The sequence below is a fragment of the Schistocerca americana genome, chromosome 2 (assembly GCF_021461395.2).
Source record: "Schistocerca americana isolate TAMUIC-IGC-003095 chromosome 2, iqSchAmer2.1, whole genome shotgun sequence".
NCBI lineage: Eukaryota > Metazoa > Arthropoda > Insecta > Orthoptera > Acrididae > Schistocerca > Schistocerca americana.
Window position 1 is genome coordinate 603,335,391 of NC_060120.1, and position 288,358 is coordinate 603,623,748.

Below are 288,358 nucleotides of genomic sequence, written 5' to 3' on the forward strand. Positions count from 1 at the left end.
CCAATCTCCATGTAAACGATGTCTGTATTTCTGTTATGCATTTCTAGTTACCTTATTTAAATTCTCTTAGTTTCATTAATTTTCCTCTTAATTCTTTGCGCATGATTTAAATTTTATTCCTAAGCAACGTATGCTGTGAGTTTTTTTTCGCGAACTGTGGGACTCTTTCCGTACTTCACTGATAAGCGGAAGAATTTCTTCGGCTAACAATGAATTTCTGCTAACAATGACTTTCTGCTTCTGCCCTTTTTATTCCTACTATGGATCCCTTTCCCTTAATAAAATCTATGTTGCTTATTTTTCTGAGCTGTTCTAGGTCCTTACATGTGGTCCTATGGTTTTTTTGTCAGGTACTAGAACTCATTATATCAGTTTACAAATTGCAAGTTGCTCTCTTCTTAGCACATCTTTTCAATATAAACTAACGTATTTTTATTATTATTCAGGTTTTGTCAGATTACAAGCTTGCACTTGGATCCAATTTTGCCAGTTTTTGTATCTCCTTATCTTTGCTGTGCGTTCCACGTACTCCCATGAAATGAAAAAAAAATCACTTAACTTCTTGGAGCCGCATCGTAAAAAGTCTCTTGTCTTACTCTCTTTTGTAGTTGGTATACATTTTCAAATAATTCTGTTATTCCGTCTATTCTCGAGACTATTACATTTTCATCCCCTTCACGTTATTTACTGATATTCCGATTGTCTGATAGATTTTCTGTACTTTGTTTTCATCACATTATAAATGTTAGAATAATCCAACGTTACATATCTGTATTCGTGGTACAGTGGTAAATTGAACATAGGCATTTTGTTCTTGCCCTTTGCTATGTTTCGAGTCAGAATTTCCATATTTCAACACTAACGGGTGAGAAACATTACGGATGTTCGGAGACTTTTGTATACTATCGTTTCCAACACCTGAATAAACAAGTGTACAGGCGGTACTGTTTGCAGTAGAAGTGTTAGAGACACCTGCGATTAACGTCAACAAGTGTGACTGCTGACGGTGGGTGCCTATAAAACACTGCCCAACCGTCAAGGTATTGCACTTGTACCGAGTCGTCCTCAGACAACATGGCTTCCAAGTTGGTGATCGTCGTCGCATTGGCTGTGGTAGCGCAGGTATGTAGCACGAGGTTCACACTCAGCCGTATGTTATCCTGGGTACGAACTTAATCTCTTGGGCTTGGTGGATTATGAGCACCCACTTCCCCGCTTCCATGATAAATTGTATCTTTGCACAACAGCCTCAACAGATTTCCTGGACTTCTAGGGACAGAAAATCACATTAAAACTGGTTCCTTTTTGCCATTGAGAATAATGGATTCTCTGCATTTTATCTTATACAGCTTCTGTACACACATCTTTCTAACCACTGCTTCGTTTGTTGCTGGCCTTAATATCTTCGCCATCCTGAGAATCTTTAGATGTTACAACCAAAGCGAGCCGATTCTGCTAGCTGCGATTTAAACCATTTACCAAATAAACCACGACAGGCTGTTCTACTGGCTACTGTCACATAGGAAATTGCACGTGTTTCAGCACGCTATTAGTGTGTAAACTCACGTTTAACGTTTTCGGGAGTTTGATTAAATACTATGAGAAGCTCACATAGTACAGTGTACAGATACTTATGACACAAAAACGCATCGAGTCCTTCTGACGATCGACAAATATAGGTTCTGAAAGGTTGCCAGTCGGGTTTTATGCTTTTAATTAAACAGAAACTGTTCCGATCCTTTGCAGGACAGTGCTATATTAGTCTGCGAATATGGACAACACCAGATGGTAATATTCAAATTCGGCAATAATTAGTGCCAGAGAAGACGTCTTATTTCATTTTTTTCTCAGCAGACCAATTTTTGACATTTCCAGTGGTGTTTAGATGCAATTCCATCCTGGCAACAAGAGTTACACCGTTGGCACGACAGTGAACATAATCATCTAAATTTTGATTATGTTTAATCTGTAGTTAAGATTGGTAGGTGGCATAAAATCATACAACAGGTGAGGAATGAGTTTATTGAACATAAATTATGCATGACGCGTTTCGGAATTACTTTCATCTTCAGAAATCCAAGTGCAAAGATAGCACAAGGACACGAGCGGTATCAGCTGTGAACGTAACGTGAGATGACTCAACTGGAAACGCTTTTGTCCTTGTGTTACCTTTACACGTGGATTTGTGAAGATGGCAGTAATTCTGAAACTAATACTAGAATGGTAGCTAACCTCCTAAGTTACTTTAAGTCATACGTTTGTCACTTAAAATGTATTCGCAGAAATCCGCCAGTTACCTTTCCTTTCATAATGACCATACCATCCTGACCATTGCATTATGTCCACAACGCCTTACATGTGGAAAAAGGCTGAATCGTAAGCTTTTGGTTGCGAACAGCGCGATGGTCTACTCGCCGAATGAGATTGTTTTTTTCTGCCAATTAGTAGTTTAGTTTCGATTTTGTTTTCGTTCAACCTCTGAATCACCACAATGGCGAAACCACTTATAAGAGTTTTGGCGATTGTAATTCTACCTGGAATGTTTTGATCTCGTCGCACTATTTTTGTGAAGACTATTCTCTTAAAAGTATATGTAGGTGAGTAGCCATTTTAGCAGAAATTCTGGTACGATTATGAGAATCAATTCTCATGAATCCTTTACTATTTCTATCACTAAAGATATATCTTCTTGCACTATAGCTTCTCACGATTCCGAATGCTCTGAAACAACAGATACAGTGGCTCTAAAAGTTAAAGTCAAATTTACTTCACAATTATTGGCTTTGACCAATGACACAATTACTATGGGAACTGTCCGTTGCAGTGATGCAACAACTTGCAAATCATATCTTTCCCCTTATTTAAAAATGTTTCTGTTTTACATCCAAACGTAAGATATAACAAGTGCTCACTTAAGACGAGTACATGAAGTCAGAATTGCGGTGAATTCAAGAATGTAAAACGAATTTAAATACTTTAACCATGCAGAGACACACGCGTTGTATATTTTTTCGTAATAATTACATGTCGAAGTACAGTAAGTGAATGTTATTACGGACCACTTCCATGTCTTTATGCTTCATGACTTTCCTGACGGCCCTAGCACCTTTCAGTAGGGCAACTGGCCGTGTCAAAAGGCCAGACTACCCGATAATAGTTTGAGGGGCATGGCAGTGATCTCACGTTATGTATTGGCCACCAAACCCGCATGATACGAACACAGTGGAACAAACCAGGGACGTGACTGGGTGACATCTCCAAGCCCACAAACCTACGGCCCTCAATTTACGGGAAATATGTAACCCTGCGTAGACATCTGGTGTCACGTACCACTGAAAATCTACCGGGGACATGCCACACAGAATCGCCGCTGCATTACTCTCCATAGCTTTACTAACACGGTTAGTGTTATTGCATATCGGTGTGTCTTCCATTGAAAGCTACCTTATCAAATTACCATAAACTATGATATTTCGCATTTTGCTCCTATTCCATGTGCAATTTGTTCTAGTTGATCAAGTTCTCTTGCTACGTGTGAGGAGTTTAATGGGATTACTTGTTCTCGAATGCTTCCTACGGTCAGAAACTAAATTGATTATTAGACGTATGAAGCTAGCAAATATCATTCTGTAACGAGAGAAAAAAACAACTGCTACAATGACAAAAGCCTGATGCTCCTCTAGAAGAACAACACAGTTACGGTAATTAATCTCCTTACAAAGAGGTACCTCTTCAAAAAAATATATGCTCACACGAAACTTACTTATGTTGCAGATATACATGGTAATTCCGTAATGATGTTGAAACGTTTCAGAGATACGGAGAAGCATACATGCGTCAGTTTGAAATTTCGGTCCATAACCAAAAGTATAAGGAATTTCTATCTGATACATGTAACAACAGACCACTTCTACTAGAAGATCTTAGCTTTTCATATTTTAGGAAAAAACAATATAAAAAACCTAGAAAAAAGGTCTAATAAACATTGGCTCTAAAATGTATACTTTAAAAGCTATAAGTACATGTTCAGAAGAAGAAATTTGTTTCACTATAGGAAATATGAACAAGTGTTCATAGCTTTTAAGGTATACAAACCAGAGGCCATGTTTACTGGACAGACTACACCTCTCATAACATGGAAGACAAAGAGCTCGTAGTAAAAGAGACTTGTTCCACAGTATAGATGATGGAGAAGTGTTCAAGTTATGCTGTTTAGAGCCCATGCTTAACAATTTTTTGTTTGTTTACGTCCATACTATCATCTCTCAAAATACGGAAAGCAAAGAGCTTGCAGTGGAAGTGATCAACTGTCAGAGATATCAGAACGATTTTCTGTTATAACTTTCAACTCTGTCGTTTCTGGACTAGGATCTCATGCCTCATAATGATACCTTTACCCTTCACCATCATCGCTGAAAGTTTGTATCACCATCACGGACTCAATCTGTATGCTGAACAGTTTCCCTGAATCGTAAAATCCTACATTCAAGTTGAATATGCCAATGGTTTTCAAATACCTCAATAAATATTCTAGCTGGAAGGCGTGGCACTGTGAACGCAATGTAAGAGTGAAAACACTAGTTTTCGAGTCCATTACTAAAATGGCTGCTGAAAGTGAAAGGAAAGACAAGCTTGTCAGAAATTTTTTTGCAGAAGTATGTATGTGTATATTTGCTTTTATGTGGACAGATGAAGTTAGATTAAAGGTCTCCGCCATAACACTATATTACGAGGTCGTTGTGCTTGTTAAAGTAAATGCATTAAATTGGAATTTATATGAGAAGACTTTGAGATTTGACAGCTTTACTAATCAGACTTTTTTGGATCAGCGAATGTCAATGTAATTCGAAATTATCAGCCAAAACGGAAAAATTACGGAGCTTGAGGAGGACATAAAAGTAATAAAATAAGTGTGAAAATATCCAGTGATACCTAATAACCAAAATTTACTGTTACCGTATGTAAGAGTGAAAGTGGGTGAAAGAATATAGCCTAATCTCTCACTTGTCCTGAAAGAAACTTAATATTTGTCGTTTCTTTACTTTAGGTGTCTGCGTCTCCCTTGTTTTTTGACATCGGAGAAATCATCAGTGATATCAAAGACGGCGTAGAAACAGTTGCAAACGGAATCCAGCAAGGTATTGAGAACGCCGTGAATGGGAACAGCAACGGCGCTTCGACCAATGCCACTACCTCTGACAACTCTACCGCTTCTTCATCGGGTAATGCGACCACTTCGGGCAACGCAACTAGCTCCGAAGTAAGTAATTATGACATGTCTGTTTATAACTTACACGAACAGAAATTATAGTTACACATTTCTCTTGCTATGTCGCTGCATAAGCAAATTATGAATGAATTCTAATTCGTAACTTCAGCTTCTATCCTTGTCGAAGATAAAGTTGTGATCCTTATGTCTGCAAGAAAATGTTATTTCACCATATAAAGTACGCATGGATGAAATTTTATGTCTATTCTAAGGCATAATGTAATTCTAAGGGTTTTCCGAATGCATGTTCCTACGCAATGCCTATTGCAGCTGCAGTATCACTGTAAACAGAAGCGAGAGTTCCTTTTGCACAGTAGTGGCTCTGCATCTGGTATATGTTCGTTCGTGGTATCGGAATATTCAGTATTCACAACTAGGTATCAGGTTTCGTTAGCGATTCAAGCACACCTAATAAATCCGTCTTTGGTTTAATGTCCATTATAAAGTAATGCTTTAGCTGAAAGTGACTTTCCTGGAGAGTATCGTAAACTATACCCGAGTCAATGATTGATATTTGTTGCTTTTTGACAGAGTTCCTCTTCAGGCATTGAAAGCATGATTGATGCGATCACGAATGCAATGAACAACGCCGCAAGCACTGCGAAGAACGTTGCAGACAACATCTTCAACAGCGCAGAGGCATTTAACGACGCCATGGCTGCCAAAGTAAAAGATGCTTTGAACTCTACGTCTACACAGCTGAACAAAATTGAGGTAAGTAGACGAATCCTTTGACGTGAAATGATTTTGCTTGGCATGCTGAGATGACGGGGAAATTAACTACCAGAAAAGGTAACTGTTTGTGATATTTGGCATCGTGCACACCAGTTTTCAGTAATTTACAGGCAGTGTTGTGTGTGGAAAACGAGAGAGAGAGAGAGAGAGAGAGAGAGAGAGAGAGAGAGAGAGAGAGAGAGAGAGAGAGAGGGGGGGGGGGGGGGGCAAGGTGTTCGAAGAATGTGGCGCGTTTGCAGAATGTTCGAACGAAATGGTCGACATAATAGTTTTGTGTTTACAAAATTACCTTGTATGGACCAATACTGGCCGACAAAACATCCAGGGAACCCTAAACTGTTATCATCGGAGTAAATATTCTATGTCAGTGGTCGAAATGAACAACGCAAACCTTAAAAATTAGAGAGAAAGGTGCAGCTGTCGTTCGCTACACAAATGATCGTAGGACACTGAAAGTGAAATCGCGCTCTAATCCATAGTTATAATTAATGTTTCATTGCTAGTTTTGAGCTAAGGTTTGAAAATTGTAAGATTCTGATTACTGAACATGTACAGGATGTCTACAACTCCTTACATGGGACCTTCAGGAGTGATAGATCACGTCACGGAGAACAACTTTTGTTACAGACAAAATGTTTATTGGTCGTTCCCGGAGACATTAGATGTCGTTTCGCCATATCTAAGTAGCCCAAAACTTTCATACCTCATTGTAATGTCCTCAACTTTTTCATCGTCCACAAGGTTGATGACGAAAGTGTGCGCTCTTATCGATGACTCGCGATTAAGTGTACAGATGCACTACGGTTGTCAGCGAATTGGCAAGTTCTCAGACTACCTATATTTTGAATTGCTTTCTGCGAGGAAAACAGATTTATTTGTGTGGCCATGTGCTCTACTTACTACTGCAGACAACGAGAACTGGTCGGGAATAAAGTTTCAAATACTCTCGAAGAATAATGGGATGAAGCAAAACGTATAATAGCTCGTAAACGTGCCGATTCGTTTTCACTTCTAATGCACTTTCACTTGTACTTGCACTTGCACTTGCTAATGCAACGAAAGGATAACGTTCTACGACACGGGGCGTGGAATGTCAGTAACTTCAACATGGTAGGGAAGCTATTAAATCTGAAAAGGGAAGGCCGGCCGAAGTGGCCGTGCGGTTAAAGGCGCTGCAGTCTGGAACCGCAAGACCGCTACGGTCGCAGGTTCGAATCCTGCCTCGGGCATGGATGTGTGTGATGTCCTTAGGTTAGTTAGGTTTAACTAGTTCTAAGTTCTAGGGGACTAATGACCTCAGCAGTTGAGTCCCATAGTGCTCAGAGCCATTTGAACCATTTGAAAATGGAACTACAAGGGCTCAATCTAGAGTGAAGTGAAATGGAAAGAAAGCAAGGATTTCTAGTCGGATGAATATGGAGTAATATCAACAACAGCAGAAAATGGTATGACGGGAGTAGGATTCGTTACGAATAGAAAGGTAGGGCAAAGAGTATGTTACAGTGATCAGGTTAGTGATAGGTTTGATCTTATAACAATCGATAGCAAACCAAAACCGACAACAATAGTTCAGATATACATGTCAACATCTCTTGCTGGAGATGAAGAGATGGAGAAAGTATATGAGGATATTGAAAAGGAAGTAGAGAATGTAAAGAGAGATGAAAATGTAATAGTGAGGGTGGACTGGAACGCAGTTATAGGGGAAGGAGCAGAAGAAAAGGTTACAGGAGAGTATGGGGAGTGGACAAGGAATGAGAGAGGAGAAAGGCTAATTGAGTTCTATAATAAATTTCAGCTAGTAATTGCGAATACACTGTTCAAGAATCATGAGAGGAGGAGCTATACTTGGGATAGACCAGGTGATAAGGGAAGGTTTCAATTAGATTATATCATGGTCAGACAAACATTCCTAAATTATATAGTGGACTGTAAGACGTACCGAGAAGCAAAAAAATGGTTCAAATGGCTCCTAGCACTATGGGACTTAACATCTATGGTCATCAGTCCCCTAGAACTTAGAACTACATAAACCTAACTAACCTGAGGACATCACACAACACCCAGTCATCACGAGGCAGAGAAAATCTCTGACCCCGCCGGGAATCGAACCCGACCGAGAAGCAGATACAGACTCAGATCGCAATGCAGCGCTGATGCTCAGTAGGCTGAAGTTCAAGAGATTAGTCAGTAAGAATCAATAAGCAAAGAAATGGCCTACAGAAGTACTAAGGGATGACGATACACACTTGAAGTTCTCTAAGGCTATAGATACAGCAGTATGGAATAGCTCAGTAGGCAGTACAGTTGAAGATGAATGGACATCTCTAAAAGGGGCAATAGGAGAAGTTGGAAAGAAAAATATATGTAAAAAGAAGACAACTGCGAAGGAACCATGGGGTTCATATCGGTCGAAACCTGGGAAAAGGTCTGAATAAACTTTTGGCGTGCCACTCGTTGGCTGTGTTATTCCCACTGTATCTGTTTGTCCGTTTAACTAATAAATAATTTAATAATTATGATAATGATATAAAAGGGCATGGCAATGTCTGTTATATTCAAAACTGTATATGATTTTCACATGTGTGAACAGTGTACGCATAAAATACTAGATGATGAGCGTGAGCAGTGTCTACAATCATAGTACATCTGCGCGTACACTCTGGTAACAGAGGGTTCTGGGGTTCAGAACGTGTGTGACGGTAGAGAGCCCGGTATTGGCTGACGTGTCCGCCTTGCTGTTGCAGTCGCTGGTGGAGAGCGCGTTCTCCGACGCGGCGTCCGACCTGGCCGACAAGGCGTCCAGCGCGGTGTCCGCCATGGAGACGGCGGTGGCCGCCGTGGGCAACGCGACGCAGGACAACATCGCGAGTGCCGAGCAGGCGATGCAGCAGGCCGCCGCCGCCGTGCAGGCCCTCAACGAAGCCGCCGCCGACGCCTCCTCCGCCAAGGCGCAGATGGTCGTCTCCTCCATCGAGGAGGTACGCTTCGGTTTCGTTCCGTCGACAGAGTTGCAAGTAATCCTTGCTAGATCTGCATGAACACTCCACAACCCAGTGTACGGAGCATAGCGGAGGATTCCTTGTACATTTTTTTGATTTTATCCGCACTGGATGAGAGGTCGTAGTTGTGAATGTCAATGTTAAAAAAATATCGGCTCAACCACTTGTTTATAGTGTAAAACACTAAGATTGACGCGTTCCGGAAGTCAAGCTTCCATCATCAGATTAATAAAAAGTAAAAGAAATTGTTAAAACTCGCTAAAATGGAACATGCACCAGGCACAATAAAATTGATAATAAAATTAAAACATCGTGGCTACTTCGCTTGTTGCAGCCGTGTCTTCCAAGGTGCATCTCCACATAGTCGTCAAAATATAAAAAACTCTAAAATGGTGTCGCCTATGGTGTTCAACATCTAACCACAAGGCTCTCTCCTCTATCGTCGTAAACCGCCCGTGCGTCTTCTTTGATACCACGCACCACGTAACCAAAGACGACACTGAAACGCGAGTGAGCTCACCCGCAAGTAAAGAAGGAAGTCACAGAGATGTCTATACAAACAGATAACGTATACATGTTCCAAGGACTTCATGAAATGATGGTATCCTGCCAATTGCTAAAAATGTATTTACTAAAAGAAACCAGTGAAATGTTTGAAAAAGTTATCTGCATCACCAGTTAGCTGTTCATTCAGTGTGTTCTGATTATTCACGCTATGTATCGTAATTTCCAGCTGTTCTAGTAGATCCAGCTTTTTGCCTTTGTCCTGTCTATGTAAAATAACGAGATCCTGATCTATTCCCAACATGGGGTGCCCGTTTTCCAAATATGCGTGGCTACAGCTGACTTTTCGAAATTATTAAGCCGGAAAGCATCGCTGTGTTCGGCCGACCGAAGTGGCCGAGCGGTTCTAGGCGCTACAGTCTGGAACTGCGCGAACGCAACGGTCGCAGGTTCGAATCCTGCCTCGGGCATGGATGTGTGTGATGTCCTTAGGTTGGTTAGGTTTAAGTAGTTCTAAGTTCTAGGGGACCGATGACCTCAGAAGTTAAGTCCCATGGTGCTCAGAGTCATTTGAACCATTAGCCATCGCTATGTTCTTTGTAACGTACTTTAAAGGACCTACCAGTTTGGCCTACATAGCTTGCCTTGCACGTGTTACACTGAATTTTATAGACCTCAGCTCTCTCATATTTATCGCTTTCTTGCTTTAAATTATTTCTTAGTTTAAATCGCAGCGTATTATTGGTCTGAAAAGCGGTATCAACTTTAAAAGGTTTGAAAATGTTAGCCACTTTTTGCGAAATATCACCGAAGTATGGTATTGTGACTCTCGTAATATTATTTGCGGTATTCTTCCTTGCATTCGCGCGCTGTTTCTGCCGTATTAATTTATTGACAACGTTTTGGTGATACCCATTAGCTCTGGCTAGTTGTTTCACAATGTTCAGCTCAGTCATTCTGTCTTCTCCACTCATAGGGACTCTAAAGGCTCTACCTATTAAAGATGTAAAAGCAGAAAGTTTCTGGCTATTATTATGGCAGGAATTATTTTGTATCAATACATTTTATTATCAGTTTTATTGTGCCTATTGCATGTTCCATTTTAGCTAGTTTTAACAGGTTCCTTTTTTTTTATTATTCTGATGATGGAAGCTTGACTTACGAAACGCGTCAATCTTAGCGTTTTACACAAGTGCTTGAGCCGATATATTTTTTTAACATTGATTCCTTGTACAGCTGGTAGACGTTTCCTATCCGTCTCATTTGCAAATTTAGCAAAGAAAAAATTGAAATCACTCGGAGAGAGATAATGCTAGAATGAAGGTAATTAATGAATAACAGTGGATGCATCATTATAGGAAGTTAAGGTTCTGCGAGACTGCTGCAATGAATACAGACTACCCAACACCCATTTATAATAAGATTCTAGATTCGCTAATCTTAGATGAGATTCAATAGGATCTGAAAAGTATGACAGATCGCAACAGTTGTGGCGCAGATGGAGTAACTGCTGAACTTATGAATTATGCAGGGACGATGCGCGAACTGAGACTGTTAGATCTATTCAGTGAGTACCGGCGAAGTTATAAAATCCCTGCTGACTGGAAAACCGCTGAGGTAGTTTCTGAGTTTAAAAATGGCCAAAGAAATCAGTGGGATAATTACAGGGGTAAAACTCTCAGGAACTAGGCTTATAAAGATTACTCAAAAACAATAAATAATTCTTTGAAAGTAAAAACAAATGGCTGCTTGGGAGAAGAGCAAAGTGGGTTTAGGAAAGGATCTTGTACAGTGATAACAATTTTCAGCATCAAGAGAATTTTAGAAAGACGATGAGATGTCAGATCGGAAACACGTATTACTTTTTTCCATTTCAAAAAGCCTCTGACACCTTGATCAGAAATAGATTATAGACAATAATGGATAGGCAAAGGTACCCCATGCACCATAAGGAGGTAAACAAAAGTATACATGATGACGCCAAAATAATCATAAAGTAGCCACTTCAAAACCGGGTTAGATGGTAATAAATCAAGACGTCAGACTGGAATGCAACATTTCACCGATTCTTCTTAACATTTACGTTGCAGACCTGGAAATTACTTCCACCGTGTAATTTACACGAGCAGAGACTCTTGGTCTGATGCACATTCTCAGCCATCGACGGTGAGCGACGGTAAATATTGCGCTTGTTTACAGGCCCTGAGCTCCACCCAGGCGCTGTTCGACAGCGTCAAGTCCAAGCTGAGCAGCGACACCTCGTCCAGCACTTCCAGCGACTCCAGCACTTCCAGCGTCTCCAGCAGCAACAGCACCGCCAGCTCGTGAGGAGCAGGAGAGGAGGCCTGCGGCAGGCGACAACCGCCAGGAAACTCTGTACAATCTCTGACGGAATAAACGTGTGAAGCAAAACATCATCTGAACCGTGTATTACTTCCTGGGTATCTATTACCATATCACGACATTACGTAGTACAGCACAATCGGAGGAAGGAGTGGTGATGTGGTATCCCTTAAATGCCAGTGAGCGGTCGCGTAGAATGTGAGAATTCCGCATATGGGGCGAGAGGACAGAAGCGTGCAATGTAATAATCCCAGGTTTCAGTAATGGTTTGCCAGTCAGATAGTAATGAGGCCACACAAACAGCTATACTCGAATAGTGTAGACTACCTTAAAAGAAAAGTGCAGCAGACGTAAGGGCGAAAAAACGAACTGAAACTAAAGTGTTGAGAGGGTATGTGTTGTAGTATCAGTAATTACAAAATCGAGTCAAAATGGCTCTGAGCACTATGGGACTTACCATCTGAGGTCATCAACCCCCTAGAACTCAGAACTACTTAAACCTAACTAACCTAAAGAAATCACACACATCCATACCCGAGGCAGGATTCTAACCTGCGACCACAACAGTCGCGCAGTTCCGGACTGAAGCGCCTAGCACCGCTCGGCCACAGCGGCCGGCTCAAGTCAAATTGAAAAAGAATCAGGAGCACCAGCTCACTTACCAGTATCAAACTCAATCAGCCTCTGGCTGAATGTATACTGTGATTCGGATGGGGAAGATGTCTGACCCGCAGCTGTAGTAGCTTGTCCTTGATATGCTGGATACTGGTGCTCAGGCGGAGTTGAAGTCCCAGCTCGTCCCACCCGTGTTCCATCAGTGTCAGGTCCAGAGGTCTTGCTGACTACAGGAGTATCTCAACATCACGCAGATAATTCTAGGCAAGACGATCATGAACGGGCATTTTCCTGTTGAAATATGTCACCGAGATTCCATCATTTGAGTGGTGACACATAAGGACGCAAGATGTCCACGCTGTACCGCTGTGCCGTCGGAGTTCTTCCATTCACTACCAGCCGTGTCTTGAAGCCATATCCGATGGATCTCCACACCCTGACGCCTTCTGAACTACTGGCCATTAAAATTGCTACACCAAGAAGAAATGCAGATGATAAACGGGTATTCGTTGGACAAATACATTATATTAGATCTGACATGTGATTACATTTTCATGCAATTTGGGTTCATAGATCCTGAGAAATCAGTACCCGGAACAACCACCTCTGACCGTAATAACGGCCGTGATACGGCTGGGCATTGAGTCAAACAGAGCTTGGATGGCGTGTACAGGTACAGCTTCAGCACGATACCACAATTCATGAAGAGTAGTAACTGGCGTATCGTGACGAGCCTGTTCCTCGGCCACCATTGACCAGACGTTTTCAATTGGTGATGGATCTGGAGAATGTGCTGGTCAGGGCAGGTATCCAGAAAGACCCGTACAGGACATGCAACATGCGGTGGTGCATTATCCTGCTGAAATGTAGGGTTTTGCAGGGATCGAATGAAGGGTAGAGCCACCGGCCATAACACATCTGAAATGTAACGTCCACTGTTCAAAGTGCCGTCAATACGAACAAGAGGTGACCGAGACGTGTAGCCAATGGCACCCCATACCATCTCGCCGGGTGATACGGCAGTATGGCGATGACGAATACACGCTTCCAATGAGCGTTCACCGCGATGTCGCCAAACACTGATGCGACCATCGTGATGCTGTAAACTGAACCTGGATTCATCCGAAAAAATGACGTTTTGCAATTCGTGCACCCAGGTTCGTCGTTGAGTACACCAGCGCAGGCGCTCCTGTCTGTGATGCAGCGTCAAGGGTAACCGCAGCCATGATCTCCGAGCTGATAGTCCACGCTGTTACAAACGTCGTCGAACTGTTCGTGCACATGGTTGTTGTCTTGGAAACGTCCCCATCTGTTGAATTGCGATATGCATTTATGCAGATGACGGCAGTATCGCGCACACAAGGTACAAGGGAATAGTGCACTGGGGGAGCTGTCATTTGTACTCAGGTGATTCGTGTGAAAAAGCTTCCTACGCGACTATGGCCTCACGGCGAGAATGAACAGGCTTTCAAAGTGGAATAATGATACGCCGGAGTTAGATGTATTGGACATTCCATTTCGGAAATTGTTTGGAAATTCAGTATTCTGAGATCCACAATGTCAGTAATGTGCCGAAAATATCAAATTTCAGGCGTTACCTCCCACCACGGACAATGCAGTGGCTGACGGCCTTCACTTAACAACCGAGAGCAGTGGTGCTTAAGTAGAGTTGTCAGTGCTAACACACAAGCCACACCGCGTGAAATAACACCAGAAATAAATGTGCGACGTACGACGAACGTATCAGCTAGGATAGTGCAGCGAAATTTGGCGGTAGTTCGCTATGGCAGCAGACAAACGATTCGAGTGCCTTTTCTAACAGGACATCATCCCAGCGCCTCTCCTGGACTCGCTACCATATCGGTTGGACCCAAGACGATTGGAAAACCGCGACCTGGTCAGATGAGTCCCAATTTCACTTGGTAAGAGCTGATAGTAGGGTTCAAACGAAGCGCAGGCCCCACGAAGCCATGACCCGAGTTGTCAACAAGGCACTCTGCAAGTTGTTGGTGGCTCCTTAATCGTGTGGGCTGTGTTTACAAGAAATGAACTGGGACTTCTGGTCTGACTGAACCGATCATTGATCTTTTGCACCCATTCACAGACTGCATGTTCCCAAAGAAAGATGGAATGTTTAGAATGACGATGCACTATGTCACCGGGCCACAAGTGTTCGTGATTGGTTTGAAGAACATTCTGGACAGTTCGACAGAGTGATTTGACGATCTAGATCGTCTGACCTAAATTCCATCGGACATTTACGCGGACGTAATCGAGAGATCAGTTCGTGCGCAAAATCGTGCACTTGCTACACTTTCCCAATTGTGGATGGCTATAGAGGCAGTAGGCTCAATATTCCAGCAGGGAACTTCCAACGACTTGTTCGGTCCATGCCGTGTTGAGTTACTTCATTCCGCCGTGCAAGAGGAGTCCTGGCACGATATTAGGAGGTACCCCACATCTTATGACACCTCCATATATACGTTACTAGGTCTGGTAACAACACTAAACACGAAGAACGGCAGTGCACCATGGTGACCATTCCACCAGTCGCAGAGAACTGTAACTCTAACCACTTACATACTTGACAATGGTGTGTAGAAGTGAGAACTAACACTGGCATCTGATCATGTGTGGATGCTTCAATTTTTTTGTCTGGCGGCCTCTGGGCGCCTCTAAGTAAAGTGGAACTGACGACTGGATATCACGAGACGTGGACTTATACCACCTATACGCACGTTGCCAAATATGACCTTTACATAAAATAAGCGTTACACTCTGTGAGGAATTTTGTATTGTTTGACCGGGTGTTAACCTAATCGGCAGAGGGTGTCGAAGAAAAATTTCGTTATTGCAGCATATAATAGAAAGCTGAAAGACTTTAATTTAGGAAATAATACAAGTAGTGAAAGTTTTCGTGAATGAAATAATATTCGCTCGCCAGCCAAATTGGGCATAATAATGTGGGAACATTAAGTCCAAAGAATTTAATTATAATTTTGCAAAAAGTACTCTATTTCTCTCTTTGTAAAGTGCAATGAACACGCACAACTACCGGACGAACTGAACAGTGACATGCAGTAGTTATCATTTGCATAAATTATCAGGCACAGAAAGATAAATGGTACTTGATTCCTGTTAATAATAATAATCATCTCAATCATTGAAAAATTCAGCACCAAATAGTTATGAAAGACATCACGAGATTAAGTGAAGCATGACAAGAGCCCTGATTTAACTAACACACATACATCACAAATGCAATAAAATAACACTGTACAAACACTTTTTTATATTCTCTCCTTTATGGAAATACTTCACATTCCTTTACCTGAAGCAATATTTAGTTTAACTTTCTCATAATAGAGGAGAATATAGTGGGGCCCATAAACTGTCATTTACTCTACAGGCAAATTCTGTAACTATTTCAGAGACAAATTGTATTATACTAATGTGGATTTCTAACCTCACTTTGTTTATATTTCAATACTATATAGCAATTTACTCAATATTTTCAATTAAAACTCCAGAAATTAGTTTCTAGTAACAGTCAGAACAAAGTTAAGTTTCATGAAAGATCAAATTTTGTGTCTCTTTCATTACACGTGAAGCAGGAGGTTTACCTAGCATCATTTATACACTCTGTCACTGAATCTTTGGCACATTCAAAGTAGAAACAATTCACTGATAATTCAGAAACAGGATACTCGATCTTTAGCACGTTTAGGATAGGACCCTTCATAGGTTTCATGGTCAGGGAAATTTCAAAGTTCAAACACATATTTTTAACACTGAAATTATTATTGAAAACACACACAAAAATACTGGTCCATAATATTATACAAATCTGATTTCCTGAAGTTGACGGAGCAGAGGCGCAATAGTGGTGGCAAGCACGTGGCGGCTATCTGATCTCACCTCTTGCTGTTTAATGCTCTCTACAAATTTCTTCTTGGCGACGTATTAATTATTTTAGAGCCAATCCATAATACAAGGGCACCATATTACAGCCGAAACCACATCCGAAGCAATTTAAACATAAATCGACTTCTGTATGCCTCACTTGACACCCACAGTGGTGACTGTACAACTGATGGCCACTGACTGCCTACTGTGCTCTCTCTCTTGCCAGCCAGATCGACCGCCAATGCCACCTTTGTAAGTAGCCTGTTTAGTTTTTTATGTTGGCAACGTCACTTAGCGGTCTATATGAAAATGACTGACTGTGATGTGTGCAGTCTGTGGCTGGTTTGCATTGTTGGAATTTGCTGTTGTGGTGTTGGGCAGTTGGCTGTTAACAGCGCGTAGCGTTAGATCTGTAAGACTGGATGTCATGAACTGAGATATATATACATATATATATATATATATATATATATATATATATATATATATATATATATATATATAATGACTTTTGAACACTATTAAGGTAAATACATTGTTTGTTCTTTATCAAAATCTTCCATTTGCCAACTATGCCAATCAGTAGTTTGTGCCTTCAGTAGTTTGAATATTTTATTTAGCTGGCAGAATTGGCGCTCGCTGTATTGCAGTAGTTCGAGTAACGAAAATTTTTGTGAGGTAAGTGATTCATGAAAGGTATAGGTTATTGTTAGTCAGGGCCATTCTTTTGTAGAGATTATTGAAAGTCAGATTGCGTTGCGCTAAAAATGTTGTGTCTCGGTTTAGCGTTGACCAGAATAAGTAAAGAGCGAAATGTCTGAGTCCGTTCAGTTCTGTTCAGCTGTTTGAAAATCAAAGAACGTAGAGGTTTTCCAGCAGTGCCATTTATAAATTTTTCTAAGGGGACGTTTCATACCTTTTCCCGCGCGCCAATCCCTTTCCGTAACAGAAGGGGTTCCCTACATCTTTTAAGTTATATCATACAGTTTCCCTAAATATGAAGCAGTATTCAAATTACAAATTCTCTTTTACAAACAGACATAATTTACAAAATTTCATTATTCTTAAACATCTTTTAAGTTTTCATATTACATATATTCCAAATACCAACTTTCCTTTCACAACTCAGTGAAGTTAATCAGTAAAGAACAACCACTTCATAGTCACATACATAGAATTACACAGTATAAACTACTCACAATCGATACCTGTGTCACAGACTCACCAATATAAAAGAAGGCATGGGAGTATTGCGTTGTCCATAGAGATGTTGTAACAGGAGAGTAGGTCGGTCAGAAGAGGTCATTGACATCGAGCATTGTCTATCTGTCGGATGTCACCTTACTAACAAATCCATCCCGGTCACTTCTGCTCCTCTAAAGATGCACGAGTCGAAGACTCGCGATGTGACTGTGAAGTGGAAATGCGAAGGATCAATGGCAAGTAAAGCAACATGAGGCCGACCGCATTGCGGTATGTGGTTAAAGAAAAATCGCATGAAATGAGTGGAAGAAATCGCTCGTGAGTGCCAAAGTGATACGCGTTGTCCAGCTATGGCAGTGAAATGCATAGGAAGTTATAAAGGGTTCGGGTCACAATGGTTGACCTACATTTTGAGGACGGGCTGAAAAGTAATGCCTCCGAATTTCTAATATGAATAAAATAAAAGTCGTGTAAATAAAACGAACTTATTAACATGCTACACCTATATGGTTCATGTTTCATTTGAACCAGTTAATACAAGTTAAGAAACATATTGAGCCTTGTATCGACTCGTGCAACGCCTTGTGTTTAAATGGCATTGGTTTCCCTTTTCTTCCCCTGACATGTTTGTTTGATATGTTGTCTGTCATTAAGTGGCTGCTTGGTTGTCTTTTCCCTCAGCTATCGATATCTGCGTTTTTGCTTCCGGGAAACTGCTATGGAGGAAGTGAGATCTTTGACCGGTGGTAACTTCGTGTGGTGACGCGGAAGTAGGGGCGTGGCGCGCAGAGAGTGTGATGGACACGGGAGGGCAGTGTGGCTCGCCAGCGCGGACCAGAGGTAGGTGGTTGTATCGAGTCGCCACGTGATTTATGTCGGTTGTGTGTTACCAGCGGATCGAGTTGACGGACGAGCTCCCCGCGGGTTGTTTGTATACACAATCATCCCTCGAGTAGTGCTGTTCATTTCACCTTGCTGGGACGTTAACAAGCTTCTTTAAGTCCTCCGTTTCAACACTGGAGTTTAAAAAGCAGACACCTAACATCAAAGAGCGGTCACTACCCGTCAACGTGGCAGAGAAGACGTGAACTCCGCTGTCAGAGCGTGTTGTCGCGCGACCGTGGCGTGTTGGCCATCGGAGGTCGTGTACCGCCTGTTCGAGCATAACTGCAAGTTAAGTTAGTGGAAGTTTTAATCATTAAGTAATAAGTTTGCGTAACCAGCGTCTCTTCTGGCTTGTGGCCTCCGGCGATCGGGTTTCCTGTCCCCGGCACCGGTGTAATTGAAGACCGTGATCTTTCCTCCTCCTCCTCCTCTCGTTACTGCCCGATGGGAGGTGTAGTTTTGGCAGTAATTGTTTCGCTATTCTGTCGTGTGTTATGAGTAAATTCATGCTTCTTGTTGGTTGATCATGTGGTCGCTCATTCAGGACTGTGTGGTGTAATGTTTCCATGCACGAGGTTAGCTCTAATTCTGTCAGCAAGTTAAGCCATCTTCTTACAAGTTTTCGCTGGCTAAAAGTCGGTGCAGTGACCAACCTGAGAGTGGCAATTGTGTTTACGGGCGTATTTAAATTGGTCAGTTTTCTGCCTAGCCTGTGCATCCCTGAGTGGCCCCTTTACACGGGTCCGTCATATCTGTTATGTTCTAATGATGTTCCAGGACACTTTCGTTTAAAAACTTTTAAATTCCTCCATTCCTCCATTCCTTTATTGTCATTAATCGTGTGTTCGCTGAGACCTTTCATTTTTTTAAATCGCGGTGTTGGGAGCTTCATTACCTCACCGTACTTTACTAACAAAGTTATGTATTTACTTTAGTAGCCCGTTTACTAATGTTCTTTAAATTTTTAAACTGTTGTATTGCTATAAATCACTTGATTGCCGTTTTTAACAGTAATTTTTAAACTGTTGCATTGCTGTAAATTACTTGATTGCCGTTAGCGGCTTGCTTTGAAAGGTTGTTGATTGCCGTACTGTTAGTTTCTGTAAGATATGAATAAAATATTTGTGTGTGGAAATCTCAACTCGACAGTGAACTACTAGAAATTTGGCCCCGTTTCCCAACTTGTGGTGTGGCTTGTAGTAACCGTAGCCACTGTGTGTGTGTCACATACGTATTATCGTAATGTGAGAGTCGAATACATTGGCCTCTATTGCCAATTCATCTTCAGAATGAACAGGGTTATGATTGTACGTGGAGCGGTGCTGCTAGTCGATAACTTGTGCGAGAGCAGGGATATTGCAAGTGACGTCCGCTGATGCGTCACCCATAACCTCGCTATTAAGGGAGAACAGTGGCTCCACAGGTGTGTATTCATCAAATCAACTCAGACTTTCTGGATATTCCTGACTATGTTATGATGCTTCAGCTGGAAGACTAAGGCCTCGAAGAAGAAAACGATTGTGTTACTGCCTACTACATATCCGAGTGGCTGAAACCAAGAAATATTTTTAAAGTCATTTTGAACGTTTATAGGAAATGCACCGGAAGTCCTCGCATTTTAGACGCTGTAGAATGTTATTTGTTTCCTTCAGGTCATATAACGTTGCTATGTAATACATCCCACAGACTTAGCTTGCTGTCTCAGGAGTATAACAATGGTGTGCTTCTTTCTACGTATGAGCCTAGCTATAAACCTTATCCTGTGAATGTAAGATGCCACATTGATGGGCCTCCTCCTATTAAACTGCACTGTGCAAGATAGAAAAAGGAAAAATAAGCGAATATATTCTACTCAATGCATGTTTTTAAAAAGCAATATGTGTAATCATGACAGCTTAGCAAGTCCGTCGAAACGGTTAGGAGTCAAAGACGTCGCCGTCTAAGACACAGCGTCTACATCTTTTCATGAACTCTCATTCCATACCTTAATAGGGAGGAAGCGACTGTGTATTGGTCCACCCCATTAGTTGCAAATCTCTGTGGGTTTGTGGCGGCTCTCATCGCACGCTGCTATTGGACACTCATCAACGTGTGTCCAACAATATGAGTCGCATTGGCATCGGTGGTGTTGGAGTCACTGGAGGTGGTGTCGGAGTTACCGGCAACTTCGGTGGCGCTGGTGGTGGCCGGTGATGGTGTCGGTGATGGTGATGGTGGCCAGCATGTTAGCGATGGCTCCCAATAAGAAGCCATGTTTTTATAGGTAGCTGGACAGGACACTCGGGCGTGAAATGAGAACAGAAAGTTATATATATATATATATATCACGTTCTTTTGCTTTATATATAAAAACAGACAAACACAGTCTGAGGAGGTATTCTAAATTCACCACACTTGAATCTTTTTTTTATGAGCTGGTTCCCACGAAGTTAATTCTAGCATTGCCTTGCCATGCATATCAGCTGGGCACTTTACAGCTATATGTGTGAACGTCTATTGGAGTATCGGATGGATGATATTTGTCCATCATCTTATTTTGTTTTATATACTCCCATCATATTGCACAGTTATTCCCCCTCATACATTAAATTCTGGCGCTGATGTGTCGTACATTTTCAACTACAATCACTGTGGCAAATTCACAATTTGGTGCCAGGCTTATATTTACGCGTTTGGATACACTCGAAGTCACGCGATAAGTTCTGGCGAACAGTAGTACTCTTGAGGGGCTTGCCTAGGGCTATGTGAGCTGTGGCAGTTACAACGACTGTGGCTGCTGCTGTGGCTATTGTGGGGAAGAGTATGGTCGAATGACACCAGGTCCAGTGAATCGGGAAGACCATCTGTGGGCTGCTGTTGGAATGTGGTCAATAATATGTGAGCTCCCTCATCCAACAGTCTGTTAGTACAGGATCAGGTGCGCTCTGCGTTGTCGGGAAATTTATAAAACGTATGTATAATCGAATATATTTATTAACAACTATATTAATAATTGTAATATTGATAGATAATTATTTTCAGATCTGATAGCCATATTCTTCTTATGCCTGGGGGCGCTTGTTGTTCCCTGCTGATGCCTCATCCTTTCACTTTGGAGATCAGTCTCTAACGAGGGGGACTCAACCGGTTGGATTCGTAATTTAATAAAAGGAAGTAGAGGGGATAACTCGATTTCTTTTGGTTTAGCCTTCCTATTGGTCGAGAGGAGAAGGATTGGGGGAGTGGAGGGGAGTGGAGGGGTGTGGGTGATCTTTATCAGTTACCTTGGGGCGGGGATGTGATGCTGAGTGTAACAAGCACAAGTGTGTAACCTGGCACAGGAAGTCACTATGCACATACCTTAAGGGATGGGTTGTGTCTGTTAGTGACAATCAGTGAGCCAATGTTGTGTGTGTGTGTGTGTGTGTGTGTGTGTGTGTGTGTGTGTGAATTACTAAGAGACCAAACTGATGAGGTCATCGGTCACTAGACTTACACACTACTTAAACAAACTTAAACTAACTTATGGTAAGAACAACACATACAACCATGCTCGAGGGAAGACTCTAATCTCCGGCGGGAGGGGCCACGCAATCCGTGACATGGCACTTCAAACCGCGCAGACACTCTGCGTGGCTCAAAAGTTGTCCTTGACTATCTACAGTGCATACGATCGTCGCTGTCATACAGATTTATTTTGTGATCAGAGTTTTAGTTGGCGTCTCTCAATCACAAACAATATTCTTTCTCTGTCAAGGACTCCTACTACATGCTGCTAATAGGCATTGTGATGTACGGTTGACGTGGTTCTCTTTGTATAAATTGACGAGAGTTTTATTCGTGTGTATATAAAGTCTTATAAACTGAAAGAACCAGAGGTTGTACAGAGTTTCAGGAAGAGCATAATGGAACAATTGACGAGAATGGGGGAAAGAAATACAGTAGAAGAAGAATGGGTTGCTTTGAGGGATGAAGTAGTGAAGGCAGCAGAGGATCAAGTAGTAAAAAGACGAGGGCTAGTAGAAATCATTGGGTGACAGAAAAAATACTGAATTTAATTGATGAAAGGAGAAAATATAAAAATGCAGTAAATTAAGCAGGCAAAAAGGAATACAAACGTCTCAAAAATGAGATCGACAGGAAGTGCAAAATGGCTAAGCAGGCATGGCTAGAGGACAAATGTAAGGATGTAGAGGCTTACCTCACTAAGAGTAAGATAGATACTGCCTACAGGAAAACTGAAGAGACCTCTGGAGAAAAGAGAACCACTTGTATGAATATCAAGGGATCAGATGGAAACCCAGTTCTAAGCAAAGAACGGAAAGCAGAAAGGTGGAAGGAGTATATAGAGTGACTATACAAGGGCGATGTTCTCGAGGTCAATGTTATGGAAATGGAAGAGGATCTAGATGAACATGAAATGGAAGGTATGATACTGCGTGAAGAATTTCATAGAGCACTGAAAGACCTAAGTCGAAACAAGGCCCCGGGAGTAGACAACATTCCATTAGAACTAATGACGGCCTTGGGAGAGCCAGTCCTGACAAAACTCCACCATCTGGTGAGCAAAATGTATGAGACAAGCGAAATACCCTCAGACTTCAAGAAGAATGTAATAATTCCAATCCCAAAGAAAGCAGGCGTTGATAGATGTGAAAATTACCGAACTATCAGTTTAATAAGTCACGGCTGCAAAATACTAACGCGAATTCTGTACAGACGAATGGAAACATTGGTAGAAGCCGACCTCGGGGAAGATCAGTTTGGATTCCGTAGAAATATGGGAACACGTGAGGCAATACTGTCCCTACGACTTATCTTAGAAGCTAGATTAAGAAAAGGGAAAACCTACGTTTCTAGCAATTCTAGACTTGGAAAAAGCTTTTGACAATGTTGACTGGAATAATCTCTTTCAAATTCTAAATGTGGCAGGGGTAATATACAGGGAGCGAAAGGCTATTTACAATTTGTACAGAAAGCAGATGGCAGTTATAAGAGTCGAGGGGTATGAAAGGGAAGCTGTGGTTGGGAAGGGAGTGAGACAGTGTTGTAGCCTCTCCCCAATGTTATTCAATCTGTATATTGAGCAAGCAGTAAAGGAAACAAAAGAAAAATTCGGTGTAGGTATTAAAATCCATGGAGAAGAAATAAAAACTTTGAGGTTCGCCGATGACATTTAATTCTGTCAGAGACAGCAAAGGACTTGGAAGAGCAGTTGAACGGAATGGACAGAGTCTTGAACGGAGGATACAAGATGAACATCAACAAAAGCAAAAAGAGGATAATGGAATGTAGTCGAATTAAGTCGGGCGATGCTGAGGGAATTAGATTAGGAAATGAGACACTTAAAGTAGTAAAATAGTTTTGCTATTTGGGGAGCAAAGTAACTAATGATGGTCGAAGTAGAGAGGATATAAAATGTAGACCGGCAATGGCAAGGAAAGCGTTTCTGAAGAAGAGAAATTTGTTAACATCGAGTATAGATTTAAATGTCAGGAAATCGTTTCTGAAAGTATTTGTATGGATTGTAGCCACGTATGAAAGTGAAACATGGACGATAAATAGTTTGGACAAGAATGAATAGAAGCCTTTGAAATGTGGTGCTACAGAAGAATGCTGAAGATTAGATGGGTAGATCACATAACTAATGATGTATTGAATAGAATTGGGGAGAAGAGAAGTTTGTGGCACAACGTGACTAGAAGAAGGGATCGGTTGGTAGGACATGTTCTGAGGCATCAAGGGATCACCAATTAAGTGTTGGAGGGCAGCGTGGAGGGTAAAAATCGTAGAGGGAGACCAAGAGATGAATACACTAACCAGATTCAGAAGGATGTAGGCTGCAGTACGTATTGGGAGATGAAGAAACTTGCACAGGATAGAGTAGCATGGAGAGCTGCATCAAACCAGTCTCAGGACTGAAGACCACAACAACAACATAAAGTCTTAAAGACAAGAAATCCACTTCAAAGGCGGTACGAAAGAGGAAAAGACAACCGTTCTCACTTCCACTGAAACAGTTTTATATACAAACTATTTTTAATTTGCCTAAAGGCCTAATTACTGATTATACCATCTAAAACGAAAAGTAATGTCAGACGAAAATGGTCATCGTTGGTTAACAGCGCACTTGTTGACAAATGTTCGTAGACAACATTCATACGAAGGTAATCACTCTGTAAAAAATCAGTCGGACTTCGAATAAAAATGCAGGCTCAACTGTCGAAAGATAAATGACAGAGCGCTTATCGCCCTCGATCGTTGCATAACCATGCGTGTCGCTTCCAGCTTAAATTACTTCCTTCATGTAGTTAACATGGGGTAAATGAAAGGTTGACTATTTCGAAAAATGCTTCATTTATTATTAGCAAGAAGTTACAGTGATGACACTTCATCTTTATCGTACCACACCAAAAAGGTGAGGAAGTAAACATACTCATTTCACTGGTTACTTAGGTAACATATCTGTACATTCTTAATACAAAGATTGCTACAGTATCAGGTGTGTACAGGTAAGAATATTGAAAATGTATTTGTACATTTTATTAATCAAAATGGTTCAAATGGCTCTGAGCACTATGGGACTTAACGTCGGAGGTCATCAGTTCCCTAGAACTTAGAACTACTTAAACCTAACTAACCTAAGGACATCACACACATCCATGCCCGAGGCAGGATTCGAACCTGCGACCGTAGCAGTCGCTCGGTTCCGGAATGAAGCGCCTAGAACCACTCGGCCACCGAGGTCGGCCATTTTATTACTGTTCAATTAATGTAACTAGCATAATTCCAGAAACACTTTCAACATACATAAGAGCCCATTATCTTGGTTTCCTTAAAAGATGCATCATAGCGTCTGCGTAACATGGTTCCCAAATTCCAGACAATGATACACGGCAAGGGAAAATTATCTTACTGTAACAACGAATTTCGTTTCTTCATTGGCAAGCAGAGAATGAAGCAATTAACACTGACTGAGAGCGAAATTGTAATACGATCGAGGGGCTGAATGAGGACGTAGCTGTGTGGAACGAATTTAGTAGATTACTAAATACACTGATGGTGATTATTCAGATTGTTGAGAGGTTACGTACTGAAATTGCAGATCAAATTTTGGGATTACTGTGCTTAACAGTTTGACTGTAGAGGCAGGCCAATGTGTTGCAAATTCTTTATTTATTCATTAGCGGTCGGCCGGCTAAGTGGCACAATGGCCGAAATTCTGCAGAGCGGTGCCTCGATAGGTGAACTTAGGAGAAGAGGTCGTTTAGAAAATCTAGTGATCCGTAGAGGAAAGTAACTCACTGACCGGCATTTTTTGAGGATGCAGTCATTGAATGAATCTTGAGAGTATGATACGACGAAGGCGCTCAATATAGCTCTTTTCGAAGGTGAGGCAGTGCTATATATTTTTGAACGGTTGCGAGTTTTATTTACTAATATACCGAAAACTTTCGCTGATTTACACAAAATTGTTGTCGGCACTGAGAATATCCGATTCAGTGATAAAAAGTGTGATATGTGCGGAGGGGGTGGCGCAGAGCTACGAGGAAACACTAGCAACTACGGCTGTTTATGCGCCTCAGAATGAAGGCTGAACTTGTCTAGGAGTGCAGGTATTTGCTTGACAAATGTGGGTCATTTAGTTAAGGTTGTGCGACGCCGCGGCACCATCGCCACAGAAATTGACGCGACTGAGGAGTAGCGATGTGCATTTGTCGCATTTCGCTGCCGAACGGTTGTCCTAAGGTGTACCCCGTAGATAGAGGGTGACTCCGTTTTGCTCGTTCCGCCCTTATTTCCGAACCGGTTTGTGCCTAACAAGGTATTGATGGGTTGTGATGTTTTGCGCGTTGCTCACTGAGTGTTGGATTACGCGGGGAAGGGTTTTCCTCAAGTTTCTGCCTGAAAAGAGATACAGATTCTGTGGCTTTGAAAGATTGCTAATTTATTTGTGTTCATGTGCTCAGCCGAGGAGGAGGCTGCGCAATTATCACTTATTACAGTTCCTAGATGTATTTCTTGACATTTTAACAGAGAGATTAGGTGTTGCCAACGAAATTCAATATCAGATTCCGGTCCGGCAGACTCCGTACTGGCCTTCGTGAAATCATAAATTAAGTGTTAGCTGGAGTCGTTATTAGACCGTCTGTTTCGCCTTAGGCGGCTCCTGTGTGTTTGACGCTGAAACCGAATAATGCATGGTCTAGAGCTGTTGTCGATTACCGTACTTTAAACACGAAAGTGATCTTGGGATCCGTTCCGCCTGCTAACCTACACAATTGCTTCATGTGTTATGCAGTGGTGCGCGTTTTTACAGTGCTCATCATAACCAAGCGTATTATCAGATACCCAGCTTCGAAGATTCCAAGCCTTTAACAGCGTTCTGCACTGACTTCAAGTTTTTTGAGTTTAACAGAATTCCTTTTGGCCTCTCAACAATGTCGGCCGTTTTGTCTCGCCTATTGCATTCGGTTTTGGACCAACTAAAGTTAAAGTGTGCCTACAATTACGAGTTACGTGGTCATCTATAGTGCAACTATTGACTGATCATTTAGAGCATCTCACTATTGCGATGTCTGAGGGAGGAAGGCTTGATCCTAAATGTGACCCGCATTGAAATCTCCTCGGAATGGACAGTGTCTTGAAAGGATATGAGATGAACATCAACAGAAGCAACACGAGGATAATAAAATGTAGTAGAATTAAATCAGGTGATGATGAGACACTTCAAGTAGTAAATGAGTTTTGCTAGCTGGGAAGCAAAATAACTGGTAATGGTCGAAGTAGAGAGGATATAACATGTACACTGGCTATGACAAGGAAAGCGTTTCTGAAGAAGAGAAATTTGTTAACATCAAGTATAGATTTAAGTGTTAGGAAGTCCATTCTGAAAATGTTTTTGAGGAGTTTAGCTATGCATGCAAGTGAAATATGGACGACAAATAGTTTAGATAAGAAGAGAATAGAAGCTTTTTCAGAGTGGTGTTTCAGAAGAATGTTGAAGATTAGATGAGTAGATCACGTAACTAATGCGGAGGCGTTGAAAAGAAGTGGGGAGAAGAGGAATTTGTGGCACAACTTGACTAGAAGAAGGAATCGATTGGTAAGACACGCTCTGAGCTACCAAGGGATCACCAATTTAGTATTGGAGGGAAGCCTGGAGGGTAAATATCGTGAGGAAGACCAAGAGATGAATACACTAAGCAGATTCAGAACGACGTAGGTTGCAGTAGTTACTCGAAGATGAAGCTTGCACAGGATAGAGTAGCATGGAGAGTTGCATCAAACCAGTGTGTGGACTGAAGACCACAACAACAACAATGTCAGCCACAGGAATCAGTATAGTTCAGGCCCTTACACAAGCTATTTACAAGTTACCATTGTTCATAAATAAAAAGGCGTTGCCACATCTATAGATATGGTGAACGTTTTCCAGGCAATGTATCCCCAATTTGCACAACTTGGGGCCCCATTCAGTCAGCTGAGTCGTATAAAAAAAAATTCAAGGGGCAGATTTCCAAGGGGCAGCCTCTGATGCCTTGAAATAGGTGTCAATCTATGATCCAGATTTTAATTCGCTCTTTGTTGTGTAGATAGACGCGTCTAACTTCGACGTTCCTGCTTTTTTTACAAAAACATGAAGGAGAGCAGAGGCTTTGGGCGTATGCCTCGAGAGTTTTGTCAGGAGCTGAAATAGATTGTTTAAGAGCTGTAACCTTTGACCACCCTTCTCGCCCTATAAAAGATTGATTCTGCCTGGAGCATAAGAAACTCTGATTACGAACACTTAACCAGTAGCTGAGCTTGGTTCTTGCCAGGCCTCGTAAGACCTAAAGAACTGCGCAATGGGCACCCCGAATATTATCCTTCCAGTAAGAAGTGGCGCTCATCACAGGGTTACAGAACCAAGCTGCGGGTGCGCTTAGCCGCACGTTTCAGGGGAACGTCGCAGGATCTGACAATGAAGCAGAGGCATTGGGTTTCGTTGTAAACGAAGCAATTCTCTCCGAGATTCCTTCATTGTTTTTGATATTACGGATAGACTACAACAAGATATCGGAGTTGGGCGAAATTCAGCGAAAGCTGGAGGCAGGTGACTTGATGAACGGGTACTTCTTGGAGACAGGCGTGGTATGTTACAGTACACATTACAGTAGGAACTCCCAAAATCTGTTTAGTTCCCGCTGTTTTTAGTTATTTTTGTCATTTGTTGTATGGGGTGTATCTGTGGCTGTATAAAACAAGAATAAAATAAAGAACATGTGACTTGAAAAAACATGGATTCAGATATTAAGAGATCAGTCAAGATTGCAAGACCACTAAGTCCAATACTTATACTACGAGGGTGGTTTGAAAAGTTTTCGGAATCATCAAGAGAGGTCAGCTTTAGCGCAACGAGATGTTCACGTGATATTCATTGGAATGTTGCCTGTAAACACGTGCCACGTCAGGCCTCTAGGAAGAGAGCTGTGGTGGTGACGTGGCTCTCTTGTTGTTCCCATGTAGTGATTTGCATACATGGAAAAATTAGAGATTCGAGCAGTGATCAGGTACTTAGTAAAGAAAGGTACAAAAGCGAAGGATATTCATGCTGATTTACATTGTATACTAGGGAACTCTGCACCTTCATATTCAACTGCTGCCAAGTGGACAAATGAATCTAAATTTGGTTGGAAGAGCTTAGATGATGATCCGCTCAGTTATCGGCCAAGATATGTCATGTCACTACTCCAAAAATCATTGCAAAAGTGCACAAAATGATCATGGAGGATCGTCGATTGAAAGTGTTTGAAGTTGCTCATGCTTGCCAGATGTCATCTGAAAGGGTACATCACATTTTAACTAATCTTGACGCGCGGCCTTTCACATGTGCCGTCGCCATGACAAAATTACACGGACTAAGGTATGAATTGTTGCCACACACACCTTATTCACCTGATATGGCTCCTTCAGACTTCCCCCTCTTCCCAAAACTGAAAATTTCTCTTGGTGGACGAACATTCACTTCAAAGGAAGAATTGGTAGCCGGAGTTGAAAACTACTTTGCAGGCATGGAGGAAACTCATTTTCAAGATGGGATAAAGGCACTGGAAAATCATTTGACCAAGTGCATTAATCGACAAGAAGACTATATAGAAAAATAAAAAAAGTTTCGGTGATGTAATTACTTATTTCTATTCCTTTCCGACAACTTTTCAAACCACCGTCGTAGAAGATGCACGATGTTACAGTGCCTGTGTTGTTTAGAAATAAAGTGCAAACCATATTCTTCAGAAGTGCATGCATGTCTGAAGGAACAAGCACTATGGTGACTACAGCTGTTATGAAACACCTAAAATGTATACGCAGTTGCGAATATGGAGAACCATCAGCTGTTTAATGGAGTGGCGACAATGAAAATTAGTGCCGTACAAGGATTCGAATCCGAATTTCTCGCTTATTGCGAGAGGTGGCCTTATTAGTATGCTGTCTGAGCATGCTCCAGTGCCAGCCCCAAACTCCCATATGTCGTCAACCACATGTCTACAACCTACACTCACATATTCGTTGTGTATATTCCCAGACAGAGGAGACACTTTAGTTGATAGTCACTTGTAGATGGATAAAACACTGTTGTTCAGATGTACGGTGCAATATTCCTTCAGACATGGATGCATGCATGCATACTGAAACCGGGGAGGCAACTTTCACTTAAAATGTCTCCCCTGAACAGGAATAGACATGATGAATGTTAGAGTGCAGGTTGTAGATACATGGTTGACGACATACGGAAGTTCGCATAATGAATACATTTCATGTAGTAGGTGTTTTTATCAGTCCACTAGAGAACATCAGTCTATTGATAGGGTTTTACTGATGATTTTGGGCCCCTTCAGTGTACTAAACACGCTAATAAGTATATTTCAGCTGTGGTTGAGGCGTCAATGGCGTTTGTCTCGTTGTGCCTAGCACAGGAGTGCTGAGCACTGTTAGTGTCCAGCTCTTAAAAGCTATATTTGCTAATTATGGACCTGATAAAGTCTTAGTAAGAGAAAGCTCACTGTTTTTTGTCAGATAAATGTATAAAAGTTTTAATAATGTCGTTTCTCAAAACCACACTGTAGTAATTTCAGCCATCTTTTGCGGAACGTATTAATAGGAATTTGAAATCTTCCTTAATAGTACATTATTATTGTTCACCGAAACGTTGGGATTGTTCCATGAATTTGATTAATCTCGCCTTTAATGCAGCCTGCCATGAGGCACACAAGACAATGCCTGCCAAATTAACATTAGTGTTCTCCCTTTAATCGCCATTGAGTAATTTGTGATTGTTGAATGACCTATTACCAGAATGTATTGATTCTGAGCATATCTGGGCTAAATAGCAGGTGGCAAAAGCATTTCTCTTGCACAGCAGAGAGAGACCTGTAAGTAAAATTAAAGGAGACGTACTGCTTCCATGACTGTGTGGGATATTGTCAATGTAAAGAATTTCTGGGGCAAAGGCAAGTGAGCGGGGGATAACTGACAAAATATATATGAACATATATCTCGCACCGTGTGAGGTCATTATCAACTTAGCCCCTGTCAGTTTCTCACTCCAAGATCTTAAAACATGTAAGAAAATCAGAGCTCATCTGAGTCGCCTGATGTCAAGTAGAGCCGAAGCAGTCTCTGGTACATAACGAAACTGAGAACATGGGTTACGCACCACAGCTTCTAATTTAGGGTGGGATGGTTACGATTTACGTGTCCATATCGATATATTTTGGGTAAGCCAGCGGCTGTGCTTTCACTAGGAGTTCTTTGGTGCACCAAAAGATAAAATTGTTTCTGCACAGTCAAAGTGGAAACACGACTCGAGAGTCTAAGTGAAGCCTTGGTGCACCAAAGAATTCAGAGCCAAAGCAAAAGAGACAAGGATTGTTTCTTACCTTAAGTTATTTGATTTTATGATACTTTTGTGTCTTGTAACAGTGTTGTTTTTCTGTTTTAGAGCTCTGAACCCCAACTATTTATTCCATATGAGTAAAAATTTGCGAGATGGACTTGTTGGGACCGATGAGGACGGTGAATCCGTCTTCTGTGGTAAGGTTCTCAGAACGAGGACTTGACGTTCGTCAGCTACTCTCCAAGGAATTTGGTACAAAGCAGACATTGTAATTTAACCTGTCAGCGTAAACCTTCTGAAATTAGGTTTGTTCTTGAAGTTTTTAACTGAGTTACGATGCTTTTAATATAATGGTGTAAATGCTCAATGGCGTCTTTGAAATGTGTTGGTTCTTAATTTCATTAACGGTCTCATTAAATTTTTGAACTTCAGTGTTTCCTAATTGAATCTCTAGCACTATTACATTATCTTGCAAGTGCACAATGATTAGATTTTTTTTTTATGCCACTTCTAAATACTTCTGGTGTGATGTTATATAATGGAGCGTTAGCACATTTAAATTATTTCGAAGCGTGCAGTCTTTTATTTATTTCGGTGATGCGTTTAATTAATGTTATTGTGAACTTTCATATTTGTAACATGTGCATTTGCCTTAAAAATTAATGAGTTTGGGTTATCTGCGTGTGCCTTGTGTAAATTGTTTGCGGATCCATCGAATTTGTCTTTGCCGTAGAATAGGGTCTTACATGTTTACCACACTCTGATCCCTGCATTCTACAGCATTTCAATAGTCTTCATTAGCTGACGATCTTCAGCATTCGACATTACAGATAAGTGAGCACCTGAGTCAAACCTGGACAGGATATCCTGTCATCTTACTAAGAATCGTCGACGGCGGATTTTGATCTGTGGTGGCCTCACCTCCATGGATGGTCGTTTCACTTGTACCTTTGTACACCAATGGGGAACGGCTACTGCCTGTCGGCGAGTGACCTCATCCAGTGTACAGCGATTGGCCTCGTCCCACATACCGAATATAATCGTCTGCAATTCAGTGGTGTGAAATGATTTGTTGTGATGTTTAACAACTTGCGGCGTCATAGTGGTCGTACACTCGCCTATTCCTGTGCAATAGCATACAATGTATCCAGCGTTATTAAAGTGAAAATGCCAACAACAAAAACTTAACACGTGTTGTTCTCCATCCTCTAAATATCTGCTTTTCTATGGGGGGCTGCACTTGACGTAAGAGTTGGTTATGCCTTTTTCTGTAGGCTGATGGGTAATCGTTTGAGAGTTGACTGAATCCCTTCGTCGTGATGGGTTCAACTATATTGGTACTGAAGATCGAGAGACCTCTTCATCAATATTTTCCATTGCCGCCTGACGTTCGAGGTCGGCGTTCATGGCTGCTAAAGCTTGCGCAACTAGTCCGACGCATGTTGCTACAGTTCAATGTTGCATTTCTACTCTAATATTTAGCATGGGGGGAAAACAAGCCCATAGTGGTCTTCCACAAATGGCACAGCAACCACGTTATGGACTTTGTCACACTTCCCTCAAAATGGATCAAATGGCTCTGAGCACTACGGGACTTAACTGCTGAGGTCATCAGTCCCCTAGAACGTAGAACTACTTAAATCTAACTAACCTAAGGACAGCACACACATCCATGCCAGAGGCAGGATTCGAACCTGCGACTGAAGCGGTCGCGCGGTTCCTGACTGTAGCGCCTAGAACCGCCGGCCACCACGCAAGATAGCGCATATTGGTGGGTATATATACGTACTGTACCTAAGACATAATAAGCCACGCCCCCTTCTATGACGCCTTCATGTTCCTACCCTCTCTTAAGCTCCATCCATTTGATGGAAATAAGCCAAACAGAGAACTTTTAGGCCAACATTCATACTTAAATTTCCCAGTCACAACCAAGTATTTTAGCAACTTACTTTAGATCATGCTTCCTTGTCTAGTCGGACAAGTTCATGCCAAAACATACGTATTTTGCTCTTCTTTACTTACAGCCTAGTATTTTACCATCCATTAAAACGAAACAGCCAATCAGAGATTTTTCTACGTCAAGGATGATATCATTCTCGTTGACAGTTGTGTACCATGTGCACATGATCGTCGAAAGCTCACTGTGGCAGAAGGACACAGGTAGAGCAGTGGGATGCGTTGTCAGTGGAATACATGCAGATTTGTGAAGTCTGGACTTGTCCGACGTCGTAGGAACCTGATACAAACGCATACACACATACACACACACACACACACACACACACACACACACACATACACACACACACAATATTTATGTCAACATTTTTTTTGATCTCTCAAGGAACGTAAAGGGTATAACTCACAGTATTTCCACACATGAAATGTCTGCAGTTCAACAAAAGAACAAAAGCTTCATCAGCAACACACTACTTTTTATGTGAACGTAATGTCAACATTTTAACAAAAGTAAATAAAGATTTTGACAGTACTGGTGTATAATATGTCTGAAATGCCTATTAAAATACACATGACACTACTGATGTAACTTACAGGCTAAGCTGCACTGAAAAAAGAGAAAACTTTGATCTCTATACGATACTTGGTGAAAGGCACAATGGAGCTCACTTAGCTGAAGTAATGCGTTAACTACAGGAGAAGTGCAATTACTGTATAAGTTACAGGTTGTGCGGGAGCATGCACATATCGGTAGGTCTAATGTGCTGAATGAGATAATGATTTTTCCCCATCACTCGGTGAAGGTCAAGACAGCAGATCCTAATGCATGCCACGATGTGTAAATATTGTTACAATACTGCCAGATTATGCAAAACGAAGACAACGTCAAACATTTCAAGTCTCGACATGACCCGATAATCAGTTTCTTAAAAAAATACAGTTTTATTGGAATTTTAAAAGAGCATATTATTAAATTTAGGAAGCTATAATTTTAGAGTTACGTCCCGTTGGTTATAAAAACATTCTTTTAGAGGTTTCGTGAAGCTACTACTTTTATTTTTGAATTATTCCATTTTTTCAACGTCTGAAAAGTATACAATATTGAAGCTGAAGAGCTCTGCTTTTGGAATTGGGTTCATTTTTTCATAAAAACATATGGTAAAAGTTTTAATGAAGCTACTTTCTCTACTTTTTGAATTATTACCTGAAAACCAATCCTTACATCAGAACTAGAAAAACGTGTTACATTAGCTTACCTCAGCAACCAAGATACAAAGTTAAAACTAAAGCACTGTATTTGATGTGAATAACAATGAAACTGTAGCAACTTTAACTATGATACTGTAATTTACTGAACATCAGAAATTTAGAAAGAGACAGTTCAGAGGTCATTATCTAGCCTCGCATCCAATTGAAAAATTATGAAAGTTCCAGTTTAAAAGTTATCAAGGTGAGAATTTTACCAATACAGACAGAGTACAGTTTTACTCAGAGAAAAATTGAGAATGTTATATGTCTTCAATTCAATTTCGAAGGGAGTGGTTCCTTCGTCGCTCGCAGCGTGAATGTATAGTGGCCGGGATTCCTTCACTAGGGAAGTTATTCGATCGTTGTCAGTCATACGGAAATGTGTTACGTTCCGCTGTATAATGTGTCGTGATTCTATCCGTGTGCGCTTAACCCTCGGTTGGTGTTAATGACGATTGACATAACTGTTTTTTCGATCGAGTGAGATATCGCGTATATCTTGTGAAACTGTGTAAAAGTGAACTTATTGGGATTAATATAGTATCTGAGAGGCCCATGTTTAGCTTTCGATATTTTATTTCGTATGCTGCCCGCTAATACACTTAAAATGTCTGGTAATCAGGCAATGCAGTAATATTTGGCACTTCGTTTTAGGCATAAATGAGGCCATATTACCCAAAAACGAACTGAACAAGCACTATTTCAGGAGAACATAAATGTAGTTAACGTTTTTGATTGGCTAATAAAGATTTTTTTATTACATTTGATCTTGGACCCACATTCCGGAGAACGACAGTTCAAATCCTCATATAGCCATCCACATTTAGGTTTTCCGTGATATCTCTATAGTGCTAAAGGCAAATGGCAGACGTTCCTTTGAAAGGCCACAGCTGGTTTTCTTTCCCAGCCTTCCCCATATCTAGTGTCCTCGCTGTCTACAAGGAAATAAAACACTAACCCACCTTTTCCGGACCCAACTGTTGCTGTGTGTTACCAGTGTGCAAAAATGAGCTTCAAGGGAGACTGTGATATTTACTGCTCGAGACTTTGCTGCTGAGGCTGTTTAATAAAGTTTGAAGACTGTATGTCCATAATCAGCCACAGAAAAATAGCACGTTTATCCACCTATGTAGCAATTTATGACATTTTAGCGCAACGTAGCATGTTAGAAACGGTGCAATTTGAGGAGATACTTAATGGATTGTATCACTTGAAATGCGTTAATTTCGTAATACCCAAGTATAACTTCGAAATGCACCACATACGATATTTTAGCTTTGTAATTATTGCTTATGTCAAGGACAGTGTTGTCCTAGGTTCCACATAGACCTATTATGAATAAAAATTCGATCTTTGCACCAAAATAAAACATAACATAAAAGTGTCTGTGTTATTCATCGTAATACGTAAAGACTTCTATAACTGAGCAAGCCACACATAGGTCTCTAATTGTGATATGCAAGAATAAGATCGATAGGCACCACACATGATAAAACTGTTTGATCAAAGACAGTAAGGAACTAGCTTCCCCACAGATATCTAATCCTGAACGACAATTCATTTTTAAACCAAAATAAAGTTATCTGTATTATTTATCATACAATGAAAAGATTTCTTCTGTAACAGTACACGTGAAACTAATGTCGTAACTTAACTCTTATCCAAAAGTAAAATATATACGCCACTGCGATGTAACTTACGAGCTCTCATGGCGGGTGATATGTTGGTATCCAGCCACCGGCGGAGCGAATCCAGACATGTCTTCGGTAGTCAGAGACTCAGTTCGCGTCCCGACCTATAACCAAAGACACTTCTGCTGTAGTCAATGAGATTCCAGCCCGAAGTCGCGTCGGGAAACACCCCAGACACCGAGGGGACACCAACCTGATTGCCATCTGCCATACAGCCTGACAGCCTGGAGTTACGGTCTGGGGTGCCATTTAATTTCGTAGCAGGACCCCTTTGGTTGACATCCGCGGCACCCTTACAGCACAGCGGAACGGCGACGATATTCTACGCCAATTTTCTTGCCCTTAGTGGCAAGTCACCTTGGGCTTACGTTTCAGCAAAAAAATGCCTGCCCACACACGACGAGAGTTTGTACTGTTTATCTTCGTGCCTCCCAGACACTGTCTTGGCCAGCATGGTCGCCGGATCTCTCCCCAACTGAGAACATTTGGAACATTATGTACTGGGCCTTCCAACCATCTGGGGATTTTGACTATCTAACGCGCCAGTTGGACAAAATTTGGCACAGTATTTCTCAGGAGGACACCTAAGAACTCCATCAATAACGCCAAGGCGAAACTGCTGGCATGAAACACAGGTGGGCCCACAAGTGCTTGACTTGCTTAATTTGTGAAGCCCTTTGCCTTGAATAAATCCTATTTTTTTAATTGTAATCGTTTCGTTGACTGCACGTGCACATCACATTACCGATTTCCATCCCACTCGGTTAATTCTTTCGTGGTGTGTCGCTTTTTTGTCTTTGTCTTACATTGTACATAAATAGTAATCGTCAGCTGGCTACGTTGGCGTGGAGCGCTCTGCAAGCGACCTCTTGCAGACAACTCCACATTAATTTACCAGAAAATTCGATCCGACGTTGGGAAGTTCAAAAATACCGAAATATGTGGCACAGAAGTTTTCTCGGAACGTGCTTGTACTACTGGGGGTTCATGAAGATCTTCACTATATAGTGTCCCTTTCCATATATTTGACATGAACAATATAAATAACGACGAGAGAACTATACAAGCGTAATGTTGTGTGAACTTTAATGCCTAATTGTGATACGGACAAAGTGACGAAATAACTTTGAAGACAATTTATCGATTCTGGTAACAGAAAAAAGACATTATTCTCCGTGATATAAGATCATATGTGTAAACTAAAGAACTGAACATTGTAATCTTCGTTATATTATAAAAGGCTGGAAGACAATGAACTTGGTTGTCTTCTGATGTTTTCTTGTGTCTTAGCTATTGTTTGAGTGCAGAAGATACGATTGTATTGCGATAGCTTTTGTCTTGCTCTCGTTTAATTACTAGAACATAATTGATGTGTAAAAGAGTTACGAAAATATAATAAGCTAATCTGGAGTGCAGAGTAATCATTTAAGGAACCCACGCCACATTTGTTATAACGCAAGAGTTTGTGTAGCTTTTTTTGCAGTTCCCGCGGAGTTCGTTGCGATCATCTTTGAGTGAGAAAGTTGACCGCCATTACGCGGCGCATTTAAACTTTTTATTTCCACAGGAAATTCGACGAAGCCGGAGCAGAAGAACTTAAATAAAAATACTATCAAAATTAATTAGCATCAAATCACAAGATTTATTTTACAATAAAGCGACTATTTTAAGTGATACAATTTATTATATGTCAGGTGCCTCTTTGCATAAATTTTATTAGGCTAACGCATTTGATATTATTTGTAGGTAGCCTGGTGCTCGTTTTCAACCAGAATTTAAAGTTTAATTTGGCAACCTGCAAATACAATATTGCTTATTTGTAATTGTTTCTTAAGAGGTTTTATGAAAGACAGCTTTACGAAATTTAACTTCACGAACTTAATAGAATCCTCATATAACTTAGAGCTGAAAGAGACATTACAACTATTGTGACGGACCATTATTCTCTGTGCTGCCTAACTAGTCTGAAGGTTCCGGTGGGTCGACTGGTGAAATGGACACTGATGATTCATGAAAATGATGCCGCAGCGATACGCAAAATGGACTTAAACAGAAGAACACCGGCTGCCTTCCAAGAAACTGTGGTGGAACACAGCAGTGTGGACGAATTATCAGTGATCATTTCATTATATGAAGTTGCTGTTGAACCAAGAGACTTTCCAGTGTTCTTGAAAACTGTAAAAAACCTTGATTACTAAGGAACCAACCAAACGAGAATTCCAATTAATAACAAAAGACCATAGAAGAGTAACTATGATCGGTTGGGGGGAGGGGGAGAAATAGTTACTCACGCCACCTGTCACCAGAGCTCTTCTGACTGCCGAAACTCTGGATGTTGCAAAGCTCCTTGCAGAAGGCATCATCTTGAAGAATGGAGCAGCCTGTGTGATGATCTATGATCCTGGAAGGCTTCTCTAATTCACACTAGTATCAGAGGTAATTTCACATTGCGATATCATCCAGAGGACGACAACTGCCTAGCATCCCCAGATGAATGCCCTCATAGTGTGTTTCAGTAATGATCGTTGATGACAAAGGGAGATATTGGGATACAATGCTGCAGTTCGTGACATTTGCAGTATGACGATACAGACTTTGCAACGTTCTTTCTGCTCCTTAGTCGCGAGTTAGAAAGTGCAGTGCATGCACAGTTCCCGTTTCAACTAAACGACAAAGAGGACTTGCGGAAAATCTGATGACAAGGACCGAAGAAGTAACAAAGCCGGCTCGCTAACGGAACTTTGACGTCCAGGAGAAGGACGAGAGCGCTACAACGCCAAGGACTAGGTAGCGCATACTGCTCGGGAAACTTCGTTCGGAAATGACGTCTGTGCGGAAAGTGGGACTACGGAAGTTAGTAAAGCACTACTTTGAGTTGTATCTCATCCTTCGTCGCTTGTCGTACGTCACAAACGATGCCCAGGATTATGACCTTCATCAAGAACACAAAAGCTCAGAGACATCATCGAAGCCCAACTGCAAAATGGTTCAAATGGCTCTGGCCACTATGGGACTTAACTTCTGAGGTCATCAGTCCCCTGGAACTTAGAACTACTTAAACCTAACTAACATAAGGACATCGCACACATCCATGCACGAGGCAGGATTCGAACCTGCGGTCGCGCAGTTCCAGACTGTAGCGCCTAGAACCACTCGGCCACTCCGGCCGTCAAGCCCAACTGCAGTCCTGAGGCGCAGTTCGACGGCGGGTTTTTCATGGAATGAGATGACAGAATCGTATATCGTGACGTTTCGATAGGTTAGGGCTGTATTGAAGCTCAAAATAGTGAAAAGGATGTGAAAAGGCGGACAGAACGTGTGGCTACGCCAGTGCGTCATACAGAGGGCCATCGACAAAAGCTAGATCGAGGATACTGCAGTCAGGTCGAGACCCTTTGGACCGGTGGGTCTCTGTGTTTCCACGGGTATCTGTGTATGCAGAGCAGGGATCAGTGCCGTGGGCTGTTCTGGATTTACTGTGGTGTACCTGCCAGTGTTGCTGGCTGGCTAGTTGCGGGTCGGTAGTTCAAACACATTTGATGTTTGTATACAGGGTGTACAAAAACAAGTGTCGTCAAAACTTTGCAAAAGTTCATATGAACATGGGTCTGAAAATTATTTGATAGGATGGCATAACAGAAATTGTCTGCGGTGTTTTTAGCTGTGGAATTTACCTCAGATGTGCATTTGTGCTGTTTTAGGATAACTTATTACGCATTACATTGGTGCATTCAGTGTCTGAAACGACGGGTATGTACTATTGTACAGACTAGCAGATGGTCGTGCGGAACCAGCACGTCAACTTTCCTCTGAACATCACTATGGGAGGCAGACGAGAGTTTCGAATGCCTGACCTTAAACAGCAGGTTCTTCGATCTGTGGACGAAACTTCATTAACTGGCAACAGGAGAATTGTGTGAAGGGAAGGCATTAAATAACTGACCATTTGAAACAGTCGACAAGAAAATCATCGGTATCCTACACATCTTGAACGGGTGCTAAAATTGACTGAAACAGATTTTCAGCCAAGAACATCTTTCTGTCAACGCAAACAGACAGCACACTTTTATATAAATGATATGCCTCGATGGACGATGGATCCAATATCTTCAGCGCGGACGCACATTTGCATTCGACCTCCAGCGGGAATCTAAAATTAGTGAGCATGGAGGACACGGACAGAGACAGGGGATAGGAGGCCCTAGTTGGGAATATGGGTTAGAGTCCCCATCTGGCATACATTTTCACTCGTTGCCGTTGATTCTGCACAAACTTCCGATGCAGTTAATATCATTAGTTCCTTCCCTTTCCTTTCCTTTTTCCCTCTCCTGCATCAATTTGTATAAGTATGTGTAACGTTTAGCACGTACCTTAGTCACTAACGAACCTGGCTTCTCACGTGATGGGTTATGAAAACCCTCATGAAGTGCATCAAGACAGACATCAACAGAAAATCTGCCTTAGTTTGTAGCGTAGATTTCATTGATGATCGTCTGACTCTCCTACTTCTTTCCACAACGTCTTACTGGACAAACATGTCACCAATTTCTCAGAAACGATGCTGTTCTTTCGCTTGATTATGTACCTCTAGACGTCATACAACAATGGTGGTAAATGGACGAAAGTGCTCCACCTCACATTACAGTGATGGTTCGCCAGTACCTCGATAATATCGCTGTTCTGAGGGAGCATGTACAGAATGCATTTGACTAAATACGGAACACTGGAGGAGTTATCCACATGGCACCGTAAAATATAGAATACAGGCTCAGCAGATGCATCAGACAGGAGATTTCACATCGAACAATTTCTGTAAATTTAGAAGTGTTTGGTAAATGTGTCTTTTTGGGTCTTCATAAAAAATAACTTCATAGATGTAACTGTGATTGATAAGTGTTTCTGTGCCATTAATAATAAATTCTTTCATACCCACCATAACGTAAAGGATTTTCGGATCAGTGTTCATATGATGTCAAAAAAGCGTTACACCCTGTAAATATCAGCAGCCTCCGTCTTGACCTCTTCTATTCTATCTGTACGTTTGTGTTCGCAATAAACGCCCTTCATTGTTAAGCGCTGATCTTTACTGACGACCCTGCTTTCGGATTTTAACTCGACTCTCGTTACGACGTGACAATACATAGTTTTCGATGTATTGAATTTTGCCTTGTGTCTGAACTTTTTAACGAATTTTGGGACTCAAGCACATCTAGTGGTAACTATCAGCAAAGGGGTAATAGTTTCGTAACAAATGTTAGACATAATATAGTACTTCTCAAATTTATCCGCTCCTACTTTATCGCTAGAACATATTTCTGTAAATTGTAATCTTCCCCTATGAACTGAACTCTTCTATTTCTGATCAGGGATTCACTGTAAGAAGTATTCCGGAAAGATTAAAGTGTCTAGCAAGTCGGCCGGCTGGTGTGAGCATCTACCTTCCAAGAAAGGTCATATTACAGATAAGCTGTGCAGGAAAGCCTGTTACGTTCATCATGACACTGTCCCCCTCCTTCCAGTTTCCTTAGATAACTCTCCACTAAATAGGACAGAAAGCAAACCGTATAATAAAGAATGTAGTCGTGAGGCAGCCTTTCCAAAAATGTGGGTATTTAAATAGAATAAAAACTTCATTTATATCGGACGAGATATTCACCTAGTTGCCTAATATTGCGAAATGTTATATCATTTCCCTTTCTGGGAACAGTCTATACCATACTTTCAGTCAACATGGTCGACAGTCTATAAATAGTACGCTGGCTTGTCTTCATTCCTAAATCCATTAACGTGCTTTGAATTACAATTTTACTGAAGTAATAGTATTTCAACCTGCTCTAGATTTATATTTCTGTTTGTGTACACATTAGCATACATAACTATCAAACTTCGTATAGAGACTTTCTACTCTTCAGATGTGTCACATATTTAAATAATCAGGTGGTGTGCTATCGGCATATAAAGTCTTATTCAATTCTAAAACTTTAAGTATTCATACTTCTGACAGCAGCGCAAACAATGTGTCTCTATTTCTGTGTCAGCTATTAGACGCATAATCACCGTTGTATTGTATCAATTCATTTGTATTTTTTTTTCTGTGCTTACTAGTTTCCCCCAAATCTAGCCTTCATCTAAGCAGTGTCTGTATTTCTAGTCTGTATTTCTAGCAAGCTTACTCAAATTCTCAGTAGTTTCGTTAATTCTCCTCTTAATTATATGAGCTTTTGGACACATGTTCACCATTGTATTGTATCCATTTGTTCTCCTTTTTCCTGTGATTGTTACTTTCCCAAAACTCCAATCTTCATATAAACGATGTCTGTATTTCTCTTATGCATTTCTAGTTACCTTGTTTAAATTCTCATTGTTTCATTAATTTTCCTCCTAATTCTTTGCCCATGATTTAAATTTTATTCCTAAGCAACGTATGCTGTGAGTTTTCTTTCGCGAACTGTGGGACTCTTTCCGTATTTCACTGATAAGCGGAAGAATTTCTTCGGCTAACAATGTCTTTCTGCTAACAATGACTTTCTGCTTCTGCCCTTTTTATTCCTACTATGGATCCCTTTCCCTTAATAAAATCTATGTTGCTTATTTTTCTGAGCTGTTCTAGGTCCTTACATGTGGTCCTATGGTTTTTTTGTCAGGTACTAGAACTCATTATATCAGTTTACAAATTGCAAGTTGCTCTCTTCTTAGCACATCTTTTCAATATAAACTAACGTATTTTTATTATTATTCAGGTTTTGTCAGATTACAAGCTTGCACTTGGATCCAATTTTGCCAGTTTTTGTATCTCCTTATCTTTGCTGTGCGTTCCACGTACTCCCATGAAATGAAAAAAAAATCACTTAACTTCTTGGAGCCCCATCGTAAAAAGTCTCTTGTCTTACTCTCTTTTGTAGCTGGTATGCATTTTCAAATAATTCTGTTATTCCGTCTATTCTCGAGACTATTACATTTTCATCCCCTTCACGTTATTTACTGATATTCCAATTGTCTGATAGATTTTCTGTACCTTGTTTTCATCACATTATAAATGTTAGAATAATCCAACGTTACATATCTGTATTCGTGGTACAGTGGTAAATTGAACATAGGCATTTTGTTCTTGCCCTTTGCTATGTTTCGAGTCAGAATTTCCATATTTCAACACTAACGGGTGAGAAACATTACGGATGTTCGGAGACTTTTGTATACTATCGTTTCCAACACCTGAATAAACAAGTGTACAGGCGGTACTGTTTGCAGTAGAAGTGTTAGAGACACCTGCGATTAACGTCAACAAGTGTGACTGCTGACGGTGGGTGCCTATAAAACACTGCCCAACCGTCAAGGTATTGCACTTGTACCGAGTCGTCCTCAGACAACATGGCTTCCAAGTTGGTGATCGTCGTCGCATTGGCTGTGGTAGCGCAGGTATGTAGCACGAGGTTCACACTCAGCCGTATGTTATCCTGGGTACGAACTTAATCTCTTGGGCTTGGTGGATTATGAGCACCCACTTCCCCGCTTCCATGATAAATTGTATCTTTGCACAACAGCCTCAACAGATTTCCTGGACTTCTAGGGACAGAAAATCACATTAAAACTTGTTCCTTTTTGCCATTGAGAATAATGGATTCTCTGCATTTTATCTTATACAGCTTCTGTACACACATCTTTCAAACCACTGCTTCGTTTGTTGCTGGCCTTAATATCTTCGCCATCCTGACAATCTTTAGATGTTACAACCAAAGCGAGCCGATTCTGCTAGCTGTGTTTTAAACCATTTACCAAATAAACCACGACAGGCTGTTCTACTGGCTACTGTCACATAGGAAATTGCACGTGTTTCAGCAAGCTATTAGTGTGTAAACTCACGTTTAACGTTTTCGGGAGTTTGATTAAATACTATGAGAAGCTCACATAGTACAGTGTACAGATACTTATGACACAAAAACGCGTCGAGTCCTTCTGACGGTCGACAAATATAAGTTCTGAAAGGTTGCCAGTCGGGTTTTATGCTTTTAATGAATCAGAAACTGTTCCGATCCTTTGCAGGACAGTGCTATATTTGTCTGCGAATATGGACAACACCAGATGGTAATATTCAAATTCGGCAATAATTAGTGCCAGAGGAGACGTCTTATTTCATTTTTTTCTCAGCAAACCAATTGTTGACATTTCCAGTGGTGTTTAGATGCAATTCCATCCTGGCAACAAGAGTTACACCGTTGGCACGACAGTGAACATAATCATCTAAATTTTGATTATGTTTAATCTGTAGTTAAGATTGGTAGGTGGCATAAAATCATACAACAGGTGAGGAATGAGTTTATTGAACATAAATTATGCATGACGCGTTTCGGAATTACTTTCATCTTCAGAAATCCAAGTGCAAAGATAGCACAAGGACACGAGCGGTATCAGCTGTGAACGTAACGTGAGATGACTCAACTGGAAACGCTTTTGTCCTTGTGTTACCTTTACACGTGGATTTGTGAAGATGGCAGTAATTCTGAAACTAATACTAGAATGGTAGCTAACCTCCTAAGTTACTTTAAGTCATACGTTTGTCACTTAAAATGTATTCGCAGAAATCCGCCAGTTACCTTTCCTTTCATAATGACCATACCATCCTGACCATTGCATTATGTCCACAACGCCTTACATGTGGAGAAAGGCTGAATCGTAAGCTTTTGGTTGCGAACAGCGCGATGGTCTACTCGCCGAATGAGATTGTTTTTTTCTGCCAATTAGTAGTTTAGTTTCGATTTTGTTTTCGTTTAACCTCTGAATCACCACAATGGCGAAACCACTTATAAGAGTTTTGGCGATTGTAATTCTACCTGGAATGTTTTGATCTCGTCGCACTATTTTTGTGAAGACTATTCTCTTAAAAGTATATGTAGGTGAGTAGCCATTTTAGCAGAAATTCTGGTACGATTATGAGAATCAATTCTCATGAATCCTTTACTATTTCTATCAATAAAGATATATCTTCTTGCACTATAGCTTCTCACGATTCCGAATGCTCTGAAACAACAGATACAGTGGCTCTAAAAGTTAAAGTCAAATTTACTTCACAATTATTGGCTTTGACCAATGACACAATTACTATGGGAACTGTCCGTTGCAGTGATGCAAGAACTTGCAAATCATATCTTTCCCCTTATTTAAAAATGTTTCTGTTTTACATCCAAACGTAAGATATAACACGTGCTCACTTAAGACGAGTACATGAAGTTAGAATTGCGGTGAATTCAAGAATGTGAAACGAATTTAAATACTTTAACCATGCAGAGACACACGCGTTGTATATTTTTTCGTAATAATTACATGTCGAAGTGCAGTAAGTGAATGTCATTACGGACCACTTCCATCTCTTCATGCTTCATGACTTTCCTGACGGCCCTAGCACCTTTCAGTAGGGCAACTGGCCGTGTCAAAAGGCCAGACTACCCGATAATAGTTTGAGGGGCACGGCAGTGATCTCACGTTATGTATTGGCCACCAAACCCGCATGATACGAACACAGTGGAACAAACCAGGGACGTGACTGGGTGACATCTCCAAGCCCACAAACCTACGACCCTCAATTTACGGGAAATATGTAACCCTGCGTAGACATCTGGTGTCACGTACCACTGAAAATCTACCGGGGACATGCCACACAGAATCGCCGCTGCATTACTCTCCATAGCTTTACTAACACGGTTAGTGTTATTGCATATCGGTGTGTCTTCCATTGAAAGCTACCTTATCAAATTACCATAAACTATGATATTTCGCATTTTGCTCCTATTCCATGTGCAATTTGTTCTAGTTGATCAAGTTCTCTTGCTACGTGTGAGGAGTTTAATGGGATTACTTGTTCTCGAATGCTTCCTACGGTCAGAAACTAAATTGATTATTAGACGTATGAAGCTAGCAAATATCATTCTGTAACGAGAGAAAAAAACAACTGCTACAATGACAAAAGCCTGATGCTCCTCTAGAAGAACAACACAGTTACGGTAATTAATCTCCTTACAAAGAGGTACCTCTTCAAAAAAATATATGCTCACACGAAACTTACTTATGTTGCAGATATACATGGTAATTCCGTAATGATGTTGAAACGTTTCAGAGATACGGAGAAGCATACATGCGTCAGTTTGAAATTTCGGTCCATAACCAAAAGTATAAGGAATTTCTATCTGATACATGTAACAACAGACCACTTCTACTAGAAGATCTTAGCTTTTCATATTTTAGGAGAAAACAATATAAAAAACCTAGAAAAAAGGTCTAATAAACATTGGCTCTAAAATGTATACTTTAAAAGCTATAAGTACATGTTCAGAAGAAGAAATTTGTTTCACTATAGGAAATATGAACAAGTGTTCATAGCTTTTAAGGTATACAAACCAGAGGCCATGTTTACTGGACAGACTACACCTCTCATAAAATGGAAGACAAAGAGCTCGTAGTAAAAGAGACTTGTTCCACAGTATAGATGATGGAGAAGTGTTCACGTTATGCTGTTTAGAGCCCATGCTTAACAGACAATTTTTTGTTTGTTTACGTCCATACTATCATCTCTCAAAATACGGAAAGCAAAGAGCTTGCAGTGGAAGTGATCAACTGTCAGAGATATCAGAACGATTTTCTGTTATAACTTTCATGCTTAACAGACAATTTTTTGTTTGTTTACGTCCATACTATCATCTCTCAAAATACGGAAAGCAAAGAGCTTGCAGTGGAAGTGATCAACTGTCAGAGATATCAGAACGATTTTCTGTTATAACTTTCAACTCTGTCGTTTCTGGACTAGGATCTCATGCCTCATAATGATACCTTTACCCTTCACCATCATCGCTGAAAGTTTGTATCACCATCACGGACTCAATCTGTATGCTGAACAGTTTCCCTGAATCGTAAAATCCTACATTCAAGTTGAATATGCCAATGGTTTTCAAATACCTCAATAAATATTCTAGCTGGAAGGCGTGGCACTGTGAACGCAATGTAAGAGTGAAAACACTAGTTTTCGAGTCCATTACTAAAATGGCTGCTGAAAGTGAAAGGAAAGACAAGCTTGTCAGAAATTTTTTTGCAGAAGTATGTATGTGTATATTTGCTTTTATGTGGACAGATGAAGTTAGATTAAAGGTCTCCGCCATAACACTATATTACGAGGTCGTTGTGCTTGTTAAAGTAAATGCATTAAATTGGAATTTATATGAGAAGACTTTGAGATTTGACAGCTTTACTAATCAGACTTTTTTGGATCAGCGAATGTCAATGTAATTCGAAATTATCAGCCAAAACGGAAAAATTACGGAGCTTGAGGAGGACATAAAAGTAATAAAATAAGTGTGAAAATATCTAGTGATACCTAATAACCAAAATTTACTGTTACCGTATGTAAGAGTGAAAGTGGGTGAAAGAATATAGCCTAATCTCTCACTTGTCCTGAAAGAAACTTAATATTTGTCGTTTCTTTACTTTAGGTGTCTGCGTCTCCCTTGTTTTTTGACATCGGAGAAATCATCAGTGATATCAAAGACGGCGTAGAAACAGTTGCAAACGGAATCCAGCAAGGTATTGAGAACGCCGTGAATGGGAACAGCAACGGCGCTTCGACCAATGCCACTACCTCTGACAACTCTACCGCTTCTTCATCGGGTAATGCGACCACTTCGGGCAACGCAACTAGCTCCGAAGTAAGTAATTATGACATGTCTGTTTATAACTTACACGAACAGAAATTATAGTTACACATTTCTCTTGCTATGTCGCTGCATAAGCAAATTATGAATGAATTCTAATTCGTAACTTCAGCTTCTATCCTTGTCGAAGATAAAGTTGTGATCCTTATGTCTGCAAGAAAATGTTATTTCACCATATAAAGTACGCATGGATGAAATTTTATGTCTATTCTAAGGCATAATGTAATTCTAAGGGTTTTCCGAATGCATGTTCCTACGCAATGCCTATTGCAGCTGCAGTATCACTGTAAACAGAAGCGAGAGTTCCTTTTGCACAGTAGTGGCTCTGCATCTGGTATATGTTCGTTCGTGGTATCGGAATATTCAGTATTCACAACTAGGTATCAGGTTTCGTTAGCGATTCAAGCACACCTAATAAATCCGTCTTTGGTTTAATGTCCATTATAAAGTAATGCTTTAGCTGAAAGTGACTTTCCTGGAGAGTATCGTAAACTATACCCGAGTCAATGATTGATATTTGTTGCTTTTTGACAGAGTTCCTCTTCAGGCATTGAAAGCATGATTGATGCGATCACGAATGCTATGAACAACGCCGCAAGCACTGCGAAGAACGTTGCAGACAACATCTTCAACAGCGCAGAGGCATTTAACGACGCCATGGCTGCCAAAGTAAAAGATGCTTTGAACTCTACGTCTACACAGCTGAACAAAATTGAGGTAAGTAGACGAATCCTTTGACGTGAAACGATTTTGCTTGGCATGCTGAGATAACGGAGAAATTAACTACCAGAAAAGGTAACTGTTTGTGATATTTGGCATCGTGCACACCAGTTTTCAGTAATTTACTGGCAGTGTTGTGTGTGGAAAACGAGAGAGAGAGAGAGAGAGAGAGAGAGAGAGAGAGAGAGAGAGAGAGAGAGAGAGAGGGCAAGGTGTTCGAAGAATATGTGGCGCGTTTGCAGAAGGTCTCGAACGAAATGGTCGACATAATAGTTTTGTGTTTACAAAATTACCTTGTATGGACCAATACTGGCCGACAAAACATCCAGGGAACCCTAAACTGTTATCATCGGAGTAAATATTCTATGTCAGTGGTCGAAATGAACAACGCAAACCTCAAAAATTAGAGAGAAAGGTGCAGCTGTCGTTCGCTACACAAATGATCGTAGGGCACTGAAAGTGAAATCGCGCTCTAATCCATAGTTATAATTAATGTTTCATTGCTAGTTTTGAGCTAAGGTTTGTAAATTGTAAGATTCTGATTACTGAACATGTGCAGGATGTCTACAACTCCTTACATGGGACCTTTAGGAGTGATAGATCACGTCACGGAGAACAACTTTTGTTACAGACAAAATGTTTATTGGTCGTTCCCGGAGACATTAGATGTCGTTTCGCCATATCTAAGTCGCCCAAAACTTCCATAACCCATTGTAATGTCCTCAACTTTTTCACGTCCACAAGGTTGATGACGAAAGTGTGCGCTCTTATCGATGACTGGCTATTAAGTGTACAGATGCACTACGGTTGTCAGCGAATTGGCAAGTTCTCAGACTACCTATATTTTGAATTGCTTTCTGCGAGGAAAACAGATTTATTTGTGTGGCCATGTGCTCTACTTACTACTGCAGACAACGAGAACTGGTCGGGAATAAAGTTTCAAATACTCTCGAAGAATAATGGGATGAAGCAAAACGTATAATAGCTCGTAAACGTGCCGATTCGTTTTCACTTCTAATGCACTTTCACTTGTACTTGCACTTGCACTTGCTAATGCAACGAAAGGATAACGTTCTACGACACGGGGCGTGGAATGTCAGTAACTTCAACATGGTAGGGAAGCTATTAAATCTGAAAAGGGAAGGCCGGCCGAAGTGGCCGTGCGGTTAAAGGCGCTGCAGTCTGGAACCGCAAGACCGCTACGGTCGCAGGTTCGAATCCTGCCTCGGGCATGGATGTGTGTGATGTCCTTAGGTTAGTTAGGTTTAACTAGTTCTAAGTTCTAGGGGACTAATGACCTCAGCAGTTGAGTCCCATAGTGCTCAGAGCCATTTGAACCATTTGAAAATGGAACTACAAGGGCTCAATCTAGAGTGAAGTGAAATGGAAAGAAAGCAAGGATTTCTAGTCGGATGAATATGGAGTAATATCAACAACAGCAGAAAATGGTATGACGGGAGTAGGATTCGTTACGAATAGAAAGGTAGGGCAAAGAGTATGTTACAGTGATCAGGTTAGTGATAGGTTTGATCTTATAACAATCGATAGCAAACCAAAACCGACAACAATAGTTCAGATATACATGTCAACATCTCTTGCTGGAGATGAAGAGATGGAGAAAGTATATGAGGATATTGAAAAGGAAGTAGAGAATGTAAAGAGAGATGAAAATGTAATAGTGAGGGTGGACTGGAACGCAGTTATAGGGGAAGGAGCAGAAGAAAAGGTTACAGGAGAGTATGGGGAGTGGACAAGGAATGAGAGAGGAGAAAGGCTAATTGAGTTCTATAATAAATTTCAGCTAGTAATTGCGAATACACTGTTCAAGAATCATGAGAGGAGGAGCTATACTTGGGATAGACCAGGTGATAAGGGAAGGTTTCAATTAGATTATATCATGGTCAGACAAACATTCCTAAATTATATAGTGGACTGTAAGACGTACCGAGAAGCAAAAAAATGGTTCAAATGGCTCCTAGCACTATGGGACTCAACATCTATGGTCATCAGTCCCCTAGAACTTAGAACTACATAAACCTAACTAACCTGAGGACATCACACAACACCCAGTCATCACGAGGCAGAGAAAATCTCTGACCCCGCCGGGAATCGAACCCGACCGAGAAGCAGATACAGACTCAGATCGCAATGCAGCGCTGATGCTCAGTAGGCTGAAGTTCAAGAGATTAGTCAGTAAGAATCAATAAGCAAAGAAATGGCCTACAGAAGTACTAAGGGATGACGATACACACTTGAAGTTCTCTAAGGCTATAGATACAGCAGTATGGAATAGCTCAGTAGGCAGTACAGTTGAAGATGAATGGACATCTCTAAAAGGGGCAATAGGAGAAGTTGGAAAGAAAAATATATGTAAAAAGAAGACAACTGCGAAGGAACCATGGGGTTCATATCGGTCGAAACCTGGGAAAAGGTCTGAATAAACTTTTGGCGTGCCACTCGTTGGCTGTGTTATTCCCACTGTATCTGTTTGTCCGTTTAACTAATAAATAATTTAATAATTATGATAATGATATAAAAGGGCATGGCAATGTCTGTTATATTCAAAACTGTATATGATTTTCACATGTGTGAACAGTGTACGCATAAAATACTAGATGATGAGCGTGAGCAGTGTCTACAATCATAGTACATCTGCGCGTACACTCTGGTAACAGAGGGTTCTGGGGTTCAGAACGTGTGTGACGGTAGAGAGCCCGGTATTGGCTGACGTGTCCGCCTTGCTGTTGCAGTCGCTGGTGGAGAGCGCGTTCTCCGACGCGGCGTCCGACCTGGCCGACAAGGCGTCCAGCGCGGTGTCCGCCATGGAGACGGCGGTGGCCGCCGTGGGCAACGCGACGCAGGACAACATCGCGAGTGCCGAGCAGGCGATGCAGCAGGCCGCCGCCGCCGTGCAGGCCCTCAACGAAGCCGCCGCCGACGCCTCCTCCGCCAAGGCGCAGATGGTCGTCTCCTCCATCGAGGAGGTACGCTTCGGTTTCGTTCCGTCGACAGAGTTGCAAGTAATCCTTGCTAGATCTGCATGAACACTCCACAACCCAGTGTACGGAGCATAGCGGAGGATTCCTTGTACATTTTTTTGATTTTATCCGCACTGGATGAGAGGTCGTAGTTGTGAATGTCAATGTTAAAAAAATATCGGCTCAACCACTTGTTTATAGTGTAAAACACTAAGATTGACGCGTTCCGGAAGTCAAGCTTCCATCATCAGATTAATAAAAAGTAAAAGAAATTGTTAAAACTCGCTAAAATGGAACATGCACCAGGCACAATAAAATTGATAATAAAATTAAAACATCGTGGCTACTTCGCTTGTTGCAGCCGTGTCTTCCAAGGTGCATCTCCACATAGTCGTCAAAATATAAAAAACTCTAAAATGGTGTCGCCTATGGTGTTCAACATCTAACCACAAGGCTCTCTCCTCTATCGTCGTAAACCGCCCGTGCGTCTTCTTTGATACCACGCACCACGTAACCAAAGACGACACTGAAACGCGAGTGAGCTCACCCGCAAGTAAAGAAGGAAGTCACAGAGATGTCTATACAAACAGATAACGTATACATGTTCCAAGGACTTCATGAAATGATGGTATCCTGCCAATTGCTAAAAATGTATTTACTAAAAGAAACCAGTGAAATGTTTGAAAAAGTTATCTGCATCACCAGTTAGCTGTTCATTCAGTGTGTTCTGATTATTCACGCTATGTATCGTAATTTCCAGCTGTTCTAGTAGATCCAGCTTTTTGCCTTTGTCCTGTCTATGTAAAATAACGAGATCCTGATCTATTCCCAACATGGGGTGCCCGTTTTCCAAATATGCGTGGCTACAGCTGACTTTTCGAAATTATTAAGCCGGAAAGCATCGCTGTGTTCGGCCGACCGAAGTGGCCGAGCGGTTCTAGGCGCTACAGTCTGGAACTGCGCGAACGCAACGGTCGCAGGTTCGAATCCTGCCTCGGGCATGGATGTGTGTGATGTCCTTAGGTTGGTTAGGTTTAAGTAGTTCTAAGTTCTAGGGGACTGATGACCTCAGAAGTTAAGTCCCATGGTGCTCAGAGTCATTTGAACCATTAGCCATCGCTATGTTCTTTGTAACGTACTTTAAAGGACCTACCAGTTTGGCCTACATAGCTTGCCTTGCACGTGTTACACTGAATTTTATAGACCTCAGCTCTCTCATATTTATCGCTTTCTTGCTTTAAATTATTTCTTAGTTTAAATCGCAGCGTATTATTGGTCTGAAAAGCGGTATCAACTTTAAAAGGTTTGAAAATGTTAGCCACTTTTTGCGAAATATCACCGAAGTATGGTATTGTGACTCTCGTAATATTATTTGCGGTATTCTTCCTTGCATTCGCGCGCTGTTTCTGCCGTATTAATTTATTGACAACGTTTTGGTGATACCCATTAGCTCTGGCTAGTTGTTTCACAATGTTCAGCTCAGTCATTCTGTCTTCTCCACTCATAGGGACTCTAAAGGCTCTACCTATTAAAGATGTAAAAGCAGAAAGTTTCTGGCTATTATTATGGCAGGAATTATTTTGTATCAACACATTTTATTATCAGTTTTATTGTGCCTATTGCATGTTCCATTTTAGCTAGTTTTAACAGGTTCCTTTTTTTTATTATTCTGATGATGGAAGCTTGACTTACGAAACGCGTCAATCTTAGCGTTTTACACAAGTGCTTGAGCCGATATATTTTTTTAACATTGATTCCTTGTACAGCTGGTAGACGTTTCCTATCCGTCTCATTTGCAAATTTAGCAAAGAAAAAATTGAAATCAGTCGGAGAGAGATAATGCTAGAATTAAGGTAATTAATGAATAACAGTGGATGCAGCATTATAGGAAGTTAAGGTTCTGCGAGACTGCTGCAATGAATACAGACTACCCAACACCCCGTTATAATAAGATTCTAGATTCGCTAATCTTAGATGAGATTCAATAGGATCTGAAAAGTATGACAGATCGCAAGAGTTGTGGCGCAGATGGAGTAACTGCTGAACTTATTAAGTATGGAGGGACGATGCGCGAACTGAGACTGTTAGATCTATTCAGTGAGTACCGGCGAAGTTATAAAATCCCTGCTGACTGGAAAACCGCTGAGGTAGTTTCTGAGTTTAAAAATGTCCAAAGAAATCAGTGGGATAATTACAGGGGTAAAACTCTCAGGAACTAGGCTTATAAAGATTACTCAAAAACAATAAATAATTCTTTGAAAGTAAAAACAAATGGCTGCTTGGGAGAAGAGCAAAGTGGGTTTAGGAAAGGATCTTCTACAGTGATAAAAATTTTCAGCATCAAGAGAATTTTAGAAAGACGACGAGAAGTCAGATCGGAAACACGTATTACTTTTTTCCATTTCAAAAAGCCTCTGACAACTTGATCAGAAATAGATTATAGACAATAATGGATAGGCAAAGGTACCCCATGCACCTTAAGGAGGTAAACAAAAGTATACATGATGACGCCAAAATAATCATAAAGTAGCCACTTCAAAACCGGGTTAGATGGTAATAAATCAAGATGTCAGACTGGAATGCAACATTTCACCGATTCTTCTTAACATTTACGTTGCAGACCTGAAATGGAAACTAAAATTAAATGATTTGGTGTATGCAGGTTATGTAATTGTATTATAAACGAGAGACGTAGCTCTGTGTATGAGCTACAGTACACGAGTTGGGAAGAAAACAATAAACTCTAAAAATAACTGCTACTAAAGCTAAACTGATGATTCACTAAGATAAATCCCTGTCCGATCTGAGATTGTTATAGAAAACAAGATGCTTAAGCAAGTCTGGCACGGAAAAGAAAACAAATAAATTCCAACAGACATGGGAAACTACAAACAAAAATTTAAAAAATAAAGTTAATAAAGCCAGAAAATTGAACTTCTGTAAAACAACGTCATGCTAGTGCTACTTTATGGCAGCGAATCCTCGATTGAGAGAGCTTCTGTAAAGTTTGGAAGGTAGGAGACGAGATACTGGGAGAAGTACAGCTGTGAGGACGGGCCCTGAGTCGTGCATGGATAGCTCAGTTGGTAGAGCACTTGCCCGCGAAGGGCAAAGGTCCCGAGTTCGAGTCTCGGTCCGGCACACAGTTTTAATCTGCCAGGAAGTTTCAGAATCAATGTCTTTTTTTATAGACAAGAGTGCAAGTAATCCCCCGTGAAATGCCGACTGCAAATATGTTTAATGATATGGTTGCAATCGGCAATCTTTTAGGATCAAATCGTCTTTATGCGCACTAAATTGACAAGATGTTTGGTACTTAGACCACTCCACTTAATGAAGTAAATCATACTGTTAACACTTTTTTATGCAACACTGAGGGTGCTTTCGATGCTGTCACTGAGTGTCGGTGCTAACTTTCATTTATTGTCCGCCATCCGCGAAATTACTTCCACCGTGTAATTTACACGAGCAGAGACTCTTGGTCTGATGCACATTCTCAGCCATCGACGGTGAGCGACGGTAAATATTGCGCTTGTTTACAGGCCCTGAGCTCCACCCAGGCGCTGTTCGACAGCGTCAAGTCCAAGCTGAGCAGCGACACCTCGTCCAGCACTTCCAGCGACTCCAGCACTTCCAGCGTCTCCAGCAGCAACAGCACCGCCAGCTCGTGAGGAGCAGGAGAGGAGGCCTGCGGCAGGCGACAACCGCCAGGAAACTCTGTACAATCTCTGACGAAATAAACGTGTGAAGCAAAACATCATCTGAATCGTGTATTACTTCCTGGGTATCTATTACCATATCACGACATTACGAAGTACAGCACAATCGGAGGAAGGAGTGGTGATGTGTTATCCCTTAAATGCCAGTGAGCGGTCGCGTAGAATGTGAGAATTCCGCATATGGGGCGAGAGGACAGAAGCGTGCAATGTAATAATCCCAGGTTTCAGTAATGGTTTGCCAGTCAGATAGTAATGAGGCCACACAAACAGCTATACGCGAATAGTGTAGACTACCTTAAAATAAAAGCGAAGCAGACGTAAGGGAGGAAGAAACGAACTGACACTAAAGTGTTGAGAGGGTATGTGTTGTAGTTTCAGTAATTACAAAATCGAGTCAAAATGGCTCTTAGCACTATGGGACTTAACATCTGAGGTCATCAACCCCCTAGAACTTAGAACTACTTAAACCTAACTAACCTAAAGAAATCACACACATCCATACCCGAGGCAGGATTCTAACCTGCGACCACAACAGTCGCGCAGTTCCGGACTGAAGCGCCTAGCACCGCTCGGCCACAGCGGCCGGCTCAAGTCAAATTGAAAAAGAATCAGGAGCACCAGCTCACTTACCAGTATCAAACTGAACCAGCCTCTGGCTGAATGTATACTGTGATTCGGATGGAGAAGATGTCTGACCCGCAGCTGTAGTAGCTTGTCCTTGATATGCTGGATACTGGTGCTCAGGCGGAGTTGAAGTCCCAGCTCGTCCCACCCGTGTTCCATCAGTGTCAGGTCCAGAGGTCTTGCTGACTACAGGAGTATCTCAACATCACGCAGATAATTCTAGGAAAGACGATCATGAACGGGCATTTTCCTGTTGAAATATGTCACCGAGATTCCATCATTTGTGTGGTGACACATAAGGACGCTAGATGTCCACGCTGTACCGCTGTGCCGTCGGAGTTCTTCCATTCACTACCAGCCGTGTCTTGAAGCCATATCCGATGGATCTCCACACCCTGACGCCTTCTGCACTACTGGCCATTAAAATTGCTACACCAAGAAGAAATGCAGATGATAAACGGGTATTCGTTGGACAAATATATTATATTAGATCTGACATGTGATTACATTTTCACGCAATTTGGGTTCATAGATCCTGAGAAATCAGTACCCAGAACAAACACCTCTGGCCGTAATAACGGCCTTGATACGGCTGGGCATTGAGTCAAACAGAGCTTGGATGGCGTGTACAGGTACAGCTTCAACACGATACCACAATTCATCAAGAGTAGTGACTGGCGTATCGTGACGAGCCTGTTCCTCGGCCACCATTGACCAGACGTTTTCAATTGGTGATGGATCTGGAGAATGTACTGGTCAGGGCAGGTATCCAGAAAGACCCGTACAGGACATGCAACATGCGGTGGTGCATTATCCTGCTGAAATGTAGGGTTTTCCAGGGATCGGAAGAAGGGTAGAGCCACCGGCCGTAACACATCTGAAATGTAACGTCCACTGTTCAAAGTGCCGTCAATACGAACAAGAGGTGACCGAGTTGTGTAGCCAATGGCACCCCATACCATCTCGCCGGGTGATACGGCAGTATGGCGATGACGAATACACGCTTCCAATGAGCGTTCACCGCGATGTCGCCAAACACTGATGCGACCATCGTGATGCTGTAAACTGAACCTGGATTCATCCGAAAAAATGACGTTTTGCAATTCGTGCACCCAGGTTCGTCGTTGAGTACACCAGCGCAGGCGCTCCTGTCTGTGATGCAGCGTCAAGGGTAACCGCAGCCATGATTTCCGAGCAGATAGTCCACCTTGCTGCAAACGTCGTCGAACTGTTCGTGCAGATGGTTGTTGTCTTGGAAACGTCCCCATCTGTTGAAGCAGGGATCGAGACGTGGCTGCACGATCCGATACAGCCATATGGATAAGATGCCTGTCATCTCGACTGCTAGAGATACGAGGCCGATGGAATCCATCACGGCGTTGCGTATTACCCTCCTGAACCCACCGATTCCATATTCTGCTAACAGTCATTGGATCTCGACCAACGCGAGCAGCAATGTCGCGATACGATAAACCGCAATCGCGATGGGCTACAATTCGACCTTTATCAAAATCGAAAACGTGATGGTACGCATTTCTCCTCCTTACACGAGGCATCACAGCAATGGTTCACCAGTCTACGCCGGTCAAGTGCTGTTTGTGTGTGAGAAATCGGTTGGAAACTATCCTCATGTTAGCACGTTGTAGGTGTCGCGACCGCCGCCAACCTTGTGCGAATGCTCTGAAAAGCTAATCATTTGCATATCACAACATCTTCCTCCTGTCGGTTAAATTTCGCGTCTGTAGCACGTCATCTTCGTGGTGTAGCATTTTTAATGGCCACTAGTGTATAACACATGAGTGACTCTCCAAACCATTGGATGAAAGGCACTTCTAACTGACAGTGGTCATATGGGAAAGAAAAGAAGCCCGATTCATCACAGAACACATTGCGGTGCTATTCATCAGTAGTCCACGCATTCAGTATCAGCACCACCCGAAATGCATCCGTTTCAGCTGTGGTGTTAATGGTAGCCTGCTCACGTTACGGCAATTCACTACTGCGGATGCTACATGTATCCAGTCAATGATTCAGGATGACACAGAATCTTGTATGGAATCCAATACTCGATCTCGGACAGCAGGAGTGGATGTGAGGGGATTACAAAGTGCTTGGTGCACAATGTGGTGACTCTCCCTGGCGATGGTTACACATGCTCGACTGGAACCTTGACTGTGAGTGTGCCTGCCCCCGCAGTCCATCAGAGTGATGTCATCTCCGAATGCCCCACTAGCCTGCATACTACAAAATTCCACCAGACTGCAAAATGAAGACCCACAACGAGGCCCCTTCCAAACCATCCACTTACTGATAATGCTCTCTTACACAAATAGGAAGCATGTCTGGGTCTCCCACAGTGAATTCTCAGCATCTGACGCCGTTCGCGCTCCTTATACGCTGAGGTGGCAAGAGTCACGAGATTGCGATATGCATTTATGCACATGACGGCAGTATCGCGCACACAAGGTACAAGGGAATAGTGCACTGGGGGAGCTGTCATTTGTACTCAGGTGAATCGTGTGAAAAAGCTTCCTACGTGATTATGGCCTCACGGCGAGAATGAACAGGCTTTCAAAGTGGAATAATGATGCGTCGGAGTTAGATGTATTGGACATTCCATTTCGGAAATTGTTTGGAAATTCAGTATTCTGAGATCCACAATGTCAGTAATGTGCCGAAAATATCAAATTTCAGGCGTTACCTCCCACCACGGACAATGCAGTGGCTGACAGCCTTCACTTAACAACCGAGAGCAGTGGTGCTTAAGTAGAGTTGTCAGTGCTAACACACAAGCCACACCGCGTGAAATAACACCAGAAATAAATGTGCGACGTACAACGGACGTATATGCTAGGATAGTGCAGCGAAATTTTGGCGGTAATTCGCTATGGCAGCAGACAAGCGATTCGAGTGCCTTTTCTAACAGCACGACATCATCCCAGCGCCTCTCCTGGACTCGCTACCATATCGGTTGGACCCAAGACGATTGGAAAACCGCGACCTGGTGAGATGAGTCCCAATTTCACTTGGTAAGAGCTGATAGTAGGGTTCAAACGTAGCGCAGGCCCCACGAAGCCATGACCCGAGTTGTCAACAAGGCACTCTGCAAGTTGTTGGTGGCTCCTTAATCGTGTGGGCTGTGTTTACATGAAATGAACTGGGACTTCTGGTCTGACTGAACCGATCATTGATCTTTTGCACCCATTCACAGACTGCATGTTCCCAAAGAAAGATGGAATGTTTAGAATGACGATGCACTATGTCACCGGGCCACAAGTGTTCGGGATTGGTTTGAAGAACATTCTGGACAGTTCGACAGAGTGATTTGACGATCTAGATCGTCTGACCTAAATTCCATCGGACATTTACGCGGACGTAATCGAGAGGTCAGTTCGTGCGCAAAATCGTGCACTTGCTACACTTTCCCAATTATGGATGGCTATAGAGGCAGTAGGCTCAATATTCCAGCAGGGAACTTCCAACGACTTGTTCGGTCCATGCCGTGTTGAGTTACTTCATTCCGCCGTGCAAGAGGAGTCCTGGCACGATATTAGGAGGTACCCCACATCTTATGACACCTCAGTATATACGCTACTAGGTCTGGTAACAACACTAAACACGAAGAACGGCAGTGCACCATGGTGACCACTCCACCAGTCGCAGAGAACTGTAACTCTAACCACTTACATACCAGACATTAGTGTGTAGGAGTGAGAACTAACACTGGCATCTGATCAGGTGTGGATGCTTCAATTTTTTTGTCTGGCGGCCTCTCGACGCCTCTAAGTAAAGTGGAACTGACGACTGGTTATCACGAGACCTATACGCACGTTGCCAAATATGACCTTTACATAAAATAAGCGTTACACTGTGTGAGGAATTTTGAATTGTTTGACCGGGTGTTAACCTAATTGGCAGAGGGTGTCGAAGACAAATTTCGTTATTGCGGCATATAATAGAAAGCTGAAAGACTTTAATTTAGGAAATAATACAAGTAGTGAAAGTTTTCGTGAATGAAATAATATTCGCTCGCCAGCCAAATTGGGCATAATAATGTGGGAACATTAAGTCAAAAGAATTTAATTATAATTTTGCAAAAAGTACTCTAATTATTTCACTCTTTGTAAAGTGCAATGAACACGCACAACTACCGGACGAACTGAACAGTGACATGCAGTAGTTATCATTTGCATAAATTATCAGGCACAGAAAGATAAATGGTACTTGATTCCTGTTAATAATAATAATCATCTCAATCATTGAAAAATTCAGCACCAAATAGTTATGAAAGACATCACGAGATTAAGTGAAGCATGACAAGAGCCCTGATTTAACTAACACACATACATCACAAATGCAATAAAATAACACTGTACAAACACTTTTTTATATTCTCTCCTTTATGGAAATACTTCACATTCCTTTACCTGAAGCAATATTTAGTTTAACTTTCTCATAATAGAGGAGAATATAGTGGGGCCCATAAACTGTCATTTACTCTACAGGCAAATTCTGTAACTATTTCAGAGACAAATTGTATTATACTAATGTGGATTTCTAACCTCACTTTGTTTATATTTCAATACTATATAGCAATTTACTCAATATTTTCAATTAAAACTCCAGAAATTAGTTTCTAGTAACAGTCAGAACAAAGTTAAGTTTCATGAAAGATCAAATTTTGTGTCTCTTTCATTACACGTGAAGCAGGAGGTTTACCTAGCATCATTTATACACTCTGTCACTGAATCTTTGGCACATTCAAAGTAGAAACAATTCACTGATAATTCAGAAACAGGATACTCGATCTTTAGCACGTTTAGGATAGGACCCTTCATAGGTTTCATGGTCAGGGAAATTTCAAAGTTCAAACACATATTTTTATCACTGAAATTATTATTGAAAACACACACAAAAATACTGGTCCATAATATTATACAAATCTGATTTCCTGAAGTTGACGGAGCAGAGGCGCAATAGTGGTGGCAAGCACGTGGCGGCTATGTGGTCTCACCTCTTGCTGTTTAATGCTCTCTACAAATTTCTTCTTGGCGACGTATTAATTATTTTAGAGCCAATCCATAATACAAGGGCACCATATTACAGCCGAAACCACATCCGAAGCAATTTAAACATAAATCGACTTCTGTATGCCTCACTTGACACCCACAGTGTTGACTGTACAACTGATGGCCACTGACTGCCTACTGTGCTCTTTTTCTTGCCAGCCAGATCGACCGCCAATGCCACCTTTGTAAGTAGCCTGTTTAGTTTTTTATGTTGGCAACGTCTCTTAGCGGTCTATATGAAAATGACTGACTGTGATGTGTGCAGTCTGTGGCTGGTTTGCATTGTTGGAATTTGCTATTGTGGTGTTGTGCAGTTGACTGTTAACAGCGCGTAGCGTTAAATCTGTAAGACTGGATGTCATGAACTGATATATATATATATATATATATATATATACATATATATATATATATATATATATATATATATGTATAATGACTTTTGAACACTATTAAGGTAAATACATTGTTTGTTCTTTATCAAAATCTTTCATTTGCCAACTATGACAATCAGTAGTTAGTGCCTTCAGTAGTTTGAATATTTTATTTAGCTGGCAGAATTGGCGCTCGCTGTATTGCAGTAGTTCGAGTAACGAAAATTTTTGTGAGGTAAGTGATTCATGAAAGGTATAGGTTATTGTTAGTCAGGGCCATTCTTTTGTAGAGATTATTGAAAGTCAGACTGCGTTGCGCTAAAAATGTTGTGTGTCGGTTTAGGGTTGACCAGAATAAGTAAAGAGCGAAATGTCTGAGTTCGTTCAGTTCTGTTCAGCTGTTTGAAAATCAAATAACGTAGGTTTTCCAGCAGTGCCATTTATAAATTTTTCTAAGGGGACGTTTCATACCTTTTCCCGCGCGCCAATCACCTTCCGTAACAGAAGGGGTTCCCTACATCTTTTAAGTTATATCATACAGATTCCCTAAATATGAAGCAGTATTCAAATTACAAATTCTCTTTTACAAACAGACATAATTTACAAAATTTCATTATTCTTAAACATCTTTTAAGTTTTCATATTACATATATTCCAAATACCAACTTTCCTTTCACAACTCAGTGAAGTTAATCAGTAATGAACAACCACTTCATAGTCACATACATAGAATTACACAGTATAAACTACTCACAATCGATACCTGTGTCACAGACTCACCAATATAAAAGAAGGCATGGGAGTATTGCGTTGTCCATAGAGATGTTGTAACAGGAGAGTAGGTCGGTCAGAAGAGGTCATTGACTTCGAACGTTGTCTATCTGTCGGATGTCACCTTACTAACAAATCCATCCCGGTCACTTCTGCTCCTCTAAAGATGCACGAGTCGAAGACTCGCGATGTGACTGTGAAGTGGAAATGCGAAGGGTCAATGGCAAGTAAAGCAAGATGAGGCCGACCGCATTGCGGTATGTGGTTAAAGAAAAATCGCATGAAATGAGTGGAAGAAATCGCTCGTGAGTGCCAAAGTGATACGCGTTGTCCAGCTATGGCAGTGAAATGCATAGGAAGTTATAAAGGGTTCGGGTCACAATGGTTGACCTACATTTTGAGTACGGGCTGAAAAGTAATGCCTCCGAATTTCTAATATGAATAAAATAAAAGTCATGTAAATAAAACGAACATATTAACATGCTACACCTATATGGTTCATGTTTCATTTGAACCAGTTAACACAAGTTAAGAAACATATTGAGCCTTGTGTTTAAATGGCATTGGTTTCCCTTTTCTTCCCCTGACATGTTTGTTTGATATGTTGTCTGTCATTAAGTGGCTGCTTGGTTGTCTTTTCCCTCTGCTATCGATATCTGCGTTTTTGCTTCCGGGAAACTGCTATGGAGGAAGTGAGATCTTTGACCGGTGGTAACTTCGTGTGGTGGCGCGGAAGTAGGGGCATGCGCTCAGAGAGTCTGGTGGACGCGGTAGGGCAGTGTGGCTCTCCAGCGCGGACCAGAGGTGGTCGGTTGTACCGAGTCGCCACGCGATTTATGTCGGTTGTGTGTTACCAGCGGATCGAGTTGACGGACGAGCTCCCCGCGGGTTGTTTGTATACACCATCACCCCTCGAGTAGTGCTGTTCATTTCACCTTGCTGGGACGTTAACAAGCTTCTTTAAGTCCTCCGTTTCGACACTGGAGTTTAAAAAGCAGACACCGTGGCGTGTTGGGTACACTGGTGACGGGTGCGCGGTCGGATGTGTGGATCCTTGCCATCGGAGGTCGTGTACCGCCTGTTCGAGCATAACTGCAAGTTAAGTTAGTGGAAGTTTTAATCATTAAGTAATAAGTTTGCGTAACCAGCGTCTCTTCTGGCTTGTGGCCTCCGGCGATCGGGTTTCCTGTCCCCGGCACCGGTGTAATTGAAGACCGTGATCTTTCCTCCTCCTCCTCTCGTTACTGCCCGATGGGAGGTGTAGTTTTGGCAGTAATTGTTTCGCTATTCTGTCGTGTGTTATGAGTAAATTCATGCTTCTTGTTGGTTGATCATGTGGTCGCTCATTCAGGACTGTGTGGTGTAATGTTTCCATGCACGAGGTTAGCTCTAATTCTGTCAGCAAGATAAGCCATCTTCTTACAAGTTTTCGCTGGCTAAAAGTCGGTGCAGTGACCAACCTGAGAGTGGCAATTGTGTTTACGAGCGTATTTAAATTGGTCAGTTTTCTGCCTAGCCTGTGCATCCCTGAGTGGCCCCTTTACACGGGTCCGTCATATCTGTTATGTTCTAATGATGTCCCAGGACACTTTCGTTTAAAAACTTTTAAATTCCTCCATTCCTTTATTGCCATTAATCGTGTGTTCGCTGAGACCTTTAATTTTTTTAAATGGCGGTGTTGGGAGCTTCATTACCTCACCGTACTTTACTAACAAAGTTATGTATTTACTTTAGTAGCCCGTTTACTAATGTTCTTTAAATTTTTAAACTGTTGTATTGCTATAAATTACTTGATTGCCGTTAGCGGTGTGTTTTCAAAGGTTGTTTATGGCCGTACTACTAGCTTCTGTGCTTTTTTTAAAAAAGAAATTTCTTTAAATTGTGATATTGCTATAAATCACTTGATTGCCGTTTTTAACAGTAATTTTTAAACTGTTGCATTGCTGTAAATTACTTGATTGCCGTTAGCGGCTTGCTTTGAAAGGTTGTTGATTGCCGTACTGTTACTTCTATTTTTTTTTAAAAAAAGGAATTTTTTATTGTTGTATTGCTATAAATGACTGGATTGCCGTTAGCGGCGTGTTTAAAAGGCTGTTTCTTGCCGTACTGTTAGTTTCTGTAAGATATGAATAAAACATTTGTGTGTGAAAATCTCAACTCGACAGTGAACTACTAGAAATTTTGCCCCGTTTCCCAACTTGTGGTGTGGCTTGTAGTAACCGTAGCCACTGTGTGTGTGTCACATATGTATTATCGTAATGTAAGAGTCGAATACATTGGCGTCTATTGCCAATTCATCTTCAGAATGAACAGGGTTATGATTGTACGTGGAGCGGTGCTGCTAGTCGATAACTTGTGCGAGAGCAGGGAATGGATATTGCAAGTGACGTCCGCTGATGCGTCACCCATAACCTCGCTATTAAGGGAGAACAGTGGCTCCACAAGTGTGTATTCATCAAATCAACTCAGACTTTCTGGATATTCCTGACTAAGTTATGTTTTTAAAAAGTAATATGTGTAATCATGACAGCTTAGCAAGTCCGTCGAAACGGTTAGGAGTCAAAGACGTCGCCGTCTAAGACACAGCGTCGACATCTTTTCATGAACTCTCATTCCATACCTTAATAGGGAGGAAGCGACTGTGTATTGGTCCACCCCATTAGTTGCAAATCTCTGTGGGTTTGTGGCGGCTCTCATCGCACGCTGCTATTGGACACTCTTCAACGTGTGTCCAACAATATGAGTCGCATTGGCATCGGTGGTGTTGGAGTCACTGGAGGTGGTGTCGGAGTTACCGGCAACTTCGGTGGCGCTGGTGGTGGCCGGTGATGGTGTCGGTGATGGTGATGGTGGCCAGCATGTTAGCGATGGCTCCCAATAAGAAGCCATGTTTTTATAGGTAGCTGGACAGGACACTCGGGCGTGAAATGAGAACAGAAAGTTATATATATATATATATATCACGTTCTTTTGCTTTATATATAAAAACAGACAAACACAGTCTGAGGAGGTATTCTAAATTCACCACACTTGAATCTTTTTTTATGAGCTGGTTCCCACGAAGTTAATTCTAGCATTGCCTTGCCATGCATATCAGCTGGGCACTTTACAGCTATATGTGTGAACGTCTATTGGAGTATCGGATGGATGATATTTGTTCATCATCTTGTTTTTTTTATATACTCCCATCATATTGCACAGTTATTCCCCCTCATACATTAAATTCTGACGCTGATGTGTCGTACATTTTCAACTATAATCACTGTGGCAAATTCACAATTTGGTGCCAGGCTTATATTTACGCGTTTGGATAAACTCGAAGTCACGCGGTAAGTTCTGGCGAACAGTAGTACTCTTGAGGGGCTTGCCTAGGGCTATGTGAGCTGTGGCAGTTACAACGACTGTGGCTGCTGCTGTGGCTATTGTGGGGAAGAGTATGGTCGAATGACACCACGTCCAGTGAATCGGGAAGACCATCTGTGGGCTACTGTTGGAATGTGGCCAATAATATGTGAGCTCCCTCATCCAACAGTTTGTTAGTACAGGATCAGGTGCGCTCTGCGTTGTCGGGAAATTTATAAAACGTATGTATAATCGAATATATTTATTAACAACTATATTAATAATTGTAATATTAATAGATAATTACTTTCAGATCTGATAGCCATATTCTTCTTATGCCTGGGGGCGCTTGTTGTTCCCTGCTGATGCCTCATCCTTTCACTATGGAGATCAGTCTCGAACGAGGGGGACTAAACCGGCTGGATTCGTAATTTAATAAAAGGAAGCAGAGGGGATAACTCGATTTCTTTTGGTTTAGCCTTAATATTGGTCGAGAGGAGAAGGATTGGGGGAGTGGAGGGGTGTGGGTGATCTTTATCAGTTACCTTGGGGCGGGGGGTTTGGAATGGGATGTGATGCTGAGTGTAACTAGCACAAGTGTGTAACCTGGCACAGGAAGTCACTATGCACATACCTTAAGGGATGAGTTGTGTCTGTTAGTGACAATCAGTGAGCCAATGTTCTGTGTGTGTGTGTGTGTGTGTGTGTGTGTGTGTGTGTGTGTGTGAATTACTAAGAGACCAAACTGCTGAGGTCATCGGTCCCTAGACTTACACACTACTTAAACAAACTTAAACTAACTTATGCTAAGAACAACACATACAACCATGCTCGAGGGAAGACTCGAATCTCGGGCGGAAGGGGCCGCGCAATCCGTGACATGGCACTTCAAACCGCGCAGACACTCTGCGTGGCTCAAAAATTGTCCTTGGCTATCTACAGTGCATACGATCGTCGCTGTCATACAGATTTATTTTGTGATCATAGTTTTAGTTGGCGTCTCTCAATCACAAACACAATTTTTTCTCTTTCAAGGACTCCTACTACATGCTGCTAATAGGGATTGTGATGTACGGTTGACGTGGTTCACTTTATATAGATTGACGAAAGTTTTATTCGTGTGTGTATAAAGTCTTATAAACTGAAAGAATCGGAACAATTGACAAGAATGGGGGAAAGAAATACAGTAGAAGAAGAATGGGTTGGTTTGAGGGATGAAGTAGTGAAGGCAGCAGAGGATCAAGTAGGTAAAAAGACGAGGGCTAGTAGAAATCATTGGGTGACAGAAAAAATACTGAATTTAATTGATGAAAGGAGAAAATATAAAAATGCAGTAAATGAAGCAGGCAAAAAGGAATACAAACGTCTCAAAAATGAGATCGACAGGAAGTGCAAAATGGCTAAGCAGGCATGGCTAGAGGACAAATGTAAGGATGTAGAGGCTTACCTCACTAAGAGTAAGATAGATACTGCCTACAGGAAAACTGAAGAGACCTCTGGAGAAAAGAGAACCACTTGTATGAATATCAAGGGCTCAGATGGAAACCCAGTTCTAAGCAAAGAAGGGAAAGCAGAAAGGTGGAAGGAGTATATAGAGTGACTATACAAGGGCGATGTTCTTGAGGACAATGTTATGGAAATGGAAGGGGATCTAGATGAACATGAAATGGGAGATATGATACTGCGTGAAGAATTTCTTAGAGCACTGATAGACCTAAGTCGAATCAAGGCCCCGGGAGTAGACAACATTCCATTAGAACTACTGACGGCCTTGGGAGAGCCAGTCCTGACAAAACTCCACCATCTAGTGAGCAAAATGTATGAGACAAGCGAAATACCCTCAGACTTCAAGAAGAATGTAATAATTCCAATCCCAAAGAAAGCAGGCGTTGATAGATGTGAAAATTACCGAACTATCAGTTTAATAAGTCACAGCTGCAATATACTAACGCGAATTCTGTACAGACGAATGGAAACATTGGTAGAAGCCGACCTCGGGGAAGATCAGTTTGGATTCCGTAGAAATATGGGAACACGTGAGGCAATACTCACCCTTCGACTTATCTTAGAAGCTAGATTAAGAAAAGGCAAACCTACGTTTCTAGCATTTCTAGACTTGGAAAAAGCTTTTGACAATGTTGACTGGAATAACGTCTTTCAAATTCTGAAGGTGCCAGGGGTAAAATACAGGGAGCGAAAGGCTATTTACAATTTGTACAGAAAGCAGATGGCAGTTATAAGAGTCGAGGGGAATGAAAGGGAAGCTGTGGTTGGGAAGGGAGTGAGACAGGGTTGTAGCCTCTCCCCAATGTTATTCAATCTATATATTGAGCAAGCAGTAAAGGAAACAAAAGAAAAATTCGGTGTAGGTATTAAAACCCATGGAGAAGAAATAAAAACTTTGAGGTTCGCCGATGACATTGTAATTCTGTCAGAGACATCAAAGGACTTGGAAGAGCAGTTGAACGGAATGGACATTGTCTTGAAGGGAGGATATAAGATGAACATCAACAAAAGCAGAACGAGGATAATGGAATGTAGTCGAATTAAGTCGGGCGATGCTGAGGGAATTAGATTAGGAAATGAGACACTTAAAGTAGTAAAGGAGTTTTGCTATTTGGGGAGCAAAGTAACTGATGATGGTCGAAATAGAGAGGATATAAAATGTAGACTGGCAACGGCAAGGAAAGCGTTTCTGAAGAAGAGAAATTTGTTAACATCGAGTATAGATTTAAATGTCAGGGAGTCGTTTCTGAAAGTATTTGTATGGAGTGTAGCCATGTATGGAAGTGAAACATGGACGATAAATAGTTTGGACAAGAAGAGAATAGAAGCCTTTGAAATGTGGTGCTACAGAAGAATGCTGAAGATTAGATGGGTAGATCACATAACTAATGAGGAAGTATTGAATAGGATTGGGCAGAAGAGGAGTTTGTGGCACAACTTGACAAGGAGAAGGGATCGGTTGGTGGGACATGTTCTGAGGCATCAAGGGATCACCAATTTAGTATTGGAGGGCAGCGTGGAGGTTAAAAATCGTAGAGGGAGACCAAGAGATGAATACACTAACCAGATTCAGAAGGATGTAGGCTGCAGTGCGTATTGGGAGATGATGAAACTTGCACAGGATAGAGTAGCATGGAGAGCTGCATCAAACCAGTCTCAGGACTGAAGACCACAACAACAACAACATAAAGTCTTAAGGACAAGAAATCTACTTCAAAGGCGGTGCGAAAGAGGAAAAGACAACCGTTGTCACTTCCACTGAAACAGTTTTATATACTAACTATTTTTAATTTGCCTAAAGGCCTAATTACTGATTATACCATCTAAAACGAAAAGTAATGTCAGACGAAAATGGTCATCGTTGGTTAACAGCGCACTTGTTGACAAATGTTCATAGACAACATTCATACGAAGGTAATCACTCTGTAAAAAATCAGTCGGACTTCGAATAAAAATGCAGGCTCAACTGTCGAAAGATAAATGACAGAGCGCTTATCGCCCTCGATCGTTGCATAACCATGCGTGTCGCTTCCAGCTTAAATTACTTCCTTCATGTAGTTAACATGGGGTAAATGAAAGGTTGACTATTTCGAAAAATGCTTCATTTATTATTAGCAAGAAGTTACAGTGATGACACTTCATCTTTATCGTACCACACCAAAAAGGTGAGGAAGTAAACATACTCATTTCACTGGTTACTTAGGTAACATATCTGTACATTCTTAATACAAAGATTGCTACAGTATCAGGTGTTTACAGGTAAGAATTTTGAAAAAGTATTTGTACATTTTATTAATCAAAATGGTTCAAATGGCTCTGAGCACTATGGGACTTAACGTCGGAGGTCATCAGTTCCCTAGAACTTAGAACTACTTAAACCTAACTAACCTAAGGGCATCACACACATCCATGCCCGAGGCAGGATTCGAACCTGCGAAAGTAGCAGTCGCTCGGTTCCGCACTGAAGCGCCTAGAACCGCTCGGCCACCGCGGTCGGCCATTTTATTACTGTTCAATTAATGTAACTAGCATAATTCCAGAAACACTTTCAACATACATAAGAGCCCATCCTCTTGGTTTCCTTAAAGGATGCATCATAGCGGCTGCGTAACATGGTTCCCAAATTCCAGACAATGATACACGGCAAGGGAAAATTATCTTATTGTAACAACGAATTTCGTTTCTTCATTGGCAAGCAGAGAATGAAGCAATTAACACTGACTGAGAGCGAAATTTTAATACGATCGAGGGTCTGAATGAGGACGTAGCTATGTGGAAAGAATATAGTATATTACTAAATACACTGATGGTGATTATTCAGATTGTTGAGATGTTACGTACTGAAATTACAGATAAAATTTTGGGATTACTGTGCTTAACAGTTTGACTGTGGAGGCAGGCCAATGCGTTGCGAATTCTTTATTTATTCATTAGCGGTCGGCCGGTTAAGTGGCTTAATGACCGAAATTCTGCAGAGCGGTGCCTCGATAGGTGAACTAAGAGGTCGTTTAGAAAATCTGGTGATCCGTAGAGGAAAGAAACTCACTGACCGACATTTTTTGAGGATGCAGTCATTGAATGAATCTTTTGGGGATGATATTGAGAGTATGATTCGACGAAGGCGCTCGAAATAGCTGTTTTCGAAGGTGAGGCAGTGCTTTTTTTTTTTTGAACGGTTGCGAGTTTTATTTTCTAATATAACGAAAACTTTCGCTGATTTACACAAAATGGTTGTCGGCACTGAGAATATCCGATTCAGTGATAAAAAGTGTGATATGTGCGGAGGGGGTGAGGCAGAGCTACGAGGAAACACTAGCAATTACGGCTGTTTCTGCGCCTCAGAATGAAGGCTGAACTTGTCTAGGCGTGCATGTATTTGCATTGTCAAAGGTGGGTCATTTAGTTAAGGTTGTACGACGCCGCGGCACCGTCGCCAGAGAAGTTGACGCGACTGAGGAGTAGCGATGTGCATTTGTCGCATTTCGCTGCCGAACGGTTGTCCTAAGGTGTACCCCGTAGATAGAGGGCGACTCCGTTTTGCTCGTTCCGCTCTTATTTCGGAACCGGTTTGTGCTTTGCTCGAATCTGATACTGTAGGTACCGCGTGACAGGGAATATTCCTAGTTTCCAGGTAGCTCGCAGGAACTGCATTCTGTTTCGGGTGATCCTTTAAATGTTATAAAGCAGGCGCGTTTCAAGTGAATGATTGGTGACTTTACGTCATCTTTAAAGTTTATTGTCGCCGAAGGCGACCTAACAAGGTATTGATTGGTTGTGATGTTTTGCGTGTTGCTCACTGAGTGTTGGATTACGCGGGGAAGGGTTTTCCTCAAGTTTCTGCCTGAAAAGAGATACAGATTCTGTGGGTTTGAAAGATTGCTAATTTGTGTTCATGTGGGTGATACCAAATTTAACGTAGGTCACTTGGCCGAGAAGGCGGTTGCACAATTATCAGGTATTACATTTCCTACATGTATTTCTTGACGTTTTAACCGAGAGATTAGGTGTTGCCAACGAAATTCAATATCAGATTCCGGTCCGGTAGACTCCGTACTGGCCTTCGTGAAATCATAAATTAAGTGTTATCTGGAGTCGTTATTAGACCGTCTGTTTCGCCTTAGGCGGCTCCTGTGTGTTTGACGCTGAAACCGAATAATGCAGGGTCTAGAGCTGTTGTCGATTACCGTACTTTAAACACGAAAGTGATCTTGGGATCCGTTCTGCCTGCTGAGCTACACAATTGCTTCATGTGTTATGCAGTGAATTGCGTTTTTACAGTGCTTGATCATAACCAAGCGTATTATCATCTGATGTGTTGGTAAATGTGCCAACACCTTGTAGATAGAGGAGGCCGAAATCTAATGCAGACGGGCGTGAATTCTGGAACAGGATAAGTAGTGAATTCTAATAAGAAAAGTATGCAGCTCCTCGAATACTTATCTTTTAATATTCCTTGATGATACAAGTGTTCTTGATGAGACATTTCATACGATAACTATCAAACTATGTAAGGCTAATGGCGCCTTGCTAGGTCGTAGCCATGGACTTAGCTGAAGGCTATTCTAACTGTCTCTCGGCAAATGAGAGAAAGGCTTCGTCAGTGTAGTCGCTAGCAAAGTCGTCGTACAACTGAGCCAGTGATCTTCCATATCTCGAGACCTGCCTTGTGGTGGCGCTCGGTCTGCGATCACACAGTGGCGACACGCGGGTCCGACATGTACTAAATGGACCGCGGCCGATTTAAGCTACCACCTAGCAAGTGTGGTGTCTGGCGGTGACACCACATCATCTACCCAGCATCGAATTGTCCAAGCCTTTAAAAGTGTTCTGCACTGACTACAAGTTTTTTGAGTTTAACAGAATTCCTTTTGGCCTCTCCACAGTGTCGGCCGTTTTGTCTCGCCTATTACATTCTGTTTTGGAGTAACTAAAGTTAAAGTGTGCCTACAATTACGAGTTACGTGGTCATCTATAGTGCAACTATTGACTGATCATTTAGAGCATCTCACTATTGCGATGTCTGGGGGAGGAAGATTGATCCTAAATGTGACCCGCATTGAAATCTCCTCGGAATGGACAGTGTCTTGAAAGGATATGAGATGAACATCAACAAAAGCAACAGGAGGATAATAAAATGTAGTAGAATTAAATCAGGTGATAATGAGACACTTCAAGGTGGGAAGCTGGGAAGCAAAGTAACTGATAATGGTCGAAATAGTGAGGATATAACATGTACACTGGCTATGACAAGGAAAGCGTTTCTGAAGAAGAGAAATTTGTTAACATCAGGTATAGATTTAAGTGTTAGGAAGCTCATTCTGAAAATGTTTTTGAGGAGTTTAGCTATGCATGCAAGTGAAATATGGACGATAAACAGTTTAGATAAGAAGCGAATAGAAGCTTTTTCAGCGTGGTGTTTCAGAAGAATGTTGAAGATTAGATGAGTAGATCACGTAACTAATGCGGAGGCATTGAAAAGAATTGGGGAGAAGAGGAATTTGTGGCACAACTTGACTAGAAGAAGGAATCGATTGGTAAGATACGCTCTGAGCTACCAAGGGATCACCAATTTAGTACTGGAGGTAAGCGTGGAGGGTAAAAATCGTGAGGGAGACAAAGAGATGAATACACTAAGCAGATTCAGAACGACGTAGGTTGCAGTAGTTACTCAGAGATGAAGAAGCTTGCACAGGATAGAGTAGCATGGAGAGTTGCATCAAACCAGTCTGTGGACTGAAGACAACAACAACAATGTCAGCCACAGGAATCAGTACAGTTCAGGCCCTTACACAAGCTATTTACAAGTTACCATTGTTCATAAATAAAAAGGCGTTGCCACATTTATAGATATGGTGAACGTTTTCCAGGCAATGTATCCCCAATTTGCACAACTTGGGGCCCCATTCAGTCAGCTGAGTCGTATAAAAGAAAAATTCAAGGGGCAGATTTCCAACGGGCAGCCTCTGATGCCTTGAAATAGGTGTCAATCTATGATCCAGATTTTAATTCACTCTTTGTTGTGTAGACAGACGCGTCTAACTTCGACGTTCCCGCCTTTTTTACAAAAACATGAAGGAGAGCAGAGGCTTTGGGCGTATGCCTCGAGAGTTTTGTCAGGAGCTGAAATAGATTGTTTAAGAGCTGGAAGCTTTGACCACCCTTCTCGCCCTACAAAAGATTGATTCTGCATGGAGCGTAAGAAACTCAGATTACGAACACTTAACCAGTAGCTGAGCTTGGTTCTTGCCAGGCCTCGTAAGACCTAAAGAACTGCGCAACGGGCGCCCCGAATATCAGCCTTCCAGTAAGAAGTGGCGCTCATCACAGGGTTACAGTACCAAGCTGCGGGAGCGCTTAGTCGCACGTTTCAGGGGAACGTCGCAGGATCTGACAATGAAGCAGAGGCATTGGGTTTCGTTGTAAGCGAAGAAATTCTCTCCGAGATTCCTTCAGTTTTTGATATTGAGGATAGACTACAACAAGATATCGGAGTTGGGAGAAATTCAGCGAAAGCTGGAGGCAGGTGACTTGATGAACGGGTACTTCTTGGAGACAGGCGTGGTATGTTCCAGTACACATTACAGTAGGAACTTCCAAAATCTGTTTAGTTCCCGCTGTTTTTAGTTATTTTTGTCATTTGTTGTATGGGGTGCATCTGTGGCTGTATAAAACAAGAATAAAATAAAGAACATGTGACTTGGGAAAGCATGGATTCAGATATTAAGAGATCAGTCAAGAACGCAAGACCACTAAGTCCAATACTTATACTACGAGGATGGTTTGAAAAGTTTTCGGAATCAAGAGAGGTCAGCTTTAGCGCAACGAGTTGTTCACGTGATATTCATTAGACCGTTTCCTGTAAACACGTGCCACGTCAGTGCTCTAGGAAGAGAGCTGTGGTGGTGACGTGGCTCTCTTGTTGTTCCCGTGTAGTGATTTGCATAGATTGAAAAATTAGAGATTCGAGCAGTGATCAGGTACTTAGTAAAGAAAGGTACAAAAGCGAAGGATATTCATGCTGATTTACATTGTATACTAGGGGACTCTGCACCTTCATATTCAACTGCTGCCAAGTGGACAAATGAATCTAAATTTGGTTGGAAGAGCTTAGATGATGATCCGCTCAGTGGTCGGCCAAGATATGTCATGTCACTACTCCAAAAATCATTGCAAAAGTGCACAAAATGATCATGGAGGATCGTCGATTGAAAGTGTTTGAAGTTGCTCATGCTTGCCAGATGTCATCTGAAAGGGTACATCACATTTTAACGAATCTTGACGCGCGGCCTTTCACATGTGCCGTCGCCATGGCAAAATTACACGTACTAAGGTATGAATTGTTGCCACACACACCTTATTCACCTGATATGGCTCCTCCAGACTTCCCCCTCTTCCCAAAACTGAAAATTTCTCTTGGTGGACGAAGATTCACTTCAAAGGAAGAATTGGTAGCCGGAGTTGAAAACTACTTTGCAGGCATGGAGGAAACTCATTTTCAAGATGGGATCAAGGCACTGGAACATCATTTGACCAAGTGCATTAATCTACAAGGAGGCTAAATTGAAAAATAAAAAAAATTCGGTGATATAATTACTTATTTCTATTCCTTTCCGAGAACTTTTCAAACCACCGTCGTAGAAGATGTAGGATGTTACAGTGCCTGTGTTCTTTAGAAGTAAAACGCAGTCCACATTCTTCAGAAATGCATGCATGTCTGAAGGAACAAGCACTATGGTGACTACAGCTGTTATGAAACACCTAAAATGTATTCGCAGTTGCTAATGTGGAGAACCATCAGCTGTTTAATAGAGTGGCGACAATGAAAATTAGTGCCGTACAAGGATTCGAATCCGAATTTCTCGCTTATTGCGAGAGGTGGCCTTATTAGTATGCTGTCTGAGCATGCTCCAGTGCCAGCCCCAAGCTCCCATATGTCGTCAACCACATGTCTACAACCTACACTCACACATTCGTTATTTATATTCCCAGACAGAGGAGAAAGTCACTTGTAGATGAGTAAATACACTGTTGTTCAGATGTGCGGTGCAATATTCCTTGAGACATGGATGGATGGATGCATGCATGCATACTGAAACCGGGGAGGCAACTTTCACTTAAAATGTCTCCCCTGAACAGGAATAGACATGATGAATGTTAGAGTGCAGGTTGTAGATACATGGTTGATGACATACGGAAGTTCGCATAATGAATACATTTCATGTAGTAGAAGGTGTTTTTATCAGTCCACTAGAGAACATCAGTCTATTGATAGGGTTTTACTGATGATTTTGGGCCCCTTCAGTGTACTAAACACGCTAATAAGTATATTTCAGCTGTGGTTGAGGCGTCAATGGCGTTTGTCTCGTTGTGCCTAGCACAGGAGTGCTGAGCACTGTTAGTGTCCAGCTCTTAAAAGCTATATTTGCTAATTATGGACCTGATAAAGTCTTAGTAAGAGAAAGCTCACTGTTTTTTGTCAGATAAATGTATAAAAGTTTTAATAATGTCGTTTCTCAAAACCACACTGTAGTAATTTCAGCCATCTTTTGCGGAACGTATTAATAGGAATTTGAAATCTTCCTTAATAGTACATTATTATTGTTCACCGAAACGTTGGGATTGTTCCATGAATTTGATTAATCTCGCCTTTAATGCAGCCTGCCATGAGGCACACAAGACAATGCCTGCCAAATTAACATTAGTGTTCTCCCTTTAATCGCCATTGAGTAATTTGTGATTGTTGAATGACCTATTACCAGAATGTATTGATTCTGAGCATATCTGGGCTAAATAGCAGGTGGCAAAAGCATTTCTCTTGCACAGCAGAGAGAGACCTGTAAGTAAAATTAAAGGAGACGTACTGCTTCCATGACTGTGTGGGATATTGTCAATGTAAAGAATTTCTGGGGCAAAGGCAAGTGAGCGGGGGATAACTGACAAAATATATATGAACATATATCTCGCACCGTGTGAGGTCATTATCAACTTAGCCCCTGTCAGTTTCTCACTCCAAGATCTTAAAACATGTAAGAAAATCAGAGCTCATCTGAGTCGCCTGATGTCAAGTAGAGCCGAAGCAGTCTCTGGTACATAACGAAACTGAGAACATGGGTTACGCACCACAGCTTCTAATTTAGGGTGGGATGGTTACGATTTACGTGTCCATATCGATATATTTTGGGTAAGCCAGCGGCTGTGCTTTCACTAGGAGTTCTTTGGTGCACCAAAAGATAAAACTGTTTCTGCACAGTCAAAATGGAAACACGACTCGAGAGTCTAAGTGAAGCCTTGGTGCACCAAAGAATTCAGAGCCAAAGCAAAAGAGACAAGGATTGTTTCTTACCTTAAGTTATTTGATTTTATGATACTTTTGTGTCTTGTAACAGTGTTGTTTTTCTGTTTTAGAGCTCTGAACCCCAACTATTTATTCCATATGAGTAAAAATTTGCGAGATGGACTTGTTGGGACCGATGACGACGGTGAATCCGTCTTCTGGGGTAAGGTTCTCAGAACGAGGACTCGACGTTCGTCAGCTACTCTCCAAGGAATTTGGTACAAAGCAGACATTGTAATTTAACCTGCCAGTGTAAACCTTCTGAAATTAGGTTTGTTCTTGAAGTTTTTAACTGAGTTATGGTGCTTTTAATATAATGGTGTAAATGCTCAATGGCGTCTTTGAAATGTGTTGGTTCTTAATTTCATTAACGGTCTCATTAATTTTTTTTTTTTGATGCCACTTCTAAATACTTTTGGTGTGATGTTATATAATGGAGCGTTAGCACATTTAAATTATTTCGAAGCGTGCAGTCTTTCATTTATTTCGGTGATGCGTTTAATTAATGTTATTGTGAACTTTTATATTTGTAACATGTGCATTGGCCTTAAAAATTAATGAGTTTAGGTTATCTGCGTGTGCCTTGTGTAAATTGTTTGTGGATCCATCGAATTTGTCTTTCCCGAGGAATAGGGTCTTACATGTTTACCACACTCTGATCCCTGCACTCTACAGCATTTCAATAGTCTTCATTAGCTGACGATCTTCAGCATTCGACATTACAGAAAAGTGAGCACCTGAGTCAAACCTGGACAGGATATCCTGTCATCTTGCTAAGAATCGTCGACGGCGGATTTTGATCTGTGGTGGCCTCACCTCCATAGATGGTCGTTTCACTTGTACCTTTGTACACCAATGGGGAACGGCTACTGCCTGTCGGCGAGTGACCTCATCCAGTGTACAGCGATTGGCCTCGTCCCACATATCGAATATAATCGTCTGCAATTCAGTGGTGTGAACTGACAAGTTGTGATGTTTAACAACTTGCGGCGTCATAGTGGTCGCACACTCACCTATTCCTGTGCAATAGCATACAATGTATCCAGCCTGATTAAAGTGAAAATGCCAACAACAAAAACTTAACACGTGTTGTTCTCCATCCTCTAAATATCTGCTTTTCTATGGGGGGCTGCACTTGACGTAAGAGTTGGTTATGCCTTTTTCTGTAGGCTGATGGGTAATCGTTTGAGAGTTGACTGAATCCCTTCGTCGTGATGGGTTCAACTATATTGGTACTGAAGATCGAGAGACCTCTTCATCAATATTTTCCATTGCCGCCTGACGTTCGAGGTCGGCGTTCATGGCTGCTAAAGCTTGCGCAACTAGTCCGACGCATGTTGCTACAGTTCAATGTTGCATTTCTACTTTAATATTTAGCATGGGGGGAAAACAAGCCCATAGTGGTCTTCCACAAATGGCACAGCAACCACGGTATGGACTTTGTCACACTTTGCTCAAAACGGATCAAATGGCTCTGAGCACTACGGGACTTAACTGCTGAGGTCATCAGTCCCCTAGAACTTAGAACTACTTAAATCTAACTAACCTAAGGATAGCACACACATCCATGCCAGAGGCAGGATTCGAACCTGCGACTGAAGCGGTCGCGCGGTTCCTGACTGTAGCGCTTAGAACCGCCGGCCACCACGCAAGATAGCGCATATTGGTGGGTATATATACGTACTGTACCTAAGACATAATAAGCCACGCCCCCTTCTATGACGCCTTCATATTCCTCCCCTCTCTTAAGCTGCATCCATTTGATGGAAATAAGCCAAACAGAGAACTTTTAGGCCAACATTCATACTTAAATTTCCCAGGCACAACCAAGTATTTTAGCAACTTATTTTAGATCATGCTTCCTTGTCTAGTCGGACAAGTTCATGCCAAAACATACGTATTTTGCTCTTCTTTACTTACAGCCTAGTATTTTACCATCCATTAAAACGAAACAGCCAATCAGAGATTTTTCTACGTCAAGGATGATATCATTCTCGTCGACAGTTGTGTACCATGCGCACATGATCGTCGAAAGCTCACTGTGGCAGAAGGACACAGGTAGAGCAGTGGGATGCGTTGTCAGTGGAATACATGCAGATTTGTGAAGTCTGGACTTGTCCGACGTCGTAGGAACCTGATACAAACGCATACACACATACACACACACACACACACACACACACACACACACACACACACACACACATTATTTATGTCAACATTTGTTTTAATCTCTCAAGGAACGTAAAGGGTATAACTCACAGTATTTCCATACATGAAATGTCTGCAGTTCAACAAAAGAACAAAAGCTTCATCAGCAACACACTACTTTTTATGTGAACGTAATGTCAACATTTTAACAAAAGTAAATAAAGATTTTGACAGTACTGGTGTATAATATGTCTGAAATGCCTATTAAAATACACATGACACTACTGATGTAACTTACAGGCTAAGCTGTACTGAAAAAAGAGAAAATTCTGATCTCTATACGATACTTGGTGAAAGGCACAATGGAGCTCACTTAGCTGAAGTAATGTGTTAACTACAGGAGAAGTGCAATTACTGTATAAGTTACAGGTTGTGCGGGAGCATGCACATATCGGTAGGTCTAATGTGCTGAATGAGATAATTGGAAGCCATCACTCGGTGAAGGTCAAGACAGCAGATCCTAATGCATGCCACGGACACAGCAAACAAAGAGATTGCGTAATGAGCTTACGTAAAATTAAATGTGTAAATATCGTTACAATACTGCCAGATTATGCAAAACGAAGACAACGTCAAACATTTCAAGTCTCGACATGACCCGATAATCAGTTTCTTGAAAAATACAGTTTTATTGGAATTTTAAAAGAGCATATTATTAAATTTAGGAAGCTATAATTTTAGAGTTACGTCCCGTTGGTTATAAAAACATTCTTTTAGAGGTTTCGTGAAGCTACTTTTATTTTTGAATTATTCCATTTTTTCAACGCCTGAAAAGTATACAATATTGAAGCTGAAGAGCTCTGCTTTTGGAATTGGGTTCATTTTTTCATAAAAACATATGGTAAAAGTTTTAATGAAGCTACTTTCTCTACTTTTTGAATTATTACCTGAAAACCAATCCTTACATCAGAACTAGAAAAACGTGTTAAATTAGCTTACCTCAGCAACCAAGATACAAAGTTAAAACTAAAGCACTGTATTTGATGTGAATAACAATGAAACTGTAGCAACTTTAACCTTGATACTGTAATTTACTAAACATCAGAAATTTAGAAAGAGACAGTTCAGAGGTCATTATCTAGCCTCGCATCCAATTGAAAAATTATGAAAGTTCCAGTTTAAAAGTTATCAAGGTGAGAATTTTACCAATACAGACAGAGTACAGTTTTACTCAGAGAAAAATTGAGAATGTTATGTCTTCAATTCAATTTCGAAGGGAGTGGTTCCTTCGTCGCTCGCAGCGTGACTGTATAGTGGCCGGGATTCCTTCACAACTTCGACCGTTGTCAGTCATACGGAAATGTGTTACGTTCCGCTGTATAATGTGTCGTGATTCCATCCGTGTGCGCTTAACCCTCGGTTGGTGTTAATGACGATTGACATAACTGTTTTTTCGATCGAGTAAGATATCGCGTATATCTTGTGAAACTGTGTAAAAGTGAACTTATTGGGATTAATATAGTATCTGAGAGGCCCGTGTTTAGCTTTCGATGTTTTATTTCGTGTGCTGCCCGCTAATACACTGAAAATGTCTGGTAATCAGGCAATGCAGTAATATTTGGCACTTCGTTTTAGGCTTAAATGAGGCCATATTACCCAAAAACGAACTGAACAAGCACTACTTCAGGAGAACATAAATGTAGTTAACGTTTTTGATTGGCTAATAAAGACTTTTTTATTACATTTGATCTTGGACCCACATTCCGGAGAACGATAGTTCAAATCCTCATATAGCCATCCACATTTAGGTTTTCCGTGATATCTCTATAGTGCTAAAGGCAAATGGCAGACGTTCCTTTGAAAGGCCACAGCTGGTTTTCTTTCCCAGCCTTCCCCATATCTAGTGTCCTCGCTATCTACAAGGAAATAAAACACTAACCCACCTTTTCCGGACCCACCTGTTGCTGTGTGTTACCAGTGTGCAAAAATGAGCTTCAAGGGAGACTGTGATATTTACTGCTCGAGACTTTGCTGCTGAGGCTGTTTAATAAAGTTTGAAGACTGTATGTCCATAATCAGCCACAGAAAAATAGCACGTTTATCCACCTATGTAGCAATTTATGACATTTTAGCGCAACGTAGCATGTTAGAAACGGTGCAATTTGAGGAGATACTTAATGGATTGTATCACTTGAAATGCGTTAATTTCGTAATACCCAAGTATAACTTCGAAATGCACCACATACGATATTTTAGCTTTGTAATTATTGCTTATGTCAAGGACAGTGTTGTCCTAGGTTCCACATAGACCTATTATGAATAAAAATTCGATCTTTGCACCAAAATAAAACATAACATAAAAGTGTCTGTGTTATTCATCGTAATACGTAAAGACTTCTATAACTGAGCAAGCCACACATAGGTCTCTAATTGTGATATGCAAGAATAAGATCGATAGGCACTACACATGATAAAACTGTTTGATCAAAGACAGTAAGGAACTAGCTTCCCCACAGATATCTAATCCTGAACGACAATTCATTTTTAAACCAAAATAAAGTTATCTGTATTATTTATCATACAATGAAAAGATTTCTTCTGTAACAGTACACGTGAAACTAATGTCGTAACTTAACTCTTATCCAAAAGTAAAATATATACGCCACTGCGATGTAACTTACGAGCTCTCATGGCGGGTGATATGTTGGTATCCAGCCACCGGCGGAGCGAATCCAGACATGTCTTCGGTAGTCATAGAGACTCAGTTCGCGTCCCGACCTATAACCAAAGACACTTCTCCTGCAGTCAATGAGATTCCAGCCCGAAGTCGCGTCGGGAAACACCCCAGATACCGAGGGGACACCAACCTGATTGCCATCTGCCATACAGCCTGACAGCCTGGAGTTACGGTCTGGGGTGCCATTTAATTTCGTAGCAGGACCCCTTTGGTTGACATCCGCGGCACCCTTACAGCACAGCGGAATGGCGACGATATTCTACGCCAATTTTCTTGCCCTTAGTGGCAAGTCACCTTGGGCTTACGTTTCAGCAAAAAAATGCCTGCCCACACACGACGAGAGTTTGTACTGTTTATCTTCGTGCCTCCCACACACTGTCTTGGCCAGCATGGTCGCCGGATCTCTCCCCAACTGAGAACATTTGGAACATTATGTACTGGGCCTTCCAACCATCTGGGGATTTTGACTATCTAACGCGCCAGTTGGACAAAATTTGGCACAGTATTCCTCAGGAGGACACCTAAGAACTCCATCAATAACGCCAAGGCGAAACTGCTGGCATGAAACACAGGTGGGCCTACAAGTGCTTGACTTGCTTAGTTTGTGAAGCCCTTTGTCTTGAATAAATCCTTTTTTTTTTAATTGCAATCGTTTCGTTGACTGCACGTGCACATCACATTACCGATTTCCATCCCACTCGGTTAATTCTTTCGTGGTGTGTCGCTTTTTTGTCTTTGTCTTACATTGTACATAAATAGTAATCGTCAGCTGGCTACGTTGGCGTGAAGCGCTCTGCAAGCGACCTCTTGCAGACAACTCCACATTAATTGACCAGAAAATTCGATCCGACGTTGGGAAGTTCAAAAATACCGAAATATGTGGCACAGAAGTTTTCTCGGAACGTGCTTGTACTACTGGGGGTTCATGAAGATCTTCACTATATAGTGTCCCTTTCCATATATTTGACATGAACAATATAAATAACGACGAGAGAACTATACAAGCGTAATGTTGTGTGAACTTTAATGCCTAATTGTGATACGGACAAAGTGACGAAATAACTTTGAAGACAATTTATCGATTCTGGTAACAGAAAAAAGACATCATTCTCCGTGATATAAGATCATATGTGTAAACTAAAGAACTGAACATTGTAATCTTCGTTATATTATAAAAGGCTGGAAGACAATGAACTTGGTTGTCTTCTGATGTTTTCTTGTGTCTTAGCTATTGTTTGAGTGCAGAAGATACGATTGTATTGCGATAGCTTTTGTCTTGCTCTCGTTTAATTACTAGAACATAATTGATGTGTAAAAGAGTTACGAAAATATAATAAGCTAATCTGGAGTGCAGAGTAATCATTTAAGGAACCCACGCCACATTTGTTATAACGCAAGAGTTTGTGTAGCTTTTTTTGCAGCTCCCGCGGAGTTAGTTGCGATCATCTTTGAGTGAGAAAGTTGACCGCCATTACGCGGCGCATTTAAACTTTTTATTTCCACAGGAAATTCGACGAAGCCGGAGCAGAAGAACTTAAATAAAAATACTATCAAAATTAATTAGCATCAAATCACAAGATTTATTTTATAATAAAGCGACTATTTTAAGTGATACAATTTATTATAGGTCAGGTGCCTCTTTGCATAAATTTTATTAGGCTAACGCATTTGATATTATTTGTAGGTAGCCTGGTGCTCGTTTTCAACCAGAATTTAAAGTTTAATTTGGCAACCTGCAAATACAATATTGCTTATTTGTAATTGTTTCTTAAGAGGTTTTATGAAAGACAGCTTTACGAAATTTAACTTCACGAACTTAAGAAACCTCATATAACTTAGAGCTGAAAGAGACATTACAACTATTGTGACGGACCATTATTCTCTGTGCTGCCTAACTAGTCTGAAGGTTCCGGTGGGTCGACTGGTGAAATGGACACTGATGATTCATGAAAACGATGCCGCAGCGATACGCAAAATGGACTTAAACAGAAGAACACCGGCTGCCTTCCAAGAAACTGTGGTGGAACACAGCAGTGTGGACGAATTATCAGTGATCATTTCATTATATGAAGTTGCTGTTGAACCAAGAGACTTTCCAGTGTTCTTGAAAACTGTAAAAAACCTTGATTACTAAGGAACCAACCAAACGAGAATTCCAATTAATAACAGAAGACCAGAGGAGAGTAACTATGATCGGTTGGGGGGAGGGGGAGAAATAGTTACTCACGCCACCTGTCACCAGAGCTCTTCTGACTGCCGAAACTCTGGATGTTGCAAAGCTCCTTGCAGAAGGCATCATCTTGAAGAATGGAGCAGCCTGTGTGATGATCTATGATCCTGGAAGGCTTCTCTAATTCACACTAGTATCAGAGGTAATTTCACATTGCGATATCATCCAGAGGACGACAACTGCCTAGCATCCCCAGATCAATGCCCTCATTGTGTGTCTCAGTAATGATCGTTGATGACAAAGGGAGATATTGGGATACAATGCTGGAGTTCGTGACATTTGCAGTATGACGTTACGGACTTTGCAACGTTCTTTCTGCTCCTTAGTCGCGAGTTAGAAAGTGCAATGCATGCACACTTCCCGTTTCAACTAAACGACAAAGAGGACTTGCAGAAATCTGATGACGGGGACCGAAGAAGTAACAAAGCCGGCTCGCTAACGGAACTTAGACGTCCAGGAGAAGGACGAGAGCGCTACAACGCCAAGGACTAGGTAGCGCATACTGCTCGGGAAACTTCGTTCGGAAATGACGTCTGTGCGGAAAGTGGGACTACACAAGTTAGTTAAGCCCTACTTTGAGTTGTATCTCATCCTTCGTCGCTTGTCGTACGTCACAAACGATGCCCAGGATTATGACCTTCATCAAGAACACAAAAACTCAGAGACATCATCGAAGCCCAACTGCAAAATGGTTCAAATGGCTCTGGCCACTATGGGACTTAACTTCTGAGGTCATCAGTCCCCTGGAACTTAGAACTACTTAAACCTAACTAACCTAAGGACATCACACACATCCATGCACGAGGCAGAATTCGAGGCTGCGACTGAAGCGGTCGCGCGGTTCCTGACTGTAGCGCCTAGAACCGCCGGCCACCACGCAAGATAGCGCATATTGGTGGGTATATATACGTACTGTACCTAAGACATAACAAGCCACGCCCCGTTCTACGACGCCTTAATGTTCCTCCCCTCTCGTAACCAGCATCCATTTGATGGAAATAAGCCAAACAGAGAGCTTTCAGGCCACCATTCACATTTAAATTTCCCGGTCACAACCAAGTATTTTAGCAACTTCTTTCTAGATAATGCTTCCCTGTTTAGTCAGACAAGTTCATGCCAAAACACCAATATTTTACTCTTCTTCACTTACAGCCTAGTATTTTACCACCCATTAAAACGAAACAGCCAATCAGAGATTTTTCTACGTCAAGGATGATATCATTCTCGTCGACAGTTGTGTACCGCGTGCACATGATCGTCGAAGGTTCACTGTGGCAGAAGGAGACAGGCAGAGCAGTGGGATGTGTTGCCAGTGGAATACAGGCAGCTTTGTGAAGTCTGGACTTGTCCGACTTAGTAGGAACCTGATTCAAACGCGTACACACACACACACACACACACACACACACACACACACACACACAATATTTATGTCAACGTTATTTTGATCTCTCAAGGAACGTAAAGGGTATAACTCACAGTATTTCCACACATGAAATGTCTGCAGTTCAACAAAAGAACGAAAGCTTCATTAGCAACACACTACTTTTTATGTGAACGTAATGTCAACATTTTAACAAAAGTAAATAAAGATTTTGACAGTACTGCCTATTAAAATACACATGACACTACTGATGTAACTGTGGTATCACCGTCAGACACCACACTTGCTAGGTGGTAGCCTTTAAATCGGCCGCGGTCCATTAGTATACGTCGGACCCGCGTGTCGCCACTGTCAGTGATCGCAGACCGAGCGCCACCACACGGCAGGTCTAGAGAGACGTACTAGCACTCGCCCCAGTTGTACTCACTGACAATCACGCTCTCATTTGCCGAGACGATAGTTAGCATAGCCTTCAGCTAAGTCATTTGCTACGACCTAGCAAGGCGCCGTTATCCTTTGTTATATTGCTATTATACTTCTGTATCATCAAGAGCGATGTTCTACAATTATGGATTAAAGTTAAGTATTCCAGAAGCTACGTACTTTTCTTTATAGCATTCATTACGTATCCTGTTTCAGACCTCACGCCAGCCTGCGTGAGTTAAGCGCGTGCCTTTCGGCTTCCTCTCATTGTGTCTAGGCTGTCTTGCCTAGGAACAACAGTAACTTACAAATTAAATAATTCCATATTTTACTTGTTTGTTTATCGTTCTATAACTATAACAAAACACATGTTAGCTGAAGTAATATGTTAACTACAGGAAAAGTGCAATTACTGTATAAGTTACAGGTTGTGCGGGAGCATACACATATCGGTAGGTCTAATGTGCTGAACGAGATAATGATTTTTCCCCATCACTCGGTGAAGGTCAAGACAGCAGATCCTAATGCATGCCACAAATACAGCAAACAAAGAGATTGCGTAATTAACTTACGTAAAATTAAATGTGTAAATATTGTTACAATACTGCCAGATTGTGCAAAACGAAGACAATGTCAAACATTTCGAGTCTTGACATGACCCGATAATTAATTAGTTTCTCAAAAAATACTTTTTATTGGAATTTTAAAAGAGCATATTATTAAACTTAGGAAGGTTTAATTTTAGAGTTAGCTCCCGTTGGTTATAAAAACATTCTTTTAGAGGATTCGTAAAGCTACTTCGTTTATTTTTGAATTGTTCCATTTTTTCAATGTCTTAAAAGTATACAGTATTGAAGCTGAAGAGCTCTGCTTTTGGAATTGGGATCATTTTTTCATAAAAACATACGGTAAAAGTTTTAATGAAGCTACTTCCTCTACTTTTTGAATTATTACCTGAAAACCAATCTTTGCACCAGAACTAGAAAAACATGTTACATTATCTTACCTCAGTAACCAAGAAACAAAGTTAAAACTAAAACACTGTATTTGATATGAATAACAATGAAACTGGCTCAGAACAGAAGTGCTTTTGCTTTATATAAAAAAACAGAAACAAACACAGTCTGAGGAGGTATTCTAAATTCACCACACTTGAATCTTCTTATATGAGCTGGTTCCCACGAAGTTAATTCTAGCATTGCCTTGCCATGCATATCAGCTGGGGACTTTACAGCTATACATATGAACATCTATTGGAGTATCGGATGGATGTTATTTGTCCATCATCTTATTTTTTTATATACTCCCATCATACTGCACAGTTATTTACCCCCCCCCCCCCCTTACATTAAATCCTAACGCTGATGTGTCGTACATTTTCAACTACAATCACTGTGGCAAATTCACAATCTGGTGCCAGGTCTATATTTACGCGTCTAGATAAACTCGATGTCACGTGGTAAGTTCTGGGGAACAGTAGTACTCTTGAGGGGCTTGCCTGGGGCTCTGTGAGCTGTGGCAGTTACAACGACAGTGGCTGCTGGTGTGGCTATTGTGGGGAAGAGTATAGTCGAATGACACCAGGTCCAGTGAATCGGGATGACCATCTGTGGGCTGCTGTTGCAATGTGGCCAATAGTATGTGAGCTCCCTCATCCACTAGTCTGTTACTACAGGATCAGGTGCGCTCTGCGTTGCTGGGAAATTTATAAAATGTGTGTATAATCGAATATATTTATTAACAACTATATTAATGATTGTAATATTAATAGATAATTACTTTCAGATCTGATAGACATATTCTTCTTTTACCTGGGGGCGCTTATTGTTCCCTGCTGACGCCTCATCCTTTCACTATGGAGATCAGTCTCGAACAGGGGGGACTCAGGCGGCTGGATTCGTAATTTGATAAAAGAAAGTTGAGGGGATAACTCGATTTCTTTGGTTTAGCCTTCCTATTGGTCGAGGGGAGAAGGATTGGAGGAGTGGAGCCGTGTGAGTGATCTTTATCAGCTACCTTGGGGCGGGGTGTAGGAATGGGATGTGATGCTGAATGTAACTAGCACAAGTGTGTAACCTGACACAGGAAGTCACTATGCACATACCTTAAGGGATGAGTTGTGTCTGCTCGTGACAATCATTGAGCCAAAGTTCTGTCTGTGTGTGTGTGTGTGTGTGTGTGATTGAATTATTAATGGACCAAACTGCTGACATCATCGGTCCCTAGACTTACTCACTACTTAAACAAACTTAAACTAGACTCGAATGTCCGGCGGGAGGGGCCACGCAAACCGTCACATGGCGATTCAAACCGCGCAGCCACTCCGCGCGGCTCCAAAGTTGTCCTTGACTATCTACAGTGCACATGATCGTCGCTGTCATGTAGACTTCTTTTGTGATCTGAGTTTTAGTTGGAGTCTCTGAATCACAGACACAAATATCTCTCGTTCAAGGACTCCTACTACATGCTGGTAATAGGATTTGTGATGTGCGGTTGACGTGGTTCACTTTATATAAATTGACGAGAGTTTTATTCGTGTGTATATAGTCTTAAAGACAAGAAACCCACTTGAAAGGCGGTACGAAAGAGGAAAAGACAACCGTTCTCATTTCCACTGATACAGTTTTATATACTAATTATTTTCAATTTTCCTAAAGTCCTAATTACTGATTATACCATCTAAATAGAAAAGTAATGTCAGACGAAAATGGTCATCGAAGGTTAACAGCGCACTTGTTGACAAATAGCCATGTTCATAGACAACATTCATACGAAGGTAATCACTTTGTAAAAAATCAGTCGGACTTCGAATAAAAATGCAGGATCAGCTTTCGAAAGATAAACTAATGACAGAGCGTTTATCGCCCTCGATCGTTGCATAACCATGCGTGTCGCTTCCAGCTTAATTTACTTGCTTCATATAATTAACATGGGGTAAATGAAAGGTTGAACATTTCGAAAAATGCTTCATTTATTATTAGCAAGAATTTACAGTGATGACACTTCACCTTTATCGTACCACACCAAAAAGGTGAGGAAGTAAACATACTCATTTCACTGTTTACGTAGATAACATATCTGTACATTCTTAATACAAAGATTGCTACAGTATCAGGTGTTTAGAGGTAAGAATTTTGAAAAAGTATTTGTACATTTTATTACTCAAAATGGTTCAAATGGCTCTGAGCACTATGGGACTTAACATCGGACGTCATCAGTCCCCTAGAACTTAGAACTACTTAAACCTAACTAACCTAAGGAATTCACACATATCAATGCCCGAGGCAGGATTCGAACCTGCGACCGTAGCAGTCGCTCGGTTCCGGACTGTAGCACCTAGAACCTCTCGACCACTGCGGACGGCCATTTTATTACTGTTCAATTAATGTAACTAGCATAATTCCAGAAACACATTCAACATAGATAAGAGCCCTTCCTCTTGGTTTCCTTAAAAGATGCATCATAGTGTCTGGGTAACATGTATCCCAAGTAAATTCCAGACAATGATACATGGCAAGGTAAAGTTTTCTTATTGCAACAACGAATTTCGTTTCTTCATTGGCAAGCAGAGAATGAAGCAATTAACACTGACTGGGAGCGAAATTTTAATACGATCGTGGGACCGAGTGAGAACGTAGCTGTGTGGAAAGAATTTAGTTAATTACCGAATACACTCATGGTGCTTATTCAGATTGTTGAGAGGTTACGTACTGAAATTACAGATCAAATTTTGGAATGACTGTGCATAACTGTTTGACTATAGAGGCAGGCCAAAGTGTTGCAAATTCTGCGCAGCATGCGTTTCAATTTATTTATTCATCAGCGGTGGGCCGGTTAAGTGGCTTAATGGCCGAAATTCTACAGAGCGGTGGCTCGATAGGTGAACTGCGGAGAAGAAGTTCGTTTAGAAAATCTAGTGATCCGTAGAGGAAAGAAACTCACTGACCGACATTTTTTGAGGATGCAGTCACTGAATGAATCTTTTGGGCATGATATTGAAAGTACGATACGATGAAGACGGTCGACTTAGCTATTTTCGAAAGTGAGACAGTGTTTCATATTTTGGAACGGTTGCGACTATACAACCGGGGAAGAGTTTTATTTACTAATATTCTGAAAACTTTCGCTGATTTAGACAAAATGGTTGTCGGCACTGAGAATATACGATTCAGTGATAAAAAGTGTGATATGTGCGGAGGGGGTAGGGCAGAGCTACGAGGAAACACTAGCAATTACGGCTGTTTCTGCGCCTCAGAATGAAGGCTGAACTTGTCTAGTGGTGAATGTATTCGCTTTCACAAAGGTGGGTCATTCTGTTAAAGTTGTGAGAAGTCGCGACACCCTCGTCAGAGAAGTTGACGCGTCCGAGGAGTCGTGATGTGCATTTGTCGCATTTCGGTGCAGAACGGCTGTCCTAAGGTGTACGCCGTACATAGAGGGCGACTCCGTTTTGCTTATTCCGCCCTTATTTCGGGACCAGTTTGTGCTTTGCTCGAATCTGATACTGTAGGTACCGCGAGACAGGGAATTTTCCTAGTTTCCAGGTAGCTCGCAGGAACTGCCTTCTGTTTCGGGTGATCCTTTAAATGTTATAAAGCAGGCGCGTTTCAATTGAAGGACTGCTGACTTCACGTCATCTTTAAAGTTTACTGTCGCCGAAGGCGTCCTAACAAGGTATTGGTGGGTTGTGATGTTTTGCGTGTTGCTCACTGAGTGTTGGATTAGGCGGGGAAGGTTTTTCCTCAAGTTTCTGCCTGAAAAGAGATACAGATTCTGTGGCATTGAAAGATTGATAATTTAATTGATGGTCATGTGGGTGATGCTAAATTTAACGCAGGTCACTCAGCCGAGGAGGAGGCTGCGCAATTATCAGTTATTACAGTTCCTAGACGTATTTCTCGACGTTTTAACCGAGAGATTAGGTGTTGCCAACAAAATTCGATATCAGATTCCGGTCCGGTAGACTCCGTACTGGCCTTCGTGAAATCATGAATTAAGTGTTAGATGATGTCGTTATTAGACCGTCTGTTTCGCCTTAGGCGGCTCCTGTGTGTTTGACGCTGAAGCCGAATAATGCAGTGTCTAGAGCTGTTGTCGAGTACCGTACTTTAAATACGAAAGTGATCTTGGGATCCGTTCCGCTTGCTGACCTTTTAAGGAGAAAAAAGAATGTATTTATTATGTAAAATGAATGGATTAAAATGGGGAAGAAATGGCTTTAAATATTTTTGATATTTACTCTTTCTGCGCGAACCTTGTTGTAGAACCCCTTTTTTTACGTGTGGTGATAAAAATTCATTTAGAGAGGATTAAGCACATTTAAAATTACGTGAACTTTAGCAACCCTCTCACGCTGATAAATTCAGACTAACTGATTAATAACATTTATGACTTTGAAAATTATTTAAATTAAATTTTTTATGTATTTCGGCCTTGGCACACATTTTCTAAATGCAGTGGGTTTTTAAATATTTACTGAATTCTTTCCCGGCGTTAGCTATGGAACACAAGACTGTCTCTGTTAGCATAAAACGGTTAAATATTGCCAAGCCGACCTGAACGTTTAATTATCATTGACAAAACACACTTCACTATACGTTTAAGTTATTTGCTTTAAAAATTGAAAGAACCAACAGACTAACAACTCCAACGTTAATTATCCGCCTATGAATGCACAAATGTAAAACCAGTAATAAATCCAGTCAGCCTCACGATCGCTGTAAAAGAAAAATATTTCGTAATTCACTGCTAATTTTACCTACTCCCGATTTACGGGTTTGGTTAATTTTATGGCGGAACAATTTTTTACATGTGCCGCCGCTGCAAATCGTTCGGTCGCGGCACAGCCCAGCAACACCAACGATAATCGCTAAAAGTGCTGAAAATTCTTTAAAGAAATATTATAGATGACATGGGCAAGCTAATTTACATTAGTAATACACAATTTTGATAAATTATAATATATTTTGACCATAACAATAATTAAAATTACACACCTTTATAATTTCTCCTCTAATGGCGGCTAAAGATAGATAGAGACAAAAGAAGTCCACTCATTCATATAATGCTACGTCACAGGTTCCTCTCTCTCTCTCAGCTCTCGAGGAAGACGACAAAGAATGCACTTTATATAGTGCTTTTTATAGTAGTGCTGATAATGAATATCTATTTGTAATCTTACAACATTATTTTCCTCTGTGGCTATATTTTACATTTTTTCATCGCAGATATTAACATATTTCGTAATTACATTATGAGTATAGAAATATTACAATCATAAATACATCGAGAATATTATTACAGAAAATATAATAATAATAACCAACGTCCTTTACATAAAATTAAATAATATTTTTTGTTAAACAATTACAGTACATACGAATTGCTTTTTTGTTGGTATGAACTGTACGTAGTATTCTCATTACCGTACACGTTCCTAACAGGCGTGCCACAGTTGTTGTTAAGCATTTGCAAATGTGCACGCTCGAGTTCAGCAATTCTGTGTGTCATTTCATTTTATTAATAGTGTGTGTGCTGCCAGGGAACGTTACATTGCCCCCTGGCAGCATTTGGCAAAGAGTTTCTATACTTTGACACAATGGTGCCAGTAACGTTCTTTACAATTCTGTTTTTTTTTATGGAATGGGCCTTTAATTAGTCCCAGGGTTATATATGTTCATGGCTCCCCCATTTGGGGGAACGCTGACAGGAAACCTGGGCAAAACTGTGCCGGAGCCCAGCCATCCCAGTTGGTTCATGATTAATCTTGTCTCTTTAACAGTCATTGTTTTGAAATGATTTAGCAGTTTGTCATCAACGGTTACATAAAATCAGTCACATACAGTTCAACGAAAGTTTGTTGTGTGTGTTTAACAACTCGTAATTATCATTCTTGCGATATACTGCAAGGTCACTTGTCCTAGGATATATCACTTAGTTTTTTGAAATCATTTAGTACAACGTCACTTTTCATAATGTTCTCACTACCTACGTGTTACAAATCCATCTCCTACACTTGTTAGTGTTCATTTTCTCCCGTCAATTTACGGGTATACATAATAAGTGTTCAATGTTTGTCAAAAACCGAGTTCATTGACGTTTTATGTAGTTTATGTAAATATTTTGGAATATGTCAATACGAGTAATGCTGTAGTTGGTGAGCGATGCGGAGTGATTGTTGAGCGGCGCTGAGCGCGGCGCGTCTGCTCCGTGTAGGTCACCGCCCCCGGTGTTGACAGCTACGGCGCGGAGAGGCGTGCGGCTGTTTGGTCTGCTACGGGTTGCTGCGGCCGCTACATGGCTGAAGTAGCCGGATGCGCGTTGTATATCAGCTCGCCCGTGTGACATCGTCTTGCAGTGCTCCAGCAAACATGCAACAAGTTCACAAACAGTGTACTATCCTTATGGGCACTTTTCCTGCTGTGGGAAAGAACGCACACAGTTTTTGGCAGTTATTATTCAGTAGACCTTCACTAGTCTGGTTTGCACAATGTTTCGTTGTCACAGTAACGCGTTTTATGGGCACACAATATTTTTTCACCATGTCATGACTTGTCATTAGTCACACGCAAGTTTTCACCTTAGAACAAAATGTATCTCTGTAGTCAATGCGCTTTCCTGGCGTCCCTTGACACACAAAGAATATTTTTTTTTTTTTTTGTACACACGCGCAGTACAAGTTATAGTTTGACACTAGCTTGGTCCACCATCTATTATCGGCTCACTGTTCGTGTCGTGCTAGCTCCTTTTCCATTTGCACACAGGGCGATGATACAGTTTCTTATTGCTTGTTCGAAACAACCTCGTGACGTATTGCTGCAGTTTTAACAGTCACTGTCTGTCTCTGCCACACAATACTGCACTTTTGTTTATGTTTTTTCAGTTACAAAGTCCGTTGTGCAATTTTTTGTAACAGCACATTCGTAACTTCTTTGTTCGCTCTTTACCAAGGTGTGTGATAATTGCGTACATGGTAACAAATATTAAAATTTCATATTAGTTTGCCCAAAAATCATCTATATTTATGTTCGAGTAGATTTTATTTGTGCATTACAGCCGGATTCAGGCATATTGTTCAATAACTCCTTTGAAATTATGTCTCACTTTACTTGCAAGGTCCTATGTAACTACAGTGTAGTCTCTGTAGGCTAAAATTGACTTGGACTGTATCAGGCTAGCTCTTTTTTACTGATTCGATCTGCACATGCTTCAATTGAAGCTTCTTTGTGCGTAACTTTGCGTTACTTAAATTTGCAATAAGTTTGCCTCCCATGGTGCCCTCTGGTCACTACTGGGTGCATTACTCTCTTTGATAACACTGGTTTGAAAATAAAGTTCTCAGCGTCTCATATTATTAATATTATTCTGGGTTCGAACCTGTCAATCTGACAGCTACAAGACTGTACCAAGAAATATTTCAAGTTTGACACACACATAGAATATCATGCAGTACACAAACTAATCACTACTAAAATGTTCCTCCTGACTGATCTGTCACAATTTAACACTACAAATAATTGCACTAATCAGGTTATCTGTGGAGACATTTAGAGAATGTTTAAGCTAACACTAATTAAAAAGAAGACATAACACAATTAATCAAAAACAAAAGAGAAAGTCAATCATATTCTTATAACTAAATACTTCTACACTAGTACATTATCTCTACAGATCACACATCATTAATGTTCATTCATTTCCAAAAGAATGGTGTACCTTTTTACACCTAACACATAGGACTACTATAAGGGAACAAAGACGGTTCTATTATTCCCCACTCGATCAGCTTTCTAATTTCTTTAGCTACTATTTCCTTCTTGGACCAAAAATGGAGTCTGAGGCTCGACAATAGGTTTTGTGAGGCTTCACCTCGATATTGTCTTGATATCCCTTAACAATTCCTGGTCGTTCTGAAAATACATCTGCATATTCAAATAATAACTGTACCAAATCCCGCTGTTGAATTGAGTTCAAATTTTCGGACTGTGATACTTTGTTTACATGTGCGTCCACATTTGCTTTTAATTGATCACCTTGTACGTCTGGATAATAGAGATTTTGCCCTAGAGAATGATTGCCTAAATGTAGTATCCACTGATTCCTACATTTTATGTTAATAGCATTACAATTAGGCACAGGTACCTCTTCAGATCTGAGCATGGACAATTCTATCCTCTTACCAGTGTTCATCAAACTTAATTTTCCCGGAGAAAGGTCGATTACTGCGTCCCTTTCTCTCAAAAAATCTATCCCCAAAATGCAGGCTTCCTTTAAACCCTTTACTACCAGGAACGAGCACGCTATGGCGTCTCCCCCTATATACATCTTGTAAGTAGGCTGTTTATGTTTTCTCTATGTAAGTAGGCTGTTTATGTTTTCGCTATGTAAGTAGGCTGTTTATGTTTTCTCTATGTAAGTAGGCTGTTTAGGTTTTTTATTGGTAACGCCACCTCTGTATGACAATCACTGGCTGTGCTGTGGGCAGTCTGTGTCTGCTTTGCATTGTTGTAATACTCGCCATTGTAGTGTTAGGCAGCTGGCTGTGAACAGCGCGTAGCGTTGCGCAGTTGGAGGTGAGCCGCCAGCAGTGGTGGATGTGGGGAGAGAGATGGCGGAGTTTTGTAATTTTTCATGAACTGATATATTTATATATGATGATATCAAGGTAAATACATTGTTTGTTCTCTATTAATATCTTTCATTTGCTAACTATCCCTATCAGTAGTTAGTGCCTTCAGTAGTTTGAATCTTTTATTTAGCTGGCAGTAGTGGCGCTCGCTGTATTGCAGTAGCTTGAGCAGCGAAGATTTTTGTGAGGTAAGTGATTTGTGAAAGGTATAGTTTAATGTTTGTCAGGGCCATTCTTTAGTAGGAAATTTTGAAAGTCAGATTGCGTTGCGCTAAAAATATTGTGTGTCAGGTTAAGCACAGTCGTATATAATTGTTCAAAGGGGACGTTACATATGTCGACGCTTAGCCTAGGATACCTCACTGGAATCTTCTGATTTTTTTCTTGTAGTTTGTGTAATTAGTGTAGCTATTGTTTATTGCTAGCGCGTAATTGTAGAGAAAATCTCCTTTGTAGTTGCAGTCTTTCATTGTTGTACAGTAAAACAGTTTTGGCATGCATGTAGATTTGCACCAAGTATTTCGCAGCTGCAATTAACTAGATATTATTTTCAGTGCTATTTTAATGTGTTCTCTTATTTTTGATCTTCAAATTGTGCTTTTCTTTGTTATCGTGTGAAATACTGTGACAATAATGGCGTGTGAAAAACGTAACACTAGGCTCCAAACTAAACTGAGAAATAATAGTGATGACGAGCGTAGCTTATCAGCGCCGCCGAGTAATGAATTTACTAATGTTCAAAGTAGTAATTTGGTAACTGTGCACAGGGAAATGGAGCGGGCGTCAAACAATGGCGTGGACAGTGAAACAATTAGTGAAGAGGGAAGCATTATCGATCGATCGGTCGGCAATAGCTCGCCTCAGGAAGCCGAAATGACACGACACGATCTCGCAAATACTGTAGATTCAGGTTTTGGATCCTCACCGTTTTCTCAAATAAGTCAAGACACATTTTCTGCTTGTCAAAATGTGAATGTTTCCGGTGTAAATTCACTGCCGAAAAGCACTGAGGAACATGTTTCAGACACCAATGCATTGTTATTACAATTAATACAACAAATGGGACAAACACAGCAAAAGCTTCAAAAATTAGACACAATGGAACAAAATTAGAGACAAACACAGCAAAAGTTAGACACAGTGGAACAAAATCTTCAAAAGTTAGACACAATGGAACAACACCAGAGACAAACACAGCAACAGTTAGACGCAATGGAACAAAATCTTCACACCACGCTTGAACAAACACGTGAAGATTTAACTACTGAGTTACATAACATTGAATCGAAATGTCAAAAAGTCTGTAATGACGTAAAAACACAAATTTGTGAGCATTTTCAACCTATTTTTTCGCGGCATGAAAATGCATTACAGAATCACGAAGCAGCCATAAAAGAACTGCAAGCCATTGTTCATGAAAATCATGAGACCTTGTGGGCTAAAATTGACTCAGTTGCATCTACCGATTCGGTTACGCAACTTGCAATAACTCAGGAAAACTTAAAGGACACAGTAGATACGATTTCAACACAAATGGACACTCTGAAACTTGGTTCAGAAAAACACACTGAGGAAATGTGTTCACTATCGGAGAAAGTAGCCGAACTTTCGGATCAGGTCACTAACTTATCTACAAAGGTAGATGATGATCTGAATGACACAAGACCTGTAGCCTTCACTGACACTGAAGAGTGCGAACAAATTAGGAAATTCAAACAAAATCAGAATCAAATTAATACACAACACCAAAGAGAAATCCGGGAAGTACAAGATCAGCTGACACAGGTAATACAAGAATTACGTATTTCAGAGGACACTCGCGCCCCAATAAGGGAAGAGGGACATTGAAATACGGAACAGCCGCAAAATAATAACACAGGGCATTTCGGTAATTATGAAAGAAATTGGCAAGGTACACCGAATTTTGAGATGGAACCGCCGACACGACGTAACAATGACCGATATGCTACTCGCCGACATGATGATTTTGACTATAAGCTGTTCATTACTACACGTAAATTCAAAACATTTAAGAATTCTGGCAACGACATTCATCCACAAGCATGGCTCCATCAATTCTCTCATTGTTTTCCTCCCAACTGGTCGTTGGAACACAGATTAGAATTTATGTGTGGCTACTTGGAGAATGAACCAGCTGTAAGAATGCGATCGGTAATTCACGATTGCCACAGTGAAGGAGAGTTTTACCATGCCTTCCTCTCAGCATATTGGTCTCAAGCCACACAAGACCGTGTAAAACATAGCATCATAATGATGAAACGTTTCGAACAATCTGAATTTTCCAGTCTTATGAAATATTTTGAAGACATGTTGCACAAGAATCAGTACCTGTCAAACCCATACAGCCCCTCAGAACTCATCCGCATTTGCTTAATCAAATTACCTGAACATTTACGACATATTATTTTGGCAGGACGTTGCAAAGACGACATTGAAGCATTTCAGGGACTGTTACAAGAATTTGAAATTGACACTGACAATCGCGGAACGCGAAACCAGGAACACAACAATTACAGGTCACATCTGTCGCAATTCCGCGATGAAAGAAGTAATAACTTGACACGACAAGGCTATTCTCACAACACAAATCGTGACCAAAACAGACACCACCCGTATGACAACCGTTGGCAGAGTAGTAATAACTACAGGGAAAGATCACCTCTCCGTGGTAATGACTATCACAGAGACAATAAGAGAAACAGACAATATGGGAACCAAAATAAATACTATCAAGGGGGACAGAATAACTTTAGACGCAATGGACCAGCACGCAGTTACGATTCAGGGAGAAATTCTCCACCATGTGACCGACAAGAAAGAAACTATGGAATCTACCGACATGACGACAGACGATATGATCGTAACGACAGACCTGAATTGCATCAGAACTGGCGGGATTCAAACAGAGCAGGGCCCTCTCGTCACGGTGAATTTGTAGAAGTTAGGTCTCCAAATCCCAATAACGACGCGCGCCAACAAAGAGACAATAGGCAATGACTCACACCGCTGGCAGCAACAAAACGTACTTATGAAATTGATGACGCAGCTGCCGTAGCTAGTAATTACGTAAAAATGGAAGACATTAGGGACATCTTACTCCAAGAACACGACATAAAACTTAACAACATTGCATATCCTGTGATTCACATTACTGTAAATGACGTAAAATTTACGGCAGTACTTGACTCTGGCAGTCCCATCTCAGTAATTAGTGAAACAGCCTTTAGCAAATGCAACAAATCGAACGATTGCCCCACACTTCCGTTACGTAAGATTAAATTACAAGGTGCAATCTTTGGAAAAAGTGTAGATGTACGCCAACAAACCAATTTAGAATTCTTTTGTCAAAGCCACAGCTTCTCTATGAACTTTCTCATTGTTCCATTATTGTCGACGGAAATTATATTGGGAGTAGACTTTTTGAATGAATACAAAGCAATCTTAAACTTTCACGATGCTGAAATAAGTTTAGAGAAAGAAGGTAAGTCAATAGCTTTGAAATTTGAAGATTGGCTCTCAAACCATGACGAGGAAATTAATCGGCTTTACCTTCTGTTAGACAACAGTTCGGACTTTTCTACGGAACTAGACACTAACAATCACTCTGCAAGTACTGACAGGGATGATATCGACGGCGCATTTGACACTAATAAGTTAACTCAGAATAAAATTCAAACAATTGAGAATTGTAATGACAATGATAGGCAAGACCTTTTTGAGATTTTACAAGCACATTCCACAGTTTTTACTCACAAAACAGGAACAATTAAGGGATTTCAATACCAATTTCGTGTTCGTGAGCATACTAAATTTTGTGTTAGACCATACGTAATTCCGGCGCATTATAGGGACCGTGTTAGAACAGAAATACAATCTATGCTTAATGAGGGCATTATTGAGCCTGCAGTAAGCTCATACAACAATCCATTACATGTTGTTGAGAAGAAAAATGGATCGATCAGGCTTGTCTTAGATTCGAGACAAATCAATACGATCATTATTCCTGAAACCGACAGGCCGCAAACGTTGGAAGAACTTCTTCAAAATTTTAATGGTGTAAAAGTGTTGTCTTCCATTGATCTCAGATCCAGCTTTTATCAGATCGAACTTCATCCAGAATGTAGAAAATACACAGCTTTCCTTTGTTTCGGCGTTTGTTATCAGTTTCGGAAACTTCCCTTTGGTTTGAACATTTCTTCAGCAGCATTCATTCGCGGGCTAAATTCCATATTACCTGAGTTCTTAAAACGTCATATCACCTTATATGTGGACGATATTCTGATAGCAGAAGCCTCATGGGAACAACACAATCGCATCCTCAACAGCGTGTTACATATTTTTGCAGAATCTGGAATTACAGTTAACTTGGAAAAGTCTGAATTCGGTAGGACAAAGGTGAAGTTTTTGGGACATATTATTTCTTCTGAAGGCATTCAGCCGGATCCTGAAAAGTTAGAAGCAATCAGAGCCATTCCAGTTCCATCCACAAAAAGACAAGTCCGCAGTTTTCTAGGTCTCGTAAATTTTTACCGTCGTTTTCTGAATATGCAAATTCTTGTTACACCAAAACTTTGTTCTCTCACTGGAAAAAATACTATTTGGAACTGGGACGAACAAGCACAGTTGGAATTCAATTCTTTGAAAGAAGCGTTACTTCACGCGCCAATACTAGCACATCCAGATCTGTCACAAGATTTCTGCCTTAGCACGGATTCTTCTAAAGTCGGTCTTGGTGCCCATTTATTTCAAGAAGCCATAGAAAATGACACTACCGTTCAGAAAACCATTGCTTTTGCTAGCCGAGTGCTAACAAAATCTGAAAAAAATTATTCCGTTACTGAATTAGAAGCTTTAGCTATCGTTTGGGCATTTAACAAATTCCGTTTCTTTCTTTCTGGTAAGCACGTAAAAGTATACAGTGATCATCGTGCATTACAATTTCTTATGTCTTCAAAATTAAATCATGACAGGTTAAAACGTTGGGCATTGTTTCTGCAAGAATTCCGCTTCACAATAGTCTACATTCCCGGCAAGGAGAACATTGTCGCGGATGCACTGTCACGCGCACCGGCTGGGCTTGAGAAAAGTACCACAGAAGGCAACCTCGAGAAAAATTTCAGTATTCTTTACATTCAGAAAGTCGCCTTTGAAAACTTCATCACCACATCTTTAAAGGACATTGGTCATGAACAAGATAAAGATCCGATTTGGAAAGACATCAAGAGCAAATGGCATGAAAAGACACACACACAGATTCGGCATTATTACCTGGTTAGAAACAAAATACTCTTCAAACGCTGCACTGTTGATGACAAGCTATGGGTACTTTGCATTCCAGACGATTTTGTTAATAAGCTCATTTGGTACATTCATTTCAGCTACGCACATTTTGGCCCACGAAAATGTTATCATATTCTTCGAACGACTTGTTATTTTAACAATATGGAAAAGCGAATTCGAAGAGTCTTGTCTATTTGTAAACTTTGTCAAAAGGGGAAACCATCTACTGTCTCACATCGTGCTCCGTTGTTTCCTATTATTCCTGCTAAATTAAAAGAATTTGCTGCTGTTGATCTCTTGGGACCGCTTGTCAGAACATCCAATGGATTTTCGTACGTTCTAGTCGCTGTTGAACTTACTTCAAAATTTGTTTCTTTCACTCCGTTACGTAAAGCCACTGGACGGTCTGTATCCAACGCCTTTGTTAAAAATTTCTTACGTGAAGTTGGACACGTTAGTAAAGTCATTTCAGATAACGGACCGCAATTCAGATCTGCTGTTTGGTCACGCATGCTTCGCAACCATAAAATCAAACCTGTTTTTATTTCATTGTACTCACCACATTGCAACCCGTCTGAACGGATTATGAAAGAAATCAATAAGCTTTGCAGACTTTATTGTCACAGAAAGCATCAGCATTGGGACAGATATTTACACTTATTTCAAAACGTGCTGAATGAAATGCCTCACGACTCCACTGCTTTACCACCTACTCTTGTACTGAAGAATGAAGAACCACCGAACAGAATCAGAGAGCTTGTACCTTTCCCGAATACACGTAAACTTCGACACAAAGACATAATTGATTTGGCTCTTAAAAATATAAAATCTGCAGCAGACAAAAGGAGAAAACTACACGGTAAAGCAAATGCAAAGAAATTGTATATTGGTCAGAAAGTTCTCATTAAAGCTCATTCATTGTCACATAAGAAGAAACACTTGAGTCACAAATTCTTTCTAGTTTACAATGGACCTTACAGAATCCGACGTATACCACATGATAATTGCGTTGAAGTTGAAACTCTGCGTACTAGGAAGAGTAAAGGTTTACACCACATTTCTCATGTAAAACCATTTATTGACAGATAATCTGCCTTTTAACTTTGTCTTTGCCATAAAACGTTTCACTTCACGTTACTAGTATGCTTAAGAAACTGTTAACATACAACAATGTTTGAAGTACAATATCTAATCAAGAACCAAGAGAACTTATTTAAACAGAAATGACGAATGCATTGTTATAGTGAACAGACGTCACAGTGTTATGGTGTGTGTACATTCTTGCTTGTTTGTTGCACAATTACGTAACGACTATAAGGCTCACATACTTAGAACATTTACCAGTACTGCTAATGAGATTTTAATGCAACATTTTGGTTTACTTGAAAATACATTCTGAATTAATGTGCTTTCTGAGAGATACCAGATGACACAGAGGTTAGTTTATGTGACAGCTACACGGTTTTATCACGACGCTACTAATGAGTGACAATTTACAATGTTGCTTTTGCAGTGTATCTGTTTTATATCTGCACAGTTTTTCTGAATTCTTCTGGAAAGTAAAACATGTTTTAGTAGTAACTTTTGTGGTACAGCAACAATGAGATTGTCTTTTCCGTAGCACAACAATACGTTACAGCACAGTACTTTCTTCATCACGGCAATAAGCGTAATAACTAAGATATCTATACATAAAGCATTTCACTTTTGTTTATCATGAGGTAAGTACATTGACTTCTGCAGAACTTGGCTTTCGGAGGACGATAAGTACGACACTTCCACAGAATTATCTTACAGCAAGACGCACATTTAGCGCTACAGGACACGCATTTGAGAGATTTTGTACTTAAGCCATTTATTTTTCAAGATTTTTGAATTACAAAGAAAGTTTTCCGTGATATATTTCATTCTATTCCTGTAATCTGTAACACCTGAGGGTATAATTACATTAATCCTCAGGGGGGTACACGTCTACTTTGTGTACCATGTGTGTGGCAACCACAAGGAACCCTAGCTAATATGGTATTTGCTTATACAACTTTACACATCGGTACCATATTTCTCTAACACACAAATTACACAGCTATCTGATCATGTAACTGAGAGAGACAAACATTTATTTTATTATATCAGTGACAGATGTTTACGTAATTACACCGTTGGATAACTTCACACTTACGAAATTGTATTTTGTCTGTACTGTGTGAACTCTTCATATTTTTCGGAACCATTGTGATACTATGAGAGCTTTGAATGATGTATTTGGTATGAGATCATGATTTTTAAAGTACGTTTGAGGCAGCTGACACTTTTGACATGAGCAGAGAATTTTTTTAGGTTTTGATATTATTGCAGAAAGCTACGACGTTTTTGAGATTTGACTGAGGTGTTATGATGTTATTATTACGACGACGATGTGTATTATGCTGTTGAGGTATGTTTATGATCAATAAGATGATGATACCGTATCTGAGGAATTTGATTATGCTACATGTTTCTCAGGATGAAATATTGAAGAAGTGTCGACGAATATGTATATGTATAATAAGGTAAGGAATAATGAATAGTGGTTAGGGACTCTGATTTATGAAAAGGATGTTGGAAACCAAGAAACGTACTTTAAGAGTTATGAAATGTGTGTGTATATGCGTGAATGTATTACAATGCAGACGAAAATTTTTTTGGACACTGTTATATCAATAGCATTTTGTTTCTACAGATTTGTAACGCAAATTCTTGACCTGTGAAATATTTTTATATCAGACTGTCACTTTAGCGGTAAATATTTCCGTAAGAAAGTTAAGTGACCACCTGCACGTAATGCGTCGCGGGCACCCAGCTGTGTCAGACGCCTGGAGAAAAAGCCATTATTGCGAGCCCTTTTCAGCGGCACAGGTAGAAAAAAAAAGAAAGGGAAGGCCATTGTACGCGCTACTGACATCTCCTTGTTGAAAGCATACTGTGGAGCTCGTAATTCATGATATTTACTGAAATGCCTAATGAAACGATGAGAAACATTTCACAGCTATTGTCTTGCTAGTTAAGAAAAATGCCATATGGCTTGCTTTATGTATTTATTTACACATTTTGTTTAATATCAAGTTTCTAGCTGCACTGCAGCAATGGTTAAAATAAAATTTAATATATGTACTAATATAAATATTTTATGCCTACAGATCCAGTAAATAATTTTATGATCCATCCAAAACAAATGAGGGAGCACAAAAAGAAATTTCCCTTCACAGGAATTGCATAAATAATTTTTTTACGATTTGGTAACTTATCTACTAGCGTAAGTTTTTGTGATGCATCACTCTAATGTTAAGATGTGACATAGGTATTACACATGGCCATTTTAGTGTAATATTTTTTCTGCTTGCGCTATGTCATGTTTAGGTATAAGTTGCTGCTGTTTGCCAGGCATAGTGTTATTGAATTTGACTTTTGCTCATTTATGCTGCTAGCTTTGCCAATTTGCATTTTTTTGCATTGCTGTTTGTGTTGATTTGTTATGTGATGCTGCATTGCCTCGTCCCTTAGTTTAGCATCTGAGCTCAGTAGATTTAAGTTAGCTTAAGAGGGGGTAGCCTCTAAGAGAATGAGTTGCGATGAATTGGAAGAAATGCATTGAGAAAACAGGTTTAGGTAGGATTTTCTTGGAAATAAATGTTGAGGTACGAAATGTGTGAACATTTAAATACAGAAAGCATGCTTAGATAGAATTTTTTTGGTGGAAACAACGGATGAAATAAAAGGAAAGATATATGAAGTTTTAGGTTGGACTGCAGTACCAAATGTTACACTGAAAACGAACCCTGTCCTTTCCTTTTGTGTTATCCCAGTACGTGTTTGTGTACCCTTGTGTATTTGTTTTCTTCCTGTCTCTGTGTAGTTTCATAGAATTTTTTCTTCTTTTAATATTAAGCTACATTCACTATGATGAGGAATACTGGTATCCTCAAATATAATTGGCATTAATAATATGTTATTTACTTTGTAAAGATATTAGACATTATTCATTCTGTTTAAATGCTCATGTGTGAAGTTGATGTTTCGCAAGTTATTCTGATCTTCTATGTATGTACTCATGTCATAATTCCTGTAACACTGATGTATATGTCTATTTCTATTCTTTTGTAAAGCCTGTACTACAAATGTTATCTATATTGTTATGTTTTTAATGATGTATTTTGTACCTTTGTTATTGTATTCTTATGTTATAAAATTGTAATTGTCACCAGTTCATGATATTATTAACTTGTTAGTTACATTTCACTGCACACGTTTCTGTTGGTCATAGTATATGGACAATATGTGAGAAGTTGGGACTGTTAGTGTTTGCACATGTGTTAATAATTCCGCAAGGGACTGGATAACAGCATTGCTGGTTCTAAGGACATGTCAAACAAATTTTTTGTGAGTGGACAAGGGGTGGTTTATGGACTTGCTATATTATCCGCAAGACTCTTCAATGGTGATTGTGCACCTGCACAGTCACAACAGATGGCTGCTGGCCATCTCTACAAGGACTACAGTGGGTCTGCATCTTTGATGGCCCACCAATACCGTAATCTCTACAAGGACTACAGTGGGTCTGCACCTCTGGTGGCCCACCAATACCATTATCTCTGCAAGGACTACAGTGGGTCTACATCTTTGATGATCCACCAATACCATACTCTCTACCAGGACTACAGTGGGTCTGCTCTGTGATGATCTACCTACCAATCTTCGTCAGAACTTCGAATGGCCCTGCTGTGGGTTTGCTCTGTTGTGGCCCATTACCTGTCTGCATGTCAAGAGTCAGCACTGTCTTTCAGTTGGAAGGACAACAGTACTTCTTCAAGACTCCGTGGAAATCCACTACTTCTATGTGCATTTTCTTTTACTGCTTGGACTTTGAGAAAAACTCTGCATTTTTACTGTGATGAACAATGTGGACTGTCTTTATGGACTGTGAGAAATTTTGATCTTTTGACCAACATAATATTAATAAGTGTGTGCATTTTATATCTTTGTTACTGTAATTGTGAAAAATTTTTGTCAAATCTGTATTGGCCAGTGCCCAACACCATTTGTAAAAATTTTTGTGGGGAGCATGGGGGCTATGTAAGTAGGCTGTTTATGTTTTCTCTATGTAAGTAGGCTGTTTATGTTTTCGCTATGTAAGTAGGCTGTTTATGTTTTCTCTATGTAAGTAGGCTGTTTAGGTTTTTTATTGGTAACGCCACCTCTGTATGACAATCACTGGCTGTGCTGTGGGCAGTCTGTGTCTGCTTTGCATTGTTGTAATACTCGCCATTGTAGTGTTAGGCAGCTGGCTGTGAACAGCGCGTAGCGTTGCGCAGTTGGAGGTGAGCCGCCAGCAGTGGTGGATGTGGGGAGAGAGATGGCGGAGTTTTGTAATTTTTCATGAACTGATATATTTATATATGATGATATCAAGGTAAATACATTGTTTGTTCTCTATTAATATCTTTCATTTGCTAACTATCCCTATCAGTAGTTAGTGCCTTCAGTAGTTTGAATCTTTTATTTAGCTGGCAGTAGTGGCGCTCGCTGTATTGCAGTAGCTTGAGCAGCGAAGATTTTTGTGAGGTAAGTGATTTGTGAAAGGTATAGTTTAATGTTTGTCAGGGCCATTCTTTAGTAGGAAATTTTGAAAGTCAGATTGCGTTGCGCTAAAAATATTGTGTGTCAGGTTAAGCACAGTCCTGTATAATTGTTGAAAGGGGACGTTACAATCTCTACCCGCACTTGGAGTTTAATTATTTGTCGCTGTGCACTGATGGCTCCAGTGACTTTGCAATTGTTCACAGGGAAAGTCAGCATACGCTTATCTTTCCACAGTACTCATGAATAAGTCCATACTCACGACACTGACAGTAGCACCTGTATCTACGATTGCTTGCACATCAATACTGTTAATTTTCATCTCTATTATCGCTTGTACTTTATCTTTGTGCTCCTTTATGCACGTGGGTGGTTCAGTTATTAATTCATGCCCCATCTGCACCTGTAATATCTCTTTATATTCGATGAATTATTCAGATACAATTCTACCCTTGAATGACGTTTACTAATTTTCTATCTTCATACTCGCAGAATCCATGCGAAAAGTAGTTCATACAATAGCTATGCCATGAGCGCATAAGTATTCTTTGTAGTACTGTCTCTGGTGGTTGTTAGAAAAAAAAGAAAGGGAGCTTCCGAGATTGTCTTCGTGCCGATTAGCCTGAGCTTGGTTTGGAAGAACTGTAATCGGATTATTGAGATTTATCACAGAAGATAACTGAGACGAAACTGTACGATTAAAAAGGAAATATATATATATATTGCTCCTTCAAATAATAGGTGTGTATTTGAAATTTTAGAATTAATGTTATTATCGATATATTGCGTAGTTGTTAATCAGAAGGGAACTTCCGAAAGACTGGATACGAACCTGCATTTAATAATCCAAGAGCTCCATTACTTCTTCGGAAGGTTAAACTTCATCAAAGCCAAATATCCGCTTGATATGAGGTTTCCCGACTGATTATACAACGCTCCAAAAATTACGAGGCATTTTATTTGTGCAGATTAGCAGACTGCCGCAAAGCACGAGCCTGCAGAGAAGAAGAATCATCGCCTGATTTCATTCTAACAAGTAAAATTTCAGAATCATTTTGAGTGACTGAGCTATGACTGTATTTCCTATCATGAATGATTGATTGCTCGAACGAATTGAGAGCTACATAATCACGAAGATAGAAGGAGAAAAAATTACATACCCCGTCATTATACCTGAGGATACAGATTTCCGATGTTTTGTTCTGTGTCGGGCTGCTCTCACTCCAAACCTCAGCCGACGATGGAGAGCGTATCTCGGCTGAATCGAGTTTGTTGGATTATTACTGGTGGATGGGTGAGGCTGCTCTGTGTCGCTGACCTCCACTATGTGTAAGTTGTGTTGTGTCGGCCGCCACGGTTGCGCAATTGGCGCATTTTGTGGTGGCGGTCGGTTATTGTCATATCTTTCACTGTTTTGCCGGTTCGGACTGGGCCTCTAGTTCTGTGGCCAAGTTCGGTTTGCATCGTTATAGATATTGGTGTTCCACGGCCCCCTGGCATTTTTCCATCTACCATTGCTTGGTGGGCCTGTTTCATACCGGTCATCGAACCTCCTTTTCCGGTCATTGTTCACCGGCGGACTATTGCCGTTCCGGTCTCTGCCTCTATTCCCGTTTTGTACATAATCTTGTGTCCTATTGTTACCTCCGCCGTTTCCATTATTTGGTAGAGGCGTGTTATTTCGACCATTTCTGTAACCATTTCCGTTACTTCTAGCCTGTTCAGAGGCTGCCTTAACATCCTCCTGAATCAGGTCAATTGAGTCCAGAACACACAAGAAATGTTCCATGTCGTTCTCCGGTACGTGTATAAGTTTTTCCTTTACGTGTATCGGCAAGTGTGATTTCAAAAGTCTGATCAAATCCCGGGATGAAATCTGCTCGTCCCAGTAACGGGTCTTATTAATGTATTTCTCAAAATATTTTCGCAAATTGCCTAATCGTGGAGAATACGGCTCTGGATTACATGTTGACCAACATTAGGCCAAGAATACCTTTTCAAATTGCTCATACGTATCGCAACTGTTAGCTGCTTCGGTTGCCCATAATCTCCTTGTATGTAAGACATAACGTACTGTATTTTCTGTGTATGACTCCAAACACTAGGCAAAATGTTTCTAAATCCATTGATAAGTACTACAGGGTGAACAGATTTCTTCTCCGTTGTAAAGATCTGAAACTGTCGGTTTCTAATCAGGCTTTCTTCAATCACTATTTTGGAGTGACATTTGTTTGTTTCGCTAACATTGATTGCCTGTTCTGTCTCGCAGTCGCAATTTTTCACTGCTGTATTTATATGCCTATCATTGTTGGACTCGGATGGCGTCACACACGCCTGTGCGTCGCCCTGCAGCAAGCTGCTTTCCAGCTCCGCAAGACAACGGTTGACATTCTGCTACCATAGCGGTATGTCAGTGTGCACCGCCCGTCTTAGGTCCTGCACTTCGGCACTCGAGCCCAAGTCTATGGCCTCAATCGCGGCGTGCACCTTCTCGTCTATTGTTTGATTAAGGTCGGTGTCTTTTGCCTCTAACCAGTTCGTAAATTGCTCTTCAATTTTGTTCACCTGTTCGGACATTTTCTGCACCGCTTTGGGTATGGTTTCATATTTTTGTCTCAAACTAACAATCTCACTTTGCATAGCTTCCAAAGACTGCATTAACCAAGTCTCTCTCATGCTGGCATCGATCACGCTCTGCTTGTTCATGCATAAACGTAGCTTGGAAATTGAGCATGCGGTCGAACATAACTTTTAATGACTGCACTTCTGACACTTCACCACTCTCTGGTCCGTGTCTAGTGCTTGTGGGTGGCACAGTGTTTCTACTTTCAACTGAATCACTGGCTGGCAGTGGCAACATTTCTTGCCCTTCTGCCCCCAGATTCTCACATTGTACTTCCTGAACTACGCCACTAACATTACCTTGTGCCCCACTGTCTAACTCGGTATCACTGCTTGCTAACTGTTGTTCATTATCCATGTTTATATTTTTCTGACTACGCAATCTAACCATAGTCAACAAAATAAACAAAATCTGAACTAAATATCCTAACACTCAGGTTTCACTGACATAATCACACAAGAAATGGTCATTTGTTGAAACACACTTATTATATACTACGATGACTAACTACTTAAATGTCCTGTTATTAAAAAAAAACACTAACAACAAGCACACCACTAATGATCCGAGAACACCGCATTGAGGCTACTTTACTACCCACAGGACAACTACACTGTAGCTTTACCTTTTGGTGATCTATCTTGGGTGCAGCTGCCCCTTGGTATTGTGGTAGGTAATTAAATTTTTGACATAATGAGCTCTCTTCTTCAGCTTGCCTGGGTGTATAGTGTTATCATGCAAAAAAATCATATACAGGTATTACCACACAATATTGGTTAGACAATACATATAATACATGAAAAAATTATTAATTGTTCTCCAACAAAGTTCAACTACAATAATTCCCTAATTATCTCATGGGTATTTTGTGGCCACTGTTTATTCGGGCCCCACGTTGGCACCAGTTTAATGAGAAAAAATATATATTTATTATGTAAAATGAATGGATGAAAATGGGGAAGAGATGGCTTTAAATATATTTGTTATTTACTCTTTCAGTACGAACCTTGTTGTAGAACCCCTTTTTTTACATGTGGTAATAAAAATTCATTTATACAGAAATAAGCACATTTAAAATTACGTGAACTTTAGCAACCCTCTCACGCTGATAAATTCAGACTAACTGATTAATGACATTTATGACTTTGAAAATTATTTGAATTAAATTTTTTATGTATTTCGGCCTTGGCACACATTTTCTAAATGCAGTGGGTTTTTAAATATTTACTGAATTCTTTCCCGGCGTTAGCTATGGAACACAAGACTGTCTCTGTTAGCATAAAACGGTTAAATATTGCCAAGCCGACCTGAACGTTTAATTATAATTGACAAAACACACTTCACTATACGTTTAAGTTATTTGCTTTAGAAATTGAAAGAACCAACAGACTAACAACCTCAACGTTAGTTATCCGCCTATGAATGCACAAATGTAAAACCAGTAATAAATCCAGTCAGCCTCACGATCGCTGTAAAAGAAAAATATTTCGTAATTCACTGCTAATTTTACCTACTCCCGATTTACGGGTTTGGTTAATTTTATAGCGGAACAATTTTTTACATTTGCCGCCGCTGCAAATCGTTCGGTCGCGGCACAGCCCAGCAACACCAACGATAATCGCTAAAAGTGCTGAAAATTCTTTAAAGAAATACACTCCTGGAAATGGAAAAAAGAACACATTGACACCGGTGTGTCAGACCCACCATACTTGCTCCGGACACTGCGAGAGGGCTGTACAAGCAATGATCACATGCACGGCACAGCGGACACACCAGGAACCGCGGTGTTGGCCGTCGAATGGCGCTAGCTGCGCACCATTTGTGCACCGCCGCCGTCAGTGTCAGCCAGTTTGCCGTGGCATACGGAGCTCCATCGCAGTCTTTAACACTGGTAGCATGCCGCGACAGCGTGGACGTGAACCGTATGTGCAGTTGACGGACTTTGAGCGAGGGCGTATAGTGGGCATGCGGGAGGCCGGGTGGACGTACCGCCGAATTGCTCAACACGTGGGGCGTGAGGTCTCCACAGTACATCGATGTTGTCGCCAGTGGTCGGCGGAAGGTGCACGTGCCCGTCGATCTGGGACCGGACCGCAGCGACGCACGGATACACGACAAGACCGTAGGATCCTACGCAGTGCCGCAGGGGACCGCACCGCCACTTCCCAGCAAATTAGGGACACTGTTGCTCCTGGGTTATCGGCGAGGACCATTCGCAACCGTCTCCATGAAGCTGGGCTACAGTCCCGCACACCGTTAGGCCGTCTTCCGCTCACGCCCCAACATCGTGCAGCCCGCCTCCAGTGGTGTCGCGACAGGCGTGAATGGAGGGACGAATGGAGACGTGTCGCCTTCAGCGATGAGAGTTGCTTCTGCCTTGGTGCCAATGATGGTCGTATGCGTGTTTGGCGCCGTGCAGGTGAGCGCCACAATCAGGACTGCATACGACCGAGGCACACAGGGCCAACACCCGGCATCATGGTGTGGGGAGCGATCTCCTACACTGGCCGTACACCACTGGTGATCGTCGAGGGGACACTGAATAGTGCACGGTACATCCAAACCGTCATCGAACCCATTGTTCTACCATTCCTAGACCGGCAAGGGAACTTGCTGTTCCAACAGGACAATGCACGTCCGCATGTATCCCGTGCCACCCAACGTGCTCTAGAAGGTGAAGTCAACTACCCTGGCCAGCAAGATCTCCGGATCTGTCCCCCATTGAGCATGTTTGGGACTGGATGAAGCGTCGTCTCACGCGGTCTGCACGTCCAGCACGAACGCTGGTCCAACTGAGGCGCCAGGTGAAATGGCATGGCAAGCCGTTCCACAGGACTACATCCAGCATCTCTACGATCGTCTCCATGGGAGAATAGCAGCCTGCATTGCTGCGAAAGGTGGATATACACTGTACTAGTGCCGACATTGTGCATGCTCTCTTGCCTGTGTCTATGTGCCTGTGGTTCTGTCAGTGTGATCATGTGATGTATCTGACCCCAGGAATGTGTCAATAAAGTTTCCACTTCCTGGGACAATGAATTCACAGTGTTCTTATTTCAATTTCCAGGAGTGTATTATAGATGACATGGGCAAGCTAATTTACATTAGTAATACACAATTTTGATAAATTATAATATATTTTGACCATAACAATAATTAAAATTAGACACCTTTATAATTTCTCCTCTAATGGCGGCTAAAGATAGATAGAGACAAAAGAAGTCCACTCATTCATATAATGCTACGTCACAGGTTCCTCTCTCTCTCTCAGCTCTCGAGGAAGATGACAAAGAATGCACTTTATATAGTGCTTTTTATAGTAGTGCTGATAATGAATATCTATTTGTAATCTTACAACATTATTTTCCTCTGTGGCTATATTTTACATTTTTCCGTCGCAGATATTAACATATTTCGTAATTACATTATGAGTATAGAAATATTACAATCATATACACATCAAGAACATTATTATAGAAAATTTTACAATAATAACCAACGTCCTTTACACAAAATTAAATAATATTTTTTGTTAAACAAATACAGTACATACGAATTGCTTTTTTGTTGGTATGAACTGTACGTAGTATTCTCATTACCATACACGTTCCTAACAGGCGTGCCACAGTTGTTGTTAAGCATTTGCAGATGTACACGCTCGAGTTCAGCAATTCTGTGTGTCATTTCATTTTATTAATAGTGTGTGTGCTGCCAGGGAACGTTACAACCTACACAATTACTTCATGTGTTATGCAGTGCCTGCCGGGGTGGCCGAGCGATTCTAGGCGCTTCAGTCTGGAACCGCGCGAACGCTACGGTCACAGGTTCGAATCCTGCTTTGGGCATGGATGTGTGTGATGTTCTTAGGTTAGTTAGGTTTAAGTAGTTCTAAGTTCTAGGGGACTGCTGACCTCAGATGTTAAGTCCCGTAGCGCTCAGAGCCATTTGAACCATTTGTTATGCAGTGATGGGCGTTTTTGCAGTGCTTGATCATAACCAAGCGTATTACCAGATACCCAGGATCGAAGATTCCAAGCCTTTGACAGCGTTCTTCACTGACTACAAGTTTTTTGAGTTTAACAGAATTCCTTTTGGCCTCTCAACAATGTCGGCCGTTTTATCTCGCCTATTACATTCTGTTTTGAAGTAACTAAAGTTAAAGTGTGCCTACAATTACGAGTTACGTGGTCATCTATAGTGCAACTATTGGCTGATCATTTAGAGCATCTCACTATTGCGATGTCTGAGGGAGGAAGGCTTGATCCTAAATGTGACCCGCATTGAAATCTCCTCCGAATGGACAGTGCCTTGAAAGTATATGAGATGAACATCAACAAAAGCAACACGAGGATAATAAAATGTAGTAGAATTAAATCAGGTGATAATGAGACACTTCAAGTAGTAAATGATTTTTGCTAGCTGGAAAGTAAAATAACTGATAATGGTCGAAATAGTGAGGATATAACATGTAGACTGGCTATGACAAGGAAAGCGTTTCTGAAGAAGAGAAATTTGTTAACATCAAGTATAGATTTAAGTGTTAGGAAGTTCATTCTGAAAATGTTTTTGAGCAGTTTAGCTATGCATGCAAGTGAAATATGGACGATAAATAGTTTAGATAAGAAGAGAATAGAAGCTTTTTCAGCGTGGTGTTTCAGAAGGATGTTGAAGATTAGATGAGTAGATCACGTAACAAATGCGGAGGCATTGAAAAGAATTGGGGAGAAGAGGAATTTGTGGCACAACTTGACTAGAAGAAGGAATCGATTGGTAAGACACGCTCTGAGCTACCAAGGGATCACCAATTTAGTACTGGAGGGAAGCGTGGAGGGTAAAAATCGTGAGGGAGACCAAGAGATGAATACACTAAGCAGATTCAGAACGACGGAGGTTGCAGTAGTTACTCGGAGATGAAGAAGCTTGCACAGGATAGAGTAGCATGGAGAGTTGCATCAAACCAGTCTGTGGACTGAAGACCACAACAACAACAATGTCAGCCACAGGAATCAGTATAGTTCAGGCCCTTACACAAGCTATTTACAAGTTACCATTGTTCATAAATAAAAAGGCGTTGCCACATTCATAGATATGGTGAACGTTTTCCAAGCAATGTATCCCCAATTAGCACAACTTGGGGCCCCATTCAGTCAGCTGAGTCGTATAAAAGAAAAATTCAAGGGGCAGATTTCCAACGGGCAGCCTCTGATGCCTTGAAATAGGTGTCAATCTATGATCCAGATTTTAATTCACTCTTTGTTGTGTAGACAGACGCGTCTAACTTCGACGTTCCCGCCTTTTTTACAAAAACATGAAGGAGAGCAGAGGCTTTGGGCGTATGCCTCGAGAGTTTTGTCAGGAGCTGAAATAGACTGTTTAAGAGCTGGAAGCTTTGACCACCCTTCTCGCCCTACAAAAGATTGATTCTGCATGTAGTATAAGAAACTCAGATTACGAACACTTAACCAGTAGCTGAGCTTGGTTCTTGCCAGGCCTCGTAAGACCTAAAGAACTGCGCAATGGGCGCCCCGAATATCAGCCTTCCAGTAAGAAGTGGCGCTCATCACAGGGTTACAGAACCAAGTTGCGGGTGCGCTTAGTCGCACGTTTCAGGGGAACGTCGCAGGATCTGACAATGAAGCAGAGGCATTGGGTTTCGTTGTAAACGAAGAAATTCTCTCCGAGATTCCTTCACTGTTTTTGATATTAAGGATAGACTACAACAAGATATGGTAGTTGGGCGAAATTCAGCGAAAGCTGGAGGCAGGTGACTTGATGAACGGGTACTTCTTGGAGACAGGCGTGGTATGTTCCAGTACACATTACAGTAGTAACTCCCAAAATCTGTTTAGTTCCCGCTGTTTTTAGTTATTTTTGTCATTTGTTGTATGGGGTGCACCTGTGGCTGTATAAAACAAGAATAAAATAAAGAACATGTGACTTGAAAAAACATGGATTCAGATATTAAGAGATCAGTCAAGATTGCAAGACCACTAAGTCCAATACTTATACTACGAGGGTGGTTTGAAAAGTTTTCGGAATCATCAAGAGAGGTCAGCTTTAGCGCAACGAGATGTTCACGTGATATTCATTGGAATGTTGCCTGTAAACACGTGCCACGTCAGTGCACTTGGAAGAGATCTGTGGTGGTGACGTGGCTCTGTTGTTGTACCCGCGTAGTGATTTGCGAAGATGGAAAAAATCGAGATTCGAGCAGTGATTAAGTACTGCGTAAAGAAAGGTATGAAAGCGAAGGACATTCATGCTGGTTTCCATAATACACTGGGGGACTATGCACCTTCATATTCACTGTTGCCAAGTGGACAAATGAATCTAAATTTGGTTGGGAGAGCTTAGATGATGATCCACGCAGTGGTCGGCTAAGATATGTCACTCCCACAGAAATCATTGCAAAAGTGCACAACATGATCAAACAAGATCGTCGATTGAAAGTGCGTGAAGTTGCTCATGCTTGCCAGATGCCATCTGAAAGGGTACATCACATTTTAACGACTCTTGGCACTCGCCCTTTCACATGTGCCGTCGCCATGGCAAAATTACACGGACTAAGGTATTAATTGTTGCCACACCCGCCTTATTCACCTGATATGGCTCCTTCAGACTTCCCTCTCTTCCCAAAACTAAAAATTTTTCTTGGTGGACGAAGATTCACTTCTAACGAAGAATTGATAGCCGGAGTTGAAAACTATTTTGCAGGCATGGAGGAAACTCATTTTCAAGAGGGGATCAAGACACTGGAAAATCATTGGACCAATAGCATTAGCCTAATCTACAAGGAGATTAAATTGAAAAATAAAAAAAGTTTCAGTGATTTAATTACTTTTTTCTATTCATTTCCCTGAACTTTTCAAAACAACGTCATAGAACATCCACGATGTTACAGTGCCTGTGTTGTTTACAAGTAAAATGTAATCAATATTCTTCAGCAATGCATGCATGTCTGAAGGATCAAGCACTGTGGTGAGTACAGCTGTTATGAAACACCTAAAATGTATTCGCAGTTGCGAATATGGAGAACCGTCATCTGTTTAATGGAGTGGCGACAGTGAAAATTAGTGCCGGACAAGGATTCGAATCCGGATTTCTGACTTATTGCAACCGGTCGCCTTATTATTAAGCTATCTGAGCATGCTCCACTGCCAGATCCAGACTCCCATATGACGTCAACCAAATGTCTACAACCTACACCCACACATTCGTTATAAGTATTCCCAGACAGAGGAGACATTTTAATTGAAGGTCACTTGTAGGTGGATAAATACACTGTTGTTCATAAGTACGGTGCAATATTCCTTCAGACAGGCTGCATGCAAGCATACTGAAACTGGGAAGGCAACTTTCACTTAAAATGTCTCCCCTGTACAGGAATACACCTGATGAATGTAAGAGTACAGGTTATAGTTACATGTTTGTCGACATAAAGAAGTTCGGAATTGTGAATACATTTCATGTAGTAGGTATTTTTTGCAGTCCACTAGAGAACATGAGCCTATGTATAGGTTTTTATTGACGATTTGGGGCCCTCCAGTGTATCAATAACGCTAATAAATATATTTCTGTGGTGGTTGAGGCCTCAGTGACATTTGTCTCGTATGTGCCTAGTACAGGAGTGGTGACCACTGTTAGTGTCCAGCTCTTAAAAGATATATTTGCTGATTATGGACCTGATAAAGTCTTAGTAAGTGACAATACTACCTGGTTTTTGTCAGACAAAAGTAAAAAAAAAGTTTTAATAATGTCGTTTCTCAAAACTACACTGTATCAGTTTCAACCATCTTTTGCAGAAAGTATTAACAGGAATTTGAAATCTGCCTTAATAGTCCAATATTATTATTCACCGAAACGTTGGGATTGTTCCATGAATTTGATTAATCTCGCCTTTAATGCAGCCTGCCATGAGGCACAGAAGACAATGCCTGCCTAATTTGGCTACATTAGTGTTCTCTCTTAATTCACCATTGAGTAATTTGTGTTTGTTGAATGACCTATTACCAGAATTCGTTGATTCTGAGGACGTCAGAGCTAAAAAGCAGGTGGCAAAAACATTTCTCTTGCACATCAGAGAGAGGCCTGTAAATACAATTAAAGAAGACGCACTGCTTCTATGGCTGTGGGGGTTATTGTCAATGTATAGATACAGAAGATACAAGGATTGTTTCTGACCTTAAATGATTTGATTTTATTATACTTGTGTGTCTTGTAACAGTGTTGTTTTTCTGTTTTAAAGCTTTCAAACCCAACTATTTTTATTCCATATGAGTCAAAATTGGCGAGATGGACTTGTTGGGACCGATGAAGACGGTGAATCCTATTTTTCTGGGATAAGGTTCTCAGAGCGAGGGCTCGACATTCGTCAGTTACTCTCTAAGGAATTTGCTACAAAGCAGACAGTGTTGTTTTTCTGTTTTAAAGCTTTCAAACCCAACTATTTTTATTCCATATGAGTCAAAATTGGCGAGATGGACTTGTTGGGACCGATGACGACGGTGAATCCTATTTTTCTGGGGTAAGGTTCTCAGAGCGAGGACTCGACATTCGTCAGTTACTCTCTAAGGAATTTGGTACAAAGCAGACATTGTAATTTCACCTGTGTCAGTGTAAAGCTGTTGAAATTGGGTTTGTTCTTCAAGTTTTTAAGTGAATTATGGTGTTTTTAAAATAGTGGTGTTAATGCTTAGTGGTGTTTTTGAAATGTGTTAATACGTAATTTCATTAATGGCGCCATTAAATTTTTGAACTTCAGTGTCTCTTTAATTGAATCCTTAGCACCATTATATTATCTTGCAAACGCACAATGTTTCGCTTAATTTTGATGCTACTTCTAAATGCTTCTGATGTTACGTTATATAATAGAGCGTTAGCACATTTAAATTACTTCGAAGTGTGCAGCCTTTCTTTTATTTCTCTGATGCGTTTAATCAATGTTTTTGTGAACTTTTATAATTGTAACATGAGCGATTCCCTTAAAAATTAGTGAGTTTACGTTATCTGCGTGTGCCTTCTGTAAATCGTTTGATGATGCACCAATTTGTCTTTCCCGAAGTTAATCTGTCGGTAAAGAGGGAGGAATGGGTTACATCTAAATGAAAGGAAAAATGCTAATGAAACTGGTGGAAATTAATTTTGAAAAGGGGTAAAGTTAATAAAGAAAGTAAATGTGCGGCCGTTACGTTAACAATTAACAAGCGGTAATTAGATATTTGAGATTTGGGGGAAATTACGGTCGCCAGTCCTAAGGACAATTACTATAGTAACTGAAAAAGAAAGGTTATTACACATATAATTAGCACTAGAAGCGTGGCAACTGAAGGTTGACATGTGTAGTGTGAAAACTGAAAGTTTGTCAGAAGTAATAAATTTCGCTACACTCTGACTTAAATTAGCAAAAGAATTAATAAAAACGGAAAATCGAAAGTTAATTTAGTGACTGAAGTTAATAGTGAGCTTTCTTTCTGAAGCACATCGAAATTCAGTAAGATACGGTTAGTCTTGGACTACCTCAACAATCATTTCAAAAGCTACTTGAATCTACGCAATTTAGAAACAAGAGATTTAACTTTGAACTTGAATTAAATGATTGTGAACAATTAACAATAGTAAAATTTAGTACGTACCAAGCTGAGCTGCAGTCACAGGTAAGCTAAAATACGGTAACAAAACTCGCACTCTTAATTTGTGCTTGTGTAATCTTAATATATTAGCCAGCTATGAATACCTTAACTGAACTTTGAAATTAAAGCAGTGGAATTGAATGATGCTGGCGTTTGAATTTCAACGACACTCGGGTTCATTCCGGAAAAGGAAGGGACCCTGCTTGGTACTGAAATTGGGACAATGAGCAACAAACGTTCTTGCTAAGTTGCTGTAATTTTGTGATGCAACAATTTTAAAAGTTTGAAAAGCTGAGGTCTGCCATACAGTTCTAAAACTTAACGTGCCTCCAGTCTTCCTTGTTGGTTGATTGAAGGTTTGAAGCCGTCGATCGAGGAGGTGGCGACAGTCACTCATTGTCGGCCGTCGCTGTTGCAGAAGCTGGATGTTGGCGCGCCTTCTTCTCGACACGGTCACCAGACGAAACGGGCTCTTGATGTGCGCCAGCTAATGCTTCCCGTCCGCGACACCATGTCAGAAACTATCATCGCAAGTCGAGCGCAATCACATGCTGCCGAACCCCGAAAGCGCGGCAACTCGCGGGAGCTTCACACAACACACCTGCTCCACTGCACCACCCCAGCCAGACTCTCCTCTGCTCTGCCCGCGCTCCACTCGGCATAGTTAACACTACCCAAGATCCTAAACACTTTGGTTCTCCACACGACCTATCGATGTAATGGTTCGATAGCATAGTTTCCCTAGGCCAGACCCAGCGTATAAATACAAATAATATTCACAAAACAAACCAACATAAATGCATAAATATATATATACAAACAGTAAAACAATTACAATATATAAAGAGACAGAAACGTCATATGTTGAGGTAACAAAACAAGGAAAAAAAATTATAGTACAATAGATGGAAATAGGAGGATATGCATTTCCGGCGTTACACGTGCCCCACATTGTCTGAGGATGTTCGTGTAACGTAAACAGACTCAGAAAATGTCCCAAAAAAGAAACAGCAGAAATGCATATGCTCAAAACATCAACAAAATTTAGCATTCGTCTAACTAACCATAAATCAATTTTTAGACCATAATAATTGAGTGGAGACACTCCTAATCTTATTCCACTCTGTCATCTGTCACAAAATAAAAGAGGTTGACAACATATTAAAATTCATAGAAAACATTGAAAATGGTTTAGCTATTCAAAAAATCAAAATTCTTAATAGTATCAAGAAATGTACTACTATTTACAAAATTAATCAGAGTACATGGTAAAAAAACAAGTATATCAAAATACGCAAATTAATAATTAATTGCATAGAATACACATTTTATATAATCTTTTCATAATTAATATTTTCGTCATGAGAGTCCACTTAAAGGCTAAAAAAAAATAATATGCAGCAGATCGAAAAAAACATAAATATTGACAGCAGAATTCTTTCACATCAGCTGTCCGGGAAGAAAAACAACTCCGCCTTCCGTATTCGCAAGTACAAAGAATGCCGACAGCGGCACAAGAGCCGACAGCGGCTCCGCCTCGCCAGTATTGTTGCGCCCGCCTGTGCGGCACGCTTGATCTCACTCGCCCTGTGTAACGGCATCTCCAGAACGTCCGTTTCACTGAATTCTTTCGGAAAAACTCACTCCCGAGTAATCTCAAGGAGTCCGTTAACACTATCACAGTGGATAACTCAACACTGTCCATCATCACACGCATGTACTAGCCTGAAACTTAAAACAGCGTCTAAGTACATCGGCAATGACTAGTAAAACATACATTTGTGAAATCTTACAGCTAGTTACAAAATCATATTTACATTCCTTAATCTACTGTGACTCAGCTGAAAACTCAAACTAGCAGATTGGATTTTTCGATTGATTAATAATCACTCTCTCTTAAATCATTTAGTAAAATTTAATTACTTGTTAATTACAACTTCTTTAATGTCCTCTTGGTCAGGCAAAAGCATGGAAATCTAGCAAACCTTAAATCTTAAACCCTATATTTACATACTGTACAAATTACCCATTTGTGGTATTAATCAATCCTAGGTTGGTACAATTTCAAGTCTACAATGTTCCGTATACCTAATAGTTTTCCAGAGCTTGGGTACTCTAAGCAATAAGCATTTGTGTGAGGTATACCAATGACTTTATATGGTCCATTATGAACAAACTTAAATTTCGAGGTTTCATTGTCTATCTCGCTCGATTTCTCATGAGCTTTTAGAAAGTACTAAGTCTCCGATTGCAAACTTAGCAAAACGCGCTTTAGCGTCATGACGACGTATGGGAGCATCGGCTTTTAGCTTCATTACTTCTCGCAAACGATCTTTTTTCACACCAATACTAATGTCAATCCGTGGAGGGAATTTGATTATCTCTTCCACTAAAATTTTACTTCTGTCATCCAACAGGATTTCCTCTGGAGAAAAGCCCGTAGATTCATGTCTCAAGGTGTTCATAATTCTGCTACATATTTGCCCCATGCCCTATGGTTGTGATGGCAATAGGTACGGCAAAGTCGGCCTAGCTCGCACATATACCTCTCAGTGGGATTCCCAGCCGGACAATAAGCTGAAATATGGATCACCTCGACCCCATTATTTTCCATGCCTTCATTCCACAACTTAGAAGTAAATTGTGCCCCATTGTCTGATAGAATCGCCTTGGGCTTACCAATATGAACAAAATAATCGTTCAGAAGCTTGCTATAGACCGCTTTGGCTGTAGCTTTCCTAATCGAGTATAGTTTGATGAACTTGGAAAAAGCTTCTAGCACTACTAAAATGTAGACGAAGTTTCCTGATGACTTGGGCAAAGGTCCGTACAAGTCCACGCACAGTAATTCAAAGGCGTCGTTAGGCCTTATACTTTACATAGGACCACGACTCGTACAGTTGGTAACCTTCACCTTCTGACATAAATCGCAAGTTTTCACTCTGTCAGTAACGCGTTTTAACATGTTGTTAAAATGCGCTACTTCACTCAGCTTTTTCGTACATTTCTTTGGTCCACAGTGACCATACGCCAAATGGTAGTAGTCTATTATTTCCGTGACGTATTTGGTGGGCCAGCATACCCGCCAAATATTACTATCTTCACCCTTACGTATGTACAAGATATGATCGTATATCTTGTAATACTTCCTTAATTTCTTTCCTTCTGGACTCCTTTCGTTATATCGGGTTTTCACCATATTTAAACAACCGTCCTCGTTCTGATGACGGCGTAGATTCTTACAGATGTTCATTAGTAATTTACGTCCCTCAACTTCTTTAAAATAGTATAATTTGACCACTCTATCTGACTCATCTTTCAATAGATCTTGATTAGACTCGGGCAACCGCGACAGCGCATCCGCTACGCAATTGTCGGTCCCTTTTACGTAACAGATGTCATAGTTAAATTGCTGTAAATACAGCGACCACCTAGTCAGTTTTTCGTGAAGTAGTTTACAATCCTTCAGATAAGTGAGCGCCTTATGGTCCGTATGAATAATCACCTTACGGTCCCATAGGTAACCCTTGAACTTCTTGAATCCCCACACGATAGCGAGACACTCTTTCTCAGAAATCGTGTAGTTTCGCTCACTTTTTGATAAAGTTCGACTCGCGAACGCTATCGTCCGGTGTTCCTTATCCTCTCCTTTACCATTTCTTGGAACAGTTCTACCCCCACCCCGTAATTCAACGAATCCGTTCCCAGATGGAAGGGTAGCGATAAATCAGGATGAAATAGTATGTTAGATCTTAACAACTCGTCTTTTAATCTATCGAAAGCGGCCTGACACCCGTCAGTCCACACAAACGGACATTTTTGCGTAAGAGATTATTCAAATTTTCATAATTAAACACTTGTCCTTTTACAAATTTACGGTAAAATCCTGTGAGCCCTAGAAAACTTTTTAACTGTTTCCTAGACTTGTGTGGAGGACAATTCCTTATTGCCTCTAGTTTCTCTGGGTCCTTCGTAATACCAGCAGTGGTAATTACATTCCCTAAAAATTTCAGTTCCTGCTTCACAAATTCGCATTTCTTTAGCTTTAGAGTCATTCTGCCACGGCGCAATGCTCTAAAAACTTCATCTCACAGGTCACAATGGTCATGCCAAGTGGCATTGGCCAACAATAGGTCGTCAACATATACAGTTAACCTTGAACTCAAAGCCGGGCCTAGCACTTTATCTCGGGCCCTAATGAGTACGGACACAGATATATTAAGTATAAACGGCAGTACACTATACTGATAACACCTGCCTGCAAACAAGAAGGCGGTGTATGGCCTAGATTATTCTTCGAGTTCTATTTGCCAGTAACTAGCCGTCAGATCGAGGCTAGTCATGAACTTAACGTCATGAAAACGTTGCAAAATCTCCTCCATACTCTCTGGTCTGTCTGTTTCGCGTTGAACGACCCTATTCAACGTGCGTGCGTCAATCACAATACGCACACTACCATCCCGTTTTGCTACAATGACCAAACCGTTATTGTATGGACTCGTACTTCTTTCAATCACTCCCCATTCGATCATCTTATCTATCTCCCGTTGCACTGCTTCCTTTTTGGACAGCGGTATAGCATACGGTCTCACGAAGAATGGTTCGTGCGGAATTACATGCAACTTGCATTTATATCCTTCCACAAGTCCCGGTTTTTCTGAAAACACACTCTTATTCCTCATTATCACTTCATACAGGCCTCGTCTTTTTTCGTGTGTTACGTTTGACACACCGTCTACAATACTTTCCAGTTCACTTTCTACACTATTGTCAATACCGAGATTCCTCACATTACAGTAGTTCAAATTCATACCTAAGTCAATGGCATCCGGCCACTTAACAATGTGTATAGGCTGGTATTGCCTATGCACACCGTCTCCTGCCTCATCAAAACTAACTATTATTGCTTTTTCTTGTGACACACATGTCAAAGTTTCGCTTTCGCAATTAATCACCACACGGTACTTTAGTAGCCAATCTAACCCGATAATTACTTCCGTAGTTAAGTCTGGCACGACGACAAAACTCTTGTTCAAATCGTGCCCCACAAATCTCGAAGTTGACAAAAATCTGTTTTGTGACCGGTTTACTGGCCTTCCCAGTAGCACCGATAATTTTCACTCCTGTTACTGGCATAACTACGATGCCGGGTCTGTCTTTCAGTAACTCAAAATATTTTCGCAGATACAGCACTCAATTCTGCACCGGTGTCAATCAACACGTTTAATTGTAGGTCGTGCATATTAACAGACACTACTATCTGTCTACACTTGTCCTCGACTGTTTATTTTCCCACAGTAAATCCTCGTCTATATCCAGCTCATTCCAGAAAAAACCATTCGGCTTTGATCCTAAATCCGGCTTATCTGGCGGCCTTTTCAGCCTCTGTTCACATACAGTTTTAATTTCAACACGTTTGTCCTGAGGCTTAGTCTGTAGCTTCGCCTCCAATACCGAAATCTTTTCCTGTAACTCGTCAACTAGTGAGTGTTGCTTTGCTATCAATTCATTGTCACCTTCGTTGATTCCTCTTTGGTCAGATTGATCTCATCTGCCAATCTACCTGGAGAAATGTGCCCAGTAGTATCTGCAATTACTTCCTGATCTGCGCAACCCACACTGCTATCGTCTGACCGTATAATGTCAGCTCTAACCTCATACACGCTGTAATCTATGTGCTTTCCTACCAATCGTGTCCGGCTATCACTAAAATTTTCGTAATCTTTCTCCTTAATACTCTCGCAATGTTTAAACTGGAGGTTTGCGTCGGATGGGTCGGCTACTTCTACCACTATAACTTTCGGTAAAGTCTGCCGGTTAGGGCCAGAACTTTCCGTTACTACTTCAACATCCAACTCCTGCGGGACGAAACACGACGAACCTTGCTCGTGCTCCCCATTAACATCAACTATTTCTAGTAAAGTCTGCCGGTTAGGGCCAGAACTTTCTATCACTTCACAAATACTATCTTCCTGTGGGACGAGACGCGACAAATCCAGCCCGCGCTCCCTATAAACACTTCTCCCGTACAGGCCCCTATAATCTCTTAGTTCGTCGTATAAGCGACCGAACTGCCTTAACCAGACCTCATCTCTCTCTGCATCCCCTCGCTCAATGACGGACGTGTTATCCGACATCTGATCTTCTCTCAACAATTGCGAATCATTCTTAAACTCAATCTCCATTTCCGCTGTGGGTGTTACAGCTGCCACTTTATAATCGTTTTCCGGAACACTACTTAAATTGTTCTCACTGACAGTGAATGTATTTTCTACTGTCGTGTCTACAGCTGATCTACTACTTGTGGGCGCACTCGTTTCTCTAAACACTGGCACACTCTGCCACCGTTGAATATTCCATACGGAATTTTCGTAACGACGACACCTGGGTTTTCTCCTGTTATTGGGCCTCCAAAATTTCTCCACGCCCGGTCGGCCCCTCACCGGCGCGGCTAATGGTTTCCCTGTCTCGTCCCAGCAGATACGGTTCCCGGATGCTGCTGAGGCGGCTTATCACACCCTCTGGCGTTATTACTATTCTGCGAAGCCCATATCACGCTAGTATGATACTGGTTTCCGTCATTCCTGTTATTATTTGCATTGTACCGATTGTCATTACGGCCCGAACCACTATTGTTATTGCTGCCAAGATTGCGGTATGCATTATTCCCGCAGTTATCGTTGTTGTGGTTGCTGTGGTACCCGTTGTTGTTACCACGGCCTCTACCACTGTCGCGATTATTGCGCCAATAGTCCTCGTCCTCAACTCTTTCCAGGAAATCATTGATTGTCCTGTAATTGCTTCCTACGTAGCGTTTTGTATCATATGGAAGCTTCTTGTAGAGTTCCCAGACTATTTCGGATTCCGTGCGGCGATCACGCAAATATTCCAACTTGCGGATCCAGCCCTCACAAAACTCCTTCATCGAGCCGCGCGAATTCGCATCGAAAGGCCTCGATACGACAAATTCGCGCCAGACACTTTGCTGTTTTTGCTCTGACCAGTATTCAGCCAGAAACAAATTCTTAAACTCGTCAAAAGTCAGGTTCGTAATGCTGAGGTTTAAGCCCCAACGCTTGGCATCATCAGCCAACACATTAATAACCGCATTAATTTTTCTCTCATTAGTCCATGATCTGGGTAAAACTCTTTCACAATTTTTAATGAAATCCGTTGGGTGTATACCGCCTTTTTTCAAGAGGTCAAACCGCTCCTCTTTCGTCAACAATTCCGAACTATGTGTACAGATTGGCACATAGCTCTGTTTTTCGTCAAGTTTCTTTTCTAATTCCGACACTCTCGTAATTACTTGGCAAGTGGTTGTCGCAAGCGTTTCTACTTCCCCTTTTTTCTCTTCGCAGGTATTAGCCTGCTTCGTCACTTTGGTATCTACTTCGGATACTAAAGCCTCTAAAGTTTCCATCTTCTTTTGATCCTCTTTTTTCACTAATTGAATTTGTTCCGTCACCTTATTCTCGATGATCGGAGCAACTGCTTTTCCTACACTTTTCTCGATTCTGCTAATTTCGGAATAAAAACGAGTATTTATGCTCGCAATTTCCGTCTGAACGCCTATCATTTCCTGTTTAAGATTACCGATTTCGGTATTAGTCACAACAATATCTTCTTTGCTTTTATCAACTTTTGTGTTAACAACTCCAACATTGTTGTTAACAACATTAATAGTTTTGTTCTGATTGTCTAGCTTCCGTTCAATTTTTTCAGACTGAGCTTCTTGCTTGCCAGCCTGAGCTTCTTGCTTGCAGGCCTGAGCTTCTTGCTTGGCAGACAGAGCTTTAATTTCTGCCGATTGACTCTTGATTTCATTAATCAAAACGTTCAATAAATCAGTTAAATTCCCGGAAGCTACCGGTTTTACTTCCGTAGCGGCTTCCTCTTTAATTGTCCCCCCGTATTCGTCATCAAGGGATTCAGATTTGATTTTCGCTTCCGATTCCGAAACATTTTCTAAAGTTTGGAATTCCATTTCAGCTCTTTGTTGCGTTTCGGCGGTCGCGTCTTTCATGCTAGCCGCCTGCCCCTGAACAATGGGTACCGCGGTGCGCGTTTCCCACTTTTCGACCGATTGTTCCGTATCCAAGTCTATCAAATTTTGGCAATTGTTGCCTTCACTCATTTTAATAATTTTCAATATAAATGCCAAATCTCAAATCTAATTAGGATTCCTCACACTAATATTCTCGCTGAGTATCGACCATTTCGTAACCAGTACTTTGTTACGAGATTTGCACAATGCAAACCTCAAATCTGAAGATTGTCCTGTCACCAGGTCGCCACGTGTAACCTCCCCCTCACTTATCGACCTTAATGACAGTGAAAAATTAAACCGTGTGTACCTAATGGAAATTTGGGAAAAGCAATCGTCACCGAAGTTAATCTGTCGGTAAAGAGGGAGGAAAGGGTTACATCTAAATGAAAGGAAAAATGCTAATGAAACTGGTGGAAATTAATTTTGAAAAGGGGTAAAGTTAATAAAGAAAGTTAACAATTAACAAGCAGTAATTAGATATTTGAGATTTGGGGGAAATTACGGTCGCCAGTCCTAAGGACAATTACTATAGTAACTGAAAAAGAAAGGTTATTACACATATAATTAGCACTAGAAGCGTGGCAACTGAAGGTTGACACGTGTAGTGTGAAAACTGAAAGTTTGTCAGAAGTAATAAATTTCGCTACACTCTGACTTAAATTAGCAAAAGAATTAATAAAAACGGAAAATCGAAAGTTAATTTAGTGACTGAAGTTAATAGTGAGCTTTCTTTCTGAAGCACATCGAAATTCAGTAAGATACGGTTAGTCTTGGACTACCTCAACAATCATTTCAAAAGCTACTTGAATCTACGCAATTTAGAAATAAGAGATTTAACTTTGAACTTGAATTAAATGATTGTGAACAATTAACAATAGTAAAATTTAGTACGTACCAAGCTGAGCTGCAGTCACAGGTAAGCTAAAATACGGTAACAAAACTCGCACTCTTAATTTGTGCTTGTGTAATCTAAATATAGTAGCCAGCTATGAATACCTTAACTGAACTTTGAAATTAAAGCAGTGGAATTGAATGATGCTGGCGTTTGAATTTCAACGACACTCGGGTTCATTCCGGAAAAGGAAGGGACCCTGCTTGTACTGAAATTGGGACAATGAGCAACAAACGTTCTTGCTAAGTTGCTGTAATTTTGTGATGCAACAATTTTAAAAGTTTGAAAAGCTGAGGTCTGCCATACAGTTCTAAAACTTAACGTGCCTCCAGTCTTCCTTGTTGGTTGATTGAAGGTTTGAAGCCGTCGATCGAGGAGGTGGCGACAGTCACTCATTGTCGGCCGTCGCTGTTGCAGAAGCTGGATGTTGGCGCGCCTTCTTCTCGACACGGTCACCAGACGAAACGGGCTCTTGATGTGCGCCAGCTAATGCTTCCCGTCCGCGACACCATGTCAGAAACTATCATCGCAAGTCGAGCGCAATTACATACTGCCGAACCCCGAAAGCGCGGCAACTCGCGGGAGCTTCACACAACACACCTGCTCCACTGCACCACCCCAGACAGACTCTCCTCTCCTCTGCCCGCGCTCCACTCGGCAGAGTTAACACTAGTCAAGATCCTAAACACTTTGGTTCTCCACACGACCTATCGATGTAATGGTTCGATAGCATAGTTTCCCTAGGCCAGACCCAGCGTATAAATACAAATAATATTCACAAAACAAACCAACATAAATGCATAAATATATATATAAACAGTAAAACAATTACAATATATAAAGAGACAAATGTAATATCTTGAGGTAACAAAACAAGGAAAAAAATTATAGTACAGTAGATGGAAATAGGAGGATATGCATTTCCGGCGTTACAAGTGGTGTGAAATGATTTGTTGTAATGTTTAACAACTTGTGGCATCATAGTGGTCGCACACTCACCTTTTCCCTCTGCAACGGCATACAATGTATCCAGCGTGCCTAAAGTGAAAAATGCCAACAAAGAAAACAAGTCTTCTCCGTCCTCTAAATGTCTATTTTTCTATGGGGGTGCTGTACTTGACGTAAGAGTTGGTTATACCTTTATCGGTAGGCTAATCTGTAATCGTTTGAGAGTTGACTGAATCCCTTCATCGTGACGGGTTCAACTATATTGGTACCAAAGATCGATAGACCTCTTCATCAACATTTTCCATTGCCGCCTGACGTTTGAGGTCGGAATTCATGGCTGCTAAGGCTTGCGCAACCGGTCCGACATATCTTGCTACCATTCACTGTCGCATTTTTTCTCTAATATTTAGCATGTAAGGAAAAAAAGCTCATAGTGGTCTTCCACAGTTGGCGCAGCAACCACACTCTGGACTTGGTCACACTTCGTTCAATTATCATATTTTGTATTTCCTCAATTCGCTGTAACTACTTAACTCTTCTGCTGCTGGAACATCCCTTAGCAGAAGAGCTCGGTAGATGCGTCCCACAATTCTTTTCCTCACGCTGTAACTTTCCGACAGAGACTTTACTAATGAGTGTAACTTTTCATCTGTGCTACCATTCCAAACGAGAGATTTTACTTTTGCAGATAAGTGAATCCTTTACACTTTAACATGATTGTATGCATGGTATAATTTGATGCAACCTAATGTGTGTATGTAACAGCTGCTTGTACGGCAAATGAAGCTTCTATGTTTAACTTACCTTTGTGCGTTGCTACCTATATAACCTGACAGAAAAAAATGCATCCGATCTATTACATGTGATAATTTTATTACTGTATAAACTTTATACATTATCTCAATATTTAGTTTTCTAATACAAAATACTTATACGATCACTGAACTAAATAATATCATAATTTATTTCCAACCAATTATTGTTTTACTGAATGGAATATGAATAGGTAATCACTGTTTCTTAAGAGCCTCAGAGAATATTTATATTAGCTTACGTGTTCGACAACGGATAAGCAGGTGATTGCAACGGAACTGCATTTCGCTGGAACATGCTTCTTTAAGGGGAGGAGGTACCTTGTGTCTCTGGCATGATACATTGACCGTTTTCAATGTCCCTCTTCAGAGGAAGTATTGACAGAAGAAGACTGAAAATTTTTTCACATACATTTACATCATTTGCTAACAATATGCCAGTTTTTTAAAGCTAGTATATAAGAATTGTAATTTCGAAAGATGTTTGAATAGTGACCCGTTTTTAAAACAAAAAATGTCACAGGATTCTGTATAATATAGCTAGACACTAAAAATGTCACTTCATGCGCTTGACCAAAGAAAACTGTTAGAATTTCAGTGCTCCCTGATAAATGGTTTCAGACAAAAGCAGATTACGCTGAAAAAACCAAAGTTGCGAGAAACTGAGTTCCTACTATGCATCTATCATTTAAATTCAAAGCTTCTTTTAATGGATACCTCGGATTACTGTGTCACTGATTTCCTAGCAACATGCCGTAAATAACTATATTTCGGAATTTTGTAGGGGAGCTCGCAAAGTTCGTATTAGCGAATCAGATTTTCCTTTGTGTGAACTACTTTCAAATAGTATGACTGCCATACGCAAACCTAATTTTATTGTCATTGTATTCACCTTTTTTTCCCCGGATACTTTAGACTTTTCCTTGACAATTTTGGAGGTTACTCTCGGCATTTTCCCCAGAAAAAAAACTCTTGTTGCGTCAGTACTATAAGAAACAAGTAATTGCAAGACAACGAACATTATAGCTAACGGCTGAAAGTGCAAATCAACAAGTAAAAATATTTGTAGACTTACGAATACAAACAAGAGAAGTCACACCCTGCAAGCGTGTCTGACTCTACAAGGTGCCATTTAAACTGCCACTTGGAACCTTTCAGTAACGATTTCGTCCAAAGCACTTTTATATTCACACAAAGGATAATTCAGACCATCATATTTACTAATAAAAGTAATTTAATATCTTCATTTTAAAATACTTTCTTCCCTTAGTATGTACGAAACCGCAGCGACTGCATTCTGAAAACATGCCTCATGGCCAACAACACACATATACTTTAGCCAACACAAGACAGCAAAGTTTTGACCACATGGACTGACTACTTAACAACAGTAGAAACTTGGATCAAGATAGCCTCCTTTACACATACTCAGGAAGAGTGTTTACTGTGGCAGATAGCACAAACAAAACTGACACTTCTCAAATTTAACAAGCTTTCATCACGCCGCCCCCCCCCCCCCCTCCCCCCGTCCATATCAAATAAGAATACGGCAAGGAATATTTAAGAAATTCTTTCAAAATTATGATATTAAGAGTACATATATATGAATATGTGAGAAAAGAACCAAAATCACAAAACGGAATAAAAAATCATTGTTTACTGGAACAGTAAACATACGAAAAGTAATTAATGAATGATATTAATGTAATGTGGACAGCTAAATATCTATAAAGTTATTAGTAACTGAAAAGGTAACTAAAAATGTTACGTTTATGAGCAGTTTAACAGACCAACGGTAAATAATCTACAGAAAATTGTTTAGTGCATACATTCTCATAAGTACAAAATAATTACATTCTATGAAGAACAATGATAACAAATAGGACATTTTGAGCAAAGAAACAAGCTGAATGACTTACAACTATTACCAACATGCTGTCAGTAAAATAATAAAGGTCTTTCAAAAATATGTAAATTGTCTTATTAAATGAAGGAGAGAATATCTAGTACAACGTAATGCACTGGTAGATGTAAATGTTAAATTGGCGACAAATGTGACATACAGCACACTTTCTTTATGGAGGACACACTATTGGTTGAATCATATATCTGGATGGTACATACTTGTGGGTTAAGGGCAGACTCAGGGAGCACAGTGAAGTAATGAGCTTCTGCACTGTCAAGCTGAAAACTCCTATGAATTAAGCGTTGGTGAAACGCCCGCTAAATCACGCAGGCCTAACAGATAATTAGGATTGTGGAAAGGGCCAAGTGAGTTGCAGTCGGATTCATTTCACAATTGTAATTTATTATCATTTAGTTCACAAATACACCTTTGAACGAATTAAACTCGCTTCGCGGCTGAAGGCCTCTAAACAGATGCTTTAGAATAAGTTCAATTTTAAAAGGACATGGCGCACAGCTAAATTTACGAATAAGATAAATCGTATACATATATGAGATCAGCATGCGGAGCGGCTGAAGGCCGCCGGATTAAATCTTCAAAATTCCAAATATACTATGATGATTAACGAAGACAGAGGGCAACAATGTTTTAAGATTGTAATTGGGCTGATATCCCCACAAGGTGCACAGAAAGAGAAACGCAATAAGATGGCTGAAGGCCGCAAGGTTAATTCTGAAAATTAAGAAAATATGTATTGCAACAATCGGTAAAACAATACATTAAGTTAAAAAAATTCCTTTTGCAACACCAGCGGCGGAAGGCCCACAACTTGTAAAATCTTTCATAGGAAATTACAATAACCTTCCAAGAGCAGAAGCCGATAATGTTTGGACCTTAAGGAAACTCTGAGAACATTTTTCCAGGGCTGAAGGCCCATAACTAACTTTACCAAATTAGAAATATAAAATACAGCTAAATTACAACTACATTAACACTGTCAAAAGGATAATTAAGAGAACTTCATTCAGGAGTCTCCAGTGGATCGGTCTGCCCTCGTTCACTTAGGCGAGACAGGTGGCGAGTCCAACTACACTTCATTCGTGCGAACCCAACCAAGGGACAGTCACGGACCAACCGACCAACCGCTTGCTTGCCACGACGGAGTACACGAGAATTCAAATGCCTCCCGTAATATCGTTTTCTGCTAATGTAGCCAAGTGTAGCTTTTGAAAACAGACTGTAATATCCATTGTAACTTTTCAGCTGTTCCTACTTTCCGGAAGAGAATTTTTGTTTTGTACCTCAGTGAAGCCTTTAGACTTCAGCTTGACTGTGTACTCGACGTACTTTTATGCACCTTAGTGGCTGCACATGGAGGAGGAGGAGGAGGAGATTAGTGTTTAACGTCCCGTCAACAACGAGGCCATTAGAGACGGAGCGCAAGCTCGGGTGAGGGAAGGATGAAGAAGGAAATCGGACGTGCCCTTTCAAAGGAACCAGCCCGGCATTTGCCTGAAGTGATTTAGGGAAATCACGGAAAACGTAAATCAGGATGGCCAGAGACGGGATTGAACCGTCGTCCTCCCGAATGCGAGTCCAGTGTGCTAACCACTGCGCCACCTCGCTCGGTGGCTGCACATAACCATTACTTGTACTGCATATGAAGCTTCTATGATTAACCTAGCTACGTGCATTATTACCTACATTACATGCAGTACTTATGAACACAATACATCTTCATATTACATACGATACCTATTTTACTGTATAAAATTTATACGTAATACAAATATTTAGATTGCCAATGCAAAATACTTACGCAGCCACAGCACTTATTCCAATTATTTTTTCATTGAATGTAATCTAAATAGACAATCAGTGGGCACTTAGTGCATGAAATAATATTTAATTCTGTCCCTAATAATCACTTGGCTTACCTGTGCAGCAATGGATAAAGAGGCTGATGCAATTCTATTGTAGTTCACTGAAAAACGGTTCTTTAATATGTACCATGGTGCAACAACTGCACTCCGAAAACAGGCCTCCATACCAGCTACACACATCTACTTCAGTCAGCGCTCGACACCACAATCTTGACCACGTGGACTGGCTGCTTGACAACAACAGAAACTTTACAATCCGGAGTGTCTGTTTTTATACACACATCAAAAAATGTTTTGCACCACCACTTCGGTTCCGAGAGTTCCGGAACCTGTACAGAAAATTGGAATATAGATCAACATATAAATCATTTCCGCCCTTTTTATTCCTCATGAAAACCACACATTGCATGTTGTACGACCATACAGCGAGATATTCAGAGGTGGTGGTCCAGATTGCTGTACACACCGGTACCTCTAATACCCAGTATCACGTCCTCTTGCCGTGATTCATGCCTGTATTCTTCGTGGCATACTGTCCACAAGTTCATCAAGGCACCAATGGTCCAGGTTGTCCTACTCCTCAACAGCGATTCGGTGTAGTTTCCTCAGAGTGGCTGGTGGGTCACGTCGTCCATAAACAGCCCTGTTCAGTCTATCCCAGGTATGTTCGACAGGATTCACCTTCCGAGGACATGCTAGCCCCTCTAGTCGAGCGATGTCGTTATCCTGAAGGAAGTAATTCACAAGATGTGCACGATGGGTGCGCAAATTGTTTTCCATGAAGACGAATGCCTCGCCAATATGCTGCTGATATGCTTACACTATCGGTCGGAGGATGTCATTCATTTATCGTACAGCCGTTACGGCGCCTATCATGACCACCAGCGGCTTACGTCGGCCCCACATAATGCCACCCCAAAACAGCAGGGAACCTTCACTTTGCTGCAATCGCTGGACAGTGTATCTAAGGCGTTCAGCCTAACCGGGTTGCCTCCAAACACGTCTCCGACGATTGTCTGTTGAAGGCAATGCGACACTCATCGGTGAAGAGAGCGTGATATCAATCCTGAGCGGTCCATTCGGCATGTTGTTGGGCCCATCTGTACCGCGCTGCATGGTGTCGTGAATGCAAAGATTGACTTCGCCATGGACGTCGGGCGTCAAGTTGCGCATCATGCAGCCTATTGCGCACAGTTTGAGTCGTAACACGACGTCCTGTGGCTGCACGAAAAGCGTTATTCAACATGGTGGTGTTGCTGTCAGGGTTCCTCCGAGCCATCCACTCCAATAGTAGCCCTTCGACGGTCTGAGCGAGGCATGGCATCGACAGTTCCCGTCTGTCTGTATTTCCTCCATGTCCGAACAACATCGCTTTGGTTCACTCCGAGACGCCTGAACAGTTATTTTCCATGGCGCTGACATCAGAAGAGAGCAAAATTAACCGCATTTTGATATCATCACATAACCGTAACATATGACGTATCTCCCCCTAGTATAATCTCTGACAGAACCACTATACGTCCACAGCGGAAGATGACGCCATTTCCATGGTAACCCTCGATTATCGACGTAAACGCTGGGGCAACGACAATCTTTGGTGCTGGTTTTCAAGTTCTGAGTCTAGAGGGCAGCATACTCTAAGCCTTATTTCATACCAATGTACCATTGTAATAGTATAATTTATATTCACAGACGAATAATGATCAATAATTGACATTACGATGTATTCCAACTGTAACTGTTCCTTCGCAGTTATATATTAAGTTATCTAATCATGAACGTGTTTTCTGATCGGCCACTTATGATGTCGTACTCACAAGGGAACCTCCCCATCGCACCCCCCTCAGATTTAGTTATAAGTTAGCACAGTGGATAGGCCTTGAAAAACTGAACACAGATCAATCGAGAAAACAGGAAGAAGTTGTGTGGAACTATGAAAAAAATAAGCAAAATATTCAAACTGAGTAGTCCATGCGAAAGATAAGCAACAACAAGAATGTTGTGGGTTCAGTAGCGCCGTGGTCCCGTGGTTAGCGTGAGCAGCTGTGGAACGAAAGGTCCTTGGTTCAAGTCTTCCCCCGAGTGAAAAGTTTTATTTTTTATTTTGGGACAATTATCAAAGTTCAGGTACTCATACATAATCAACTTCGCTCTCCAAAATTCCAGGACATGTTCAGATTTGCTTGGACATATGCAGGATTTGAAAACGTTAAAAACATATGATTTGACAGAGCACAGGGAAAACTGTGCGACTGTGAAACTGTTGTATTTATTTTTTGCAGTTTATATGACAAACTCTTATGTTTTCTGTGGTGTCACCGCCAGACACCACACTTGCTAGGTGGTAGCCTTTAAATCGGCCGCGGTCCGGTAGTATACGTCGGACCCGCGTGTCGCCAGTGTCAGTGATTGCAGACCGAGCGCCGCCACACGGCAGGTCTAGAGCCACTTCCTAGCACTCGCCCCAGTTGGACAGCTGACTTTGCTAGAGATGGTTCACTGACAAATTACGCTCTCATTTGCCGAGACGATAGTTAGCATAGCCTTCAGCTACGTCATTTGCTACGACCTAGCAAGGCGCCATTATCATTTGCTATTTATCTTGTGATGCATGTACCGTCAGACCGATGTTCACCAATTATGGATTAAAGTTAAGTATTCCAACAGCTAAGACCCTTTTTGCTAAAGCCTAACTTCCTTAAATGTTCCAGATCTCACGCCAGCCTGCGTGAGGTTAACGCGTGCCTTTCGGCTACCAATCATAGTGGCTTGGCTGTCTTGCCAAGTCACAACATTTTCATCACTTTTTTGGGAGTGATTATGACATCCACAAGGAAACCTAAATCGGGCAAGGCAGAAGAATCTCTTCACCCATTCGCCAAGTGTACAAGTTAGGTGGGTCGACAACATATTCCTGTCATGTGACGCACATGCCGTCACCAGTGTCGTATAGAATATACCAGAGGTGTTTTCCTGTGGAGGAATCGGTTGACCTATGACCTTGCGATCAAATGTTTTCGGTTACCATTGAAGAGGCACGTCCTTTCGTCTACTAATCGCGCAGTTTTGCGGTGCGGTCGCAAAACACGGACACTAAACTTATTACAGTGAACAGAGACTTCAATGAACGAACGGACAGATCATAACTTTGCGAAAATAAAGAAAGTAAAAATTCTCACTCGAGGGAAGACATGAACCAAGGACCTTTCGTTCCGCAGCTGCTCACGCTAACCACGGAACCACGGCCCTACTGAGACCATAGTATCCTTGATGTTGCCTATCTTGCACATGGACTACTCAGTTTGTATATTTTGTTTATTTTTTTCATAGTTCCACACAACTTTTTTCTGTTTTCTCGATTGATCTGTGTTTAGTTTCTCAAGGCCTATCCACTGTGCCAACTTGTAACTAAATCTGAGGGGAGGTTCCCTTGTCAGAACGGTGGGTGTGACAAGCCCTATTAATACCCGTTCCCACCATGCACAGTCAGCAGTTACACAAGCGTCGAGAGTCGACGAACTCCTCTGGCAGTGTCCATACACCGCTCTGGGTATAATATATTACTATTTATCTTATTTTTATATATTTTTTCGTGTGCTTATTATATTCGCTATACTATTTTGTCAATATATCTTTACAGAGTCTGAAGATGACTCTTTCATAGAGTCGAAACAGGTCACTCACTCCAATAAAAAAAATATTTTAACAAGATTGCGATCAAGACTGTTTTAAATTTTAATTTTAACTACTGTCGCAAATGTCACAAAGAAAACTGCCACTTCTCATAATGTAACAAACTTTCAGAGATGGAGATTTTGTCAGCTTCTGTGATACGATGTTGCTTAGGGCTGAACAATTCAGTATATACACTCCTGGAAATTGAAATAAGAACACCGTGAATTCATTGTCCCAGGAAGGGGAAACTTTATTGACACATTCCTGGGGTCAGATACATCACATGATCACACTGACAGAACCACAGGCACATAGACACAGGCAACAGAGCATGCACAATGTCGGCACTAGTACAGTGTATATCCACCTTTCGCAGCAATGCAGGCTGCTATTCTCCCATGGAGACGATCGTAGAGATGCTGGATGTAGTCCTGTGGAACGGCTTGCCATGCCATTTCCACCTGGCGCCTCAGTTGGACCAGCGTTCGTGCTGGACGTGCAGACCGCGTGAGACGACGCTTCATCCAGTCCCAAACATGCTCAATGGGGGACAGATCCGGAGATCTTGCTGGCCAGGGTAGTTGACTTACACCTTCTAGAGCACGTTGGGTGGCACGGGATACATGCGGACGTGCATTGTCCTGTTGGAACAGCAAGTTCCCTTGCCGGTCTAGGAATGGTAGAACGATGGGTTCGATGACGGTTTGGATGTACCGTGCACTATTCAGTGTCCCCTCGACGATCACCAGTGGTGTACGGCCAGTGTAGGAGATCGCTCCCCACACCATGATGCCGGGTGTTGGCCCTGTGTGCCTCGGTCGTATGCAGTCCTGATTGTGGCGCTCACCTGCACGGCGCCAAACACGCATACGACCATCATTGGCACCAAGGCAGAAGCGACTCTCATCGCTGAAGACGATACGTCTCCATTCGTCCCTCCATTCACGCCTGTCGCGACACCACTGGAGGCGGGCTGCACGATGTTGGGGCGTGAGCGGAAGACGGCCTAACGGTGTGCGGGACCGTAGCCCAGCTTCATGGAGACGGTTGCGAATGGTCCTCGCCGATACCCCAGGAGCAACAGTGTCCCTAATTTGCTGGGAAGTGGCGATTCGGTCCCCACGGCACTGCGTAGGATCCTACGGTCTTGGCGTGCATCCGTGCGTCGCTGCGGTCCGGTCCCAGGTCGACGGGCACGTGCACCTTCCGCCGACCACTGGCGACAACATCGATGTACTGTGGAGACCTCACGCCCCACGTGTTGAGCAATTCGGCGGTACGTCCACCCGGCCTCCCGCATGCCCACTATACGCCCTCGCTCAAAGTCCGTCAACTGCACATACGGTTCACGTCCACGCTGTCGCGGCATGCTACCAGTGTTAAAGACTGCGATGGAGCTCCGTATGCCACGGCAAACTGGCTGACACTGACGGCGGCGGTGCACAAATGCTGCGCAGCTAGCGCCATTCGACGGCCAACACCGCGGTTCCTGGTGTGTCCGCTGTGCCGTGCGTGTGATCATTGCTTGTACAGCCCTCTCGCAGTGTCCGGAGCAAGTATGGTGGGTCTGACACACCGCTGTCAATGTGTTCTTTTTTCCATTTCCAGGAGTGTATGACTGTGTGGTTTCCTATGACATTGCGCCACGTTTTTCAGTCGTTTTTTTTCTCTAAGCAGACTTTCAGCCGATTGTCGCCAAACATTTTCTACAGCTCAGCCTGAAATTTGTCCCAACTATTGAGATTAGTCCCTCTCGAATCATTGTTTGGCTATGCCGTCTAAGTAATAGTGGGCATTTGCCAAACACATCTTGTCATCCCATATGTTGTATGTGTCTACCAGTGTCTCCGGAACACATTGACGGTAGTTAGATCTGCAGCTGTCTTACTGCTCTTTTGGCATCTATCTCTTTACTCAATATACAGGGTGGAGGAAAAATTGTGTCACGAAATTTCAACCCTGGAACCAAATTTTACTAATGTTGTTTAGGTGGACAACGCAGCATTTTTAAACTATGGAAATTTGGCACCACGTGCACCTATTGGCCGTGGGATTGCCCTGCTGCCGTTTTTGGTTTGCTGGGCAGAAGTGTGGTTGTCGGTTCACACATACAAACGTCCCTCGCCCCGTCACGGCCCCAACGTGATACGTACACGTGTCGAATAGGTCCTGCTGTTTGTCTCCACCTCACGTCAGAGAAATTCACACGTAAGCTTCGCTTCGGACCACACACACGTCACCTGCGATTTAATTATGCAGTAAGCATGTCGGCACAGTATTTGAAGAACATCGAGACATGGTTTTTGTTTATGGACTAGCCAACGGTAACGCGCATGGAGTTCGACGGTTGCATGAGGAACTAGAAAAATAGGTAAACCAAGTTTAATGCTAACTGATAATGCTTCATATTTCGTTGGGCAAAAGTGGAAACAATTTATGACCTCATAGTGCAAAAAAAATGTATTAGTAAGGTTTTTTCACCAGGAAGCAACTCCTGCAGGAAGAGTCTTTAAAGAATGTAACCAGTTTATTAGGACATACACCCCTAAGAAACACACCCGATGGGTAGAACACGTAACTCCTTTCATTGAAGTTGTCAACAGCCTTCCACGTTCTTCAACAGGTTTCACACCTAACGAATTAATGTTCCGGACAAAACAAACGAATGAGTGGGAGTTGCCAATTTCAGAAGTATCCATTGCAGATATGACACTAGAAGACAAAATCAAACAAGCTATGATTATACTCGAAAACAGGGCCCAGTATAGAAAGAAAATTTGTAACAAGAAACTGAAACGTCTTATACAAGTTTTTGAAGGACTACGAGTCCTCTTACGGACGCACCCTAAGTCAACCAAAATGGGCAAGCTGAATAAGAAGTGGCAATTAATCTATTCAGGACCATATATAATTTCTAAAATACCTTACCCTGGAACGTACAGATTAGTCTATGAGAAAACAGGGAGAGACACGAGTATCCACCGTCACAAAGATAAAGCTTTTATAGAATGATAAATCAAGGTAGCACTTTTCTTCCTATCACAAGATAATTGTACATAACTCTAAGCGTAATTTTTTTCTGGAGTGTATTTTAGGATAAAGTAATGTGTACAGGTGTAAGTAATTATTTTGGTTTGTACACATAAACATAAAATCAACAGGAATGAGAAATAATACATCGCTTCACGCGAAGCGAAAGTATAAACAGAATTAGCTTGTGGCTCAGCTGTGCGGGCTCAACCAGACGCAATGTCGTCAGTAATAGGACAGGAGGCATTGACCAGTGAACACGCGCAACGGACTGGCAGAAGGCGCAACCAAATAGGAATCCGTTATGCACAAGTACCTAACTTAAATACAGAGGAAACGGAAATACTAAGCAATTACATCTACTGTCTAAGAACTAAGGAACCTATTGATATATGTACACAGAGATTTAATTAAATACAAAGCTATATGCAACATATTTACAATGAAAAGGAAGCATTACGAAGAAATGTACGAAACGTGTAAGCTAAGAAGAAACGATGAAATATCGCAAGGAAATGTCAAAAAATTCTCTTCGCGGGGTAAATGATGATAAAGGGTAAAGAATAAACGAATGTCTATGAATTTAAACAAATTATTGAAATATATGCTGACGTATGTAATGACCAAATGTATCAGTGGCCACCGAGCTACGTATTGCAATTCGTTTTAAGTATTTTTTATTTCAGCGACCAGTGCATCTTCACTGCGCAGAAAAAGAGAATTACGGGCGTCGAGAGTAGCAGGTACCAAATGAAGAAAAGGGCCGCACATCGAGTAAACAATTTAGTTGTAAGGATATTTATACAAAAGTCATAAGACAAGTGAAAAATGAAAATATGCATCGTCGCAGTATAGCTCCGTGATATTTACCCGTACCTATTCGCTGAAAAGTACACATAAAAATTTAAGCATGTGATTAAAAAAAATGAAATTTCCATGAATTGGAGAAAGATAAGTCTATAGTAGTCGAAACTCCTTCATAATTAACACTAAGCTATACGTAAATTGGAGTAAACAGCACTATCGAATGAAGAAACAACATGATAGTACATGAATGATTAGTCTGTATACATGGTTTCCATGAAATCACAGTTCCTTGGCAACTAGTCCATGATTGTACGAGTAGCATTCCATAATCAATCCTTGAACTAGTAGATGAGTATTTCCTTTTTTCCCTCCCAAACAAAGGAGGTGCTGCCAAGCGTAGGTAGGCCTGCAGTGTGTAATGTTTACCCTATTTTGAATGTTTTTTTTCCCTCCTCTACCTAATGAAGTAATGGACTCCCATAAGTGATAAAAGCATGTCTAGAGAATGAAATATAAATGTATCATGTGCATGTATTGTACCACAATAATGTGTTATGTAATTAATTTGCTGCGCGGAGTAGCCGCACGATTAGAGATGCCATGTCACGAATTTCGCGGCCCCTTTCGCCGGAGCTTCGAGTCATCTCTCGGACATGGGTTTTTGTGTGTTGTTCTTAGCGTAAGTTAGTGTAAGTTAGTTACAAGTAGTGTGTAAGTCTAGAGACTGATAACCTCAGCAGTCTGGCCCCTCAGGAATTCACACACATTTGAACATTTGAATTAATTTATATTGTCATGTGGACGAGGATAATTTGAAACTAACAAACAAACTGTAGTAACCGAAACCAGTTAATGAAAAATTTAAGACATTTTAAAACTCAAGAAATTTACGTTCGTAGTGCAAGCGATGGATGGAATGTCAGCCATAGGTATAAGCTATTATGTTATACATTGTTGTAACTCAATACTTGTAAGAATTTTCATTGAAAACCAAACTCTATGTAAAGGAGTGATCTTTAAAGACAAGCAGTTTATACAGTGTTTTGGACGGCAATATGAATCTTTCAACAAAGTGGACAGTATTTTGTCTCACATCGTCTTATACATTAATAAGTGAACTCTAGTTGTTCGAGCCTGTACTTACCCCGTCGACGGATGCTGTTGGCCAGGGTTCTCTCCGCTGAAAATGCGAGTACGACGGGTGACAATGATGCCTGGGCCGTAAGAATTGAGATCATCTGCCACAGCGTCGGATTTTGAACAACAAGCACATACACTGCTTCTAGAATGGAGACAAACGCCATGGCAATTCATTAATATGTAATAATCAGGTGAAAGTGTGACACCAATGCGAAATTAACATTAAGAAACGAGTGCACGCACGTACGATGGTGGCAACTAGCATGTTGACCGTTAGAAGCTCATGCGTAGCCGGCCAACATACTAGTGTGCAGGCGCAAAACCCGGCAACGAAGCCGAAGCACACTGAACATTATTGTCAGAGCGCTAAATTCAAATATGTAGTGAAGTACTATATTATGTATACAGTCTTTTTATTTGTTGTAGAATTCTAACATACATAAAATAAGCTGACTTAAATAAAAGAGAAGCCGACAAATAAAAGGGATCGATCCCTGCCGGCAAATGTAAATATAAGTTACGCACATACAAAAGCACTGTACGTCTCCATTCCATGTCAACGTACAGTGTGGGGGCAATTGTGTAGGTATATGGTGAAAGACCCCCGGATATTGTAAAGTTAAAATTTATTAAAAAATGAAACAGCGATAACGACAGAATCAAAGACCGACTATAAGAGTCGGCAAAGACATTAGTTATGAATGCGCAGTAAAGCGTAGAAAAATGAATATAAAACACCATTCACTTTTTCTTTACATGGTTTTGTTTCACTCTCTCGTATTCAGAAGTTTTGTTAAGCTGTACTGCTCAGAGTATAATGGACTTCGAGTGTTGTGTTTCGGAATAAGAGAGGACTTCATAACCGTATTAACTATTTTTATTAAAATGAAATGGAACCAATTTAAGAAGAATTCTTTCATATTTTATATCATCTTGAGAGACACTGGTGTTCCCTGGAGTCGGCTGCCTGCATCTACAATTGAAGGAAAAGAAGTTAACGGTCATATTTTCGTGAAATTAATAGAAGGAGAAGCTTTCAGAAGATGAGAAATACAGTTAAAATATATACTGTGATGGACACAAAAAAATAACGACGCAAGGTAAAGTGAATGAAAAATAGTACAATTTCGTACATACAGAACATTTCATAATAATGCAGTTGTAGTAATATTCTCTTTTCACTGCAAGCGAAATGACAAGTACCAATCAATTTCCCTTCATTACTTCCTTTAATCATTTTTTTTGTTATAACACACCTCTTAGGACAGGGAGAGTGTCGGCAACAACTAAAATTTTCCATCCACAACGAGCTGGATTCAGAGAGAAAGTCAGGTTTGTCCAGGTGACACTCAACGTTCATAACTGTCAATAGGATACAACGAGTAACAAGCCACCACATCCTTACTTAGCGCTGGCTTGAATGCTAAGGCAAATAGTTGATAAATTAATATATGTATGAATCTGAATGAAGGCTCTGTTACCAGCTGATGTAAACGAAACCAAGAGTAGATTCAAAATGACATTATAAATTTATCTCTGTTACTTTTCTTTTCATCGAGTGTGTTTCATGTCCAATCATTACATGACAGGAAAATATCTAGCAATAGATGGTCCTCTCATAACAAATACCTTAATAGAATATTTACATATTTATTCAAGAGTATATGAAACGTTCATGACGACTACAGATATATGTTCAACTATCGATATGATTACAATTTTAGAAGAACACTTGGATATCCTAAAGATGTAGTCATTGATAAGTTCAGAAAGAGAAATGTGTGAAAATATAGTACGGTTGCACACAATGATGCATAAAACAAGTTAGGTAACATTGACACAAACACAATAAAATATATAATATTACTTGAAAATACAGCTCTTCGGTTGCACAGGTAAAAAATTTTCAACTTTACTTAGGTTTCAACTGCTCTAAGGCAGCCTTCATCAGAAGTAAAAAAATTTTTACATTACATAGAGTAAATAGTTATGAAATGATTTAGAGCAACAGTGCTCACATTAAAGATAAAAATATATTTGTACATTATAAAATTTTCCTAGGAATGCACAACTTGATTAAGACGCGCCGCTAAGGGTCTTAATCACGTTGTGCATTCCTAGGAAAATTTTATAATGTACAAATACATTTTTATCTTTAACGTGAGCACAGTTGCTCTAAACCACTTCATAACTATTTACTCTATGTAACGTAAAAAATTGTTTTGCCTTTGATGAAGGCTGCCTTAGAGCAGTTGAAACCTAGGTAAAGTTGAAAATTTTTTACCTGTGCAACCAATGAGCTGTATTTTCAAGTAATATTATATATTTCGTCTACGGTTGCTGCATTATCGGCCATGTTCAAAATTGTAACAATAAAATATGTAATTCCAGATATCCGCTTATGACTAATCGTATTTTTGTATACATGAAAAGCATTAATTTCATGCCAAATGTAATTCTAATCTTGTCACACAATTAAGACTACTTCAACTTATTAAAGTAGTTGAATCCTTAAAAATGAACGTGTGTATAATTTGGTAATTCAAAATTAATTGTCAGGACATACGAAAGATACGAATTGTACATAACTGATATGTTTACCGTATAGAGTAGGATACATGATAAAACAATAGAACATAGAAAATATTAGATACAGGCTCCCAGGTAGATGCTATTTTTCTTGACTTCCGGAAGGCGTTCGATACAGTTCCGTACTGTCGCCTGATAAACAAAGTAAGAGCCTACGGAATATCAGACCAGCTGTGTGGCTGGATTGAATAGTTTTTAGCAAACAGAACACAGCATGTTGTTATCAATTGAGAGACGTCTACAGACGTTAAAGTAACCTCTGGCGTGCCACAGGGGAGTGTTATGGGACCATTGCTTTTCACAATATATATAAATGACTTAGTAGATAGTGTCGGAAGTTCCATGCGGCTTTTCGCGGATGATGCTGTAGTATACAGAGAAGTTGCAGCATTAGAAAATTGTAGCGAAATGCAGGAAGATCTGCAGCGGATAGGCACTTGGTGCAGGGAGTGGCAACTGACCCTTAACATAGACAAATGTAATGTATTGCGAATACATAGAAAGAAGGATCCTTTATTGTATGATTATATGATAGCGGAACAAACACTGGTAGCAGTTACTTCTGTAAAATATCTGGGAGTATGCGTGCGGAACGATTTGAAGTGGAATGATCATATAAAATTAATTGTTGGTAAGGCGGGTACCAGGTTGAGATTCATTGGGAGAGTGCTTAGAAAATGTAGTCCATCAACAAAGGAGGTGGCTTACAAAACACTCGTTCGACCTATACTTGAGTATTGCTCATCAGTGTGGGATCCGTACCAGATCGGTCTGACGGAGGAGATAGAGAAGATCCAAAGAAGAGCGGCGCGTTTCGTCACAGGGTTATTTGGTAACCGTGATAGCGTTACGGAGATGTTTAATAAACTCAAGTGGCAGACTCTGCAAGAGAGGCGCTCTGCATCGCGGTGTAGCTTGCTCGCCAGGTTTCGAGAGGGTGCGTTTCTGGATGAGGTATCGAATATATTGCTTCCCCCTACTTATACCTCCCGAGGAGATCACGAATGTAAAATTAGAGAGATTAGAGCGCGCACGGAGGCTTTCATACAGTCGTTCTTCCCGCGAACCATACGCGACTGGAACAGGAAAGGGAGGTAATGACAGTGGCACGTAAAGTGCCCTCCGCCACACACCGTTGGGTGGCTTGCGGAGTATCAATGTAGATGTAGATGTAGACATAATGGTCCATAGAAATAACACGGGATGAACGTGATGTGAGACTGGCATTACTAAGTGTTTCCACACGAGCCCTGTGGGGTTTACTTTGACACAGTAGTACAGTGTAGGTTCTCATTGACGTACAATGTACAGTGGAAGGGCCATGTATCAGTTCGTCATATCTCTCTGTAGTTTTTGCTCACAGTGTAGGTGTTGTGCAGCTGTAGCGGTGGGTAGATGTTAAATCACCCTCCCGTTATCCAAGGAGTGGTTAGGAGAGGGGTGTCAATGACGTTAGGTGACACCTCACCTGCCCAGTGAAGTGACTCGCCTTTACCATAGCATCAGTTGCATGCCAACATGTGTGTGTGTGGTCAGGAACCAACTGTCTGTAGTACTTCCCACAGATCAATGATCTGTTAATGCCGCTGATCGTTTGTTGTCAACTCGACTGTATCATGACGGTGTGTTGCTTACACACTCCTATGAGAAGAAGAGTTACAAATTGTGGTGTAGCTTGGACATTCGATCATCGCTATCCAGAGGTCGCATTTGAAAATGTGTATGCTGATCAATACTGAACAAGGCAGTAGATAGCATCAGGATATTCTCACAAGGCGAACATATATTTGGTACTGGATAATGGTTATTTAGTAAGTACTGTGTTGAGGTACAGACTGACTAATGAATAAACTAATTCTTAATGGGGAAAAGGTGAGTAGACTCTTGATGCCATGGATTCACAAAGTTAAAAAATTCATTTCCTATGATGTTGTAGAGGTATGGGTGTAAATGTGAAAGCGTGTGGGTAATGTGGAAACGTCTAGCATCTGGCCTGCAGAGTGCTGCACTGTAGTGGGGCAGCCACAGATTGATGCTGAAGTTCCTATTTGCCACGGTAGAGGGTTAGCAGTCACTTGAGCAACAGACGCCGTGACAGTGATGCAATTTACGTTCGCGCATTTTCTAAACCTTTTTCGAGGTAAGTTGTCGTATCATACACTCCTGGAAACTGAAATAAGAACACCGTGAATTCATTGTCCCAGGAAGGGGAAACTTTATTGACACATTCCTGGGGTCAGATACATCACATGATCACACTGACAGAACCACAGGCACATAGACACAGGCAACAGAGCATGCACAATGTCGGCACTAGTACAGTGTATATCCACCTTTCGCAGCAATGCAGGCTGCTATTCTCCCATGGAGACGATCGTAGAGATGCTGGATGTAGTCCTGTGGAACGGCTTGCCATGCCATTTCCACCTGGCGTCTCAGTTGGACCAGCGTTCGTGCTGGACGTGCAGACCGCGTGAGACGACGCTTCATCCAGTCCCAAACATGCTCAATGGGGGACAGATCCGGAGATCTTGCTGGCCAGGGTAGTTGACTTACACCTTCTAGAGCACGTTGGGTGGCACGGGATACATGCGGACGTGCATTGTCCTGTTGGAACAGCAAGTTCCCTTGCCGGTCTAGGAATGGTAGAACGATGGGTTCGATGACGGTTTGGATGTACCGTGCACTATTCAGTGTCCCCTCGACGATCACCAGTGGTGTACGGCCAGTGTAGGAGATCGCTCCCCACACCATGATGCCGGGTGTTGGCCCTGTGTGCCTCGGTCGTATGCAGTCCTGATTGTGGCGCTCACCTGCACGGCGCCAAACACGCATACGACCATCATTGGCACCAAGGCAGAAGCGACTCTCATCGCTGAAGACGACACGTCTCCATTCGTCCCTCCATTCACGCCTGTCGCGACACCACTGGAGGCGGGCTGCACGATGTTGGGGCGTGAGCGGAAGACGGCCTAACGGTGTGCGGGACCGTAGCCCAGCTTCATTGCGAATGGTCCTCGCCGATACCCCAGGAGCAACAGTGTCCCTAATTTGCTGGGAAGTGGCGGTGCGGTCCCCTACGGCACTGCGTTGGATCCTACGGTCTTGGCGTGCATCCGTGCGTCGCTGCGGTCCGGTCCCAGGCCGACGGGCACGTGCACCTTCCGCCGACCACTGGCGACAACATCGATGTACTGTGGAGACCTCACGCCCCACGTGTTGAGCAATTCGGCGGTACGTCCACCCGCCCTCCCGCATGCCCATTATACGCCCTCGCTCAAAGTCCGTCAACTGCACATACGGTTCACGTCCACGCTGTCGCGGCATGCTACCAGTGTTAAAGACTGCGATGGAGCTCCGTATGCCACGGCAAACTGGCTGACACTGACGGCGGCGGTGCACAAATGCTGCGCAGCTAGCGCCATTCGACGGCCAACACCGCGGTTCCTGGTGTGTCCGCTGTGCCGTGCGTGTGATCATTGCTTGTACAGCCCTCTCGCAGTGTCCGGAGCAAGTATGGTGGGTCTGACACACCGCTGTCAATGTGTTCTTTTTTCCATTTCCAGGAGTGTATTTATCTACATACTTTGTAGTTATCTTTCTTTACGTCTGATAGCTTATAAATGGAGGTGCATAGAAAGTTTTAGCAGTCCTTTGTCAACCTTAAATGGATAGCTGCTTAATGTAATCTACCGAAATTTAAAATGGCCATTGTGTAGGTAATGTGGAAGCATACATAAGATCCATTGTGGAAACGTTTCCACAATACCAACATCAAATACCTTACTTCTAACACGTTTTGCGTCTGTTTCTAGATGCCACGAAAGCTAACTGATCGGAAACCAAGAACTATTGTGAAGAAGTGGGATACTGAAAACATGATTAAGGCTATAATAGCCTTAAGGGAAAAGCAAATGGGGTTAAGAAGGTTAAGAAGAGCAGTAAAGGCTTTCAGTGTACCTCAGACGACACTTTAGAGGTTTTTGCATAGTGATATGTAACCTGAAGAATGTGTTTCTTTGAGACTTGGACATAAGTCTGTACTACCTGATGCTATTGTGGAACAGTTGGTACAGTATCTCATTGAAATGAATAATCGCTTCTATGGCCTTACCATATTAGATGTCAAGAGAATGGCATATCAGCTAGCGGAAAGATTTAATATTAATTATCCTTTTACTTCAAATGCTGCAGGTAGAGCTTGGTTTGGCCTTTTTCGTAGACGACACAGAAATAAACTCACAATCCACAAACCTATGGGGACCTCATTCTCGAGAGCAAGTGGGTTCAACAAAGAAGCTGTGGACAAGTTTTTTGACATTTTGGAAGCGAGTACAGTAAACACTCCTATAGTGCTGATGGTGTGTACAGTGTGAACGAGACTGTGAGACTGGGCTCTCCGCCGCGCAAAACACCACAAGTAACAGGACTGAAAGGTAAACGTCAAGTAGGTGCCCTCACATCAGCAGAGCGAGGATCCCTGGTGACTGTCATATGCTGTATGAGTGCTGCTGGTACTTTCATACCACTAATGATGATCTTCCCCAGGAAGAACTGGACTGTTTCTCTACTGAAAGGAGCACCACTTGGAACAATTGGTAAATGCCATCCTTCAGGGTGGGTTCAAAATGAGCTTTTCTCCGAGTGGTTTGACGAATTCATTTCTAAGGCACATCCCTCAAAAGAATCTCCTGTGTTGTTAATTCTTGATGGGCATAACAGTCATGCCAGAAACCTTCAAGTTACAGAGCGTGAAAGGGAGAACAATGTTACAATCGTGAGCATCCCGCCTCACACCTCTCACAAAGTCAGCCACTTGATAAGACCTTTATGGACACTCTAAAAACCTATTACGCTGAGTATGTTCGCCAATGGTTGCGGCACAGCAGCCGGCCCTTAGGACCATATGACATATCTGCGTTGTTTGGGAAAGCCTACCTAAAGTGTCAGACTGGCTCTATTGCTGCAAAACGATTTTTGGGGACTAGAATTTTCACATGTGAGAGGACTCTTTTTGTGGAAATCGACTTTATAGCTGCCACGTCGGCCTTATATGAGACCAGAAGTCCGAGAGGAACTTGTGAGGATCCATCATCTCCAGGTGGAAGTAATGACCTCAGACAAGCAGACACTCAGAACGCATTCAGAGCTGTGACAACAGCACAAGTGAAGATGGCCAAAGAGAAAGCAGAGGGTCAACATCGTTGCCAAATACCTCATTAAACACGCGTGTGTCTCCACAAGATATCATGCCAATACCTCCTCTAAAGAGGAAGGTTTCCAACAGAGGTCGTAAGACAGGTTCATCAGCTTTTTTGACGTCTTCGCCTTATAAAACACGCCTTGAAGACTCCTGACTGAAGGGTAAACAGAAGCTACCTAAGGCACGTGCCGAAAAAAAAAGGTGAAGCTCCTTTTAGAAAACCATCCACAAAGGCTTAAGTTATCTGAGGATTCAAATGGCAAGCCCAATGCACCAGCTGTCTCTTCAGGCGAGTCAGATTTGGATCTCTCAGTTGGGGAAGAAAAACCTACTGAAGAAGACGTCATTTGTATTTTTGTGGAGGCGCATTTTCCAAAGATGTTCGGGGAGAATTGTGGATTAAGTGTGTAGTGTGTGAGGAGTGGAGTCACTCTGTGTGTGCCGGAAATGAAGGAGACATGTACATATGCGATTTTTGCAAGTGAACTTCGCTTATGAAGCATTTTTCTATTAGCGTTGCGTTTAAAAATATTTTTGTGTAATTTAAATTTAATATAAAATGAAACAGTTTCTAACATTTTTAATAGTTTTCGTTTGAAGTAGTCAGTTTCCCACAATTTTAAGGCCTTTCCAAAATACCCGCACTTCTTGAAAAATTCATGAGTTGTTGTGCAAGCAGAAACACTTTCGGTGTAGCAACCTCCAGCTGGGGTAATTGCTCCTAGCTCACTTACCCTGCTGTTCCTCGCTTTGTAGCACGTCGCCTTCTGGCCCCCACTTCTCATGCATGTCTCTGCAAAATCCTCAAAACCCAGTTCGGTACCAACACTATACTATTAAGACATTAAACACAACTTACAATTATAGCTCTGCAATTATCACGGTACTAAGTTAAGACTCTAACAGCTTAAAATGAATTAAAACGTGCACAAGTATAGCCCCAAATATAATTAGAATTACAAGAAGTAGCTAAAGTTTATTCATAGAATCTAAATAATTGTGTGTTATTTACAAAAGTTCTGTGTTTGATATTTATTGGTAATGGTTTCTTTTTTACAGCTAATTTTGTGTAACATACGGAATGCACAATTATTGTCTCTTATTGCAACCCAGCTATGTTGTGTCTTATACTCCATGAATATTTTTTGTTGCGGATGTTAGGTTAGTAGCAGGATAGTGGGATATGTTACAAGATTTGTATTAGTGCATGTCTGTTTCTCGAGCCATACGTTAAGTGTAACTATGTCAATTATTTGCATGCTTCTTCATTCAGTTAGTTATGTAGACTGTGCAAGGAAACTAAAGGTTCGATTTATTACTAATTATAACTTTTAAGATTAGTACACAAACTTAAGTATTTCCCCTTTATGATATCATCCTTCGTATCCAGTCATCATCAATTTCTACGGTACCCCGTTTACTGGAGCTTCATACAGTGAAAAGTTTACCTGTCAGCAAAAATCTCATAACACAGAAAATAATATCTTACTCCATGTTATGTATATCAAATCATTATAGATTTCAAAATCCCATGTGAAGACGAGCTAAATGCTCACTATACTATACTGTTGTTCGCATTGTGAACGTACCTTTATGGAAGTGTAATAATTACCTTACTTTATTCTCGTTGCTATACCTGAAATAAAGGATGCTCATAATCTATGACTGTCGTAATTCTGCTTCGTTATTATTTTACGGCCAGTTGTGCTTTCTGTCTCATTTGTTTGCTATTAATAAAGAAACAGAAAAAGACAACACACATGTCCAGGTTAAAGAGCAACTGTATATCTCTGTCCTGACATCAGAATTAACCAAAATACCTTACGATTATCAGACGGCGTCAGACACGTCTATAAGGTCCTGTTACTTGTATATAGATCCTTACACTATATTTCTTACGCCATAATTAAAGGGGTTGATAGAAGAGCAGGTTCCCGGTAACGGAACAAGGAGAAAAACACACAATAAATCTGGTCATATTAACCTGCTTACATTGTACTTAAGACTAAATAAAATTCTGCTGTAATAGCTGTAATACAGTCCCCTGATGTATTCAGCATCAGAGATAAAATCTCGTGACCAGTAGTACTTACCCTTATGACTTATGTCCTAAATCTAGTCCTAAGTAAACCACTCCCCGCATCTCTCACTTCTTCACCAATAATTTCGTGTGTCTGTTGTGCCCCAGTCGGCACCTGCCGTCCGCGACTGAGCACTTTCGTTCCCATTACGTCCGTATCCACTACCTTTTAAACCCTGTCTCCCACAATGGTGCTCACTTGGTTCATAATTGGCACGAATAATCTATTTTGGCACGTTCTGTACCGATAGGTGCGAGGTCTTCTTCGTCTGCTACCTTCCCTGTCGTTGCAATCTGTTCACCATCTCTTGACTTTATTCACGCTCTCTTCCTTCTGACTAACTAAAGCCCAATGATATTTAGTTGACAGCTTGTCAGACACAATGACATGATTTCTGTAGAGGAGGATGGTTCGTCTTGATATATATTCTTCTTTTGTAGCTCGCCAAATAATTGGACTGTTTTATAGAAACTTGTCTTTCTCAGAGCCTGTACACTTAACACTTCATTTCTAACCTCGTCTCGTGCTGCGCGTGACTAGTACATCTACAAAAAGTTCTCTCTGAATGCCGTAAACGACGAACATGTATCATTAACTGGAAAAAGACGATTTTGTCCCTCTGCATTAATGTGACTCATCACAAATCTAGCCAATGACGAACGGACCAGTTAAGAGGAAAACAATTGTGGAACTGTCGGACCCAGGCTCCCGGATGCATCGATGTCCCATTTCTCTTGAAGTCTGGGAATGGATATGCTAATATATAGAACTCATCGTCCGTTTCTTAATTTCCTTGCGATTTATCCTTTCTGTCTGACTCGCAACCCCTGCTTTTTTGTTCACCAAGTGATTTATTTTGCCCTGCTGCTGTTCGAGTATAGGCAGTAGCTGTGTTTCCATGAATTTTGCTTTTGACCCTCTGTGTGTGCTGTTTTGTCCCACATGTGCCTTACGCACCGCTTCTGCTGATATTTCATGTTTCAGGGCCTCATGTAATTTCACCTTACTATAGTTCTCGAATTGGCCGGCCCGCTCCTTCATTATGTCAGAAAGTTTCTCTGTCTTTCATGGTCTCTCGCTTAATTACGCTTGATCCCTTTGCAAATCGAAAAGTTATTCCAGTCCGCGATCTACGGTTTCCACTTTACAGGTTAATTTCTTTATCTGATCACGACTTTCTCCTACTGTTCTCTTGCATTCTTCTTTCGTTCCCATTACTGCGTTCTTGGCTTCTTGTTTTACGTTTTTTGCCTTATTCTGTCAATTTCCGTATTTCCTTCGTCTCTTTTAAACACTCTATGACGCCAAAATTATCATCTCCTGAGTGACTATCCCCTTGTGGTGCAGAAGTACAGAAACCCAGTGGAATATCATTTCTCACTGGCGTCTCTGGCGCCTTCCTCTCTGGTGCCTCACAACTGCGAATCTTCACTAAAGCTTCTTTCTGTACGTCATGGTGCGACCTCATCACCTTGTCTTCGAAAACTATACTCGGCATCTGCTTCCTGATGGCTGGGATTAGTAGTACTGAACTCGTCGAGTGCATTTTTATGTTCGCCATGAGCAGCACTAACTGTGCAATCGCTTTCATCTTCACCATCTGCCAGAATATCTTCGCAACCTTCAGCACTACTCTTGACAAGTAAGTGGCAGCTATAACCAGGTGGTTAACTTCTTTCATGAGACGGAATTTTATTGCTATACGCAAATCTCGCAGATAAGGATACCAGTCATTAGGATTACAAAGTCTGATACAGAGACACACCTCATTTTAATGCGGCAAGATATGGCATGTAGGAGAAAAGTGACGCACTGTCCTGGATTCCATTTAAGGTTACTGCAGTAGGAAGGAAATTATGTGCTCCTCGTGAGCTCACCCTTGAACCGGTTTACATCCCGTAAAGCAGTACCGGTACAAAGAAGGTAACTGCGAAGTAACCATGGGTAAGAGAAGAAATACCTCAGTTAATCGATGAAAGAAGGAAGTAAAAAAAACGTTCAGGTAAATTCAGGAATACAGAAACAAAAGTTACTGAGCAATGAAATAAATAGGAAGTGTAGGGAAGCTAAGACGAAATGGCTGCATGAAAAATGTGAAGAAACCGAAAAAGAAATTATTGTCGGAAAGAATGACTCAGCATACAGCAAAGTCTAAATATCTACATCTACATCTACATCTACATGGATTCTCTGTAAATCTCATTTAAGTGTCTGGCAGAGGGTTCATCGAAACACCTTCACAATTCTCTATTATTCCAATGTCGTATAGCGCGCGGTAAGAATGAACATCTATATCTTTCCGTACGAGCTCTAATTTCCCTTATTTTATCGTGGTGATCGTTCCGCCCTATGTAGGTCGGTGTCAAAAAAATGTTTTCGCATTCGGAGGAGAAAGTTGGTGATAGGAATTTCGTTAGAAGATTCCGTCGCAACGAAAAACGCCTTTCTTTTAATGATTTCCAACCCAAATCCTGTATCATTTCTGTGACACTCTCTCCCATATTTCGCGATAATACAGAACATGCTGCCTTTCTTTGAACTTTTTCGATGTACCCCGTCAGTCCTAACTGGTAAGGATCCCATACCGCGCAGCAGTATTCTAAAAGAGGACGGACAAGCGTAGTGTAGGCTTGTTACATTTTCTAAGTGTCCTGCCAATAAAACGTATCCTTTGGTTAGCCTTCCCCACAACATTTTGTGTAAGTTCTATCCAATTTAAGTTGTTCGTAATTGTAATACCAAGGTATTTAGTTGAATTTACGGCTTTTAGATTAGACTGATTTATCGTGTAACCGAAGTTTAACGAGTTCCTTTAGTACTCATGTGGATGACCTCACACTTTTCGTTATTTAGGGTCAACTGCCACTTTTCGCACCATTCAGATATTTTTTCTAAATCGTTTTGCAGTTTTTTTTATCTTCTGATGACTTTATTAGTCGATAAACGACAGCGTCATCTGCAAACAACCGAAGACGGCTGCTCAGATTGTATCCCAAATCGTTTATATAGATAAGGAATAGCAAAGGGCCATTAACACTACCTTGAGGAACGTCTGAAATCACTTCTGTTTTACTCGATGACTTTGCATCAATTACTGTGACCTCTCTGACAGGAAATCTAAAATCCAGTCACATAACTGAGATGATATTCCATAAGCACGCAATTTTACTACGAGCCACTTGTCTGGTACAGTGTCAAAAGCCTTCCGGAAATCCAGAAATACGAAATCGATCTGAAATCCCTTGTCAATAGCACTCAACACTTCCTCTAAATAAAGAGCTAGTTGTGTTTCACAGGAACGATGTTTTCTAAACCCATGTTGACTGTGTGTCAATAGACCGTTTCCTTCGAGGCAATTCATAATGTGCGAACACAATATATATTCTGAAATCCTGTCGCATATCGACGTTAACGATATGGGCCTGTAATTTAGTGGATTACTACTACTACCTTTCTTGAATATTGGTGTGACCTGTGCAGCTTTCCAGTCTTTGGGTACGAATCTTTCGTCGAGCGAACGGTTGTATATGATTGTTAAATATGGAGCTAATGCATCAGCATACTCCGAAAGGAACCTAATTGGTATACAGTCTGGACCAGAAGACTTGCTTTTATTAAGTGATTTGAGTTGCTTCACTACTCCGAGGATATTTACTTCTACGTTACTCATGTTGGCAGCTGTTCTCGATTCGAATTCTGGAATATTTACTTCGTCTTGTCGCTAACATACTTCACACACGACCAGAATCTCTTTGGATTTTCTGTCAGATTTCGAGATAAAGTTTCGTTGTAGAAACTGTTATAGGCGTCTCGCATTGAACTCCGCGCTAAGTTTCGAGCTTCTGTAAAGTATCACCAATTTTGGGGATTTTGTGTCTGTTTAAATTTGGCATGTTTGTTTCGTTGTTTCTGCAACAGTGTTCTAACCCGTTTTGTGTAGGCCGGCCGAAGTGGCCGCGCGGTTCTGGCGCTGCAGTCTGAAACCGCGAGACCACTACGGTCGCAGGTTCGAATCCTGCCTCGGGCATGGATGTGTGTGATGTCCTTAGGTTAGTTAGGTTTAACTAGTTCTAAGTTCTAGGGGACTAATGACCTCAGCAGTTGAGTCCCATAGTGCTCAGAGCCATTTGAACCGTTTTGTGTACCAAGGAGGATCAGCTCCGTCATTTTTTAGTTTATTTGGTATAAAGCTCTCAATTGCTGTGGATACTATTTCTTTGAATTTAAGCCACATCTGGTCTACACTTATATTATTAATTCGGAATGAGTGGAGATTGCCTCTCAGGAAGGCGTCAAGTGAATTTTTATCTGCTTTTTTGAATGGGTATATTTTTCGCTTATTTTTCGAGGATTTGGGGATTACAATATTGAGTCTCGCTAGGAAAACCCTGTGTTCACTAATCCCTACACCGACTTTGATGCTTGTTATTAACTCTGGATTATTTGTTGCTAAGATGTCAAGTGTGTTTTCACAACCTTTTACTATTCGCGTGGGTTCATGAACTAACTGCTCGAATATAATTATCAGAGAATGCGTTTAGCACAATTTCGGATGATATTTTATGCGTACGTCCGGAATTAAACATGTATTTTCGCCAACATATCGAGGGTAAATTAAAGTCACCACCAACTATTATCGTATGAGTCGGGTACGTGTTTGAAATCAAACTCAAGTTTTCTTTGAACCTTTCAGCAACTGTGACATCTGAACTGGGGGGTCGTTAAAAGGATCCAGTTATTAGTTTATACCGGTTGCCAACAATGACCCCTACCCATACTAACTCACAGGAAGCATCTACTTCAATTTCGCGACAAGTTAAACTACTTGTAACAGCAACAAACACGCCACCGCCAACCGTGTTTAGCCTATCTTTTCGGAACACCGTTAGTTTCTTCGCAAAAATTTCGGCTGAGCTTATATCCGGCTTTAGCCAGCTCTCAGTGTCTATAACGACTTGAGCATCAGTGCTTTCTATTAGCGCTTGGAGCTCTGGTACTTTCCCAACACAGCTACGACAGTTTACAACTGTTATATTTTGAACTTAAAAGCAAAGGTGGTAATATTAATTGTGCAACGAGAATTCTACCGCTAAATGCAGAGGAGAGAGCGGATAGGTGGAAAGAGTACATTGAAGGCCTCTATGAAGGGGAAGACTTGTTTGATGTGATAGTAGAAGATACACGAGTCGATAGGGAACAGACAGGGGATTCAGTAATAGAATCAGAATTTAAGAGAACTTTGGAGGGCTTAAGCTCAAATAAGACCGAAGGGATAGATAACATTCCATCAGAATTTATAAAATCATTGGAGGAAGTGACAACAAAACGTCTATTTATGATGATGTGTAGAATATGTGTTTGGCGACATAGCGTCTGACTTTCGGTAAAATATCATCCACTCAATTCTGAACATTAACGAGGGCGAGAATGATCGCACAATCCGCTTAACAACTCATGCATCCAAGTTGCTGAGAAGAATTGTATACAGACCAATGGAAAAGAAATTTGGAGATATTTTAAATGATAATCAGTTTCGCTTTAGGAAAGGTAAAGGCACCAGAGAGGCAAAGCCTACGTAGTGGTTGACATTGGGAACAAGACTAAACAAAAATCAAGACACGTTCGTAGGATTTGTCGACCTGTAAGAAGTGTTCGACAACGTAAATGGTGCACGATGTTCGAAATTCTGAGAAAAATGGGGGTAAGCTGTAGGGAGAGACTGGTAATATACAATATGTACAAGAGGCAAGAAAAAATAAAGAGTGGATGATCAAGAACGAAGTGCTCAGATAAAAAAGGGTGTGAACAGGGACGTAGCCTTCGGCCCTACCGTTCAACATGTACAGCGAAGAAGCAATGATGGAAAAAAAAAGAAAGGTTCAGGAGTGTAATTAAAATTCAAGATGGAAGATTATCAATTATACGATTCGCTGGTGACATTGCTATCCTCAGTGAAACCAAAGGAGAATTACAAGATGTGCTGAATGGAATGAACAGTCTAATGAGTACAGAATAGGGTTTGTGAGTAAATCGAAGGAAGAAGAAAGTAATGAGAAGTAGCAGAAATGAGAACAGCGAGAAACTTTTCAGGATTGATGGTCACGCAGTTGATGAAGTTAAGGAATTCTGTTACCTAAGTAACGAAATAACCAATGACGGACGGTGCAAGGAGGACAACATCAGGTCAAGCAAATAAGTAAGCAAGGAGGACATCAAAAGCAGACTAGCACTGGCAAAAAGGGTATTCCTGGCCAAGAGAAGACTCCTAGTGTCAAACAAGGTCTCAAATTGAGGGAGAAATTTCTGAGAATGTATGTTTGGTGCACAGTATTGTACGGTAGTGAAATATGGACTGTGGGAAACCGGAGTGGAAGAGGATCAAAGCATTTGAGATGGGGTGTTATAGACGAATGTTGAAAATTAAGTGGGAACCGCGCGACCGCTGCGGTCGCAGGTTCGAATCCTGCCTCGGGCATGGGTGTGTGTGATGTCCTTAGGTTAGTTAGGTTTAAGTTGTTCTAAGTTCTAGGGGACTGATGACCTCCGAAGTTAAGTCCCATAGTGCTCAGAGCCATTTGAACCATTTTTGAAAATTAAGTGGGCTGATAAGGAGAGGAATGAGGAGGTTCTGCACAGAATCGGAGAGGAAATGAATACGTGGAAAATACTGACAAGGAGAAGGGACGGGAAAGCAGGTCATCTGTTAAGATATCAGGAATGACTTCCATAGTACTTGAGAGAGCTGTAGAAGGGAAAAACTGTAGAGGACGACAGAGATTGGAATATACCCAGCAAATAATTGAGAATGTAGATTGCAAGTGCTACTCTGAGATGAAGAGGTTGGCACAGGAATTGGTGGTGGGCCGCATCAAACCAGTCAGAAGACTGCTGACTCAAAAACAAAAACAAAACAAAAAAATAATAAATAAATAAAAAAATAAAATAAAAAAGAAGCATTCTCCTGTACTAACCTGACTCGAAATATAAGATATTGCGACATATTCTTACGACTAACATACTTTCTTCTTTTTTTACAGTACTGACTTACACCGCCAATAAACAATGAGATGTGGAACAAAATCCACAAAACCATAAGCATGGAAGTGAAAATAAAATTACGTTTGTTTTTTATTCACGTCGGCCAATTGCTATAAACTACCGCTGTTCCATGCATTTACCCTTACCAAGACATTTGTCATAAGCATGGAACATGGTATCTGCTTATTTCACAGAATTTCTTATGTTGGAATGATCAAGGCAGGGTCTGCCAATTTATGGAAAACAACGTGTGTGATTCGAACGGTTATCGTGGCCCAGAAAATTATTTAAGAACTGGACATATGTTGAACACCCAAGCTGAATTATTGAATAGAAATGGATTAATTAATACGGAAATTTATGGCCATAACTGTGGATCCTGAAGTGTAGACTTGCAAAATATTAAACATGAGACTAACTGAAGGTGTTACAGAATACAAGTGTTAAAAGAACACTTTAATTTATTCAGTAAAAACACAAACATGAAATCCATCTGACTATCTAATAGCCTCAGTAAATATTAAAAAGCTATACTGCATGGATTACACCAGGTGAACCCACTGGTTCTCAGAGTTACTTGAAAGTCCTGAGACCGTGCCCATCAGACTCGTGTGACGTTCTAGAAATGGCCCACAGGCTTCCAACCAAACAAACACAGTGACTGTTGGCCTGACCGTTGGACTGAGAAATGCTTGCGTCTGTCAAAGCGCTGCTGGGCTTGACAGATAACTGAAATGACCTGACTAAATTCTGTCCGAGGATTGTCCTAAGGTGCCATTGCTGCTAGTAATGTTCACCGTACATTATCAACAGGAGCCATACAAAGTGTTGCTATCATGACTGCCTGTCTGAAGTACAGGGCAAGGATCATGTTTCCGCCGATACGAACTCTGAATTCCCGACCGACTACTCGAGTGGAGATGTCAGCTCCTGTCGAATGGCACTTTTCTCCATCCTTGCACCATCTCTTTCCATGTACACTCGCCCAAATCCCTGAACAAACTGTAAATTTTCTAGCGGAATCGTACAGCCTGCTCTTTCCCTCCCACCAAAAATGATCGCTAATCACTGTATAAGAACACTCAGACGTCCAGGGTAGCCACCCCTCACTAAAGATGTCAGACGTCATAGGCTGGGCGGACTGGTAAAACAGAAAAGGCAGTGAAGTGTGACGGAACGAAGACCAGAGTACAAGTGTGTCTGAACACTCCTAACGATGGGCCACCGCAGCCAACGACCTGTGCACGTGCCAGTGTTAACACATCGACATCGGCAACTATGGCTGAAATGGGCACGTGACCATCGCCACTGGACGTTGGCGCAGTGGCAGAGCGTTTCATGGTCCGATTAATCCTGATACCTTCTTCATCATGACGATTGGTGGGCACGAACCCATCGTCCTAGGGAACAGCTCCTTGGTACTGTGGGATGGAGACAAGCTGGAGAGTGATTTCATTATGCTCAGGGGAACATTCACATTGGCATATTTGGGTATGATGGAGACCGTGCAAGGCACCATGACAGCCAAGGAGTATCGTAACTTATTGCATGACGATTATGTTTCCCAACGGCAGTGGCATTTTCCGACAAGATAATACGTCATGTCTTAAGGCCACGAGTGTGATGGAATGGTTCGAGGAACACAGTGGCGAGTTTCAGTTAATGTGCTAGCCTCCAAAGTCCCCAGATGTGAACCCGATTGAACAAATCTGGGATGTGACTGAGCGTAGCCTCAGGGCTCAATGCCCCCCCTCCCCCTCCCCGGAATTTAGACGAATTAGGTGACTTGTGTGACCAGATGTGGTGCCAACCCCCTCCAGCGACCTACTAAGGCCTCAGTGCCTCCATACCACGACGCATCGCCGCTGTTAGCCGTGCCAAAGGCAGACAGACTGGCTACTGTTTAGATGGTCAAAATATTCTGATTGATCAGTGTATGACGTTAGCTGGAGCACGGTATGCACAATCACTGAAGTCCAGTTCCCTTTTGTAAGCCATTACTGTAATATTCTGCCTCCTCATCATCGTCTTAGTAGACGGTAATTCACATATTAAATTAAAAGTGGTGAGCCAAACTGATTTCGGCTTTTCAGTGATATTAATCATTAAAAAACATTAATGCACCAAGTTGGATAATAATTCTGTTTTTATAGAATAACTAAGCAGTTCAATACTAATTTAGTACAGTTGATTTCGTAACTATGGAATGAAAGGATCGTTCGGCGTTATTGGCCAGAAATCCCCATTTGGGACTGTTCGGTGGCCTGCTCCATTTTTTTCTATTTGACGCCACTTCTGCGTCTTGTTCGTCGATGAAGATGAGATAAAATGATCAGGACAACACACATCGTCCCCGAAGGGAAGAAGTCTCCCATCTAACTGGTAATCAAATCTAGGACCCCGCAATGTGGAGATAGTGACGCAAACCGCTTTCTTTCTTTCTTTCCATCTGGTTGTTCGTCGTTTTTCTTCTGCAGTTTTGTGCTGGCAGCGCCATGACATCTGTCTGATTCCTCCGACAGAAAAAGAGTATGACCAGCCCCCTGAACAAATACACCGAGCTACGATGCATGCCAGCAATCATTTGACCACGAGCTGTGGACTCTTCAACCATAACACAACGTAATACGGCACGAGAGCATCTGTCATTGTAGAGGAACGGATACTAATCACTCCACGGCAATAAAGCATTGACATCATTATATACAAGTTAAATAAGTACAGGGTGATCCAAAAGTTAACATGTGAAATTCAATCCTTCGCTATACGAGGCGCATTCAAGTTCTAAGGCCTCCGATTTTTTTTCTCCGGACTGGAAAGAGATAGAAACATGTGCAATGTTTTAAAATGAGGCCGCGTTCATTGTCAATACGTCCCAGAGAAGGCAGCACCGTGTGACAGATGGAATTTTACCGCCAGCGGCGAGAATGAGAACTCTTTTAAATACTTAAAATGGCGACGTTTTCCTTTCTTGAACAGCGTCCAGTCATTCGTTTTCTGAATTTGCGTGGTGTGAAACCAATTGAAATTCATCGACAGTTGAAGGAGACGTGGTGATGGAGTTATGGATAGACCACGGATTTTTAGGTCGTAAAAAAGTGTGTTTTAGGCACCTAAAATAGGCTCCTTCGGTAGTTCATTTAGGCTATATAAAACCTAAAATAGGCTCTAATAAAAATGATGCAGAGAAAATAAAAATAAATTAAAATACACAGTGTTGACAGTATGAACATCTTACTAGTCATTAAAACCAGGAGAATGAATATTTACACAGTTACAGAGCACAGCAATGTACAACACTAATGTTGAACATAACTCCAAATATTTTTGAGTTCCTGCAAGATAAATATCTCCGTAAAAAAGATGTGGCAATGGTTTAATTAATACATTCGTAATTTCACATGTTCTGACCATAGTTGGCTTCACAATAAATAACCAAAATCTTTTCTAGGTTTTCTAGTGAAAAACTGTGGCGCTTGTCAGTCAGAATCAATTTATACGCTGAAAAAGAACGTTCTACATCAACAGATGTGACAGGGCCGTACTTCATTTTCGGCACATGTTGGTCAGGAATGCTGCAGCCAGGAGTGCTGGATTTTCCACTAAGCATGTCGGCAGCTGCACACAACTCCTTCAGGCCAGTGTTCTTCTGCAAAACCGTTTGCATTTTTGCCCGTACTTTTTCCCCTACTTCACCTGGCGCTTCATTAGTTTTCATTTTGACTTCTACAAGCAAAGATATATTGTCGTAGATAGGTCTCCCTGAGCCTTCTAACTGTGAAATTATTCGTGCCATAAATGTGTAGTGGGCCCTAATGTAAGATAAGTCCCGTTGTAAAGAAGAATCTTTGAGTAACTCCATTGCTGCAGTTACGGATGCAGCATCCTCCGGTATATTTTCAACCAACTTCTGGACAGCTGAGAGATGCGTACTATAGTATTCTGCTGCTATCAGCCACGTGCCCCAGCGCGTGACAACCGGCTCTGGCAATGGGATACCTGGAAGCTGTTCTTTGAATGCCTGTATTCTTGATGGTGCCTTAACAAAAATTTTCTTCACCGTAGATATTACTTTATTTACTTTAGGAAATTGTAGCCTTACTTGCTCTGCTATGCGGTTGATCCCATGCACTACACAAGTTACGTGCAGCATCAATGGGTAGAATACTTTTAATAGTTGAAACGCTGCTATCATGTATACAGCAGCATCAGTGACGGCCAGAAGCACCTTATTCTCATCCACTCCGTTTGGGTGTAGCCCATTGTTCACAAACTGTGCTATTTTTTGCTGGTTAGTTTTTGCAAGCTGTTTTGAGTAAATCAAATGAGCCCTGGATGGAGCATCTGGATCTAGCTTACCAATAATGAGGTTTAAAATGTAACGGCCAAGACTGTCAGTAGTTTCATCCACAGAAATCCATATACAAGATTCTCCAACATCTTCTCGGATTCTGTGCAATGCAGCATTGTAAGCTGAATCCACATAATTCTTACGTAAAGTTGACTCTGCAGGAATACACTGATGGCAGTACTTCTCAAGAGAACCTCTGAAAATAGGGTTTTCTAGTTTCCGAAAGGGGATGTTTGCTGCCTCAAGTGCATGACACAAATCACTGCAGAACTTGTTTTTTTCGGAGGAGTCACCAGATTTATTGGTTAAAAGAGTTTGCTTCAATTTTGACTTTCGTTCAACATTAGCTTTATGTGCGATTCCATCTGCATGCTGAGTTAAGTGAGATTTCTTAACACTCGAAACCTAATACGAGAGAAAAGGGAAATGCAGTTTAGAATCGCATATAAAGAGTATTTTGTATTACTAAAGGATAGCGATAAAAAAGAATTCTAAGTGACAGGAAAATAAGAAGTCTAAGAAAAACATCAACTAACCTCCTTGTTGCATGCTTGGCAGAAAATAATTTTCCCATCTGTTGTATAATGCGGAAAGTCTTGCAGCCACTGCCTTATATGAGTAGACTTTGAAGTAGCTGTTTTCGGCATAGCGTAGTATTCTCACACGGAACTTAGAATTTATTTTGCACTTAGAACGTCAGTAACACTTAACACGTCGGTCGCTACACAATGTGCTGATTTGTTTTCGCTGGGAAAAGTGAACGATAGCTTTTTTTTTCTGCGGTGTATGGGAGCGGTAGGGGAAGTATCGTACTCGTTGCTGGCACCTGACAGATGACCGCGAGTTCTGAACAAGCGAATAGAATCTATCGGTGTTTCAGATGAAAACATCTCACTACTGGCAAATTATTTTTCGAAAATTCACGTATAATACCTTTCACGAAACAGAGTAGTTTGATAGGACTGCCTGTAGACAGCAGCGAGAAAATGCGCGAAGGGCAGTAATTTAGCTACAGAGGGCGTCTACTATTAACATTGTGATTTTTTAACCCGTGCTTAGCTTGAGGCCTATGAAACCGTTTCTTTGCGAAAATACACAGCTGGCCAGAATCCTACGAACGAAATATTTTAAAATATAACATTTAGTACTCCCACGTTCGATTCTAATGTGTAACTCAAATCTTTGACCGGTTCCCATTCGCTCACCGAAGTTAAGCACTGTCGCATTCGGCGTGTACTTGGATGGATGACCATTCAACCGTGCCGAGTGCTGTTGGTAGTAAGGCAAGCAAAGGAATTGGAAACAGTCTCTAACGACCTTCGCCTTCGACGAGACGTAAAGCCCTAAGTTTACTTCGTTTTTCTAATTTTTGAAAACACAAGAACTCTATGTCAGATTAACGAAATAGGTACTTTTTAGGATTTTGATGCCGAAATAGGCAAAATTAGGCGTCAACGTCGAAATACGCAATTTTAGGTCCTATAGAACTAACGGTATTCAGTTTAGTTAGTCATAAAACGCAAAAGTACCAACTTATATGCAAATTGGAGCTTAGGAAAAAAATAGGTTTTAACCTAAAGATCCGTGATCTACATTCTACATATGAATAATAAAACACCTATAAAGAGTATTTGGTATAAACAGGGATAGTGATGTAAAAAAATAAAAAAAGATCGAAGTGTTAGGCAAATACGGAGCATGAGCGCATATCAACTAGCCACCTTGCTGCATGCTGGGCAGAAAATATTTTTTTCCATCTGTCGTATAGTGTCGAATAACTTGGAGCCACTGTCTTATATGATGAAATAGGCACTTTTTTGGATATTAAAACCGAAATAGGCAAAAATAGGCACTAACGTCGAAATAGGCTTTTTAGGTCCTATAGAATTAACGCTATTAAGTGTAAATAGTCATGAAACGCATACGTACAATTTTTTATGCAAATAGGAACTCAGGAACAAAATAGGTTCTTACCTAAAATCCGCGGTCTAGTCATCACCATACGATGTCCGCAGGAGGTCTTTCACACATATAGCAATATGAGGTGGGGCGTTATCCTGCATAGAAGTCCTACCTAACAGCAGGTGTTTATCAACAGCAACACTACGGCTGATGCGATTCTGTAATATATCGGCATACCTCGAAACTGTCACGCAGATAGTTTGAAAAGCAGCAGCCCGCATTTCCTCGAAGAAAAAGAGTCTGATCACGACTGATGTGGTAAATCCACACCACACCGTGATTTGCTTGTCATGAAATGGGTTTTCCTCGATAGTTCTACGATTTTCGGTAGCCCATATTCTGCAGTTGCGGGTGTCGACAAACGCTTAAAATGTGAAATAGGCTTCGTCTGCCATCGCCATCTGTCAGCTGCTTTTTACACTCGTTTTTGGTTCCAAAAAAACTCTAGTTATTTCAAACTTGTGCGTCAAGTTTTGTCTCTCTACCACCATTACTGCGTGAATTAGTGCAGTTCCCACTATTAATGCACTTGATGTCTCCCTGTACAACTTTCACGTTCCGTACAAGACCCTAAGATCTTCCCCCTCTCCGTTCTCTTGCACTTAGAAAAAAATAAGATCTCATTGCTATAAACTAAAAAAACTATAAGAAGTAGGAAATCGTGGTTAAAGCAATAGCACAAACGTGTGAAATGATTTCATTTACATGTACCAGTACTTTCATTTTATTTTGCACAAGGAGAAACGATTACAGGCATCATAGTGGCCACAAAAATATTTTGCGATGGGCTCAAGGAAACGTACCAAAAGCCAAGGACTGGAATAAGGTAACTGAACGCATTGGTGAACCGTGGAAGATTTCGAGATGTATTGGTGCACTGGATGGTAAGCATGTCAGAACTGAAAAATTTGCGAATACTGATTGAAGGTACTTCAATTACAAATGAAATCGCGATGCTGATGGATTATGTATTGTGGTCTGGACTGGTTCTCTTCGAAGGAACAGTGTCGGAGGAATATAACGCGCTTATGGGAGAAAACATTGTATAATACTTGCAAGCCTTGATAATCCATCTCCACTAAGATAAAATGAGAGTCCATTGCACTATTAATTTTTGGCAGACGAAGCACTTGTTATATCATACTACCTGATGAGATCATTCTCCAAAAAAACCTAGATCTGGGGGAAAAATTTAACTATTGTTTGACAAGACGAAGAAAAAAGATTAGATGTGTATTCTGAATACACAAAAAGAAATTCAGGTACTGGAAGACACGCTATGTCGCAGGAATTCACCGAACTAAATGATATGGTGAAAGGTGTTTGTGATCTCCATGATCATGTGTGCAAACGAGAAGGTGTTCAGTACGTACAGACACGTTTTGAAAAGTTCATGAAACGGATGGTGATTTTACAATGTTATAAGTTTTTAAAGGCATTATAATTTGCGCTAATGTACCGGCAAATGTAGTAAGAAACCGTTAACAAATTACTCAGACCAAGTGCATCTGACTTATTGTCATGGAAATACTGCATATAAACGTTTGTTTCACGGTTATATTTGAATTATATTAAGTAATACAAAATAATTCCCATTCTTTGACTCTTGTCAGTTATCTTTATGTTATTCACTCAGATTGTCTTTTGATAGAAACACACAGGAATGTAGCTGTTTTTGTTGTTTAAAATTGTTTGTATGTGAGCACCATTGTGTTTTGATTTATCGGAGATTCGCTGTTTTCACTCTTCACTTGCACGCCATAATGTAATATTATAGAACAACAGGGATGGAGAAAGGTACAAAAAAGAATATTCCCTGTATTTTTTTTCTCGTTCATTTGCTCTCATCCACGTAATTATTTTTTTCTTCAAATTACACTTTCAGTACACTACATAACTGTTGTCTGTATTTCCTTTGTAACTTAAAATGGTGTTTCCGCAGTAAACTGGGAGCTTTTAATTGTATAAAATTGGGTGTTTCGACGCTTCCCGCACAAATTTTATGTCTAAAGCCTATAGGTTCTTTTCAAAATAAATGTAATATTTTGAGTTATTCATAGTACCAAAGGAGATGGAGCAAACATATATTAAATTAACATCCCCCAGGCTGTGGTTAAGCCATGTCTCCGCAATATCCTTTCTTTCAGGAGTGCTAGTTCAGCAAGGTTCGCAGGAGAGCTTCTGTTTAGTTTGGAAGGTAGGAGACAAGGTACTGGCAGAAGTAAAGCTGTGTGGACTGGCGTTAGTCGTGCTTGGGTAGCTCAGTTGGTAGAGCACTTGCCCGCGAAAAGCAACAGGTCCCGAGTTCGAGTCTCGGTCCGACACACAGTTTTAATCTGCCAGGAAGTTTCATATCAGCGCACACTCCGCTGCGGAGTGAAAATCTCATTCTGGATATATTAAATTAATTTCATTTCAACCGTAGACTTAAATGTGAAGTTGTTGCTGCTTATGGCTTCTGCCATTCAACAACAAAATATAAATGTAACGTAATGTGGGACTTCTATGGAAACAGTAGTAGTACCTATCAGATACGAAAATTCATCTTTATTTTATAATAGTTTTAGAAGTTTTCAAAAGTAAATCTTAAAATACAACGATTTCTACATATGCAGGGTGTCTATCCTAAGAGTCATCAGTCACATTTTCTCTGCTGTTTCGCCAGACATCTGCAATTTCGTTTTTGAAAGGTGTTGCTGGAATCAGCCCGAACAAATATTAGTCATCACGTCTTTCTGGCGACGCCCTTTGTAGACGTAAAGCGTTGGTTTGTTTCCCCTTACGAACAAAATCAGTTTTAAAGTGGAATTTTACGTAGCCATTCGTTAGGCTGATCGCAGATTAGTCTATTGTGATATTCATTTTATCGGTGTGTGTTGATAGGGACAGGAAAACGCAGCGCTGCTACATGGCGGTAGTAGGGCCAGGGCAATGCTCTCGCTATTGGAGTACCGATTACTCTTCGTGTTTTACTGTCCCTGTTAACATCATCATCATCATCATCATCATCATTTAAGACTGATTATGCCTTTCAGCGTTCAGTCTGGAGCATAGCCCCCTTATAAAATTCCTCCACGATCCCGTATTCAGTGCTAACATTGGTGCCTCTTCTAATGTTAAACCTATTACTTCAAAATCATTCTTAACCGAATCCAGGTACCTCCTCCTTGGTCTGCCCCGACTCCTCCTACCCTCTACTGCTGAACCCATGAGTCTCTTGGGTAACCTTGCTTCTCCCATGCGTGTAACATGACCCCACCATCTAAGCCTGTTCGCCCTGACTGCTACATCTATAGAGTTCATTTCCAGTTTTTCTTTGATTTCCTCATTGTGGACACCCTTCTGCCATTGTTCTACTAGTACCTGCAATCATCCTAGCTACTTTCATATCCGTAACCTCAACCTTGTTGAAAAGGCAACCTGAATCCACCCAGCTTTCGCTCCCATACAACAAAGTTGGTCGAAAGATTGAACGGTGCACAGATAACTTAGTCTTGGTACTGACATCCGTCTTGCAGAAGAGAGTAGATCGTAGCTGAGCGCTCACTGCATTAGCTTTGCTACACCTCGCTTCCAGTTCTTTCACTATGTTGCCATCCTGTGAGAATATGCATCCTAAGTACTTGAAACCGTCCACCTGTTCTAACTTTGTTCCTCCTATTTGGCACTCAATCCTTTATATTTCTTTCCCACTGACATTACTTTCGTTTTGGAGATGCTAATCTTCATACCATAGTCCTTACATTTCTGATCTAGCTCTGAAATATTACTTTGCAAACTTTCAATCGAATCTGCCATCACAACTAAGTCATCCGCATATGCAAGACTGCTTATTTTGTGTTCACATATCTTAATCTCACCCAGCCAGTCAATTGTTTTCAACATATGATCCATAAATAATATGAACAACAGTGGAGACAGGTAGCAGCCTTGTCTTACCCCTGAAACTACTCTGAACCATGAACTCAATTTACCGTCAACTCTAACTGCTGCCTGACTATCCATGTAAAGACCTTTAATTGCTTGCAAAAGTTTGCCTCCTATTCCTAATCTCGTAGAACAGACAATAACTTCCTCCTAGGAACCCGGTCATATGCCTTTTCTAGATCTATAAAGCATAGATACAATTCCCTGTTCCACTCATAACACCTCTCCATTATTTGCCGTAAGCTTAAGATCTGGTCCTGACAACCTCTAAGAGGCCTAAACCCACACTGATTTTCATCCAATTGGTCCTCAATTAATACTCGCACTTTCCTTTCAACAATACCTGAGGAGATTTTACCCGCAACACTGATTAAAGAGATACCTGTGTAGTTGTTACAATCTTTTCTGTTTCCATGTTTAAAGATTGGTGTGATTACTACTTTTGTCCAGTCTGATGGAACCTGTCCCTACTCCCAGACCATTTCAATTATCCTGTGTAGCCATTTAAGACCTGACATTCCACTGTATTTGATGAGTTCAGACTTAATTTCGTCCACCCCAGCTGCTTTATTGCACTGCAATCTATTGACCATTTTCTCCACTCCCTCAAATGTGATTCTATTTCCATCATCATTCCTATCCCATTCTACCTCGAAATCTGAAACATTACTGATCGTATTTTCACCTACATTGAGCAACTCTTCAAAATATTCCCTCCATCTGCCCAAGGCATCCACAGGATTCACCAGCAGTTTTCCTAACCTGTCCAAAATATTTGTCATTTCCTTCTTACCTCCCTTTTGAAGGCTGCTAATTACACACCAAAATGGTTTTCCAGCAGCTTGACCCATAGTCTCAACCTGTTTCCAAAGTATTCCCAAGATTTCTTCTTGGATGCTGCAATTATCTGTTTGGCTTTGTTTTTTTCTTCAACATAACTTTCTCTGTCTATCTGAGTTTTAGTATGTAGCCATTTTTGATACTCCTTCTTTTTCCTTTTACAGGCTGCCTTGACTGTGTCATTCCACTAAGCTGTTTGCTTCATCCTATTTTTACACACTACTGTTCCAAGACATTCTTTAGCCACTTCTAGTATTGTGTCCCTGTACCTTGTCCATTCCTTTTCCAATGACTGTAATTGACTACATTCAACTAACTGGTACCTTTCTGAGATCGCTGTTATGTACTTGTGCCTGATTTCCTTATCCTGAAGTTTCTCCACCCTTATCCTCCTACATATGGACCTGACCACCTGCACTTTCTGCCTCACAATCCCAATTTCACTGCAGATTAAATAACGATCAGTGTCATCAAAGAATCCCCTGAATACACGTGTGTCCCTCACAGCCTTCCTGAATTCCTGATCTGTTATTATATAGTCAATGACAGATCTGGTTCTCCTGCCTTCCCAAGTATACCCGTGAATGTTCTTATGTTTAAAAAAGGAGTTTGTGATTACTAAGCCCATACTGGCACAGAAATCCAAGAGTTGTTTTCCGTTCCTGTTGGCCTCCATATCCTCTCCAAATTTACCCGTAACCTTTTCATACCCTTCTGTTCGATTTCCAATCCTGGCGTTAAAATCACCCATGAGCAGAACACTGTCCTTGTCCTTTAACAACTACATCACTGAGTGCCTCATAAAAACTATCCATCTTATCTTGATCTGTCCCTTCACAATGCGAATATACTGACACAATCCTAATTTTCTTGCTAGACACTGTCAAATCTATCCACATCAGTCGTTCGTTTACATACCTTATTGCAACTACGCTGGGTTCCATTTCTTTCCTGATGTAAAGCCCTACACCCCATTGTGCTATTCCTGCTTTGACTCCTGACAGATAGACCTTGTATTCTTCCACTTCCTCTTCTTCCTCACCCCTTACCCGAATGTCACTAATAGCTAAAACGTCCAGCCCCATCTTACTTGCAGCCTCTGCCAGCTCTACCTTCTTCCCAGAGTAGCCCCTATTGATATTAATAGCTCCCCATCTCATTACCATTCGTTTGCCAAGTCGTATCTTAGGAGTCCCTGGTTTGTCAGTTAGAGGTGGGACTCCATCAACTCCAAAGGTCCGAGGCATTTTGCTCTGATTGTTGCCAGCATCATATTTAAAGTACCAGGGAAGCAGGTTGCTAGCCTTACTTGCCCAGGGACCCATTGGGTATTACCCCTAACGGTTGAGGGACTAACCGGTGGATTTGGTAGTCCTTGCCGTATGAGCACAAAGGTGACCACGACTCAGAATATGCCCGAGATGCCCTGCCTTATTCCAAAGTAACTGGTATCCCGACTGTCGGGACCACTTACTTGGCCACTCATACGTTGCCCGTGGTTCATGAACTAGGACATGACTACAGGAACCCACACCATGAACCCTGGTAACACAGACCGATAAAACTAATATCGAAATAGACTAAATTGTGATGGCTCTACTGCATGGGCACGTAAAATTCCACTTTAAAAATAATTTTGTTGGTAATGGGAAACGAAGCCACACTTTCTGTTGACAGTGGGTGTGGCATTAAAGACATGGTGAGTAGTATAGGTTTGGACTGACTCCAGCTACACCTTGCAAAAACTAAATTGCAAATATCTGTCGAAACACCAAAGAAAATTCGCCCACGATCCTTGGGAGACACACTTTGTATGTACTGCTTACTTTTATAGCAGTTCACTATAGCCCCTTACCAAATGAAGGATCGTTAACATCGGTAAATGGATTGCGATTTGCTTCATAACATCTTCACTCCATTTGGTTCATCCTGAAGACACTGTAAAGACTGACTGAGAAGTTGACGTATGGACAAATAATTACTATCAGAGGACGAGAGAGATGAAAATGAAATTGTGGATGCTGGCTAGGAGGATGGCATGGAGGTAATGTCAGTATCTCATCAATAGCTTCAAGGCACTTTGTTTTAAAGTGACGCACTTGAGCATCGGTACTGAGTCAAGATCTGGCAGCATACTTAGTAAAACCATTTTCAATGCCTTGACTTCTTGGCTTAAAGCTCTGTTTACGCTTTCTTTGCTTCTACATATTCTGCAAATGAGTTGTCAACTGCATTTTATCGTACAACACGTTTCTCTTCGTGTTTAGATAGTGTGTCCAGTGTATTCGACATTCCCTGATCACGAGGAGGAAGCGGCAGTGATGGTATTGGTGGTTGCAGAGGATCAAGTGACAATGGAAGTTGGAAGTTCTGTCCTGTGACATTTATTTCGTTGCCATTTTCGCCAATATTTGCATATATTTCCTATTTTGGTGCATAAAGCATGTTGCCTGAAAAATTCTTAAATTGCTTGACAAATAGAAGAGAAAACTGCATGGCTTCTGTCATATAATATGGCTTACTTCATTTGGTTACGGAGCCACTTAGGGCACATTTCAAGTCACCTACATGAAAGCCGTCAAGTCCTTCCATCTTTTCTGGCACTCAGCCACTAAAAATAAATTTAATTCCTCAAAATTAAAACACTCGTCTTTGTATAAAGAAATACATAACGTTTTTGTTAAGTAAAGTAAATTACAAAAGGGCGCTAGGCTATCATATCGTCTTTTACCCATTTGCAAATATTTTGCAGCTGAATCAACGTTCGTGCCTCTTCTCATTTCACTTTTTCAGTACAAAAAGGTCACTGGTAACGTTCAACGCCCATTCGACGGATAGTTCATCTGAGAACGAGTTGCACGTTGAAACTGGAAGGTCGCAGGATCGATTACCGTTCGAACCACGGAAATTTTTCAGTTTGCGTTTAACGCAGGGTTCGCCTCTCATCGATGTGAAGATTCAACAGGAACGACACGTGGTTCAGTTTCCTCGTTACATTGTATGTTCCTTTTCTCTGGTATGTTAACTGGGTAGGTTAGCGACACGCGAGTCGCCAAAGTGGCGTCCACTTGAAAGACTTGCTGCAGGGTGCTGAGCCATGGCAAATATTTTATTTCTATTCTTATTAAGAAATAAGTACAAACTGGAATTTGGCAAGGAAGTCGGCTATGCCTTTTCAAACATCCAGGCAATTACGTTGAGCCATTTAGGAAAACCACGAAAATCTTAAACGTGGATGCCCTCACGGGGATTTGAACTACTGTTTTCCAAAATACAAGTCTTACCACTGTCTGCCTAACAATCTGAACTCATGACCCCTTTGGACAGACTATAGCAACAGTCTGGAATGTTTTGAAGGAATTCCACGTGAGTCTGCCGAATCATCAACATTGGAAAACGATTGCTGAATGATGTCAACCAATATTTTAAGAGCTTACTTAACCAATTGGCAACGACATTGAGAAGATTGGAGTTTGAGAAAAAACAGATGTGCGTGTTATATTATCTAGTTGACGTTACTTATTTATAAATATAGCTGAACCAACTTACCTGTCATTACAACTTCTTTCGAAATTTTCTTCCAGGGTCTTTCAGTAATGTCCTTTCGTGAGTAATCACCACGCATGTAATCGTACAGTTCGGGACATTTTTCAGCTCCTGCCACAAATGTAATAATAAAAAGCTCTTCACTCTCCATCGTTAAAACGCAGGGGTTTCCTCAGGACTGAAGAACTACATACAGTCACTGGCAACCAGCAGACCCACCAACCAGACCATTTACCCTTTCCTTCCCGTCACGGTCAACAAGCGACATGCCGCCAACTAGCGTCAAAAACGAATTCCTTTCAAGTACCCCCGTTTCCGACGCCTTAATCATCAAAAGTGAACTAATTGGTTCCGTCTAGAAGCCTCGCTCATGACGTGTGTTATTTCGTAAGGCATGATCAGTGAAAAATTACCTTTCTGAGACACATGTCGTCGCATGACAAAGAAACACCAGTTATTTTTTGGCAGAATACGTCCACCTGAGTAATCAGAAACACAAGGACCGCTGTTTGCAGATGACGAATGTAAGACACCTATGCAAATTCCCAACATGTGCGGCTACAGACGGTGCCTGCCCTTTAAATACCCCGCGATTATTAGCGTAAGGCAGTTGCGTCGAGTCGTCGATTAAACAAAATGACTTCCAAACTGGTGATTGTCATCGCTCTGGCCGTAGTGGCTCAGGTAAATCCTAAACTACTAGTTCACTCTGTGGTCAAATGAGTGACAAAATTATTGTGCATAACCTGATACATCTGAATATGTAACCAATTAAAAGAGATTAGTAACTACACTAAAGCATTTTATCTGTTTCGTGGAAAGACAAAGCCACAAATCTTACTGCGTTATTTTCTAATGGAACCGGGCCACATAATCATAATCTTCTGTACCATTACTACATTGGACATCGTTCTTACTATAATTTAACTGCTTTTCTGCAACTATTTTACCATCGCTGGCAGGACACTATTAGTAATCGTTTTTCCCCTGTAATATCTCTACCCATTCGAAAATCCGAATCACTTTTTTGTTTTGTAGTAAATTTTTGCTGTTTCCTACAGTCTTCATTTCGTATTTGGTTCCATGGTCTCTTCACTTCTACATGGATAGTACAGTACAGATATCAACTCTGTAAGATATGAATGATAGTTCAATACTATGTTTTCCTCCGTTTACCAAATCCATTAGAACACGAAGCTGCAGAACCTAATAATAATTAAATATAAAATAGAACCATCAATAGGGATAGTAAATTATCCTTTAATTTATTCTGTATTAAACTCTTAAAAATTGCAGCTCATCCAGTGTCTTACAGTAAAAAATATTCCTTCTCCTGTTAAAGTGCTGTTCCAAGAAAAGACAATAGACAAATTCTTGGTTTTCGGGTGTCATATTTATGAAAAATCGTAAGGCAGACCTGATAACGTATTTAGATTCAGCTACTTTTGCCATAAGAACAGTCGTCTACTTGGCACCAATAAGTTAACACTTTTACATATTTTCATAAACTCCTGTTTGCGGGATAAGGTATTGCGTAAATCTCGCTTATGCAAAGAACATGCACTACACGACAAAAAGGAATTAAAATTGTGTGCTGGCATCACACATGTACATTATCAGGCATCAACTGAAGGAATTAGAATTAATAAACACAACATCTCAATACGTTAATTCGTTGATAAATCCATTTCAGTTAGAAAATAATAGTGATATTCATAAATACAACACCAGAAGGAAGAAGATCTACACTTCCCTCTAGTGACTCTAATTTTGGCACAGAAAATAGGGAATATACAGCTATAAAGCTGCTTGAAAATCTACCCATGAAAATTAAAAGTCTGACATACAGCATAAGTTTTCTTAAATGTAGATGAAAATAGTTTGTCCTTGCTTTTCCATCTATAGAACAGAGATATTCTTTGATAGTAATAAGTAGTCAAGCAAAAACCTCTAAACGGTCGAGTATGTAGCCATGTGGTATGTGGTATGTGGAAATTGGCTATAACTAACCAATCTTCCAATTTACCTGTAGACGTTTACCTCGTCGATCAGTATTATGAAATAGTGTCCATTGCAATCTGTCATCTTTGTCTTCGCTCTGAGATTATAACGTCACTTCGTGCTGTTTGACCGTAATTATATTTTAAATCCTAAACTTCCACTTTTTCACTTCTCCTAAACACAAATCTTCGAGGTTGTTGGATAAACCGCACATTTGCTTTACGGAACTAAGTTATGCTGTTTTTTCCTCCTTACATAACATAGTTGTTATTCTTCATATTAATGTTTCTGTGCTTTGCTTGTAAAGATTTTAGACATCTGGTTCTAGCAATTATAATCTGATTCACTTTTCTTTGGTATTAGGACCAGCCAAAAATTTTCTCATTTCTTCATGCGTATACAGTTTAAAAATAGGGAAATGTAACTAGCCGATTCGTTGTGTTCAGAACTCCTGTTTTGGTTGCTGTTTTGTTGTTGTTATTAAGGCAACCTGTTTTTGACCCTGGTGTCGCTTCAAGTTTCAGAAGTTTTTAGGTACCTTACTGCACTGGTTAAATTTCTATTTGGATCTTTCCCCAAATTTCGTCTTGTGAACATTTTGTATTGCATTGTACTCAAATATTTTAACTTACCACTAATTACAAACGGTTCAAATGGCTCTGAGCACTATGGGACTTAACTGCTGTGGTCATCAGTCCCCTAGAACTTAGAACTACTTAAACCTAACTAACCTAAGGACATCACACCCATCCATGCCCGAGGCAGGATTCGAACCTGCGACCGCAGCGGTCACGCGGTTCCAGACTGAAGCGCCTTTAACCGCACGGCCACACCGGCCGGCCCACTAATTACACAATTGCATTTATATGTGGTATGTTAGGTTTCACTTTTCTTGCCAATAACTGTTCTACTGTAGGTCATCTTAATCATGTTGAATGCCCACTATGTAGTGATTGTTTGTCCACTTTTTCATCTGTGTGCACTGCGTATTTGTCATATATCCTGAGATTAATGATCTGTTCTTCGAAACTATTCTTGATTTTATTTGTGCTACTTGAATGTTACTCCCTTTTCTCGAGTCATGTTTAATTTCTATGTAATCCTGTTGATATTTTAGAAGGCAGAGTTCCGAAACGCTGCTGTAACCTCGAAACAAAAGAAAGCGCCAATTTGGGAATTAGAGAGGTGAAAAATGCTGCCGCTCCGAAAACTTACATCTTAGACTGTCTGCAGTGTTATTTCTCAGTGGCTGCACTATCACGCTTTGTTGCCACACTACGTGCACAACAGAAACAGGAAAGGCGCTGGAGCGATAGTGAAATACAGATTCTATACCGTATTTTCACTTAAGAAACTTTAAGCTTGTTGGAATGAAGACAATCTGCTCTGCTCTGCTTTACGAGTAAGAATTAGGGTTTAGTTTATGCGTGCAACTAGTTTCCAGTTGTGTGCATAGTTATCTAATTTTTATTTGTCGTCTACTTATGTCAAAAGCAGCCATTCTGAAATCAGAAGAAGAAGTAATAGGTGTATACACATACTATGGCTTTTGAAACTCTTTAACTAGAATTTCTCACAATTAATCAGCGTCAATATTACAGAGTACCCGTTCAGGTTTTCCTGTATCTCTGTGCGGCACTCCCGTGATTCAAACAAGCTTGGTGACTATCCGTACGCGAAATATGTACGGGGAATATGTCCTGTTGGTGCTATGTGGTAAGGGGCGCAGACACGTAAGCGGTGTTCTAAAAAGGAACGCACGAGGGGTTTACAATCAGTCTCCTTCTCCAGTAACCAGCCAATAGACTGAAGTCCGCCACGTGCCTCGTCAACAAGTGAGACTGTGGTATCACTCCATCATATATCTCAGCAAATTGTTACACACGAGTATCTGTATGAGCTGACTGATTATTGTTACGCCTCGTAGATGGTGGTAATTGGACACTAAGCTCTCTCTCTCTCTCTTTTTGTGAAGCGCATATATTTGTATTTCTGAATATTTGAAACAATTTGTCAGTCCTTACACCACTTTAAAATCTTATCAAGATTTGTCTGCATAATGGTGCCGTTTGTCACATACTACTTCATCATAGGTAACAGAGTCATCTGCAAAAAGTCTGAAATTACTGTTAATTTCATTTACGAGCTCACTAATATACAGCAACAACAAAAAGGATCCCAGCAAACTTACCTTGGCCACGCCTGAGTTTATTTCTACTTCGGTGAATGACTCTCCATTCAAGATAGAATTTTGCGTCTTCTCTATCACCAAATCCTCAATACAGTCACAAACTTTGTTTGTTGATCCATATAACAGTACTTTTGTTAAGAACTCTTGGTGTAGTACCGAGCCGAATACTTTACAGAATCCAAGAAACACTCCATCCAACTGATTGTTTTGATCCATGGCTTACAGGATGAAACCTGAGGGAACTTCAAGTTGTGTTTCCCAAGATCGATGTTTTAGGAATCCCTGTTTATTAGCATGGAGGCGGCCATTCTCTTAGAAATAACTCATTGTGTTTGAATTTGGAATATGTTATAAGATTTGACAACAAATTGACTTCAATGAGACTGGACGATATCTTAGAGAATTAGTTCTGCTATACTTCTTGTAGAGGGGTGTGAGATTCGCTTTCTTCCAGTCAGTGGAAACAGTTTTTTGTTTTTTTTGTTTTGTGCTTTGGCGTATAACGGTTGTGACAGGAGCTTATTCAGCTGAAAATTCTATACAGACCGTCATCCTGCAATCCTTACGCATTTTCCTCTGGAGTTTCATAATATATTACTGAACTGCTTCAGTACTAACGTTATTTTTGCGAGTTGGTGTTTTACGTCACGAAAGACACTGTTTGGAAACAAAAAATGGCATAGCTCTTAATTGATGGCAAAATCTGAGTCGTTAGGTCATATTCGTCTCCAAATTTCCTCAGACATTCCCATTCCTTGGAGCTTTTTCAGTAATCCGAAGAGGGCTCAAAAAGTCTAAGAACGAAGAAATTTGAAGACGAATACCATGTGGCCTGACGACACAGATTTTAGCACCAGACGCCGGCCCCAGAAAACCTGCAGTCTTATATCACTTATACTCCTAGGACTAATAACCTCATATTTATTCCTAAAAGAACATTTTTTTGAGATTTGTTAGGTTGATACTCAGTTTCTCATGCTCATACAAAAGTGAACGGAGATGCGATAATGATGACAAGCTACTCCCTTTTTCTATTCAAGATATCGGCGACACCCTTGTTTTTTAACGTGATCCAAGATGCCGTCGAGCACATGAAAGACGAAGCCCAAGAAATTGCCAACAACATCAACCAGGGCATACAAGACGCAAAAGACCAAGCCCAAGAAATTGCCAACAACATCAACCAGGGCATACAAGATGCAATTAATCAGGTCAGCAACAGCAGCAGCGAAGCCGCAGCCAACGCCACCGCTTCTGCTGACGACAGCAGCTCTGCAGTGAGTAGCCACTTCTCATATCTGCCTCTTAGCACATAAGAAAATATTCCACACGTTGCTTACATACAGTATATATCCTTTATAAGCGAATTTTGCGCATTGTAATTAGCTGGTCTATTCGGTCGATTTACCAAAGTATTTATGGCCACTAATGCCACAATAACGAGTTTTCTGTAACGAAATGACAAATAACCACAGGCTCCACGGTAGCTGTTCGTTCTTTGGCTGAGAGATAGCTTTCCAGCTGTAGAACGATATTTATTCCACATCTGCTTAAACCCTCTGCAAACCGATGTTAAAGCTTGACAAAGTATACTTAGCATTGTACCATATACCCAGGGTTTCTTCCCATTCCAGTCGCGTATGGAGTACGAGAAGCACGACTGCTTAACGGCCTCTGTGCATACTACAATCAATCTAACCATGTCTTCGTGGTCCCGTTGGCAGTAGTGCCTAGCGGTTTCATCTCTAGGTTTTTCGGTTCATATTGGACCTTGCAATTTCGTAAAAGGAATTTTGCGAGATAATCGACAATTCAGGTGTTCCAATAATTTAGTGACGCGCTCCTGTAATTCAAACAAACCTGTAGCTATTTTATATTTGAATGGTGTACGGTTAAAAAAACATCAATTCTGGTTTGATCTATTACTACAAGCAATACATTTGTAACAATTGTCACACGAATGAACAAACAAATTAATAATTTTAATAATTAATCTTACTTAATTATTTTTTATACATCCCCACTTGTTATTTTTTAATATTAGGCATTTAATTTGTCGATCATTGTCAAGTCGGTCAGGCTTCTCTTTGATCTCATGAGGAATTCTGAATAAATTACTTGTAACATGAAAGGAACATCAGCTGTTCGTGAACGAGAGCGACAGGCGACATAGGAACAATCTGGTTATACCTGGTAGTTTTGAAAAGTATAATTATTTATTAAACGTAATATGTACTGTCAAACGCTGTATGCGGAATTTTTCCTGACGCACAGTTCATTATCCTTAATTAGCAAAACATTGGAGTCACCGTCTTATAGCAGTAGGTCCTAACTATTGACGGATGTTGTGTTCCGTTACGACGTGACTGAGGTGCAACTAACACGAAAACGAACCTGAAGATACCAAATTGCCATCCGAAACTAGTTACATACAATTACCGACATAGTTTGACATTTTCAGTAAATGTAACATAGGCATTGAATCGCAGTTTAAAATTCTTTGATGTTCACAAACTTGCACTCAACAGTCATCAGGAGAGAAGTATCAGGACTCTTCTGGAGTTTTTTTGCCGCATGCTAGAACAGTTTCAGTAGCTTCATGATACGATGCTACCCAGTACGAATACCGTTGAAGTATTCTGACATCAAGTGTTGACACAGTACGTGAATGGAGAATGCGTTTGGTAGATTGCTCCTATAGAAATACTGTGAGTTGCTAGTTCACTTCCACTTGACTTTCCGTTATTATAATGCAGTGGTACTTGTAATTAGTAAACAGACCACGAGACTACTGAGACTGTTGTGGTAAGTTCCAAAGCACTCCGAAATATCCCAGGCACTTATCACTATTCAAAGCGGTAGTGAAAAGTTAAATAATTTTAACGTGCAGCTGAACTGGTGGTTTACATATTCCATAAAATATGAACCCGTGTTGTAGCACCAGTACGTGAGATATGCATAAAATTACTCTACAGATGTTGTGAGTATTCTGTTTGAAAGAGTTGGGGCTGCTCAATGTGTAACGTTCCTCTCCTTACGTTACGGGAGACCTCACTTCCTCTGCTCCTAGCAATCTCGTCTGTCAGGACAGAAAGGAAACCACATGGAAGGCAAATCCCGAAACGGGCTCATACAGTTCTGCAAAGCCGTTTTGGTTGCAAATGCGCTGTCCAAGGACAGTGCACTCGCATCAAAAGTGGTTTAAGATGGGATGTACTCTATTGCCCCTCCTGTTCAATCTAAACATTCAAGAAGCAGTGAAAGAAATAAAAGAAAGATTTAACAATGGGAAAGAGTAGCTAAGTTTCTGAGATATGGTGCTACAGAAGGATGTTAAAAATTAAGTGGACCGACAAGAAATTAGAAGTTGCTCCAAGAACTGCAAAAGAAAGGAACATGTAGAAAACACTGACAGGGTGGTATGAGATGTTTAAACACATCGGGGAATAGCTTTCATGTATTAAATTGAGCTGTAGCGGGTGAAAACATTATGGGAACATGGAGATTGTAATAAATCTAACAAACATTTGAGGACGTGAGGTGCAAGTGTTGCACTGAGATGAAGATGTTGGCACAAAGAGGAATTTATAAACTGTCGAATCTAACGAGTCAGAAGACTAAGGAGTTCAAGGAAAAAATACTACGCCATTTTGTGAATGAGCTGTAATTTTACATAGAGATTAATTTGTGAACACTATACTGAACCATCATGCAATGGTGGGGAATAAGATGTATTATTTAGAAGCAGTATGATAATTTGTAATAATGAAATTGACTTTCTTGTAAGATATACATGTGATTGTGACATTTGCAGTCATTGTGGCGTGTTACAGGCATCGGCAGACAGTGAGACCGAGGAAGACACATCTGGCTCCGCATCTGACTCTGCATCTGACTCCACATCCGACTCCGCATCCGACGCCACATCTGACTCCGCATCCGACGCCACATCTGACTCCTCATCCGACTCCACATCTGACTCCTCATCCGACTCCACATCTGACTCCGCATCTGACTCCACATCCGACTCCAGCTCCTCCAGCTCCTCATAAGGAGATGGGCTGGTGATTGAAAATGAGATTGCGAGCTCCTGAGGCTGAGGCAGTTCACAGGAGATCTGAACCTGTGTTCATGGCGTTACTCCGAAATTTCCCCTTATAGCTGTTAATAACACGACTTTGGTAATTAAATTCCTGACAATAACAGTGCCAAATCTTAAAAATAAACATCTTTGACTCTCATGTGCAGTATTGTTATTGTCCATATTGTAACTATCCCCCATTAACCTTCTGTATGGTGTCGCTGCAGTTTTATTAAGGAAACTTTAGTCTACATACTGACACTTCTTGCATGGGACATAATGTTTTACGTATTTTAAGGTCGCAGTTGTCATGAGCTCTTGTTGCGACAGGGCTGGGGAAGTAAATCAGCAGGTCTTTTTCAAGAAAACCATTCCAAGAAGCTGAACAACATTTGAAACATCTCTATATTACTCTTCAAGTTGTTCTCTACTGTACTTCAGTCAGGTAAAAATACAAACTTTACTAATTTTTCAAAAATCTCCCAACCATAGAGACCTATCAATGAGAAGTAGATATTGTGTCTGATATCGGCCTTTGAGACGAACATGGCATAAATCTGTAGCTATCTCGTGATAAGATGTGCTGTTGCTGACCAGTCGAACTTAAGAGAAACCAGAGACAACGCTCATATAAAGGCTGAACAGTAGCAACTGCGTGCACCTCAGAAAGGTGTTCTTGCCTCTCCAAAGCGATGTGTGCTGTCATGCTCAAAAGCACCTGAACGACCTGATTTGCATGCAGCCCAAAGGTCCTCTAATCATTTTCGGTACAGTCGTTTCACTATATAAAATGGTTACCACAAGTGATCACTAGAGAACATTGCTTAGTATGGCAATAAATTCAGACGTAAGCAAATAACACAATACTACAAATATCAGGGAACACCTTATTTGAGGTGAGACATTCCTTAACAATAGTAAATACAAATTTATTACATTCAGAAAGAGTTCTAAAATGTGACCTCTCCCGTTATTATCTAATGATTGTAAATCTAGCACATAAATATTCCTTAATTATTACTCAAAAGTATTTCTGTTTGCAAATAAGTGATGTTTCAAGAATCTCTGAACTCGAAATATTCTTGCTCTCTAAAGAGTTTTCCAACCACCCTTTAACCGTCGTTCGCTTGGTAAGTGAGCTTGTATAAACTGGTTAATGAACTAACCAATTAGAAAAAACTTGATGAACAGTATCAATTGCTCTATGGAAACCACACTTCAACAATGTTTGTGCACATCCTGAGTGTTAGGGGCATGAGTGCAGATACTTTTATTGGTGACTGAGGACACTGTACTGAGTAATATTACATCGACATTTACTTCATTTGCAGACTAATAATAAGAGCTATTAGGAGTAGTATGTTTTTACGTTGGATAGTATCTCCAAGTACATGTGGCAAGAGCAAGCCATTAATGTTACCTTGCCCCTCAGCAGCAGGTCAGGCGTTGAATTGTGGGTGTGTGAATGCAAAAGATTTAGCCAACACTGACAGGCATACTCTACTTCCTGGTGCAGTCAGAACCATGCAGAAAACATTATACAATAAATAATTTGACATGTTTGCGGTAAGACTGTTAGATACAAAGAAAAACAACTAACACACTGAAATGGGTACATATCAAGATACCAATGTTCATAATATATCCACTTATATTTCTAACACTTTGTATATACAGTTCGAAACCCACCTATTGCCGTTTGTATTTAACACAAAGTGGAGTAAAAATGAAAGCGATTCATAAGAAGCTAGTTGTACATATGTTCGAACATTAAATGACATGACGAACTCATTTGTTCTGCATATGAGTTCAAAGCAAGCGTCTACAAATACAGCTACATCCATACTCCGCAAGCCATCTGACGGTGTGTGGCGGAGGCAATGATATAACGAAGCAAAGTTATCATGCCTGATCGAGACTCGAACAATGCACTGATCGTCATTTCTGCCTAGCCATAAAGAGAAGTGGCGTACCTCATTCTTAGCCATTATGAGTAGCAGATCTGAATTTAAAACTTTTTGACGAAAATTTGTGTACAGGAGCATGACTCCTATTCAGCAACCATGTTAAATATTGTTTCATTGACAAGCAAACAACTTGAAACGATGCGACACGTACTTTTGTGTTGGGTGGGGATTCTAACCCAGCACCTGAGTGCATTGATAATTAAGCACAATCAATTGCTAGATATCGAATTTTATCAGCAGTAGCGACCTGTTTGAACGTGAAATGACGAGACGCATGAGTAATTATTGCCCTCCTGTGACTGGAATCAGGCACCTGTCGCCACTGTTTCCTAGCTACTAGTGGACATAAATACAGGTTTCTGTCACCTGTCGTGAGACATGCTTGTGTTTCTTCTAGAAGTCAGTGCTGACTGATCATTCGTGGTACACGAACAGAAGTTGGCATGTTTGTACTTGAAACGATGTTTCGAAAAATTGCGTGTCCGACTAGCAGTAGAAATCGTCACATACACTATGTGATCAAAAGTATTAGCACACCCACAAAAACATACGTCTTTCATATTAGATGCATTGTGCTGCCACCTACTGCCAGGTACTCTATATGAACGACCTCAGTGGTCATTAAACATAGAGAGAGAGCAGAATGGGGCGCTCCGCGGAACTCACATGTGTCATACGTCTGTAGGCGAGATTTCCACACTCCTAAACATCCCTAAGTCCACTGTTTCCGATGTGATAGTGAAGTGGAAACGTGAAGGGACACGTACAGCACAAAAGCGTACAAACCGATCTCGTCTGTTGAAGAGGTTCGTAATGTGTAATAGGCGGACATCTGTCCAGACCATCACACAAGAATCCAAGCTGCGTCAGGATCCACTGCAAGTACTATGACAGTTAGGCGGCAGGTGAGAAAACGCGGCTGCTCGTAAGCCACACATCACGCCGGTAAATGCCAAACGACGCCTTGCTTGGTGTAAGGAGCGTAAACATTGGACGATTGAACAGTGGAAAAACGTTGTGTGGAGTGACGAATTACGGTACACAATGTGGCGATCCGATGGCAGGGTGTGGGTATGGCGAATACCCGGTGAACGTCATCTGCCAGCGTATGTAGTGCCAACAGTAAAATTCGGAAGCGCAAGTGTTATGGTGTGCTCGTGTTTTTCATAGAGGGGGCTTGCACCCCATGTTGTTTTGCGTGGTTCGTGGCACTGTCACAGCACAGGCCTACATTGATGTTTTAAGCAACTTCTTGCTTCCCACTGCTGAAGAGCAATTCGGGGATAGCGATTGCATCTTTCAACACGATCGAGTACCTGTTCACAATGCACGGCCTGTGCTGGATTGGTTAGATGACAATAACTTCCCTGTAATGGACTCGCCTGCACAGAGTCCTCACCTAAATCTTATAAGTCATTTTCAGGTGGTGCCCGGATACTTTTGATCACGTAGTGTACCAAAATTGTTGAGAACGAATGAAGGCATAGAAAAAAATCAAAATTATCTTCCACAAGCTTATGCCAGAGTTTGAAGAGACATGTTGAAAATTTTTGTGGCGGTAGAGGATTAGAACCTAGACACATGCCTTACAGGGAGTCCTTGAGGTATTTGGAATACTGAGCAAGCAACGAACTGATGGAATTACATTGTCTTGAAGGGTTCAAATCTCGCAAAAGGAAAGATCAGAGTTCGAGTCCACAACTAATGCGTTCAACATCTGAAGTTCAAATAAATATGAATAACTTCCCTATGACTTTACGTGACATTTGGTTCTTTAACCAAAATAAAACTAGTAGTCTAATGTAGGTTACTGTTGACAACTTTCTACATGCCACCACTTCCGTCCCTGTCGTGGGAGAACCAAACTTGCGAAGGAACATCACGTTTAATGTGAAACTGGAACCACGATACAGCCCTATGTTCTTCAGTTGGCGTAACCAGTGGTGAACAGAGTCTGTCGGCACCTATTAAAAACCGTCGCCTGAAGGGGGAATGGAACGCAGAATCCAGGTATACCAACCTAACATCACTCCGCCAGACCACTGCTCTCCGTTTGTGCCTGGCCCGTGATTTCGTTGTAAGACAGGGGCGCAACACTGAATGAGAATTCTGACTTCTGACGCCCTGGAATGGAATACATGATGTCCAATACATTAATTTCCTTATTCTGTCGAACTGACATTAAGCAGCTACCTCAGCTATCCGATGAGTACAAACGACTTGCTTACGTAATCACTGAAACAAAGTCACATAACTGCCATCTACAGAAACTGCCAGCACCCTAGGCTGCGGAAGTTTCCGTAGAAAGGGTATCCTTTCACTCTTTTTTCTTCATTTTCATATTCTTCACGTAATGTGCTTGATGAGAAAAGATCGCCACACCCTTGCCTACGTCATATGAGACGAAATGCTTTTAAAAATATAAAGAGAAGAATGTGCTAAATTTCTGATTTTTGCGTTTATACTACGCCACATATATGTCTAGGCATTTTTTTCTTTAGATTGCCATTATCTCTGAGTACTTTATTTCTGATTCCAAAGTAATAACAATTTTCTTGTATAACAATAAAAGTATGCTGCTTTGCCAAATACAATAGGGTTTCTTTCTTCCTTGGGGAAAATAGACATTCGACTATTAATAAACTTAGCTTCTCTGAAGTAAGCTGTAGCGTTCAAAATGTATAGCCCTCTTTTCAACTGCGATAGTTATATTCGTCCTGCGCTAAAATATATTTGCTAATCTACACTCCTGGAAATTGAAATAAGAACACCGTGAATTCATTGTCCCAGGAAGGGGAAACTTTATTGACACATTCCTGGGGTCAGATACATCACATGATCACACTGACAGAACCACAGGCACATAGACACAGGCAACAGAGCATGCACAATGTCGGCACTAGTACAGTGTATATCCACCTTTCGCAGCAATGCAGGCTGCTATTCTCCCATGGAGACGATCGTAGAGATGCTGGATGTAGTCCTGTGGAACGGCTTGCCATGCCATTTCCACCTGGCGCCTCAGTTGGACCAGCGTTCGTGCTGGACGTGCAGACCGCGTGAGACGACGCTTCATCCAGTCCCAAACATGCTCAATGGGGGACAGATCCGGAGATCTTGCTGGCCAGGGTAGTTGACTTACACCTTCTAGAGCACGTTGGGTGGCACGGGATACATGCGGACGTGCATTGTCCTGTTGGAACAGCAAGTTCCCTTGCCGGTCTAGGAATGGTAGAACGATGGGTTCGATGACGGTTTGGATGTACCGTGCACTATTCAGTGTCCCCTCGACGATCACCAGTGGTGTACGGCCAGTGTAGGAGATCGCTCCCCACACCATGATGCCGGGTGTTGGCCCTGTGTGCCTCGGTCGTATGCAGTCCTGATTGTGGCGCTCACCTGCACGGCGCCAAACACGCATACGACCATCATTGGCACCAAGGCAGAAGCGACTCTCATCGCTGAAGACGACACGTCTCCATTCGTCCCTCCATTCACGCCTGTCGCGACACCACTGGAGGCGGGCTGCACGATGTTGGGGCGTGAGCGGAAGACGGCCTAACGGTGTGCGGGACCGTAGCCCAGCTTCATGGAGACGGTTGCGAATGGTCCTCGCCGATACCCCAGGAGCAACAGTGTCCCTAATTTGCTGGGAAGTGGCGGTGCGGTCCCCTACGGCACTGCGTAGGATCCTACGGTCTTGGCGTGCATCCGTGCGTCGCTGCGGTCCGGTCCCAGGTCGACGGGCACGTGCACCTTCCGCCGACCACTGGCGACAACATCGATGTACTGTGGAGACCTCACGCCCCACGTGTTGAGCAATTCGGCGGTACGTCCACCCAGCCCCCCGCATGCCCACTATACGCCCTCGCTCAAAGTCCGTCAACTGCACATACGGTTCACGTCCACGCTGTCGCGGCATGCTACCAGTGTTAAAGACTGCGATGGAGCTCCGTATGCCACGGCAAACTGGCTGACACTGACGGCGGCGGTGCACAAATGCTGCGCAGCTAGCGCCATTCGACGGCCAACACCGCGGTTCCTGGTGTGTCCGCTGTGCCGTGCGTGTGATCATTGCTTGTACAGCCCTCTCGCAGTGTCCGGAGCAAGTATGGTGGGTCTGACACACCGGTGTCAATGTGTTCTTTTTTCCATTTCCAGGAGTGTAGATTGAAATTACCTTCTTTTCGGTAAAAATGTCACGTTCTTTAAGCATCTCTTCCCCGTGTGACAGTTAATATTAGCTTCTTCATTGGGATCTGTGTTTATTAATTAATAAATAACAGAGATTTTCTTCGTTATGTAACTTAGAACGATCACATTAATACAAACACTCCTAATCATTGGCACTTTAAGATTTCTGTTGTTAAGCGAAGTTTCTTCATCCAATTATTTGGGGTTACTGATGTCCTGCATATGCACTTGGAGGCGAAATACTTCATTTGGCTCAAAAAATGGCTCTGAGCACTATGGGACTTAACATCTGAGGTCATCAGTCCCCTCTTCATTTGGTTCTTGGGCTTTCGAGATGAGAAGAAGTGATTGCTAGGAAGTTTTTAAAACATTTTTGTACAAGTAAGTCTTTGATTTTGTTCTCTGATATGCAGCTTCTATTATTCTAAAGATGTTGTACATTATTTATCAAGCAATACACGCAGGCCCCCAATAGCCAGGTATAGTTATTGTTTTTGGTTTTGGGAAACAGTTTCAAATCCGGTTGTAGTATGTGATTTATATTATTCTTATGTTCTGCCGTTCTGTTTATTACAGCGTTCTTTTCGGGTCCTATTCCACATTTCTGTTTGCTTGCTGCATGTGAGTTAGTACTCTAAACGGTCCATAATTTGACACCCTAAACGTCTGAGCGTGGTTCTCAGATTTATTACGTGTAGTTTTTCTCCAGTCGACGTGAAGTCGCTTACTGCTACTTACCAGATGAAGCTAATTTTTATTCAGCGTATCGAGTTATTGATGTTTTGCCAGATATTTGTCTAATTATTTGGGGGGGATGCCTTTTGCCAATTAGCTATTCTGCTGCACTATCTGCTCGTTGTAAACGACACGCAGCGCAAAATAAAAGCTGAGTTACTGAACCCGATTCTTCCGTAATTTAGTAAAACACAGAACGTCTGTGTGTCAGCAGCATTTTATTGGCAGCTCAGATGATTTCCTTCATTTTCTAGTAATAGTAACACCTCGGACAAACAATTCCAAGAAAGAGCTTCTGGCTGCCTGTCCTCATCAGAACAATTTCTGCTCCACCGACCTACAGCTGCGTGACGCTAGACGACGTCAGCCCAGATGATGGCGACACATCGCTCCTAGAGTGTGTGATCTGCGGCGTTCGTTGCTGCGTTCACATTGGCAAACATAAGATTATTTAATATTGCACTTTGTTCTTCGGCTTGATATATCTACATACAGTATGAACACCAATAAAACCGACAAACTGCAGAGACGGACTCTTGACTGGGAACGGAGGAAGAAATGTCCTATGAACATGTGTCCGGAAATGCATGGTTACCACGGTAGATGGTGTTGACGAATGAAACTTCCTCTTACCACGTGCCTTGTGTTCCTTGTCTGTTGCAGGCTGTGTGTGTGACGCAGTGTACTGTAAGCAGCAGAATGGTCTGGTATTCACGCCGGTAACAGGTGGAGATAGTATTTCTATATGGCCAGTCGGATGGAAACCGTCGAGAGACAGAACCCGTTCCTCCAAAGCCGGTGTGCCTACCTGCACGTTCGTCTCTCTGAAAGTGCCCATGATAACACAAATGCCCAAAACTGGCTTGAAATGTTGTGTGATGTGACTGGTTTTTGTGAGGGTACTTGTTATGGTATAGCCGTGCTGTCTCACGACCTTTCCCATCTGCTTGATCGCACGCAAACACCATCTCTGCTTGTTCCCGACATGAATACCAGGCCGTTCTGCTGCTTATAGGAGTTGCATTCAAGTTCTAAGGCCTCCGATTTTTTTTCTAATTAACTACTCACCTGAAATCGATGAAACTGGCGTTACTTCTCGACGTAATCGCCCTGCAGACGTACACATTTTTCACAACGCTGACGCCATGATTCCATGGCAGCGACGAAGGCTTCTTTAGGAGTCTGTTTTGACCACTGGAAAATCGCTGAGGCAATAGCAGCACGGCTGGTGAATGTGCGGCCACGGAGAGTGTCTTTCATTGTTGGAAAAAGCCAAAAGTCACTAGGAGCTAGGTCACGTGAGTGGGGAGCATAAGGAATCACTTCAAAGTTGTTATCACGAAGAAACTGTTGCGTAACGTTAGCTCGATGTGCGGGTGCGTTGTCTTGGTGAAACAGCACACGCGCAGCCCTTCCCAGACGATTTTGTTGCAGTGCAGGAAGGAATTTGTTCTTCAAAACATTTTCATAGGATGCACCTGTTACCGTAGTGCCCTTTGGAATGCAGTGGGTAAGTATTACGCCCTCGCTGTCGCAGAACATGGACACCATCATTTTTTCAACACTGGCAGCTACCCGAAATTTTTTTGGTGGCGGTGAATCTGTGTGCTTCCATTGAGCTGACTGGCGCTTTGTTTCTGGATTGAAAAATGGCATCCACGTCTCATCCATTGTCACAACCGACGAAAAGAAAGTCCCATTCATGCTGTCGTTGCGTGTCAACATTGCTTGGCAACATGCCACACGGGCAGCCATGTGGTCGTCCGTCAGCATTCGTGGCACCCACCTGGATGACACTTTTCGCATTTTCAGGTCGTCATGCAGGATTGTGTGCACAGGACCCACAGAAATGCCAACTCTGGAGGCGATCTGGTCAACAGCCATTCGGCGATCCCCAAAACAAGTCTCCCCGCTTTCTCGATCATGTCGTCAGACCGGCTTGTGCGAGCCCGAGGTTGTTTCGGTTTGCTGTCACACGATGTTCTGCCTTCATTAAACTGTTGCACCCACGAACGCACTTTCGACACATCCGTAAATCCATCACCACATGTCTCCTTCAACTGTCGATGAATTTCAATTGGTTTCACACCACGTAAATTCAGAAAACGAATGATTGCACGCTGTTCAAGTAAGGAAAACGTCGCCATTTTAAGTATTTAAAACAGTTCTCATTCTCGCCGCTGGCGGTAAAATTCCATCTGCTGTACGGTCCTGCCATCTCTGGGACGTATTGACAATGAACGCGGCCTCATTTTAAAACAATGTGAATTTTTCTATCTCTTTCCAGTCCGGAGAAAAAAAATCGGAGGCCTTAGACCTTGAATGCACCTCGTAGTACACTGCGTCCATCACACAGCCTGCAACAGACAAGGAACACAGCCACGCGGGATTAGCCGAGCGGTCTCAGGCGCTGCAGTCATGGCCTGTGTGGCTGGTCCCGGCGGAGGTTCGAGTCCTCCCTCGGGCATGGGTGTGTGTGTTTGTCCTTAGGATAATTTAGGTTAAGTAGTGTGTAAGCTTAGGGACTGATGACCTTAGCAGTTAAGTCCCATAAGATTTCACACACACTTGAACATTTTTGAACAAGAAACACCTGGTCAGAGGAATTATCTTTCGTCAGAGCCATCTACCGTGGTAACTATGCATTTCCGGACACAAGTCCATGAAATCGTTTTTCCTTCATTTCCAATCAAGAGTCCGTCCCTGTAGTTTGTCGGTTTTATTAATATTCACCCCTTATATAAAAGGCAATGTTCTGAGTGACTGACTCACCATCGCCAAGCCCATTTCGTTAATGGATGAAACATGAAATTTGGAGAAGATGGTCATCTTATATTACACACATCGTTTAAGAATGGATGTTTCAAAATTCTAACCCCAAGGTGTGAAACAGGGGATGAAAAGTTTTTTGGAGAAATGTCGTTATTAATGTAATTTTGAAGCTAGAACTACGAAAACTGTTATTTGATTTCTCGGTCAGAAATTAAAATATACGTGTTTCAGCATTTCTGGAAATTTAAGCCCGAAGGGGGCGAAACAGCAGGTGAATTTTTTTAAAAATAAATCATTATTACAGACCTACTAAAGCATTTTAGAGACTACATCTATGAAAATAGGTATTTAAATTCTCAGGCAGATATGAAAAAAAGCAGGTGTTTCAGTGTTTTTGTAAATTCAACCACATAGGGGGCATAACAGTGGAGAAATTTTTTTTTTAAATTAAAGCATTATCAAAGAAATACTAAATCATTTTTAAAACTACATCTGTGAAGACTGACATTTGACTTCTCGGTTAGAAGTGAAAAGATACTGATTCAGAGATGGGTGAAATGGGGGATGAAAGTTTTTAGGAAATATTTCATTCTGAAACCATTTTCGAAGCTAAATCTACAAAAAATTTTATTCGGCTTCTCAATTAGAAATTAAAAGATAACTTGTCTCAGCGTTCTTCGAAATTCAACTCCTGATGGGGTGAAATAGGGCCTGATTGATTCACAGAGTCATCATCGCCCAGTCCAAACCGCTAAGAACCGAAACTTGAAATCTGAAGAGGGTGTTGATCTTACAGTGTAGGCACCTTTTAGTAAGAGGTTGCTCAAAGACCCTCTCCTAAGCGGGTTAAATAGGGGATGGTAGGCTATGTCGAAATATATTGTTATTAAGGCAATTTTGATGCTAAAACTACGAAAACTTGTATTCAGTTATTTCAGTCAGAAATAAAAAACGGCATGTTTCAGTAGTTTTGGAAATTCAACCACTATGTGCACAAAATAGTGGGTGAAAGTTTTTTAAAAGTAATTCATATTTAAAGCACTAATGTAGCATTTTTAAAGCTTCCGGTATACTTGCTAGTGTGCAATACTGAGTAGAGGAAGCTGTCCAGGGTTTACGTCTCCCAGATTAAGGAGGACTAGCCTCCTCCCACAACACTCAACACATAAAACATCGGATGGGGTTTCTGTGGGTTTGGCGGGGGTGGTTGAACCGTGTTCTTTCCTAGATATTTCCTGACACCTTCGAGATAATGGCTGTGTATCCTTAAACACCCTCTTTAGATTGCTACTTGCTGCCTTCTCCGAAGTTGATCTAAGTTGGGCGGCTCTTTGGTTTAATCTATGAGTCTGCCTGCCAACTCTTGAGCTGTTATAGGTCTCCATAACGTCTCTCCTGCGTTTTGATTCGATACGGCCGTGTGGCGGCTATGGGCTTTGGTTTCTGTCTGTTGCCTTTAGAGCCCATGGTAGCTCAGCGGTTCCATATTGACTGTGGTTTCACAGGGGCACTGTGCTATTCCGCACCGGATTTATATTTCCCTCCCACGTGTATTTATTAAAACTACTTCCAGACAAGTGGTATGGGACCGACCGTTAACACATGCCTTAGTGTGTTCTAGTTTTACCAGCGCCAAGACCACGCCTTGCAGAAGTTGAGTCCGGTCTGGCGGGGTGGAAGGATGGCCAGGCCTGCGACAACCGACGGACTACGGCTCTGTAAACGGCTCACCGAAATCAAGAGTTACGTAGAGCAATTTACAGTATATGCATTAGTAAAATTGTCTCTCAAATGGTCTTTCTTTTCTTAAATTGTTAATACTTTAAGAAGAGACGTTAACTGAAAGAAACTGGATGCTTTTAATAAGTGTGGTGAAGTCACAGAGACTTTAATGTTTTAAAGTAATTATACATAATAGGAAGCTCATCTTGAAATCACAGCGTGGGGGTGTCTCTCAAAGATTTGTTGTTTTTAATTGTTAATACCTAAAGAATTTTCCTGCTCGTTTAATTGAAAGAGACTGTAAGACTTTACTAAGTGTAGTGAAATCACTGAGATTTTAATGTCTTACAGTATTTACACATAATTGGATGCTTGCCTTGAGAACACATTGGGGACGTCCCTTAAATGGTTCTTTTTGTTTAATGCTTAATACCTTTCTTTAAAAAAAATCCTGTTGCTTGTTTATCGTTAAACATTCTGTACTGAAACCACATTTTTAGGGAGTTTTTTAAATTGTTTTTTTCTCTTAAGTGGTTAAAACTTCCTTTAAGAATTGGGAAATTACAATCTCATGGACGTGAGTACCACTGTGGTTACTCAACATGTATTTTTATTTAAATTCTTTAAACTCGGTTATTATATTTATTAAATAAAGTGTGTAAACTAAAGGGTGAAAGATGTTTTTCCTGAACCCTACTTAGCCGTTCCACATTTCCTTGACAATGTATCTGAAACTGTTATTACGTTTTGATTAGACATGTCAATTGGTTACTCAGAGCTCCATTTTTATTGCTGGAGGGGGGAGGGGGGAGGGGGAGGAGAACTTTGAAGCATCTTTCACCTTGACTGTGATTAAGGAAAATTATTGTTACTTATACATTCATCATTTTCAGGCCACAGTTGACTATGGAGGCCCGGCGTTTCCCGGGGTTCAACTTGTTAAAGAAAGAAAAAATTGCCTACAAAGGTAAGATTCGCTCTCGGGTTGGCGAAGGATGCGTTGCCGATCTCGTTGCTCGGGTGAGATCGTCGTCACCAAGGAAACTGTTGATGGGGTAGCTGACATGCTGCCGCTTTATACCGCTGCGTTGACCATTGATTTTCCTGGCGAAGCTCCTTCCACTTGTAAACAACTTGCTCTTCTTCAGGCATAACTTTTGTATCAGGAAAATCGGGTTAGTGACCTTGGCCATCTTATGCCTGGTGCCAATCACGTGCAAGTTATTCAACAACTGCTTAGGTCATGTTGCTAAATTGCCAGGTGTTGTAAAACAGTTTATTTTAGATGATGTAGAGAGCTCCAGAGGAGGCCAGGATTCTGACACCCGAAGCGTTGAATTTGCCTAATGATCAGGTTCTTCATTTATTGTACCCGTTAACTAATGAGACATTGAGTCAAATATTTGCTGACATTTTGCGCGAGGGGAAAGGGTTGAAGGAGTTACGTCAACGGGTGATCAGTATCGAACTGTTCCCCCGTTTGAACAACGAGTTGCAGTGTAAGCATAATTAGCCGGTGCAATAAGGTAATAAACCCTTGAGTAAATGTAATGAGTGGATTTGAACCGTTGTTTCGGCTTTAGAGTTGCAAGTTCCCGAGGCTCAAATTTTCAATAGCATATTGGAAGGGGTGAGGTCCGAGGACCAATCTCGCATCACCTTTGCTAGTAAACTCCCCTCCACCTTTGATCAATAAGGTGCTTTGGTCTCTAGCATTGAGGGGCGGATTCAATCATCTTTTAGTTGTTTGGGAGCTAGCGGCTGTTCGATGTAACCTAAATTCGATGGTGTCCCGTGTCAACGATCTAAAGTCTGTTTTCGTTGCCGGCAGGTGAGATATTTTGTTCGTGAGTGTCCGGTTCAGCAAAAAAAGGGGGGAGAGGGGGTAGACAGTTGATAGGTGACAGTTGACGGTTCGGATGTCCTTTCCTAGGCATTGCACTGAATTGAGGACGTAGTGGGTGAGTCGTTACACTTTGTGTTCTCAGTTGAATCGTGAGCCAATTTTCACCCTTGTATCGCCTCTGGACTATTATTGGTAGCCGGAGTATCGATTTTTACGTGAATTCATTCCCTTACAAATTTCTTATCGGAAGTATCGATCTATTAGCATACATCGGCTGCTTTTAGTAGGCGACTTTGTGGTTCGTTTGAGTATTGCGAAAAAGTTTTCCTGCCCAATTAAGTTATTAGTGGTGAAGAATTTGTCCTTTATTTTGATCCTCTTCTGTGATTTTATATCCCACGAGGGATTAATGTTGTGTAGCTAACGACGTACTATTTATATGAAATTTTATCCTGCGGAGCGAATCAGTTTATGCTCGTGTAATATTTCATTGCCGGTGTGTTCTGCTTTGCTTGCTACAGGGTGTTATGAACTGAGTCATTTGGAGCCACGACAAAGGGATCAATTGTCGCGGCTGCTCGAAAAGTTTCCGGCAGCCCTTGGCACGAGTAACAAAATCCGGTTGACTGACGACGTTCCTTTTCGCCAATCGCCCTACAGGTTATTCCCCCCCCCCCCCCCCCCCCTTCCACCTCAGGATGAAGAACCTGCGTGCCCTGATAGACAGTATACTGCATGAAGGCGTCATAAGACCTTCTACCTCCCCATATGCGCTACCAATGTTCTTGGTCCCGAAGGGTAGTAAAGGGGAGTTCCGATCGGTAGTTGATTGCGGGTTGGTGAATGAAATGGTTGTATTGCAATCTGTGCCTTTACCTGATAATCATCATTGTTTCTCATGGTTCTCTGGAGCAAAGTAGTTCACCGTTTTGAATCTGAACCAAGTGTATTACCAGATTCCACTGTCAGACGATTCCAAGCACATTACCGCCATTTGTCTGATTGGAATCTCTTCCAGTTTAACAGAGTTCCGTTTTGTCTGTTTCATCTAGGTTTCTGGATCGGGTGCTCGGAGACTTAAAATTTAAATGTGTATACAATTTTATGGACGATGTTTATCTACAGCCCCACAACTGAGGAACGTTCAGGGAGACAGGTTTGACGGCCAAACCTTCTATGGTCACCTTTTCCCTGCCAGCACATTGCCACTCTGGGCCTTTAGTCTCTGCCGAAGGGTTAGGATCGATCAGGGGCCTACGAAGGATCTGCGAAAACTTCACCCTCCTGTTAGTGGGATTGAAACGTCCCCTTAGAAAAATTATACAGGACTGTGCTTAACCTGACACACAATATTTTTAGCGCAACGCAATCAGAAATCCCTACAAAGGAATGGCCCTGACTAACATTAACCTGTACCTTTCACAAATCACTTACCTCACAAAAATCTTCGTTACTCGAACTACTGCAAAACAGCGAGCGCCACTACTGCCAGCTAAATAAAAGATTCAAACTACGGAAGGCACTAACTACTAGTAGGCATAGTTAGCAAATGAAAGATTTTAATAGAGAACAAACAATGTATTTACCTTAATAGTCATCAAAAGTGATAATATATACAGCAGTTCATGACATCCATTTTTACAAATTTCGAAACTCCGCCATTTCTCTCCCCACATCCACCACTGCTGGCGGCTTACCTCCAACTGCGCAACGCTACGCGCTGTTAACATCCAGCTGCCGCTGCCCAACACTACAATGGCAGACAACAATGCAAACTAGCCACAGACTGCACACAGCACAGCCAGTGATTTTCATACAGAGCTACGTGGCGTTACCAATAAAAGAAAACCTAAACAGCCTACTTACAGGATGACCAACTATTTCCGCAAATACGTGCCGCATTTTGCACAAGTGGCCGCCTCTCTTAATGAATTGCCCAGGAAAGGAGTTGGGATCCGCATCAGGTGAGACTGACGGATGACATCGAAAAAGTTCAAAGAAGGGCGGCTCGTTTTGTACTATCGCGAAATAGGAGAGATAGTGCCACAGACATGTTACGTAAACTGGAGTGGCAATCATTAAAACAAAGGCGTTTTTCGTTGCGATAGGATGTCCTCACGAAATTTCAATCACCAGTTTTCTCCTCCGATTGCGAAAACATTCTGTTGGCACACACCTACATAGGGAGAAATGATCATCACGATAAAATAAGAAAAATCGGGTCTCGCACATAAAAATTTAAGTGCTCGTTTTTCCCGCGCGCCGTTGGAGAGTGGGACGGTAGAGATACAGTTTAAAGGTGGTTCATTGAACCCTCTGCTAGGCACATTATTGTGAATAGCAGAGTAATCACGTAGATGTAGATTTAGAAGTAGTTAATTACCGTTGGGATCAAACTCGCCAGGCATCCTTCTAAGCAACTAATCAGGCTGTTAGTAACCCAACCGTCCTGGCTATCCCAAACTTCGAGTTGCCCTTTGTGGTCTAAACTGACACCTCTACTTGCGGAGTAGCGGCAGTTCTCCTCCAAGAGCAGGAACGAGAACGTAGACCGGTGGCTTGTGCATCTAGAAGGGTTCCCCAGCAGAGCTTAAGTATTCAGTCTACGAATGGGAGGCGCTAGCGGTGCTATTCACTTTAAAGAAATTTATGTTTTTCCTTGAGCGCTGCGAATTCTTGTTGAACTGATAATCAATCCCTTAGTTGGCTGTTGGCGCACCCACGTAAGATGGATCGTATAGGTCGTTGGACCGTCCGAATTTCGGCTTTCCAACTCACGGTGAAGCATAACCGTGGCACCAACAATCAAATAGCCTACACCTTGAGTGGGATGTTTGAGGTTGGCCTTCAGCAGTCGGAGAAGTTTTTCGATCCGGAGGATTGTGTAGGAGGGATACTATCCAAAGTCGCAGATCTTTTCAGAGACCTCAAGTGAAGACAGGACAGTGACCCCAGCATTAAGGACACTAAGAATAAACTATTGAATGCGGAATAAGTGGCCGGTCATCCCATACATAAAGACCTCGTTTGTTGTCGTTTCCAGATCTGTCAGCCCATTCATTTCGTTAAGCCTGTGTTCTGACACTTTCACCATACGATTGCTGGAGGGCATTTAGGTGCAACAAAACTATTTCTAATATTAAGTGGTATGCGTCTTGGCCTTCCTTATACAAGGATGTCCGGCGGATTGTGAGTCAGTGTGATGTTTGCAAAAAAGCCAAATCAAACTCCAGCCCCAGTAAAGTTCCTCTGCAATCCACTACGGCAACTCATCCCTTGGATAAGTGGTTCATCGATTGCATTGGTTCTCTGACATTAATTCATGATGGTAACCGGTATGTACTCGTGGTCATGGACGCCTTCTCAACTTTCTGTTGGTAATCCCTAGTCACAGGGTTACGGGTCGTATTACTATTCGACATCCCTCAGGGATTATTTCCATCTTTGATTTCCGATGTGTTTGGTCAGCGATAATGCCTCGGCTTGGAATCTAAGGGCTGTAGGAGATTTTGTTTTCAGCTGGCTATCGGTCATGTCAAACCTACCCCCTATTATTTCTCAGCCATCTTTTGTAGAACGTGTTAACCGAAATTTGAAAGGGGCACTAATTCCCAAAGTGGGACCACTCTGTGGGTGGCAGGAGTGTTTGCCTATCAAGTTAATTCACCTTTGGGCAACTAGAGGTTGGCTAAAACTTTCTCCTGGAGCGTAATGAGGCTAGGTTCTGCACGAGAACCGGAAGAAGGCACGTCGAAACATTCAGCGGGCCCATCAGAGGTTGCCCGATCGTTATAATCAAGGACGTAGAGTATATAATTGTAAGGTAAGTGATCGTGTTTTGGTGCACAGCCGGCCGGTGTGGCCGTGCGGTTAAAGGCGCTTCAGTCTGGAACCGCGTGACCGCTACGGTCGCAGGTTCGAATCCTGCCTCGGGCTTGGATGTGTGTGATGTCCTTAGGTTAGTTAGGTTTAATTAGTTCTAAGTTCTAGGCGACTGATGACCTCAGAAGTTAAGTCGCATAGTGCTCAGAGCCATTTTGGTGCACAACCCCAGTGTTAATCAGAAAGGGGAGAAGGGCTATTCGTTAGTTAGTTCCCCAGTTTTTGGGACCCTTTGAGATTGTCCGAGTATTGGGTCCAGTCAATTTGCTTGTGTGGAATACTGAGTCGGAGAAGTTGTCCAGGATTCACGTCTCGAAGATTAAGGAGAACTAGCCTCCTCACTGGACACTTAACGCATCAAGCAGGGAAGGGAGTTTTTGTGGGTTTGGCGGGAGTGGTTGAGACATGTGGGTCTACTTCCTTTGAATTCCTTGGTTCTGTCTATTCTTTGTTTGTTCGCTTCTGAGATGTTCTGCTAGGGACGCTAGCCTCGCGGCGGCAGCTAGGTTTCAGCGACTGTGGCAGTGCGTGAATGGAGTGACCGATTCAAGTCATTCGGGTGCACTGGCTCTGGCCTGACAGAAGTGGCAGAGAGACTTAGCAAGCGACCGCCAGAGTGGAGAGGAGGAGGCCTATCAGTTTTCAAAACGAGAGGTCACAGGTGTCTGCCTTCGGTTGAAGGCGGTCATTGTCCACCGAGGTCGTTTTTCACTACTTAGTGATCACTGAACAAGTGGTATGGAACCGACTATTAACAAACGCCTTAGTGTGTTCTAGTTTTTCCGGCGTGAGGACCACGGCTTGCAGAAGATGAGTCCGGTCTGATGGGGTGGAAGGACCCTCAAGCTGCGGCAACCGAGGGACGACAGCTCCGTAAACGACTCACCGAATCAAGAGTTACATGAAGCAACTTACATGCGTTTGTAAAATTGTCTCTCATATGGTTGTTTCTTTTTTCTTAAATGGTTGTTGCTGTTTGTTCAAAAGGAAATTATAAGCTTTTAATATGGTGGAATCAAAGAGACTCTAATATTTTAAAGCAATTATACATAACTGGAAGGTTGCCTTGGAAGTACGGTATGGGGATGTTTCTCAAAGGGCTGTGTTTTAAATGTTTAATATGTTAAGAATTTTCCGTTTGTTTAACTGAAAGAGGTTGCAAGAATTTATTAACTGTGTTGTAACCACTGAGACTTTAATGTTCTAAAGTAATTAAACATAACTAGAAGCTTGCCTAGAAAACACATTGGGAGTGTCTCTTAAATAATTCTTTTTCTTAAATTGTTAATCCTTTCTTCAAAAAAAATTCTTGTTGCTTGTTTATCGCTAAACATTTTAAACTCATTGGGAGTTTTAAAGGATTTGAAACCATATTTTTACGGAGTCTCTTATATTGTTTCTTTCTCTTACGTCGTTAAAGCTTCCTTTAAGAATTAGACAGCTGTAAATCAGTCTCAAGGACTTCAGCGCTAAGTACCCCTATAGCTAGGCTACATGTTTTCTATTTAAACTCTTTGAAACCCGTTGTTATATTTATCAAAACACTGGAAATGTTTTATTATGTTCTTGTTCAAATAAAAAGTGTAAACTAAAGGGTGGAAGATGTATTCTCTGAACCTTGCCTAGTCCTTCCACATTCAGTTGGCGTTATTTCTAAAATCGTTATTACGTATTGATTGGCCATGTCAGTGTTAGTGGTGTAAGCGCAGATGTTATGATCATTGGTGCCTTAGCATGTACCCATTACAGTGCGTTATTTTTCCTCCGTGTCTAATAGTTTTCCTCCGAACATGTCACACAGTTTACTGCATGACGTTTTCTCCATGGTCGTAACTGCAACACTCTGTGGACTACACCTGCCAGTACAGGCTAACTGTTTGGCCTGCGCACTTCAACTTGTCTTACTCTTACCACATGTACTTGGAGGCACTAGCCAACTTAAAAACATACTATTCCTAATAGCTATAATTATCGGTTTCCAAATCAAGTAGATGATGTAATGTTGTTCAGTACGCTGTGCACAGTCACCAATAAAAGTGTCTGCACTTACACCCCTAACACCTAGTGCGAGCATGTGCATCTTGATACTTTGTTGATAGTGACCCTTCTATTGAGCACTTGACGCTGTTCATCAGAGTTTTTCTAACTGGTTAGTTCATGAACCAGTTTATAGAAGCTCACTCACAAAGTGAACAATGATTAAAGGCTGGTTAGAAAGACTTTTAGAGAGCAAAAATACTTCGAATTATCGTAGAATTTTCGGAGTTCAGGTACTTAGACAAATCCTTTATTCGCATGCAGAAAAAAATAGTTCTGAGTGATAATTACAGAATGATTTGTGCAGCACAGTTATGGTCATTAGTTACTAATGAGAGTTGTTATATATTAGAAATTTTGTAATAAATTTGAGTTTACAAGCGTTAAGGACTGCCTCATCTCTAATAAGTCGTTTCTTAATACTTGCAGTATTGTGGTATTTGCTTACATCTAGAGTTATTGCCATTCAGAGCAGTGCTCTATAGTGGTCACTTGAAACCATTTTGTATACACAAACGACTGTACCCAAAAGTGATCAGAGGACCGAGAAGAAAGTTACATTATTTGGGCTGCATGCAAATCAGGTCGTTTGGATAGTCTTGAGCATGATAGTACCTATCACTTTGGAACTGCAAGAACATCTTCCTGGCGCTCACACAGTGGCTGTTTTGCGGCCTTCATGTGGACTTTGTTTCTGATTTCTCTTCAGTGCGACTAGTCACCAGCAGCACATCTTATCAGAATATAGCTGCTGTTTTATGTCATGTTGGTCTTAAAGGCCGACAGCAGACATGAGGAAAATACCATGGCATCTACTTCACGTTGTTATACCTCTATGTCTGGGACATTTTTGAAAAATCTGTAAAAATTATGTCTTTTTCCAACGTTCTTAATTTGTTTACCTGACTGAAGTACAGTAAAGAAAAACTTCAAGAGCAATATAGAGGTGTTTCAAATGTTGTTCAACTTCTTGGAATGCTTTCTTTGAAAAAGACCAGCCGATTTACTTCCCCAGCCCAGTCCCAAGACGAGGTCGTGAAAAATGCGATCTTAAAATATGTAAAACATTATGTCTCACGCAAGAACTGTCAGTATGGAGACTAAAGTTTCCTTAATAAAGCTGCAGGTGCACCATATAGAAGGTTAACAGGGGTTAGTTACAATACGGACAATAACAACACTACACATGTGAGTCAGAGATGTTTATTTCTAAGATTTGGCACTGTTATTGTAAGGAATTAAATGATCAAAATCACGATATTAACGGCTAAAACGGGAAATTTCAGAGTAATGCCATGAACACAGGTATAGATGTTGTCCTGTGAACCTCCTCATGCTCAGAGGCTCTCAGTCTCACTTTCACTCTCCATCCCGTCTCCTTATGAGGAGCTTGAGTCAGATGCAGAGTCAGATGCGGAGTCAGATGCGGAATCAGATGTGGAGTCGGATGTAGAGTCAGACGTGGAGTCAGATGCGGAGTCGGATGTAGAGTCAGATGCGGAGTTGGATGTGGAGTCAGATGCAGAATCAGATGCGTAGTCAGATGCGTCCTCCTCAGTTTCGCTGTCTGCTGATACCTGTAACATGTCACAATGACTCCAAATGTCACACTCACATGTATATTTTAAAACATAGTCAGTTTCATTATTACAAATTATCGTCTGCATCAAATAATGCAACTTAATCACCACCAGCTCAAGAGCTTCCAGCGTGGTGGTCAAAAATTAATTACTACGTAAAATGACTTCTCATCTACAAAGTGGCGTACTATTTTTTCCTTGAAGTCCTCCGTCTTGTGACTGGTTCGATTCGACCTCGATGAATTCCTCTTCATCTTAGAGTAGCATTTGCACTCTAGGTCCTCTAGCACGTGTTATCTGTATTACAATCTACACTTCCTTTAAAGTTTTTATCCTTTACAGCTCACTTTAGTACATGAGAGCTATTCCCTGATGTCTTAAAAAATATCCCGTCACCCTGTTATTTCATCTTGTCAGTGTTTTCTACATTCCTTTCTTTTCCAGTTCTACAGAGCAACTTCTGATTCCTCGTTTTTCAATATCCTTCTGCAGCACCACATCTCAGATGTTTCGATACTCTTGCCTTCCAGTTTTACAATTGTCCATGAGTCACTACCATACAGTGCTGTGATCGAAACGTTTATTACCAGAAATTTCTTCCTCAGATTAAGGTCAATGTTTCATACTAGCAGATTTTTCTTGGGTAGCAGTGGCGTCTTCCCCTCTGCTCCTCTCTTCATCCGTCATATGTTATTTTGCTTCCAAGGTAGAACAATTCCTTAACTTCATCTACTTCGTGATCCTCAATTGTGATGCTAAGTTTATTACTAATCACATTTTTGTCACTCGTCATTACTTTGGTATGTCTTCGGTTTACTATCAATCAATACTCTGTACTCATTATAGGATTCATTCCATTCAACATGTCCTCCAATTCTTCACTTTCATTGAGAGTACCAATGTTCTGGCGAATCTTATCATCGATATCCTTGCACCCTAAATTTTAATCCCTCTGTAGGTCCTTTCTTTAATTTCCTTCACTGCTTCTTAGATGTATAGATTGAACAGTGGGGACAAAAGACCACATCCTGTCTTACACTGTTTTAATTCAAGTGCACTGTTCTTGAACGGTGCATTTGCTACCAAACCACTCAGCAGAGCTATATGAGCTCTGGTTCGTGATTTGGCGTCCACGTGGTTTCCTCCCTGTCCTGACAGACAATATTGCTGGAAGCAGAGGAAGTGATGTCCCCCGGATGTATGCTAATGTAGACACAGGAACGCTACACAGTGTGGAGACCCTGCCTCTTCCATGCATACAGTTACAACATGTATGCAGTAATAGATGTTGATATTTTTTGGAATACGTAAATCAACATCTCAGCTGCACGTTAACATTCTATCATTTTCACTACCGCTTGTGTTCTTTTGACATGTAACAGTGCCTGGGATATTGTGGAATACTTTAGCGCTTACCAAAACAGTCTCAGTAGGTTCACGATATAATTCTACCAGGCACAACTACCACTGTAGCATAATGACGACAAGTCTAGCCGAAGTGAGGCAGTGAAACACAGTATTTGTACAGGAGCGATCAAACAATCGCATTTTGCCTTCAGGTAAGGTGTCAACACTGGTATTACTATACTAGTACAATGGTATTTATACGATAGCATGATAGCACGAGACTACTGAAACTGTTCTGATATGTACCAAAATACTCCAAAAGGGCCCAATACTTCCCTCCTGATTATCTCTGTTGAGTGCAAATGGTGTGAACACCAATGAATCAATGCTACATATGCTGAAAATGTCGAGCTGTCTCGATAATTCTCTGTTATTTGTTTCGAAAGGCAATTTGGCTTCTTGAGGCGTGTTTGCATGTTAGTTACACCTCAGTCACATCGTAACGAAACGCAGCATCCGTCAATAGATAGGATCTACTGGCATAAGACAATTGCTCCGACGTTTCACTAACTGACAACAATGTGCTGTGCGTCAGAAAAATTCCGCATACGGCATTTGACCTTACATGTTAGGTTTAGTAAAACTTTATGGTGTCCAAACCTATCACCAGTCTTATCCTGTGTCTTCTGTCGGTCTCGTTTACCAACACCTAATGCTGATTTCGTGTAACAAGTATTTTGTTGAGTATTCCTCATTAGATGAAAGAGACACCTGAGCGACTTAACAATTATCGACTAATTAAATGCCTAATATTAAAAAGTAACAAGTCTGGAAGTATAAAAAATAATTAATTATTAAAATTATTAATTTGTTTGTTCATTCGTGTGACAATTTTTACAAATGTATTGTTTGTAGAAATATATCCAACCTGAACTGATGTTTTTTTAACCGTACACCATTCAAATATAAAATAGCTACAGGTACGTTTGAATTACGGGAGCGCGTCACTAAATTACTGGAACACCTGAATTGTCGATTATCCCGCAAAATTCCTTTTACGAAATTGCAAGGTCCAATATCAACCGAAAAACCTAGAGATGAAACCGCTAGGCACTACTGCCAAAGGGACCACGAAGACATGGTTAGATTGATTGTAGTATGCACAGAGGCCGTTAAGCAGTCGTGCTTCTCGTACTCCATACGCGACTGGAATGGGAAGAAACCCTGGGTATATGGTACAATGCTAAGTATACTTTGTCAAGCATTAACATCGGTTTGCAGAGGGTTGAAGTAGATGTGGAATAAATATCGTTCTACAGCTGGAAAGCTATCTCTCAGCCAAAGAACGAACAGCTACCGTGGAGCCTGTGGTTATTTGTCATTTCGTTACAGAAAACTCGTTATTGTGGCATTAGTGGCCATAAATACTTTGGTAAATAGACCGAATAGACTAGCTAATTACGATGCGCAAATTCGCTTATAAAGAATATATACTGTATGTAAGCAACGTGTGGAATAATTTCTTATGTGCTAAGAGGCAGATATGAGAAGTGTCTACTCACTGCAGAGCTGCTGTCGTCAGCAGAAGCGGTGTCGTTGGCTGCGGCTTCGCTGCTGCTGTTGCTGACCTGATTAATTGCATCTTGTATGCCCTGGTTGATGTTGTTGGCAATTTCTTGGGCTTCGTCTTTTGCGTCTTGTATGCCCTGGTTGATGTTGTTGGCAATTTCTTGGGCTTCGTCTTTCATGTGCTCGACGGCATCTTGGATCACGTTAAAAAACAAGGGTGTCGCCGACACCTTGAATAGAAAAAGGAAGTATTCTCTCAACATTCAGTTTTGTATGAACGTGAGAATTGAAGTACTAACTTAATATAGCGTCAACACTTTCTGGAAAAAAGTTAACGGATTCGCATGAGCTGATAAGTAATATAGCAATACACAGCAACACACACATAACAAAGAAGGAAAAAAAAGAACAAAACGAGGGTATTATTTGAATGGGACGGAAATCGGTAGATGTGGTGTACATTTAGAGACAAATAAACGATTCCAATTTCAGAAATATTCGTTGATCATTTGGGCTCAGTTCGAAGCGGGACTCTGCGCTGAATATACCAATTAGTGAGATTCCAGGCCGAAGGTGAGCCGCCACCGATAGCAGTGGATTACCAAACTGACTGTCACCCTCATACGGCCCGACAGCCATGAGTGATGGTCTAGGGCACCACTTCATTTCATAACACTATCCATTTAGTTGTCATCCGCAGCACCCTTACATCCAGCGGTACATCGACGATATTCTACGGCCTGGTTTGTTGCCCTTCATGGCAAGCCACCCTGGGTTTACGTTTCAGCAAGATAGTGCCTACCCTCACATGGCGAGATTTTATACAGCTTGTCTCGTGCCCGTCAGACCTTATCTTGGCCAAGAAGTTCGCCGGTCTCTCTCCAGTCGAGAACGTTGAGAGGTTTATGGGCAGGGCGCCTCAACCATTTTGCAGTTTTAATAAGCTTGGGCAGAATTTGGTACGATATCCCTCAAGAGGACCTCCAACAACTCTGTTAATCAATGCCAAGTCAAATAAATGTTTTCATAATAGGCAGAGGTGGACCATCTTACCAATGACTTGCTCAGTTTGTGATATCTCTCGAATAAATAAGCTGTCATTAGAAGAAAAATCAGAGCCGCACTCAACAACAATGCTCGGTACTTCTACGTCTGGCAGGCAACTATGCAAGATGGACGAATTAGATACTCACAGATGTTGGCTGCTGTACCAGCTAGCAAGCAGCAAACGAGATACTTCAACTTCCGCCGCTCACCAACAAAGAGGCGGCAAATTGATCAAAGACAGTCCAATCCTGCTACAGGCCTATTCACTTTTCCGGAAATTGCAGTTTTTTTTAAGTGTATGTGATATATAAGTCTGCAGTCTTTCCCGGCCGATGGGACTCACGACAACATCCGAGTCGTCAGGCCACGTCATATTGGTCTTGAAATTTCTTCTTTGCTAGGCGTTTTAGATCACTCTGCTGAAATCCTAAAGAAGATTTGAGAAGAGGGATGAAAACGTCCAGCATTGAAGAAATTTGAAGACGAATATGGCGTAGCCTCACGATTCGGATTTTACGCTCAATATAAGAGATGATACGTCATTTATTGTTTCTAAGCCATTTTGTTTTGTGACGTAAAACACTGAACTCGCAACAAAACGTTAGCACTGAAGCGTTTTAATAATATAAAATTCCTGAGAAAAACGGTAGAGAATTGTGAAAATGATCACAGCATAATGACGTACAGAATTTTCAGCGTTTCATGAGTCAAGTCCCTGCTTAATCATAACATACCATAGATATCCTATACGAAAAACTGTGTCCATTGACTGAAATGGAGTGCACGTGATACCCGTCTGCAAGGCGGGTAGCAGAATTAATTTATTAAACTACTGTTCAGCAGCATTGACGTCCCTGTGTTGTCAAATCATAGAACGTATTGTGAACTCAAACGTAATGAGGCATATTGATGACTGCCTTAATGTTAACCAGCTTTCTTTTTTTCTTTCTTTTGCGTACGCCATAGTCCCACAGCGATCGCAGGGTCGGCGTGGTTACAACGGATTTGGCAATGTGAGATTTTGGGATGGTCGGATGCCCTTCCTGCTGCCACCCCGTACCTCCCAGGACGGAATCAGAGTACCCCAACTGTCTGCGTCTAGTGCAAATCGTGAAATAGTGCGGACGTGTTTCAAATGTCTGGGTATCGCGTGTAACTGAGGCGAAACGTGGGGACCAGCCCGGTATTCACCCAGCGGGATGTGGAAAACCGCCTAAAAACCACATCCAAGCTGGGCGGCACACCGGCCCACGTCGTTAATCCGCCAGGCGCATTCGATCTGGGGCCGGCGCGTCTAGCTGAGTACAGGAAGCAGCGCTTTGGCTCTCTCGTCTACCCTGTCGGGTTGCCTCAATGTCAACCATCATGGATTCAGAAACATTGTTCATGAGAAACACAACTTGCAATTTTCTCACACGTTATCCTAAAGCCATAGATCAAGACAAGCAGATGTATGCAGTATTTCTTGGCGTATGACTCGGTACTACACCATGGGTTATTAACAAAAATACCGTTATATGGGTGACCGAACAAAATTTGTGTTTGTATTGAGGAATGGTACATAGTTCGCAACATGATATCTTGGATCGAGAGACATCGACAGAGGTAAAAGTAGCTGCAAGCGTACCCCAGTGAAGTGAGCTGGGATCCATGGTCTTCAAGTTGTATGTTCATTACCTGTTAAATCACATTACTAGTAACTTCAGAATTTTAGCAGATGATGCTGTTAACTACAACGAAATACTATCTGAAAGAGAGGCGCACAACTATCTCCATAAGATTTCAAAGTGGTCTGAAGACTGGCAACTTATTTCAAGTGTTCGGAAATGCGCTTCACAAAACGAAAGAACGCAATGTCTTATGACTACAAAATCTGTCAGTCACAATAATAATTAGCCAGCTCATACAAATACCTGGGTGTAACAGTTTGCAGGGATATGTAATGGAGCGATCCTATAGGTTCAGTCGTTGGTGAGACCGGTGGCGGCCTTCAGTTTATTGACAGGACACTGCGGAACCAGACTGCTTGCAAATCCCTCGCGCATCTCTTTTTAGAGCACTGCTTAGGTGCGTGCGACCAGTTCGAAATAGCACCAACAGGGGATATTCCGCATGTACAAAAAAGAGCGGCACGAGTGACTGCCAGATTTGACTCAAGAGGGATCAGCACAGAAACATCGAAAATTCTGAGATGGCAGACTATTTAAGGCAGATGCCGATTACCGAGCAAAAGCCTGCTTAGAGTGTTTCCAAAACCGGTATCAAGTGAGTCCTCCAGTTTCTTCTTCTCCTCATTTTACACAGCCCGTTTTGATATAAATAAACGACATATAAACTTAGACAACTAAAAAGTAGTAGCATCAGACTAACTAATTTATAACGTCGCAGAACAGGCTGTTTTCATTCCAACAACCGGCAATCTTTTATAAGTGTCAATACTATATGTAATTTGTCTTTCATTATCACTTCAGCGCAGGGACTCCAGATTGGGTGTTTTTTCGCAATTTTGGGGACAAATGGTTTATTTGGGAGAGTTTTTTGAAAACCGAATACCTTGAGGAAAATGTTTGGGGATGGAAATTTCGGTACCGGAGAAATTGGGGGAGTATTTTATCTGCCTAGCCTTCCTTCTGATGCCATTTCTGATATTTTAGTTCAAAGAATACATACTTAGTGTTTTTAGATATTCGCTAGATGTCAGTTTCTCTTGAAGTTAATCGATACACCTTTCCTCTTGTGGCAGACGTTAGGTTGACCGCGGTGATACCTCTCCGTTACAATAATGTGACTTATACATGCACTTTTTTGACCGTTTGGGATTTCTATCGACTTTAGTAGTCGTATCGGAATGTAAGGAGAGGCCACATTAGATTTCGTCGTTTTAACTGAAAATTATATTTGATGGGTTTTGTATTATAACATGTGTCCTACGAATACATGATGCTTCAAATATTGAGGATATCTCGAAAACGTTTCGATACTGATATGATTTGTTACAATTAAATGTATGGCAATGACATAGCAGCAATAAGAGCGTTCAGAAGGTGCAAGTAAAAAACACGGATTTTATATGTACAAAGTACCGCAGTGCATAGAGGTGCCGAGAAGCGAAATGAGATTAGGTGCTGCGCCAATGGGAAACCAATAAAGCTATGAAACGAGCATGAAGAAAGCAACTGTAGTGCCGCTACAACAGGTTATTTATTTTTTTGGTCAGACCATGTGCTTTCATCTACAAATTAAAAATTTTACTCATGTACTACAATTTTTTAATATGCGAGCTAATTTTATACCCCTGAACACATACTGTAATTCCGTCTCTTCAAGCAGCCAACACTCATAATGTAAATGCTAATGTCGTGTGACTAGGACCTCCCACCAGGTAGACCGTTCCTCGGGTGCAAGTCTTTCGATTTGACTCCACTTTGGCGACTTGCGCGTCGATGGGGATGAAATGATGATGATGAGGACAATACAATACCCAGTCCCTGAGCGGAGAAAATCTCCGATGCAGCCAGGAATCGAACCCGGGCCCTTAGGATTTGACATTGTGTCGCGCTGACCACTCAGCTAACGGGGGCGGACAACACTGATAATAAGAAGTAGCGTAAAGGACTAAGTAGGTCTGAGATATTTGGAGAAAATTAGTCGAAATGATATCATTTCATTGAATTTTTGTTTTTTATGGGGCAATATCGAAAACAGTTTGGAAACGCTGTTTCAGCGTCTTGTCTGTTTCCATTGAGCACGCAATGTCACAAAAAATCGTGGCAGAGCAGCAAATGAGAAGTAACACTGCAGACAGAGTAACTTAAGATGTAAGCCTTCGTAGCAGCAGCATTTTTCACATTTCTCTAAATTGAAGCGTTTTTTCATTTTTCTTCTATTACCTGTTTCGTCACAAATTTGAAACACAGCCTTATAAAATATCAGGAGATATACGTAGAGATTATATGTGACCGAGGAAAAGTGAGACGCAGTTAAGTGGGAATTTCAATACAGAAAGAAGTGTAACTTGTAGAAGCACAAAAAAATTAAGAATGATTTCGAAGAGCAGATCGTTAACCTTGGAAAATGCAACAAATGCACAGTGTACACACAAGGAGAAAAGTAGACAGATAAGCGTTGCACAGTGGGCATTAAAGAGGCATCAAGATGGTTGAAAACAGAATAGTTCATGTCAAGAAAGGTAAAGTATAAAGAACTGCAAGCTCAATGTAATGGTATTACTACTGGTAAATCAAAAAGACAAAACTACCACAATACGAAATTTTTGGAACAAACAAGAAGGTAATTTAACCAATGCAGTAAGATAACTGAAAACGTCTAGAACTTGAAGAGACATATGGATAAAATAGTTAGTTTCATTACCAAAAGAAAAACAGCAACCAAAAGAGGAGTTCGGAACGCAAGGAACTGTCTATCTGTCACTATTTCCAAATATTTAAGCTGTATGCGCATGGAAAAGTGACTAAATTTTTGGTTGCTCCTAAAACCAGAGAAAGATACGTCAGATTACAACTGCTAGAAGTAGATATGTAGTTTCTTTACAAACAAATCACAGAAAGATAAATACGAAGAACGAAAGTAATGTTACTGTTAGAATTTTAAACTGCTGAAATGCTTGAGGAAAACAAACTAATTGTAAAATTACAGTATAACTTAGTTCCCTAATAAATAAATATGCAGTTTACCCAAATACCGCGAATTTTTATCTTTAGGGGAAGTGAAGTGCGGACGTTTAGGTGTAGATATAATTATGGTCAACCAGTTCGAAGAGACGTTATAATCCTAAAATCCTAAAATCCTAAAATGAAAGATTCTAATGGATACCATTAATCATGATCAGCGAGGTAAACGTCTGCAAATAAGTTAGATGATTAGTTGGTTAGTTAGTTAGCATCACATTCCATACACCATATGGCTACACCACCATTGCAGGTTTTTAATTGACTACTTATTTCTATCGAAGTGTATATTTCTGTATAGAAGGAGAAGTAAGAAGAAACGGTTTTCGTCTACATTTGAGAAAAGTCTGCTGTATGTCAGGCTTTTTATCTTTAATGGGTAGGTTCTCAAGCTGTTTTATGGTTGCATACTTCACTATTTTCTGCGTCAAATCAATAGTCGTTAAAGGAAAGTGCAGATCTTTTTCCTTGCGTTATTTTATTTATGAATATCACAATTATTCTCTAACTGGAAGGGATTTATCAATGAATTAATCTACTGAGAGTATGTGTTTTTTATTCTCAGTTGCTTAAGTTGATGTCTGATAATGTAAAATTGTGATGTTTGCACACTCTTTTAATTCCTTTCTTTTGTGAAATGCTTGTATTATGCATAAGCGAAATTTATGCAGCACCTTACCCCACAAATAGCAGTTAATGAAAATTTGGAAAAATATTATCTTACTGACGCCAAGTAGACGTACCTGAGCCACTACGGCCAGAGCGATGACAATCACCAATTTGGAAGTCATTATGTTCAATCGACGATTCGACGCAACTGCTTTAGGCTAATAATCGCGGGGTATTTAAAGGACAGACGCCATCTATAGCCGCACATGCTCGCAATTTTCTCAGGTGTCCTACGTGCGTCACCTGCAAACAGCGGTCTTTGTATTTCTGATTACTAAGCTGAAGATTTTCTGCCAAAAATATAAATGGTGTTTATTTCTCACGACACGACATGTGTCTCAAAAAGGAAACTTTTCACCTAGCATGCCTGGCGAAATAACCAAAGTCTTGAGCGAAGCTTCTAGACGGAACGAATTTGTTCACTTCGCCTTTTGCCAGCGCTGCTTGCAGTTTCTCAGTCCAAAGGCACCCAGTGCATTTTAACGATGGAGAGTAAACAAGTTTTTAATATTAAATTCGTGATAGAAGCTGAAAAATTTCCGAACTGTACGAATACATGCGTACTAATTATTCACGAAAGGACGTTATGGAAAAAAACCATGGAATGAGACTTCGAAAGAAGTTGAAATGGCAGGTAAGTTGGTTCAGTTTTATTAATCAATAAGCATCGTCAGCAAAATGATATAGTGTTGTAACATACATCTGTTTTTACTCAAATTGTAGTCTTCGTAATGTGATTACAAATTGGTTCTATATAATAGGCTCTTAAAATATTGATTCAAGTCTTCAACAATCTTTTTCCACTGATAATTCGGTAGGCACTTGTGATCTTCCTTCAAAATATTCCAGTTTGCTGTAGTCAGCGGTAGGAGGCCCTGAGTGCTGTGCAGAAGAGTGCTAAGACTCGGAAGAACTGCGGTACAAGACCCTGTGAGGCCATTCAAGTTTAAGATTTTTCGTTGGTTCTCTAAATGGCTTAAAGTCAATGCCTGAATCTCTAAAAATACACGGCCTATTTCCTTCCCAAATTCCAGTTTGTTCTCCTTTTCTAAGAAGAACAAAAATAAATATCTCGTATGGCTCGACAGCCTGGTGCACGTCGTTCAACTTGACACCGCTTCGGCGACTTGCATGTCCCTTACCTGTTCCAGCAATCCTACCAGGGAAAGGGAACACAATGTAACGAGAAATTTGAATCGTCCATCACTCCTGGTGACTCTTCACATCACTAAGTGGTGAACGTATGGTTAAAGGCAAACCGAAAAATTTCTGTGGGTCAAGCTGTAATCGATCCCGCGACCTTCCAGTTTCCGATCCCTCTTCACATGACTTTGCCATCAACGGACGTTCAACGTTACCAGTAATTCTTTTTTCTTCTGGGAAAGAAGGTACGAAGGTTCATTCAGCTCCTGAATATACTCTAAGTAGAAAAAGAAGGAAAAAAAAATACCCATCACGAAGAAATCAACCAACGTGACGGAAACTGGTAAATGTAGAGACAAACAAATGAACACAATTACAGAAACATTTGGTGATTTATTCAAGAGAAGGAGCTTCGTAAATTGAGCAAGTCAATAATAAGTTAGTCCACCTCTGGCTATTATGAAAACATTTATTCGGCTTGGCATTGATTGATAGATTTGTTGGATGTGCCTCCTGAGGGATAGTGTGCCACATTTTGTCCAATCGGTACGTTAGATCGTCAAATTCCCGAGCTACACTCCTGGAAATTGAAATAAGAACACCGTGACTTCATTGTCCCAGGAAGGGGAAACTTTATTGACACATTCCTGGGGTCAGATACATCACATGATCACACTGACAGAACCACAGGCACATAGACACAGACAACAGAGCATGCACAATGTCGGCACTAGCACAGTGTATATCCACCTTTCGCAGCAATGCAGGCTGCTATTCTCCCATGGAGACGATCGTAGAGATGCTGGATGTAGTCCTGTGGAACGGCTTGCCATGCCATTTCCACCTGGCGCCTCAGTTGGACCAGCGTTCGTGCTGGACGTGCAGACCGCGTGAGACGACGCTTCATCCAGTCCCAAACATGCTCAATGGGGGACAGATCCGGACATCTTGCTGGCCAGGGTAGTTGACTTACACCATCTAGAGCACGTTGGGTGGCACGGGATACATGCGGACGTGCATTGTCCTGTTGGAACAGCAAGTTCCCTTGTCGGTCTAGGAATGGTAGAACGATGGGTTCGATGACGGTTTGGATGTACCGTGCACTATTCAGTGTCCCCTCGACGATCACCAGTGGTGTACGGCCAGTGTAGGAGATCGCTCCCCACACCATGATGCCGGGTGCTGGCCCCGTGTGCCTCGGTCGTATGCAGTCCTGATTGTGGCGCTCACCTGCACGGCGCCAAACACGCATACGACCATCATTGGCACCAAGGCAGAAGCGACTCTCATCGCTGAAGACGACACGTCTCCATTCGTCCCTCGATTCACGCCTGTCGCGACACCACTGGAGGCGGGCTGCACGATGTTGGGGCGTGAGCGGAAGACGGCCTAACGGTGTGCGGGACCGTAGCCCAGCTTCATGGAGACGGTTGCGAATGGTCCTCGCCGATACCCCAGGAGCAACAGTGTCCCTAATTTGCTGGGAAGTGGCGGTGCGGTCCCCTACGGCACTGCGTAGGATCCTACGGTCTTGGCGTGCATCCGTGCGTCGCTGCGGTCCGGTCCCAGGTCGACGGGCACGTGCACCTTCCGCCGACCACTGGCGACAACATCGATGTACTGTGGAGACCTCACGCCCCACGTGTTGAGCAATTCGGCGGTACGTCCACCCGGCCTCCCGCATACCCACTATGCGCCCTCGCTCAAAGTCCGTCAACTGCACATACGGTTCACGTCCACGCTGTCGCGGCATGCTACCAGTGTTAAAGACTGCGATGGAGCTCCGTATGCCACGGCAAACTGGCTGACACTGACGGCGGCGGTGCACAAATGCTGCGCAGCTAGCGCCATTCGACGGCCAACACCGCGGTTCCTGGTGTGTCCGCTGTGCCGTGCGTGTGATCATTGCTTGTACAGCCCTCTCGCAGTGTCCGGAGCAAGTATGGTGGGTCTGACACACCGGTGTCAATGTGTTCTTTTTTCCATTTTCAGGAGTGTATTTTGAAATCTCTGATGCTGGACTGGACAATCGCGATCAAAATGTCTGGATATATTATAACTACAGTAATTTCTATCGTGTCATGTCGCGCTTCTCAATTGTTTATGAACGGAATGAATTTTAAAAGCAGCCTTATGACCCTGGTCAATAGCATCACATTCATCATCGCTGAAGCAAATTCTCTCTTACTTGTGGCAACTCTGTCGAGATCGGCACAAATACCAGGTTTATCAGTAAACAATATACATGACCTATTTTCAAGGCTCATTCTGTACAAAATATTGCCGACAACTTTTGCTTTCGTGAATTTTAAGCGCAACATCTAATGTGACCTACGTATTGGGAAAGTGTCTCATCACAAACGTGTACCAAGAAAAAATGCTGGTTAGCAAGCTTATTCCTAACGCTCCTGGCTAAATTTTCTGGAACAACCGTTTCACGTAAATCCTTCAATGCTCCACCATAACTGAAAACCCAGCAACAACTCTACTCAAACTACCTTGAGTTAATGGTTGTTGTTTGTGTGGTCTTCAGTCCAGAGACTGGTTTGATGCAGGTCTCCATGCTACTCTATTCTGTGAACGATTCTTCATCTCCAAGTAACTACTGTGACCTACATCCTTCTGAATCTGCTTAGTGTATTCGCCTATTGGTCTCCCTCCTCTACGATTTTTACCCTCGACGCTGCCCTCCAAGACTAAACTCGTGATCCCTTGATGTCTCAGAACATGTCCTACCAACCGATCCCTTCTTCTAGTCAAGCTGTGGCACAAATTTCTTTTCTCCCCAATTCTATTCAATTCCCCTAGTTACGTGATTCAATTCCCCTAGTTACATGATGTACCCATCTAATCTTCAGCGTTCTTCTGTAGCACCACATTTCGAAAGCTTCTATTCTCTTCTTGTTTAAACTATTTATCGTCCACGTTTCACTTCCATACATGGCTACACTCCACAGAAATACTTTCAGAAAAGACTTCTTGACACTTAAATCTATACTCGATGTTAACAAATTTCTCTTCTTCAGAAACGCTTTCCTTGCCATTGCCAGTCCACATTTGATATCCTCTCCCCTTAGACCATCATCATTTTGCTTCTCAAATATCAAAACTCATCTACTACTTTAAGTGTCTCATTTCCCAATCTAATTCCCTCATTATCACCTGATTTAATTTGACTACATTCCATTATCCTCGTTTTGCTTTTGTTCATGTTCATCTTATATCCTCTTTTCAAGACACTGTCCATTCCATTCAACTGCTCTTCCAGGGCCTTTGCTGTGTCCAACAGAATTACAATGTCATCGGCAAACCTCAAAGATTTTATTTCTTCTCTGTGCATTTTAATTTCTACTCCAAATTTTTCTTTTGTTTCCATTACTGCTTGATCAATATACAGATCGAATAACATCGGGGATAGGCTACAACCCTGTGTGACGGTACGTCACATAAATGGACATTTGGAGAAAGGGAAGGGAAGTTTTTGTTGTACGACTTGCGAATTATAAATTATTTCAAGACTGTGTACGTGTGCGCGATGTGTAAGAACGATGTGCTATGGGAAATGAAGGCTAGAATTGACCTCTCCCAGGCCAACTGCACATTATCCTATGGCAACCAGCAAATTGACCTGGCACTGATAAGGAGTCCAGACACGTATATAAATTACTGCTGGAATGTCCGAGTAACTATAAATGATCCAGATACATTGTATATCAATAACTGTATCATTAATCCAAACAGTAATGAAGAGGAACCCGATTGGGAGTGGGAAGCTGTCACTATCAAACAACAAATTGAAGAAAAAGTAGCCAAATCATCTTACTTAAGCCTGTCACAACAAGCTGACTTAAGTATTAAATCAATTTGAAACGTGTTCTCAGAGAAACCAGGAATCATTAAGGGATATGAATTTGACATGAAGGTTAAGCCCCATCAAACATTCTGTCGTGCTACCTACTCTATGCCGTGGTCGAAAAGACCAACTGTGGGAAAAGAGATGTAAAGGATTATAGCTGGTAAAGATTTATTTCATGTATGTTTAATTTTGTGTATATACTTATTATATATGTGTGGTAGTTTTTAAGTATGTGTAAGAGTGAGTTGCTTGTGACTGAAGGTCATGCATTTCAATGTGTGCAATCAAACAAAGTACTAGTAAATGAATCCACGTAATGGCACTTTGCACAAAAGTGGAAATGAGAGAGAGGCATTGTGCATGGTTGTCGGAAACGCATACTAGCAGCGAATCGTTGAACGAATGCGAGAAATAGGATGTTTTATACTCCAAACAGTATAATAACTGAAAGTATGACAGATAATTAACATCTGCACAGATTCCAGCTTGGAAGCGCTTGCACTTACACCCATACAAGAAAGGCAACAGCAAACGCAGCAACATTAAAAGCAATGAATCAGTGTTGAATGAGTATAAAGGACATTTGTAAAAAACCTACTGAACTCGCGAGTCCAGAAAGACCAATTGGTCGACACTTTAAATAAGAGGTGCCAACTAGATCAATCACTTAGTACGGAATGATAAGACGTCCCTAGAACGATCTCTGACTTGTATATGTATAAAATATTATTATGTAATGTGAGAGCCATATTTCCTTAGTAGCTCAAGTAATAGGTGTTAAAATATGTTCCAATTTACAAGTAAGTCTATCCGGACGCTTAGTTAGTGCAATACGGGTAAACTGAATCACTAATTGGAATCTGATGGAAAAAGTGAACAGTAAACAGTGTGGTAACACACAAAGTGTTACCTGTATTTAGCAGTGAAAAACTGTTGTTTAAGTACAGTGAACTAAGACAAATAAAATTCACAGGATGCATGGTGGGGCCTTCCGCATGAAACAATTTAATATGTGAAATAATACTGACATTCACAGAGTGGAAAAATGTTTCTGTGAACAAGATAGACTTCCTATGAACGGAATATTCCTGGTGGGCTGTGAATTGATGCTACGAGTAGCGCACAGCGATCTGCGGATTCCGGGGCCGACAAACGCACGCCAGAAGCGACGCAGGCCAAACATAGTGAAGTGAAAAGTGTCACAGGAAGGTACTCGCATGAACACTCACCACAGTGACAGTGTGTAGTGCTGAGTAGTGATCACTTGAAAAAAAAAACACTGATTAAATCCGAGTAGTGAAATGTGTGAGTTCGAGCCAGAAACTTATTTAAAGAACTGGACCTCGTACGTTCGTACATTGTATCAGTGCAAGCAAAACCAGTAAACACGAATGACTGTGGAGTGCCTGAAAACTAATAACATTTCTTTCAGCACTTGCGATACATGTATTTGTCTTGTTTTGCTGATGAACTGATACGCGGGCGAATATTTGCATGTTACGAGGCGTGCGGCCGGCAGATGTTCCTGACTGCACAGCTGACGCGCCGCGCCTGTCGACTGATCGCGGACGTCACAGCGGAGGTGAACGAACTGTTTCTAACTGTGGCAGGCTGCCGCACACGCTTCTGTCGTCGCCAACAACGATTCGCCGACAGCTCAACAATACACCAACGCCGACGACTCTTACTTCGATGCAATTTCGAAATGTATTTATGGTTGGCGACGAATTAATAAAAACCGACGACAATGTAAATCTGTAACAGACATAATGTGCAAAGGACACAGAAATTAATTACAGTGACTATATATTTCTTATTGTGATGTATATGTGTACGTGAAAGCACAGACAGACATTGAGCGCAAAGATCACTCAATAGTTCAAGACAAACGTACTGCGTACGTAATTTCAGTTAACATCTATTTCTTGTTGTTACGTATGTATATATAGATATATATATATATATTTCGTTCTTGATTAATTCAATGGACATATTATCAGCATAAATAATATAAAGAGAGACTGAAGGTCGACAATCCGAAGGCTCCGGGCGAGATTTTTGACCCGTTTTTCCTTACGCCTGTAACCCAAATGGGGGACCGTAAGCAAATTCGTACCGGGTCTGTAGGATTCCGGATTGTTCACATTCCTGATGAAAAAGAGAGTTAGAACTAGTAGATGAAATCGAAACATATCTAAAACATACGAACGATATAGTACGAATATAACCATGCATGTAACTGTGACTTGAACACAAATGTACCTAACTTAGTCATGCAAACATGAACACTTAAATAATGATGATAGACGGTAGTGAGACTGTATATAAAGAAGTAAACCACATTAAATACCAAAAAAATGGTTCAAATGGCTCTGAGAACTATGGGACTCAACTGCTGTGGTCATTAGTCCCCTAGAACTTAGAACTAGCTAAACCTAACTAACCTAAGGACATCACAAACATCCATGCCCGAGGCAGGATTCGAACCTGCGACCGTAGCGGTCTTGCGGTTCCAGACTGCAGCGCCTTTAACCGCACGGCCACTTCGGCCGGCTCATTAAATACACCCTCACTAGGGGGCCCATGTGACGGTACGTCACATAAATGGACATTTGGAGAAAGGGAAAGGAAGTTTTAGTTGTGCGACTTGTGAATTATAAATTATTTCAAGACTGTGTACGCGTGCGCGATGTTTAAGAAAGATTTAAAAAGTTAAATAATATCACCAAAAATCACAAACAGTGATGTGATATAAAACAGAACATTCTTTTTATTTGTGTAATGAAAATGAACATGACCAGAGACTATTTGCTTTCTTGAAAGCTCTCCTGTTTTGTTTCGTCTAGCGGTAGGCTGCCATTGTAGTGCTGTCTGATATTTAACGTACGTTTTACCTGTATTTTTGCAAAATATAATACAAATTGTTATTAGTAAGTGCGTATTATTGACTTAGTTATCACCTCTCTTGATTGCAACCATTAATTTTCATTAACCAAGTATTTACAGAACTTCGTAGTGCAGGGAGCTCATCTCCCCTAGCAGGATTTGGTCGGCCATTACGCTAACTGTATTATTTAATTAAAATTTCATGTCATAATATTAAATGTAAATGCGCGAGACTTCTCAGTTTTGATGTTTCATTAATTTCAAAGTTAAAAACAGTAGTGATAGATTCTATTTACCAAAATTCACAGCACTGAATGAGTTCAGTACGTTTCATTTTGGCCGCATAACGGCAGATGAGATTCTCTCCAGTTTTGCCTTGCAAATAATGAACAAGAAATATTGAAAATATTTTCATTCAATAGGCTCCGCAATATCTCAGTTAATCTTCAGGTATTTTGGTACATAAATAACCAGTAGCCCCTGAAACTCATATTAATAATTACAGTTTGCGAAAGAATACGCATATTTTCTTTTCTAAATAGCAGCGCTCATGCAAACTATTTATTAGAAGGCGGTGAGTCGCGCTTTGTGTTTTAAAAAATATTACATCGTACGTACTTTGGGGCAGCCGATGTCTGTACGAGTGTTATCGCAGTATAAGTTAATTAAAAGTCTCATGCTAGCCCATAATATTTAAAGCCACCCCAACCAAAATCATAAAATTTAATTATAAAAATAAAAATACACTCCTGGAAATGGAAAAAAGAACACATTGACACTGGTGTGTCAGACCCACCATACTTGCTCCGGACACTGCGAGAGGGCTGTACAAGCAATGATCACACGCACGGCACAGCGGACACACCAGGAACCGCGGTGTTGGCCGTCGAATGGCGCTAGCTGCGCAGCATTTGTGCACCGCCGCCGTCAGTGTCAGCCAGTTTGCCGTGGCATACGGAGCTCCATCGCAGTCTTTAACACTGGTAGCATGCCGCGACAGCGTGGACGTGAACCGTATGTGCAGTTGACGGACTTTGAGCGAGGGCGTATAATGGGCATGCGGGAGGCCGGGTGGACGTACCACCGAATTGCTCAACACGTGGGGCGTGAGGTCTCCACAGTACATCGATGTTGTCGCCAGTGGTCGGCGGAAGGTGCACGTGCCCGTCGACCTGAGACCGGACCGCAGCGACGCACGGATGCACGCCAAGACCGTAGGATCCTACGCAGTGCCGTAGGGGACCGCACCGCCACTTCCCAGCAAATTAGGGACACTGTTGCTCCTGGGGTATCGGGGAGGACCATTCGCAACCGTCTCCATGAGGCTGGGCTACGGTCCCGCACACCGTTAGGCCGTCTTCCGCTCACGCCCCAACATCGTGCAGCCCGCCTCCAGTGGTGTCGCGACAGGCGTGAATGGAGGGACGAATGGAGACGTGTCGTCTTCAGCGATGAGAGTCGCTTCTGCCTTGGTGCCAATGATGGTCGTATGCGTGTTTGGCGCCGTGCAGGTGAGCGCCACAATCAGGACTGCATACGACCGAGGCACACGGGGCCAGCACCCGGCATCATGGTGTGGGGAGCGATCTCCTACACTGGCCGTACACCACTGGTGATCGTCGAGGGGACACTGAATAGTGCACGGTACATCCAAACCGTCATCGAACCCATCGTTCTACCATTCCTAGACCGGCAAGGGAACTTGCTGTTCCAACAGGACAATGTACGTCCTCATGTATCCCGTGCCACCCAACGTGCTCTAGAAGGTGTAAGTCAACTACCCTGGCCAGCAAGATGTCCGGATCTGTCCCCCATTGAGCATGTTTGGGACTGGATGAAGCGTCGTCTCATGCGGTCTGCACGTCCAACTCGAACGCTGGTCCAACTGAGGCGCCAGGTGGAAATGGCATGGCAAGCCGTTCCACAGGACTACATCCAGCATCTCTACGATCGTCTCCATGGGAGAATAGCAGCCTGCATTGCTGCGAAAGGTGGATATACACTGTACTAGTGCCGACATTGTGCATGCTCTGTTGCCTGTGTCTATGTGCCTGTGGTTCTGTCAGTGTGATCATGTGATGTATCTGACCTCAGGAATGTGTCAATAAAGTTTCCCCTTCCTGGGACAATGAATTCACGGTGTTCTTATTTCAATTTCCAGGAGTGTATATAAGTATCCCATGATAAGGGACCCACACCCACACGCAACACTATTGGGAGTGGGAAGCTGTCACTATCAAACAACAAATTGGCGAGAAAGTAGCCGAATCATCTTACTTAAGCCTGCCACAACAAGCTGACTTAAGTCAAGTATTAAATCGATCTTTAAACGTGTTCTCAGAGAAGCCAGGAATCATTGAGGGATATGAATATGACATGCAAGTTAATCCCCATCAAACATTCTGTCGTGCTACCTACTCTATGCCGTGGTCGAAAAGACCAACCGTGGGAAAAGAGATCTAAAGGAATATAGACAGTAAAGATTTATCTCATGAATTTTTAATTTTGTATCTATACTTATTATATATGTGGTAGTTTTCAAGTAGGTATGTGAGTGAATTGCTTGTGAATGAAGGTCATGCATATATCCTATTTTCAAGACACTGTCCAGTCCATTCAACTGCTCTTCCAAGGCCTTTGCTGTGTCTAACAGAATTACGTCATCGGCAAACCTCAAAGATTTTATTTCTTCTACATTGATTTCAATTCCTACTATAAATTTATATATATATATATATATATATATATATATATATATATATATATATATATATATATAAAATTTCAAAAGACGGATAACTAATTATTATCTCAGGGAACCACACTGAGAGAAACCATAGCGCTGTTTTAACTTGGTTTAACACAGTTAAACCAAACTGAAACAGCGCTAAACAATTATGTACCAAAGTGTCGACAAACCATGGCTTCACAAATTAGTAACATCCATCAGGAACCAATATCAGTCGAACGGAAGGTAACTGACTCAGCCCCTTCTGCTGTTAGAGTAGAAGTCAATTGCATTAATCGTATTGTGTGTGAGGGTGGGCATCACAGTGATTTAAACAATATAGGCATGTCACCAGATCCTGCAATGTATGAGATTTGGGCAGCACCTCAGTGGTAGACGAATGTCTGTTGAAACATAGACAATTTCAAGAGTTTGCTCAAGATTAAAAAATATCAATCCAATTGTTTTCATTAAGTCTATTGAGGGTGTACTACCAAGGCCCTGGACCAACCAATACAGAATCCACTCCATCATAGGTCACAGGTTTCACGGAGGGCAAGACCTTCCGTTGGGCCACAGACTGTAGAGACTTGTCTAGATTACGCGCAATTTCAGCGAGCATTTTTAGCTAAGTATGGATCTCGGTGTGTCTAGGAAAGACTCCAAAAGGAAATGTTTAATCCGTAACCCTTTCAAAGGCAGCAGGGTATTCTCCTAAAATACTATGAAAAGTACCTAAATAGAACAAGGTATTGGGATAAGCCCACATTTAATTGAGACATTATTAGTATATGAAAGCTAAACTGCCACTGGATCTCTGGAACCAATTCTTCCATGTATCTCAAAACGACATTGAACACCATGTGTCAGAGTTGGACTCACCTGACGCTATACAGGAGGGTGCTAAATTGAGTAAGCATAACAATAACATCCAGTGGTATAGCCCCAGCGTGACAAGAGAGAATAACATAAGTTACGTGACACAGCTGGGTCCACCTCCCATCCACAAGAGCCACGACCCATTAATATGGGGTCAAAAAATTAAGTCTGGCCACATAGTGCAGTCAAATGCTACCTATGGTGTGGACTGGAAGCAACAAAGATAAGCAGCAAATTTATTACACTACAGAGATAACGAAGACATCAGGTACGAACTACTTTCACCCCATTTTAAATACTGTGTTGAGACTGAAGAGGGTGTGCAAGTCATGATACATACAGTAGTGGAAAAGATACCAACTATGGTTGTATTAAACACAGGTGCTATGTTGAGTGTTATAACATCTAATTTTGTTCAATAAAATTCATGAGGTCACAAAAATACCCACATATCCCATACACAACTGTAAAATCATCAGAGCTATTGGTGTTAAATCATTTAATGTCAAGATGCAAACTCAGGTGGAGGTTAAAACGGTAAATGGAGTGACAAAATGCCCATTCCTAATTGCAAGTTGGCTGATAGTGAATGCATTCTTGGCATTGATTTTATATGGAGGAGAATACAATGACTGACTTCTCATCAGGTAACTATCTTTTAAACATCGATAACCGGAAGACTATAGCGGATTTAACAAGGAAAAATTAGAGCATCGTGAATACTGTCGCAGCTTAATGGTACAATTATTCAAGACACGAGCAACAGACATCAGTAGCATCCCCATACACTGTAGGCAGATTGAAAATATTGAAAATCTGGTTTAAAGTAAGGTTCTAGTCTACTATTATTGGCGCACTGCAACAGGCAGTATATGCAAGCAAGCATGGTATTCTCAACACATACTAGTATCAAGTAGATGTTCACTCCCACGAGATCTGTTGTCATAACATGTATTCCATCCCATTGATCAAGAGTGCAGTTGTCACAAATGACATAAAACAAGTGCGTGAATGGAGAATAACTGAACCTTCCATGTAACCTTATTGTAGTCTACTCTTAGCTATGACAGAGCCTGGTGAAGCATTCGTCTATTACTGGATGTGAGGGCCGTTAATGAAATCATTATTCCAGCAAAAACCTGATATGAAAATTGGATGAAGGGTTACAGATGTTCCATGGAACTAAATATCTTACTAGCATGGATTTATGAAGTTCATATTGGCAGGTAAGTCTCACCAAGAAACTTATAAAGTATACTGCCTTTATCCTCGAAGGAAGAAGTTACCAATTTTGTGTTCTACCATTTGGTCGAAAAGTGAGTTCAGGTATGTTTATTACTGCCTTAGATACAGCAGTAGGGCCTGAACTACAGAACAGAGTTACATTATATATTGATCATTTATTAATAGCCACCCATGGCTATGGGAAGAATATGTTGATCTGTTAGAAAAGACACTACACAATTTTTTTGAAACAGGAGTTACCGCAAACCTGAGAAAATTTTTGAGGGACAATATTAGGTTTCTTGAGCACAAAATTTCATCTACAAGAATCACACCAGATTCAGATAAAATCAGTGCAATAAAGAATTTTCCTCTTCCTGGCAGGGAAATACCACTTAAAGCATTTTTCACCTTACTTTCATTTTTTCGAAGAATTGTGTCTAATCAACTTTTAAATAGTACCATTCCATTAGGGGACTGATGGCCTCAGATGTTAAGTCCCATAGTGCTCAGAGCCATTTGAACAATTTTGAACCATTCCATTAAGTTTATTGAAGAAAAGTGCACCGATGGCGTGAACGAGAGACTGCAAAACAGATTCCGATGCGATAAAGGATGACTTAGTAAACTAAAACCAGTGCACACTAGCATTCTACCTAGTTAATGATGCCGCATTCTCTGGCCTAAGAGCCTATCTATTTCAATTAATAGAAGAAGCTGGCAAACAAGATATTCATGTTGTTAGTTGTGCAAGCTGCACATTGTCAGATTGTGAACGTCGCTACTCTGCTACTGTGTTGGAACCTATAGCAGTAGTGTGACATTTAAAAAATTCGGTCTTCATATTTGTGGGAAAAACTTTAATGGTTACTGTGACCATGAAGAGTTGTGCTTTCTAATGTTCTGCAAATTACTCCATGTGCACTTAGTGTATTGCTTATTGTTTTTTACAAGACTACAGTTTTGAGATAATTCACTTTTCAGGAAAAGACAACATTTCGGCAGATACTCCATCACGAGTACCACATGGATTACCAGAGTACACAGACTTATAGAATAGTACACTGACTACTGTATTGTACCACTAATGGATAAAAGTTATTACTAATGTTACTTAGATATGTGCACAAATAAGACGTATCTACAGAAAGCTGACACATTGGTAGAAGGTTAAGACACTATTTTCACAAAACCCTGCAGATATGCTACAACAATATTACAGAATGATGTTCAATTTTATAGACACGATACGGAATCTGACAGATGGGCATTGGTATTCCAGTTGCATAAGAGGATGCATTAATTTGGAACAAACACAATTCATGGGTCGTTATAGCACATCTAAGCAATTCAGAAACATTAGTTTATTCAGTTTATACTGCTATTTTCTTAACACAAGAAAATGCATACAGGAGCTACTAAGAAGATGCCTTTTATGTCAAAACAAAAAGCCTCAAACAAATGCTGTCATACAGAGTGACACCCTACACTACCAATAAAACCACCAAAAATCGTCAGAATTGATGACACATGACCTTTTTCCTCAGCTAGCTGTGGAGTTAAGTATGTAGTAGCACTGTATGAAATTTTCACCAAGTGTGTTAAAGTGCATGCTACAAAGTTTGTCACCGCAGGACCAATTATTAAAAGAACAATTAGCAATTATACCAGCAGTTGGCAAGCTCTGTCTTTCCGTCAGATAATATTTCAAACGATACTTGACAAACATGGTAAACATTTCTAAATGAATATGGCATTAAAAAGATATTAATATCACGCTTCCATCCTGCAAGAATCCTGTTGCATTTATCTTTCGAGAATTTAACAGGTTCAGTAGGAACTATGCACATGGGAATCAAAGCACATAAGATTAGATTAGATTAGATTAATAGTTGTTCCATAGATCATGAATACGACACTTCGTAATGATGTGGAACGTGTCAGGTTAATAAAAGATGTCTGTACAAGATATTACATTACACAAAATATTGCATGACACTACTGTTTAAGTTGGTTTTTTTTCCTTCCCTTAATTTATATCTAAAAAGTCAGCCAATGAGTAGAAGGAGTTCTCATCTAGAAAGTCTTTTAATTTATTTTTAAATGTTGGTTGGCTATCTGTCAGGCTTTTGATGCTGTTTGGTAGGTGACCAAAGACTTTTGTGGCAGCATAATTTACCCCTTTCTGTGCCAAAGTCAGCTTTTTGAACAGGAAGTAAACAATTTGCCGCTTTACAATACACAGAAGAACTCATAATTAGAATGAAGGGGGAGAAGGAATGGATATATGCTGCCCCAAGTCTACAAAGAGATGAGTATCCGTGGGAAGAGAAGGTAAGAAATATATTGGCAGGCACATCTGAGATAAATCTATTATAGTAGAAGATTCAGACAAATGCAGGAATATCAGGTAGGAGAATACATTCTGTTAAAGACTCACCTGTATTCTTTGCTTCAAACAGTAACTTTTGCACATGGGTCCTTACAAAATTGTGAAATCTCCACACAAGGGAAGCTATCTCCTTACCCTAAAGCCAATAAAATTAAGGGGTAGTATGCCAACCAGGACTTGAAAAAATACTTACAAAAATGAATGATCAAATTTATGTTATATGTGACGTTCTGCGTTTAAATGCAGTTATAATTTGTAATGTATGATTGGTTTAACCAGTATTATCAGTAGAGACCTTGGTGCCATATAAGAGAACGATATCTGTTTGGCCTGAAGGAATAATAGGAGGTTAACATTGCTAGTCACTGGACATTTATTTGAAGAAAAAATTTTAAATTAATAGTATTTAGGTGAAGAAAAATTCTAATTACTAATTACATGCATCGAACTAATTATTTTCTAGGCCCTATGCTACCTAAACAATTTAGATACTTTTTGTTTTATATAAATGTGTAAATATTTGTTATAAGAAGAGTAAAGCAAAATCACTGTGGTGTTAGTTCACATGCTGCATGGACAGTACACCAAAACACAAGCCCTATATGCGATAGTGGCCTATGATATTATTACTTTAACCTGTGAACTGAATGAGAAGATTCACTGATTCGGATTTCTAGGCAGTGATGATGTTGTGCTATTCCCCTGGAAGATTAGCATGTTTGTGCTTAGGAGACGAAAAGAGGACACTAATACATTTTCATGTGTTAACTCTTCACATTGTGGACAATATACTGTGATGTCTGCAGTACTTGGTAGTAATGTTGCGTGGCTTGTAACGAAACGTATTCTTACAGTAGTTCTGGAATCATATGAATGCGTGGTGTCTGTTCTTTCGGACATGTTCGACAGAACAGACATCACACATTGATACAACTGATTCGCCTCTATGGGCAATGAATCCACCAACTTTAGTGCAGGTTCACAATTACATTCGACTTCCTACAGAAATCTGATAGACGCGAACAAGGAGGGCATGGACGGATATGGTGGATAGGTGGGAATGTGAATCGGCTGGGAAATGTGCCGCATCGAGGATAAACACTGTGCAGAAGGCGCAGTCGTTAACGAAATTGCCGAGTAAGCAGGAGATCCCAGGTTGGGGTCTCGGTGAAGCACACTTCTTGACTCATCGCCACTGGCACCACGATAACTCCCAATGCAGCTGACATCATCAGTTCCTTCCCTTTCCTTTCCTTTCTCCCACTTCCATCTTCAATTTCATAACTTTTGCATTCAGTAGAAGAAATTCTTGGTACAAGGAAAGAGTGGTTTGTAGGGAAACCATGTTTCTAGTAATCTACAAAACAATGTAAGTATTGGCGTAGTAACACAAGCCACTATTGGAAGAGTACAGTTTTCTTGGCTTCTTGCGAGTTGTAAGTATGGATTTTCGTCAGCTTTGAGTCTAAGTTTCCCTTTGGTTTCACCTTGATTTTCCATGTTCTGTTTATTGATATGTTTTAACACTCTATGCCAATGTTGACTTTTGTTCTATAAATAGACAATGTTATCCTGACTTGTACAACATGTAAGTCTTATACAACGCAGGAGTGCATAAACTCAGGAAAGAGTCGTATATGGAAAGTATTTAATGACTATAATGCCATTTTTGTCGTAGTAAATGTTCATGAAAACATTGAGAACAGTTACGGCACAATTAACTTAGCACTGTGTTAGTGTGTGCTGATGCGGGCTACAAAACTAAATGCTTGAGCGCGGTTTACGACGGAAGTTGCACTTAGCGAGAATCAATTCAGCAAAAGACCATCCAACTATGGTGCAGTGCAGGATGATGGTGACGTTATCCAAGTGCAACATACGACGCCCGATCGCACACTTTACAAACACTGACCAAAAAGCTTCGACGTGAAGGAGTCAGAGAGCCACTGCCCTTTTCCAGGAGTCTGCATGGCAGAAAAATCCAGTTATCATGGTAGCTGCAAATGTTCGGCATGCCTTCATTATTAATCTATGGTTTTGAAAACAATAAAACTTGTTCATCAGAGAGACACTAAAAATGTGCATGTTATGGACATTAACTGTAAAGGTGATTTTGACTCTGTGAAGTAAAAGGAATTAATGGAGTAGGAATGATTATGACAAAGGAATTGGCTAAATGTGTGGAATATGTAGACTATGCAAATGACCGGGTTATTGGTGTAAGGCTGAAAGGAGCACAAAAAGATTTACTGATTGTCCAGGTGTATATGCCAACTTCAGAACATGATGACCAAATTGTAGAGGAAACATACAATGTAATAGAGAGAATAATGGACGAAAATAAAAAATGCTGCAAAATAGTAATGGGAGACTGGAACACCATTGTGGGAGAAGGGAAAGAGGGAAACACAGTAGGCAGTCATGGTCTTGGAAAGAGAAATGACAGAGGTGAATGGTTAATTGACTTCTGCAGGGAAAGGCAGCTGATAGCGGCAAACACATGGTTCAAGAACCATAAGAGGAGGCTCTACACCTGGAAATCACCAGGGGATAAAGATAGAAACCAAATCGATTTTATATTGGTAGAAGAAAGATACAGGAATGGAATCAAGAAGGTGCACACATTACCAGGTGCAGATATTAATAGTGACCACAACTTACTTATGGCAGAAATAGAAATAAGAATGAAAAAACTGAAAAAGGCGACAATGGTGAAGAAGTGGGATCTAGAGAAGATAAGGTCCAACAAAGAACAAATTACAGAAATGCTGTCTCGGGACTTTCTAAACACATTACGAGACAAAGAAGCACCTGATAATGCCAACGAGTACTGGAATATGCTGAAAGAAGGAATCATTAAAGCAGGACAGCAAAATATAGGATATGTAACAGGGAAAAGTTAAAAAAACCATGGGTCACACAAGAAATGATTTCCAAGATGGAGGAGAGAAGAAAATTGAAAAACAAGAACAATGAAGATGCAAGAAAGATATACCGAAGGTTAAATAACGAACTGCGAAGAGAAACAGAGCAGGCTAGGAAAAAATCGCTAAAAGAGGAATGTGATGAAATTGAAGAATTGGACAGGAAGGGAAGATACGACTTACTATACAACACAGTAAAGACTATGACATGGGAACAAAACAGAGCAGGAAGTGCTAGTATGGAAATTTTGAGTAAAGACGAAGAGGTAGTGTACAAAGATCGTGACGATGTCCTCCAGAGATGGGAAGAATATATAAAAGAGCTATATGACACAAATAGCAAACCAGATTCTCTGGAACTTGAATCACACAACAGTGTAAGTGATGAAGAGAAAGGACCGACCATCATAATGGAAGAAGTAAAGTCTGCATTGCAGCAATGAAAAATGGCAAAGCAGTGGGTACAGATACAATACCGGGAGAAATACTAAAATGCTTGAACTACAATGGAATAAGAGAAATATTGAGGTTATGTAATAAAATATATGACAGTGGTGAATGGCCTGAGGACTTTTTGACAACAGTAACGATTCCATTACCGAAAAAACAAGGAACCAAGAAATGCAACGAGCACAGGACAATCAGCCTCATTTCACATGCAGCCAAAGTGATGTTAAGAATAATTAATAAAAGACTTGAAAAAGTAATAGAGGAGAATCTCGGGGAGGAGCAGTTTGGCTTTAGACGGAATACGGGCACCAGAGATGCAATAGGGCTCCTACGAATCTTGGTAGAAAGGTTTATTGAAAAAGGAAGAGACCTATATATGTGCTTCATCGATTTAGAAAAGGCATTTGACAATGTGGTTTGGGACAAGCTGGCGACTATTATGAGGGAAAAGAGAGTGGACTGGAAAACCAGAAGACTTATAAACTCATTGTACCTTAATCAAAAAGTTTCAGTTAAAGTGAGAGGAGAAAGTACAAACTGGATCAGACTAGGGAAAGGAGTAAGACAAGGATGCTGTTTATCACCTACTCTTTTCAACCTGTACTTGGAAAATATGATTGACCAATGCTCATTAGATGACAAAGGAGTAGAAATTGGAGGAAGAAGAGTAGGGTGCTTGAGATTTGCTGATGACATGGTCCTTCTAGCCACAGGGGAAAAAGAATTACAGGATTTGGTGGACACCATTGCAACTAACGGAAAAAAATATGGAATGAAAATTAACACAAATAAAACAGAAGTATTGGCAATAGGAGGAAATAAGGAAATAAAAATTGTGCTGAATGGTGAAACACTAGAACAGGTGCAAAATTTTAAGTATCTTGGAAGCAGGATAGACACCGACTGAAAGTGCACCACAGAAAATAAAACAAGGATAGCAATGGCAAAAGAGGCGTTTTATAAGAAAAGGAGAATCTTCTGCAGCGGTATGGACAGAGAACTCAGAAAGAGACTCACAAAATGTCTTGTATGGAGTGTTCTTCTATATGTTGCTGAAACATGGACTATAAGGAAGAAAGACAGAGAAAGGCTGGAGGCTTTTGAGATCTGGACATGGCGGAAGATGGAAAGAATAAGTTGGATGGACAGAGTAAAAAATGAAGAGGTACTGAGAAGAGTGGGAGAGAAAAGACAGTTACTAGATGTAATAAAGAGAATAAAAAGAAATTGGATTGGGAATATATTAAGAAAGAATGACGGACTGATAAAAACAGTTTTAGAAGGTTATGTAGAAGGGAAAAGGAAGCGAGGAAGGAAGAGATTCCAGATACTGGATGACATGATGGACGGTACAACATACAGCAGCCTTAAGAAGGAAGCAATGGATCGCAGAAAATGGAGAGGCAAAGGACCTGCTAATATAGCAGATAACTGATGATGATGATGATGAGCTCGTTCATCACAAACTTTAGTGGTTAATACTCTGTAAAAGTGATTTTGACTCTATAATCTCGTTCATCACAAACTTCAGTAGTTAAGACAATGTATGGGACAATGAAGGACGCTTTTTAAGTGAAACGTAACAAATTCCCACCACACTAAGCACAGATCCATCCAACACGTTGAAGATATGTTTTGTTCTTTATATTTATGTAATTAAAAAATACCTACTATCTCTATTACCTAAAAAGAATTTCTGTCGGTATAACCTGTCTGGCACGCACTCTACGTAGTATGATTTCAAAATATGTTTCATGTAATTTGGTAATGCTGACGGTCTGATACAACTTTAAGATGCAAGTAGAACCGAACAGATACCTCCGCATAATGTTCTGGTTGATGACTTTCCTGTCGAGAGTCTGCTCATCAAGATGGATACTACCAAAGCCGACGACGTCGCCTGAATCATAGCCTTTGGTCCATCACACTTCGTCACTGTCGACCACAACACCCTACTGGACGTATAAAACAGCCTGTGATGAAACTTTACCGTACGTTGTTCGCAAAACAGAAACTAAATGTTTCTTATATTGTGACCGTTTTGTACAAAATATCGCTGTGACAATATGTTGTCTACAGGAGCAGTTAAACCGAAAAATATCTGTGTCGATGAACGGCCGCATGAAACATTCGCAATACCAAACTTGACTCTTAAGAACTCCGAAACTACTAAAGCCATATACACTGAGTAGTGTCAATAATTGTGAATTCTATAATAGTAGCTCCTCTTTTCAATGTTTATCTGTTTAAACTAATGTCAAGATAAGAAGATTGCATTATTTGACTATTTGTCTAATGCTGTTCATAAAACATCCAAAATACTTGTTGGTAAAATAATTTTACACCTGACGGAAGTGTCAATTAATTAATTATGTAATTACTAGTATGTACCAATATTGTGACAAGAGAATCTCCTGAGTAATGTAGTTGAATGGTTCTTCAAACATTATTAATGAGGACACAAGACGTTGGCTGCCGGTGGACATTATTTTAAATCAATGGGAAAAGTTGAAAATTTGTGCTGGACCTGGATTCGAACCCAGGAACCCTGCTCACTAAGAAATATGTGCTGACCACTGAACCATACGGACCTAATGGTCATCACACCTGCGCAGACTACGCTAATACGCCTTCCGTCAGACCCAAATTTTCAACTTGTCGACGCACTACTGATGTAGTGCCCCTACACATTGGGCTGATCAGCCGCGATATTTCGCCGATTCCCGTAAGAGTTAGGGCTTGGTGTGCATCCTCACTAAAGTGAGCACTTGGTCGTTCTCGATACACACACATATATATTATTAACAAAGTTGTCTTAGCCGTTCAAAGGGGCACTGTAGTAAATTATGTATACATATAGCAAATTCATTTTGAGGTTCTGCCAAACTCATTTCGTTTAACTGAACGTAGCTGAGATTGATATTCGAGTAATTTCTGTTTTAAACGATGTATGGAGTGTAGTCGCGTTCTTGTCACTCCCTTGTACCTCGTCTTGCAAGAATGCAAGCACGGCATTTCCTTCCTCTCTGTAATTTTGTCATTAATTATTGACGCAATTAACCTGAGCTATGTCTTCAGTTATTAGAAAACGCAGCGCTATCTTTTACTAATAATATGTAAAGCCTCTTTTCATGTTTCAGTTTTAACATAACACAGGGAAGGAATTGATTTGGTGACGTGTCCATTGACCATCCAAGCGCCAGTGCATGCAACTTTTGCTACCTGAGCCACTGTAGATCAAAAACTATTTACCTTATGGGTATCGCAGCTGCGGAATTTGCGTTGTTGGTAGTGTTGATGTTATAACTTGTTGTTACGCGCCGGTACTGGTGCGGCGACGTAGGGATGAAGTACAGCATCAGCGTGCATTACAGTTGCAAACAGTCAAATGGGTCTGGACGAGGTGGGCAGGGCTTTACTCGTAAAGCTGTTTTATCAAAACAATAGCGACAGTGCTGCTGTTCTAGGCGAGTATCGACTGTGTTACCCCTTCATCTGGAAATTAAAATGTGTTTCGTTCAATAGTTTGTTCGTTATTTCTCTTCCGCAATTGTTTCTATAAACATTCATTGCCCTCCGACCACTCGTTTTTCAGGGGGGCTCTTTCCAGGAGTGAAACTTTAATTAGAACCTTTCTACATTCTTCACTTAAAACTTCCGGGCTGATAGGCCGTGGTCGAAGTATAAAACTGTCTCCTGATGTTTCGTCTCCGACTGCGGGAGACATCCTCGGAGGTAAAGCGGCGAACTGTGAAGAGAACTCGAGGAAGCGCTGATTATATAGGCAGTACAGAGGGCGCCACTGTCGATCACGTGGCGTCGGCTATGAGATTGTCTCTGGTATTGCCAACATTCTCGATTGAAAGTAATCGATCGTCACGCTTGCGGTGCAACGCTGACATCCAAATTTTATCCAGTTTAACACCTTCGTCTTTCCTGTTAAAATTATTACGATGTTTATCAATCTCGATAGCCTCTCTATACAAGCATGCATAATAATGCGAGGTTTTTGATATGACGCTTGTCTCGCTGAATTTTATTTCATGATCACCTTCCTGGGAAACATGTTCCGCTACGGCCGATTTATCCGTGTGACCCAGGCGGCAATTCCTCTTATGTTCTACAAGACGGGTGTTCACACTTCTCTTTGTGTTACCGATGTAAACCTGTCTACAACCACAAGGAATTTTATATACCCCCGGTGTAGCCAAAGGGTGCCGTGCATCTTTTGCCGACCTTAAAAATTATTTTATTTTCCTAGTGGGTCTGAAAATAGTTTCTACCCCATACTTGCCTAAAACTTTCTCAATGCGATCTGTGATCTTACTAATGAACGGAAGAAAAACTTTGCCCTTGGACAACTGTTGTTCGTCGTTACTCCTGATTCTCTGCCTAGAGCGAAGTGCTCGTTCTATATCCTTGCTAGAATAGGCATTCTTTACGAAAGTTGATCGTAGATGTTCAATCTCATCTTTTAAATAAACAGGTTCACAAAGTTTGTACGCCCTGTCTACCAAAGTTTTCATTACACCTCTTTTTTGTGTAGGGTGGTGGTTTGAATCTTTGTGTAGATAACGATCAGTATGTATGGGCTTTCTATGCACCTTATGGCCCAACGTTCCGTCCCGTCGTTTAATCACAGACACATCCAGGAAGTCCAATTGCCCATTCCTTTCCGTCTCCATAGTGATTTGTATTTTCGGATTAATGCTGTTTAAATGTGTCAGGAAGGCATCCAAATCCACTGCTCCGTGTGTCCATACTACGAACGTTTCATCGACATAGCGATACCATCTGGCTGGTCTCTTACTGGCAGTCTGCAACGCCCGTTGTTCAAAAGTCTCCATAAATAGGTTAGCCACAGCAGGACTGAGAGGACTTCCCATAGCCACCCCGTCATTCTGTTCATAAAAGGTATTATTGTATTGAAAGTAGGTTGTGGTGAGGCAGTGTCGGAATAATGCCACAATATCGGTAGAAAAAATATCCGCTATGCATAAGATAGCTTCGTTTACCGGAATCATGGTAAACAACGACACTACGTCAAAACTGACGAGGATATCATCCGGACCCACGCTCGTTTCCTTTAACTTGTCAATGAAATGAGCTGAATTTTTAATATGACTGTCCATCCTACCAACATAAGGCTCCAGCATTGAGGCCAGGTGTCTAGCTAACTCGTGTGTTGGTCCGCCTATAGCGCTGACAATTGGCCTCAACGGAATCCCAGGTTTATGAACTTTGGGTAAGCCATAAAGTGTAGGTGGGTACGCTTCTGTTTTACAAAGCAGCTTCTTATCGTCAGAGCCAAATGAAGACGCTTTCACCAGTCGATTTGTCATTCTTAAAATCTTCATAGTCGGATCTTTCTGGAGTTTTTTGTAATTGGAGGGAACCAAAATATCATTGATTTTTCCATGATAGTCCTCACTGTTCAGTATGACGGTGGCATTGCCCTTATCTGCATTAAGAAAAATAATGTTTTTATCTCCATTTATATCCCTCAGCGCCTTCCTTTGAGCCTGCGACAAATTACTTTTAGGTGGCTTACATGTACGTAAAATCCTAGCCGTTTCCATCCTAATTACGTCAGCGGACTGCTGTGGAAGCAGACGGATACTGGCCTCAATATTCGCTACAATATCCTCTGTGGGTACGTTTTGGGGCGTCACAGCAAAATTGCCTCCTTTCGCTAGTACAGAAATTTCAACTTTTGACAAATCTTTATCAGACAGGTTAATAACAGTTCGAGAATTGTCCTCAACTAAACCTCCAGAAATGTTGTTCTGTAAGTTATTGAACTTCTTCTTCTGCCTATTTGCTGATATTTCTGCACTGACTTCCATAGTTTTGAATGTTAGACCGTCAATCTTATTCCAATCACCACACTGCATATTATTACTAAGAAATAAGTGGAGATGAAAAAGTTTACTGCTGGTTACCGCCAGTGCTCGCCGCGTCTGATGAATCCTCTCACGTAGCATTGCAGTCTCCATACGGTTGTAAATACGATGTGCCTGGGCCGAGCGAAACATCCTCTTCACCTTCAGAAATTTCGGAACCGTCGAAGTGTCTCTGCAGCGTAACTACATAGAAGGTGAGGGTACACAGTTGTTGTGCTTTCTTCTTGCGCATTCCTACATTCTGATTAGTTATCTTGCGATAAACCTCCCACAGCCCTAGTACACTATTCAAAGGGAGTCGTAATTCATCGGAACTGCAATTATTATATGTGCAAAGGCATGTTAGATACCAGATTAAGTACAAAATATCCTGTGTTGTACCTTAGTGTAATCTTAAATTTTACGTGGGTTTTGGTAATCTAGAGTTAACAGACAGCATTTCTGCTGTATTCTGTACTGGTTGCATTTTACTGTGATGCATAACGTCTTTAATTCTGTAAAGTGTTAACGTCTGAAGGCCACGTCACAATTTTCTCCACTTAATTTTTCTTGAGCAAAGAGAAAATTTCAGACATTAACAGTAAGTCATGACATCCACTGTTTCATTGGCAAGCTGTAACCAATCTGTTGTAATCAAACCATATGCATAAACGTCTTGACAAGGACATCAATTCTCTCATGTTAACTGAATTGTCTACAAGAAGCCATCTTTTATCTACGACATAAAAATTGCTTAGCAGAATCACTTATGACCCGTTAACCAAAGCTATATAATTACTACTATTGTATGTCAAACAATGAGCCACTGACTGATGTAATATTGAATGGTGTATCAAAATTCTGTTATAGACATTGTCCTTGCCATTCAAAGAGGCGGGAAACAAACGTTTGTTTTTCCCTGAGAGCAGCTACAAGAATGTTTCGCAGAGCGCAATGTTCATCTAGATGTGACAAATTAATACGTTTTTGATTTTGACTGCCCTATGTTCATAAAATGAGAAGAACGCATAGTCGACTTCAGCCTTCTTCTTCCTTGAGCCGTCATATCAAAGGACCACGTATGACAATTGTTCTGTGCCTTAAAATAAATAATAAATTAATTTTACTAATCTTTACTTTTATGTTCTGATTTGGTACTACGAGCCTAATTGCACCCGTGGTCTAGGTTTGGTTAACGTACAAATATACAAGTTACATTTTTAAAAAAAAATTGGGAGTGATGAACATATTCAATACAATAGGTATGTGGAAAATGAATTCGAGAAAACACTTAAGTATCCGAACCACAGTAAGAAATATGGTGACATGCTCCGAATTGTCTTCAGCAGAATGGATATAGGTTAGGGACACACGGCTTCCTCGTGGGGAGGGGATGGGTTGGGCTACGAAGCACTTGCAGTGCCGCTGAGAGGCCCCACTACTTCTGCGGCGCGTTCCGGACCGCAACCTCCCAGATAAGTCATACAAGAAAAAGAAATCAGTAGTACAGCACATATAAGAATATGACAGTAATCATCTGGTGTCTGTTATAAATGAAGATCTTGAACCTCTTCAGGATGTGTTTGGAAGGCTGAAACTCACAAAAATAACAAGGCTGTGAAGCACTTTCCGACGTTGCTGTCCGAGACTGCTCTTCTGTCCACGTAATTTACCTTGGAGGAGACTCAGATGCGTACGTCTAGGATTTACTGAATGATTAAGTTGGGTCTGGGAAGTGATGAAGAAGAAGCCCAGGCTGCAGAAGAAGAAAATGTGCATGCTGAACTACCAAAATATGTTAAAAAAAAGGACAAGGTTTTAAAATATTAAACATTATAATAGGATTTTCTTTAAAAAAAATATTAATTTTAGTTTTTTTCCGGCATAAAACTGGACCTAAACTTCAGGAATTGGTGAGTTGTTGCGTGTACAAAATGAACTGCAGTGATTGTGATCAGAATTACATAGTCAGAGGGAAAGGTCGTTTAAAACCCGCTCAAAGAGCATACAAATTCCCAGGGTAAAACAATTCTTTCTTTACACATTGCTGAAAATCAACATTCCACAACAAAGACAGAACAGAACATGAAAGTGCCACATACAATAACCAAAATAAGTTTGCTTGATGTGGTAGAGGAAATTAAAATCTTAAATAACAAAGAAGTTTTACAGAACAGACTTCAAAAGAGCAGTGCGACTTTAATCAGGATGAGTATCTTAACATTTTTGGGGAGCTGCTCTTAGTGACACGATACTTTGACGTCGTGTGTTAAAATGTGATACATTGATACGCAAAAAGATGAGTCATTCTGAAAGATACTGCCTCGTGTGGAGCCAAGGAGACGGCGAGACCGCGTCCGTGCGGCCCTTCTGCGCTCGTCCACAAAACATCAGCGTCTGAAGACAACAAGAAAACGGAAAGCGACCTCTGCTGTCTAAGATGAATTCACCGGCGTTGCAACGTTTTCTCTCAGTCCTTGGAATTTTATTTGCTTAGTTACTTTGTTATTTACTGATTTACAATGTGCTCATCGACGGTGCAACGTCTCCTTCCTCTCGTTTTCAATCTTGCATTTTTTTGTAATTTACTAATGTGCACTATACCACCGTCAATTATCAGCCAGTTCATTAGCGTAAGTCGGTGTGAGTACGTTTCCTGTAGACTGCATGTCCCAGTGATCCACCATCCTTCCTCCTAACCAACACGTCAAGAAAGGGAAGGCAACCATCCTCTTCCGCCTCCATCGTAAAACGAATGTTGGGGTGGATCGAGTTCAGGATGATCTTGGTCTGCGTAAGGCGTGTGTATACCGTATTCCTTGTAGCTGCGGCATGGCATATATTGGTCAAACTATCAGGACCGTGGAGGACCGATGTACTGAGCATAAACGGCACACACGATTACAGCAGCCAAGTAGATCTGCTATTGCCGAACATTGCTTGGATACTCGTCACCCCATGTTATATAATAACACCGAGATATTGGTATTCACGTCCAGATATTGGGACAGTGTTATTAAGGAGGCAGTTGAGATTAAATTAGCGAGCAACCTCGTTAACAGGTATGGAGGTTTTTGTTTAAACTCAGTTTGGAATCCGGCTCTCTCCCTTGTCAAAAAACAGAGGGACAGAGTCAATGCTACCTCATCTGCGAATTCGTAGTCTCACTATCGATCGCTCTGACTTTCGTCATCTTCGGTGGCACTAGTGTTCAGTGTGTGTGCTATCTTTCCTGCTTCAGTCCGAGAACCGAGGTTTTAAATTTGCATGTACGTCGCCTGTCCGTTGCAGTTTGCCTTGAAAATGGCGGGGTGTTCTCCCGCCGAAATATCGGCGGTCGCTGAAAGCGTTACCGGCTGAATTACCGGAAGTTATTTGAAAGCTGTATAGGCCAGGAGAAACTGAGGTCTCCAAACGTGCTGCTGGCGGGCCAAGGCTCGACCTGCGACTCGGCTTTGCTCGGTCCTTCTCAGAAGCACCTGCAACAGCGCAACATTTCATTTAACATTGCAGTGCGGCATGCTGCGGTTGACACAACTCTTGAGTTCGGCAGAATCTGGGTCTCAGCGCTGTTTACCCTTCGCTGTTTGTCAGTAATATGAAGGACGTTCACAGATCCAGTCACTGTTTGCACAAAAAGAGGCAGTCTAGCGATCTGTCGTCGCAATCCTCTCAAATGAATGGGAATGACAGAAGAGAGGGATGAGACTTCTAAATTCGAATAAGCCACGGGTACTGCCTATTTGCTACACCATAGTACCATTCAGAAAGAATATAAACTTTTAGATGACATTGAATGAGCAAAAAAATTTCAACAATCGACAAACAAGATTCATTGTCATTGTTCAAGAAGCACTTTGTGCTAAATTTTCAGGCATGAAGCTTTTGAAGAAATTAGTGGTACAAATTGTGGTGTCACCGCCAGACGCCACCCTTGCTAGGTGGTAGCTTTAAATCGGCCGCGGTCCATTAGTACATGTCGGACCCGCGTGTCGCCACTGTCAGTAATTGCAGACCGAGCGCCGCCACACGGCAGGTCTAGAGAGACGTCCTGGCACTCGCCCCAGTTGTACAACCGACTTTGCTAGGAAAGGTTCACTGAGAATTACGCTCTCAATTGCCGAGAAGATAGTTAGCATAGCCTTCAGCTAAGTCAATTGCTACGACCTAGCAAGGCGCCATTTATCCTTTGCTATGTATCTAATGAAGCATGTACAGTAACAAGACCAATGTTCACCAATTGTGGATTAAAGTTAAGTATTCCAGCAGCTACGTACTTTTCTTTATAGCATTCATTACGTATCCTGTTTCAGAACTCACGCCAGCCTGCGTGAGTTTAAGCGCGTGCCTTTCGGTTACCCGTCACTGGATTGGCTGTCTTGCCAGTCCACAACACAAATAGTAAAACTTCTGATGCCGCAATAATTATTCCGTCCTCAGTTGCAACAGTTTGCAATAGAAATGAACAAGAGTATGGACGCTTCATATGTTACTGCAGAGTGAATTTATCAAGTCAAAGGGCATTCCTGGAACGATTTTTTTACTTAAATCTCGCTATTATGGCATCAATGAAGGAAAAAGGACTATAGAAACGAAAATTAGAACACCGGGAATGGATTGCAGACTTCGTGTTTTAAGTTGACTTGGCTGCACACTGCATGCAGTAAAGACATTTGTAGGTAATTTCTTTCTCATTTGATGGGGATGCAATTAAAAAGAAATTCGTGTTGTAGATGGGACACATTCTGACAGACACAGTCCAATCTAAGTGTGCTGGCGTTAAAAAAAAGTTAAAGAATTATAATAGATTTACAAAGGTTTTGAGGGCACTGTCAGTCTTCAGGCGGGTCCACACTCAGCGCGCCGCTCCGCGCTGCGCAAAACGGCTGTGCGCGGCTCTGCGCGCTCACTGTGGACGGCGAACCGCGCTGCGCCGCGTCGTGGCGCATTTGCGCGCGCTCAGTTTAGACGGGGCTTGGCTCGCTCCATCTTCAGACCACGCGCGCGCTCCAACTGGAACACAGTGTGCGCCTCGGAGCGGCGCGGCGGGGCGCGGACGGCGCACTCCTCCCTGTTACAGCTGTGCGCGGGCTGCAGCAGCGCGGCGCAGCACTGCGCGGAGCGGCGCGCTCAGTGTGGACCCGCCTTTACATCGACTGTCGAGCCGTTTTCGAGGCCGTTTGTCGTTTCAACTCAAAGCGCCGCTGTGTGTGAGCTGATGTAACTGACTGAATTGCAAGATAATTACTGTAGTTGTGGACCAATGAACGCACTTTTTTTGTCTTTGGCAATCGATAGGCACTGATTTTCGTATATTCACATTGTAGTATGAGTAAAATTAATAATATTATGGGATGAATAGTTGCCACTGACCATGTAGCGGAGATGCTGAGTCGCAGATGAATGAATGATGAGGTTCCATGCTCTGAGGAGCGTAGGGGACGATGCGGGAGTCCCGCACCGACGTGCTAGGCAAGGTCCTAGTGGAGGTGGTTTGCCAGTCTTCCCCCGACAGAAATGTGGATGAATGATGATTACGAAGACAACAACACCCAGTCATTTCGAGGCAGGAAAAACCCCTGACCCCGTCGGGAATCGAACCCGGGACTCCATGCGCTGGAAGCGAGATCGCTACCGCAAGACCACGAGCTTCGGACGAGTCCCAGATAGGCTCGGCAAAAAGACTACCATAAAAAGCTTTCTGCCAACGAGACCTTTGTCAAAAATAGACACACACGCACGCACGCACACACACACACACACACTCACACACACACACACACACACACACACTCAAACGCAACTCACACACACATGACTGCAGTCTATGGCAGATGAAGTCACACTGCGACTGCGAGCATTGCTACATTCCTTCCTGGGTTTTCCATTGTATAACTAAAATTAATTACCTTAATTTTCTTTAGAACTCATCATTATTCGGAAGATCATGGTACTTAATAGAGCACTTCACCATTACCTACCTCGTACCTATGTTTTGAAGCCATATCATCGAATCTATGAACATATAACCAAATATAGCTTCTTTCCCAATCTAATGTGTCGATTAAGTATATGTCTGTCTCATAATTTGTTGTTAAACTTCGAAATTTTCCATAACAATAAATGCAATCTCATGTGACGTCTAGTTTCTCCACGACACCTTTTAATGTGCAGCTATGACAGTACTTCGAAATACTGAATATTATTCGCCTGTGTCGAATTGAACAACCGGGTAATCCTGACATATTTCAGGAAAGTTAATACTTCTCTCACTCCACGATACTCTATACCAATGTGTGCATGCAGATTCTGTGTTTTATAGCTCTAACACGGCTGATAGATGAAACCCTTCTAAACAAGTACAATAGGATTCTTCGGACGCCCGACCCCTGCAGTTTCCCTCTGCGCTCATCAGTGGAACTCTTTAACAGAATTCACTAAAAGTATCGTGTGTTGCTTTTTAAGGTAAATATCTTACCAAAAATGTTATATTTTCTAACGTAATTAATTTAATTTACAAGAGTAAGTTTTATTGTAATGTGGGAGTAATTTTAAGTTCTATCATTTGGCTTAACTCATTGTTTACTGCAGGGGTGGCCAAGATTTCGGCTCGCAACGCATTTTGAGACCGAGTGATAAAGCGTCCAGCCACGCTTCACGTTTCCCATACCGCCACGCCATGCTCTCTAAGCGCTAGGAGCGGGAAACCAGTGAATGCACCTCATTTATATGGCAGTACAGTCGTATTGCATATGATCTGGTTTTATATTTCTCATTTATCAGCAACATAGATAATAAAAAACTAATTTTCAGTATTAACTAATTATTTTTGGAGCTCTGACTGCACAGTTTTGATCTGGTACAAACCGTCGGCGTACGGACAGCCGCAGAGAATTTCACTGAGTTTCGCACTCAAGTTGCCACGTAATCGTAACTTATTTTGTTTTATAATCGAAATGCGGTCTTTCACACCAATATGTCGATCAAAATATTGGAGCACTTTCGCAACCTCATTATGGAGATTTGGAAAATCTACCCGAGAAAAGAAATGTAGACATCATGGACATTTTTAAAGTAAAAAGGTTTGTAAATAAAATTCTGAAAGTCTAATTTTCAACGGAATTATTTCCCACCAGCACATAGTGTTACTTCTCCGCATGTCTCACTCCACTGACAAGTCTATCAATGCCGGTGGAGAGAATTTATGCAAAATAGGATTATTCCCACTACAGCTCATGAGTTGTATCACACCATCAATGTCTTTTATTTCTGAAGTCTACTACAACTGAAAGGTATGTAGGGATGCAAACGCTGTGATTATATCGCAACGATGGCGAGCGAATGAGATCGATACTTCCCCGTTACCCGGCCAAGGCTGAGCACTTAACACATGTACGAACATTTAGAGAAAGAACTGCGCGGCGATCTGAGGCAAAATTATATATTTAAATAATATCACTATACTTTTCCAAATGATGGACAACCACGCAGGTGCCAGATATTTTGAGTTTCAACATGAATCCCTAGTTAGTTTTCACAAAACTGAACCATTTACGAAATTTTCAGAAGCGCGGAATATTGAAATCGGAATTTGTAATTTTGGATATAGTTCCCGTTTTATGTAAGAAACCCGGCCGGGATGGCCGTGCGGTTCTAGGCGCTACAGTCTGGAACCGAGGGACCGCTACGGTCGCAGGTTCGAATTCTCCCTCGGGCATGGATGTGAGTGATGTCCTTAGGTTCGTTAGGTTTAAGTAGTTCTGAGTTCTAGGGGGCTGATGACCTCAGAAGTTAAGTCCCATGGTACTCAGAGCCATTATGTAAGAACGTTCTGTAGCGGTTTTCATGAAGATACATCTTATTTTTCAAGTTATTAATCAAAACAGATTTCACTACTAAGATTTGCAAAATCGTGATAGATTAACTAGCCTTTAGAAATAATTTCCAATGATCGAGTTGCATGTAATCATCGAACAGTTTCAGACTGCAAGATAAATACGTACCACTATAGAGGAACATGTGGTAGAGTATAAACTGCTCAAAGGTGGCATTCTACCCTCTGTTACGTTAGAAGAATTCTGTAAGTCATAATTTAAGAGTTATCTAACTGATTTTCTTATGGAACATTCATAGAGTACAGTACCACTCACAGCAAAAATTTAGAAAGTTATTAGCATTGAACTAAGAACGATATGTAAGAACGTGTAGTCAGAAAGGAGGCCGCTCCACACTGCTGCAGGTGTTTAAGGCTCTCTACTGTAGATGTTCCGTCTGTCATTCGGTAAAAACGCGCACCGACATACTCTGGTGTCCCAAATTAAAGCAACAAATGGAAAGTTTGCAAGGTTGTGTTTATTTTGCTACAAAAGTATATAAACAGGTGACAGTGAAGTAGAAACAATGTAAAGAATACAGAACATAAACAATTACAATATCCATAACGGAAGACAGAAAAGTTCTTCGTTTTTTCGAACTTAGCGGATTTGCACACACATCCTGACAACTGGTTAATGTCCTCAGTACAGGGTGTGAGGACCTCTGGCAGCAATACAGGCCTGACAACGACGAGACATGCTGTGAATGATATCATGAACCTCACGTTGAGGCAATAAAGCCATTCTTCCTGCAAAGCTGCTCCCAAGCCTTGGAGAGTGGTCGGCGGATGCAGACTTGATGCAACCTGTCTCCCTGGTGCACCACAGACATGCTCTGTGGGATTCAAATCGGGAGAGCGAGCAGGCCTCGCCATGTGTGCAATATCTTCCATCTCCAAGAAAACACCACCCACTCGTACTCTATGAATTCGATTATTATCCTCCATCATTACGAAGTCTGAGCTTACACCATCTCACGACAACCGCACATGAGGTCCCAAGATCTCGTCACAATACCTGACAGCAGTTAAACCTTACACATTCACCAGTACACTTTCATGAGTAGATGTTCGTGTGGCCAACATAATTCCTGCTCGCACCATTAGGGATCCACCTCGATATCAGTCTCTTTCCATAATTTTTGGGTTCCGAAATCGTGTTCGACGTTCCCTTCACATGCGAATGCGTTGAGAAGCACTCTCTAGGCCAAATCGGGACTCATCTGTGAAAAGAGCATAGACCCACTGTTTCGACCGCCCAAGTGACATGTTGACGACTCCACTCTAAATGTTCTCGACAATAAAGGCCGCTCTGCGAAAGCTTTCTGTACACCGTTTGCCTCGGTACAACTCGTCCAGTGCATGCTGCGAGGTCAAGTGCCTGTTGCCATGCAGTGGTAAGGTGGTACCATCGTGGCCGTACAGTCAAATAACGGACCTCTCTTTCTGATATGACACGTGGTCGGCCCTGCCTTGGTCTTTGGGATACTGTTTCGCTCTCTATAAATTGCTGCCGCGTCCGAGAAACAACAGAACGATTCACATTAAGCCATCGGGCCTCATCAGTTTGCGGCTGTCCTGCTTGCATTCTTCTTATGGCCCTCCACCGCAGACACTCTGGTAGGTCTCCTTTGTACCATACTGCACCAACGGTGACTCTATGCACAGTGATTGTGGATGTGGGACTACCCAGCAAACACCGCCCCGTCTGTCAGGAGCCCTGACGTCATCGCTGACGTGGTTGTCCGTTGACCGGTATGCCATTACCCGTGCAGAACACGAGTGCATGGACACTTGTTGACATCTTGTACGGTTATACCGTGAATTAGACATAAGACGGGGAAATAGCGGTTCGTTGCTTTAATTTTGGAGGACAGTGTACATCAAACCAAAGGCGACGCCTACCATTGCGGTAAGCGGCAACTGTCCATACCAGTTCGCTTTGCGACGCTGCATCCATCGTACATATGGCGGTGAACATGAATATTTTCACGGTATGCAGATAAAAGCCAAGGGGAATGATCTAAAAAAGTATTTGTTTCACACTGCTCATTAAAATCACTGCGTACTCCACAGTTTGTCTCTGTGCGAATTCTTGAACATGATGCTGCATTTCGGAAGCTACCGTACAGTGCATGATGGAGCGAGAAAAGGCTTTATGTATGGCTCGGTAAGTTCGCTGATGCCTCTCAGCTTATCCTTGCGATTCCTAAGTAAGATATATGACACTGCATCGCAAACGTCTTTGAACACTGGTTTTCTAAATTCAACGCAAGACAATTTCGTATGACGAACATCATTTTCCTGCAAAGAATTTGTGCCTTTGTTACGAGTATTACCGTGCTTTTGTCGACATTCAAAGCCAGCTGCCGTCCAGTACCCCAAGAGGAAACTTTGTCCAACTACTTCTGGATTTCCTTACTGTCATACAACAATATATTGCTGTAGATAAGAATGCTATCATCGATTGTACTGCTGCCCTTATCTGATAAATCTTTTATCTATGTTGCAGATCACGCCCCTCCCCCACTCCTCCTCCTCATGCCCTCTGTTTCTTGGCTTCATATACAGGGTATGGGATTCATTCTTGTAGTTAATTAAATATCTTTAGAGATACAAGTATATCGAATGTTTCTAGCTTTTTGAGTAGACCAGAATGCTTTTCCCTGCTGAATGAAGCTTTTCCTCCTCCTTGTTGTTTCAGATTCTTTTCCTGCATGTAGCTCTATGTTACCAAAAATTCACCAGTAAAAAGAAATGTGAAACAAAAGCATGATAGAAATAAACCTTTTGATTACTGCCACCGTGTTTTTAACACGCCCACTTGTGCCCAATCCAATAACTTTCATTGCCTTGCATGTGAACTGACTTAGAAACTTTAAATGGAACGTAGACCTAGGGCTAAAGATGACTTGTCAAATATATCAGTATATGACGGTTATATACAAAATAGGATTTTCTTGACAATAAACAGTTTTAAGTAAAAAAGAAATACATGACCTTTTTCTCATTAAAACGAAAACTTCATCTCGGGAGTAAGACATACTTCAAGCAAAGGCTACTTATTGCCAAGAAATCCATGTAAAATATAATAAAAGTTAAAAATACAATTACTGAGTCTTTAACATCCCCAAAGTTTAACAACAGGAGAGAGGTTACAAACATTTTATAAATGTTTATGATGAACAATAGTAATACACGGGATACGGAAAAGAATCATAATACAATCCATCTGTACTGCTGTAGCGTAATGAAGAAACCTAACAGGAAGTATAAGAAAACGGTGTGCAATAAAAGTGTCATTAGCATCAGGTGTTAACATTAAAATGCTAGATAAAACTTGTTACGTGTATGTCAGTCAAGTTCTTCATATTATAAAGCTAAGTTATAAGGTTTATTATGAAGACAAGCCTAAGGTGATGGAGGAGGGAGGAAGGGAGGATGAGAGGGAGGAGTAATGATAGTATTGGGAGGAGTAATAGTAGAATTCAAAGAGACAGGTTATGGATTAGAATTAGGTAAGTAAAAGACATCAGAAAAATTCTCAAAGAAAGCCTTATTTTTCAAATCTTTTTGTTCATTGAGAACATCATTTGGAGGCTTTTTAAAGTTACAAAAGATTTCAATTTCCTTCAGAAGGTTCATACTTAACACCTTTCATGCTTGAAGTAGTATCTTCATAGTCTCATGAATGGGTCTATTGTATGGTTACAAACTTTAAGATGTTCACCAAAGATAGTCCAGTCCTCTACATTAGCAAGTAACTTGTCATCGAGATAATTTTATACAATATGACGAAAATACTTTTTAGTTTTCTTTGACCAACCCCTTAATATTTTGTATGATGTAATACTTTTAGTCCTGGTTTTCTCATCAGTACTGTTTTTTGTACACTTAGTATGTTAGCTTCTAAAAGTCCTGTATAGTATATTCATGACATTCATTACATTTTATTTAAGTAATAACAAATGTGGTGGCTTAAACTATTTTCACCCTATAGGTATTCATGTATATTTTACACTTCCATGAAAGAGAGCTGTTAACATTTCCTGTTTACTACATATAATTACTTGTATCTTTGGATGGTATCCGTGACGATGTTGAGTGACTGAAACCGGTTGATATTTGGGTTTAAAATAAAAGCAGCTGATGATCAAACATGCATTTTATACGGTCCATAGAGACACATGTCATGCGTGGACATTAGAAATGGCTCCACAATTCTGTTGTACGAGAGATAAAATATAACGACGTAAGATGTCCGTGATGTAATGTTGTACTGCCAGAGTTCCCTCACTCAGAACCTGCCAGTTGTATGCAAAAGAGGTTAACTGCCTCCGCTTTGCCTGTAATTAACTTCAGGTTGAATATTCATTAGCTTTTTTCGCTGATGTTCTTGTCAGTCTGTTTTATCTCAAGCATTTCTGTCATTTTACAGGTTACCAACATCCTCGCCTCTGTTACGCCACGAAGCTTGATAGTGAAACCTAGCATCGGCGTACATAAAATAGATTTCTCTCTGTTGCCGTTACATAAACTGTGTTTGTCCTGGTTCCAGCTTCTCTTCTGGTTCTTTCCTACAGACATTACCACAGGCGGCTTTTGCCTGGCTGTGGAACCAAAGAAACGAGTCTGCACTTGAATACCAGTTTTCCATACAAAAACCCTCGGTGTCTACAAGAAAAAAATTCTTTACAGGAAGACGGTCCTGTAGGGAGGCGGCTTAAATGTTTCGTTGTTCCTTCATGAGATATTGCCTGTTTTTGGTGCAATAAAGCGTTGCTGCTAGCGATTCACAAATATTCAGCACATGGAGAGAGCCTTAGAGTAACTCTGCTGTCATTTATACTCAACACATAGGACGTTACTCCATATTTAAGGAGTTGTTAGATAAGCTAATAAAGGCGATAGAAGGTATGCAGTTATTACAATGAATCTGAACGAACGGTGAACGTGTAATGGTTTTTTTTGTGTCTCTTCCGCTTGTAACTTAGCACATAGTCTTCTATAATTTAATAAAAAAATGATGCATGAAGTTACCATACAGATTTCATTCAACAAAAAACGAATTAAAAGTTATTGATGTGTTTCGTAATGTTGATAGGTAAAAAGGACAACACAGGCTTTGGACACCTCGTACACCGTACGACTTAATAGGAAGCGTTGCACAACGAAAACACACTCAAGTTAGGCATGATAGTGCCCGTGCCTGAAAAACAACATAGGTAACGCAGTTTACACCTATCAAATTGCAACCAGTATTGTCCGTTGACTAGTTCAACACAATGTGCTTAGCTACTGATAGATTATTTATTTCCCGCGTTCGTACAGTGAGATATACTAGAAGAACACTTGTAATGTGATCGGGTAGCAAAGAAGGAACAGTGAACGAATGAAATGAGTCAGAAGCTATGTTACTTTCTCTTACGCTATAAATCTTATCTCTAATCTGCCCTCAAATGTGTATCTGTTGGTCAGATATCATACTGTTTCACCTCTAGCTTTTCCAGTATAATAATTAATTGATAGATATCTTCAAAAGAGAAACGTAAATGCCATACATAAATCTAGCCACTGTCGTTAGTCTTGGCAGTGACAGAACTCAGCGGTCGTGAAATATACAGGGAGACTCTTCTTAACGTTTAAAAACTTCTGAAGCGGTGTAGACGACGTTGAGACAATTAATTTAATACAGGACAAATTGAGCCGCCAATATCAGCAAATATCTCAAAAATGGATGACAAATATTGAACATGTGGCGTCACTAGATGGCGTACCTCGCTGCACATGCAACGGGATGAGCTTACCGGTCTGATCATCCCAAGTATTCTTGTCGCTGTGGCCACTTTAGCCCATGGGGCTCTGGTCTCGAGTCATGCGTATAGCATGAATTATTTTTTTCACTGCGTGAGATAATGTTGTGTTTACATTCTGGTATTAATTTATTTACTAGTCTCGCTGTCCCCACTGGTTTATTGCTAAGTAAAGTACAACAAAACCTATCGTATTGCGTCACAAGTAAATCGGTGTAAGCTTCAGAATTGAGTCATTACTGGTAAATGACCTACGTTGTTTAATTACCACATAATGTCTGTAAGGAAGGAAAGAAGGGAGAAAAGGAAAGAAACACAAAGTAAGAACAAGGATAATAATTTGTAACTTCAGCATTTACAACAGATCTCATTTGCGAAAGATGTTCGAAATTTGCAATGTGTGATGAATGCAAGTACTGCATCACTCAATCATCCCTTTACATTCAAGCTCGAAAATACCCTCCGTATTTTGGATGTGACGTCACCTGTTCCATTTTTGGGGTATTTCCAGGCATTTGCGGTCCCACATGTCTAACATGAAATTACTTATCTCAGTATCATCTACGTCATTATGGTTTTTTTTACACGTTAATAAAAATCCCCATGTATACTAATGACAAGGCGAAAGAGCCGGTTCAGGTAACTCAGCGTAAACTAGTGACTTGATCACAAGGCAGCACAAGTTCTGGATTAGGAGACAAATCGGCTTGTTGTAAGTAGGTCGCCGGAACCGAAGGTTTATTTCTGTCATGCTATTATATCACGTTTGTTTATGGTGATGCATTTTTGGTAACATTGAGCTGCCTAGAGGAAATGGAACTTCTCTGAAATAACTAGGAGCAACAAAAGTTTCATTCAGCTTCATACAGATGCAAGTGCGCAAGGAGACCCTGACATCGTAGAATTACGAATCCTGGTGAGCTCTGTGGTTTAATGACAAAGCTACAAACATTTGATACAACTCTTAAGGTATGTAAGTGACTCGGAAACTTTCGACGTATTGAATCCTATACTCTATACTTTAAGGCAATGAAACTAGAGAATGTGGAGAAGGGAGGTGAAGGGAGCATGACATGTGGAAGCGTAGTAGGAACACTGATTTTCTCAGCAGAGATAAACGAACTATCATATAGTGTCAGCAGTACTATCGGTGATCATATTTTAGTCTGCAGCAATGTATTGAAGAATGATGGTAAGGAATTTCAGAAAACTTGAACGAAGTTTCCATTTGATGCAATGAAAATGTAAGGCAATGCTCATAACAAAGTCAAAAATTCTTGACAGGAACTCGATGTTCTAACGAGACTCTCTTGCGCGAATTTAGAGAACAAGCTTTCAAAATCAATTGCGTCATCACAAGAGTAATTTGAGTGGCATTAGGGAACTTACCAAGCCTTACAAATAGCCTTTTCTCGCTCCTTCGATAAGCGAGTGGAACTTTTGAAAAACACGTAATATTAACCCGAAATACCCTCCGTCGTCCACTGGAGAAAAATTCTTGAATCCTATACACTGTACTTTAAGGCAATGAAACTAGAGAATGTGGGGAAGGGAGGGGAAGGGAGCATGACATGTGGAAGCGTCGTAGGAACGCTGATTTTCTCAACAGAGATAAACGAACTATCATATAGTGTCAGCAGTACTATCGGTGATCATATTTTAGTCTGCAGCAATGTATTGAAGAATACTGTGGAAATACTGCATACTGTGGAAATAGCCATGTGCGCCGTCGTAACTACGATGAGTGCAGCACCGCAAAGCGAACTGATATGGAGGGTTGCCGCTCGCCGCAGCAGCAGGCGTCGCCTTACGGTTTGACGAAAGTGATTTACGCACTGTGTGAAATCGGATTTCCTTCCTGTCTCTGTTTTATGTTTTGATGATGATGATAAGGAGTTGGTTTGCGCACATTGAATATTAATGTTTACCAATTAGTGTAGATAAAAGTGACGGAGTAAAAACTCCTAACAGAAAAGCGAAATTCAATCGGCAGATTTAAAACAGTACAGCGGCTTTGTCTGGCTGATCTCTGGAATTAAAAAGATGAGCCAGCCACTCTCAAACACACTAAAATCACCAGCCCAAAACCTCAAGCTGGAATCTAGACAGCACACAAAATTTTGAAAGCTTCCTTCCACTTGTCCCGTTGCTTGCTAAAATAGAGAGGCAGATCATCACTTAAATTTACTTCTTCCCTTTCCTCACAACGTTAAATGCACTCAGTAAAATATGATATACAGTGATTTGTACGTCACAGGCACCAAAGAGTGTGGTGTCTTGCCGTTGAAGTATGACGCCAGATGTTGAGGAGTAGTACCGCACATGGAAGCGGTTCAGAGTGACTTCTTCACGTTGGAGGACGCCATGGCCGGATACGCGGCTTCGGCAACAGCAGCTGGTCCCTCACCGCCAGCCACTCTTCCTCCCACAGTTACACAGCCCTCTGCATCAATATCGCGATGACAGACTGCAGGGCATGAAACAGAGTTACGGTACATTTCCTGTAGGCCTCCCTGACTGCTTGGTCTGCTTCATCGCTTCCCCAGATTCCCACGTTCTCTGGCAGTCAGCAGAACGATACATGTTTCCCCATTTCAAGGGCTGACCTACAGCAGTTTAGCGCGTCATAGGTGAACTAAGGTTCCATTAGCCCCAAGTAACACGAATTTTAACGTAAAACTGCTACCAAAGCGAATATAACTACCAAAAGAGAACTCTAAAACCACAGAAATGATTAAAGTATGCTAAAAGCTGCTCTGGAGCTGCTCTACATGTGAATAAAATGTCGAATAGCGATTAAGTATCCGGGTTTCAATGGTGAGTAGATTCTTCTGAGTCATATTATTCTAAAAAATGTTTTCAGCTCAGTCCAGGTGCTCAATACGTACAGTGGAAACATCGAGAAGTTTGATTTAAAACATCCTGCTATCACCGCAAAGACTTGGCACTGATTGTTTCTCTTGCTGCCGTCGGGCTTGGTACATTATCTAGGAGAACGATGCAAGATTATTATGTTACATAATTGGGTTTTACCTTACGTACTAGGTGTCTGGGCATCTCTTTATATTCTTTATTGCTTGGTGCATGGTTTTACAAAGAGATACAAAAATAATTTATTACATTTTTCATTTGTTCTTCTTTATCACATCAAAAAGAATGAGTAACAGATTAAGTTAGAGTCTAAATGGAAACACAAATGCACTTATGCTATGCACTTCATACTCTACGACACTTTTCTTTAATAGCCATATTACACTTAACCTTTTAACGACCAGTGTTTTCGTCGCACTTTTATCACACACACACACCACACACACACACTCACATACACACACACACACCCACCCACCCACACACACACACACACACACACACACACACACACACACACACACACACATTCGTAACATGAGGCGGTCGTTCATACTAGGATCCAGAGATGACTCATAACAGCAACGCTAAAGAGGGCACTGACATCACTATAGGCGTCTGGTATGTGATGCTGACCTGCAGTGGTTGGTAATTGTGTGGCCCCCTACTGCAGTGGTAGGGAACTGCCAGCTGCTTAATTCTGCTTATTGTATATGGTTCCATTGACGGTGGGTGTCTCCGACGACAGGGCTTGTTGACAAAATTAACACCTCTTCCCCAAAGTCACTGTAGCCACAGCAGTTCACTTCACATACATGAGAACCACAAAAGTTTCTCGGTAGCATCTGTTCATTGTGTTCAACGGATACTACGTCCCCTTCTGAATCTGAAGAAAACCTTAGATTAAATACAACTGAGGAATCAGTTGATGTCTTAGCCCCCTTCACTGCTGTCATTAAATGTTTAAACACAAACTCAGATGCTATGCTCTTAACGAACACTTATTATAAAACTTATCATTTTATTCCTCCTAATAACTCCTTGGGGCAAACACTCTTCAGCTATTATACATTAAAATTATAAAAAAAGCTCACTGAAGCTCTTGCGTTTTTACACTGTTTTCCGTAATGTATCTACACTGATAACTGAAATCCTTACCAACGAATTATGTCCACTATTTCAAGTTTCATCGTTGCAATGGTATAAATATACTTGCTCAGTACGTTTCAGACTGTATGACTTAATACATACAGCATTCACTGGGTGTACTGTATTATGTAATATTGATTTTATAGCACAAAATTCATATTCAGTATTCTTGGAACATACGTATCTTATCGATTGCATCAGATATGCATTATTTAGACAGGCATCAATGTCAAATTTACGTTAAAAATCACAAAGGACCGTGAAAGACTTTGACTCTTTTTGGCAGACGAGGAGTAGAAAATTTTGCAGTGGTTCAAGAGGATCATTTTGAATTTCTTTTCGTGATATATTATGATCCCGAAACTTTGTTTTGTTTTCGTATGAATTCATGGTTAGCTAAATTGAACATGTTGTCGGGTATCCCGAAAATCTACAGAATTGGGTCCAGAATTTCGAGACGTTCTTGCCATTCATCTGTGGCGTAACTACAGTGCAGCAAGGTGATCAGGGGAAGTAAGTGTTGTAAACTGATTTTCTGTCTGATAATCCTTGGTTACAATAGGTTAAGAATAATATGCACCTCAATGTATTACACCTTTACTTGTTTAGTGACAAGCTTATTACTAAGTCCTCATAAAAAGTATGTTTCATTTTTGAGTTATGCCACATCCATGAGGATCATTAGACTTTGGTCATTTGAACGGACCATTAGTATATCTCTTATCTCGTAAACATGTTGATAAGCATGTGTGCATTTGCAAATGCTTCAAACATGCTCATAGGTAGTGATAAGAAAGCTCTTATATTTTGGTGGCACGCAAAATAAAGCATGTAATGGCCATGAAAAAGTTTAAGACGTTTCTAAAGTAGCCACACAGCACATACTTTCCTTTAAATGACCATAACGGTATGATAAATGACCTGCGTATCTCAAAATAACACGGGTACATAAGTAAATAACTTCACACAGTAATATGTGGTGCTAATATCTGTTGGCCTATAACTTTTATCCATCAGCAGTGCAGTGGAACTGTTTCCCGAAACGTTTATTCCTCAGTTCACAGTGAATGCAATAATTAATCATCTGAAAAATCATTCAATAGAAAAACATGTCTTAGACATTAAATCATGTTAATTCAGTGACAGTGTGCTACAACACGTATCACACATGCGACCGTCGACACAGGAACCGTACGTCGACATACCTTACTCAGTTCCTTTAAAACTGGCTAGCAAGTGAAGATTGTACTAAAATCTACTAGATTGTCTAATCTCATGTTAACAAAATGTCGAGGCCCAGTTTTATGTACATTTAAATAAAGTGTGAGACTAAGGAAGGATCATTATACAACGATGTTGTTAACAATCAGCTGTATTATTCTTCTTCATAACTCTGAATGAAAATTAAGATCTCATGATGAGACTGCCTGTTCACCCTACTGTTTATGAAACTAAGCTTTTATCGTCGGAAATATAGTCCGATACCATGCACAAAACATACCTAGCACTTCTCGTGAATTTTAACATGGAAGAATTTGATATAAAATATAATGAAATGAGCTTAGAAATGAGGCGGTAACCAGTCTCCAAATACTTAAAAATTCGTAACCTTTTGAAGCCTAAACTTCTGTGAGGTAAATACGCGGAATCTTACCGGCTCATGGAATGATACAAAAGCACGACCTAGCTCACCTAAAACCGTAGAACAGAATTCTGCATAGGAAAAATTCTGCATAGGAAACAAATTGGAATAATCCTACTGGTAATCTTGCACGTTGTACAAACTACTCAAAACCATGGCTCTCCGTCAAACGAAAGTAACTTTATCCGAAAGGCGTGGTCTCTCAAATGTAGCCCTGGAACCAGACAAGTCTTAACATTTCAAAGCACTGTATACGAAGCTCTGTGCAACAAGAATGACTGAATTCATTTTGAATAACCTAGCATATGATACTCTCAACCACCAAAGCACATGATTGACTTACGACTAACCGCTCAACAAACACTAGGTTTCCGAAGCAGTGTTTGATTAGATAGTTTAGGAAAATATCTGAATCGTTAGATATTGACGCTGATTAAATAAATAAACAGGGATATGTGTAAAAATATCTTATGGCTCTTCAAAAAGGAAAATGGGTAATGAGGAAATGTGAGAGCCATCAAACAGACACCTTCCCATGCATTGTATATTCTTGTTTTATGATATCATCAATATCCTTAAGAATCGGAGCATTATCGATCTACGGAAAGAAACGTATATCTAATATAATATAGTAATTGCTATTCAAATTTGCAGGGTTGTTTATCACCAGATCTACTCGAAAATACTGTAGCAGTGCTTATAAAACTTCAATTAATTCCTGTTTCTGATTCTTTGGCGGCTCAGATATTGTATTTATCCTTCTTAAATTTTATTCTGGGTAATAACATTTCTTTCTTCTAAATTACTGTAAATGTAATCTTCGTCTGATGTTGTAATGGCTAATTCGTTAGTTACATTCGTCACGTCACCACTATAGGACTGCCTGCAACATCCCCGTCTTGATCCTCTTCTCCTTTCGTCCTCTCCTTTCATCACCATCAAAAATTTTGAATGAGTCACAGTTTTTGTTGACATGTATAAATCCATTAAATCCAATCTCCTTTTCTTATCCACCACTTTTTACACACAAAATACATTTTCGAGTCCTTATCCTTATTTTCAGACACCAGTTCAAACCCAGAATAAACAATAATCAAAATTAGTTGCTCATACCCGTTAACATGGATCTTGAATTTTAATAGTGTTTGTCCCACAAGTGACTTACTGTATTTGCCAGCTGTACTTACTATTCTCATTCCATTATCAGGGAATACAATTATGTTAGAAATTCTCAGTACTTGGTCACATGAATTACGCATCACACTTGACTTGTTTCAGCTGCCCACAAGTGCAGTTACTTTACGACCACAATTTTCTATAGTTTCTGTTGAACTAATTACTCTTCAGGAATATGTATAACTTAATCAAAAAAGTTGTCTTTGATCAGTACTGATAATTTTGTCGAACAGTCGTGACAAATATGTGATATATTTGCTACAAAATTCTTCAACACTACATTGTCCCATTGTCAAACCTTATAAAATAAGGGATCGCGAATCCATACATCCTAATATTCTACATACTGACAAACATGTGAATCTATCTATATTGTTCTGTAGCATAAAATATCTATAAGGTACTATTCCATTAGGCACTGTCAAAAGTAAAAATCCAGCAGTTAACATCCATTGTCAAACATAAAACTCTTCCCTGAACATCTCACGTTAGCACATAATATTCTCACAGAGTATATTTGTAAACTGAAATTGCTGACTAAACCTACTAAAGGTATTACTATCCTATAATGCAACTCACACCCCCAACGATGCTACTGAGAACGTTATATGTAAAGTCATACCAAAGTCCAGAACCAATAATGCATCTATATTGGATGAATGAGTAACAAAAAACATGCAACTAAGTAGATTAAGTTGCAGGCTGCTTCTCAACGAGGACATCGCGAAAGTGGTTCCAGAAATGTCACTTCCGTCTTTTCACTTAACACTTTGACACATTCCTCTCTTAAAGCACAAAATATTTCTTCTAAATTTGACATCTACTATACTTTTTCTTCAAAGTACAATACATGCCAGCTGTCTCCGTTGTTAATCAACGACTGCTGCTCATTCTGGAGATACTTAGCCACCACCAATGAGCCATTCTCTTTATTATCATTTACTTCAAACCTTAATATAAAATTTCTTCCATTTGCCTCACATACTTCATTTAACAATCCTTACATTTTATTTCGTAAACTCCCACAATCCCCACGGAGATTTCACCTGTTATTGTCAAAAGATGGCAGCTAGTGGGAAATTTAAAAAAATTCAAGATGGTGGAAAATTTAAGAAATGGGTGATGGCGGTGTTTCGAAATTTAAAAGTTGTAGAGATATTTAAAAATCAAAGACAGTGGAAGTAGCCAAGTTGCGTTTTGTACTATGTCCCGTTCCCACCCTTTACGTTTTAGACACCATTGTAAGACTTATAGGCGTGGACGTGCATGTTGAGCCTTACACCGAGAGTAGGCTAAATAACTGCATGTAGAATGCTTATACATTCGTGTTCTTGATTAATATTGCAGCCAACATATATTTTCTCCACGTACAAGCCTGTCCAGGTTAGTTTTACTTTATCAATCTTTTATGCTTATGTTGAAATGTGAACTGTCTCTTATTTGTAACTATTTACACTTAGAATTAGCATTTGGGTAGTTCATATTCACGTTTTAGACAACAGTTTTAGACACATGCGTGTCGATGTAGAAAATAACATTGTGATACATCTTATAAGTGGAAAATAATTAATTTGAGGCTCTGTTGTGCATTACACTATGGTACATAGTCAAACTGTGAGTGTTTAAAAGTGGATTCACATGTTGATGGTGAAAAGTAACAGGAGCATAAAGTAGCAGTTGTTTTTATTTTTGAAACTTTACAGAATAGCATTTAACGCAAAACTCATCTTCAGCAACTCTGTATTACTTCTTTGTTAATTACATTCCATAAGCAAACATTGGTTTGAACTATTTGTGGTGAGTATGTTTTATACTCGTTCTCATATTCCTAAGCGAATAGCATATGGTTACCAACGGTATTTACAGACGCGGTATTTGCAGACGCAGCTGGCAAGACTGTCCATAAACATTTTTTGTGGTCGAGATAGAAAACGAAGTTCGCAATATTTTTTGTCTCATTCTCGCAGTTCAGATGGAGGTGAAGTATTTTGTAATCTGCATGTGTGTGTGTGTGTGTGTGTGTGTGTGTGTGTGTGTGTGTGTAATTGGAAATTGGTAATAAGGTCTTATGGGACCAAACTGCTGAGATCATCGGTCCCTAAGCCTACAAAGTACTTAATCTAACTTAAACTAACTTACACTGTGACAACACACACACCCATGCCTGAGGGAGGATTCGAACCTCCGACGTGGGGAGCCACACGAACAATGTGTGTGTGTGTGTGTGTGTGTGTGTGTGTGTGTGTGTGTGAGCGAGCGTGTTTTTCAGATCTATATGAAAATACTGTAAATGTGAATTTTTACAAATAATTCAGTCATCCATAAACTTCTGAGGTCAGACAAGATGACTACATTTTAAGTGGCTGTTCAATTCCAGAGGTTGCTAATACGGTATATTACACAGTACTTGGCTGTTTTATTTCAGTGGTAGCTGAGATACTAGGCTCTGATTGGACTAGTGAAGAGGGGAGAGGCAGAGTGGTTGTGAACCACAATTTGAGTAGTTCCATTACCTTGGGTTTTTATTGTAGATACGTGAAGCAGCTGTACTCATTGTACATTATGCATATTTCTATGCACAACTGCTTCATAATTTGCAAGCTGTTTTCACGAATACATACCTTGGTAATGCTGGGTTTGTCAGCTAATTTCCATAACGTTCATGGGTATTTTTTTCTCTGTGATATGATTACGACGAAATAATGGCCGGTATGATGTCCAAAGCTATACTCAAGTTACCTGCGAAAATCTCATAAAAATTCGTCTAATAGTTTTGGAGATTAGAGTGTCAAAAAGGCAAACATATAAAAGCGACGGTTTTACAGCTTGTATATAATGTATGTCTGCTGCTAGCTCTTTTCTTTTAGCGGTGAATAATGTCACGGTAACTTTAAGATATGTTATACTACAAAATAATACACAGAAATTAACGTGGTCGTCGGTATGTGTAATATCGTGACATATTAGTTGCGACCTTCTTTTATATTACTTGAGAACTGGACTATATAGTCCAGAAACATGCTGTGATAAATGTATCACACACTTTTGGCAACTGTTTTGTAGTATTCTTAGTATTCAATCATGGGTTCACAATAGATAAACTAGTCTTTAATATTCTCCTTATGTTCATACAACATCACATGATACAATCATTTCCTCAGCTGACCGATCTTCAATCGCAGTTCCAGACAGTGCATCAGCTGAAAATCGGTTTAGTTAAAATTGAGTTACTGGCCGGAGATATTCTTGTCATCACTTTTCTACTCCTGAAACCAATCATGTGTGTCGATCATTTTTCTTTTGCATGTCAATTTCTTCTAACCGGCTTCTGCTATGTTCCACAAATATTTTTACGTTTATTGTAGCTTAGTGGCCTTCTCTCTCTGAATCTCTGCTTTGGGTATTCCACTGGCTGGTAATTCCTGTAACCTGTAGTATATATAGTTCCCATCACATTACTGAAGTTAATCGCTGTCGGTCTTGTCTAGCACTTGGATGGGTGACCGTCCGCCGAGCTCTGTTGGCAAGCGGGCCGCACTCAGCTCTTGTGAGAACAATTGAGGAGCTACTTGATGGAGAAGTAGAAGCTCTGGTCTAGAAAGCTGAACACGAAGTGTGCTGACCATACTCCTCCATACCGCTCCTGTAGCATCTAACGGAAGAGGGTGAAACGGCGGTCGGTCGGCGCCGTTGGGCCTTCCGAGGCCTTTTCGGACAGAGTTACATGCATAACTTACATCTCAGTTGCTAGAATCATACTACTTCTTTTCCTTCCTCTCCTTCTTATTGTTACTGTTGCTTCCGCCCTGTCGTCACCTTTCTTAATTCATGGCTCTAATTGTACCCAGTGTCTGCTCAGATTCTTATTTATCATATCTACGGTAGGTTTTTCAGCATAATCTTAGTTAATTCACTGCCATATGGAGATACGTACTCTTTTCCAGTGTCTTTGTATGAAATAATCTATTGTTCAAGCCATTCTATTATACTTCCCCGATGTTAGTGCAGCTCATTTAACCGCCCATTGAAGGAATTGACCGGTAATACTTTTTACAATAATGTAGCTCGGCATTTTAAAACTTTGTATATCCTTATTTAACAGTAATTCCCACGTGCGTGCTTCGTCCTGAAGGTGGTAATCATAGTTAATATTTCTTTCTTCAGGTCAAATTTTAAGCAAAACATCTCGGAATAGCTTCATAAAAGCGACTGGATGTCTTCCACCTTAGTGTTGAAAATCTTTATATTTTCTGAGGCCGGAATGTACTTCTCTCTACAATTCACCTGACAGCAAAATACGTGGCAGAGGGTACTCTCCATTGTGGCACGTATTAAGGTTTCTTACTATTGCATTTGCCTGGAGAGAGGGAAGTGTGTTTGAATTCCTCTGTACATGCAGTAATTAGACTTACCTTGTCTTCATGAACTTTGTGTGAGTAATACGTATGTATTGGGCTAAAGTGTGTTCCTAGACTCTCCTATTAATACTGGTTATTGAAATTTAGGAAGTAGGCTTTTGCAGGATAATCGATGTTTGCCAGTTCAGGTGTTGCACCATCTCAGTAGTGCTCTAGCGCGAGTAAAACTAGCCAGTGATCATCCGTGCTTTACTTGTTTTTATGTATTAAATATACCCTGTTGAAACTATTTGGAATGGGTCCCACACATCTGAGTGACACTCTATGGTGGGTCACATGTGTGTGACGTAAGTGAAGTCCTCTGTAGGCTCACTGCATTTTCCCAGTATTCTGCCAGTGAATAGAAGTTACCGCCTGCTTTACGTATGACAGAGCGGCTATGATCATTCACTTTTATATTGCTTCAAACCGTTACACCCAAGAAGCCACGCAGTAATCATTCAGTAAATAAAATTCGAAGTTTAGGAAACCTCGATATGCACAATCAACAAAAACTGTTAATACATACACAAAAGCTAAACGAAACAGTAGTATTTCAAGGGTACATATTAGCCTTTCATCACTTATCAACTGGAATATTAAAATAAATTGCTCTTCCGTCATCACTACAACCAAGAAAGTAACATCTAATAGACATTCGTTGCTGATAAAAGAAATATTTCAAGTTAACTAGGCAAGTTTTCATTTTGCGGTTAGTTCATTCGGTACGAATAATTCTTCTGAGTCGTTATTTGCTGGATGTATTCCAATCTTCCAATCTCTTCTTTTACAGTTTTTTTCCTCTCTACGGCTCCCTCTAGTACCGTGGAAGTTATTCCTTGATGTCTTAACGCATGTCCTATCATCCTGTTCCTTCTTCTTGTCAGTGTTTTCCATACATTTCTTTCTTCTCCGATTCTGCGCAGAAACACTTCATTCCTTACCCTATCAATCCACCTAATTTTTAATTTTCGTTTGTAGCACCACATTTCAAATGCTTCGATTATGTTCTGTTCTGGTTTTCCCACAGTCCACGTTTTACTACAATACAATGCTGTGCTCCAAACGTACATTCTCAGAAATTTCTTCCTCAAATTAAGGTCTATATTCTATACTGGTGGCCTTCTCTTGGCTAGAATTGCCCTTTTTGGTAGTGCTAGACCGCTTTTGATGTCTCCCGTGCTCCGATCGCCATGGGTTATTTTGCAACCTAGGTAGCAGAATTCCTTAACTTCGTCTACTTCGAAGTTGTCGCAGTTCTCATTTCTGCTACTTCTCATTACTTTCGTCTTTCTTCGATTTACTACACATTAGACCACTCCATTCAACACATCCTCCAATGCTTCTTCACTTTCACTGAGAATAGCGATGCCTTATACTCATCTGACCAGAAATCCTTGTCTTCTTTCCATTAAGCTGACTCCCTCTGTATCTAAATTGAACTCACCACTTCATTTAGCAGATATTCCAACTTCCCTACCACGTTCAGACTTCTGACATCCACGCCCCGGATCGTAGAACGTTATCCTTATCCTTTCCTTGATTATTCAATCTTTTTCTCACGGTCACCTCTGCCTTGGCAGGCCCCTCCCGGTAATCCGAATGGGGCACTATTCCGGAATCTTTTGCCAATGGAGATATCATCATGTCACAGTTACAGGCCACATGTCCTGTGGATGTACATTGTTGTTGTTGTGGTCTTCAGTCCTGAGACTGGTTTGATGCAGCTCTCCATGCTACTCTATGCTGTGCAAGCTGCTTCATCTCCCAGTACGTACTGCAGCCTACATCCTTCTGAATCTGCTTAGTGTATTCATCTCTTGGTCTCCCTCAACGAGTTTTACCCTCCACGCTGCTCTCCAATACTAAATTGGTGATCCCTTGATGCCTCAGAACATGTCCTACCAAACGATCCCTTCTTCTAGTCAAGTTGTGGGATACACACTGCATGTCTTTAATGCAGTGGTTTCCATTGCCTTCTGCGATCTCATGCCGTTGTTCTTCGGCCCTTAGAGGCAAGAGAGTGCCCTGAACCTTCTGTCCGCTCCTGCGTCCTCTTTGACAAAGCTGTTGGCAGAATGAGGGTGACTTCTTGTGCCGGAAGTCTTCGGCCACCAATGCTGATGATTTTTATTAAAAAACCAAGCACTGTCGGGCTTCGAAGCCGGAACCTAGAACGTTTTCATTGTTAATCAAAGACACTACCCCTATTCCACGGGTGAATTAGCTAGGTTAGACAATGCAAATTAGTACAGTCCCAGATTCATTTAAACCTAATCGCATTTCACCCTTTTACTCGATTCCTGCCGAAACGCAACACCCTCCACCCCAAGAACAAAATGTCATTACACCCATCCCATCCAGTCCCTGGTAACTCTGTTAATGGTTTTACAGAAGGAAAACAACTCACTTAAACTTTTCAGGCATTTGAAGAGAGTAATCTCTCAAATTCTTGCAGGGATACTTCTGGTCCCATGAACCAATAGATTTATTTTGTAAACTAATGTGGAGCGAATGTTATCCGAAGACCTATCCGTTGTATTTTTACAACTTCCGTTGCATCCAGAGTCTCGACAAGTTTTACTTTTAAATATAATATTTGGTTCCCATTTAGAATCTGCAGATTACCCACCATCATTCAGCACTATCTAGAGAAATTAATTAGCGGGATACCTCCGTCTTGCAATTATCTTGGCCACAAAATTATTACAACTGTACATCTCTAGATCCTTGAATGGTGCAAGTTAAATTGCAGTGAGTTTGAAAAATTATCAGTAATGTTCCACAAGGTAGAAACGTGTGTGATTGTGCTTAGGTTAGTGTACGAGGCCTAATCGAAAAATAAGATCCGATCGGTCGCGAAATGGAAACCACTATGAAAATCAATAATGTTTTATTTTCAACAGTTAGCTAATCATACACAACCACTCGCTCGACGGAAGATCTGTACCTAAATACGGGGAAGTTTCACAGATCGCACGAATAGTCAGAAAAGGAAATAGGAGTAATCTACTGCCGGCCGCTGTGGCCGAGCGGTTCTAGGCGCTTCAGTCGCAGGTTCGACCGCTATGGTCGCAGGAGTAATGAGTGCTATCAGTAGGGGATCTCAAAGTGATTCCATATTTTTAGATTTCCCGAAAAGATTTGATACAGTTGCACTCAAACGGCTTCCAAGAAAATTGTCTGAATACGGAGTATCATGTCAGTTGCGCGACTGGATTCGCTATTTCCTGTCAGAAAGGTCACGATTCGCAATAACTGACGGAAGGTCTTCGAGAAAAACAAAAGTGATATCGGTGTTCCCCAAGAAGTGTAGTAGGTCTTCTGCTGTTCTTAATCTGTATAAAAGATATGGGAGACAATCTGAGAGGCTATCCAGATGATGCTGTCATTTACCTTCTAGTAAAGTCATCATAAGATCAAAACTAAATGCAAAATTATTTGGATACTATATCTGTGTGGTGTGAAAAGTGGCAATTGACCATAAACAATAAAAAGTGTGATGTCATGCAGACGAGTGCTAAAAAAATCCGTTAAATTTCGGTTACACGATCAATCACACAAATCCAAAGGCTTTCATTTCAACTGAATTTATAGGAATAACAATTACAGATAACTTGTACTGAAACAATAACATAGATAATGTTGTTGGGAAGCCGAACCAAAAACTGAGTTTTATTGGCAGAACATGTAGAAAATGCAACGGATCTACCAAAGAGACAGTCTACACAGCGTTTGTCTTTACTCGGCTGGAATTTTACTTCGAAGTACGGGATCCTTGCCAGATAGAGTTCACGGAGGACATCGAAAAACTTTAAAGAAAGGCAGCTCGTTTTGTATTATCTCGAAATAGGGGTGAGTGTCGCGGATAAGATACTCGAATTGCTGTGGCAGTCATAAAAATTTAGACGTTTTTCGTAGCGGAGAGATCTTTTCACGAAATTTCAATTAACAAATTTCTCATTCGAACACAGAAATATTTTGTTGACGTCCTCCAGTCTGCGGTCAAACGCCGTAACGAAATAAGATAAGTCAGAGATCACACGGAAAGATTTAAGAGTACGTTTTTCCCGCGCGCTGTTCGAGAGTGGAATGGTATGGAAATTGTGTGAAGTGGTTCGATGAACCTTCAGCCAGGCACTAAAGTATGTATTGCTGAGGTTATTTCTTGTTTGTACCGGACCCACAGATTGCTATGTCGATTGTTGTTTCAGTCTGAGTAAACAAATCATTATCATTCTGTCGCGGAACAATCATGTTGTTCTCATGTAATCTGAAATCAAAACTGACTGTGTCTTTGTCTCAACAAGGGCACACAAGATGACTGTTGTGGGGCACTGTTTGCTCAGAAACACTTGTGTATTGTTCGCACAGATTGTCGTCTGCTGTGCTCCACATTAAGGGCGCACCTGTAACGAACGCTTTTTTGTATGGAACATTGTGCTTTAATGCCTTGATTCACCGTCGTTTTTTCCCGCTCTATGGACACTGATGTAGATAACATACCGGGGGATCAAAAAGTCAGTATAAATTTGAAAACTGAATAAATCACGGAATAATGTAGATAGAGAGGTACAAACTGACACACATGCTTGGAATGACATGGGGTTTTATTAAAACCAAAAAAATACAAACGTTCAACAAATGTCCGACAGATGGTGCTTCATATGATCAAAATAGCAATAATTAGCATAACAATGTAAGACAAAGCAAAGATGATGTTCTTTACAGGAAATGCTCAATATGTCCACCATCATTCCTCAACAATAGCTGTAGTCGAGGAATAATGTTGTGAACAGCACTGTAAAGCATGTGCGGAGTTATGGTGAGGCATTGGCGTCGGATGTTGTCTTTAAGCATCCCTAGAGATGTCGGTCGATCACTATACACTTGCGAATTCAGGTAACCCCCGCCAATAATCGCGCGGACTGAGGTCTGAGGACCTGGGAGGCCAAGCATGTCGAAAGTGGCGGCTGAACACACGATCATCACCAAACGACGCGCGCAAGAGATCTTTCACGTGTCTATCAATACTTCTTTTTTTTTTTGGTTCTAATAAAACCCGATGTTATCCCAAGCAAGTGTGTCAATTTTTACCTCTCTATCTACATTATTCCGTGGTTTATTAAGTTTTCAAATTTATACTGACTTTTTGGTCACATGTTATGTATATCTAACTATCATTTACGTAATAGTGATACTTATTCCCACAGCAGAATCAAAAAATTCTTTATTTTCAACAGCATGGCTGAAATCAGGAGCTTTTCCCATTATCTGTAGGTGGATTCGATCCACGAGTGTCAGGAGTGACGATCCAAGAATGTTACCTCCTCCCCCCCCCCCCCCCCCCCCGAGATCCACTGCAGAAAAAAGTCAGTTATGTGTAACTTGGGCTCAACAGGAAAGGGGTATGGTGTACCTTGGCCGTTAAATGTAGAAAAATCGTAGTAAAGTTTAAAATGTTATTAATTTTTTTATTACTTTCAATTTAAGAACTAATATTACAGTACTAACTTTAATAATGCGATTTATAAATATGCTTTAACTAGCGTGATAGTGCGTAGGGAGTTAGAAAGAATGGCGTTCTACGGTCGAGCAGTTCGTCATAAGCCACACATTTTTGTGGCGATGCTTGAGATGCTTTAAAGAGCGACTCCTCTGGACACTGGATTACCGGAAACGAGTGATTTGAAGGAATGAAGGACGCTATATCCTGCTCCAAGATGATAGAAGCGTTTAGGTTGGTGAATTCCTCGAGAACCTTACATACCATCATGTGTGCCACAAGTGAAGGAGCAGGTCGGCTTACGGTACAGGTATGTTTTTCGTTGTTAAGATGTTGTCCACTGTAAGCAGTAAATGCGGAAGGATATGATTTTACAGCAGTGTGTACTGCGTTAAGTAGAGGAACAATTTGTACCTGGATGAAGGTGCAACCTGTCATCTGTGAGCAATGGTTTGTGAACATTCCTGTAAGGGACTGGCCTGGCCAGAGTCCCGATCTGGATCCATTCACTCTGAGGTGATCCAGAAAGTCGACGTCACTTCAGACCCCAGCGCACAACATCATTACCTTCTCTGGTTACGACTCTTGAGGAAGAATAGGCTGCCATTCCTCAATAGACACTTCACTGAAAGTGTTCCTATCATCGTTTAAGCTCTCCTAAAGACGATTGGTGGACACACCCCTTCTTACTATCCGGGCAGCAGGCTTTGCAGTAGTTGAAGTGGCGGCAGAGTGGATGATAGACTGATATGGGCTAGTAACATCAACAAAAATGGCTTTGCTGTGCTGGTACTCCGAAAGGCTGAAATCGAGGGGAAGTAACAGTGATTACTTTGTTCGAAGACATGCACCTCTAGTGTGTGGTTGAATGATGATGGCATTGTAACAGCCGTTATAAGCAATCTGAACACAGGGGAAAAATAACGAAAAACCTTTCTGATTAAATAATGTACAAAGATTCATTAAGGAATCGTGGTTTCAGATTACATAAAACGTGTGTCACATTGTTCAGAGAGAAGATTGAAATTGTTCATTACATATATATCACTACAAAATACCTTCCCCTCACTCTGTAAATTAATAATTTCAACAGGAAGTATTACCTTTCGAATCAACAGGCTTGGTTGGACAAAACCTAATGACCGTGAAATTTGAAATTATATGTGCGCTAATTTCTGTTCGTACAGTCAAATCGGATTTCGTCAACACAAAACAAGCAGGTGAGTAATAATTATCTTAACGTAATGGCCACAGTGGTGGCTGAACAGATCGCGGGCAAGCCTGCTAATTCTGATTTCAAAACCTTACAGGCTGTGTCGTGAGACGAGCTATCAAAATGTAATATTGTGATTAAAATAAAAGATGAAAATGCAAAACAGATTCCTTTCTATCTTATTATTCAATAAGTAATCTTATATGGGTCATATGTTCGTACAGAGCCAACCAAGACGAAAAGTATTGGAACGAATAAAAAGTGTAAAAACAAGCGACACAAAAATGACAAAGGTTCTCCTTTCTTACTCTTGGAGGTAAAAATTAAATCAACGCTATTAGAAGTCTAAGTAGGACGCGAGTTCTTTTCTCGTAATAGCGGTCGTACTTCCTATTCAATAAATTATCACCGTCTTCGCAAATTAAGTTATCCAGACGAAGAATTAAAAGAAAAATATCATTGAGTCCTTTAAACATCCTCTTGGACAAAATATTCTGGAGGTAATATAGTTCCCATTTCGGGTTTACTCACGAGGATCTCCTTATCAGGAGAAACAAAACTGGATTTTTTCAGATCCGAGGGTGGAATGTTAGCTCCCTTATTGGAGAAGGTAATTAGAAAATCTAAAAAGGGAAATGAATAGGTTGAAGTTAGTTATGGGGCACTAGTAAAATTCGGTGGCAGAATTAATAGAACTTCTGGTCAGGTGAGTACAGGTTTGTGGATACAAAATAAAGTAGATGGAATGCAGGAGTAGGTCTAATAATGAATAAGACAATAACAATGCGAGAATTCTACTATGAGAAGGATAGTGAACGCATTATCGCAGCCATAGTAGATACAAAGCCAACACTCACCACTGTAGTACATGTTTATATGCCAACTAGCTTCGCAGATGACGAAGACACTAAAAGATTATATGATAAGTTAAAAGAAATTATTCAGATAGTTAAGAGATTGGAAAATTTAATTGTGATGGTTCAGTGGAAACTGGTAGTAAGAGAGGAACGAAAGGAATATATGGACTGGGGAAAAGGACTGACAGAAGAAGCCGTCTGGTAAAATTTTATATGGAGAACAATTTAATCATAGCTAACACGTGGTTTAAGAATCATGAAAGAAGGTTGTGTACGGGGAAGAGATCTGGTGCCGACAGAAGCTTTCAGTTTGATTTGTAATTGATTTCGGGGTCAGATTTTAACTATTAGGCATTTCCAGGGGTAGATGTGGACTGTGACCACAATTTATCGGTTATCAACTATAGATAAACTCTTGAGAATTTGCAGAAAGGTATGAAATTTTAGAGGTGGGATCTGGTTAAGCTGAAAGAACTAGATATTGGACAGAATTTCAAAGGGAGTATTTGGCAACGATTGACTGCAACAGGGAGAAATAATACTGCAAAACATGAAAGTGTAATTTTGAAATAGTAAAGGCAACAGAGTATCAAACAGGTAAAAAAACGAGGCCCACTAGAAATCCTTGGACAACACAGGAGATACTGAATGGAATTGATGAAAATAGAAAACACAAAAACACGGAAAATGAAGTAGTTTAGAGGTAATACAAACGTCTAAAAGAAATACATTGACAGAAAGTGCAAAATACCTAAGCAGGAATGACTAGAGGACAAGTGTAAGTCTATAGAAGTATATATAACTAGGGGAAGATAAACACCGCCAACAGGAAAAATAAAGAGGGCTTTGGTGGAAAGAGAAGCAGCTTTACAAACCAAGAGTTCATATAGAGAACCAGTACTAACAAGAAAAGCAAAGCTGAAAGATGAAGGGAATATACAGGGTGTCCACAATGAGACTCCAAAATTTTAATATCCTGTACCTTCCTCATTTGAGATGGTGGACCTGTGAATACTGAAGGGGCAGACAGAGCAACTCAACAAGTTTGTGGTGTGCAAATTCGATACGCCAAGTGGCCGTAGTGGAGCTGCAATCAATTGTTTTAGCAAAATGGAGGATATGAAGGAGGCCGCACAAGTGGTCTGGTGGTATGCAGAGACAAAATCGGCGACCCAAGTGCATAGAAACTTTCGTCGAGTTTACAACAAAGCTGCCCCCGTCGTTCAAGACCATAAAGAAGTGGTGTGATCAGTTTTTGGCTACTGGGAGTGTTGCGAAAGGGCATGGTGGTGGTAAGCATGGGATCAGCGAACATCATGTGGAACAAGTGCGGCGGTCATTCGAACAAAGTCCACAGAAGTCAATGCGACAGGCAGTACGAGAACTTCGTATGAAACGTTCAACAGTGCACAAAGTGCTTCATCAGCGATTACGTTTGTACGCATTTAAAGTGCAGGTTGTGCAAGAAATCAATCTGATGATCAACCAAAGGAAGAAGAATTTGCATGTGTCATGTTAGTTCGCATTGCCGCGGACGAGATATTTTTATCACGCTTGATGTTTACTGGCGAGGCAACCTTTCACGTGTCAGGGTCTGTCAATCGTCACAATGTGCGCATCTGGGGGTCCGAAAATCCACATGCACCTAGGGAACACATGCGCGACAGTCCGAAAGTTAACGTGTGGTGTGGTTTGATGATAAATCGCACTGCTGGGCCGTTTTTCTTTCAGGAGCCGACTGTGGATGGAACCATCTACCTGGACATGTTGGAACAATTTGCCGTGCCATAGATAACAGACCTGCAGCCAAATGTGATGTTTCAACAGTACGGTGTACCACCCCATTGGAGCCTTGATATCCGAAAATTTTTAAATGACACATTCCCGCAACGATGGATTGGCCGTGGAGGTCCAATTCCTTGGCCGCCACGTTCGCCCGACATAACCCCCCTCGATTTTTTCGTGTGGGGTTATGTGAAAGACTGGGTATACGCTACACCACTAAAGGACCTGCAAGACTTGAAACAGCGCATAAAAATTGTCATCAAGTCTGTCACAGAACAGATGCTCCGCAACACATGGCACGAAATCGACTATAGACTTGATATTCTTCGCGCTGCCCGTGGCGCCCATGTTCAAGTGCACTGAACCCTCCACCTGTGTATGAAAACTTGATGAGCTGCTGTAGGATTTCCCTGTATTCGTCAATAAATTGTGTTTCCTCTCAGATTTTATGAGTTCAAATGTTGGAGTCTCAGTGTGGACACTCTCTACATATAGAGGGGCTATACGACGGAAGTGAAGGCACTATTATAGAAAAGGAGAGGAAGCAGATGAAGATAAGGTAGGAAACATGATACTGCAAGAAAAATTTGATAGAACACTGAAAGACCTAAGTCGAAACAAAGTCCATGGAGGAGACACATCCCATTAGAACTTCTTATATCCTTGAGAGAAGTAGCCATGACAAAGTTATTGCATCTGGTATGCAAGATATATGAGACAGTACCCTCAGACTTTAAGAAGAATGTTATTTTCAAGTTCAAAGAAAACAGGTACTAACTGGTGGGAATAACGCTGAACTACCAGGTTAGTAAGCCAGGGTTGCAAAACACTAACACAAATTACTTACACAAAAATGGAAAAACTGGTAGAAACCTAAAAAGTTTTCGATGGCGTTGTGCCACACTCATTCTATACTTTGTAAAATAGTAAACTGTCATTTGACTGCTTATTATTATATTTATTTTTGTACTATCCAGATCTCGATTTTTACGCCGTCATTAAGTGCAATGTTGTTAGACCATTATTAAGTCATATTTGGTTGCGGATAAATGTTTGAACAAGCGATACAGTACTGATCCTACTTTTTATCTTAGAAGATAGATTAAAGTAAGACAAACCTATGTTTCTTCCATTTTTTTCTTTTTACTGAGAGGTATCTTTTCACAATGACGACTACAATACACGCTCGTAAATAATCTTAAGGTAGCAGGGGTAAAATACACGGAGCGAAAGGTTCGATACAACTTGTATTGAAACCAGACGGTAATTTTAATATTCGAAGCGCATTAAGGGGAAGCAGTGGTTGTACACTGTACACTGAGCAAGCAGCGAAGGAATACAGAGAAAAGTTTGGAGAAGGAGTTAAACTTCAGGGAGAAGAAATAAAAACTTTGATGTTTGTTGATGCGATGCGGTGTTGATGTTGATGCAAGTTAATGTTGATGCGATTCTTACAGAGACAGCAAAGTACTTGGACAACCAATTGAACGGAATGGACAGTGTCTTGAAAGGAAAATGTAAGATGAACATTAACCAGAGCAAAATAAGAGTAATGAATGTAGTTAACTGAAATCAGGCGATGGTGAGGAATTTAGATTAGAAATTAAATTAGATGAGACACTAAAAGTAGTAGACGACTTTTTCTGTTTAGGCAGTAAAATAACTGATGAACATATGAAATGTAGATTGTCGATTCAAGGAAAGAATTTCCGAAGAAGCGAAATTTGCTGACACTGAATATAAATTTAAGCGTTAGGAAGTGTTTTCTGAACGCTTTTGGCTGGAGTGTAGCCTTGTATGGAAGTGAATCGTGGACAATAAGCAGTTCGGTAAGGAAAGAATATAAGCTTCAGAAATATCATTGTAGAAGAACGCTGAAAATTAGATGGGTGGAACATGTAACTAACGTGAAGGTACGGATAGAATTGGGGAGAAAAGAAATTTGTGGCATAACTTCATTAAAGAGATCGCTTGATAAGGCACATTCCGAATCAAGGAATTGTCAATTTGGTATTGGAAGGAAGAGTGGGAGTGAAAATCGGAGAGGAAGACCAAGAGAGATGCACAGTAAACAAGTTAAAATGGATGTCAGTTGCAGTAGTTGCAAATGAAGCGCTTTTCATGGGACAGAAGAGCATGGATAACTGCATCAAATCAGTCTTCGGAATGAAAATCAAAACGTCAACAACAGAGGGTGTCTGGTAGGTGATGGTGGTAGGGTTTTACAATGTTTATAGTTTTTCGTAGGAAACTGTCGCATATTTATGAAGCTAAATGTGACACTATGGATTGACTTCATACTCGACTGGCAGAAAATCAATGGACAAAGCCTTTAGTGACAAATGTAGGAGGAAACTTGCCATAGGAGGTGCCCGAAAGGCATAAAAAACTGTAGGTTAAGTGTTACGGTTCTTAGAGGCGCAAGGTTAATGCCCAGAGACTTGTTGATGCCAAAAGAACTGATGTAAACAGTAGCAAAATGGAAGAAGTTATGCTAAATTTTGTTTTCAAACGTTTTCTCGACTGAAGTGTGCAGTGCGCATGCGGGATCCTTGGCGCTCAGTTATCAGTAGTATCTGTCCTAGACACACTAATGGCCATTAAAAATGCTACACCACGAAGCTGACGTGCTACAGACGCGAAATTTGACCGACGGGAATAAGATGCTGTGATATGCAAATGATTAGCTTTTCAGAGCATTCACACAAGATTGGCGCCGGTGGCGACACCTACAACGTGCTGACATGGGGAAAGTTTCCAACCGATTTCTCATACACAAGGTGCAGTTGACCGGCGTCGCCTGGTGAAACGTTGTTGTGATGGCTCCTGTAAGGAGGAGAAATGCGTACCATCACATTTCCGACTTTGATAAAGGTCGGATTGTAGCCTATCGCGATTGCGGTTTATCGCATCACGACATTGCTGCTCGCGTTCGTCGAGATCCAATGACTGATAGTAGAATATGGAATCGGTGGGTTCCGGAGGGTAATACGGAACGCCGTGCTTGATTCCAAACAGTCGAGATGACAGGCATCTTATCCGCATTGCTGTAACGGATCGTACAGCCACGTCTCGATCCCTGAGGCAACAGATGGGGACGTTTGCAAGACAACAACCATCTGCACGAACAGTTCGACGACGTTTGCAGCAGCATGGACTATCAGCTTGGAGACCATGGCTGCGGTTACCCTTGACGCTGCATCACAGACAGGAGCACCTGCGATGGTGTACTCAACGACGAACCTGGGTGCACGAATGCCAAAACGTCATTTTTTCGGATGAATCTAGGTTCTGTTTATAGCATCATGGTGGTCACATCAGTGTTTGGCGACAACGCGGTGAACGCACATAGGAAGCGTGTATTCGTCATCGCCATACTGGCGTATCACCCGGCGTGATGGTATGGAGTGCCATTACTTACACGTCTCGGTCACCCCTTGTTCGCATTGACGGCACTTTGAACAGTGGACGTTACATTTCAGATGTGTTACGTCCCTTGGCTCTACCCTTCATTCGATCCCTGCGAAACCCTACATTTCAGTAGGATAATGCACGACTGCATGTTGCAGGTCCTGTACGGGCCTTCCTGGATACGGAAAATGTTCGACTGCTGCCATGGCCAGCACATTCTCCAGATCTCTCACCAAATGAAAACGTCTGGTCAATGGTGGCCGAGCAACTGGCTCGCCACAATACGCCAGTCACTACTCTTGATGAACTGTGGTATCGTGTTGAAGCTGCGTGGGCAGCTGTACCTGTACACGCTATCCAAGCTCTGTTTGACTCAATGCCCAGGAGTATTAAGGGTGTTATTACGGCCAGAGGTGGTTGTTCTGGGTACTGATTTCTCAGGATCTATGCACCCAAATTGCGTAAAAATGTAATCACATGTCAGTTGTAGTATAATATATCTGTCCAATGAATACCCGTTTATCATCTGCATTTCTTCTTGGTGTAGCAATTTTAATGGCCAGTGGTGTACGTCTCTGCCACTTTGCTGGGAAAGTGGAGGAACCTGGCCCGCTAGAGGGCATGCGAGCAGTGTCAGGCCTGGATATAGGGCCGTGCACAGGAAGCAGAAAGAAGGGATTTGCTGGCAAGCAGTGTGGAGAGTTGGAAGTCCGGTCTTACGTAGGAGGTGTGTGTGCTCCGTTGGGCGGAACATAGCTGGAAGGCAGTGGCCTAGCCTGTAGAGTGCCACTGGTGCCATCACGCTGGTTGGAGTTTAAGTATCAGCTACACGACCGTTAAATGAAGCGATCCCGCTCAGGGAAACGATGCATACATAGATTGTGAACTTTATGGGGTGCCCTTTTCTATAACGCGTAGTAATTTTTTTCTTAACTGAAATGTTACCCATTGCATCCCGGTTTCTTTCGGATCTACATGGTATATTTGGCCGTTACTCCGTCATTCTGTTGTTAGTGAGAGCACTAAAAAGTGTCAAAACAGTAGGCCTCGTTGCTTTTCATTCCGTAATATTAGCCACAAAAAAAGATTCAAATGGCTCTGAGCACTATGGAACTTATCATCTGAGGCCATCAGTCCCCTATAACTTAGAACTACTTAAACTGAACTAACGAAAGGGCATCACACACATCTATGCCCGAGGCAGGATTCGAACCTGCGACCGTAGCGATCGCGCGGATCAAGACTGAAGGGCCGAGAACCGCTAGGCCACAACGACCGGCTATTAGCCGCATTTTTAATCAAATTAGAGTCAATCTGATCTGCAAATCAATTACATTTCAAATTAAATCCAGTCTAAATCACAGAGACAACACAGTCAATTATTATTTTATGTTACAGTGTAGCAACATAGATTGCTTAGGTGATTTCTTCATTTTCTTCCGTCTAAACACTTACAGGCATTCGATTACATGTGCTGGGATGAGACGCTTTGTGAATGCTGTGCCAGTTGCAGATCAACAACGTCAGATCGACAGAAAAACGGTGTCAGTTCCCTCTGATTTAGCAGGGGGGAATGCGTCGGCCTTTGGTGCCGGACTCAGGTCGGAGGAGGACGGATGCTGGGCATTCATTATTACGCCTTGCTTCCTGGAGTGGCTTGGTTAGCCATAGACATTCTGTAACTTTTAAATGCTAAGGATAATCTGCGGAACATTCCCCTGGTGGAAAGACGAATTGCTAAATAACACGGCCAGTTTGAGCCGTTGTTAAGACAAAACTTTCTAGGGCACATGCTGAATTGGAACGGTTTCTAAAACAGGCAGGCAGTCCCCGGGAACGACGTTTACACGTTTCGACCTCCTGTGCGGCATCTGGTCCAACATTTTTCCCTTCCCTTCTATTTCTCTTTTTATGTTATCAATCTGGAAAACAGCGCGCAGAAGGTGTCAAAAATAAGACAAATGAACTGGCTGGAGCATTGTGACTTAAAATTTTTAGACGCAAGTTTCTGGAAGAGGGTTTCAGTATACTTGATTGGAAGTGCCGCATTTTTCCTATGGTGCTGGGAGTGCAGTGGCATCTTCTTGATCTTTTCAGTGACACAAGAAAAATCTTACTTTCTGGTTGGCAAACTGCTGCTTGAAACACGGGAAACGTCCGCAGAACTGACGCGCTCTTCTCTTATAACTTCCTATTCTGCTCCGAGCAGACAGATTTCTAGATCTGCTGGCAGAGTAGAAACTTTGACCTCTGTTTGCAATAGAGTCAGTTCGTGTTTTACACCGGGTGAGGTAGTTCGGGTTCCAGACGCAGCTGGGACAATCGTCGCCCAGGACGCTCCAGGCGGTGTCCACCCTGCAGACTTCTGGGTCAGATCTCGTCCGACGGCGGTCAGCAGCGGCGAGCACTCGGGCGCGCTTAGCGAGGCTTCGGCGCCATCAGCAACCAGCACAGTCGTATCTAACGACGGTGAGATTTACGAGCAGCACCAGCGATATAGATCGCGATGAATTAAATAACTTGCAGTAATTGCGCTGGTAGGTTCCATTCGGCCGCAGTTGCACAACAACTTCACTTGTATTCGACTTGTATTCGAGTCGTGGATTTTAGCCAGTGAAAATATAGTATGTTAGAGATCTGAAGTTACCATCGTGCGCATACCTTTCCCAATATTGCCAACCATAAGTCACTTGAATTTTATCTTGCTTTGTGTTTATTATTATTGTAGTTGCATGTAGAGTAACTTTTACTGGATTACTTGGCAATGTTTTTAACGATATCGACTTTTGCCAATAAACTCAGGAATTTCATTTCATATCTTGTCACCCCTGTGCAATGATAAGGAAACTATATGTTTATCCCCACCATAGACATATTGCTGAGCCGAGAGATAGTGTTCATTAACTCGACTGCACATCGTTTAATTAGTGACCAAAACAAGAAAACTTGTGCATAACTACAGCGTGCTGGGTATAGTGGGACAGCAACACATTTTTATATTGTGATGCAAAAGGAGACAAACCACAGTTGCAACTAAAATGGATGTTTATTTAAACGGTGAGCGGTTTCGAGCTGTGAACGTTAGTTGAAACCACACACATATGTACGTACGTTTTTCCACTGCTATTTTGACCAACATTTTACTTGGCAAACTTTGGTTGGTTTGAGAATGGACGTAGCCGAGAATGAACGTAGCCTGAAACCGCCCACAGACTAAATAAACTTCCATTTTAGTTGCCATTCTGGCTGTCTCCGTTTGCATTATAAGAAAACATTGTCTAGTAAACAGGCTCTACAGTGCATACCTTAAGAGATACGAGCACTGGTTCAACACAAGTGATGTTTTTGGCTGTATCGAAGATGAACAAGTGTTTATAGCCCTTAATATATGCACTTTATAGTCCGTGTTTACTGGAATTTTTTTCTTCTTCTAGTATACCACCTCTCAATATGTAGCTCTTAAGGTGTCCATTTTAGAGCTTATGTTTTCTAGGCTTCATGGTTTCGAATGATCATTCCTGTCACATCCCAGAAACTGACCATCCCTCCTTGGACATTCTGCATATTTCTTATACATGTTTCTCTACAGTCACTACTTCTCGTTGTAAGCGTGTAGTCATATCGCTGTATCCTATACATATCGATAACGCTCTGCCTCCTGGAGCGCATTACAGAATAGTGAGTGTACAGTCGATGCATCTGAGTAGTATTACTAACTACGCTCTAGGTCCTAAACCTAGTTACAGAAGTAGGAAGATCATTCATTGGCCAATACTTTAGATATTTCAGCCTCCAGTGAATGCTGCGGTTGCTGGCGCCGCTGTGTCTTTGAAGCGCGAACTTCACAAGACCGAGCCCAGTCAAGGAACACGTCGGTTAGCGTTCTTCCAGCTGGTAGTATACCTGAAACTTGTCAACAACGGAGAATATTTGTGGCAACCCTTTGATCGTTAAGTTACTTCCTGGATTGCACAGAATTACCCTGCTAAATTGACTTCATATTTTGTTAGGTTTCCACTGAATAATCTGAATGGTTTTCACTTAAAGTGTGACATAAGATTATCAGTTTATGGTTTTGAATCCAGGAAGGTTGCTTTTTTAGAAATTGGAACTAATCTCGTCTTTCACGTTACAAATTATTTGTCCAAACCATCACTGGCCTGCATGAATGCTGCTAGCTCTGAAGTAAAGGGGGTCACCTGTCAAGTGAAGGCTGCTCTGGCTCGCGGGTCCAGTCTCGCAGAAGGCCACATCATTATCCGAGTTGTGGCACAGCAATAAGCAGCCAGATCGAAACTCCAAATGTAAATCTTAAGAAATCTTCTCTATCAAAAATCGTCTCTCTACTTCCAGTACCTCATTGTTAAGAGCGAAAAACTGATAATACGGCGTACTTGATAATGCCTCTTTCCATTTATGCAGGCTTAATTTTTTATTTTTGTGAATAAGGAATTTTATTTATGAAATACGAAATTTCCATACTACTTGAGTGCGACACAGGACAGCAAGTAAACGAAGAGCATTTCCAAGTCCAAAGTAATTGGGAGTATCTTACTAATTAGTCTTCATATAGGCACGCTCATACTACGGATATTTTACGTTTTACTAATATAGGCGTTTGTAATTCATTTGTATTAGCACAGTGTCTATTTTAGTAGTGCTATCCATTAGTTTATCGAACACAATAGCAAACATAAAAGAGAAATTTAACATCGACAATATATTCTCACCCTTATTTAAAACAGTCTGACAATGCTCAGGAAATGCACCGGTCATACGTCTGTCGAATCCTACAGTTTCTGTCTTAAATATGTTGTCAAGCCAGATTAGACGTGTGTTTTCGTCGAGAAAGGTATTCTTTGACCGTTGTTCGATAAGGAGTGGGAGAGGTAAACATTTGAGAGCACAAGGTCAGATGAACAAGTGCATGAGGAATGACTCCCAAAACAATCCCACGAACAATTTTATTTATGGAATAAACAGAGTGCGTTATCTTTTAATAGCAACACTTAGTGCAGTTTTGTTGATTGCTTTTCTTACACTGCAACGGAAAAGTGTTGGCCATAAATTCCACCTGCGATGGACACTCACCTGCGTAGGGGTTAGCAGTGACAACATCCTTTTGTGCAACCAGATACAAAATACTACGTTCATACTGCCCATGGCTCAGGTATATGCTTTTTGGTAGGTCTATGTATGTATTTTGGTACACCTCAACCATTAATACCTTCTTAAAAAATTAACATGAATGCGTCATACCCAATCCCAGGTAACAATACTGCAGGAATCTCAAAGCGCGAACTCATGATGTTCAAGCAAAAATGCAGTAATAATCACCCCTTTGATTTTTGTCGCTTTGTTTTAGGGCATGCAGTACTTCTACACCCAACTTCTGAATCTTGCCTGTTGAATGCAAATATAACACTGGGTTAAACGGTCGCAGTTCATCAGAAACGTCTCTTATCGAGATTTCCTGAATCTGGAAATCATTCGTGCCAGAACGATCTTTCTTGAAAAAAAAATCCTTTTCCACCGTGTTTTGCCCGAAGGCACTCGCCCCATACGCAATACAAAAGTTTAGTGCTGCCTCCGCTGGCTTCACCCTTCTCAAGCGAACAATATGTCATTAATGTTAGACCTCTCTATCGCACAATGCTTAAACCAAGTCCGCAAAATTTAATGCGTAATTCCAAGATAAATACTAGAGCTTCAAACAAGAAAATTACAATTGATAAATACACTCATAGCGCTGCGCCACGCTAATGTCGTCGGATGGCCCATGAAGTCCGGCGACTGATGGCGTGTGAGCAGTGCCCAGTAGGTGGTGGCTGTTGTAGGGCGAGGAAACTCTCGAACATAAACTGTTCTGATCGTGACAGGACTACAAGCTGTTTGAAGGAATTGCTTTGGCAGTTTTTGCTGTTACTCGTGGATTATAAAGTGAATCGAACAATCTTTGAGAACCATCAAACTTAAGTGCGCAGCAGAAATACAGTTTAAAAAGTAAATGGAGGGGTGAACTCGACGTCGCAATGTTCATTACTCGGCAATGAGCTGACACAACGCCTCGGGGAGACGTCAACGCTTTCTCCACACACTTCTGCGTCCAGCAGCGCTGTCAGATCGTGCATAAGGCTTAAGAATTCTGATGAGGTAGCCGGTTTTATTGACGCCTTGAGAAAATGGCTTGCTCTTAGTCTCTATGGTGGCCGGCCTACGGCAAGGTTTTGTGCCTAAGACAGCACTAGCAACGTTAGGACTAGTGTTCCACACTGACGCAACAGTAGCGACACTTGCGTTTGCCCAGATGGCGCACCGTTTTTTGCGTCACTTTCGTATTTACTGAATAGAATCTCTCTTCCGTGTTTTGTTAACAAGAACACTCCAAGGGGAAGGGTGATATATGTTGTGGCGTAACAAGCTAGCTACGCCACACTGAGAAGGGAGCCGAAAGGCACGCGTACACACACACCGACTGGCGTCAAGTCTGGAACAGGATAAGTATTGAATTCTAATAAGAAAAGTATGCAGCTCCTCGAATACTTAACTTTATTCCATGAGAATACAGCATTCTTGATGAGACATTTTATACGATAGCTATCAAACTATGTAAGGCTAATGGCGCCTTGCTAGGTCGTAGCCATGGACTTAGCTGAAGGCTATTCTAACTGTCTCTCGGCAAATGAGAGAAAGGCTTCGTAAGTGCAGTCGCTAGCAAAGTCGTCGTACAACTGGGGTCGAGTGCTATATCGTATCTCGAGACCTGCCTTGTGGTGGCGCTCGGTCTGCGATCACACAGTGGCGACACGCGGGTCCGACATGTACTAAATGGACCGCGGCCGATTTAAGCTACCACCTAGCAATTGTGGTGTCTGGCGGTGACACCACAATATAAATATGATTAGCTTGCGCAGCAGATCTCCCTGTTACCTCCAGAGTATGCTGAACTTATCATAAGTCCTTGTTCTTTCTAGAGCTGTCAGTCTTACAATAGTGACGAACTATTTCTTCTTAAGAGTCACCTCTTCCTAATGGTTAAAATCTGTACTGAAGAAAAGTCACTGCCTTCCTCCGACACAGTGATATGAATTTCTATAAGAAAATCTTATGCCATTCTTAAATAGTAGATAGGGTATAGAGGTTTTCCTTAATTTCTGAGTGGAATACTATACGGAGTGATAATGAAGAGTAATAGAGGTAAGAAACTAAAAAGAAGCTATAGGAGTCGGTTTGTCTCATAGTCATTCCGGTGTAGGAGAAATGGCAGTTTTATCTTGATGTTGTGTTTTGCAGAGATGAACACGTAGCATGTACCAGGTTGTTGTAATTAAAGTGTAGCTACTCACGGACGCCCAGTGCGGGCTGTAACTATCATACAGCGCCGAAACTTGGTACAGGGCTTCTCAGACGGTGGTACGCTTACTGCTGGTAGGGTGGTACACGTACAAGTAAAGGAAACACATACTGATATGAGCAAAATTATTCTCTTACGCTACTTTATATTGAAGTACAATGATTCTGAGAAAACTGCGTGATAAAAGTAGCGTCCGTACAATGTCAAAGGAAAAGGGTTTACCGCAGAATGTTTGTTCCGGACTGGACGCAAAAAACGAGAAGGCCACACTGAACCTTCCCCATCCTTCCCTTCATTAGCCGCCGCTGCCTGGACAGGGAATGGTTCACCAGTTTGGAGGTTGGCCATATTTTGATGGAGTTTTGTCGGTGGTTATTCGAAAGCTTTCGTGCCTCTTTACAACTGCTGCCAACTTATGCGGTGTATCTACGTTATCTAAGTGTGGCGCTGCAGTAGCCATTTAGGCAGTTACAGTTATTGTAGTTACAGTCGCTTTTTTGACCGTTACGTTAAATGGCATCGCGATAACGAAGAAACCTTGCGTCAGGAACCAGAGCGTGGATATTGAAACGAGCTCATCATTGACTGCTACAGTTGTGATGTGAAGTTTAACTTGTGTGACTTATACGTGATTGTGACATAATTTAACCGAAAAACGATTTGTAAGCCAGTAAGTCCTTATGTCTCCAGGTATGCAGTTAAGAAACCTAAACCAATATCTAACTTCATGTATCATTAAAGCTGCTTAAAGTTTGACTTTACTGTAAAGGCCGGTACAGGAACCAGTGATAACCCATTTCCCATATGCCTTATATGCTCAGAAACGCTTGCAAATCAGAACATCAAGCCTTTTTCATTAAATCATCAAAGTTCTAAGCACGCTCTGGTATATGGTAAACCTATTGACTTTTTCCAAAGGAAATGTACTGTTTATAAAAAAGAATCCAGGTACACGGCAAATATTGTTATCAACAAAGCCAACTTTATAAAACTCTTACCTGGGTAGTTTTAGAATTTCAAAGAAAGGGAATCCTCACACTGTCGGTTCACTTACTGCCCGAGGCTAGAGACGCGGTCGGCTAGAGACGTGGTCCGAGCAGTTTGGGGGGGGGGGGGGGGCAACGATCAAACACGGTAATAGGGGGAAAGGGGGGGTGGAAGTTAGGGCAGTCCTTGCAGTTGCCGTGACCATTGTGTCCAGATGGTTTGGTGGTCAGCACATCAGCATAGTAAGCAGGAGACCTGGGTGCGAATACCGGTTTGGCACAAAATTTTCACTTTCCCCATTAATTTCAATCAAAGCTCACTTGCATCAATGTGTGTCCTTTACATCTTACACTCCATATAACACACCGAGAAGCATTGGTTTCTAAGGATATGGCCGAAACTCTTCATACTGTTTTGACAGATGCTGACATCTTTCACATATTTCACATTTTGAATATGGACTTACAAGGACGGTGTATAACACCTTTCTTAGCGGATAACAAAATATCCACTTTCAAACGAAATTGACTCTATTCAGTTCACAAGTACCGAACAATAGCTTTATCGCATTCTCTGCTATTGTATCATTTTTGGAATACAATGAACTAGTTCCCGTGAGAGGTTTACACTGAAGAAGTGAGATGTAACGTATTTTGCTTGCCTTACTAAACACCATTAATGTAGCACTACTGGAATAGTATTTGACTAGGTTGACAATCTGCTGCGATCTCCCTTGATATCAGCTTAATACTTTTTCTCCAAGAAGAATCCGACCAAGATGCCTTGATATGTGGCTGTCGTTACAAGATTTAATACAACATTCGTGAGCAGCTGTGTAGTGTCACTGCTGCCACATCACGCCATCGAGTAAAAAGAGCTTGGTTTAGTGTCGGCCGAACTCCTGACCCTTCTGATGCCGACAGATAGAATTTGTCTGTTGCTGTTAACGCCTGACACACTCTCGCTCACCGAGAATAACTAGCGGCAGATTCACACACTCGCCACCAGATTAGTTCAATGATGTGGCAAGCTAGAGAACTTCGATCATTAAATCGATGCGAAAATATTTCAGGGTGGTCAACAACAAACTTCTCTGGTAGAAGCTGCAAGAGAGGTGTACTTTCGAGAGTGTACGTTCTAGGCAGTACATTACTTCATTCCATATAGATCTCACGGAATATCTACAACGAGAAACTTGGAATTCATGTAGAGATTTATCGACGACTATTCTTTCCACATGAATGGTCCGCAGCTCGTGGTCTCGCGGTCGCATTCTCGCTTCCCGAGCACGGGGTCTCGGGTCGGGTTCGATTCCCGCTTGGTCAGGAATTTTCACCTGCCTGGGTGTTTGTGTTTTCCTCATCATTTCATCACCATTCATGGAAGTGGCGAGTTTTGACTGAGCAAAGGTTGGGAATTTGTACGGGCGCTGGTAACCGCGCAGTTGAGCGTCCCACAAACCAAACATCATCATCATCCACGTGAACGGAGAGAGACACTCACATAGTTCTAACAATAATTCCAGTACTTAGGAGAGTATTCATGCGGGTTGTTTTTGGCATGTTGTCTCTAACACAGCATAGGATTCTGGCTTGAGGTAAACCATCTATATATCGTTACAAGTCGGAGAATCACACGGTGCATAACTCCCATCCACGACCCCAAAACTGCGCACAGCACTTAAGGTGGCAAACATACAGCAGTGACGCTTTCGTAAGCAGACCTTATTTAATATTTACTATCTTTTGCAGAATATTCTGCGACATCATTAATGCTTTGACGTACTTTTTGAGCACAGCCCAGATGAGTCTACGTTGTAATAGTAATACTGGGCTCTGACTGGAGGAGAGGAGAGAGAAGTGTGTGATATACTTTTGTACATAAATAGCAATTTCAAGAAAAACTCCGTTTAACACGGAAAGTTCGTTGTGTTGTGTTCAGACCTCACTGGCAACGAGTGCCACCGTTCGGTCCCCCTACTGGTCATACATTCTCTTCCACGTCTGATATTTCCGATAAGGACGGACCCGCTCACTGTGGCTCTTCCACTGTGTACACAATCTGCATCTGAAAGTTTTTTTGAAGAGAGTTGTATGTCACTTTCATGGAAATAAGTGAGAGACAAGCTAAAAGAAGAACAGTAAAAGAATGTCCCAGCAACGAAAGCAGTTTCTTATATACATGTGTTCTTATATACATATACGTGTTCTTATATATATGTGGGGCAACGATAATTATCAAATGCTGCACTCTGACAGACATAAACAAGTAGACAGTGTGCCTCACACTGTTATTATCACATACTTTACTCAGTCTGAGTGGAATCAGGTAGTCAAATAAATTTCTACATAACGCCATCGTCGCGGTTGACTCGTGCAGTACATGTGTAAATATGGCAGTGCATTGTTTAACACATAATGGCGTCATCCCACACGATTTGTATGCAATGATTTTTTGTACAGTGATGCACAACACTGAAGCTGACACAGTAATCTTCGCGAATCGTATGCCACTGGCCCGTATACGCTCTTGGCCAAGGATGTTGCGGCAGCAGGGGGACTGCTCAGGGAGTTACAGCAACATCACGGCGAAGTTGTTGCAACACGTACAATTTAAACTGCATCTGCACGTAAAAAAATAATGCAAAAGTCAGTCATCCATGTGCGGTCAGAGGATATAAGCATTCACTTTGTAGGTACTCTGGCTAAAGGAGTGCTCAGATCTCCAGCTGGTGTTGCTACACTGGCCGGGGCACTCTCTGGTGCTAGTTAATAGCAGCTGCAGTATCCTTACACACACATCCAGTAGCTGTGGAGTAGATCGGCTAGGGCAGTCCTTAGTGCTAGATCAATGGTAGTTACAACTCCCACGCTTCACACAGACAGAGGACGAAAATGAATATATATATATATATTTTTTTTTTTCGGGTACATTCTCAATACTCATGTGGGGGCCGTCTTGCATTAGGCGGTGTTGAGTGTTTACAGTAAACGGGTACATCAATATTTTTTGGAGTCACATAAAACAAAGACAACTGCACTGATTGTTTTTTAAGAAGTAATACTCAAGCAACTTCACAGAACACTTTACAGTCCCGAAATCATAGATGCAATGCAAGGCGTTTAGCCTGTGCACCTAATCGTGTTAAAGGCAGTCGTATTTCAGAATGTACTATCACGTCATTAATTTATAATGGCGAAGTGTCTCACTTGCGAAAGAACGCGACCCCTTCATTATAGAGTAAAAATACACTTGCTCAAAAGGAGGAATTGGAATTAATTTCTTATTTTAACGTCAGGCAGCTAAGTACATCATTTACCAACATTTCCATTTTAGTCGTCCTACCAATTTCATGCCCATTTTTACGGTCAATTTGCTAATTTCTGATCAATCTGCCAATTTTTACAGATGAATTTTTGGTCTATACCACCGATTCTACCTATTTCATGCCTTTTTTACAACCAATTAGCCGATTTTATATCCAATTATTCATCATCTTTACTACCTATTCAGGAATTTTATGACCAGTTGCCTAATTTTATTACGGTACTTATTGGTAATTGTATTAGCGCAGTCCAGATGGGGTTACGGTTTTTTCATCTTCTCGACCAGACCTGACAAGTTGGAGCTTTCGAACCAAATTTAGAAACAATAATGTGCATTGTAATAAAGTTAGTGAACAAATTTTTTTTGTATGAGGAGCGATCAATAATTTTCCGTTTGAGGGCGTTAGTGCAGCAAATGTGCAACTTAGTGGGACTCCGATGCAGCTGTATAAGCACCGAAACGTAGGGAAGGTATTAGTGTGGCATTCATGTGTTTCCGTCATGTGTGCGTGAACTATGGCGACGTTAACACCAGACGTGTTTAAACAGGACCAACGTACTATTCGTTTCTTATCTGCCGTTGGAAAATGGAGAATGCCAATGGGCAAAACGTCTGGGAAAACAGCAACAAGGGGTGCTGCTGCTTCAGGATAATGCACGTCCCAATATCACAAATGTCGTAATGCAGAAGTTACGCCAGCTCAAGTGAGTGACACTCGATCACGCGCCTTGTAGTTCTGATCTGTCTGCAGATGGTTATCACTCCTTCAGTCCCTTAAAAAGTTATTACTTGCTTTTATAATTTTAAGTAGCAAAAAATGGTTCAAATGGCTCTGAGTACTATGGGACTTAACATCTGAGGTCATCAGTCTCCTAGAACTTAGAACCACTTAAACCTAACTAACCTAAGGACATCACACACATCCACGCCCGAGGCAGGATTCGAACCTGCCACCATAGCGGTCGCTCGGTCCCGACTATAGCACCTAGAACCGCTCGGCCACTGCGGCCGGCTTTAGGTAGCATTGTCGAAAATTCTCTACCTTCATCAGATAGTGATGATGCAACATACATACTTCGTACATAAGTACAACATCATCAAGATTCTTTGCAAAAAGAAAACTGAAGTGTTTTACTGGGTCAGTTCTGTGCGCACATCCCCAAAAGCTCTATACGTGTACTACCATTACGCTAGACACACATTTACTACCCTTTAATTGGTCGAAATAGCATCACCGGGAGTCGGATTGTTGATTCCTGAATGTAAGTGCGCGCTTCAGTATTCCAGCTGCCATATGTCTTAACGGTTCTCAGGGTGGTCACCAACATACACAGTGATGTTATCTAGTAACCCAGGAGAAGTTTGACCACTGACATGGCACATACATCGGACAAATTCTTATGCAATACACACCACTGTGTGAAAGCACTACATTGAAGACTTTCAATCTCTATCAGTACACTGAATCCATTATCTGAAGATAAACCTATAACCAAACGTTTACTAACACATGCATTTAAATTGTTCGATTCCTGCCAGATGGCGAAGCTGTGTGCTGAGTTCGTGGTGCTGAATCAGTGCACATGTGTGCCACGTAGGGTAGCCGCGCAGTCTAGGGCGCCGTGCCACGGATCGCGCAGCTCCCCCCGTCGGGCATGGGTGTGTGTGTTGTCCTTAGTGTAAGTTAGTTTAAGTTATATTAAGTAGTGTCTAGGCCTAGGGACCTATGGCCTCAGCAGTTTGGTCCCATAGGAATTTACCATAAATTTCTAATTTTTTTTCTTCCATGACATGTGTTGGTTAGCGAGAAGCTACACGTGCCCAGCACGTGCGAGGCACTGAGTATCGCAGGTACATGACCAGCAGCAGCCGCTGATACTCATTGCTGGCAGGCCTCTCATCTGGACAGAACAGGCACGACACATAAAAATACATTCACTTTGGTAATATAGTGCAGATACATTCTTCGTCTGACCTCTTGTGGGAATTAGTGCGAGGCTGCGTGCAATGAAGGTTAAGGACAAGAGATGCAGGAGACGCTATATCAGTAATGGGCGACAAATTGAGAATTTTGATGGGCCATGAAGCTTGCACAGATAGCCTAAAGGTTTACCATCAATTAAAGCTGGAAATCTGGGTTCGAGTCCCAGTCCAGCACATATTTTCACTTGTCGACATTGCATATGTTTTGATCAACAATTGCAGTTAAGGTTGGATTCTTAATTTCGTCTTGTATACACACATCAAAAAAAGTTTTGCATCACCCCGGTTCCCAGAACTCCTGAAAAATGGTTCAAATGGCTCTGAGCACTATGGGACTTAACAGCTGTGGTCATCAGTCCCCTAGAACTTAGAACTACTTAAACCTAACTAACCTAAGGACATCACACACATCCATGCCCGAGGCAGGATTCGAACCTGCGACCGTAGCAGTCGCGCGGTTCCGGACTGCGCGCCTAGAACCGCGAGACCATCGCGGCCGGCCAGAACTCCTGAAGATAGACGTTGACTGTCAATATTGTATAACAGACACAGTCCTTTTGACTGTTCAGAGATGTCACTAAATCCGCCCAAGGAGGTAAACAACCATGCACGAGCAGCGCCTATTAGATGGAGGGGGTCCGACAGCCCATTAGTACCAGTCATTCCACCAGGAAGAAGGTACACGACTCGTGTTGTCTGTAGTTCATCAAGCCTAGACGGTCAATACCGCGGTTCGATCGCATCCGCATTGTGCTAGGAAGGGCTCTCAACAAGGGAAGTGTCCAGGCGTCTCGCAGTGAACCAAAGCGAAGTTGTTCGGACATTGAGAAGATACAGAGAGACAAGAAATGTCGATGACATGCCTCGCTCAGGCCGCCCAAGGGCGGATGACCGCTACTTACGGATTATGGCTCGGAGGAACCGTGCCATTCAACCATGTTGAATAATGCTTTTCGGGCAGCCACACGACGTCGTGTTATGACTCAAACTGTGCGCAATAGGCTGCATGGCATGCATCTTCACTCCTGACGTCCATGGCGATATCCATCTTTGCAACGACGACACCATGCAGCACGGTACAGATGGACCCAACAAAATGCCGAATGGACCGCTCAGGATTGGCATCACGTTCTCTTCACCGATGAGCGTCGAATATGCCTTCAACCAGACAATCATCGGAGACCTGTTTGGAGGCAACCCCGTCAGGCTGAACGCCTTAGACACACTGTCCAGCGAGTGCAGCAAGGTGGAGGTTCCCTGCTGTTTTGGGATGACATTACGTGTGGCCGACGTACGCCGAAAGCCGCCGTAACGGCTGTACGATACATGAATACATGAATACCATCTTCCGACCGACAGAGCAACCACATCGGATTCGTCTTCATGGACGACAATTTTCTCCCCAATCGTGCACATCTTGTGAATGCCTTCCTTCAGGATTACGACATCGCTCAGCTAGAGTGGCCAGCAAGTTCTCCAGACATGAACCCTATCTAACATGCCTGGGATAGATTGAAAAGGGCTGTTTATGGACGATGTGACCCACCAACCACTCTGAAGGATCTATGCCGAAT

At 41.3% G+C, this 288,358-nt stretch overlaps 5 protein-coding genes across 6 annotated transcripts; 3 read left to right on the forward strand and 2 right to left on the reverse strand.

Annotated features, from left to right (window-relative positions):
* The first annotated feature begins 1,033 nt into the window (after window positions 1-1,033).
* LOC124596593 (uncharacterized serine-rich protein C215.13-like) lies at window positions 1,034-11,927 on the forward strand. Its single transcript, XM_047135788.1, has 5 exons — window positions 1,034-1,122; window positions 5,048-5,260; window positions 5,801-5,983; window positions 8,752-8,985; window positions 11,710-11,927. The coding sequence occupies exons 1-5, from the start codon at window positions 1,075-1,077 to the stop codon at window positions 11,836-11,838; spliced, it is 807 nt and encodes a 268-aa protein (XP_046991744.1). The 5' UTR covers window positions 1,034-1,074; the 3' UTR covers window positions 11,839-11,927.
* A 31,619-nt stretch (window positions 11,928-43,546) lies between these two features.
* LOC124596594 (uncharacterized serine-rich protein C215.13-like) lies at window positions 43,547-55,370 on the forward strand. The gene is made up of 5 exons (XM_047135789.1): window positions 43,547-43,635; window positions 47,694-47,906; window positions 48,447-48,629; window positions 51,383-51,616; window positions 55,153-55,370. Exons 1-5 carry the CDS (start codon window positions 43,588-43,590, stop codon window positions 55,279-55,281), a joined length of 807 nt encoding a protein of 268 aa, XP_046991745.1. The 5' UTR covers window positions 43,547-43,587; the 3' UTR covers window positions 55,282-55,370.
* Window positions 55,371-62,211: 6,841 nt separating this feature from the next.
* On the reverse strand, window positions 62,212-173,089 carry LOC124595152. Of its 2 annotated transcripts, XM_047133756.1 has the most exons (3): window positions 172,752-173,089; window positions 141,216-141,353; window positions 62,212-62,361 (listed from the first exon to the last, which is right to left on the reverse strand). In XM_047133756.1, the coding sequence occupies exons 1-3, from the start codon at window positions 172,897-172,899 to the stop codon at window positions 62,288-62,290; spliced, it is 360 nt and encodes a 119-aa protein (XP_046989712.1). In that variant the 5' UTR covers window positions 172,900-173,089; the 3' UTR covers window positions 62,212-62,287. The 2 variants fall into 2 exon arrangements, 1 of the variants encoding a protein (XP_046989712.1); XR_006978181.1 differs by lacking the exons at window positions 62,212-62,361; window positions 141,216-141,353 and adding an exon at window positions 142,067-142,184.
* Window positions 173,090-173,310: 221 nt separating this feature from the next.
* Window positions 173,311-181,181, forward strand: LOC124595151 (suppressor protein SRP40-like). The gene is made up of 3 exons (XM_047133755.1): window positions 173,311-173,432; window positions 177,981-178,217; window positions 180,774-181,181. The coding sequence occupies exons 1-3, from the start codon at window positions 173,385-173,387 to the stop codon at window positions 180,990-180,992; spliced, it is 504 nt and encodes a 167-aa protein (XP_046989711.1). The 5' UTR covers window positions 173,311-173,384; the 3' UTR covers window positions 180,993-181,181.
* A 20,374-nt stretch (window positions 181,182-201,555) lies between these two features.
* LOC124594235 (clumping factor A-like) lies at window positions 201,556-211,207 on the reverse strand. The gene is made up of 3 exons (XM_047132600.1): window positions 211,151-211,207; window positions 204,666-204,902; window positions 201,556-201,753 (listed from the first exon to the last, which is right to left on the reverse strand). The coding sequence occupies exons 1-3, from the start codon at window positions 211,196-211,198 to the stop codon at window positions 201,556-201,558; spliced, it is 483 nt and encodes a 160-aa protein (XP_046988556.1). The 5' UTR covers window positions 211,199-211,207.
* Between the last annotated feature and the right edge of the window lie 77,151 nt (window positions 211,208-288,358).

Coding starts and splice junctions, on each gene's coding strand:
- LOC124596593 (XM_047135788.1), top strand. CDS start 1,075: ATGGCTTCCAAGTTGGTGATCGTCGTCGCATTGGCTGTGGTAGCGCAG. Junction 1,123..5,047: donor CATTGGCTGTGGTAGCGCAG/GTATGTAGCACG, acceptor TCTTTACTTTAG/GTGTCTGCGTCTCCCTTGTT. Junction 5,984..8,751: donor CACAGCTGAACAAAATTGAG/GTAAGTAGACGA, acceptor TTGCTGTTGCAG/TCGCTGGTGGAGAGCGCGTT.
- LOC124596594 (XM_047135789.1), top strand. CDS start 43,588: ATGGCTTCCAAGTTGGTGATCGTCGTCGCATTGGCTGTGGTAGCGCAG. Junction 47,907..48,446: donor GCAACGCAACTAGCTCCGAA/GTAAGTAATTAT, acceptor GCTTTTTGACAG/AGTTCCTCTTCAGGCATTGA. Junction 51,617..55,152: donor TCGTCTCCTCCATCGAGGAG/GTACGCTTCGGT, acceptor GCTTGTTTACAG/GCCCTGAGCTCCACCCAGGC.
- LOC124595152 (XM_047133756.1), bottom strand. CDS start 172,899: ATGGAGAGTGAAGAGCTTTTTATTATTACATTTGTGGCAGGAGCTGAA. Junction 141,354..172,751: donor GAAAGAAGTTGTAATGACAG/GTAAGTTGGTTC, acceptor TCTCCATTCTAG/AAGCAGTGTATGTGCTTGTT. Junction 62,362..141,215: donor CAACAGCATCCGTCGACGGG/GTAAGTACAGGC, acceptor TCCACTTCACAG/TCACATCGCGAGTCTTCGAC.
- LOC124595151 (XM_047133755.1), top strand. CDS start 173,385: ATGACTTCCAAACTGGTGATTGTCATCGCTCTGGCCGTAGTGGCTCAG. Junction 173,433..177,980: donor CTCTGGCCGTAGTGGCTCAG/GTAAATCCTAAA, acceptor TTTCTATTCAAG/ATATCGGCGACACCCTTGTT. Junction 178,218..180,773: donor CTGACGACAGCAGCTCTGCA/GTGAGTAGCCAC, acceptor GGCGTGTTACAG/GCATCGGCAGACAGTGAGAC.
- LOC124594235 (XM_047132600.1), bottom strand. CDS start 211,198: ATGACTTCCAAATTGGTGATTGTCATCGCTCTGGCCGTAGTGGCTCAG. Junction 204,903..211,150: donor CTCTGGCCGTAGTGGCTCAG/GTACGTCTACTT, acceptor TTTCTATTCAAG/GTGTCGGCGACACCCTTGTT. Junction 201,754..204,665: donor CTGACGACAGCAGCTCTGCA/GTGAGTAGACAC, acceptor GACATGTTACAG/GTATCAGCAGACAGCGAAAC.